Genomic DNA, 288,358 nt, shown 5'->3' with positions numbered 1-288,358 from the left:
CTGTTTCTGGTTCAGTTCGACAGTAGTCGCATAACTCTGTAGAAGATAACTTCCATGCCTTCATACGTTTTGTACATGCCAGTATACAGTGTATCAGCTTAAAATTAAATTGTGATAATTCGTACCATTTTTATACTATAAACTTTGTTATACCATATTTCTTTGGTATTTTAATTTTCATTAAATTGTACGCCTACAATATTCTCTTAATATCCTTTAGACCTCTGTCCTCCTCAGATATAGTTCATTTTATGGGTACAACATGGAGAATAACCATATTCTTTGCATATAAAATGTTAAATATGAATAATAATGGTCATTGGGTTTAAATAGTCTTCAATCTCATTGGTGTATAAATGGCTGAAGGCCACCTGATGGGTTGTTAATTGGATTATCCACATAAAATAACTGGCTATCATTGGATTTACTTCTAAATCCAAGCAGCAATAACTGTTCTAAAAAACCCATCATCAGGACATAATTGAGCGTTCACATTATGGCGAGATCATAGATAATCTAGTTAATTAACTATGTGAACGCCACTATTGTAGGACATGGACAGGCACGTGGTTAGATGTAACGAATGGAGTGCAGCAGGGCTCAGTAATTGGCCCATTGTTATTTCTTATATCAATGATTTACTGGATGATGTTGATACACTTGGACTTATGTTCGCAGATGACACTAAACTAATCTATACTTTCAATCATAATAGCTTTATCTTTAATAAATTGCAAGATGATCTTAGAAAAGTCCGGAAATGGTCTGAAAAGTGGCTTCCTAAATTCTATATAGACGAATGCCGAGGTCCTAAATAAGAAAAGATATTGGAGTCTGGATTTCAGATTTCAGAAGTTTCCATCTAATGTACAAAAGCAATTATGAAAGCAATAAACCCACACACAATAAGCTTCAAGCAAACTTTCCTCTACTACCGATATAACACGGTTATTTCAAAGTTTGGAACATCCATAAATTACCACAGAAATACGACATAATATTTACGGACGTACGAAAATGAAGATAAATGGGGTATTAAACGGAAATACAAAATTAACTATACGCACAATTATGAAATGGCCTTAAATTATGAAAAACTCCCGGCAAAACGCAATAATTATGGACAAATCGATTATTAGCCTTAGCAATATGTCTAAGGGAAAGGAATGAAGATATTTCGTTTGTCGTTGAATTTCTTTGTTGATGTACACTTCACGTGTGAATGTATGAATGTTACAGGATTGCAGGACATTTTATCATTTTTGTCGTATGTAGGTTCGACCCACTTTTATTTCTTCATCAATAAAATGTTCGTTTACAATGCATTGCACTTGATTAATGTAATATTATAATACAATATAACTGACAATAAATAACTTTCAATACATCTTATATCTCATCATGCATTTTTATATATAATAGTAAGGAAAGATTTTTACACTTTTACATTACTGTTAGTGCACCAAGTAAGTAAATTTGATGCACTATGCCCAGTGTTCAATCCTTGACAATGTAGGCCTACTTATAATTTAGCACAGAATTCTTTTGTTTTATAACGCTTTTTATCTCTTTCATGCAATCAAAAAATAGTTATATTTTACTTTACCTAACTATCAATTATTATAAACGTTAATTTTATACCTTGCTAAATTGTTACGGTCCTTTGTTGCGGACATTTTATTGTTTTATTGTTAAAATTGATACAAGAAGTAATGCTGGCGCCAACGAATTCACAACCAAAATATTTCGATATAGAAATAATTAGGCCCTATATATATTCTCATCCAGTTCAAATGCTACTGATGAATGTTAATTAAACAGTTGTTTTTACAAATTGTTTTGCGACACAGTCATTGAAGATTCTGTATATCATAGCATTTTTTCCTGATGAAATCAGTAACGAAAATGTATACATTTATTTAGATAAATTCAAATTAAGTGGTAAACACGGTGGGCTACTTTTACAATTATCGGAAAACTGTAAACTTTTGGGTCTATGCCATAGAAAAGCAATTTACTAATTAAAGTGATTTACACATTTTAATCTTGAATTGAGACAACGGAGTTCATTTTAAATTAGTTGCAGGTCTAATTAAGAAGTACAAATAGAAGAAGTACAGGTTGGACATACATTGACTATTTCTTAAGGGGTCATGGTACAGGATTTAGCACTTTACGTTTTCTCAGTTGAACTTTCTAAGGTTTCATCGATGTACTTGATCATGCTAATTATTAAAATGTTAATTACCACTAATTAAGAGCCATTGTCTGTAAAAATCAAAATTTGTTTACCATAAATAGACATTTCAATAAAAAGCATATCTACAACATTCATTTTAATTTTTAGCTTCCGTTGCCATGACAACGGTCAATTATCCAAATTTTGATGTTTTTGCCATTTTTCACAGATTTTCTATAGTGAAAAAGTACAAACTTGTATACTTATTTTAACCAAAAATACTTACAGTATACAGTTTTTGATTATAGCAGTGTAAACAACATGTATTTAGTTCCATTTAATGTAGGAAAAAAAATTACAAAATGGAGTTTGGTTGATACCATTATTTTAAAAAGGGGTGTTTTAAAAAAAATATTTTTTTTTATAAAAGTATACCTCATAAACGTACCTATAACTTCCAAAGTGGTGTTTTTAAATCAATGAGGTTTTTTAATTTGATAGTCAATAGGTTTTTCAACAATAATCATGAAAAAAATACTGGGGTAAATTTTGTACATAGGTTTTGTGTTGCCAGGAAAATACGAAAAATACAACAAAATATCAACAAACAAAACACATGAAACACAATTTAAATATGGCTAATCCAATAATAAAATGTATATGTGGCTTTTCATAATGCTACTAGAGTCATACGAATAGTTTAGATAAAATAGGAGAATGTGTTGCCAGGTTTATTTCAATTAATTGCCAGAAAAACAGTATTTTGCATTGAAATATTTAGTTGATGGAAAATAATGTTAAACTTTGAAATAATTGCGTCAATGGTTTTATAAATTTTTAAATCTATTTTGTGTAAAGAGATACCGAAAGACCTCCCAAAAAATCTGACCTTGTAAATAGGTCATTTGAGGTCAAAAGGGGTCAGAATGCAAAACAGGACAGGTCCCCACTTTACTAAAACTATTAATGTTTGATCAAAATTTACAAGATAGTTCATAAAAATTCTCAACAATTTTCATTTTTTACCTATAGTGTTACCTTAGCAACCATTTCTATGTAACTAAGGAAAGTAATTTAAATTTTTTTTTTATAAATACAAATTGCATTTGTAATTTTTCTCAATTTGACTTCTACTGCATTCTATTAATCTTAAAGTGATGACAAATTTGAACTTGTAAATTCATTCATTTTGAGGTCAAATGATGTCAACATTTTACCATAGTAACTGTTTCTATGCGAAAATATGGAGTTTTCATGAAAAAAAAAAAATTACATATTGAGGTCAAATAACATCAACATTTTACCTAGATAGTGTATTGTAGCAACTGTTTCTATACGTAACTAAGTACAATATTTTGAATATGGGGTTTCATGACTACAAACAATTGATTACATAGCTTTACTACTTTTTTCCCAAATTTACTTATCTAATGAATCCCAGAAAATGTCTGACCTTGTGAAAGGGTCATTTTATGGGTCAAGTTATGTCAAAATGTATTATTTATGTTATGTCTTAGAACCTGTTTCTATGCGTAACTAAGGATAATTGTTTTTTTAAATACAGTTGAACCTCCCGTAAGTGGCCACCCTCGGTACCTAGAAAAGTGGCCGCTTACGGGCGGTGACCCCTTACGGGAGGTTCTGCCGATAAAGGGCCAAAATCACGTATTATGGATATATACGATATCCTTATCGAAACGAGGCTCTCAATTTTCCAGCTAATTGTAGGCCTATTATTATTTATAATCAGGTGGTTTAGTATTTTTTAGCATTTTTAGACAAATTTTAAAAGCTTTTATATTATGAAAAATGGTTGAAATCTGTGTAGTTTTCTCATCTCTTCACAGTAATGTTTTTAAAACCTCTTCAAAATAAAGCTAATGTATAATGAAATACAATCAACATGGACCTCTAATTCATGGGTCTATGCAATAAGTATCACATTTTTCGATTGGCCGGCTTACAAAAAATCTCATTTTTAGTATAAAAAGGTGCCCGCAGCTGCTTACGGTAAGCACCAAATGCACTAATTAGATAGGAAGAACAAACAGGCTTTTCAAAGTGCATCCGTTAAGGGAGGTGGCCGCTTACAGGAGGTGCCCGCTGTAAATAAAATATGGGGTTTTCATGAATAAAAATAATCACAGAAGAAAGTGCTTACGAATATGACCATGTGAAACGGTAATTTGAAAATGCAAATAAGGCATGCCTGCTAATAATCTACAAATTTAAATTTGTATAAGATAAATATGCAAAATCTAAAGAATATCTCAATTTTAGTTACCATAGTAACTGTTGCTATGCATGGGAAATTAAATAATTATCAGATAATTATTAATTAATAATTAATACTGAATCCAACCATCACAGTAAAAAAAATATAGAATTTAAAACCAATATTTAATAATAAAGTGTGATGTTTTACATGCTGACCTTAAATGAAATGAAATTTCACATCAGGGCTTCAATATTTGTTATGTAGCATTAACATACCTGAGTATATCATTGACTTTTGATTGGTTCTATTTTGGGGAGGGGAAAGTGGTGGATCCAGGACTTTGAAATAGTTAGGGGATGGAGGCGAGGGTCTAAAAACTTAACTTTATGTCCTATCTTTTGCATTGCAATTTTTTAACTTGGGGTGGGTGGGGGCTTGGAGAAAGGGGAGGGGTGGGATGGAGGAGTTTGAATCCGTCTATTCGTTGGGGCGATGGTACGCTCTACTACACATGATAATAGATGTCGGTCGATCAACTTCTGACGACGACTAATACAACGACAATCAGCAAAATATATTCGTGATTTCATCTCTGGCTTGTTACATTATCATGACACATTACCAGATTTCCCCCTCCTCTGGCAATGAACGGCAGTACAGATCATCCTTACCTATAGGCTATGTAGCCTACTACGTCATTCACAAATTACCCACGCATAGCAAATATTTAGCTAGCTATAAAAAGCATAACATTTTGGGGTGTCATGAAACATAAGATCACAAAAGCTAAAACCCCCTAATACATAAGATCACGAAACCTGCGTGAAATCAAACATGCGCTGTTGCGTCGTCGGTTCCCATCTGTGATTACGCAATACAGCACTTCAATACGTCGCTGCGTTGCGTTCTAGTGAGAACCACGCTTTATACAGTGAAAAAGGTATCGAGTTATTCACGAACGTCGAGTTTGCGAATTTTTCAATTTACGAATAACCTTGTAATGTGGGGCACGTATTTGGAGGAGTTTAGAGATGTGGTGAGGTATTGGGCATGTCGGGGATGAAAAATATGTCCAGAAGCAAAGTTATTGACCTTTGACATATAGAATAGCTGACAAGCATTTTTATTCAGTAGTCTCTGGTCATATCTCGATAACCCTTTGGTCTATTGACAAGATATTGGTATCAAAATACTCGGAATAAATATATTTATATTCGTTCTAATAGACCATTTTGACTAAATGTAACCGGAAATGCTATTGTTCTTTACTAGTGACCCTTGACCTTGACTCGCACTGTATCTAAAAAAACGGCTGGTCATGGAAATTAAAAAATGGTCTCAAATTGCTCAGACCTTACATATTTATAATTATTGGAATGCAATATTTTGTAAGAAAATGACCGGAAGTAAAATTATTCACCATTGACATAGAGAATAGCTATTTACAAGGATGGATAAATATTGGTCAGATATTTTGGCCATACTCTGACGTATTTTTCACTTTTACCAAGAATAAATCATTAATACTTAAGTAATGTGGGACTCCAACAAACTCCAGATCACTAGCCTGGCGTTCACTAGGATAATTATGTTATGCATTCAATTCTTTTTCGATTGCCACCTTTGAACGTCTATAAACGTATTAAGTAAACATTTCTTATTTGGCTAAAAGTAGTAAATGCTAGAGTGAAATTTGATGGTAATTATAACCTATATTAGAAATAAAATGTATCTTGTAGATTTGTTTTGCCCATGACTGATTTTCATTTATATGCTCTCTGATACATTGCCATCTAACACAAATGAACCACCTTGGCTTGATGTAGAAGACCCAATAACAGTAAATAAAAGATTTAGCCTGGGTGCAGAACAGTTAATATACACATTTGCGGGAAAAAATTATAGGAAATGTTTTGGGGGTTTTTCTGATAGAGTATACCATATAGAATGTCCAAAAAAAATCCCCATCTTGGGAAAATTTTTTTACGCCACTTTTAAATTTTGGCCTATATAACACACATAAATGCCTATTAACACACACATATCTATATATAAGGGATAGGGAAAACCAATTATCGGTTTTTGTTACTTGCAGTTGTGTTTAAAGATTAGAATTAGTAGAGGCTTACTTTAGTTGACGTGAGGCCGAGTTGACGTCTGGGCAAGTTGACTTGGGGTCGACTTGAATTTGACTTAGACGGGTTAAAGCCTTTGATCATAATAAAATACAACAGTATAATTAGTTGTTATGATATTGAGCATTTTAAATTTATTAGACTCTTTTTCCTATTGTTATTTCTACTCTGAAAGACCTACGAACCAAAAATATAAAATGTAATAGGAATTTGACTGAATAAATGATTTGCACATTTGTAGAATACCTTTTGCACATTTAACGTCAAAACTGACCATTTTTACATTTAACGGCGTGATGTTTGCACATTTGCGGGTAATGAATGTTTACAGATTTGCACATTTGAAGGTAAAATGTTTGCACAAATGTGGTTGTTTGCACATTTGAAGGTAAAATGTTTGCACAAATGTGGTTGTTTGCACAAATGTGACTTTTTGCACATTTCACGGCTCCACAGAATGTAGAAAACACCAGCTAATTTCGAAACAACCGTTAATGTAGAACAATCCACCGCTTATGTAGTAAAACCTCCAGGTTATGTAGAAACACTAACAGCTTATGTAGTAAATAAAAATCAACACCAGTTAATATAGAAACGGTCAACAGCTTATGTAGTAAAGAAAATTGCCTCTCAGCTTATGTAGTTACTATCGCCAGCTAATGTAGAAAATATTATATATTTTACAAAATTGTCTAAATCATGTGCAAATGCATCGATCTTTACTTTCCACCTCTCGTAAGCAACCAACATTCTAAAACGACCACACATCGCACCATCTCTGTTAAGAGACCGCTTCTCATAATCAACCACCTCTCGTAAGGGATCACCTCCTCTCATAAGAGACCGCTTCTCATAATCGACCACCCCGTAAGCGACCACCTCTCAACGACCACACCTCTCGTAAATGACCACCTATCTCCTGTCACAACGACCTTTTGTAAGTGACCACCTCTATTGAACGTCCACCGTTTCTGTTAAGGGACCACGACATCTTTATCGTTATTAAGAACCGCTTCTCATAATCAACTATTTTTCGTCACAACGACCTCTGTCAAGTGACCACCTCTTTTAAACGTCCACCGTTTCTGTTAAGGGGCCACTTCTTATAATCGACCACCTCTCGTAAGTGATCACCTCTTTTAAAGGACCACGACCTCTTTCTCTCTATAAAGGAACCGCTTCTCATAATCGACTATCTCCCGTCACAACGACCTCTGGTAAGTGACCACCTCTATTGAACGATCACCGTCTCTTTTAAGAAGGGACCATTTATCGTAATCGACCACCTCTCGGAAGTGATCACCTCCTCTCATAAGGGACTGCTTTTCATAATCGACCTCCTCTTGTAAGCGACTACCGTATCTCTCTTAACGACCACACCACCTGTAAGTGACCACCTCTTTTAAATGACCATCTTATTTGTGAGCTTAACTATAAATCCTATTTTTCCAGCAGGTAGGCCTACTTCTTAAGGTTGATTAGATGGCTGGCTGATTTCTGCTCGAAACTGTCATTGATTAATTGTTTTATGGTGAAAAGGGTACAGGGGTTAAATACACTTTGTTCTTTTGGGGAAATAATTGGTTCTAATATTCTACAATGAATATTTTTTGGGTAAGTGTTTTTTTAACTGTAGCCTATATTGGTCAAGTTGGTTTAAAGGTGAATTTTATAACAGTGCAATTCAATTTATATTGGCCTTTAAAGTCACCTATAATTGCACACTTTTGATTTTTTTAAATTAAATGAAATAAAATTTAAAAAAATCAAAATGGCAAACGAATTCTGAAAACACACAGAGACACGCTGTCAGTTTCTGGCCCTTGCGAGTGGTAATTAAGACACGTGGTCACTTTCGAGAGGCAGTGGTCCCTTAAAAGAGGTGGTCGCTTCCGAGAGAAGCTTTCGTTAGGAAAGGTGGTCGGTTATGAGAATCGGTCCCTTATGAGAGACGTTGGTCGTTCCATAGAGGTGGTAAATACTACAATCGATATATTATATAATAATAATAATAACCCTTTTTTAACTTTAAAATGATTGTATTTTATTATCAATATTTTGTTGACTATTTTGCTATATTTTGTTATATTTGTACTGTATTAGTCAAATACATGTAAATAACTCCACATTTTCTGTCCGATTTTTTAGGCCTTTTATCCCCTACCTACTTTAGCTAGCCCAGCCAGGTCAAGTAGACCTAGTTGTCCAATGACTCCCAGCCACGTTAGGCCATGGCCTTATTTCTTGTTTTATACTGTTGGACTGTATCCTGCAGCCCCCACCCCGAGTGGGGCGTTGAGGGTCATTATTTCCTCGAAAACACAAGGAGACGTGATGGACTGAAACATATGCCAGGTGTGTGTAGGGCACAGTCATGTCGGACAGCAACAGTTTGGTATGGTGCCGCGGTGCGGTGTACAGTATCAGGCATATTTTCTACCAAACATCCTGATATTTTCAATAACACTAATTTCCAAGCATTTAGCGCAGGGGCGGACCCAGGGGTGTTGCCTTAGTGGCCCGGGCAACACCCTTAATTTCATACTAAATGTTGTTTCTGCCACTAAATTAAAATTGAGTCCCATTTCTTCGTATACAATACCCATATTTATACGTTATAGAAGTCTAGTCTGAAAGAGAATATTTGTAAATTGGCACAGCAATCACCAATAGGCCCACTATACCGCGCACAGATAAAAGTAGATAAGTTTCTGAGCATACGCAGAACAAATTTCTGATTGATTAGTTGCTTGTGGTGCGCGCGTTAGAGAGCAGGGAGATGTATCTCTCTCTTGATGAGAGGTACGAAAGGAGGACAACACACACTGTGTTCGGGAAAAACCCGTCCTATGGGTCGTCAATTTGTTCAACATTATTGCGTTTTTCCATAATTTAAGGCCAAATCATAGTTTTGCGTATAGTTTTATTTTTCCGTGGAGTACCCAGTTTATCTTCATTTCCGTATACGTCCGAAATATTAGGGCAAATTTCAGAATTAACAGAGAATTATTATACCGCGTCGGTAGCTGAGCAAACTCGGAACTTGATAGACTTAGTCATAAAGTAGTTACAGAGTTTTACGGCATTTTATCATTGTTCAATGTTTTGTTGTTAGCTTATTGTTAAAATTGGTAAAAGAAGTAAAGTCTGGCGCCAACGAATTTAGCGACCTAACCAAAATATTTCACAAACAAAATTTATTTTAAATGCATAAATACCAGACAAGGTCGTATCTTTGTTACGTTTTAAATCAATCCATTTTGATATCACGCAATCAATTCTTCAACAATGGTAGTATAATAATTGTTGATTGAATGGTGAGGGATTAGTTACAGTGTGTTGACCTTAAATAAACCAGTGGTAATTTACTGAAAATCCAAAATGAACTTGTGTTATAATACAAGCAAATAAAAACTATCACAGATTACCTCTAATGGATCAAGCATTCACATGAACTTTGCGACAAAACAAAAATATAGCTTATATTCATTCTTTTTAAATATTAGGCATATTACCAAGGCTAATAATCGATCTGTCCATAATTATTGCGTTTTGCAGGGGGTCTTCCATAATCTAAGGCCAATTTTTAGGCCAAATCATAATTGTGCCTATAGTTTTTTTTTTCGATGCGTGTAGTACCCTATTTATCTTCACTTCCATACGTCCGTAAATATTAGGCCGAATTTCCGTAGTAATTTATGGAAGTTCCGAAATTTGAATCGTGTTATACCGGTAGCAGAGCAAAGTTTGCTTCCTTCTGCAAATGTCATATCATAATTTTCTTTGTTTTATTTTGGAGTGTGGTTTAAACAACACCTTTTTTCAAGTTTATAGTGGATAAATAAAAAATGAATTTTTGAAATTATGGTTTTAACATCTGACTTTATTTAGCATTTAATTGAAAATAACACAATTTAACGTTTTGCGCAATATATTTATAGAAGCAGCTTCATATTTTTTTGCATAACTTTTTAAAATTATTAATTGCTAATAAATTTACAATATGAGTACAGTTATTAGAATGTAATACCGTACCAGAAGTACCTTCATCGGGAACTTCCCCGTGACGTTCGCATTGAACAAAAACAAAAATGTTATCCTATAGGCATTGTTAGTCGCGTATGTTTTATTACCGGTCGAATAACATTATGCTACGATCCTCTGTTTGCTAGCGCACTATAGAATGAGTGACATTTCCGTCGAACTAGAGGTGCAATTTATTATGAATTTTACGTGCGAGAGTAGGCCTACCATGTAGGGGTGTCACAGTCATTTAACAATTTTCTTGCTCAAATACTCATTTTCTATAGCACTGGAGTCTTTGGGCAACCCTCTTAAAATAGTCCTGCGAGTCTGCGACCGCCCCTGTAGCGCTCTATCTTTTCCTATTTTTCTTACCTCAGCCACAACCATGATGAGGCCAAAATCCTTGGGCAGGAAACTCTTAGGAGAGGGGGTGCTCTTGTGGCTGCGGCTACGATCCTCTGTTTGCTAGCGCACTATAGAATGAGTGACATTTCCGTCGAACTAGAGGTGCAATTTATTATGAATTTTACGTCCGAGAGTAGGCCTACCATGTAGGGGTGTCATTTAACAATTTTCTTGCTCAAATACTCATTTTCTACAGCACTGGAGTCTTTGGGCAACCCTCTTAAAATAGTCCTGCGAGTCTGCGACCGCCCCTGTATCGCTCTATCTTTTCCTATTTTTCTTACCTCAGCCACAACCATGATGAGGCCAAAATCCTTGGGCAGGAAACTCTTAGGAGAGGGGGTGCTCTTGTGGCTGGTGATCAATATCATTGGGCCTTTTTGAGAAAAAAGAACCCCCCTGTAAAAATCCTGGCTACGGGCTTGTAGGGTAGTTCCATCTGTTCGCACAATCGTTAACGGTAATATTGATAGTCGTACTCTGGTATGTAACTTACGCATTAATTTAACCCAAAAAATCCATTATATGTCCAGTGTATGTACGTAGCTTAACTGACGAGAGCTCAAGTTGTCTTTCGATGCTTATTTTAATAATCTTATTTTATCATCCTATCTGATTAGTAAATCAGATTATTATTATTATTATGTTGGTACAATACTGAATACGTGGCAGGCTGAAGGCGCTTGACCTTTGACAGAATCACCTAAATGTTTGTATTTTAAAGTTAATTTGCCTGTTGTATATTCTGGAACAGCCGCTCCATACTCGCTTTGCGTTTCTTCCTTTTACTTCTTTTACTCTTATTATAAGTTAATACTAACGAATTTTATTTATATTTAATGAACGCATCTAACGATCAAATAACTGTTTCCTCATCGCAATTCATGTACAAAGTAATTTTAAAACGCCAGCAATAAAAAAACATTTGTTGTCGAGGTTTACCATAAGTATAATTCAGATTTGTTGTAAAACTGATTTTTGCTACTCGGAGACTGCGGCAATTAACAAACTCATAGAATAATAAATAAAGACGCATACAACATAAGTTCTGGCTTAAATAGTTTAATTAGTAAATGAACATTCACCCATGTAAAACTGCACATAAAAGTCATAAGCAAATATAAGTTATATAGCAATAATTTTCCAATTCTAAGTAAGCACAACAGGGATGCTCAGAGAAAAATAGCCCGCGGCAGGTGCCAAGGCACCGCCAAGAGCAGCACACCAAAGTGCAGGAAATAAGGAAGAATGTTCACTTACCCACATGAAACTGAGATAAAAAAAAAACAACCAGGACTCCCTGGAAGAGTCTCCAAAGAGACTGATAGGTACAAAAATCACCATTAATACAACGATGCTCCCCATGAAAGTATACGCAGATACTTCATGGCAGTATGTTGAGCATCAGCACCTTCCACCCAAGACTAATCCAAGGGCTCCACTACCGTGCACTGCAATGGGAGCAAAGTTGTACTAACACATCGTCAATAAACAAAACTGACAGAAAAAATAAAAACGCATGGATGTGAGTTATAATGTAAATGTAGATTTTTATTATGTTGTTGAAAATTCGCAGAAATATAAATTATTCAATGAAATACAACAATACAGCTGGCCACCTCATGAACATGATGAGGGAAATCCCTGTTTGCAGTTTATGACCGCCCATTTTTGGAGATCTAAAAGTATGATGCTTTTTGATTGGAGTTTCCGTAACAACTTGAGGTGATTGTCAATTAGATTGCCAAGGGCTTTAGGTTGTCAACAAAGCATGTCCCAGGTTAAGATAAGTTAAGATATGATAAGCTAAATCTTTATTGTCATGAACACAGCAAGGCGAACATGAAATTGGTTTTCCTTGATGCTTAAAAACACATACAATATACTAGAGGGTACTCCGAGAGTACAAACCTCCGCCTACTGTAAAATTCCCCTACATAAAATTCCCCCTGAATATTTTTTTTTTTCATTTTTTTTTTATTAGTTCTAAGTGTAAATATGTTAACTGCACACTTCAAAGTTGTGGATGACAGTGTGGTGTAATGGTTATGTATCCAGCCTCTCACAGTTGAGATCGCTGGTTCAAGTCCCACTGAGGGGTTTTTTTTTTATTATTTTTTTATTTTATTTTTTTTTTTTGTGGACCTTGATCTTTGACCCTGACCCTTCAAAATTTAACCACAATTATATGATTTGTCATTGATCATTGTGGCTAAGTTTGGTGACAATCAGATCAAAACTGTGGTCTCTAGGCAGTAAAATAGTTTTTTGTTAGTTGTGACCTTGACCTTGACCTATGACCTTTCCCCCTCAAATTCGAACTCGTCCAAGCTTTTTGGGCATAGATCATTGTGTCCAAATTTGGTTAGAATCGGATAAAAACTGTGGCCTCCAGGCTGTTCACAGACACACACACAAACACACAAACACACACAAACATACAGGGGTGAAAACATAACCTCATTGGCGGAGGTAATAAAACATTAAAAATATGAGAATTGATGAATGGAAAAAGAAAAGAGTAGGCACATGTTTTTCGATTCTCGGTCCATTAGTTCCATTGTCTCGGGCTGAGTGCGGAGGTTAAATCTTCTATATATTGTATTTTAACCAATATCGATTGTAATTATGATTAATATATTTGCCATTCCTAACGTTCCGAAGAATTAATAATAGGTACTTAATTATTTTGAAGTATTTTAAAACATATTAGTAAGAAATGCGCAACATCCCTATTATAGTAAATGGAATCGTCCGTACCATGAAAGTTAAATACTTTATGGACACTTATTTTCAAGGGATATTCTTTGATTATTATTGATTGAGGATTATTTTTATATATATTTATATATAAATTTGCCATTGGATATATATATAAAATATGAAAGGAATCATATTTTGTAGGTGTTTAGTTTTAATTGATTAATTTAAAACTGTTAGTAGGCCTACTGCTATAGAAATCTTTGTTTGCATTTTCTTCAGTTAGGCCTAATATTTATTTTTAAAAGTGGATTGTGGATTTATTGTAATTAATTAAACTAGATGGTCGTGTCCACGGATGGTTCTCGAATACGCAGTAATTTCAGCGTGAACAAAAAAACTGGCGATTTCAAATGTACTTACCGCAGGACTATAGTACATTGTCGTTTACAGAAACGAATAAATAGAAACGATGATTTATGTAGTCAACTAAAATTAACACCCTGGTAATTAGACCTACTTCCGAAGGAGAAACTTTTTTATTTGAACTCATTTAAACAAACCCAATTTGTGTTTTGTATATAACATTAGAGTTGAGGGATGGGGAAGAGGATGGGAAGAACAATTTTTACCTCCGCCAAGGAGGTTATGTTTTCACCCCTGTATGTTTGTGTGTGTGTTTGTGTGTTTGTGTGTGTGTTTGTGTGTGTGTCTGTGAACAGCCTGGAGGCCACAGTTTTTATCCGATTCTAACCAAATTTGGACACAATGATCTATGCTCAATGATCTCGGACGAGTTCGAATTTGAGGGGGAAAGGTCGTAGGTCAAGGTCACAACTAACAAAAAACTATTTTACTGCCTAGAGACGACAGTTTTGATCCGATTCTCACCAAACTTAGCCACAATGATCAATGACACATCATATAATTGTGGTTAAATTTTGAACGGTCAGGGTCAAAGATCAAGGTCCACAAAAAAAAAAAAAAAAAAAAAAACCCTCAGTGGGACTTGAACCAGCGATCTCACCTTTGAGAGGCTGGATACATAACCATTACACCACACTGTCCTCCACAACTTTGTAGTGTGCAGTTTTTACACTTAGAACTAATAAAAAAAATGTAAAAAAAAAATATTCAGGGGGCATTTTATGTAGGGGAATTTTACAGTAGGCGGAGGTTTGTACTCTCGGAGTACCCTCTAGTTTAAATATATATCCTTTATCCTCTCAGTAACGAAATAGATTTGTTGTCAAATTTTAACTGATTATCTATAACAACACCAGGATCGTGTATCTGGATTGAGGGTTGCTATAACTATTTCTATCGACTCTACTTATTAGATCATTTACATATTTACTTTCGTTATTTAGAGTTAAATCTTTAGATTTTGTTTATAACCCGTCATTGTTTGCAAACGTTTCCATCCTTTATTGTTTTCTTTCTTTCTCAATTTTGTTTTTATACTTTTTTTTATTCCTTAGTTTTCTGATTTATTTGACGTTGCCTTTCTTTCCAAGATTGTTCCATTTGCAAAATTAAGCAGGTTTTGAAAACCTTTGTCGATCCACGGTTTGTTTGGAAATATTTTAATAAGTAAATAGGCCTAAATAAAGTTGAATTGAATTAGACGAAACAATAAATACTCTAAATACACTGCCGATGTTTCCTGTTCTCATGTCCTGCTCTCCAGAATATCAGACTGGAGGAATTTTAGATGCTTGGGCAAAGTCTATCGAAAGCAACTTATACGAATCAATTATTAATGAAGCAATAATAGATCAAAAATCAATGTATGTTCTTGGTTCACCATCTGTAATTTATCTTCCTACAAATGTTGAAGTTGCATTTGATCGATCGTAAAAGCTTTTACTCGGATACGCCACCCTTTCTGGTCTTCCGTGGCAGCAGGCAGTTCATTCGGCTTGCATTCTGTTTCTTCGCATAGTTGATCTATGTAGGTTTTGTGGGGACGTCCAACCTTCTGGCGACCATATCTTGGATTCCATAGAAGTGTAGAGCTAACAAGGTCTCGATCTTTAACAATGTCCAGCAAAGCGAAGACGCCGTTGTGGATGAGACTGGACGCATATTTCCGTATAACTGCGGTTTGGTTGGATGATCTCTCCAAGATATGTCCAGAACTACTCTTAGCATTCGAGTGTATGTATAATCAAGTTTCGCTTCTTAAGCTTTCGTTAGTGTCCAGGTAGAGGATCCATACAGCAGCACCAATTCAACTGTGGCTTTTGATGCTCTGTGTTAGAAAAGATTTCCAAATAACCTTTAGTGAGTTGAGAGCAGTCCAGGCTTTAGATATTCTTATTTATTTCAACTTTTTGACGATTCGATGTGACTTCCTAGATATTTAAATGTATTCACCTCTTTGAATGGGATACCGTTATCGGTGTTGTCTTTATAGAGCATCATTATTGCTTTCACAGTTTCATGAGGGATACCGTAGGCAAGCAGAATTTTCTCCATTTTGCCACGGTGTACGGAGTCAACAGCTTCTAAAAATCTATGAATAAGATCACAGCTGGTAGATTCTTTAAGTTGATACCTTAAATAATTCTTCTGATGGTCAGTATTTGACTGATCGTTGACCGGTTCTTTCTGAAGGCATTCTGATTACACGTAAGATGTTATCTACCACGTATTGAAGATGATTCAATGAAAGCGAGTTGTAGATTTTTGCTGCGATAGGGGTGAGGGTTATACCCCTGTAATTTTTCGGGTCACTATAAGATCTCCTTTTTTTTGGAAACGGGAGTATGCATCCTTCCGACCGTTTGTCATTTTTCACCGTGTTACATAGCATTAAAAAGTTGTATAATTATGTCATTAAACGCTTCTGTTTTCCATACTTCAGGAGGTATTGAGTCTAGACCGGCAGCCCCGTGTAGATGTCTCGAGTATTTTGGTTGGATAGAGCTGACCAGTCGTAAGATGGTGATGATGATTTTGTTGCGGAGACTAAGGCGTATTTTTGTTGAAACAATCCTGTGATCTGAGCTCACTCTTTCAAACGTATTATATGCCTCACTATTGACGATGCTGTTAATCTATTTCATATGTACAAGCATATAATCGAGTTGGGCTTTCATTTCGTGAGGGTATGTATGTGTCCGCAGCTTTGATGGGGTTTTTTTTGGAAATTGGTGTTTAGACAGATGAGATCATTTTCGAAGTCTTATAGATATTGACCGTTTCGATTTGTTTCATGGTGGTAAGTAAACAGATGATTTTCATTTCCAAGTTGTGCATTCATATCACCTCCTATTACCAAAACATTATGTTTAGGGATATTTCGAAGTGAAGAGAGGGCTTTGTAAAAGTCCTCGACATCATTCTCAAGACTAGTGTTGGTTGGACTGTACCACGAAATAACGGTTGTTGCAGGATTTCCGTTGAAACAATGATTTAATATTCGGGGAATTAGGATCATTTCGATATTACTCAAAGATCTCCGGGCGTTGGGACTTACAAGGAGTCCAACACCACCGATGGAAGCATTCATATTGTTTTTCAAAGCAGAAGCTGGGATAAATGTCCAGCCTTTGCCGACATCGTGGTTTTTAAAGTGTTAAATCATCGTGAAAGAAGCGGTGTTCCTGTATGCAAATAATGTCGATGTTGAAAAGAATGGCAGAGGCAACGAGTTCAGGAAGTTGATTTATGGTGTTTAGAGTTCGAACGTTGAACGTTGAGAAGGTTGTCGTCCTCTTACATTTTATAAGAGGGGTGTTATTGTGACTTTGTAGTTGATTTTTCGAGCACTGAATCAAAGTCGTACCATCAGTATAACGCGGTAACCGAAACCACGTGACGAGCGATGCGGTATGTTGTGGGGTTTCGAGTACGAGTCATAAAATTCCTTTCGGTGGATATGTACTGCTACGGATACGCCAGGTATCTAGCAGTGCAGTACCTTCTTTACAAAGTTGTTTTGCCTTTGTCGTTGTGCATGAAGCATCCTCCGCCAAACGCAAAATGGAAACATTGCCAGAATAACGATTTGTTGTTATTCTGCCAAAAGAATTAAACCATAATCCTGCGGCCAATGACTTCTCCTTAACCCTGGTAGGGCAGCTGTCGGGTGCTATGCCTTGCTAAAGGGCGACCCGTGATTTTGTCCGGGACTGCTTATTTAATATTCGCAGCTAACCTCCATATCTAAAGCCGGGATGGGAGTTGTCTTCTCCCATAATTATAATAATTTTAATATAACTAAATATTTTAATATAATATTATTATTTTAATTACGCTGAACTTAAGAAACGTGCCACTGTTTCAAAGGTATATAGCTTCCAAATAAATTATTACTAGTAGGCCTACTACGGTAATGAATATTTCATGTTTTCTGCATTGCTTACCTACGAAACGTGTTTTAGCTGTGGTTTTTTTTTACGAGATGATCACCGTCCAGGAAATACAATCTTCTCTATAAAATAGGGCAATTCATGACAAAACCGAAGTGCACTATACACTTTTAAAACAAAACTCAGAACGTGACTATTGTGTCCACATGTGTATTCTCCATTGTCAAATAAAAGGTTTTATATTAGGCCTATTCAAAGTTGTTTTGCTTATTCTGGTTCAATTAGTTTCGTTTATACTGTTCCATCTTTTGTGTGTCATTCTATTCAATAGATTATAAATAAAATACTGCTTCAATGTCAATACAAAATATGAATCAGGTACTGTAGGTTCAATACCCTATTCGCTATTGTGACTTAGTAGTCTATATTCATTTCTCTTTCCCTCATTGAGTTCAGTGTCCGAATTGTCATCTCCGGTCCATTCTTGTACCTCACCAGTGCCAAAGATCAGAAAACACACTAATCCAACCATTTGTAAACTGGCTGCAATCCAAAAGATTTTCCTCCACTGATAGATTGTATTCTGAAATACATGAATGGACACATAAAGAATCATGTCAAATTATTCTCTACATTTTATTTGCTCTTACTTAGAGGCACTGTTTATTGCAATTAATTATTCAAAAACTAAATTAAAATAATTCAATTAAAACAAACTAAAATCACACGTTTACTATAAGGAAAATTGAGTTACTGCAGTAACGTTATTATAATTATACTATTTTATAAGATATAGATTATATAAGATATCAGATAAAATGAAATTTATATAACAGCAATATTTCTCTAGTAGTTAAATCAACTGAATAAATCCGTCGAAGTATCTTCACCACTCCTCATCCATCATCATTTGCAAACATTATCAATTTTCATCACCACATTACATAAATAAGCCATACTTACACCACTTCTAGTTAAAATTCCTACAATTGCTGGGGCGATGAATCCACAGACATGTGATGTTGACGACATAAGTCCAATTATTAACCCGGAATGGTTAGGTGAAATATCCAGCACATTCGTTTCTACTGACGGAATATAAAGAGCGGTCATACCAAACACAACAATCATTAAGATCACTGCGAGTTCTTTGTTAGCAACGTAACCAATGGACACTAGGAAAATTGGTGAAATCCCAAGAGCTAGATGAAAAAGAATAACATGATAAACGATGAAACGTTATAAATATACAATACAGTATAATATACTTGTATATAGTAGGCCTAGATAAACAGATTGATGTTGCCCAAACATTAAACACTGGATGAACACAAATTGACCTCTATTAACCAGCGCCAGTAGAGGAAAACTTTGTCAAGTTTGTCGCGCATAAAAAAATAAAAAATCCCACATTTGTAATCTGAGACCGTAATAGGGAAATTAAAGTATAGCATGACTTGCCATTGTGTTTGTGTCTTTATAGATGAGTGTTCCATGCTATATTGGAAGACACCAGTAATTCTCTTCATAACGACATTATCGGCTTCGTTATCGTTAGAAGTGGTAGGATGAGGATGGTGAACAGGCAGACAGACCGTTACAAGTACTCGTTCTATCCAGCTGGGATAAGGCTTTATAACAGATTTGTTAGACAGTTATTTTTTCCCCTTATATTATTTTAGGCAAACCAAGATAATTTATGAGCACTGTAATTTCCATTTATATTGTCAATAAATGAGTCTGTATCTGTATCTCTCGCATTTTAACTCATTAAAAATATTATTACATACCACAAAACGCCAATAACTTCCGTGTGGATATAGCAGACAATATTTTATGAAATATCAAGGCATCAGCAAGAACTCCTCCGAATAACATAACAATAAAGAATACAAAATGAGGTAATGCGCTTAGTAAACCAGTCTGTGGAATTAAGAAGAAACATGTTGATGTAATTCCTCTATGTATGTTTTTCTGACAAAGTTTAGTCGTATATAATAAAATTGGTTTATTCTCCATCCCCACCTGGTTCCCTGTCACTCGGTATAGTCCTTCATGTTTAAAATTGAAATTGATCGTTGTAAAACCAAACGCTTCATGAACAGCCCAGTCCCTTTGAATAACTAATTTCCTAAAACATGGCTTTTCGGGTCTTAGGTATTTTAAATAATTTTTAGCCATCTTTATTTTTTCTTAACTTCTATACATTTGTGCTTGTGTGTAGCTTGAAGTATATAATCTACACACAAGCACAAAATGTATATGTCTACTAGTAGTTAATATCAATTTTACTCACCATTTTCAACTCAAATCTCAAAATCGTTTCGAAAAATATTGGAACATTTGTTAATAAAAGAAAAAATCCGAAATTGAAGGAAATGTTGCAAACGCACAGTGTCCAAACAACCGGTGATTTACCGATCTGTTTCCATGGAACTTTGTATTGGCGTACCTGAAGTACAGATAATGGATTTAAAGTAATCGTTAAATCATTAAAGTATATACGTGACACTAGACTAGTATTATTACACTATTCTTCAAAGATATATTTTCCTCGTGAAAAATTTGTTTTGTTGAATAAGCCATTTTAATGTCACTTTGACCTTAACCAAAAATCGGATCGAAAAACTAAAAATTTTAAGCAAAAAATAGACAAATTTACTGGAAAATGGGGTTTTGGTTGAATTTACCCGTTTATGTTGTCGTTTTATTTTAAAGTATTTTGTTATAATTTATTTTCTACGGAAATGATTGGCATGGCAACCTAAAAAGGCAATTTTTACAAACAAGGGCGTCGACTTAATGTATGTTTTTTTCTATGATAAAAGACACATATAATCAAGTCGTTTAGTTTTGGTTGAAGCCACTAAATGAACTATCTGTTATATTCAATCATTGGTTTCCTTACATTTGTACTTTTGAATTCATCCGTTTGAGAACATAAAATAGAATCTTTTTCAATTGTTGATATCCATCTGTTACTGGTTACTTGATTCGATCCCACAATACACCAACCAATACACCATATTAGACCAAGTACACCTACAGTATAACACTTTTTTAATTAAAATTTATATGATGAAGAGAACGTGCAAATAAAATATAGTTGTACCTTATCCAGGCACTGAAAGGCAATGATACTCACAAGCATTGTCATTTTCAGTATTTGCCTTAGACATCTACATAGATCATTGAGAACCTAACAATTTCGTTCTACTTTTTCCCCAAGAAAATTACAATTTATTGCCAAATGTACATACATATAGAATTACTGCGATCGAGTAATACAGGTCTAACTAATATAATATGAATAAAAAGTATGCGAAGATTGCCAAACAAAAAGGCTACATTTATTTATGAAAAAGCCGTGGCATATATTACGATAACAATTAAAATACAACTTGAACAGGTCTACTTGTGTCTTTTAGATATAGTTTCAACGTTCTTTAAGACCATAGATTTAATAGTTTGAAGGTAAATGGTATTTTGCGAAATGTAGTCCGATTAAAAGACCCAAAGTGGTTTTACTTACCAAATAAATAAAATGTTGATGGCCATCCTCCCAAGAAATCAATTGAACAGAGTGAGGCAGATAAATAACTAGCAATTACTGGACCAAACCCAAATCCTTAAAGTATAATTTTAAAGTTAAAATATAAACATTTATTACTTTTGCTCCGACAATAGTGATTCAAATGAATATTTTAGGCCTATAATTAGCTAATTACTTATACGAAAAATTGAAAACCAATTTCATTATGCTACTATTACATCATCTAAATTTTATTATTTATGCTTAAAAAATAATTGGTATAACACTATTACCTGATGCAGAAATTGATATAAAAGTACTACGTTCACTAATCTTTGACCAGTTTGTAATGAGGTTAAACACAGCCGGATAAACTAATCCCTAATATTAAGAATAATTTCATGGTTATATATATATATATATATATATATATATATATATATATATATATATATATATATATATATATATATATATATATATATATATATATATATATATATATATATATATATATATATATATATATATATATATAACCTAATACAATATACAAAATCAGATGAAGAAATAACAGATTCTCTTAAAAAGTTAGGATGTACAATTGTTGGAGAGGTCTCCTAAGTTATATTCAGAATAAATGAGAAGTTATCCCGCTTTCTGAATGGAGATCGCATATTTTTTTAGAACCATTCAAGAAAAGCTTGCCTCGGTTTCTCAAAATTAACCATTTTAATGCGAGAATCTTTCATAAAGACCAACAAGATTTAACGAAATGTTTTGGATGTCGGTGATTTGTTACACTTGTAACAAAGTTGGGCATGTAGCTGCTAAGTACAAAGATCAGGCAGAAAATCTCACAGCTAGCAATAGCATAACACCCAGTTCTGATGGTGATTCAGATAGTAGAAATGTTATGGAAATTTCAGAAGAAACAACCGAGCTCAATCATGATGACAAAGATGAACCTGACAATGTACAAACCGTAATTGACGTGTTAGAAGACCTGTTAAATAAACCGTCTACACGTACACCTAGAGATACCTTAGGCTCGATTGAGTTGGAGGAGAAGATTCAGTTGATCATGAAAGATGCCATCGACAGAGTGAAATCAGTCAACTGTGAAGACGTGTCTAACAAGATAAAGAAGGATAAAAGGAAAGTAAAACAACGGGAAAGGAAAAAAAATGAAAAACCTGAACAAGAATCGACGACAGAAAAAAACAAACAAAGCTAGCAAAGGAATGAGACCAATAACCGACTTTACCACTACTACTGCTGCTACCGGAGATCAAGAAGTCGAAATCGCGAGAGAAACATCTGCCGCAAATTAGCAGACAGAACTTTGCTACAAGTAAACGAAAGAAGATTACGGTGAGCGGTGAGTAAAAAAATGCAGAAAAAAAATTTAAAAAATCTGACTCGGTTAGCTAAGACATCTTGCAAAACCCTGTAATCAGCAATACCTTCTTAAGGTAATGCATTTTTGTTTTTTTAAAAACTATAATAATAGAAATATCTTATATAAATATATTTAAAAAAAAATGAATAGACCTAAACTATCTAATGACCATCTACAGTTACTTTCTCTTAACATTAGAGGTCTAAGAGATGGAACAACAATAAGGAAATTTTGTCGATGGTCAAAAGACCAAAGGTCCGATATTATTTTATTACAAGAAACTCATTTTGATAAAAAATCAATTCAGATATTTGATGCAGCTTGGAAAGGTAGATCGTACCATAGTCATGGAACGACGAATAGTAGAGGAGTATCCATTTTATTTAAGAACGGTTTAGATGTAAAAGAAATCATTCATAAGTATTCTGACGAAGATGGAAGAATTATTATACTTGGTATATTACTTAAGAATAAACAAATCAATCTTAAAAATGTATATGCACCAAATAACTATAAAGAGAGAGCAATTTTTTTTAAAGAAGCTTGACAAGAAAATTGATAACCTTTGCAATTTTAAAGATGAATATACAATAATAGGGGTGACATGAATAGTGTTTTACAACATAATGCTGACCAAAGAAACAGCCTGTATCTAAGCTATGACAAATCTCCTGCAATTTAAAAAAAAATGTATTAATAAATCAAAGCTCTGTGATATTTGGAGAATAAGTCATGAAACAAAAACCCAATTTACTTGGCGACGTAAAAATACATATAGAAGGTTAGATTACTGGCTGATATCTAGTGTATTATACAAACATGGTGATGTTATTGACACCGATATCAGACCTTCTGTTCTTTCAGCCCATCAAGCTATTTCGTTGAAAATTATAAATAGTCATGAAAAAAAGGACCTGGAAATTGAAATTCAATAATAGTTTTGTAGAGAATAAAGATTTTATACAAAACATTTTAAATATTATTGAAAATATTAAAAAGAATGAAAACAAACTTAACCCAAGTCTCTTATGGGAATACCTGAAAATTAAAATAAAGGAATTCTCGTGTAAATACGGAATAAATAAGAAAATCCAAAAAAAAATATAAGAAAGAATACAATAATTGAAGAAGTGTATAAGTTAAACGATGAGCTTGATGTTGCTTCTGATCAAAAGACAGAAAAGATATTAAATAACAAATTAAACAAGCTAAACCAAATTTATACATCTGAAGCAAAAAGGAGCACAAATTAGGGCTCGAGTAGAATGGACTAAAAAGGGAGAAAGAAATACTAAGTTCTTTTTAGGTTTAGAAAAAAACAAAGAATTGTATAAAGAAACCCCTTCGAACCAGGAAAATATTAATAGTTATTTTTGTAGTACTAAAATCAATACACTGTCTTTTGAAGAAAAGCAAAAATGTGAAAGTATGTCAACAAATTATGAATGCAAAATGGCTCTTTAAACATGAAGTTAAATAAAAATCCTGGTACAGAAGGGCTAACAGTCGAATTTTATCGCACATTCTGGGATTCCTTAGGAAATTTATTGTGTGATTCTGTTAACTTTAGTTTCTTGAATAAAAAACTGACATCTTCGCAACGTAAAGGTATTATTTCATTACTGTATAAAAAAGGTGAAGGAGAGAAGCTTCATAATTGGAGACCTGATTTTTATAGATTTTGAAAAAGCCTGTAGGCAGATATTTTATGTTTAAAACTTTAGAAAAATTTCGTTTTGGTATTCAATTTATACAATGGGTTAAAGTTATGTATAGCGATACTGAAAGTTACATTGTAAATAATGGATGGATGTCAGAAGGTGTTTTAATGAATAGAGGAATCCGTCAAGGTTGTCCACTCTCAGCGCTTTTATTTATATTAGTAGTCGAAAATATAGAAACAAATATAAGAAATAATCATTTGTGTTAAGGTATCAAATTGCCGTCAGTAACTAATGCAAATGTTAATGTAAAGATTGCACAACAGACGATACTGTGATTTTTGCCAAGAATGAAAAAGCCATACAAAGTTATTTTAACGAAATAGATTGTTTTTGTGAAATGTCAGGTCTGATGCTAAATAAATCCAAGACAAGGGGAATGTGGATTGGTTGCTAGGTATTTACATTGGTTATGATAATGATATTTGCAATACAAAAAATTGGTATGAGAAAATTGAAAATCTAAGTTCCTTAAAACTTGGGAAAAAAGAAAAATATCATACTTTGGGAAAATCACTGTAATTAAAAGACTAGGGTTATCAAAACTTATTTATAATGTAAGTGTCACAGACTTGCCAAAATCTATTATTCCTGAAATAAACAAGATTTTATACAACTTTTTATGGAGTGGTAATAAAGAAAAAATTAAAAGAAATACTCTGATACAAAACATTGAAAATGCTGGGATTAAAATGATTGACTTTAACTCTATGATTGAATTTTTAAAGTTAGGCTGGGTAAAACGTTTACTAAGCCCGGATCCAGGAAAGTGGAAATGTATTCCATTATACAATTTATATCCAATTGATTATACATTAAGTATGGCGGAAGCAAACTTTGAGAAGCATAATGCACTCAAATATGTGAATAAATTTTATATAAATATGCTTAAAGCCTGCACACGGTTTAATAATATTTATGTAAAAAAACCTACCTCAATGTATATGTGAAATAAAAACTCAGAGGTTATGGGAGAATATATATGTCATGCATAACAAAAAATCACTATTCTGTAAATCTTGGGTGAATTCAGGTATAACAAGGCCAACAGCCATTAAGTCGCGTGCTACAATGCATAGTGATACCGGACCGACAGACAGACCGACAGACCGACAGACAGATCGACAGACAGACCGACAGACCGACAGACAGACCGACAGACCGACAGACAGACAGACAAGAGAAACCGACCGACCGACATAGTGAACTATACTTACCGAAATTACTGAACATGTTTAAAAATGTTGAAATGTTTAAAAACATTTATTTTTTTTAAATTTACACGTGCGTAGCCTGTCACTTTTGACGTGCTCGTATAACGTAATTTCGAGTTGAAAAGTAAGTCAAGAAAACAGAAATCGGGCACAACAACATTTAACGCGCAGTGCGCGCGCAAAAATATGCGCACTCATGGCAATTTTGTAAACGCTTAAAATTGCCTGAAATGTACTCTTATTTCATCGAAAATAAATTTTGAAAATGTTAAGCGCGCGTACGCATGCGTTACATGCGCTACGCACGTAATTGTATTGCCATATGATGATTTATGCCCTGAAATTTATGAGTACCAAATTTTATTTAATTGTGATTCATGGTTGTGAAGATATGATTACAAACGTGATTTCGTTAAATCGTGCGTAGACCGCGTAATTTTTTATTGCGCACCGTGAAAACATAACCACATTGATTCCTGGCCATAAGGAATATACTGTGAAAAATTGACCTAGCTAGATTAAACTGATATCAAGATAAGGTCAGAAAGCGATAAAACGCATAGTGATACCGGACCGACAGGCAGACAGACAGACAGACCGACAGACAGACCGACAGACAGGCAGACAGACAGACAGACAGACCGACCGACCGACATAGTGAACTATAGAGTCGCTTCCACGCGACTAAAAACAGTAGGAGATATTATGGTTAAGTCTAGATTTAAGCATATTAATTAAATAACTCTACTGTTGAAACGAAGAGAAAATGCATCTTTAATATATATGGCACGACTAATTGACGCTATTCCGAGAAGCTGGAAAGTTATAGTGGTTGAGAAACCCTATTGTTATATACATAAAGAGGTTGATACAATAGAGAAAAATGTTAATGTTACTTCAAATTATACAACTTTCAAACAATTCTATTCCACTTTTACCAATGTAGCATATACAGCGTGCATACCAAAAGCACAAGATAAATGGGAAAACCAACTTCAAAATTGTTTTATTGACAATGAATTATTGAATCTATGTTGGAAAAACCAAGTTAAGAGTATGTCGCACATAAAAAGAGTGGCTTTCTTTAATTTTAAGTTGCTACATAAACTTTTACCAACTAAGTGTAAGCTAAAATTATGGAATTTGTCAAACAGTAGGAGGTTGAAAAGGAAAAGCATATATTATTTACATGCAAAGAAGTAAAACATTGCTGGGTAAAATGTTGCGCTATGTTGAAAACATGTTTTGCATTTACTCAGCAGGAAGTTACATGGGAGAAAATTGTACAAAGTAAAGTCAAACATAGACTAGGAATTGTTAAAAAAATGGCCATGGTTAATTTTCACTGCTGAGTTAGAAGGTATAATCAATTGTGAGTTTTTAATAAATAAAGAAAAGGCAAAAAAAATGTGGTCAGATAATTTAGCAAGGTATAAATTTAACGTTTATAAAATTGATATTTAGGTAAAGTAAAATATAACTTTTTTGATTGCCTGAAAAAGATAAAAAGAGTTATAAAATAAAGAATTCTGTGGTAAATTATACGTACATTGTTAAGGATTGAAAAACGTGTAAGAGTGTATAACATAGAGGAAAATATATTTTTTTCTTCTTTCCTTACTATTGTATATAAAATCCAATGGTAGGAGTAAGATATCAGATGTACTGAAAGTTATTTAATGTCAGTTATATTGTATTGTATCATTACATTACTCATGTGCAATGCATTGTAAACGAACATTTTATTGATGAAGAAATAAAAGTGGGTCGATCCTACATAAGACAAAAAAATATACAAAATCATGTGAAACGCTTTGCATGCTTTGATATTTTTAAACTGTGATTTGCCTAGATTCAGGCCTACATATTTTAACAATTACAAATTAAGTGAAGTGTCTCCGACGGCAAATGCGACAGTGATAGGTTACATTAAAATATAAATATATATATGTCTCGGTTGGGGATTTCCTCATCTTTATTGTTTCAAATTAATTAATTAAATTTCAGTATATCACCGGGCGGTTTAGAATTGATGTTCTTTGCCTGATTTGTTTATATATAATATATATATAGTGTACAAGTTACCTGTCCCATTCCATCAATGATTCTAGTTATTACTAATAACCAAACTCCTACTTCTGCAGCAACTGGCGTCAATAGCATCATCAAAGACATCAAGAAGTTTCCCATTAATATAATAGGCGAGCCACCAAATTTGCCAACTAACCATCCACCAAAGACGGGTGTAATTGAACATCCATAATATAAGGAACCAAGAATAAATTGTTGGGTTTCAAGATTCCAATCAAACATCTGTAAAATAATGGATTAAAATGTCATCATCATCAAAGCAAGGTTTCTGCCACATATAGTTCGTAATCGCTACACTGCAGTGCCTTAAGTTACTTAATTAATAAATGGGCTTGCATTTAATTGAACCAGGTAAATACCTAATTTAAGCATTCTATTCATTATAATTTTGTTGGATACAACGACCAGTTTGTTTGAGGATTATATGCTCAAAGTGTCTAAACCCTATCGAGAATGAAAAATTCAGTAAAAGATTCTTTTATTAAACGTCCACCAGTAAAATTCCTTTGTTCGTTTGTGAAGTATGCCACTTCTTTTTAATAAACCAGAATTAAATTGAATTGAGTTGAGTTTCGAAATGAAATTACTTAATTTTAAAAGTCATCAATTTTTAGTTGTCAGTCTTCCACATTAGAAACCGGTCAACTCGGGTTCGATTCAATCACATGTTCTATGCTTTCTTGCTCCACCATTGTATCGGTCCTAAGTCAATAAGCCGGTCACCGAGTTGACTAGGAACCGAGTAGGATCAAATTTGTATTAAAGATACTGAAAGTTTAAATGCATGCTATACCCACCGCATGTTTTCTTGTATCAGATGTCGTAGATATATTAGATGTTGACAAATTCATTCCATCTTTTGGTACCATGGCCAACAATGCAACACTTAAGTTCATTCTTGTAGCATAGTTCAGTGTGACGGCAATGAAGCACATGAACACAATGATATAACGAATCGGCAGTATTGGAGGTGCATCTGGGGAAGGAACATAACATTAAAGATATATTGTCTTATAAATTAAGATTAATAAAATCAGATTTTGAATAAGCAATTTTGTAGTTTTAATAAAGTGAATGACTTCCGCAGAAAATAAAGTATTTTGTATCAGTATTATAATTATCATGATTATAATAAAGAACGAATTATGAAAATCTGACTTGTAGTTTTCGAAATATAGGGTTTAAAACATCGCCGAAAATAATCATTTTTGGCAATGAACGAAGTAAACAAATTTTCGCCCTTCAGTCGGCAATTGTATGAACCTACAGACTTGGGGCAAGTCTACCGAAAACTCATTGACTGACAGCCACAGCCAGAATATTTTTTAGCTTTAAAATTACAGTTTTTTCAGGTAAATAATTTTTTGTCAAAGTAAATCAACTAATGAAACATCAAAATGGCACATTTCAAAAATATATTTTTTTCAGGGGGACAAAATAACAAAACAAACACAATTTTCTTACAAAAAATACCAATATTCTATCTCAATATTCTGTTCTCAATACATTGATCCAGGCTCTTACCCTCTTTGTGTAAAATTGGTTCCTTTTCAGTTTCGTTTTGTTCTTTCATTTTACGATTAATCTTAAAAATTAAAATATATAATAAATTCAGTCATTCAGGCAATTTATTGACAAGAAAATAGTTTTTGGAGAACTACACTGTTGTAAAAAGTAAGTCATAATAATCAAATCAATTAATGGCGTCCTCTAAACAAAAAGTGGTCTGAAATTGTACGCATAATACATCATATTTGAATAAACTACTAATAACACCACTTTATGCCATTCTTGCAAGCTTTAGGCTTACAAACTACAAATAGGTCTTGCTTATGTCAAATACGTCATCATTAACCAGAGTGGTTGTTAATTAAGTAAGAGATTCACAGACAGGCAGAATCATCTATCAATATAAAATGTCTCAATATATCCTTCCTGGTCCTCTATTTTATTGACATATAGGTGGTGAATGAAGCTGACCTGATCAATATCGACGTCTACGTGGGTCACTGACCAAGCTACAAAGGTGGACCAACCAAGGTTGGAACTGTAGCCTATACAAATTCAGGATATTCTGATAGGCTAAAATACTGTTCGCCTTAACGCTAAAACCACGTCTGGATCATACACTAGTTAGATAACTATTGGACGAAGTCTAATAAGTACGTTTAAAAAAAAAATACTGACCATATGACGTTCCATAACTTGAAAATGACGATTTCAGTAGAAAATATAACTGCTGACAATAAAACGCTCTATTAACTTCATTCATTCACTTTTTTGATGGCCTTAAAAAAGGTGTGTTTAGCTTTAATCATGCGTGCAAATGTCTTTCTCTCACAATATTATTCGTATTTTATTTTCAGTGAAGTTAATTATTACTTGTACTGTATATATAATAAACACATAGCATAAACCACATACTGGTAGGCCTAAATCGTTTCACGGATATACATACATCGTATTCTACAGCACCTTGCTTATCTAATCAATTCGATTTTACATTACAAACAAATATGTCCACGTTATTCACATATTATATTTAGTTGTCCCTTCTTTTAGAAAATTACACAGCCCAGGTTTCTTTTAGATGTTTTAACGACATATAAAATCTGTAACAATATGGGTCTTCCTGTAAACTTTGCTGATAACGTTGTCATATACGTTTCAGAAAAAGCGAATGATGAAATTAACTATAATTACAATGAATGGTACACCAAGAATAAATAAAAAACAGATAATACTGTACTAACAACATGTTAATTAAAAAATCAAAATAGCCCATCTTGTAAACTTGAAGTTCATTTAGGAAACCAGTTATGTACATTCTATTTACGTTATTGGTGAACTGAGTTTGTTTCCAATAAATGTCATACGTATAAAATGCTTGCGTATGTATGTTTTTATCGAATTGTCATCAAATTATTAAAGATTACCGTATTACTTGAACCATTATAATATGTAGGCCTAATTTAAAAGTATAACTTTATATAATTTAAATTTCGGTCATATACGCTACCATTAAACAAACGTATATCAAAGCTGGTGAGGTGAGGTCACCCTACGTAATTCTAAATCCACAGAAGATATTCAGACATTTCCTTTTCGCATGTTCTACTCTCCAGAATTTAGTTTCGTGTAAATCGGCCTACTGATAATCACTTTTCTTTACTTTTATTTTCATTACTGTCGCAACCCCACTTATAAACAGGACAATTAATTATCTTAATAATCTTATTTTATCACCAATATTTTTATCCGATTAGTAAAACCAGTTTAGTTTAAAGAAAGAAACGAATCCTTGAAAAAGAATAGCCAATCATCTAAGTTTTCCATTAGTAGCGAATACATTCACCTATCGAACATTCCTCGGTTGTGATTGGGTGAATTGCGTAACTGTTCACGTCACAAAAGTAGATAGGCGAATAATATAATGTGCATGGACGTTAACGCTACGTGACTGGACCAATCACAAGCGATGAATTAGTCGTTAGCAAGCATTAGACAATGATTGTGTTGTGATTACCTTGTTGGCTGTTTGTAACTTTCAATATATTGAACAAGGCCATATACATCGCTGCAGTCGCGTGCTCAAGTTTTGTTTACCGACCAACCGACCGACCGACATAGTGAGCTGTAGAGTCGCGTTGCACGCGACTGAAAAGGGATAATTTTTTGGGTAATGCCTGCTTGAAATTATGTCGCAAAAAAGAAAAGAATTGTCAACAAAATAAATAATAATGAACATGTAATGTAATAATTATTTATAATATGAACATTTATTATAATACTTGAATGGGTGAATATTCAAATAGAATAGTCAAATATTCTGACTCTCTCCATTCAACAAATATCGCAATACATTCAGATTCTTGATTTGCACTGGGTTTTTAGTCAACACTGCAGGTTATTTATACAGAAACAATCAATAATTGTAGTAAAAAAAACAAGTAAGCCTACAGTATTTACAAATTAACTTAATTATTTATTTAATACTAATATTTTAACAAATTTAACTTACAACTCATATATGATGATTACATGGTTGAAAGTTAATAATGGCAGTTGTTTATGTGCAATAAAACATAGTTTGAATATCTATTCAGAAACAAAACCATAAACAATAAGAGGAAGAAGTGAGAAATACTGAATTGGTAAAAACAAAGACATTAACCAGTGAGTAAGTAAAACAAGTTTCAACGAAAGACAAAATAGTCGCATAATAAAAAACACAAATACTGTATTAATTTTGCTACACATTTTAAAGGAAATCTTGTGAAATGGATGTTGAGAAAATTGAACAGGGAAGTAAATGAATGCATACTATGGATAGAGGATTAGACTTTCAACCATGACATACGAATACAGTACTACAGTATTTAAAAATTAACTTAAATTATTTATTTAATACTAATATTTAAACAAATTGTACATGCTAGTTTATATTATGCTGATTACATTGTTAATAATGGGATTTGTTTATGTACAGTTGCTAAAAAAATAATTTGAATATTCATTCAGAAACAAACCCATAAACACAGAGGAAGAAGTGAGAAATACTGAATTGGTAAACAAAAAATTAACCAGTTAGTAGTAAGACAGACACGGGTATTATATATATATATATATACAGTAGAAACAGTTTTAATGGAAGACAACATAGTCGCAATTCCTAATATAATAAAAACAAATACTGTATTAATTTTTCCTACCCACTATTCATTAGTTTTTAAGAAAAGGTTGTGGAATGGATGTTAGGAAAATTGAACAGGGAAGTAGATGAATGCATACCATGGATAGAGGAGTAGACTTTCAGACATCAATATTTATCAAGTAATAATTCTATTTAATTTTAGAAGTCTTTTCCACTTCAGTTTCCCACAATGTTTCCACTTCAGCTTTCCCTTTATTTCCCTAATGAGATTTTTCCATTTCTTCTTTTCCCTGTTTCTTTCAGTATGTCTAACTTGTTGTATGTTTCTTCATATTAACTTTAGTTAAAATGGAACAGAAATACAAATGTAATGATATTTTCTATAAAAAGCCTAAAATGTCAAAAAAGTAAATATTGTAAAAAAATATGCAAAAATGGCAATATGTGTTTAAAAAGTTGTTGCATTTAAGTGTTTGGCAATTGTTATATTAAATAATGTAGATGTATCCTAAATTAACAGTTATCATTATTATTATTATATACAGATATATTTACACACATAATTCAAGTTTTTAAGATAAGCAACAATAGTTTGATGCATTTCATATTGTCTAAATTCAACCTAATTACTACATAAGTACATTTACTATGAAATCCTATTGCTTTTTAAAAATAAATTACAACCCATAATATTTTAATTCAATATTGTAAGATTATAGCAAAGATGTAAATAAATACTTTAAACATGTTAAAACAATATCAATCTCATCTTGGTCAAACTGCCTTGGATTCTCCAACATAACTATTATCAACTTCTTTGGCTTGAGTTTTTTTCTGTGTCTCCACATTAGAATGGATTCTTGATGTCCCACTTGGTCCAATTGCATTGGATTCTCCAACATAAGTATTATCAACTTCTTTGGCTTCCATTTTGTGTCTCTCCACATTAGAATGGATTCCTGATCTCCCACTTGGTCCAACACTCTGAACTTCTGTAACATAACTATTATCAACTTCTTTGGCTTGAGTTTTCTGTCTCTCCACATTAGAATGGATTCCCGATGTCCCACTTGGTCCAACACCCTGAACTTCTGTAACATAACTATTATCAACTTCTCTGGCTGAGGATACTGTAGAGGTGGTTGAGGCTATTTTACTTTTTGTCTGACCTCCATTTGTTTGCAACAGTGCTGCTGGGCCACTACTAACATTTCTTGTATATTGTATGTTAGTTAGACCTCCAGATAGATTTGACTTCAGAGAACTAATCCCATCTTCAGACTGCATTTCATTACAAGGTAGTTTTACACCTGAAAATGGTTTTGGTTCTTGTCGATTTATATTATCTGAGGAAGAATTTGATTCTACAGGAACATATTCCCCTCCCATTCCAGTAGGACCATCTCGCCATTCCCGTTGAGGTTTGTTTGGATCAGATTTCTGGCCTTCATCATTAACTTGTTCTTCACTAGAAACTTGGTGTGGCAGATGTGTATTCTATATAAAACAAAACAGAAAGTTGTTCTCTAAAACAGGATTTTAACACAATAGCATTTAGAAAACAGAATTCCTGGACATCCTGGCATTACTTACTTTGTTAGCTGCAGATATCCCAGCTTTTGGTCCAACACCATTCACTTCATCAACATACTCATTATTGACATCTTTAGCTGGAGCTGTAATATCTGTGTCTGTTAAGTACCCAGGTGCATCAGATTGAGACTGCCATTCATTAAAAGGAAGCTTAGATGCTACTACTGGTACATCTGAAGATTCTGGTTCACATGGAAGATCTAAATTACCTGAAGAAGATTCCATTTCAGTAGGATCATTTTTCGATTGCTGTTGAGGTTTACTTGACCCAGAATCATACTTTTGCGAGTCTTCCTCATAGGCTCGTTGTCTGGTCATTTCCATGGGATGATGGCTTCTAAAGCTGGCTTCGTCAGACACTTGGTGTGGCAAACGTGTTGGATTCTGGATGAAACAAAAACAGAAAAAAAGGGTCTATTATTCTGTCATAGGCCTATAAACAAAATCTCAGCATCAAAGTTATAAGTATTTATAAATGTAGATTTACCATTTTTTACATTTGACTGAAACCTATTAAAACTGTGTCTTGAAGGGACAGTCGTCTGATCCTAAATAATAACATACCTTTTGAATGGTCTGTTCAAACAAATCCTCAGCATCATATACCTTCAAGAATCCTTCTGGTGGCTGGTCAGTAAGTACTTTCACCCAACACAAACGTAACATTACAGATGTTCTTTCGGTTCCTGTCAATTTTCCTGAACTGCGCAGTTGGTCTAAGTAATCAAGAGTCAAACACTTGTTATATGAACCCTCTTCAACTGTCATTTTTATAGTGTCATATTTTGGTTCAGCAAGAGTCACTCCACTGTCCAGCTGTGTAATGTATTTACAGAACCGAAGAGTTAAGGTTCCTGGTTTGGTTTGACCAACCTGCAATGAACAAAAGAACCTGCTAGTTAAACTATAACACAGATAATATTTGTCTTTAGTCCTTTATCTTATTTTGGGCTTTGTTATTGATTGGCTTTTAATGATGAAAAGAAATAACAACTAGATTTAATTCGTCACTATGACGAATTATAGGTTATATGCATTGATTTAAATAAAGATAATTGATTGATTTAAGATATATTGATTGATTGATTTTCTCAGAATCGTTAGTTAATTATAGGAATATGATAGGATCTGGCTAACGCAAATACAATAGCCGGTATCATAATCCGATCAAAGATCTTTCTGCGTATATAATGTCATAAACCACATTTGTGTTTTTATTTAGATTTCATTATAAATCATGTGTATAATCTATACACTAAGAAATACAATTGAACAACCAATACGGATAATAAAAAAAATCTTATTTCGTTTGGTTTCCCAAGGTGAGACTCGAACTCGGTACTTGAATGCTATAGACACGAGCAAAGACCACCGAGCCATACACAACTGACTAAAAGTTATGGAAAGATTCCTCCGTGTATTTACTATGCAGTAACCACTTTGGTGCAGATAGATTATTACATAACGCAATGAATTATAATGTTTTACTATGATGACATCTTTAAAAATTTAAAAAAATGATGCACTGTCAAACTATATACTTTTAACTTTAATATATGAACTTCTTAAGGAAGAAAGTTAATGTTAAGTTTGTTATTTTGGCCTAAGAAAATGTTATAATTTGTTTGATTGTCGAAATTAATTTGGTTAAATTTAATATGCCATTAATGATGACTTAATCAACTTTTGTTCTTCTAATTTCATAATAAATCATACATATGATACATACACTTCAAGAAAATTAAATAAAAAATAGGTGTTCCCGAGCATTCTAACGATATATATTAATTTTAAAATTTAGCATATTTTCACCATTTTGTTAACTTACACGTGCGTAGCCTGTCACTTTTGACGTGCTCGTATAACGCTGTTTCGCGTTGAAAAGTGAATAAAATATGATGATATTATTAAAGAAAGGTTATACAACAGTAATCTGACAAAAACAGTGCGCGTGCAATAATCTGCGCACTCATGGCAATTTTTTAAACGCTTAAAATTGCTTGAAACGTACTCTAATTTCATCAAAAATAAATTCTGACAATTTTCAACATTTTAAGCGCGCGTACGCATGCGTTATATGCGCTACGCACGTAATTGTATTGCCATATGATGAAATATGACCTGAAATTTATGAGTACCAAATTTTGTTCAAAAGTGATTCATGCTTGTGAAGATACGATTACAAACGTGATTTCGTTAAATTGCGCGTAGATCGCGTAATGTTTGATTGCGCACCCTGAAAACATAACCACATCGATTCTTGGCCATAAGGAATATACTCTGAAAAATTGACTTAGATAGATGAAACTGATATCAAGATAATTCACGGACAAAATGGTGCTAAGGAAAGAATAAATAAACTAGACATGTAACTCGTCACTTTGACGAGTTAGTTATCCGCACGATAAAGGCCACGTGCACGTCATACGTTAGAATATTGCACACGGAAAAAGATTATGGCAATATGACCTGAACTGAAGAATATGATATGTTGTTATTGCTGAATTCTGTTATTTTGTGTCATATAGTATATACAATATAATCTGTATACATATTACATACAGTGTAGAATAGGTGAAATAACTGGACCCGCCATTTATTCCAATTTTTAACATGGCGACGGTATCAAAATGAAACACTAAGATAGCAATTTCGGAAGAAAATTATCTCGGCAAAAACATATTAACGTGTAGAAGAAATTTGAATACGTAAAATATAGATACGCGCCCTTTTAAATGTGATGAACTATTACGCAAAATATGAAAATACGACTTTTTTTATTCAACTGGCCATATGATGACGTCACAACATCCGATTGGCAAAATGTTTACATAAATTCGTATCTACAATCCAATTGCTTCCAGAAAACGTTTTAATCATGATTATCACGTTTTATTCTGACGAGCTATAACAGATTGAAATTTACTGTAAAGACGAAAATAAGTGACCCACGTTATTTACATTTTTAGACATGATGACGTCATAAAACTTAAAATATTTTTAACTCATACGAAAGATAGTTGATTGACCTAGATAATATAAAAATCGGGGTAAAGATGGAAAACAGATAATTGGAGATGCGCTCTATTAAATGTCATGCACTATGATGAAAGATACAAAAATCCTATATTTTATATTCGCATGGCCATACGGTGACGTCACAATGTTCGGTTAGCCATATTAATGCATGATCCAAAAGCTACAACTCATCAACTTTCAGAATATGCAATAAAAATAACTTTCACCGTTTAGTTTAGGAACTACGACTGTTTAAAAGAGGGCATAATTTTGACGATTTTTTGAACTTTTTCATCTAAAATGCACGTAAATTATCCAATTCAACGTGCCCGTGTGACGTAATTTTAAGTCGAAATTGTTCAAAAGTTGGTAAAATTACTAGAAAAGGCTGGAAAAACATAAATCACGCAAAAAAAATTGTGTTCAACGCTACGTGCGCACCGCGCGCGTAAAAAAATGCCCGCACGTGGGAATTTTTTACATGCTCTAAATGACATGAAACGCGTAGAAAGTTGATTAGAAATTGATTTTTCGCATTTTGAAATTTTAAATGCGCGTGCGCGCGTAACTTCGTGTGAAACATGCCAATTTTTTTTCACATTCAGTTAGCGCAAGAAATCAATTAAACTTTTGTTAAGTTTCAATTTAAATTGCTATATGGTTTTCAATCTATGTTAAATAGGCGAAATTTGTAAAAACGCGCGTAAGTCATGTTGCGCAACTCTGACGTCATTCAAAAATAGGAGGTGCACAACTTCACCTGAATGATCTCATGCTGACAAAGTTATAACATGTTATGTTTACACGTTTTTGAGATACGCGAGACACAAAAATAGAGGAGAAAGAAAGAAAAAAAAAACTAGACATGAAACTCGTCACTTTGACGAGTTAGTTATCCGCTCGACAAACGCCACGTGCACGTCATACGTTAGAATATTGCACACAGAAAAATATTAAGGCATTATGACCTGAACTGAAGAATATGATATGTTGATATTTCTGAATTCTGTTATTTTGTGTCATATAGTATACACAGTACAATCTGTATACATATCACAAACAGTGTAAAATAGGTGAAATTACGGGACCCGTATTTTATTGTAATTTTTAACATCTTGATGGTTTCAAAATGAAATGTAAAAGTAGAAATTTCTGAATGAAATTATCTCAGCAACAACGTATTAACGTGTAGAAGAAATTTGAATACGTGAAATATTGATGCGCGCTCTTTTAAATGTAATGAAATATAGTGCAAAAGATGAAAATACGACTTTTTTTATTTAACTGGCCATATGATGACGTCACAACATTCGATTGGCACAATTTACACATGATTTTGTATCTACAATACAATAGCTTCCTGAAAACGTTTTAATTGTGATTATCACATTTTATTCTTACGAGGTATAACAGATTAAAATTTACTGTAAAGATGAAATTAATGACCAACGTAATTTAAATTTTTAGGCATGATGACGTTCAAAAAATTAAAAAATTTTTAATTCATGCAAAAGATAGTTGATTGATCTAGAATATATTAAAATCGGAGTGAAAATGGACAACGAATAAGTGGAGATGCGCTCTATTAAATGTGATGAGCTATGACGAAAGAGACAAAAATCCTATATTTTATATTCGCGTGGCCATACGATGACGTCACAATGTCCGGTTAGCCATATTAATACATGATCCGATATCTACAACTCATCAACTTCCAGAATATGAAATTAAAAAAAAGTTCTCCATGTAGTTTAGAATCTATGACTGTTTAAAAATAGGCATAATTTTGACGAATTTTTGAACTTTTTCACCAAAAACGCGTGCAAATTATCTAATTCGACGTGCTCGTATGACGTAATTTTAAGTCGAAATTGTTTAAAATTTGGTAAAATTACTAGAAAAGGCTGAAAAAAACATAAATCACGCGAAAAAAATATGTTTTTAACCCTACGTATGCACCGCGTGCGTAAAAATGTTCGCGCGCTTGGGAATTTTTGACATGCTCAAAATGACATGAAACGCATAGAAAGTTGATTAGAAGTTGATTTTTCGCATTCTAAAATTTTAAACGCGCGTGCGCGCGTAACTTTTTGTGAAACATGCTATTTTTAATCCATAGAAAGTTTGCGCTTGATATGATTTAAATTTTCACAAAGTGTCAAAACAAAATTATGTTTGGTTTTTAGTCTATGATCAATCATTGAAATTCATAAAATCGCGCGTAAGTCACGTTGCGCAACTCTGACGTCATTCAAAAATAGGAGGTGCACAAGTTCACGTAAATGTCGATATGTTGACAAAGTTACGATATGTTCTGTTTACACGTTTTAGAGAAACGCGACGCACAAAAATGACAGAAGGAAAGAAGTATAATACAGAAAAGAAAAAAAAATATGATGAAACAGGACGATTACAAGGAGTTATCCGCTACTAAGCGGATAACTAAAAAGTAACAGGACAGTTACAAGGAGTTATCCGCTGAATGCGGATAACTAATAAATAAATAAAGATTTTGACAGAATCAAGAGGTTATATGCATGATAATGCATATAACCTAACAAGGGTGCAATGTTTAAGAAAATAATAATATAATAATATTAATTGGTTTTTAAAGTTATTCACATTCACAAATTTTGCCACAAAACCTTAATAAAAACAAAAAGCTTTTGCTTTTGATGATTTAATGTTAAAAGCACATTATTGGTCACACACAACAGCATGTTGGAAGGTACAAAGGTCTAGTTATTTGGGTAATGTTATGGTGCCTAGCTGGGTTTTTAATACTAAACCAAATCACATGCATATAATCATTTTGAAGATTTGTGTGGCAGGAATATTATTGAAATTATTTTACCAGGATTTTTTTTTATAGAAATAACTTTTAAACATAATTAAATGATAAACTTACACAAAATAAGAACTCTCCTGTTTCAACTTTCTGTTTCTCCTTCAATGCAATGTGAACTATAATCTTTAGTGTCTGGCCATCTTTTTTGTATAAAGGCATTTGCTTGTCCTGCAAAACAAAATATTTAAAGAAATTGAATAGTGGAAAAATTGATTTTTTAAAAGTGTAGTATAATAGTAGTAAAATGATGAAATGACCATCAATGAATAAATGAAATTAAGGAACAACAGAAGAGGACTTGAAGGATTTTAAATAATAAAGATGTATTGTCATCCATAAGATGAAAACATTTTAAATAGGTTATTTGTATTTTAAATTTAGTTATTTAGGGTAATTGGAAAAAATTAACAATAGTGATTTTGCTTTAAACATTGATGAACCATAAACCTGTTGACTTTCCAACAATGGGCTTCCATTTTGTTTCTTAAAATAATGGTTTTATCAGAATAATTATTAAATGACATTAAAATTGCAAATTCAAAATTTTTTTTATCTAATCTATATTGAATAGTGTATGTCCAAAATGTATTTTTGCCATTACTGTATTATAAACTTCACAATAAAACTTTAATACCATAATAGGTAATTTGCTTATCTTTGAATTGTGATAGAAAATATTTTTGTTGGTTAAAATTCTCATGTAACAAGAGTTCACTTTGTTGCTAAAGACCTGAAGTGTGTGTAGCAACTTCTGAGTGGGTTTCACAAACTTCTCATGAAATTCTTCTTTTCCAAATTTCTTTTGTAAAACTTCAAGTTCATTTGCCACTGTTGTTGGATAGTTGGAGTGGTTGTAGTACTTTTCAAATGCATTTTGCATTTCTTCTTGGAATGACAACGACATGCTTCAAAGTTTTCTGCATAGAAGAAATTACATAATTAAAAATAAAAACTTATTTTGCTCTGTGTGACCTTAAACAAGGGGTGGATAGATACATTTTCATTATAGATCTACAGTATAATGAAATTTGGGAGATCTATAACGAAATTTGGGAGAGCTATAGATTGGGATGCTTGTATTAATTACCTATTTCACCTCACAAAAATATCTCTCTTTTTCTTCATCTTGATGAAAATACTATGTTATAAATAATTAAAGATTCTTACAAAATCATTCAATCAATATATCTTTTAACAAGCACGAATGTGCGATACTCGGGGTACATCAAAAAAAGCTGTAATGACGTCATAAGACCTGATGAAACGTCACACATACACATTAATAACCTCGCTACCAAATACCATCTTCGAGACGTGATATGGCTGCATCCGGTTTGAAATAAAAAAATCTATAGATTTGAGGACATGCCCCTGTAGTATATTCATGCCAAATCCCAGCTCAATACCACAAAAAATAAGGGAGGAGTAGCACTTTACAAGTCGCACTTTTTACTCAATTAGTGTCCGGATGGAAGAAGAAGAGGAAAGATGAGAGAGTCCTAGACTCAGGTACCCCGAGTAATAAAACGAGATATACTCTTCCGGTATATTACGTATACAGTATATTTCACCATAAGTTTAAGAAAAATAGGTTTCGCCAGAGCTCGAACCGGGGACCTTCTTCGTGTTAAGCAGACTTGATAACCACTACACTACGAAACCTCTTACACCAAAAATGTGGGTTACACAAAGTTTTTTAATCCATTTAAATTACAAAATAAACATGGTAATAAGCACAAAGCAAATTAAACATGTGTAAAAGTGATAATTACCGATTATACAAAATAAGTATGTAAAAAATATATACTGTATATCATATTGCCTACACAGTATATTTCACCATAAGTTTAAGAAAAATAGGTTTCGCCCGGTCTCGAACCGGGGACCTTCTGCGTGTTAAACAAACGTGATAACCACTACGCCAAGAAGCCGCATAACAACATAACGCTGTGGTGTGTGTCACACATTGTGGCTTCTTAATTAAACAAATTAATTAACAAAAAAGCATGAATGTGCGATACTCGGGGTACAGCAAATGAAGCTGTAATGACGTCATAAGACGGGATGTGACGTCACATACACATCAAAATACGGCTATATGGTACCATCTTCGAGACGTCATATGGCTGCATTCGGTTTGAAAATAAAAAATCCAGCTCTATAGCTTTGAAGACATGTCCCTGTAGTATATTCATGCCAAATCCCAGCTCAATACTACAACGAATAAGAGAGGAGTAGTACTTTAAAAATTGCACTTTTTACTCAATAGTGTCCAGATGGAGGATGAAGAGGAGGAGGAGAAAATGAGTAAGTCCTAGACTCGGGTACCCCGAGTAAAAATCAATTACATTTATTTAAATCAATGCATATAACCTATAATTCGTCATAGTGAAAAATTAAATCTAGTTTTTTTTTTCAAAATCTTTTTTTTTTCAATTCAATTTTATTTATTAATCTTTATTTTTCATGTTTTGAAGGATAATTAATTTTAATTAATGTATTAAAATAATAATAACTAGATTTAATTTGTCACTATGACAAATTAGCCGGTATAACACTCCGATCAAAAATCCCTCCACGTATAATGACGTCATAAACTACCCTTGTTACATAATAATAATGACATAAGTTACCTTTTCTCTAGATTTCATTATACATCATGCATATAATCTATACACTAAGAAATAAATGGAAAAAAATAATACAGACAAAAAAACCTTTATTCGTTTCGGATCCCAAGGTGAGACTCGATCTCAGTACCTTGAATGCTATACAGTAGATGCGAGCACAGACCACCGAGCCATACACAACTGACTAAGAGATAAAGAAAGATTTCTCTGTGTATTTACTATGCAGTAACGACTTTAGTGCAGAAAGATTAATGTTACATACCGCAATGAATCATAATTTTTTACTATGATGGAATTTAAAAATAATAATAATAATAATAAGATATGAGCATTTTAAAGAAGAAGATTAAATGTTAAATTTGTTATTAAGGTCCAAGAACATGTCATAGTTTGTTTGATTGTGGAAATTTTGTTTATTTAATATACAATTAATGATGACGTAATCAACTTTTTTTTGTCTTAATTTCATATAAAATCATACATATGAAATATATGAAAAATAGGGTTTCCGAGCATTCTGACGATCTATATTAATTAAAAAATTTTGCATATTTTCATCATTTTGTTAACTTACATGTACGTAGTCTGTCACATTTGACATGCTCGTATAACATGGTTTCAAGTTGAAAAATGAATAAAATATGATGAAATTACTAAAGAAAGGTTGTAAAACATAAATCGGGCAAAAAGATTGCGCAGTAACGTTTAACGCGCATTGCGTGTGCAAAGGTGTGCGCACTCATGGCAATTTTGTAAATATTTAAAATTGCCTGAAACGTACACTAATTTCACCGAAAATAAATTGTGAAAATTGTAAGCGTGCATAGCCATACTTATGGTTATATGCGCTACGCACGTAATTATATTGCCATATGATGAAATATGACCTGAAATTTATGAGTACCAAATTTGGTTTAATGATGCTTGCGAAGATACAGTATGATTACAAACGTGATTTTCCTAAATTGCGTGTAGACCGCGTAATTTTTGATTGTGCATCGTGAAAACATAACCACATCGATTCCTGGCCATAAGGAATATACTGTAAAAAATTAACTTAGCTAGATGAAACTGATCTCAAGATAATTGACGGACAAAATTGGAGAGGAAAGATAAATAAAGATTCTGACAGAATAAATAAGGTTATTTATGCATGATAATGCATATAACCTAAAGAGAATTGTATAATAACAGCAGGTTAGGTTGCTTTTTGTTTTTAACCTTTGAATTTAAGAAGTGAAATTGGCTTTAAATTTATTTTGTTCAATATATAAGTATAGAAAAACAAAGTGAATAAAAAATAATATAAATAATGGTTGTCATTTGTAAATAAAACTAACTTTATAATACAGATTGAATGATGTTTATAAAAGCCTTATCTCTTATATTATACCTCATCAAAGCTATCTCAAGTAGTAATACAAGTAGGCCTATTCAGCAAGGATAAAAGGTTAAGTATATGTACACATAGTCAGCATTACAGTATACAGTACAGTATGCAGAAAAACAATTCCCCCAGAACAATTGTAGATAGTGTATATTGTTTGTCATGCTATCATGGTTAGCAACAACCCCACCCCTTCTATAGTAATACTAACCTATCCTAAATATTAATCTATAGTGATAATAATTCACTATTCTAATAGTAAAAGCAAACAACATAATATAATAACAACAAAATATAAACAATTCGTTCATATCAATATTTTTATCAAGTAGATGACTGCTCCAATTTTAATTAAACAATATAGATATTTCAGTATAGTGTTTGATAGTTCATCAACCAAAAGTGTTAAAACAGTATGAGTATCTACAGTATGAGTATCTACAGTATGAGTACCTACAGTATGAGTACCTACAGTATGAGTACCTACAGTATGAGTATCTACAGTATGAGTACTAGTACAGTATGAGTACCTACAGTATGAGTATCTACAGTATGAGTATCTACAGTATGAGTATCTACAGTATGAGTACCTACAGTATGAGTATCTACAGTATGAGTACTAACTAGTACAGTATGAGTACCTACAGTATGAGTATCTACAGTATGAGTACCTACAGTATGAGTATCTACAGTATGAGTACCTACAGTATGAGTACTAGTACAGTATGAGTATCTACAGTATGAGTATCTACAGTATGAGTACCTACAGTATGAGTATCTACAGTATGAGTATCTACAGTATGAGTACCTACAGTATGAGTATCTACAGTATGAGTACCTACAGTATGAGTACCTACAGTATGAGTATCTACAGTATGAGTACTAGTACAGTATGAGTACCTACAGTATGAGTATCTACAGTATGAGTATCTACAGTATGAGTATCTACAGTATGAGTATCTACAGTATGAGTACTAGTACAGTATGAGTACCTACAGTATGAGTATCTACAGTATGAGTACCTACAGTATGAGTACCTACAGTATGAGTACCTACAGTATGAGTATCTACAGTATGAGTATCTACAGTATGAGTACCTACAGTATGAGTACCTACAGTATGAGTATCTACAGTATGAGTACCTACAGTATGAGTATCTACAGTATGAGTACCTACAGTATGAGTACCTACAGTATGAGTATCTACAGTATGAGTACTAGTACAGTATGAGTACCTACAGTATGAGTATCTACAGTATGAGTACCTACAGTATGAGTACCTACAGTATGAGTACCTACAGTATGAGTATCTACAGTATGAGTATCTACAGTATGAGTACCTACAGTATGAGTACCTACAGTATGAGTATCTACAGTATGAGTATCTACAGTATGAGTATCTACAGTATGAGTACCTACAGTATGAGTACCTACAGTATGAGTATCTACAGTATGAGTACTAGTACAGTATGAGTACCTACAGTATGAGTATCTACAGTATGAGTATCTACAGTATGAGTATCTACAGTATGAGTACCTACAGTATGAGTATCTACAGTATGAGTACTAGTACAGTATGAGTACCTACAGTATGAGTATCTACAGTATGAGTACCTACAGTATGAGTATCTACAGTATGAGTACCTACAGTATGAGTACTAGTACAGTATGAGTATCTACAGTATGAGTATCTACAGTATGAGTACCTACAGTATGAGTATCTACAGTATGAGTACTAGTACAGTATGAGTACCTACAGTATGAGTATCTACAGTATGAGTACCTACAGTATGAGTATCTACAGTATGAGTACCTACAGTATGAGTATCTACAGTGTGAGTATCTACAGTATGAGTATCTACAGTATGAGTATCTACAGTATGAGTATCTACAGTATGAGTACCTACAGTATGAGTATCTACAGTATGAGTATCTACAGTGTGAGTATCTACAGTATGAGTATCTACAGTGTGAGTATCTACAGTGTGAGTATCTACAGTGTGAGTATCTACAGTATGAGTACCTACAGTATGAGTATCTACAGTATGAGTACCTACAGTATGAGTACTAGTACAGTATGAGTATCTACAGTATGAGTATCTACAGTATGAGTATCTACAGTGTGAGTATCTACAGTATGAGTACCTACAGTATGAGTTTGTAAGTTAATTCAAAAAAATGTGTTTACTTTACTGTAGTTGTTTTATTTCTACTAATTTGTCACAATTTAGCTTGGGGTGGGGTTACTAATTGCCAGGGTTGATACATATTAGAAGTTATGCATTGTTTTGGAATAAAAGAAAAGCAGCGTCCACTATTCTTAGTCCAGAAACAAGGAACAGATAGCAATGATTTGTCCGAGGAGTGAAGGCGACAAGGTGGAAATTATCAAATGGGTGATTAAGATGGACGGAAAAAATTTAAATGTCAAAACAAGGATCTAATAAAATAATAAAAAAAAAAAATCAGAAAAGGTAAATTATGTCTTAGCTTATGCAGTTACATTTATACTTCTACAGTACTAGAATATTTTATACAAATGTTTCAATTTTTGAAGACAAACATTACTGAAGTGATGTATCAAAGAACAGAAATCAAATATTTACAATTGCATATTTAGTAATTGTCGGCGCAACGGTAAAATAAAACAACTACTAAATGTATAAAGTAAGTATGCCATTTATTCCAAGTGAATCAAGTGAGGATTCTCAATAAACAGATAAAATATACAATATACAATGTTTGATAACACAGAGCAATAAAAGTAGCTACACGACTAGTTGAGAAAAGAGTGTGTTGTGGTCAGTGCATGGTAATATTGGGCTTGGCCCATCTCATCTGACCAATTAGGATTAAGAGAATTAATGTGGTTTTCTGTTAGAGTCATTAACATTCTTAAAATCCATTAGCTAGAAAAGTGAAGGTAACCTGTCAATGTGAGGTTAAATAAAGAGATATATAGAGGATGTATAAATAATCAAATTAAAAGTAATTGTTGAATTAAAAGCTATGTGGTAGGTCTGCTACACATATAGCCAAACATAAATTATTCTGGTCCTGAAGTAGTTAATCCGGGTTTTCCTACCTAGACAAAGACTTCCTCCTGAATAAAAAACATAAGGATAAACCGGAAAGTATCTATTGACAGAAAATGAGAACCTGTTTTTTTTGTGTCTATTCTGGCAAACACATTGTAGGCTAGACGTATGTATACTGAACAGCTCCCTCTTCCTCTCTGCCTGCGTTGAGAGTCTAGAGAGCAGACCCTGCTGACATCTTGCCTTTATGTGAATTCGACAAAAACATTTTACGGATTTGTTTGTTAGCTTGTATTTTATACAAGAAAGGTATACACTATACTTACTTTTCAATAGATCAACTTGTCAATTTATCTTCTAGGCTAGAAAATGAGAGGATTGTTTGCTACACCACGTATTAATCTTCAAATCTGTTGACTGTTTTAGCCAAGCCAACCAATGAAGTTTGCGTATTGGTGCATTACGTAATAGGGACTTTCCCCGTGAAATTCCATCCTGTTTACGTAGTAAGAAGGTACTCGCAGCTATTAATATTGCAATGGGAATTTAAAAACAACTAATTTTAGCTTAATGGAAAGTTTGTATTGTTTTGGTTACTTATTATGCCCAGTGTTTAGGGAGTCACCGAAATGGAAGGTCGTAACAATAGAACACTTTTCGATGGGGTAAAAGATCTCCGTAAGCTCATAAAAGAAAAGGAATTGCTACTTGTTATAGGAGAGGGTGAATCTGCTCTACCTCGTGCAGCCACGATTGATCAGTGGTGGGGCCATGTAGATGCTGATAATCCTCAGGTAATACCGTAGGCCTACAAAAAATGTCTTCCATTATGGGCGGCCATTAGTGCCAAAATAGACAAACGTTGCCGTACGAACAATTCCGCTTCCGTAAGCCAAACAAATGGCGTTAAAGACATTATCCGCTCTTGTATGTAAGCCAAACAAATGGCGTTAAAGACAATTGTCGTATTCGATTGGGAACTTTCGTTGTCAACGTAAAGATTCGTTGAGTACTTTTTGTATTTGAATTGTAAATTTGTGCTCAACAGAAAGTCATTCGAATAGAAAACGTTGACAACGAAAGCTTTTTCGTTAAGAACAATCTCAACGCTCAAAATTCTCCGTTAAAGAAGTACTCAACGGAAAAACTGTACTCAACGGTGAAAGTCTAAATCGAATACGACAATTATCCGCTCTTGTAAGCCAAACAAATGGCGTTAAAGACCTAATTCATCGAGTGACAAACAAATTTTGCCGTACGGACAAACGCACACATTGCTGTATGAACGGCAATTTGTTCATACGGCAATGTGTGCGTTTGTCCGTACAGCAATATTTGTTTGTCACTCGATGAATTATGTCTTTAACGCCATTTGTTTGGCTTACAGGAGTGGATAATGTCTTTTTAACGCCATTTGTTTGGCTTACGGAAGCGGAATTGTTCGTAAAGCAACGTTTGTCTATTTTGGCCCTAATGGCCGCCCATATTCCATAACCTATATTGGATGGATTGTGTTTGCTCAGTATCATATGTCTTCATTTGGTCTGAACGGTAGCCTTCTACTGGACCATTCCAACATCCTATTTAATTAAAGTTTGAAATTTGTCTTTTATTTTATTTACCAAAGAATGAATTGTAAGTTGCCTACTAGACTTGTCTTTTATTTATTTGTTTTTATTCCGATTTTTGTCTGAAATATCCAAGCTCAAGTTGTATACATATGAAAAGCCATATGTGCCAAAATATTTATCTTTTACCTAATATTAAAACAAAACTCTGTCAGGAACCCAGAATAGTAGCCAACCAACAATTGGTCTCTTGTGAGGGGTGAACCCTGTTTCATTCAAAAGCAGACCTATGATACAGTATTTTAATTTTTCTTACATTTCTGGTTAGTAGTAAATGAACTATGATGTGGGTCTTTGGGGCAATGGAATAAGTTGCATGGTCTTTTTTTTTTTTTAGTTTTTAATTTATTATTATTATTTATTATTTAGAGGGTTAGGTTTTTAATACTTAGGAACGAGTTTAATATTTAGGAATGAGTTTTATATTAAGGATCCAGATTTAGGAATGCAATTTATAATTAACGTACCTTTAGTTTTTAGAAGTATGGATACAGTACCGTATCTTTAGCCACGGCGATTATTTTATGAGAAGATGCACTGTAGCCTTGAAAAATAAAAGTGGTTGCAGCAGCAAGTAACTGGGGTAGCACTAACATTTCATTTTGTTTAGCCTTTTGGCGAAAATCAAAATATTTTTTTCAGTCAAATCAGTTTAATATCTATAGCCAAAATGGCTAAAGTTCAATTTTTTTTTTTAGCCAAATGAACTGGTTTTTAGCCAAAATAAAAAATGTTTTAAATAATGGTTTTTGTAAGGCATTTAGAGAGAGAGAGCCATGCCTAAATCACTATATTAAAAATAATCATTTTCGTTGTATTTTATAACAATGATCAAACAATTGTTCAAAATGGTTTTATTCATACAGGATTCATACAGTTATGAATTTAATAAGAAACATTTTACAGTTTTCTGAAATCCCCTGAACGCTATGTTATTTTTATTTTTTACGGTTGGCTGGTCATTTGTCTGATGGCTTCCGTACCCACCAGGCGAAAATCGTGTCCTAAGACTTCACGGTCACTGACACTCACCGTCACCGCCGTGCAGCCGGTGAATGTTTTTAAAGTGGGTATGCTCAAGAGTTGCGAAAGTGCAGTAGCGGCGGCCTAGGCCTATAAAATATGTACGTCGTATGCTAAAAATATTGAGGACAATTCCTAGCAAATGAACACTCGTATCGTTGTTGAACGTACAGATAATTTAGGCCAAAGCACGGAGTACCACGTCTTTCCATCCCTCAGGCTGCGCCAAAGCGTTTCTGTCAGGGGGAGAAACTTATACCATCCCGATTATTTATACACAACAACAACACAGAAGTCGGCGGCCGGCCCTGCTCAGCTAGCTGTATTAATAGTCCGCAATAAAATGCATAATGTGTGTGTTTAGTTAAATCTCTGTTAGACTCTACCATTTTTTTGAATGTTGTTTTGTATACTCTACTGACGCACTGCACGCACGAGGAAAGTTTATTAAGGGTAAAATATGAAACTACATTAAATTGGCAGATTCTAAAATGCATAACGCATAAATATTTGATTTTGATAAGATTAAGACGTCATTCATTGAAGATACTATGTTCCTTTTTAATGAAAAGTACACCCTATCGAAAAATAGACAATCCGGGTAAATAGCCGACCGTCGTCGGCTATCGTCGTTCGTGCAGCGCACAACACGTGATAGGTAGACTTCATCATCCATGTGTCGTGTAACGTCTGTCTCTCTGTGCAGTCTACCTCTGCTATCTCCATCATATTGAAATAACATAACATGATTTTATATCTGGCTCTTTTGAGTTTTTATTTTTAATTAAATAGACATGACCCTAATAAACCTATGATATAGCCACCAAGTAAATGGTACCTACTTTTAATTAATAAACACAATAAAGTAGTGCCCATCACAATTAAATGGTGCCTCCGTTAACTTTTATTAATAAACACCACTTTTACTGTGTTATTTTAATAAAAGTTAACTGAGGCACCATTTAATTGTGATAAACACCACTTTACTGCTTTATTAAATAAAATTTAACTGAGGTATCGGACCATTTATTTGTGATCGGCACCACTTTTTAATGTGTTTATTAAAGACCCCTTCCCTGCAATTTTGGACGTTTTTTAGAAAATAATACATATATATCACTTTAAAAACATTAAACCATGTCATTCCTTGTCTTAAATGTACGTTTTATGGTAAATTATGATAAAAAGTGAGAAACTATGCACTACCTAAGTAGCTCGCGGCGATCGACCTCTCGTGGACAGTCTTAGGCCTAGCCTAGCTAGGCTTAGTTTTGTAGGCCTAGCTGGTAAACATTGGTAACGTACGAACATCATACGCTAGCTATATACCTAGCCTGACGTTGTATAGTTGCTGCATTAATTGTCTTCCATTTGTTTTGGCCTCACGATCGATCGAAAAGTGGGCGAATTACAGATGAAAAACAAAAATATCAATCCGCGCGCAATGCATTTTGGGATTTATAGCGGGCCGCTATAATTATTAGAATCGACTTATTTTTCACATTTTTAACCGTTTAAAGACGAAAAAAGTTATCGCAATAGGACCATATAGTATTATTTTTACATTAAATATAGTTTGTGATCTTAAATTAGATCTAAAAAACGTAGGGAAGGGGGATTTAAATACAAGGTAACTGAGACCATGGAGGTATACCTCCATGCTGAGACACCACCATTTAATTGTGATTAGCACCACTTTACTGTGTTTATTATGTGAAAGTTAACTGAAATTGTGATAAGCAACACTTTACTGTGTTATTAAATAGTTAGGTACCATTTAATTGGTTGGCTATATCATAGGTTTATTAGGGTCATGTCTATTTAATTAAAAATAAAAACTCACAAGCCTGATATAAAATCATAGTTTCCTTAACAAATACCAAACTGACTACCGACACCAGAAACACAACATTATTTAGGCCTCTTAGATACACGAAAAGGAAAAACATATGAAAATCACACACATATGAAAATCACACACACGGTGCATGCTATCTGCGCTCTATACGTTGAGGTGACCTATTGACCTTCTTAAAATATGAATATGCTTACAGTGCTCATGTATAATAATTAGGCCTACCTTTGGTAAATGGTGCCTCTATAGCATCTAACTTTAAATTACAGTTTTTTTAGTTAAACACATTTTTTTCAATCCAATTTTGGTCAAAGTGAAAAACTAATTGCTCTATTGAAGTATAAGAAGTTCAAACAATTATTATTCAGATGGACAATATTATGAATATAATCTGCAATATTTTTTGGTTATCCGCACTTGGCGGATAACCCCTTGTTATTGTCAGGATATTTTTTTTTTATCTTATTCTTCTTTCTTTCCACAAATTTTGTTGCATGTGTATCTCTAAATCTTCTCAACATAACATTTTATATCTTTATAAGATTGACCTCTATCTGAAGATGTCGTAATAAGGTTTTTGGTGCTGTCCAAGTTGACGCATGATTATACAGGGCCGTAGCCAGGATGTGTCAAGGGGGGTTCGGACACTAAGTATTTGGGTCACCCCCCCCCCCCCCCCCTTGGGGGTGTGGCCTGAGGCGAAGCAAATTTTTTTTAATGACACCCCTAGATGGCCGGAAAAGACACTCTCATGCAGCATGCTACCAATGAGCAAAACGATCGTACTTGGACCGTGGACTATTTAATGGACGATAACATTTGTTGCCGTATGTATGTCAACGTTATTCGACGGTATCGTTAACAATAATCGGCGATCTTCTAGGTTAAAATTAAAATGTTAATGATTTACAGGAAAAGGTACTCGCTATCGTTGTCATTTAATCGTTTTCAAACGATCGTTAACGATCAACAACGATGGCGTCGAATAACGTCGACAGAAAAACAGGCTTTAGATGCGCGTGCTCTGTGCGGAATTGCCGATTGGTTGATCATTCACTCAGTATTTTGTTTTGCGTTCAAGTTCAATGCGAACGTACGTCTAGAAGAAGCCCCGAAAAAAGCACACTGGGTGAAGGCAAATTCAATTCTTATTATAGCTCTATCTATAATAATTATTTACAGCACTTTGTTGAGAAAATTAAATATGCCAATGTAAATAGGTGATATTGATACAGTTGAGTACGTATCGGCTGGTGGTCTAGAAACAAATAATCTGATGCCATAATGTGAACTACAGTACATGATACCACCATAGATATTATGTGTAATATATTAATATTCACTAATCCTCTATGATGATGATACATTATATTTCATAGCCACACATAAATAATGATGTACGTCGGAAGGCTATATACTTTATGCATGCTGCCTGACTGCCAGTGATCTAAACAATAGGTACACAGTTGTCTTGCGGTGTCCTTTGTACGAATCGTTCGTGTCCCAGCTTGCTGATACGCGTGAATATCATGTTACATGCACGGACCAAACATTTATTTTTCAGGTTAAAATCGGCAATTCATTTGCAACTCTTAGAAATTTACAGACACTATCGCTCGAAGTACGCTCATACAGGGAAGAATTAGGTATACTGTATGAGTTATTCACGAACGAGTTTACAAATTTTTCAATTTACAAACAACTTTTTTACTGTGGGGCACGTATTTGGAGGATTTTCGGAGATGAGGGTGAGGTACTAGGCATGTCGGGGATGGGGGTTCGCAGTCGGTTTGCTGTAAAGGGGAGGTTTGCTGTAAAAGGGGGGGGGGGGGGGTTGCTGTAAAAGGGAGGTTCGCCCGAACCATAAAAAACCCCCCTGGCTACGGGCCTGCTATACGATTTTTTGAAATTTATCTTAAATTTGTTATTGAAACTTGAGAAAATGATAAATCATATCAAGGGTCAAATTCCCTTCAAGTAAAAATGGCGTGTTGCACATAAAATTCTGCGCGTATGCGTGTTTAAAATGTTAAAATGCGAAAAATCAAATTCTAATCCCTTTTCTACGCATTTCATGTCATTTTAAGCATATACAAATTTCCACGCGCATGCAAATTTTTTTTTTTTTTTTAACGTTTTTAGCATGAATTTTTTTTTTTCTAGCCTTTTCTAGTAATTTTACCAACTTTTAAACAATTTCGACTTATAATCACGTCATACGAACACTTCGAATTGGACAATTCGCACGTGTTTTTTAAGAAGAAGTTCCAAAAATTGTCAAAATTAGGCCTTTTTTTAAACAGTCATAGATTCTAGTACATGGTGAAGTTTATTTTTATTACACATTCTGGAAGTTGTTAAGTTGTAGATATCGGATCATGCATTATTATGGCTAACCAGACATTGTGAAGTCATCGTATGGCTATTCAAATATAAAATATAGGATTTTTGTCTCTTTCGTCATAGCTCATCACATTTAATAGTCTGAGCACATCTCCACTTATCCGTATTCCATTTCCCCCCATATTTTGATATTGTCTAGGTCAATCAATTATCTTTCGCATGATATACCGTTTTTAAAATTTTTATGACGTCATCCTGTCACTTATTTTCATCTTTCCAATCAATTTCAATATGCTATAGCTCCTCAGAATAAAAAGTGATACTCATGATTAAGTCATTTTCTGGAAGCTGTTGAATTGTAGATACGAATTCATGTACAAATTATTCGCATCGGATGTTGTGACGTCATCATATGGCCAGTTCAATTATAAAAGTAATTTCATATTTTGCTTCATAGTTCATGACATTTAAAAGAGCGCGCTTCCATATTTTACGTATCCAAATTTCTTCAACATGTTGATATGTTGTTGCTCCGATAATTTCCTTCCAAAATTGCTATCGACGTGTTTCATTTTGATGACATCATGTTAAAAATTGGATTAAAAGATGGGTCTCGTAATTTCATCTATGCTACACTGTATATAGTCTGGGTTCCAGACGGAGTTTTGTCTTAATATTAGTTAAAAGATAAATATTTTGGCACATATGGCGTTTCATACGTATACTACTTGATTTTGGATACTCCGTCTGGGGAAACACGCACAAGTCACGTGGTTTGACACCAAGAATTCTTGGTGCATACGATTATCCGGTTGACTAGTTTCAGCTGCATGCGATTGGCTACTCTCTCGTACACCGTTTAAATATTCATATTTAAGAATTTCAAAGACTCAACAACTAAGATGATGCGCATGCGCCGTTACGTTTAGACAATGTGTACTTGGGTACATTTATGAAAGTTCTGAAGGCTAGAAATTATTTTATATGCCTAGTAGTCTGGTAAACATTTGATGGGATCTTTGAAACATGAAAACTCGTCTTGATATATGATACTTGATAGGCTAGCTTCTCCGCAAATCAAACATTGAATGGATCATTTATTACGCGGAGATAATTTTGATTTAATTCCCACCCAGACCCGGCCCTGTCCTGTTCTGTGTGGTGGTGTAGCCCTGTTGTGTGCCGGTGGTATGTAGGCCTACTTCATTGGCGTTTTATTTGGCAGGTCATACGTGCGAGTTGAGTAGGACCTAGGAAAGAGGCCTAGGCCAAGGACTAAACAATTAATTAACAAAACAACTTGGCATTACTATTTTATATTTCAACAGTCTCGATCGTACATTAAGCACTGGTAGGCCTACGTACTCGATCTCTTTCATTTTGAAAAAAAATGATAATTGGTTGATTCGAAATCCATATTTACATACCGCCCGCCCCATATAGCCAAATACGGTATGATAACCTACGTCATTCTTATGGTATGTTTGCGGCCTGCAAATCGATTTCTATACGTGTTTCACAAGTCTGTATTTTCAGACAAAAATCGCGGTCGAAATAAAAACAAATAAATAAAAAAAAAAGATAATACAGACTTGGGGCAAGTCTACACTGTATATAACATATACAGTGTATTTCGTAAATACTGTTATGCTTTATGACACAAAATAGGTACAATTCAGCACTGTCAATATATTTAATTCATTTCATAGGATGGCATAATTGTTGCCGTTGATATTTTAACGTAATTGCATGTTGCGTTTGCACGGATAACCCGAACTCGTCAAAGTGACGATTTCAAATCTAGTTAAAGATTAAAATTGGCCAGGTTGATTGACAGTGCGCTAACAATAATGTTGACCTTATAGTTGACAAGAGAGAAGATTTCTGATCTTGAAAATCGTTACATCAGAGACAATGCTCCAGAAGCTCGGCAATCTCGTTTCCATGGTGCCATTCGCATGCTTGGTAAAGTTCCTATCATTTTCACCACAAATATTGATGAATTATTGGAGCACTTTTTGTGGAAATCTGGAACAGATGGAGATAAAATTACATTGGAACAGGTAATGATCAAGGTTTGATTTAATATTTGCTGCAAATGCTATACATTACAAGACACGAGAGTGAAGATAATGATAAAAAATAAAAAAATTGTGGAAAAGGTGTGCTACCCCTTGTCACTAACAACTTAGTAGGCCTCGTGTTTACCTCTTATGGGATAAAACATGTTATGCGCAATTTGAACGATTTGCGCAAGAATTTTTTTGCGCAATTTGAATTGCACAGATATTTGCCTTGCGAAATTTCAAATTGCGCTGCGCAATTTGAACAAACAAAAAAATATTGTGATAAGTATTTTAACATTGGCCTAATTAACATTATTTTAACATTGGCCTAGGCCTATAGCATGTTTGTAATTTGAGATTTTTCTTTGTAATGTTTTATTGTCTTAAATGCTAAAAAAAATGAATTTCCATTTTAAGTAGACCAATAAAATGTTTTTAATCTTGAAACTTAGTAGGCATAAAAAGGGGAAGCCCCACATTCATATTGGCATAAAATACCAACGCAATATTAGTTCATCATAACATCCACGCAGCGGCAAGAGGGCGAGAGGATCACAGCCTCTCTGAAAGTAGGCCTAATTTTCCATTCAATTTTTTGTCTCTCTTATTAAAACATAACAAAAATTGTTTATTCTTTATATTTTTAACATTTTATTCTATAAGTAATTATTAATAAATATTATTACTTGCAATATTTATTGATTTGGATATTAAAAAGTAAGCTTTGGGATCAAATACTCAAAATACAGTACTTGCGCAATTTGAAATTTCCTGCCCAATTTGAAATTTCCTGCCCAATATGAATTAAGTATTTTTGCACAACAAAATCCTTATATTGGTATCTTTCTAAAAAGGAAATCCTTGTTCAGATTGCACATAACATACAGTATGTGGTTAAAGTTCTCCCGGCTTTAGATTAGATAATTGAAAATAAAATTTTCTTAAAATAATATATTCACTGTCACTTTTTTTAAACTTCTAGTTTTGAAATATAGAAACATGTATTTATTTGTATTTAATTGAAATATCCTTGAATTATTTTCTTTTGAGATATATAGTTAGATATTTGCTATTTTTAATTTATAGGTTGCAAGATTGCCAGAAGTTAACAATCTTGACCGGCAGGTCATTGTTAAGTTGTTTGGGGACAAAAGTTATTCTATGTTTGTGACAGTATGTATACAAAGTTAATGCTTTTTTATTGAATTATCATTTCCACATCATATTTCTTTACAAATATTGTCAATGGTGAATTAATTTAATTTTTACTTAAAATACTTTAACATAAATAGGATGAATCAAGAAAACAATTTGAGTTGCTGCACCAGGAGGAGAACAGACTGACAGCCAAACTTACAAACATTTTCAACAGCAGAAATGTTCTGTTTCTTGGTTGTGATACTAAACACAGTCTGTACAAAAACTTCATTCAGCGATTTGTGACACCATCATCTGTAAGTTTTAGCAATACAATATTGGGTCAAGTTTGGGGGTGACAGACATAAACATTGTTAATGCGCATGTTATACCCTCATTTTTAACTGAAAGGTTTCACTGTGTTAGTTAAATACAGTTTATTATAAAGTTGTAACCTATGTACTGCAAAAAGGATATTAGAAATTGATCATTTAAATTATTTTTATTTTTAGAAAGAACATTTTTGTTTTTTGAAAAGCAATAAAAATGAAATTGAACAAGAAGGTCAACTTACAACATTAATGGCAGATATGGAGTTATGGGAATTTGTGCTGCATTTAAAAAGTGGGGATGTCATCAGAGAAATATCTGAAATTACCCCTGGAGAGGTTAGCATCTACCTGTGTCTGTTGACCTTTGTATCAATATTAAATTTGAGTTTATTTTGTATATTTATAACAGCATTGGATGTGCTTTCTCACTCAATTCTTTGATACACCTTTGAGGTTGTCACAAATGAAATTTGCTCTACTTCTATATCTACAGGAGTTTTATCCATAACATGCTGCATGATCTCCACCATCTTTTATGTTAATTTTTTTCATGGCAACAGCATGCCTCTATTAGTATTCCATAAATAAGTGCTTACTTTCCAAAACATTTATTCTGCTACTTTTATAGAAGATTTGTATTTTGTGTTCTTAGATTCGTGAGATCTCATTTTTGCCAACTCAACGTGAGAACTATTTAACTCAACAACTTCTTCTGGAGAAAACTGCAACAGAAATTCATTTCCATACAACAAAAGTAACTAACGCACTGACTACACTAGAATTACTTGAAAAGGAATCCAAACCTTCATTAGAAAGAATTTTTCGTAATGATCCTTTTGGTAAATAACAAGATTTTTTTTTAATTGACTAACCAGAAGTTTAAAAAGTTGATAACTTTTTTGTTGTTGAAAGTTTAGCAAAGAAGAAGTAATAACTGAATGAATTGTTATATGATTGAAGAAAAAATAGCTTCAGCCTGACTTGTTTAATCATAATGTCCTTTCAGTGCTTCTTTCTTTCTACTGTACTTAAACTATTAGGTAAATTATTCTTTTGCAGTCAATGAATAACGTCTTGCCAATGTCATATTATTATTTCTTTACATTTTTTATGAAAATCTCTGTAATGGTTGTTTCACTTGTGGGTTTTAGGAGAAAGCCAAGAGAAGCAAATTGAAGCAGCAATGGATGCTATGAAGGGTAGAAGAAGAAATCTATTAAATGCAAGTGTCTTTTAAAAAAAAATTACTGAATTGCTACTGATGTATCAACTTTTTAGTGTTACATTTGATATTTATTTTAGTTATTCAAGAAAAACATTAGGGATCAAAATGATCCTTTTTAAAATCTGATTTTATAGTAATGTTTGCTTCACGTCAGTTCTTAATAAGTATAACAGGTGTGAATCCAAGGGTGGGGGAGTAGGGGGTGGTTGGCAGCCAGGCCTGGTGTTTTTCCTACGCCAAATTAGTTCCTGGTATGCCAAGTGCTTTTTTGTCTGAGGCTGGTTGGGGTGGTATAGCTTCATATACCTATCGCCTTAACCATGTACAGCATTATTGCATTGAACGCAAAACAAAACACTGTCGACAATGTCTGTGTTTTTACTGCCTGTAAATTACTATTACTGATTTGCTGATTGCTGCGGGGGCTGTGGCGAAGCAAATTTTGTACTTGCTGTCTGACCTGCCCCCCCTCCCTCCCCCACTCTATTCCAACATGCTGGATCCGCCCCTGTATAGTAGCAATAATTTACTAATCTTGAGGAGCAAAAAGCATTTTTTTGAACATTATTATTTTCAATTGAATACATTAAAAAATTAACAATAAACAACAAGCTAATTGTTTCTTTAGGTAATTGAATTAGGAAAAACACCTGTAGTTGCGACATTCCTTTACCAAGCTGTTGTTGAGGAATTGGAACACCAACCAGATAAAGACAAACGTTGTATGGCCTTGAGAAAATATGCAGAGGTCATACTCCAATCCAAGTCTGTCCTTAAAACTAAGAATTCTTTGGAGTTGGTCATAGTTGATGCGGAAATTGGAACAGAGGCTTACAAGCGGTTGAAAGACGACACTTTCGCGTACATTAAATTAAAAGGTTTGTGTTTAACTACAATTATCATTATAGTAGCCTATATAAACTCCTTTCACTTTTAAGCTTGGTTTCTACTAGAACGTAACGCAAGGACGTAAACTACGTAACGCAAGCGTTTTAACCAATGACAAGCGAAGTTATAGACAGTTAGCAAATAGCGAATAAGCCATCGCTTGTGATTGGTCAATTCACTTGCGTTGCATTACGTCCCTGTGTTGCGTCGCTAGTGGGAACCACGCTTTATTACCATGTGTCCTCATTGATTTTTTTTATTAACAATTTTAGGGCCTACACACATAGTATTTATAATGTTTTGATAACAACAACTTGTCTGCTAATCCTGACTGACATGTTTTTCTAGAAATGTAATTTAATATATAATTATGTAAGATGTATTATTCCCCCAAAAAACATGAATAATGAAGATTAAAATCAGACTTTGAATTTTTGTAGATTTATTAAAGTTAATCATTTCTGTTAAAAAAAATATAAAAAGAGACAAAATGAAAGGATAAAATTCCACTGAAACCCATTGGCTGGCAGGCAATTTTACTAGTTTTTGCTTTAAATTACAGTTTTTTAGGTAAATAATTCTTGTTTTAAATCCAAGTTTTGGTCAAAGTGAATAATTATTATGTGACCAAACATTTTTGTTCCCTAATTGAAATTCCTGAAACATCAAATTTCTTTAAGGGATCTTTTTGTTCCTTCAGGTGGTGTAAATGAAGCAATTTGCTATGCAGATACTGCTACAACAAGTTCAAAGAAGGTCACTACTCATCTTATTGTTATCAATGGGGAAGAAGTTGCCAAACGGAGGAACACATATGACACAAGTGTTTCAGTTGGTTGGGATTCTGACAACTCACTTCTCCGATTACTGACCCTTGTCATCAAATGTGACAATGTTGAACATGTTTTAGAGGTAACACAAGTTCCCAATTAATAATTTTTATTTACCTTTTCTACTGTCATTAACATTGTTTAGGTGAAAACAAAAGCCTGTATATTAACTGGTTTTAATTTTGTTTTTTTACAGGATGCAGTTCGTGAAAAATTATTAAGTTTACATGATGTGCAGATTCTGTCAAGTAGTGACGAATACGATACAAAATCTATGAAACTTCTTGGAAAAGGATCATTTGGAGAAGTTTACAAAGTAACAGACAGAGAAGGAAAGGTGTTTGCCTTGAAGATGCTCAAAGAGTTACAAGGTGAACAGCAAGATATAATTGAAGCTTTCAAAAAAGAAGCTAAATCTCTAGAGTAAGTTCAAAGATTTGCTACCACAATTAGGGGTTTTCTGTGGGAATTAAAAACGTTCAATAAATAAAATTATACTATAACACAGTGTCCATATCACTTTAGGTTCATCTCAAATGTTAAGAATTTTGAAAACCCACTTTTAGTTTGCCATATTTTTTCCTATAGAACTATCTTTCGACATTCTCTTTGTGTTGTTTTAACTTTTACCTTTTTTACCTTTAGTATATATAAACTCATTTAAAGCAGATGTCTATAGCTATGGTGGGTACTGGTGTTTTGTATTTTGTAGCCGGGAAAAGGAGAAGTTCTAAACAATACCGTAAATCTTTTAATTGTAACCCTGGGTTATTATTCTTTAATTGTTTTTTAGGGTGGGTTACTATTAGAAGGGGGGTTACTATTAGAAGGGGAGTTACTATTAGAAGGGGAGTTACTATTAGAGTGGGTTACTGTTACTAATCTTAAATTAGGCACCTGAAAATAGTAACCCACCCCCAACTTCTGGTCAGCAACTCATAAATAATAAAACAGTACGAATAAACAAATTTGGTTGAACTTTATTTTATAAACTCAGAAACACTCACTCCCGAGATCAACATGCATTATCTCCTTATTTTCAAAATACGGCTGCATCAAGTTTTTGTGACTCTAATAGTAACTCCCATGGGTTACTATTAGAGTAGTGGGTTATTATTATAGATTGACTTATAAGGTGGGTTACTATTAGAGTAGTGGGTTATTATTATAGATTGACTTATAAGGTGGGTTACTATTAGAAGGGGTTTACTATTAGAATGTGGGTTACTATTAGAAGATTTACCGTAATTGTTTTTTGATAACCTATTTAGAGATAAATCCAAAAATATTATAGTGTTAACTGTCTTTTTCTAAAGTGGCCTCATAGTGCCTAAGTGAATTCAATTCAATTCAATTCAAAGCAACATTTATTTTCTCCTTTCATATACAAAATTGATTTCAATGAACAATATATACACAAATTTCGAAAGAAGAAGGTACAAGCCCAGAAAGATGAAAAACACATCTTGTGGAGGGCGTACCTATTACTGACGCAGACAAAAACAATAAAAAAAAAAAATAAATAATAAATAAATAAACAATAAAAAATTTGAAGTAAGACTAAAAGTATACAGTATATGTCTAAAAGTTGATCCTTCCGAAATTAAATTGTCATGCCTCGCCCACGCAATGTATTTTTGAAAAATAATTATTACTGTTCTATTTATATTTTATTTAATTAAGCACTTTTGCTGATAGAAGCAATTGAGGGACGATATGTATTTGAAGATTATTTCAACGCAAATATCGTCTTTGAGAAAAAGGCTACTGACCAATCATATGCACCTGCTCTACCTGTAAGTAATATACTACTGTGTATAATGTAACACAGGAAATTCATGCAATCAATTATGTATGCAGAAACTTGATGTCTGTATGTTTATAGTGCTGAATTACTTTTAATTTTGGTGGCTATGAAAATCTAGATTTAATATGCGTCTTCGCAACTTTTATTGTGTGTCCTTGATTTTGAAATTAAGATTAAACTGAAGACCTAGATTTGGAATTTATATGCAACTTATTTTCCAGAATAGTTGTGAAAAACATGGTGAAAATATGGTAGCCATGTTAAAAGCTTGTTTGAAGCCCCATTCAGTACGGGCGACTGCAGAGAAGGCGTTGGCTATACTAGCTGGAAAATCAATTAAAGATGAGGAGGCTGATGTGCAGTTGCTCTGCCTTGGAACTGGAAAGGGAGCGACAAGTAGGTCTATGATTCAATAATAAATTAGTGTGTAAGAAGTGTTAAAGTAGAGTTGATGTTAATTCAAATATGCTCATTTAGTGGTACACAAATATATATGACATGCTAATTTATGATACTACTCCTTCCCAAATGAAGATGGTTGATATGAGCAGCTATTATAGAATATATATTTTCATTTTAGAATATAATTGAATAAATAAAGACTACTACATTTTATTTTCAATTTTACAACAAACATTATTATGTTTTGATAAACTACCATTCAAATGTAATCAGATCATCACTTTTATATATTTATGGAAAAGAACAGAAATATGATATACAGTATAATTATTATTATTATTATTAGTATTATTGTTTGTATTTTAGCTGTGTTAAATGGAGACCCAAGTTCATCATATGTACTTCTGCGAAAAGGAGAACCTATGTTTTTGGTTGATGTTGGACTCGGCGTGATTCAGTCTTACAGAGAGAAAATTGGTTTGTTGGCTTTTATCCTGTACTGTTATAGAGTATACCACAAATTGATTGAAAATAGCTATCTAGAAATCAGTAAACTACTTTATGCAAAAGCTGTACATAATGCTCATGCAAAAAATAATAATTATTTGTTTTCAAGAAACCTACTTTAACTTTTATGTAATACATATATATATATATTAGTTTCCGTCATCAACAGTGCATGTGTTGATAAAAGACGTTTTCTATTCTGTAACATTGTGGGTGGTCCACATGCTGGTAGAAAGTGAAATTGTATGTATTATCTGAGATCAATACAAATCCTTCTCTCTTATTTATCCATGGTAAACGATAAAATAGCAATGTTTTTTAATACAATAAACTAACAATAAATTTCTTCCAGGTAACATGTTGCCAAAGAGAATCTTCATTACACACAACCACACAGACCATGCTGCTGAGTTAGCTTTGGGCCTGATTATCACATTAGATGAAATGTTAAAGCTAAATCTTAAACCAGAGTTTCACTTATACTGTGGACCAGAAGTACAACAGAAGCTGATGGATCATCGCTTTGATGAGATATACAGTGCATTTCCAAGGGTACGCATTAAGAATATCTGAAATACCTGTAGGCTACATGGGTTATTCTAGTAAAATCTTGAGAATAAAAGGCATACTAACATTTTGCATTTACTGAATAAATTTTTGTACTTAAGGCAGCAGAATTACACACTTAAAAGCTTGTGTGCCGGTTTTATAATACCACATGTTTAAACTTATTTAAAAATGTAATTTACTGCATCCACTGGAAATAATTTCTGTAATAGCAGAAGACATACAAAATGACATGCAAAGAATTTTTCCAGGAATGTTCAAAACCTTATGAGCCACCAAGACAAAAACAAAAACTTTTCTTTCCTATTGGCTGTTGCTCTAAAAATATCGCCATTTAGCACAGTAACCATGCCAACATATTGAATACAAAAAGTAAATTTCAGAAAACAAGATACAATGTTTTGATAAAATAGCCACATGTATTTCCTCTCACATTTTACTATTTTTCACAATTTGAACTCTCATTTTTATCAGCACCTAACACTGAAACGTAGAAATAGCAAAAATATTTCTTCATGAATTTTTCTATTTAGGAGCAATTTTCCAAGTATGTTACTTGGCATGTTTGTAAGGCTGGTCAAAATGTTTCTATTGATGAAAAGTTCCATATTATATCACACAAAAGTCAACATAGTGAAGTTTGTTATGGTAAGTTCAAAACTTGTAACAACATAACACCAGAGCAGTTATAAATGGTACAACCCACACAGTATAAATGAATGTTTTATAATCATGAATTTGGAGAATATTTCATTTGTTGAGACTAGTGTGGCATTTCATTCAATTCAGGTTTGCCTCATTGAAAAGAACAGTTTCACTTGTGAAATCCATTCAACTCATAAACATTATTTTTTTTAACAACAATACCAATACTTTTATCTCAGGTTTCACATTGTATCAAAATGGTAAGCGTATCCTTGGCTTTTCTGCTGATTCTGGCTTCAACAAAGATGTTTATGACAGCATTTTCCAGGCACCAACAGTGCTTGTAGATGCACGAACATCCTCAAGTTATGAACATGCTTCATTTGACCAAGTTTCAAAGTACATGAAAGAGTGTAAGAAAAGTCCAACAGTTTATATCACAGGATATGGTACGAACGAAGAAGGGCCTAACGAAGATAAGATGGGTTTAAACCAAATGAGAGAAGGAGATTTTTACAACTTGTGAAATATATAGCAAAAGATATAACTATGCCAGCAGTCATTGTTTGAAACTGTTGATAATGGTCCAAATTAAAAAGATGATGGCCCAAAATTTAAATGTTAACTAAATGAATAAAACAATAATCATAGTAGTTTATATAGATATATCCATCAGTACTACTCAGTTTTACATTTTTTTAAACTAAAAAATGAAGATTAAAACATTGTGAAAATCCGACAGACTTTCAATCAGTTTTGTTAAATTTAAAGCTCAGATTTGGGTATTTTATAATGGTAGAAAAATATAATAAGTACATCATTTTATATGAAAATAAAGTTTATGGATTGAATTGTACAATTATGCATGATCAAACACATTACAGTTTAACAGTCAAAGAAAATAAAGAAATGTGGATGGATTGTAAGGTATTTGGGTTTAATTATTCAGTATGCATGATGTCATCATAGCTCAACTGGTGGATGCATACTGTTAATAGTTAGTTAATGAATCGGCACATAACTTTTTCATATCATTGATACATTTTGGATCAACTAGAAGAACAGAATTTTGCATCAATAACAAATAATGGCACCATATCATTGGTAGGTAATGATCAAACCAATATAACTAATTCATATAACTGCTAGTAACTCATACATCTTTGGTTCCAATACTAAAATTGGAGTGATGCCTTTCAAATGGTTATCTTTGTGCAATGGAACAAATAATTTTATACGTAAAAATATAACCTTTCATATTTCACCTCATGAAATTGTTTGTACTATTGCTCTCAAACATTCATCATTTTGACCTTTTGAATCTGCATCAGACACAACTACAATTATTTATCTTATATGCAATTTAATGGTAATTATATAAAACTAACAAAAAAATAAAAAGAAATTAGTCGTAACACACATTATTGTATATTAGATATAAGGATTGCAATACTAAATTTAGATGAATTTTCAAAAGAAAGAATATACAATATTCAACCAAAAATATATTATTGTAAATGTACAATATACAGATTTGATATCTCTATGGTATGGTATGGCTGGCCATTGCTAATGTGTATCAATTCACAAGAAGAATATACAAGTTTGATATCTCTATGTACGGTTGGCTATTGTTCAGCATAACCTAAAACCCCTGAGGTCATTTGGTTCAAGCTTTACATTATCATTAATACAGTAATACATAACTTACTGTATAGTTCACCATTCATCACAATACTACATTCTTCATTAATTTACTATGGAAAATACACACTATTATATATACATGATTAAATTCTACATTAAAACACACTCATAATATTAAGGGAATTACTAACTGAATGTTAAATTAAGACTTGATACAATTTGAAAAAAAACCTTTAAAACAATGAATGTTCAACTTTACTTCATCCTCTAAATACTTTGTTCAAACCTTATTTCAATAATCTTCAAGTTTGAAGGAATATTTAAGAACATAAAAAGTAAAAAGAACATTTTATGTGAACTAAAATAAATGTAATAAACTGATTTAATACTTCACTACAAATGGAAATTAATCTAAAAGTTGTTGGTACTTGCAGTTTAGATTTAGAAACTGCATAAACAAATAAAAATAGCAGTGAAACTATCTAGAAGCAGTGTAAACATTTATATAGCTAAAAAACACACATTTTTGTCATAAATATATTTAAAGCACCATTCAGATAGATAGCTTTAAAAAAAATGCAATTTATACCGTTGATGGGTAGTGAATGAAAAAAATCATGGCATCCAATACCACTGACAGCCAGTGAAATAATAAGATGCATTAATATCATTACATTAAATCATTAAGGGGTTCAAAGTTCTTTGTCACCAAGGGTGTGAAAGTTAATGACAGGACATTTTTTTAAATTCATATAGCACCTACAAACAAGTTTAAATATACACAATGTCAATTCTATCAAAATTATCTTTGATTACTGATCTTATACACAGGAAGACGTGGTTAAATAATTCATAAATATTTCTATATTTTAATGCAAACACACACACGTTGGATATGTAGTTAAACAAATGGAAAACAACATAAATGTACATCACTAGAAAATTAAGCTAAATACTATTATTTAATATTGTATCTAATTAATTCATTTTAAGCACTAATAAATAACATACTGTATAAAAGTTTGTCTACTTTGTACACTTCATTCAAAGTCTTTACTCCTTATCTAAACTAATCTAGAAAAATTTTGATGCATTTTTGGTCAAAATATGCAAAATTATTTATGTATAATACTAGTTGGTCAATCTAAATCAAAATTTATGTATCAAGCTATGCAACAGAGAGGCGACCCACATAATGTTGCCACTCTGGTCAAACATTCTTGACACATGTATGGAGCATGCACAAGTATGGAAGGTAAGTGGCTTCAAATTGACCAACATTCAGTTGTTGGCATATAATGATATTGGATGGTACACCTCTTCAGCTACAATCCTAGATAAGCTAAATAAATATATAGCCTTTGGTTTATAAGATCTTATAATGTTTATAAGTTGGTTTGTATAGATGCAAAAAAGGGCAAATTATGATTAATACTAAACAATAGAACATAATAAAAGGTATTCAACCTAAAAGGCTGTGACCAAAATTGTTTTAAAACTTTAGTTGGATTTTTATAGCTTTTATATAGTTTTTTTATGGCAATAGTATTGGCTGTATTTACAATAAAGGAATATTAACTGTATGGAAAATAAGGCACTTTAAATGCAGTTTATCAAGCATTATGTAGTGCTATCATTTAAGTAGTTTTTGTTTTGCATAAAATGTTATTACATTTTGTTATTTTTCTTTTCCAAACTTCTTGCTGTGTTCTTCTATCTTTTTCTGTCTTCGTTTCAGTTCATTGGGAAATTTATCATAGCACTTTTTGCAGACTGGTTTTAAGTCAAACTCAATGAATTTGGATCTGAAATGATAAACATAACAAAAAGAACATTTATCAATACTGTAGATTCATATTATTATACATTTTGAGTAAACGGTGATTGTTTTACAATTTTTAAAGTAGTTTATATCAGTAAATTATATAAAATCTGCTTTTTGAGAGCTATCCAACTTTTGTAAGTCCTGACACATCATTGTGATGTCATCAATAATATTAGTTTTTTTATTAGAAACATTTCAAATTTGACAATATAACACAAAAATACAAATGGCACTTTTTTACATAAATTGATTAGCTCGCAGAAGCAACCATCCGATAATTAAAACAAATATATAGTAATGCAATTCAATACAAAGATTTGAAAATCAGTATTATAGTGCCTTGAATAATGAAATACCTTCTGTTCCAAGAATGTTAAGTACAGTAGAAACTTCATTTACATACGGTATGGGACCGAAAGGCATGCGTAATACATGGGATTCGTAAAATCTAGGTTGACCTTAAATTGACCCCAAAATATGTAGATCGTAGCTAAAAAAGCTGCCATGTTTGCCTACTTTGTACAGCATGCAGGTCACTAAATTAGCTAGGCCTTTCCTAGACTAATCTAGGCCAGGCTAGCGGCCTAGCAAGATGTGAGGCCTAACTAGAATGTACAGTATATATACAGGCTGTGCGATGTTTATATAAAGTGTCATAAAAAATATCAATGTTCGATTTTCTATCAATAAAAACAGTCGCTGCTGTGGAGGAATGCACATGAGTTCCTCACACAGCCATGGCTTTGTGCTTTGTTGTTGTTCAATTGCGGCCTCAATGTAAGAAAATTATGTCGGTAATTTTAAGCGTACGTAAAATCAAGGGAACGTAAAATCAGGGTACGTAAAACAAAGGTTCTAATGTCAAACAAGTATGATCAAGTTTGGCCCTATATATATAACAGAATAATCATACCTTGCATTCATTAATGTTTCACAGCAACTGCAGAAGAAATGTTCTTCACACCACGACTTGTTCATTGTACACATTACTTTAAAACAAAACACAGAAATCAAACAAATATCAAGAAAAAGTACATATTTCATTATTATACTTAATTGAAAGCAGAATATGGGGAGCACTTTAATATCAAAATTTAGGGGAAAATGGCGAATATGAATGTAAATAATTTTTCTCCATTTTACGAAGTAAGCATAAAAGTAAATTACTGGAATAATAATAATAATAATAATAATATATTTTAAAAAGTAACAAAAGAATTGATAGTTTTGATTTAACTTCAACCATCATTTGTACAATGTTGAATAGAAAATGAAAAGATTGAAATATCTTAACTGACTAATTATTCATTTATGCCTACTCAAATAAGGCAATCAAATCAATAATGGTTATCATTGTTATATGAAAATGTGTTGCTTTCTTTCTTTTTTATTATTGTTTATATTGTGCAATCCAAAATAAATTAAATTGAACAAATCTCTACTAACCTTCTCCTGTAATAGCTTTGTTGCAGTGGAAACAAATGTTGCCAAATAGAGTGTTAAAGTGAGTTTCACAATACGCTTTGCCCTTGCGTTCGTAATGTTTGTGACCTAAGAAAGGTTTCTCACATATAGCGCATACAAAATGCTAAAAAAGAACAACAATAAATGGGATTACAAATGTTAATAAAGCTGGTGATGATAGCAACAAAAGTAATAAAATATAAAGAATACCAAAGACAATGATGGGAATTAAGAATGATAATGATGAAAAAACAATAGTGTACAATTGACATAGTGTATATAAAAATGTATTGGGATCAATCCAATTAATTTGCAGTTAATATACCACAGCCATTGGTAGCGCTTTACACGGAGGTCTGCAACCAGAAATCCAACAAGCTACACATTCCCACACGCGAAACTCTGCTGCTTTTATCGTGTCTGTCGAGTGATCAAGTGCTCGAGTTTCGAGCGAGCAGTGTCCTTGTCCAGCCAGGCGTAAAGTTTTACAAGCAATTGATATCAACCATCATACGCATGTAATATGGGCCCTTTGTGACTATCTATAGATTACTGACTTTGGTTATAATCTATTAACAAATAATACAAAGTATGATGATGTATGGTGATCGACATAAAAAATAAATGTCAACATTATTTCAGATATGTACCCTCTATAAAAAAAGATTGTTGCATGGAAAATGGTTGAAAATATACCAATACTCACAACATGTCAGTTGGGACAAAATTTAAGGTAAAACTGACCTCAACATGCCACTGTTTTCCGAGAGCAGTGACAATACGTTCCTCAATTGGACGATGGCAAGCACTACAGATTGGAATTCCCATCTTGTCATGACATGGTAAGCAGTAAAGTTCACCTCGCAACTCACGCGCACTTGCTGTCAACTCCTCCCTTTATTTAAATAATAACAACAAAAAGTAAAAACAATTTTCTAGAAAATGATGACAACTGATTTCTCTTCTTATTTATACAAAGTATAAAAGAAACAGTCTTTTACAACCTGGACATTCACAGTATCTACACACAAACACTAAAGGAAAATTGTCAGTTATTTTCAGTATCTACTTACCCACAGTTTGTACAATTAAAATGGTATGGATGATAATATTCCATTTTAAACTTGATTGGGCCATCTTCAATGATGGAACTATAAATAAAATGAAAGTTTCAATATATATAAAAGAAATGATATACAAATATTGAACATGTATATCAATGTAAAATTCAAAATAATATTTGTAACAATACTTACTGGCATTTGAAGCAGATATGTTTTCCGCTACCTATAAAAATAAAATTATTATCAATTCTTTTGTTCATTTAATTGAAAATGTAACATTTAACAATCTATTTTTTAGTAATCAACTTTTAAAAGTGTTGAGAACATGAATAGCTTCAGGCAGTATAGACTTTTATTCTAAATAAATACACATAAAACTGTTTTTCCTTTTACAAGTCTCAGTTCAGAAGCTTGGAAAAATTAGTGTTTAAATAGTGTGTGTGTAACGTAAGTTTAGTTTATGTTTTATCGAAAAATGGCCAATTATCGACCATTTTATTTTTTGACATAAATGGTTACTTAATAGTATAATACGCAGAGTCGAATAATGGGTTCAGTGCATGTCATATATGCTATAGTAACCAGGTTTATCGAAAAATAAAAAGGTCGAAATGTAAACATGGAATTGGGTTAAGTAAAGGCAGGTGTGTATACTTAGTAAACATAAATATAGATATACTTAATTATAGCAATATTGATTATTACAATCATTGGTGGATTAAAATACACCATGGCAGCTTTATAGAAAAGATAGGTTATATGCCGGTGTGACTGATATAATATCAGCAAGGTACTGTAAAATTGGTAAGACAAACTTACTGGCAGCCTTTTCCTTCAAGTGACATGGTTTGCATAGAGCTCTGTAATAAATATCAATACACTTTTTTTAGTCAATAAACATAACCTAAGAAAATTGGAATTCCTATTTATAATTCAATAGATGAATTTCTGAGACAAGTTGACCTCTTACATAAAGGTTACAGTACCTACATATCAGACCTTAAGAAATTACATTGCTGCAAAACTTAGTGTTTCTCTGCCATGGAAACAGTGCAAAACATCATTGTTTTTTTTTTTTATTATTTATTATGTAAACTCCAAATAAAGAGACAAAACACATTTTTTCGTTTCAATCTATTTGATATTTGAATTAATTTCCTGCTTTTTGCGACACTTTTGTATATACAGTATGTTGTATGGATTCTTAAAATTGAATTCCCAAAATGTGTTTTGTCTCCTTTGAGTTACACTTATTCAGTGGATCTTCTAGTATAATGCACAAGAGCTAGAATTCTTACCTGCCCTTGTTCTTAACAAAGCCAAGATCAGCCAACTCAACATCACATGTAGCACACATAAAGCACTTAACATGCCAGTTGTTGTTCATAGCCTTAATGACACGCCCTATAACAAATTCACCTACAAAAAATAAAAATTTGGTTATGTTCTCAAGGAAAAGGTACACAACAACTGGCATATTGTTAAATTCATTAATATAATTGAAAATGAAAAATGAAACAGATTAAACTCTTCTTTTTTCTTGTAGATGTGTATAGGCCTGTATATGAAAATGAATGTTTATCATCCATGTGCATAAAAGCCTTAAGATATTAATTTGCACTTCAACCTTTGTACTTACTGCATTTACCACAGCATGGAGCAAATAGCATCTGGAAGTCATGTTCACAATACTTGCGCCCCTCAAACTGAAAGCAATATATACAGACTTAAAAAGTTAAAAGAGATTAGTATTATGACCTCTGATTATACTAACCAATATTTGAAAAATTTCAGTCTGTATATTCTGAACATCACTTTTATTTGAATTTGCTTTTTAAAGTTTTAGTCAGGTCTAATCGTAGAAAAATAAACTTATTATATATTTTGTCCTATTTGATATTTTATTTAGTGAAATCTATTATTTCTTTATATGTTTTCAAATTCCATAATTACACATTTTTGTATAATTTTTATTCATTTATATTTGAAGCTCTCTAAACAAAAAAAAACCCAACCAAGCCACAGTTGTTGTAGATAAAGGGTGGTAACTAATTCTACAGTAAACATATTTAAAATAAAATTAACAAAACAAAACCAAAAAAGTACAAACCTCAAAGAAAACACCATCAGGAAAGGGCATAAAACACTGAGCACAACTGAAAAAAACAACACAATAATTATTAACATTTTTAATCAGCTTCATGCATAAAATCAACTCCGATGGTGTAAATGTACTGTTTGTGGGCATGAACGATTTTGTTTAAAGTATGGTGTCGGTTATATCAATATGGGTTTAAACAAAACACTATCAAAATTCTTTCCCACAAAATTAAAACAAGCAACAAAGTCGGTCGGTAAGATTGTTTTAATAGCCGATCTTGCATTACACATACATGTATAGTCTTGCTAAAAATAACTCCTACTGTACTGACTGTACTGTGCCGATATTTAAAATTGAAAAAAATAAAATGATAATATTTTCACCTTTGTACTTGTGGATAAGGGTTTTCAACAAAATAAATAATATTTATTAAGGAGTTCATTAGAGTAAACAAAACTTACATTAATAAGATCTGGGAGAATAGATTTTAAAAAAAAATGTACACCTAAGTTGTACTTCAGCATTTAAACTGTATACGTATTGAATTTTGGATGTACTGAAACGGTGTATAAGTCGCACCTGTGTATAAGACGCACCCCCTAACTGAGAGTAAAATATCGGTATTTTTTATATCGTCGATGTATAAGACGCACTTTATATTTCATCAAAACAATGTTTTTTTTAAAAATTGTAATCAATATTATTGTAATAATATATTGTTATATCTACAACGGAGTCCTTAATTTAGGGTTTTTCTTACCTACAGTAGGCTCGGCCGCGCCCAGCCTCAACAAGTTCTTTCTAACTTGTTATTCATGAGTTTCGCCGCAACATCGAGCGCATGACCGTGTGTGTAACGCGCACGTGTGTGGGCTAGCCTCGCTCAATCATTTCGAGAGGGCGCACGTTTTCACGGACAATTGTATTCGATTAGTATCTATGTATCCGAGAAGTGTATACGCTAGGTCCATGCTATAATCAATACCTACTATGTGGCCGCCAAGAAGGGCTTGCGCTGGGGGTACGGCGGTCGGCGATCGTGCGTATAACTATAAATAAATACTAGGCCTAGTAGGCTAGGCCTATTCAAATCGTAAACGTTTACAAATGAAATTTTATCGGAGCACCTAAAACAGCTCCATAATGAACAAATCTTTTCATCATATTTAGTATAACATCACGCTAAAAATAAAATTCCTTGAAAACTAGGCAGAAGCAGGTTGCCGTTACGTTAGTACACTGTAGCTAGCCTAGGCCTAGCCAACGAGGTGACGATATGTAGGCTACAATCTGTGTGGTGTGAGGCATAATGTTCAGTGTATAAGACGCACCCTTAATTTTGAGGTCAAATTTGCGTGTCAAAAGTGCGACTTATACACCGAAATATACGGTAGTAATTTTTATTTAAAAACATTACTTTTTACCATAATAAAGATATAATAAAGAAAATAATTTCAATAGAAAATAGGATGGTAATAATATACTCACACAAAACATGCTTCATGCCAGACTTGGCCATGCGAGTTCACTATTCTCTCATCCTGTTGGAAGCCCTCTTGGCACCGAGAACAAATTGCAAGATTCATATCTTACAGCTCCTGAAAAAACAAAAACAATTATTACTGCACAGATGCATACTAATAGAATAATAACTAACTCTTTTACAGGACAAAATGGAATAATTATTAAAATGAATTATTATTTTGTTATTTATTTGAATAGAAGAAAACAAAAAGGGAATACTAAACAGTCTTTTATTTTAATACTAGTATTCAAGATTATGATGAAAAATTGTATTCCCATGAAGAAGCGCAGAATCATAAGTGCAGGCATATCAAATATCGCTAGACAAAAAAAATAAAGGACGCCCTCAATAATTAGAGACTTTTTATTGGCCGAATATGCCCAACTCCTTCCTCACAGAAAGCCGGTATATACCGGTTATATTTCTGGCACGATAGTCCGATGAGAATGGGTATATGCCGGTAACGATACCGGCACGACGCCAGCATAATACACATATGTGAGAAAGGGGCTTAGTGTATGTCGGTCGGTTGGTCAGTCGGTTGGTAAACGGGTGCAGGTCAAGTCGGCCCCAAACCGTCGCGGCCCCACGTCAAGTCGGGCCCACGTCAAGTTGGCCCCAAGTCAACTCGGCCTCAAGTCAACTCGGCCAAAAACTAATCGGTCAACTCGGTCACAATAAAGTATGGAACGCAGAAAGTGCTTAATATTATGATTCTTACTATCCACACTTTTAAAAAAATGAAGAAATAAAAAATATAATATAATTAAATAATATCATATAAAAAAAATGAACTCATTGCCGATATGAATAGAAGTACCCGCGCGTGTTACAAAAACACGTGCAGGTACCGCATTTTAGTAAATCGAAGACGGAGGCCTACGTTCCACCACTTGGCCGTAGAAAAAATGATCGTACATCTTTTTGTCCATTATTTGTGTTTTTAAAAAAGGGGAATCCCCCGGTCAGCGAAAACACGTAGCAGTTGTAGATATCGAAAAAGCTGCCAAACGCGCAGGGAGGCGCAGCTCCGAATTGTTTTCAATTGTGCAATTTGAAATTTTATTAAACGTAAATAAAGGAAAGTTGGTGAAATCATTCCTATTTTTTTTGCTAAATATATTATTGTCTAAATATTAATATTCATTAAAAGTCAGAATTATTCATAGTTAAAAAATTGTGAAGAAATATTATTTTATCAATCCTCTTCATTTGCACTTTTTGCGTTCCATACTTTAACGGGGCCGAGTTGATCGATTATTTTTTGGCCGAGTTGACGTGAGGCCGATTTGACTTGAGGCCGATTTGACTTGAGGCCGATTTGACTTGAGGGCGAGTTGACTTGAGGGCGAGTTGACTTGAGGGCCGAGTTGACTTGAGGGCCGAGTTGACTTGAGGGCCGAGTTGACTTGAGGGCCGAGTTGACTTGAGGGCCGAGTTGACTTGAGGGCCGAGTTGACTTGAGGGCCGAGTTGACTTGAGGGCCGAGTTGACTTGAGGGCCGAGTTGACTTGAGGGCCGAGTTGACTTGAGGGCCGAGTTGACTTGAGGGCCGAGTTGACTTGAGGCCGAGTTGACTTGAGGCCGAGTTGACTTGAGGCCGAGTTGACTTGAGGCCGAGTTGACTTGAGGCCGAGTTGACTTGAGGCCCAGTTGACTTGGGGCCGACTTGACTTGGGGCCGACTTGACTTGGGGCCGACTTGACTTTGGCCGAGACGGTTTAGGGCCGACTTGGATCGAAATCTGGTAAACACTACGGTAACTCAATTTGCGCATAACCAGTATGTGGTTGAATGAAGTTTTTACTCAATAGGCCTAGAGGTTATAGGCATGTATGTTTATTGAGCATATACAAATTATTGTATTACTTATAGTCGAGATGACAATGCTAGAGTGTTGTTAATTATTTCAGTAGTCCTGACAAAAAACTTCCATAAGAAATAGAAAATGCCAGTAGTTTTTTACACCTGATGTAAAAAACATTCTGTATAGCCAGGTGCATGTTCTGAGCATACTAATAGCATACTACTAATAGCATAATACAATTTGAATGAAAACGAAAGGCCACGTTCCACGCTGTATTTTGATGTTCACAAGATCAGAGAAACATGGAAAGCAGGGATTTTGTTGGTTTGTTTTATTATATTTCAAAATATTAATGAATATGAGGGCTGGTGGTCCATCATCCAGCCCAGCAGATGATCATTTGGGACCTTAACAAAAAATATAATTTGACAATTTAAATAGAATTTATAAAAATTAACAAAATAAAATATATATGACAAAAATAATTAGAATCAAAAGAAAAATCAATAAAAACAATAAATAAAATTGGCCATCTCAGAGACAGAAAATTTCCGTAGTAACTAATATTTATTATTATTAATTAGCCTGAGGGACGTTCCCCATTTCATCAAAAATGAAACGTGACCGAGGTGATATCTTTATTAACCTACCTTGCTTAGGCTAGTGAGTACATAGAGAATATCTTTATGGTTAGTAGGCCTAGCCTAGTAGGATGCCTACCTATATCCACTAGGCCTATAGCCTAGGCCAAGAGTAAACCTAGGCCTTGCCGTGTCAATGGTGTGGGGACTGAATATTTTGGTTAGTTTTCAAGTTCGATAAAACGATAGAGATCCTGCTGCAGACTGTCCGCCATGCGGTATGTCTGCCAGGCGGTATGTCCGCCAGGGGAACATATTCTCGACGATACCATTTTTTTAAAAGGGAAAATATCTGTACTTTGTTTCTGTAATGTCTGCCAGGGGGAACATATTCCTGACGATACCATTTTTTTAGAGGGAAAAATTATATGTACTTTGTTTCTGTAAGTAAATTGCGTTACTAAAGCGTCACTTTTCCTAGAGTTGCGTCGACATATCCAAATGGCAGTTTGATAGACCATAATCCGAGGTGTTTTGTATATCGAATTTTTTCTGTTCGGTTTTTATATACAATATTTTTATCAGTAGAATATTCTGTGAATCTAACCTGTTTCTTGCAGGTCGTTTATCCCATCTTAGATCTCCACATGATGAATACATTAAAAAATAACATCAAAACTATAACAACCTTAAAGGCCAGGTGCGGGCAAAAAATTTCTATTGATCATACATTCCAATAATTATCGATCTATAGTTTCCCCTATGTTTCATAATTTTTGGGATTTTATTTGTGTTACACGAGCTTGTTGAAAATAAGCACTTTCTTATCAGTGGGGGGATAGTTCAAATTACACAGTAAAATCTCTATTCTTTTGTACACAAATTTTGTAAATAGAGAGGCATTTTAAAAAGCTATGAAAAATAAACGGTGTGGTAAAAAATGTTATCAGATGACTAAATATAGGTAATATAACTTGAATATTACATTTCTGGTATTTTTATTCAACTTCAGATTTTTATTTTCATGCTATAGCAAAAATTATCCACCGTATATCCACCACCGTTTTTCACCTTCTAGGGAGTCACCAGACATGTTATTACATTAGGTTAACTACCTAACTACTGAAAAAAGTCTTTTTGGTTTTTATAGAAGAATTTTACAAAATTTTGTATTTGACCATATTAAGGGAAATTCATGTTTTTTCATCTTGATTTCTGTTACAAATATTTGATTTATGTACAATTAACCAAATATTTTATTTAAAATTCATGCCTGTACCTGAGCTTTAAAACAAACAAATTAATGCTAGACATCACACAACGTAGGCCTAAAAAATAACTGCATTGTCCGTATTGTAGGAACGGCTGAAAACCGTCGCCGGTGGCCATCCTTTGCATATAATACTAGTATTATTAACTAGCATAGCTTTATCCTGCGCAGCATTATTATACTGTTATTGTTATACTACTGTGTACTACATTGGCCATTATTTACCGAATTACTGTATATCTGATTCTTCATAATTTCAAAATCATATTAATTTTTCATATCATTTTTATTGTTTCACAGTACATACAATTTTATAAAACAAATTACAAGAAAAAGCCTTGTTAAAAATGATGTGTGGAATCTAAAAAAAAGGATTTTTGGTCTGGTGAGTTTCCAAAAGACATTAAACATTACAATGTAAAACATAAAAAAGACTTCATAAACATAAGATATAATTTATAAATTCCATAGGAGCAAACTATAATGAATATTGATAGATTGACTTATTATTTGTATTTTTTTTAAAGAAAGTAAGGTTCGGGTAATAATTTAATGTTTAACCAATGTAACCTTTATTATGATTATTGTTTTAAATACAACCTAATTTAAGTAGCATATCTTTCAAAATACTACAGAATACTGTAGCAGAAATATTACAGACAAACTGTAAATTCAAACATACTGCACCCTTCAACACAGTGCATTTAATTAAGACATTTGTAATAGTAAAACGAAAGGCTTGTAGACGAATGGACAAATGACATCTGCATGCAAAAATAAGGTTAAGTTTAAAAATGGATAACTTTGGGTTATGAAAATATTCATAATGTGTCTACTGTTTTGTTTTAATTTTAAATCAACTTTTTTCGACTAATTTTTGGTGAAAGTTAATAACTATTATGATACTTCAAAATGACCAACTTTTTTTCGAAATATTAATTTTTTTAAATAAATTTATTTTGTTGAATTAGTCAAAGGGACAATACATCTTAACGTTGAAATAATATTGAAAAACAAACGTAATAATGGCGTTAACACAATGTAATTTCAACCTTTATTCAATGTTGAAAAATTTTTGTCATTTTAACCAAAAATGCCAAATGGATTTTAACGTTGAATTAACGTTAACATTATATTGTGTTATAAATGTAACACAATGTTCAATTCAAATCATGTTGCCATTTTAACCAAAAGCCAGCTCGATTATAACGTTAAATTATCGTTGAAATGAGATTGATATAGAAACGTAATACTGTAATGGAGTTAAAACATGAAAACATAATTTCAACCTTTATTCAATGATGAAAACATGTTGTCATTTTAACCAAAAATGCCAACTCGATTTTAACGTTAAATTAACGTTGAAAAGAGATTGCTAAAGAAACGTAATACTGTAAAGGGGTTAAAACATGAAAGCATAATTTATAACTACCTCTTTCAATCTTTTTTCAACATTGAAAACATATCCTTTTAACCAAATTCGACTGGATTTCAACGTTAAATTAAATTGATAAATAAACGTAAACGGTTAGGCGATGACATCAACGGCTTATCTGATGTTTATATAGAACGTACCTGTTGCTATAATTTGTAATTGATTCATATAAATGTACAAAATAAAAATGTATGTAAAGATGCCCTTAAACACTCTCTGGCGGACAATTCGGTTACACAAGGTGTAGGCTTATCCCTTCACGTCCACACCATCCCACTCCCCCTCCGTTCAACATATTGACCAACTCTCTCCCCCTCCCCATCCATGCTCAAATACACGATCACACCCAGACAAATTATTAAGAACGTAGGTCCAAAAACTCACTCTGGTAGACAAACTGCATATTAGGCCTATATCTATATTAAAACAAACTGTATTTCTCTGCTTTTTTAAACGGACATTAAAAAAACGGTACGATGTATAGTCAAGACTCATAATTTATCTCAGTCTGGAAGTATCACATTTAAAAAATTAAATGTAAATCAAATTTTTTTCAAAATATCGTAATTCAATAAACTCTCTCTCTAGTGGACAGTTTGGCTATCTTTACCGTTATAACAAATATTGGAACGTTTCTGGGCGATGAAATCAACGGCTTATCTGATGTTTATATAGAACGTACCTGTTGCTATAATTTGTAATTGATCCATAATGTACTAAATACACATTAATGTAAAGATGCCCTTAAACTCTCTCTGGCGGAGACTTAAGTTACACACGGTGTAGGCCTATCTCTACACACCATACCCCCTTCCACCCCCTCCGTTCAACAATTATCGACCAAACATGAACCCCCCCCCCCCCTCCCCATCCAAGCTCAAATACACGATCACACCTAGACAAATTATTTAGTTAAAAAAGAACGTAGGTCCAAAAACTCCCCCTGGTGGACAAACTGCATAGGCCTATATCTATATTAAAACAAACTGCATTTCTCTGCTATTTTTAAACGGACATTCAAATACGGTACGATGTGTATGTGTATAGTCAAGACTTGTCTCAGTCTAGAAGTATCACATTTAAAAATTAAATTTATATCATATTTTTTTCGGTGACAGAATATCGCCAAATGTAAGCCTATCCCTTCACACTATACCTCCCCCAGCCCCCTCCATTCCAAATAATGGCACGTTGTTGGGAGATGAAATCAACGGCTTATCTGATGTTTATATAGAACGTACCTGTTGCTATAATTTGTAATTGATTCATAATAATGTACAAAATACAAATTTATGTAAAGATGCCCTTAAACTCTCTCTGGCGGACAATTCGGTTACACACGGTGTAGGCCTATCCCTACACACCATACATCACCCCCCCCCCCCCCCCCGTTCAACATATCGACCAAACATGAACTCCCTCCCCCTTTGCTCAAATACACGATCACACCCAGACAAATTATTTAGTTAAAAAAGAACTTAGGTCCAAAAACTCCCTCTGGTGGACAAACTGCATATTAGGCCTATATCTATATTAAAACAAACTGTATTTCTCTGCTATTTTTAGACGGACATTAAAAATGTATATGTAGGCCTATAGTCAAGACAAAATTTGTCACCGTCTGGAAATATTACATTAACAAAATTAAATGTATATCATATATTTTTCGACAGAATATTGTTATTCAATAAACTCTCTCTCTAGTGGACAGTTGGGCTATCTTTTACGTTATAACAAATATTGGCACGTGTTGGGCGATGAATTCAACGGCTTATCTGATATTTATATAGAACGTACCTGTTGCTATAATTTGTAATTGATCCATATAAATGTACTAAATACAAATTTATGTAAAGATGCCCTTTAAATCTCTCTGGCGGACAATTCAGTTACACACGGTGTAGGCTTCACACCATACCCCCGCCCCCCGCTCAACATATCGACTAAACATGAACTAACGCCCCCTCCCCATCCAAGCTCAAATACACGATCACAACCAGACAAATTATTTGGTTAAAAAAGAACTTAGGCCCGTCCAAAAACTCTCTCTGGTGGACAAACTGCATATTAGGCCTATATCTTTAGGCCTATATTAAAACAAACTGCATTTCTCTGCTATTTTTAAACGGACATTCAAAAACGGTACGATGTATAGTCAAGACTCATAATTTTTAACCGTCTGGAAGTAGGCCTATCACATTAAAAAAATTAAATGTATATCATATTTTTTTCGGTGACAGAATATTGTAATTTAATCAACTCTCTCTTTAGTGGATAGTTGGGATATCTTTTACGTTATAACAAATATTGGCACGTTTTTGGGCGATGAAATCAACGGCTTATCTGATGTTTATGTATCATAACGTACCTGTTGCCTGTTATAATTTGTAATTGATCCATATAAATGTAAATATAAATTAATGTAAAGATGCACTTAAAAGCTCTTTCTGGCGGACACTGTTACAGTTACACACGATGTAGGCATATCCATTGACACCATGCCCCCTCCTACCCCCTCCGTTCAACATATTATCGACCAAACATGAACTCACCTCCCCCCCCCCCCTCCCAATCCAAGTCCGTTTTCCTTTGTAAAAATAATAATAAACAATTAAACATAATGTCACATGGGCCTAAAACAACTTAAGATTAAACAATAATTATAATTATAGATAAAATTCGGAGAGCTATATAGGGTGCAAGATAATAATAATAACAATATTTAATAATAATAATGAATAATCATAGGCTTATAATGAGTTATGTGAGAGTACTTAGACAAAACTGTCGGGATATCTAAAATGTTAACTAAGCTAAAATATTCTGTATCTCCCAAAACATGCGTAAATTTCGTAGGAGCATGCAACGTATTATTGTTGTAATTCAATAGGGGGTTTACTCTGTTACGGGATACTAAAATTGTAGAACAGTGTTGTACCACTACCAGAGAGATTTTAAAATCTTTGGTCGTATACTTACTCTTTCATTATAGCTCTGTTATAAATGTAGAAATAGCGCCCTCTGTTGCCAATATTTTCTAATTCGTCAATGTTTAAAAAAATCACAATAGACAATTGTAAAAGGTCATTTATTAATTAAATAGAACAAAAAACTACACACAGTATATTAAATACCAGTATAAGTAATACCAATACGAGTAATTGACCACACTGTAGATACAATAATTACCCACTGTAAAATGGAATCGCCGGGCTATTGTACTAGTTACAGTAATTACCCACTGTAAAATGGAATCGTCGGGCAATTTGACAAGGTACCGGTTGGCGGACACAAACTCCCTCTAGTAGACATACCGCATGGCGGACAGTCTGCAGCAACATGCAATTGGATAAAACCGGCCAAGGGCCTAGGCTAGTAGGGCCTAAAACGTAATTGTCGTCTAACTTATAAATCAAATATTATGTATCTGAACTGAATTACCATTACACTACTTACCACAAATTCCTTACCGAAAACAAATTCAAGAGTTCACTAACTGTGTGCTTACTTAGCAGCTAGTAATAAGTGGGCGAGCCGAGCTGCTCTGCGCTCCCGACGACCGGTGGAATGATGAAAAGGGTGTGTGTAAAATGACACCGCCTTCCTTTTTTAGCGACTGCTCTGATGATGATGAGCTGAGACGACCACAACAACGGCGTTGGCAGGATATTATGCTACTTTAGCCTAATAACAATTTTGAAAAAAATGTTATTTCAAACTATTCAATTTTCTAATTTCGAATACAATTACTGATAGCCCCATGGACCTAATTTATAGTTCCGATGTGGTTCCGATAACTGTCACCATATATTTTTGAAATCAAATTTTCGTTTTTCAAGAAGGTGAAAAATAAACGTTGAAAAACGAAAATTTGATTTCAAAAATATTTTGGGAAGGAGATGAATTTTTTCAATTTTGTCACCATATAGTTATGGTTCAATAAATGCGACCTTGCTTTTCCATTTTCTATTGAGCTTCCTTTGTATTTTTCAATATTATTGAGTACAAAAGACAATTAATTTTGGCGTAACAAGGCTTTAATTGATCAAATCTTGAACCATCCAACATTAAAAGTAGCCTGATTACAGTTCAATAAACTTTGATTTAGGGTATGTTCAGACTCACGGCGTTAAGGTGGCATTATGTAAACGGCGTACATATTTTTGCTGAACCAGGCCGCGGATTAGCGGAGAGGGTAGATTTAATAACGCAAATCCAGTAATGCATCAGTGATTTTAACCTTAACCAATAAAAATAAACGACCACGGTTATAGCAGGCCAACAGAATACGTCTGTACAGCGAGATATCTAAACATCAAACTATCAGATTTTCAATAATAAAGAACAGTACGCCTACAGTTGGCATCAGCGATATGATATTTTCATAAATTAAATACATTAATCAGATAATTGTTCGTGTAATACCTTTGTTTGAAATTATTTTGAATAAGACAATGTAAACTGTAATGCGTTTGTCATAAATGTATGCATAGTTCTATCTGCTTAGACCAAGAATCGTTGTGTCTGAACACCTTGAATTTTAACGCCATTGATTACCGTACGGTTTGCGTTAGATAACAAACCTAACGCCGTGAGTCTGAACACCCTTAGTAACTAATTAGTACTAACATGGATTAATGGTAAACTAATAAAAGCTAACATATATTTCTGTTTTGTTGAAATTATAGTGATTAACATTTGTATTTGCATAAAAAAAAAAAAAAAACGTTTTGTAATATTTGTGCATTAGGAAAAAATGTGCCTAAATCATTCACGGAAGATAATTTGTATTTGAAACTAATAAAAAACCTTAACAGGTTGATTAAAAATGGCATTAATATCATAATCAATCAATGTAATTTCTAGAATATCACATTGCACATTAACATAAATACAGTACATCTATTTGGTTTTTCTTTTCTAATTTGCATCAATATTATTTACAGAATTATTATAATTAAACATATTATTATAAGCACAGTACAGTATTGTATGGACAGATAGTTATCTCAACAAAATTAATCAACATTAATTAATAGTTAATCTAATTTTTAGTTTCACAAGTTCCCTTACTTTTTTAAAAGGTTAGGGAACAATCACTATTAAAATTGTTTTGTTAGATTGGTTTTGTACGAAATTGGTATTTAACATTTTTCTGTATTTGCATACAAAAATCAAACATTTGTATAGTTTTCTATAGTAGTCTACTATATTGGTGGGTTTGTGCATTCAGAAAAAATGTGCCTAAATTCATCTCATCACATTCAAGACATTTTTTTGTATTTGAAACTAATAAAAAACCTTTAAACAGGTTGAAATTAAAAATGGCATATACCATCATCATCATTACATTTGTACTTTCTAAACTATCATTGCATGCATTGAAATTGGTGATTAACATTTTTACTGTATTTTCATACAAAAATCAAACAAACACATATTGGTGAATTTGTGCATTCAAAATAAATGTGCCTAAATTCACCTCATCACATTCAAGAAAATTGTTTTGTATTTGAAACTAATAAAAATCTTAAACACAGATTGATTAAATTAAATTTGTACTTTCTAGACTAACATTGCACATTAACATAACAAATTACATTTCCATTTGGTATTTTCAGCCAGTATTTCTAATGTTCTGTACATCATTTTATATACAATAGAATTTATGATCATTTGAATTTTTTTTTAAACATTGCATATTTTAATATTTACAGAATCATTAAAATTAAACTTTATTATATTAAGCACAGTAGTCTACAGTACTGTAAAAGGTAATGTACAGATACATCTCAACAAAATTATCAGCATTATTTAATCATTCTTTAATTTAATTTTAGAGCTAAGTTAAAAATGTCATTGTTTTCTTTACAGAAATACACTTTTTTTAATTGCACTTAATTTGTAATAATTATCTAAATTACATATGTAGTTTCAAAAGTTGATATGTTACAGTCACTAGTTGATGGATGTTGAAATAATCTGGGTTTTTTCAACACAATTCTGATAATTTGAGTTGTCCTGTATGTAGTTTCACAAGTTGATATGCTACAGTCACTAGTTGATGGATGTTGAAATAATCTGTTTCTTTCATCACAATTCTGATAATTTGAGTTGTTCTGTATGTAGTTTCACAAGTTGATATGTTACAGTCACTAGTTGATGGGTGTTGAAATAATCTGTTTCTTTCATCACAATTCTGATAATTTGAGTTGTTCTGTATGTAGTTTCAGAAGTTGATATGTTGCAGTCACTAGTCGATGGATGTTAAAATAATCTGGTTTTTTTCAACACAATTCTGATAATTTGAGTTGTCCTGTATGTAGTTTCACAAGTTGATATGCTACAGTCACTAGTCGATGGATGTTAAAATAATCTGGTTTTTTTCAACACAATTCTGATAATTTGAGTTGTCCTGTATGTAGTTTCACAGTTGCTATGCTACAGTCACTAGTCGATGGATGTTGAAATAATCTGTTTCTTTCAACACAATTCTGATAATTTGAGTTGTTCTGTATGTAGTTTCACAAGTTGCTATGCTACAGTCACTAGTCGATGGATGTTGAAATAATCTGTTTCTTTCAACACAATTCTGATAACTTGAGTTGTTCTGTATGTAGTTTCACAAGTTGCTATGCTACAGTCACTAGTCGATGGATGTTGAAATAATCTGTTTCTTTCAACACAATTCTGATAACTTGAGTTGTTCTGTATGTAGTTTCACAAGTTGATATGTTACAGTCACTAGTCGATGGATGTTGAAATAATCTGTTTCTTTCAACACAATTCTGATAATTTGAGTTGTTCCGTATGTAGTTTCACAAATTGATATGTTACAGTCACTAGTCGATGGATGTTGAAATAATCTGTTTCTTTCAACACAATTATTGTAGTTGCTTTAATCAAGCAATTAAGAATTGGTTTGGAACTTTATACCAGGGAGATGTTATTTTACATCTCCCTGTTTATACTATGTTTAGAAGATACCATCAAAAATACTGTTGAACATATTATCAGTACCATCATCATTCATTGATCTGTAATTCAACAGAAACAATCAATTTACACCTTATTGCAGTAAAACAATAACAAAACAACAAAAATCCAATGTATTAGAGTATACCATATAAATCATTTAAAAAATACAGTACTCACACTGAATTATTTGTTCCAAAAAATGACTGGTTTGGAATGTGTTGGTTTGATAAGTTTTCAAGTTGGGGAACCTCTTGAACAACCTTAGGGTGAGAATATTAAATGAAAATAACAACACTGTATATTTATCAGTGGGCAATATACGTGTAATACAAAGGACTGTTTCCAAAACATTTGTGCCCCAAATGTACTGTATACAAATTGTGCAAAATGCAGTACATCATACATTTCAAGTTTGAACTTGCTGCTGGCTTGAGATCTCTAGGCCAAAATATTTAGAGCCATAACTTACATGGCCTGAAAAAATGAAATTGGTGAAAAAGCGTGAGATTTTTGGTGCATGGCGTGAGAGCTTGAGTGTAAGCCAAAGTGTTTAATTGTACAGAAACTAAATTTTACAAACAAGCAGTCAACAAATGGTTTCTTTTGAAACTGGCATTTTGTGTAAAAGCATATTACAAACATATACCAATGAACCAATTTATGAACATTGGAGAGTAAAGGAAGAGTAACTATATACAGATAAGTCACAAAGGGGTACAGTAGTTGTCGAATCCATTGGAGAGTAAAGGAAGAGTAACTATATACAGATAAGTCACAAAGGGGTACAGTAGTTGTCGAATCCATTGGAGAGTAAAGGAAGAGTAACCATATACAGATAAGTCACAAAGGGGTACAGTAGTTGTCGAATCCATTGGAGAGTAAAGGAAGAGTAACTATATACAGATAAGTCACAAAGGGGTACAGTAGTTGTCGAATCCATTGGAGAGTAAAGGAAGAGTAACTATATACAGATAAGTCACAAAGGGGTACAGTAGTTGTCGAATCCATTGGTGAGTAAAGGAAGAGTAACTATATACAGATAAGTCACAAAGGGGTACAGTAGTTGTCAAATCCATTGGTGAGTAAAGGAAGAGTAACTATATACAGATAAGTCACAAAGGGGTACAGTAGTTGTCGAATCCATTGGAGAGTAAAGGAAGAGTAACCATATACAGATAAGTCACAAAGGGGTACAGTAGTTGTCGAATCCATTGGAGAGTAAAGGAAGAGTAACTATATACAGATAAGTCACAAAGGGGTACAGTAGTTGTCAAATCCATTGGTGAGTAAAGGAAGAGTAACTATATACAGATAAGTCACAAAGGGGTACAGTAGTTGTCGAATCCATTGGTGAGTAAAGGAAGAGTAACCATATACAGATAAGTCACAAAGGGGTACAGTAGTTGTCAAATCCATTGGTGAGTAAAGGAAGAGTAACCATATACAGATAAGTCACAAAGGGGTACAGTAGTTGTCAAATCCATTGGTGAGTAAAGGAAGAGTAACCATATACAGATAAGTCACAAAGGGGTACAGTAGTTGTCGAATCCATTGGAGAGTAAAGGAAGCGTAACCATATACAGATAAGTCACAAAGGGGTACAGTAGTTGTCGAATCCATTGGAGAGTAAAGGAAGAGTAACTATATACAGATAAGTCACAAAGGGGTACAGTAGTTGTCGAATCCATTGGAGAGTAAAGAAAGAGTAACTATATACAGATAAGTCACAAAGGGGTACAGTAGTTGTCAAATCCATTGGTGAGTAAAGGAAGAGTAACCATATACAGATAAGTCACAAAGGGGTACAGTAGTTGTCAAATCCATTGGAGAGTAAAGGAAGAGTAACTATATACAGATAAGTCACAAAGGGGTACAGTAGTTGTCAAATCCATTGGTGAGTAAAGGAAGAGTAACTATATACAGATAAGTCACAAAGGGGTACAGTAGTTGTCAAATCCATTAGTGAGTAAAGGAAGAGTAACTATATACAGATAAGTCACAAAGGGGTACAGTAGTTGTCGAATCCATTGGTGAGTAAAGGAAGAGTAGGCCTAACTATATACAAGTCACAAAGGGGTACAGTAGTTGTCAAATCCATTGGAGAGTAAAGGAAGAGTAACTATATACAGATAAGTCACAAAGGGGTACAGTAGTTGTCGAATCCATTGGTGAGTAAAGGAAGAGTAACTATATACAGATAAGTCACAAAGGGGTACAGTAGTTGTCGAATCCATTGGTGAGTAAAGGAAGAGTAACTATATAAAGATAAGTCACAAAGGGGTACAGTAGTTGTCAAATCCATTGGAGAGTAAAGGAAGAGTAACTATATACAGATAAGTCACAAAGGGGTACAGTAGTTGTCAAATCCATTGGTGAGTAAAGGAAGAGTAACTACAGATAAGTCACAAAGGGGTACAGTAGTTGTCAAATCCATTGGTGAGTAAAGGAAGAGTAACTACAGATAAGTCACAAAGGGGTACAGTAGTTGTCAAATCCATTGGAGAGTAAAGGAAGAGTAACTATATACAGATAAGTCACAAAGGGGTACAGTAGTTGTCAAATCCATTGGAGAGTAAAGGAAGAGTAACTATATACAGATAAGTCACAAAGGGGTACAGTAGTTGTCAAATCCATTGGTGAGTAAAGGAAGAGTAACTATATACAGATAAGTCACAAAGGGGTACAGTAGTTGTCGAATCCATTGGTGAGTAAAGGAAGAGTAACTATATAAAGATAAGTCACAAAGGGGTACAGTAGTTGTCAAATCCATTGGAGAGTAAAGGAAGAGTAACTATATACAGATAAGTCAAAAAGGGGTACAGTAGTTGTCAAATCCATTGGTGAGTAAAGGAAGAGTAACTGTATACAGATAAGTCACAAAGGGGTACAGTAGTTGTCAAATCCATTGGTGAGTAAAGGAAGAGTAACTACAGATAAGTCACAAAGGGGTACAGTAGTTGTCAAATCCATTGGTGAGTAAAGGAAGAGTAACTACAGATAAGTCACAAAGGGGTACAGTAGTTGTCAAATCCATTGGAGAGTAAAGGAAGAGTAACTATATACAGATAAGTCACAAAGGGGTACAGTAGTTGTCAAATCCATTGGAGAGTAAAGGAAGAGTAACTATATACAGATAAGTCACAAAGGGGTACAGTAGTTGTCAAATCCATTGGAGAGTAAAGGAAGAGTAACTATATACAGATAAGTCACAAAGGGGTACAGTAGTTGTCAAATCCATTGGAGAGTAAAGGAAGAGTAACCATATACAGATAAGTCACAAAGGGGTACAGTAGTTGTCAAATCCATTGGAGAGTAAAGGAAGAGTAACCATATACAGATAAGTCACAAAGGGGTACAGTAGTTGTCAAATCCATTGGAGAGTAAAGGAAGAGTAACTATATACAGATAAGTCACAAAGGGGTACAGTAGTTGTCAAATCCATTGGAGAGTAAAGGAAGAGTAACCATATACAGATAAGTCACAAAGGGGTACAGTAGTTGTCGAATCCATTGGAGAGTAAAGGAAGAGTAACTATATACAGATAAGTCACAAAGGGGTACAGTAGTTGTCGAATCCATTGGAGAGTAAAGGAAGAGTAACTATATACAGATAAGTCACAAAGGGGTACAGTAGTTGTCGAATCTATATATAAATTTACGCAAGGGCAAAATTTGGTAAATCGCACATTATTTCTAGAATGTTTACTTGATGGTATATACAATTTTACAGTACCTTGCTTTCTTGGTAGTTAAAATCATAATCATCTGATAATTGTGAGCTTGTAACACCATTCACCATGCCTACTTCATCATTGCTTCAAGAAAATTAACAAATCAAGAAATAATAATACATTGATAATTGCTGTAGACTACTGTAGACAATAAATCATAATATTAATAAAGTCACAAGGACACAAATGCTATTGTCATTAAAAACTATAGCACATATCCACATTTTAACAACCTCATGTCTTCATTATGCACTTGTCAATTGTATGACCAACTATACGACACCCGGGAGAGGTGCGTCATTTACAAATAATTACTGACGCAGGGGTGCGTCAAAAAACCTAGATGGTACGTCACATCAATGAACAAGGTGTGTCAATCCGTCACTTTACCACCCACCATATCATAAACAACATGGTCACAGTGCGTCAAAATGGGTGCGTCATGGTCACCTACAGTAAAGGTAAGTCACCTTTTTGACGCACGGGTGCGTCATGGTATTCAAAAGTATGACGCACATCGGACAAATGACGCACCTCTCCCAGGGGTCGTATAGTGGGTCATACAATTGACAAGTGCATTACTATGTGTTTATTACCTAAAATTGCCGTATCTTGTGTCTGTGGTGTACTTTTCATCTGGTTTCTCACAGATAGGGGCATCTTGCTCAGATTCTTTAAAATAATAAACATCTTCATCATCATTATCTATTATTAATACTATTGGAGCATTCTGCTTGTTTGTATCCATTGATTGGTTGACATTCAAGGCTTCATTTTCCTTAAAATCATTTATGTCACAAGATCCTTCTGATGGATAAAATTCCTCTTCTGAGAAGGACATATCCATGTTAAGCATGCTGGGTTCTTGAGGTATAGTATGATTTTTCTCTACTTGTCTGTTAAATGGCCAAGTATCAGAATATGTAGGCATATTGGTGAACTTTCTACATGGAACTAGTTGTCCACTGGAAGATGCAATGAAACTATCTGGATATTCTGCTGGCATTGAACTTGAGCTCAGCTGTTCTTTCCTATCCAGTCGGATCGTCTGTGCATTGAATGGCTTGTAACCTGGTGGGAATATGGTAGGACCATTTATGTCATTAACCTCGGGAAGAACAAATGGATCATCATCAGAACTCTCTCCTGAAAAAAAATATCTATGCATCAATTTAATAAAACACATAATTAAAAAGTAGAAATCAGAAGGTGCTTGTTAATATGTTAAAGCCCCATTCCCTACGTTTTTTAGATCTAATTTAAGATCACAAACTATATTTAATGTAAAAATAATACTATATGGTCTTATTGCGATAACTTTTTTCGTCTTTAAACGGTTAAAAATGTGAAAAATAAGTCGATTTTAATAATTATAGCGGCCCGCTATAAATCCCAAAATGCATTGCGCGCGGATTGATATTTTTGTTTTTCACCTGTAATTCGCCCACTTTTTGATCGATCGTGAGGCCAAAACAAATGGAAGACTCCTAACTTTTCAGCGAAAATACCGGGTTTTCCCCCAATTTGTATCAACGGAGTCTGGCAAAAATAGAAAGACAATTAATGCAGCAACTATACAACGTCAGGCTAGGTATATAGCTAGCGTACGATGTTCGCACGTTACCGATGTTTACCAGCTAGGCCTACAAAACTAAGCCTAGCCAGGCTAGGCCTAAGACCGTCCACGAGAGGTCGATCGCCGCGAGCTACTTAGGTAGTGCATTGTTTCTCACTTTTTATCATAATTTACCATAAAACGTACATTTAAGACAAGGAATGACATGGTTTAATGTTTTTAAAGTGATATATATGTATTATTTTCCAAAAAACGTCCAAAATTGCAGGGAAGGGGTCTTTAATGAACAAACTGTATGAAGTAAACTAAATTTTGAGGTGTTCTCTGAATGTTACAACAAAAGGTACAGTACATAGAAGATAAAAAGCAAGCTGTTTAATTAAAGTAAATAGTATACTGTATGTAGTAAATAAAAACATATTCAGAACACTTTGATGAAAAACAATTAAGTACAACATACAACATTCAATTATAATAATATTAATAATGACCGATAGTATGCGTTTAAAAATGGTCATTCAACTGAAACATGTATTTTTATTCTCAAACAGACAATCGAATTTTATAATAGAAATGGTAGCCCGATTTATGCCTCTTTTTTAGATGCCTCCAAAGCATTTGATCGTATTAATCATTGGACACTGTACAAGAAACTGATTAATAGGGGAACCCCCTTATGTGTAGTTAAAGTCATTGTCTAGAGACTTCCCAGTTACCAATGGTGTTAGACAAGGTGGAGTTATGTCTCCTTTACTTTTTAATATTTATATGGATGATTTAATTGTCAATCTCAGTATGTCTCGCAATGGATGCGAATTACACGGTATAAAACTAAACAACCTTAGTTACGCGGATGATATGGTACTTATTGCACCATCTGCCTCCGCCTTACAAAATCTAATTCATATGTGTGAAAAATACTCATTAACGCATGATATATTGTATAACAAGAAAAAATCTGTATGTATGTTTAATATTCTGTCCTACAGTCAGGAAATTGTCAAAGCTTCCCACTTTAAACTTATTTGAGACGGAACTTGACTTTGTTAGAGTTTTTAATTACTTGGGTCACACTTTGACACCCGATTTGAAAGATGATACGGATATCAAACGACAGTACAGGTCATTGTGCATTAGAGCTATTACACTATGTAGAACTTTCTCAAAATGCTCTAAAAACATAAAGTGTTTTTTGTTTAAAACATATTGTAATAACTTATACTGTGCTTCTCTGTGGGCAAATTTTAATGTAAAATCTATGGAAGCACTAAAGGTGTGCTTCAACAATGCCTTACGCCTGCTCCTTAATGAACCTAGGTCATGCAGTGCCAGCACCATGTTTGTAGAAAACCACATCTGCTCGTTCTACGAACTACAACGTAAGGTGGTGTTTGCCATGTTGTGCAGGTTTAGGGAGGTCAGACAATATTGTCATAAAATGTATTCATGAATTTGCTTTTCCTTCATCCAATCTACATGGTAGATGGATAAAGCTATTGTTCTAACCACGTGACTATGTGGCGTAGGTTTTTTTTTTTTTTTTTATATATCTACATATATATATATATTTGTTATATTTACAATAATGTACACTAATTTGTTACTGAACTATGGAGAATTTTTTTCTTTTCCGAAATAAAAGATGAATGAATGAATAATATAAATATAATAAATTTACCCAAAAAGTGTTGGTCTTGAATGATTTTACTGCGGTTTTTATGATACACATCTAAATGCTCCCATCCTCTTGCTGGGGTTGCTGGACAGGCTGATGGAGTCTTTGCTGGACGTGTACCAAACATTGCTGTATTAGCTCGCTTCTTGGTCTGTACTCTGCTCTTTGCCAGAGTATTCCCTTGCTCTGCCGTATGTAAATCTGCAGTATCTCTAGGAGTTGCTCTATCTGGTGATTTCGCAGAATACCTGGGCATTGTGTTGAAACTATTAGTACTGTTGGAGGAAGACTGTGTTCTAGACTGGCAGCAATCACTAGGTGGAAGGTCTATTATTTCATCTACAGATACAAGAGCACTTGACGAGTTGATTTGTTCAGTGTATATAGATGTCATTTTACATTTTTTCGATTTAAATCTAAACTTATTCAAAGTCTTTGGAGTATCATCCAGTTGTTCTTGATTCATCAAAGTCTTTCTAGTATCATCCAGTTGTTCTTGATTCATCAAAGTCTTTCTAGTATCATCCAGTTGTTCTTGATTCATCAAAGTCTTTCTAGTATCATCCAGTTGTTCTTGATTCATCTGTAACAAAAGAAACCAAAACTTAATTTCATCAAATAATATGAATGTTCTAATTGTTTATCTTATCCTGGTAATTTCAGTTCATTGTTACATTTTAATAACTTTTGAACTTAAATGATGATACATATATATATATTACCGAAAATGTATGAGGTGGAATGTCCTGCGTTTCTCGTCGCCTCTGAATTTGAGGCATACACTTAGCCCTAGCATGAAGCTGATTTAAAAACAAAGTCATGCTTTTCTGTTTTAATGGTGTAGTTCCACTCATCATATCCAGCTGCCTTTTTGCTGCTTTTGATCTTGATGCTGGTTTAATAGCCACTCCAATTCTACAACACAAATGACCACAAGAACCCTTGTTTGCACATTTATGGCTGCAAGCCTTCCGACCTTCAGGTGTCGTTCCTGAAAAAAAAATGTTTTTGTTGAATATGATGTGAATATATATGAATAAAATAGATAATGAGATGGCAATTGACAACATAAAATATCTGCTTGTCTGTGGTATGTGCCCATGAAACTTGGCTATTGGGTTACGGGTACAAAGCATGTCAATTCTCACTTTCTTCTGCCAAAGTTTTAACATTAAAATTCATAATTTCATAACAACAAAACAATATTAATATATAATTTCTGATCTGTTCAAATTTTTTTTTTAAATAGCCATGGTAACAAAACTGTTAATAAATCAATCAATTAAACTGTTTAATTTATAAACACATTTATTTCTTTAATCTATTTTTTTCAGTAACATAAATTACACACCAAAGAGGAAAATTGCAAACAAATACAAAATGTGTTTCTTTTTCAACTTAGCAGTTACCTTACAGTGAAGCTTGTTATATGAAAGACACATCTTACCTTGAGTTGATGGACTCCACTCTATGTCTTCTGCACTCTCTGGACTTCTGGGTTTAGGAGTAGCAGCAGTAAACCTCACTGGCTTTGATTGTTTCATAAATGTTTTAAGTGTAGGTTGTTGACTTCCTTGCGTAAAGTGTGTTGAATATCTTGTTTTTAAGTATTCTAAGGTAAGGGTTTGCTGTACATCTAAACCAACTAAAAGCATAACAATCACAAATTACATCCATAATAATAATATACATAATTTCTTCTGTTAATCTAAAGTGAGTTCATTGCTCACACATAAGCACAGCAAGCTATGATCCCATATTATACTGTATGAAGATTGTGTGTTAACAATCCAACACTATTCTGTACTACCAAATAAAAACATTAATTTAATAGACATAAAATATAAAAAACAATATAGAAACTTTATTATACATTATATTTTGTATACATATGTGTGAATAAGAACATATTGAAAAAATGCTGTATCCTATTTGAAAATGTATTATACAGTACATTACATTTTTTCTATTAAGGCAAAAAAAAAAGAATACTGAACATATTTACATTAGTAAAATGGTATCTATATATAAATTTACGTAAGGGCAAAATTCGGTAAATCGCGCCTTACTTCTAGAATTTTTACTCGATGGTATATAAAGTTGGTTCGTACTTTCGGTACTGATTTTAACCACCTGATGTAACCCTGTTTACTAATTAAATTAAGTTAGATAATTAGTTATTGACGATTAAAACGAATTTAGGTTCAACGATTTGCCCCAAATAGGGGTGTTTTCCGATCGTGGTATACACTGTCTAATGGATGTCCATCTTGAAAAATACCCGCCACAAAAATGCGAGGAGGCTTCGCATTTTCCTATCTCCTCCTACGATAATTGTTTTTAATAGCTGAAAACTGGTTGAACAGTTCGAGTACAGCATCATAATGTTGAAGACAGGCCGATTTTCTTTAAAAAATACTATTTTGATACATTTAATATACGTTTTTACAAATGTATTGATTTGTGATGAATGGAACATTCCAAATTATTTGGTTTAACCATACAGGTATAGATTTAGATTTATGGGCCCCCTTGGAGAATAAACATAAATAGTATTGCAATGCTGTACAAGACTGTTAAGGTATTAACCACTTTTGATCGCAATTTGAATCGCAAATTTCTTACTGTGAGTGTTGGTACTGTTAGATGTAATATAAAAATATATACAAATAAACTTTATTACTGTGAGTGTGGGTAGGCCCTACTGTTAGATTATAAACATATAATATACAAATAAACATTCCAAATTATTTGGTTTAACCATAGAGGTATAGATTTAGATTTATGGGCCCCTTGGAGAATAAACATAAATAGTATTGCAATGCTGTACAATACTGTTAAGGTATTAACCACTTTTGATCGCAATTTGAATCGCAAATTTCTTACTGTGAGTGTTGGTACTGTTAGATGTAATATAAAAATATATACAAATAAACTTTATTACTGTGAGTGTGGGTAGGCCCTACTGTTAGATTATAAACATATAATATACAAATAAATAAACGTTATTACTGACAGTTGCTTCTCAACGTTTGTATTAATTAATAATTTAAAAATATATAAACGTCGTAGTGGTGTATCGTTACATGTACTTTACTATTTCAATCGACTATGACAGTGAGAGTTTTAACAAAGTACCGTATTAAATCGTAAATGTTTTACTGTATTTAGTGGTATATTATTTATAGGCCTATAAAACATTAAAAACAATATTTCGTTACTGAGTGGATAAGAATATATTTTAAAATGTTTCCTCTTTGTACCTATCTTCTTCCCTCATCCCTCAACCCTTAATGTTACATACAAAACACAAATTGGGTTTGTTTAAACGAGTCCAAATAAAAAAATTTGACTCATTTTGTTTCTCTCTCGGAAGTAATTCCCAGGGTGCTAATTTTGGTTGACTACATAAATCATTGTGTATATTTATTCGTTTCTGTAAACGACAATGTATTATAGTCCTTCGGTACGTACATTTGAAATCTCCATTTTTTTCTCGCTGGAAATACTGTGTATTCGAGAACCATCTGTGGGCACGACCTAGATGGTACGCGAGCGAAGCGAGCGTGCCATCTAGTAAGTATAATTTGTCCAAAACCATTGAAGTATTCTTTATTTCAAGCCAACAGTGTAAAACACCAATAACAGGTTGAAAATAAAATAACTAAACTATAAATATAAGCCATTATAAATATATACAAAAATGTCAATAAGATTATTTAAATAATTTCATTATTACTACATTTAAATTGAGAGAAATTACAGTTAAAGATATCTAAAGAATTATTTTTTAAAAGACATGAATTGTACAAAGACGAGAGTCTACAGAAAATACCATTTTCACAAATATTGACACGAGAAAATTTAACACGAAGAAAGGGTTTACTACAAAGATTACGAACAGGAACATTAAAATAAAACAACGAAACAAGATTACAATCAAACTTAGGAGTAAGACATTTATACAAGAATTGCAAATCCTGTCTTGCTCTCCTAGATGTCGGGGAAACAATAGGAGGCAGGTTGGCTGCTGGGCCGACAAAGCACAAGAACTTGTTATGGGTCCGATCTATATATTAGTATATATGGTAATTATTGATCATATATGATGATAATGAAGAATGAAGTAAAGTTCTATTTGTGACAATGTGGAGTTCATATCACATTTGTTTCTGTTTTAAATACAAGATTTTTCTTTGTGTCAACCACTGTTCTTTAGCTGTAGAAAATATTTGAGATTATAAATGCCACTCACCATATTCTTGACTAATGTAATGAATAGTAATGTCATCACCAGATTTAGCTCGTTGTAATGTTAATGTCCTACTCCACACTATGCTGTTTATTAATGTGGAGTCCCTTCAGATATTACAACAGATATGATAATGAATATACTAAAACATAGCAATGAATAAAATGGATGGAATAGAGTAAAGATAAAAATACACGCATATACCATAGTAGTGTGCAATAGTATAAAAGTGTTTTGTGATAGCCTACTATGATTCTTATACTTCTATGACAAATGGAAAATTAATAGCATACATGATCTTTTTCTTGATGATGATTTCATCATCTGCATTGCCAATGAGTAGCAATGAGCAATGATAGCTGTTTGATGCTTGTTGCAACGTCTCTCTGTTCTCAAGGCAGATGGTCACAGTTATTTCAGCTGAGGAACTTGCATGTTTGTCAGACTGAAAAGTAGAACAAAATTCTCTTACTGCTATAAAAATGATAAGACCACAAGTTTCATATCATACTGTCGCCGCATTGTTTGTATCCTTAGGCAAGATACTTTTATACTTACGTTTGCCTCTCCCCACCCAGCTGTATAAATGAAAACCAAGTTAGATCAAGAAACAACTTTGCGTTGATTACTAGCTGCATTATGGGAGTATGTTTCCATACAATGTTTGATTAAAAAAAAAAAATGACTGGGATAATAATGTTCAGCGCTTAAAGATTTCACAACATTAGGCGCTATATACATGTAAATCCAGTAAATAATTTCTTTTTAAGATTAAACGTAGCACCAGTGTCTGCTTGTGATATCCTACTCATGTCTAAAGGAGGCAATTTAATACTAATATTTTTTCTTTAGGGCCTGTTTCTGCTGCATAAAAATAACCGGTTAAAATCGGTGTGAATAAATTAAAATCGGTGTGAATAAAATAACTCTATTTTCTTGCCAGCAGAAACAGGACACATTTTTGGTAACCGGTTAAAAGGCAGCGCAAAATAAAACACCAAAAACACCAATTTAAATTGGTGTTAGAACGCCGTTTAACCGGTTATCGCTGAGCAATTCTTAGCTGCAACACGAAATAACGGTTATTTGATTGACAGTTGTGACCTCGGGTCAGATACCGTCGCGTACCATGTGTGTTTTCCTCGTGGTTTTGACAGTCGAACGAAGAAGTGAACATGTATGTGGATGAATGAAATCACAAGATATGTTATTCAGTTGTGTGGGGAAGAGAAAGTACGGGGAAGGATGGCAGGCAATAGAAAAGATTCACAGATATATAAGAGCATTTTTGCGAAAGTAAAAGAGGAATTCGGGGTGGAGTTTCCGGACTACCCAAGCTAAACAATTTGAGGCGTTAATACACGCTCGCGAAGGGGGTGTGTAGAAAGCGACGACCTCGAATTGGACGACCCCAACGACCCGGGCGACCTCGAATTGGACGACCTAGAATTGGACGACCCATAACACGAAACCGACGACCCCTAGCCTAGCCTAGCCTAGGCCTAAAGGTATGTGCAGACTCACGGAGTTACGGTGGAGTTATGTACGCGGCGTACATATTTTTGTGTCTGAACCATGCCGCGGATTAGCGTTAGGGAGCTGTTACTCCGCGCCAGTGGCGTTAATAACTCCAGCGGGAGAGGGTAGATTTCATAAGGCTAATCCATTGATGCATCAGTGATTTCAACCTCCGGTCAACGTCAGCCAATGAAAAGACACGACCGCAATTAGCAGCAGTCTATTCGCGAGGTTTTTTTTAATAGCAAAACAATATAGCCTGTTCCTCGAGCTAGTAGATCAACAGCAACATTCGAATTAAAATGAAACGTGTTACATGGAAAAGTACAGAAGTTGCTGATTTGATTTCATTATGGGGCAGCCCTGAATTTATAGACAAGATAAAAATTAGAAATTGGAAAGCTAGCGCCGGCAACAAGATGGCTGTTTTTAAAGAAAATGCATCTAAACTGCAAAATTCTTCCTGACGAAGTTGGCGTCGGCGACATGATTTCACAAAATTAATTAAAATCATACAAATAATGGCAAAGTCATTGTCCGTGTAATAATTATGTTCGAAATGACTATCTTCTGTAAGGATTTGCAAAAAAATCGGCAAAAAAACCATTACATTTGAAGGTAACATTGTATTATATTGCTAGGCCTAGCTAGTGTTGTAAACTTTCGCGCGTGTCACTCTCAGCTCTGTTGTTGTAATTGTGTGTATGTATCCCATCGGCCGTTTCGGTATGACGGAACTTCCGCTTTAAACGCAAGACGTTTGGAATGCTAATCGTTGTGTCTGAACACCTTGACTTTTAACGCCACGGATTACCGTACGCCTTGCGTAGATAACTCCACCGTAACTCCGTGAGTCTGAACATACCCTAAGTGTGGTATAACATCCCGAAGCCGAACATAGCCAAAGATCTTTAAACCATACCTTATTGCAAGCAAGCAATTGATTGAAAAAATATAGAAATATCGCCATTTGATACTGAATGTGTCGACACGAACAAACGAACAGATATGGAACGCCAAGAGTGCATCATTAAAACTGCATTCGACTCGATGATTAGCACACGAAATATCATAAACATGGCAAACCAGGTCAAAACATCCCCCTTTTCAGCGGCGGGTAAGGTTTGACCGTATACAATGCATGTGAAATGTAAAGCTTTCTTATGGCCCTCCCCATGCACATGTTCGCAACACGCTGTTTGGTAGGCCTATAGTGTTTGTTATAATTATACGTCCATGGTTTAACCGTGTAATGTATTTATTTCTTTTTAATTTATTTTTAATATGTCGAATGCAGTTTTAAAATGATGCACTCTTGGCGTTCCATATCTGTTTGTTTGTTCGTGTCGACACATTCAGTAGTATCAAATGGCGATATTTCTGTATTTTTTCCATCAATTGCTTGCTTGCGAGTATTATATAAGGTATGGTTTAATCTTCGGCTATGTTCGGCTTCGGGATGTTACACCACATCTAGGCCTAGGCTAGGCTAGGCAAAAGGGGTCGTCGGTTTCGTGTTATGGGTCGTCCAATTCGAGGTCGCCCAATTCGAGGTCGCCTGAGTCGTTGAGGTCGTCCAATTCGAGGTCGTCGCTTTCAACACACCCCTCGCGAAGGATATGCCTATGGTCCTATAAATACCAAAACGGAAACAAAAGGGACTCAGAATGTTGCAAATACCTACCAAACGAGAATAGATAATGGTTAATTAATTATGAAAACCCAAATTTTATAGCAAAAAACGTCAGAATTTATGTTAAAAACGATGAATTTAGCAACAAAAACTGAAACCAAACGAGCGACGTATTTATGGCACGCCCTAGTGCATTTAATAGGAGAACAATGAACAATCTTACTTTTCGTTTTACATCATCATTTTTTATAAAAACATCACATCGACCGAAAACAAAGGTTATCAGAGTCTTTGATAATACATTAAATATGATTTTATTAAGCATAGAAATGTGCTATTATTTATGTTAGTACATATGTATGTACGTAAATATACGAATTAATGTTCAACACTCATTATTCTATTAAAGGCACTATGTGCGTGCGATATTCTATGACTTGGATACACTCGTTTGATTTAAGTTTTTGCGGCTAAACTCATCGTTTTTAACATAAATTCGGACGATTTTTGCTATGAAAGTTGGGTTTTCATAATTAATTAACAATTATATACTCTCGTTTGGTAGGTATTGCAACATTCTGAGTCTCGTTTTTGTTTCCGTTTGGTGTTTAGTAGGACCGCGCTCACGAAAGACAACAGTCGTTCAACGTGGGAAGAGGGCCGTATGACATCGCCTTTTTGAGGAATGAGGCTAGATAATAATTATCCTAGGCGATCGGACGCTGCACGACCCTCCCCATGTTTATTGAAGGCGGCATGAGAATTAATTTTATTAGTGATGGTAAGTAGGCTTTACAAAAAACAAAACTTGTAGACCTGGAGACAACATTTTATTATGTTAACATGTTTGAGATGTTCGACGATATCACACACGTGTGTACTGACGTCGATGTAAACAAACAGCCAACTCACTACTTCCGTCTGAGTGTATTGCATTTTTGGTAATGATGACGTTTTACTCGACGACCACCCATAGATTTAACCGGTTATTTCGGAGCACAAAATAGGGAGGTTTCGCAACCTTACGAATACGATAACGAAAACGGATACGTCATACATTTGTGAAACTTTTGAGCTTATCCCCATTTCATATTCGTAAAGCGTATTCGTGTTGACGAATATCACCAGTCATATTCGTAACTACAAAACGAGTATAGATTTTGATCTAGTTTGCACATTTTGCATTTGAATTAGGAATGATTCATGATTATAATATAATTATAGATTTATTGAAAGTAATTTACTAAAGTAATTTACTAAAATGCCAGGTCAATTTAGATAAATAGCAGTTTTTAAAGTCCTCACTCGCTTTGACGTTACGCTAGGCCTAGGCAGCAAAGCACCAAGCAACACGTACTTTTACTTCTCTTCGCTCAAATTTACCGCAGTCATATTTTGGACGGCGCCCTCAATATTTCGATACCATGCGAAACAGATTTTTACTGGCTTACGAAAACGAATAAGTGTGCGTGACGTATCCGTTTTCGTTATCGTATTCTTAAGATTGCGAAACCTCTCTATTGAGCAGAAACGCGGTCTTGTTATTGTTATCTATTTTTAATCTATTTTAAAATAACCGGTTAAATTGCGTTATGCACCCTCCATTATTTGATTTTAGGTATGGCAAAATGTTATAATGTTATTAAACTTATTTCTTACCTGCGACACTTCAACTTTGTATATAGGTAGACGAGAAACAGCATCATGAATCTGATTTCCAAAAGGAGGATGACGATTAACAATCTAGACACACACATGTAAATAAGATTAAATTAACTACAAGGAAAGGAAAATTTAACATCATAATAGGAAATATCTTGGAATGTGGTTCAGGGTGGTAACAAAAAGAAGAGAAAAGTGATTTCACCTAAATTTATTATTTAATTTGCTTTAAACAATTCCAATATTAAATTGTATATGTTTTTATTTTGATAAAAAAAGGTTCATCAAATCAATTAAACTATCACAAACCAATTCTATTTGTCTGGGGTTGGTGTCCAGCAATTTATTGAAGCTACCAATGTTAGCATTGACTAATGCTGTAGACAGGGTTGGTCCTATCCTCTCAATCTGACGGCTCACATATCTACTATTTTCCCATAGCTTAGCCTTGAAACATTTGGCAAGAAATGCAGCATTTAGCAATGACTTGTAGTTCCCTGTTTGTTGCATCATCTCATACAAACCTACATGCAACAGACACAACAACAACAAAACTGTTATTCAACAACATACGGATAATATAAAGCTAAAGGCTAGGTGTGGCAGTGAAGGTGATCTTATGGAGAAGTTCTCTACAGGCTTGTTTCGGCAATGTTTAAAGACACTAGACCTGCAATGTTTTACGATTTATAAAAATAATGCATATATATATAACTTTAAAAACATTAAACCAGGTCATTTCTTGACTTAAATGTGCGTTTTAAGGTTATTATGATAAAAAGCGAAAAACAATGCACTTATACCTAAGTAGCTCGCATCGAAAGTTCTCTCGTAGACATTTCTAGGCTATTAGCTACTGAAAGTTTTGTAGGCCTAGCTGGTAAATTCCCATGTACTAGAGTCAATGATCTAGCCTTCGGTTTTCTTATATCTATATTAAACAACCATTTCACTTTTTTTTTTCACTGTCAATTTAAAATAGAAAGGTTGCTGTATTGAATATTTCGGCCCATATATTGAAGATACAGTTAACTCTGTTGTCAAAGGTCTAACTTACACCTGGAGACACGTGCCCCGACTCTGAAAATCTTTAAGACATCCTGCTGCAAAGCAAATTCTTGAACAGGTAAGCACCCAAGTGTTGCCTGGATAAGACTGAAACAAAGAAATATATTGTTTTTATTGTATTATTTTGATTTATTATGCTACTTAAATGAAAAAACTTACTTTAAAGACCCCTTCCCTGCAATTTTGGACGTTTTTTGGAAAATAATACATATATATCACTTTAAAAACATTAAACCATGTCATTCCTTGTCTTAAATGTACGTTTTATGGTAAATTATGATAAAAAGTGAGAAACAAGCACTACTTAAGTAGCTCGCGGCGATCGACTTCTCGTGGACGGTCTTAGGCCTAGCCTAGCTAGGCTTAGTTTTGTAGGCCTAGCTGGTAAACATCGATAACGTACGAACATCGTACGCTAGCTATATACCTAGCCTGACGTTGCATAGTTGCTGCATTAATTGTCTTTCTATTTTTACCAGACTCCGTTGATACAAATTGGGGAAAACCCGGTATTTTCGCTGAAAAGTTAGGAGTCTTCCATTTGTTTTGGCTTCACGATCGATCGAAAAGTGGGCGAATTACAGGTGAAAAACAAAAATATCAATCCGCGCGCAATGCATTTTGGGATTTATAGCGGGCCGCTATAATTATTAGAATTGATTTATTTTTCACATTTTTAACCGTTTAAAGACGAAAAAAGTTATCGCAATAGGACCATATAGTATTATTTTTACATTAAATATAGTTTGTGATCTTAAATTAGATCTAAAAAACGTAGGGAATGGGGCTTTAAAATACTTATAAAATAGAATGTTTATATCATTTTATCTTAATCATAGTCATATATTTCTAGAAATGTAATATGCACATTTAAACACTTATAGTACAGGTTTTTAATAAATTGAGTAAAAATGCTTACCAGTTTACTTTAAGTTGTGTTGATTTAATTTTACCAGCAATTGGGAAACGTACGGTTATGTGATTGGCATCTTTGTTGAGACTGTTCAGCAGGCGTCGCTCATTCATTCGAAGTTTAATGTCATCAAACTCATGGCAAGATGATAAAATATTTACCTTCAGATAAAGATATTATGTAATTGTAATTTGTTTTTTATTTTAATTTAATATTTTAATTCATTCACATCCAACAGCAGGAAGCCCGCCACTTACAGAATGCAACATTTTTATCCAATTATCTCTACATTCTAAAGCTTTGTTGCTATACTATCCATCTTTATGCGACAACAAAATGTGATGCGTTCACATATGGACATGATGATGTCATATAAATACCATATTTGGGCACAGCACACTTTTTTTGTCAAACTAGTTTGATAGTGTAGACAGAGCTTAAAGGCCAAGTGCGGGTGTGATATATTAGATTAAGAGTAGCGCCCTCTAGAGGTGGAGGAGAGTGGAACGCACATGGGTGACCGGAGAAAAACATGTAAACCAGTATTGAGCTGAGTCAGACTTGCATAGTTGTTTATTAAATACTGATAGTTAGTTATACTTTACTTATAGTCATAAACGTTATATTGTAACCTTCTGTAAGTAAATGACGTATTGTTAATATTTGTACAGATCTCCTACCTTCGAAATTAGGTCGTGGATGATCCACGTTGTTTAGCCGTTGAACTATAATGGCGTGCCATATTATGAATAGATAATTATTACTCGATGGTAACAGAAAAGAGATTATCTATGTTAATTGCGAACACTGTTTCGATTCACGATCATCATGTAAGAGTAACAATTGTTGATATACGCAAGGCATTATTATGTGAAGTTAATACTATACTTGCGCATTTAGACATAAGAGGATATTTAGGTTGGACTGTAACGTTAATAAGTTAAGATGCATCGTTGTGCAAGAGATGGACACACTCCATGTGTTCTCTGCTGTCACGCTTGAACGGTTTTACTTGTTGAGACTTGTTTCCGTTGAAAGCGTCAGTTTTACGATGTTATTTTGTTTACGTATTGCTATTATAGTGTTAAAGTTTGATATTGATTGAAAGGATAGTAATAATTCTGACTGTTATAATTTAGTGGATAGAGTACGATTACCTTTATATAAATCATTTAGCAGCTACCTTTATATGTGCCGACATAGCGTTTTGAGTAAATCATTTAAAGACCCCTTCCCTGCAATTTTGGACGTTTTTTGGAAAATAATACATATATATCACTTTAAAAACATTAAACCATGTCATTCCTTGTCTTAAATGTACGTTTTATGGTAAATTATGATAAAAAGTGAGAAACAATGCACTACCTAAGTAGCTCGCGGCGATCGACCTCTCGTGGACGGTCTTAGGCCTAGCCTAGCTAGGCTTAGTTTTGTAGGCCTAGCTGGTAAACATCGGTAACGTACGAACATCGTACGCGAGCTATATACCTAGCCTGACGTTGTATAGTTGCTGCATTAATTGTCTTTCTATTTTTGCCAGACTCCGTTGATACAAATTGGGGGAAAACCCGGTATTTTCGCTGAAAAGTTAGGAGTCTTCCATTTGTTTTGGCCTCACGATCAATCGAAAAGTGGGTGAATTACAGAAGAAAAACAAAAATATCAATCCGCGCGCAATGCATTTTGGGATTTATAGCGGGCCGCTATAATTATTAGAATCGACTTATTTTTCACATTTTTAACCGTTTAAAGACGAAAAAAGTTATCGCAATAGGACCATATAGTATTATTTTTACATTAAATATAGTTTGTGATCTTAAATTAGATCTAAAAAACGTAGGGAATGGGGCTTTAATATACTGTGTATAACTATAACTTACTATGTTTCATTCTAGGAGTGAACCAGCGAGTTGGGCATATTAGGTGGGCTGTTGTCACTGTCATTTAAATTCTGAATTGTTTGGATTTTTCGAATTAAAAGTGAAATAATAGCTCTCCTAGATATTTTTGTCTATGTGGTTTATTCAGTCGCCACACGGGCAAAAAATTTCTATTGATCATACATTCCAATAATTATTGATCTATAGTTTCCCCTATGTTTCAAAATCTTTGGGATTTTATTTGTTTTACACGAGCTTGTTGAAAATAAGCACTTTCTTATCAGTGGGGGATAGATCAAATTACACAGTAAAATCTCTATTCTTTTGTACACAAATTTTGTAAATAGAGAGGCATTTTAAAAAGCTATGAAAAATAAACGGTGTGGTAAAAAATATTATCAGATGACTAAATATAGGTAATATAACTTGAATTTTACATTTCTGGTATTTTTATTCAACTTCAGATTTTTATTTTCATGCTATAGCAAAAATTATCCACTGTACATCCACCATCTTTTTTCACCTTCTAGGGAGTCACCAGACATGTTATTATATTAGGTTAAACTACCTAACTACTGAAAAAAAGTCTTCCTGGTTTTTATGGCAGAATTTTGCCAAATTTTGTATTTGACCATATTAAGGGAAATTCATGTTTTTTCGTCTTGATTTCTGTTACAAATATTTGATTTATGTACAATTAACCAGATATTATATTTTAAATTCATGCCTGTACCTGGGCTTTAAAGAAAGTCTGAGAAAAATCAAATGTATTGGGCAGGAATCAAAATGTTTTCTAATTTATGTTAAATGATAAAATATATAAATTTAATTTACAGTAATTGTAGCATACAGCTATTAACTTACCATTTCTTCAAGGTCTACATCTCCTTTAATGTTACAAAATGTTTTCATTGTATCAAAAGAAATACAATATCTAGCCATCAGCTGACCAATATCTTAAGAAAAAAACATATTTCAATATTCAGTAACAACTACAAATCAATGATATCTACAGTATTATATAAAATAAGCTCAAATGAATATAATTATTGTTATACTATAGCTTTCCCTGTGGGTTTCACATCAAATAAGCTCAAATGAATATAATTATTGTTATACTATAGCTTTACCTGTGGGTTTCACATCAAATAAGCTCAAATGAATATAATTATTGTTATACTATAGCTTTACCTGTGGGTTTCACATCAAATCCCTCATCATCCATATTGATTGCTCCAATACCAGAAAGTCTGTTCAAGTCACTCACACAAATACCTGAAATATTTTGTATTTATAAAAAGAGAAAAACTAAACAGGGAGAAAGGAGTAAATTGCTAGGTGTGTTGTAACAATAAAGCTTTTAAGTGCTTCACTCCTGTCATTTTTTGGATCAACCACATGTGGAAACACTCCCTTATAAAGGCCAGTCACGGGCAAAAAATTTCTGATTTTGATCATACATTCCAATAATTATCAATCTATAATTTCCTCTATGTTTCATAATTCTTGGGAGTTTTTAAAAAACTATGAAAAATAAACGGTGTGGTAAAAAATGTTATCAGATGACTAAATATAGGTAATATAACTTGAATATTACGTTTCTAGTATTTTTATTCAACTTGTTTGAGAGTTTTATTTTCATGCTATATCAAAAATTATCCACCGTATACCCACCATCTTTTTTCACATACAGACATGTTATTACATTAGGTTAAACTACTTAACTACTGAAATAAAGTCTTCCTGGTTTTTATAGCAGAATTTTGCCAAATTTTGTATTTTACCATTTTAAGAGAAATTCATCTTTTTTCGTATTTCTATTACAAATATTTGATTTATGTACAATTGACCAGATATTATATTTAAAATTCATGCCTGTACCTGAAATTTAATGCAACTATTGTAGTAAAAAACTTAATTGGACTATCTTAATTTTCCCATTTTTGCTCAAAAGTCATGACATGAATGAATATTGTGAATGTAGTGTACTGTAACTTACCCATCAGATGTTTTTCAATGTCATCATGGGAAGCAGTGGCTTGAATGCCATAATGAGTGTACTGTAACTTACCCATCAGATGTTTTTCAATGTCATCTTGGGAAGCAGTGGCTTGAACAATGCCATAATGAGTTGGATTTTTACGAATACGTACATACAGCAGAGTTGACTTAAGCCATTCTAAGGCAATACTTATATCATTGATTGTATGCAGAACAATTTCTGCATTTAGATGCTCAATCAAACGGGTATGCAAACTGTAGTGTATAACAAAAAACAATAAAAGTCAGTTAAAAACAATTGTTAATGATCTAAAATTATTTTTAAACAAATTTCGACAATTGTATTTTTTGTTAGGATATTTTACTTAGTAAAGTTAGGTTTGCAGCACACCAAAAGGAAATAAATTAAATTATGGTGGAGAATGTGTTGATGTTTTGGTTGTTTATGCCACAACAATCTCTGAAGAATAGACCAGTAAAGATGAGTTATATTAAAGTAGCTTAGTCTAAGTTGACGTCACCTTAAATTTTACTAGTGTTTATTCACAATACAAACCTAAAGAATATACTTTTTTTGTCAGATCAGGATAATATTGTGACTTGCTTCTTGATAATTTTTGTTCAACTGGTTGAAAATAATGAAATACACAAGGAAAAAGAAGAAATCTAACCTGCTTTCAAGGTATTTTTCACCAGCAGTTAAACTCTCATATTTAGCCTGAAATTGTATTAAAATACATTTCAATATTAAGATCATTTAATATAAAAAAAAAACAATTCCAAATTCCAAAGAATTCTAATGTAATGTGAGCAAAACTAGCATTTGATTTCTGGTTACCCCATTAGAGAATATACTCAATGCATAAAAGAGTACACCATACTATAAACAATATAACCTTAAAGTGGTAGTGGACATTGGATCTTTGTGCTGCAGAACTAAATAAACACAGCGGACGACAGCACAAATGTGATGTCCTGCATCCGATGTTGTGAATCATTTGCTGCACCACTGGATTTGTGGTGATCATCACCCCCAAGGTGTTCGACGATCCACTTCACCTACAGAGGGATATACTATCGAATACAGTGTACATAAAGGTATAAAGCTGAATAACATACCTTGGTTTGGTTTTTAGTCATAATGACTACCGAAGCTGAGGTATCAAACTGAGGCCTGCCTGCCCTGCCCATCATCTGAATCACCTGAGACTCACTGTACTCTTTATATTGACCAGATACATAGTGTTGTGTTGATTTAATAATCACTAAATGAGCTGGAAGGTTCACTCCAAATGCTAAAGTACTAGTTGCCACTAGTTAGGGAAAAAGCATTATAAATTAAAAATTTAATTTTGGAATAACCAATTAACTTTGATTTAAATTAGCTGAAATCCTAACTGGCTTAACTAAATACTGTAGAACAGTCAATCTTTCCAAACATTCATTTGTATGAAATGTATTTTGAGGTAATAGTTTTATTTAGCATACACGGCTCTTTTATTTTTAAATGATAATAAATAAAAAGGTCTTGCTCTATGTAGAGATACTTTAGACAAAATACAAAGAAAATGTTTTTCTAATGACACACATTAGGCTCTTAGGGACATCATTAAAACTGACATCTGTAATTAAGTTTAGTTTAAAAATTCTTAGTGTGTGTAAATTGAAAAATAATTATGTAACTTACTTAATGCTGGTAAGTTGCCTTGAATAAACATATTTTGAATCTTGTCACGATCATCACGATGCATGCCAGCATGATGGTAAGCAACACCCTTGCATACTAAATCTAAAATTGATTATTCAAAATATATTTTATCCTTAAAATACCAAAAACGTACTTGAGGTGCTAATCATTACATTTAAACTGATATTAATTAGTTTACTTCTAAATTTGTCTAAATACACAAAAAAGTCTTTGCAATGATGTGCCAATTTAAGAGACTACACAATGATAAAAAATAAAGAAAACACTTTAAATTGATATTTTATACTTTTATGACTACATATTTCAAATTATATCAGTTAACAAAAATCAGTTAAATAAAATAACTTATAAAAGAAATTCTAAACAGAACTACCTCTAAGTTTAGCATCTTTTAAGTGTGTTGCCTCAGTTTGCAGAATGGGGCGAGTTTTGAAATTCCAGCGATATGAATCCTTGGCTAAAACGTCTGCTGCAATTTGTGTTCCTTTACGGGTTGAGCAGAACTAATAAAGATAACATGCAATTATTAACAAATTTCTGTATTTATATCAGGGTTCACTCTTCTCCTGGTTACATTGAGTTGCTTAGGTATACGGGGCAGTGAAGGTGGAACTTAATAATTGATACTATTTTGTAAAGAACCATAAAAAAAACAAGAGAAATAGTTAGTTTGAACGTATATATATTTTCTATTAACTATATTGAGAATGACAATAATTGAAATAATACTTCATAGAAACAAATTTCTTTCTCGGCTCTTTAGCTTCCAGATGCCCAAAAGAATTAATGTACAGCGTAGTGATATTGGTGTGTCTGATTGGTCGATTTGCGGCAGACATATAGAGAGAAGCTCTCCACAAATGGACAAGTTTTGTGCTTCAAATGCATTGAAGTTAATGATCTAACCTTCAGCATTCTTATATTTATGCTTAGCAACAGTGCTGCACCCTCAAGAGTGTTACTTAGCAACAGTGCTGCACCCTCAAGAGTGTTATGTAATCAATAATATACTACTAGATATACTTTCTTTTATAACTGATGAATAAATGGTGACACAAATTGGAAATCTCTATCCATTTGGTTTCAAAGCAAACACATTAAAAACTATTAAACGTAAAAATTAATCTGCAGTTGAAACTAAATCTACAATAAAAGGTGTGAACAATTTTATTCTGGAACTCATCTTTACAACTTTATTTACAGATTCAAGGAGAATTGGGGGACATCGCATGAACCTGTGCTTGAAAACTATGAATACTCACCACTAAGGTTGGTTTTTGGTTTGAATACCTTGTAATCATTTTACTCAATTGGTAATTAAGAGAAAGATCAAACTTGTATGGTGATGACTTCTCATTGTAATAGAAACCATGTACATATTTCCTAAGAGGTACAGGTCTATATGCATCATCAAACCTATTGAGAAAAAAACATTACATTATTAAATACAGGACAGGTCTAGAGACTAATAAAACAACCTAGTTTATATTGAATAAATTCATCTGGTTCCAAATAATATTTTTGTGGATTTTTACTTTTATGTTAAACCAAGACAACGAAAAGGAATAATATTACCTTCGTGACGTTTCGCCGACAATCTGTCAGCTGCTTCAGACTAATGCCTGGGTTGGAATGGTCTGGTTTTTTGTAAGTGACGCTGAACAGCGCCACCAGCCGTCTGGTTGGTATTGACGGTAGAGCGTCTCCGGAAGACCTAAAACAGTTGATACTCCTGGAAAATGAGGTGATGGTGTCTTTTGACGTCATCTCGTTGTTTACAAAAACACCCACAGGCCAAGCCTTGGAGGTTGTAAGATCATACTTGGAAAAAGATACAACACTACATAAGAGAACGAAATTAACAGTAGAAGACATCATGGAACTCATCTACCAGTTAATTAATGCGACATATTTCACATTTCAACAACAGATTTATGAACAGCACGAAGGTATTGCAATGGGATCTCCGGTAAGCCCTCTGATAGCGAATATCTATTTAGAATGGTTAGAAGAGGAAGCCATTAAGAGCGCAGATAGAACCATCAAACCACGTTTTTGGAGACGGTATGTTGATGATGTTTTTGCCATTGTCCATAAAGATGCACCTCTCCCCCTCAATCGCCATCTTGATAGCATTGACCCGTCGGGCAACATCAAGTTTACCACAGAAATAATGTCAGAGAAACAAATACCATTCTTGGACATGAGTATCACGATTAAACAAGATGGAACACTCGCTACCAAGGTATACCGAAAACCAACTCACACCGACCAATACTTGGACTTCCACTCTAATCATCCCTTAGAACACAAACTAAACGTGGTTAACACGTTAGTGAATAGAGCAGACACAATTGTTAGTGAAGAGAAAGATAAAAAACATGAGTTGGAACACATTAAAAAAGCATTGAAAATTTGTAACTATCCAAAATGGTCAGTAGACAGAGTCGTAAACAAGAGAAAAGAACAAAAGTCAAAAAACAAACCAGAAGAACGCCAAAGAAAGGAAATGGAGAAGATGAAAGCTCACATAGGTATCCCATACATACACGGAATTTCTGAAAAGATTCGACGCACTTTTGCTAAGCACAAAGTGAACACTTTCTTCATTCCAAGTAATAAATTAAAGAATGGACTGGTCCACCCAAAAGATAGAATAAAAACGGAAGACATGTGCGGGGTTATATACGAAGTGAACTGTCTAAACTGTGAGAAAGTATATATAGGAGAGACCGGAAGGGCACTGAATACAAGAATTGGGGAACATAAAAAAGACGTATCAACACACAACCAAGTAGTTAGAACACGTGCAAATAGAAATTCTTCGTCCAAGGTTTTACATAAGTCAGCCATAACTGACCACGCTATAGGGAATGACCATATTCCAAATTGGAATGCGAGAGTTATTGAAAAAGAAGCACAGACAGACAAAAGAAAGATAAAAGAATCTAACTGCATAAGAAAAAGACCACATAATATCAACAGAGACATTGGTGGGTATGACCTCCCACATACATATGATAGTTTGCTGGAAAAAGTTGAAGCAGGAGGGGGCCAGCGGAGACGCTCTACCGTCAAGACCAACCAGACGGCTGGTGGCGCTGTTCAGCGTCACTTACAAAAAACCAGACCATTCCAACCCAGGCATTAGTCTGAAGCAGCTGACAGATTGTCGGCGAAACGTCACGAAGGTAATATTATTCCTTTTCGTTGTCTTGGTTTAACATAAAAGTAAAAATCCACAAAAAAAAAAAAAAAAAACCTAGTTTATGAAAATGACTATTTTATTGTAAAACAAATCAGACAACATTGGGATGTGTTATTTACATCTAATATGGACAATGGCATCTTCTAGACGAAAATATGCTTTGATATTTAAAAATAATGTCTTAAGAAAAATGTCTCAGGGTTTTAAGCATTCAATATTTCAATAATAAACTGAATTGAAGTGACATACCAAAGTCTCTTTTTACTTACTATTTAATGATTATTTTGTTTGTTTTGCAAACAACAATAAATGTCTTAACATAACTAATTTGAAGATATCCAAAACATTCATGATTTCATTAATTTTGATTGATAATAAAAGTAATAGGCCTACTTGTGATAAATTGCTGGAGACTTAGCATCGCCAATCCATTCAGAAAGCTGTAATAATGAAAATAATTAATGTTATATAACAATGATAACACATGAAATATTACAGAAGACCAGGCAAAACACTTTTTACTTTATTTTTACTTAATTTCACATTATACTTTAAATTTCATTATGTGTGATTTTAAAATCAGTAATAATTGTTACCGTTTAACATTGGGAAGCTATGAAGGATTGGATGCATGCGACAAATAACATTGGAGACCATTTTCGTTCTTCATTGTTAATGATGATGATGATAATGATCAACCAATATTCGACATCATCATCATCACCACTTTTTATTAGCTGACCATCACATCATTTTTCCCCTTAAACTTTTTGTTCCTTATGTTTTTATACTAACTTAGTGATATTATCATAATCTATGTAACTTATATGTTATTTAGAACTTTGAGCTTTAACTTACATCTTCAATATTGGGCATAGTTGCAGACACTGCTACAAAACGTAGTTTTGGGTCCTCATCCGATGTTACACCAGTTGTAAGTTTCACAGTCTTCATTCGACTTATAACCGCCTCAACAGTAGGCCCACGAGTGTCATCATTTACTGAATGTACCTGAAAAATGTATTGTTCACTTCTAATACAAGTTTACATTATCTTTATGAGCATGCTTTGTACTAATGCACTCAATCAATGTGGTATAATTTGTTCATTTTTGCTGTGCATCAAACTAGGGTTTGTACAAAATAATCGCAGATTTTACAAAAGAATAAAGAATAACAATGTTGGTTATGAGATGCTTTCTGGTTTTGGGGCAGTACAAACAAACACATAATTTATACAAAATGCAACAAACAAAACCCCAAATTCATATCTGACCTCATCTATCAGAAAAAGCTTAACAAGTTTAAAAAGAGATTTGTTGTCACGCCATTTTCTTGACATGCTGTCCCATTTCTCCTGCAAAGGAAAAAAAATGTATTATTAAATAAATTAGTTACCAATTTTACTGAATAAAAGCTGATAACGGTTTTCCTGTAAAATTTGGTAGAATTCAGCAAGCTTATGGCAATGTTCATTTTTAATCACAGGTTGCAACTGTTTGATTGTCCATTGTTATAATCAGTGGCGTATCCAGTAGGGGGGCCGGGGGGGCCCAGGCCCCCCCTGATTTCGTTTCCGTCGGCACATCATCGCGGCCGTCGGCAAACAAAGGTGCCGGGGAAAAAAATAAACTATTTATTCTGACAATAATTGAACTGTAAACATAATTCTTTTGACTGTTTGTTAATATTTACATATCATATCATCATTGATCCCTTCAGATCAACTATTTTTTATTTTCATTACATCTAACGAAACACGTAAAAAATGTGTAGCACGTACGTACGGCCGTACGCGGTAGATTGTTTACTCAAAAGTCTTTGACCTTACCCTAAAACCTTGTTTTTGCATGCAGTTGAGCCTCTCATGACCTGGGATTTGTATGTCTTCCTACGCTAAGAGATTATATAGTTCCACATGCCATGTGCTTTTTTGTCTAAGATATATTTATTATAAGTGCAAAAAACCCGTTTTTTTTTCTCGATATGAGGCCTTTATTATTCAAAATTTTTAAAGAAAAAGCACATATACCATAAAAAATATCCATGTATTTCATTTTTGGAACAGAATATTCCGTGAGGCTCAACTACAAAACCACCATTTTGTGATATGATGTCATCGTAAGCCAATCAAAGCTGAGCTTTTTCGCGATTGGCATTGCTCACGGTTGAATGATTTAGGATTCTAGCTGATTTGATTGGTGGATGCGAATCACCCGCAGCGGAATGTTTTCTCTCGCGCGTGTACCATGAATCTCTCTGATCGTTAATACACAAAGTTAGAGCAATGAATTTGTCCGAATTCCGTTAAGTAAACAACTTTATATATTTTATAAGCATTTAATAACATGTTTTATTGATATTTCCAATGGTGATATATAAAATAAATTACTAAAAAACGTAATTATATGTAATTATTTTAACCAAAAAAATAGTTAATAGAATTGTCGACTGAGGCCGCAAATTGTTTTACTTCTTTCGTGGCTAAAAACGATCATTTTCGGCGATGTTTTAGACCCTATATTTCGAAAACTACAAATCAGATTTTCCTAATTCTTTCTTTATTGTAATATGAATACAACATACTAACAGATAATATTGGTTTGGTTTTAATTTTGCATCGTTATCCCCGGATATAAGACAATATGACTATGTAATCCTTGATCAGAGACGTCGTGTATGTACACCAATTTTGTCGGCAAATTGGCAATTCCCGGCCCCCCCAACTTCAAAATCCTGGATACGCCACTGGTTATAATTATTATTTTCAGGCAGTCTGAAGGCGTTTTGAACTGAAACTAAACTCACAGGTGTTGTCAGAATGATAGATGAATTGTGAAGTTGTTGGCATTCTTCTTCTTCTGTATCTCCAGTGAGTTCTGAACATTTGATGTTCAATGCACTGAACTTCTCTTGCCAATCTTGACAACGTTCACTACACAATGCTTTCATTGGAGCCACTATAAACAATAAACAAAAATACACATTGAATTTAAAGGGCTGAGACAAAATTCTCTTTAATTATGCTTGTTAGAACGCAAGTGGTAAAGGAAACCGCAACATGCCAGATACACTAATTGACAGAGGCAACTGCAATATGCAAGGTGAACAAAGTGAAGGTGAACAAAGTGAAGGCAATCACCACAACATGTGAGGGTGACCGAAGTCATAAGCCCACCTCTAGGTGGCGTAGGCTGAGCGTGGGTAGGCTGTTTAAGCAAGCCTGACAGCTACATTGCTTTGTTTTGCTTTATCCTTGTCTCCATGGTTAACATTTCCATGTTTTCAAAAATTGTATATTGGTTTTCTTGCATTCATTCATTTATGTCATCTTTTACATGAACACAAACATAATACTAACTATACACTATCTTGAATGAAGAGATGTTTCCAAAACTTAGAAGGCGTACAATAGCCAACTCAAACACTGCCGTTTTTCCAGATCCAGTTGGTGCTGATACAACAAGAGACTTATCAGTGTACAGTGCCTATATTAAATAGTGTGAACAAAATAATTTTGTATGAATTTAATGGATAGTTTAACAAATTGTCAGGCTTCCAACGAGTGACAACATTCTTCCCATTCAATAAATACAAACATTCATTATTTGTTTTATAGTGTAAAACACCTACTGTACCAATACACTTTTAATCTATCTTTTTTGCAGAAAATATATACTATACTATTTAACACTTTTATTAAGAAAAGTTGAGCTAAGATCATAAAAAACAAATAATTCCTAGTCTTTTTCATTTTTCAATAAGATATTTTCTCCCTAAAAACCCTCCTGAACAATAACCACCACAGGGTGTGTATTCCAATAGTACAGTAATTGTTATTGTCTATAATAAACATAAGGGGGTAAAACTATTACTGGTAAATAAAAATTGAATATTAATAAAGTAATATTGTGCATACAGTATGTTTGAATGAAATACTTACATCATTCATAACTGCAGACTGTACAGCATTGAAATATGGGAATGGAAAAATGTTTCTATATTTTTCCGCTGGTTGAAACATTAAGAAAACTTGATTAGATTATAGAATATAGGATAGTTTTTGTTACAGTAGCATGTAAATCGTTCATTTAAATCTGAATGGCGAGAAAGTTGAAAAGTGAAACTACCTAGATAGATTTTATCAAAGTAGTTTCAGTTACAAAAAAAAAACACTTTTGAAGAAGAAGGAGTGTTTTGAAGGCAAAGTATTGTTATCATTTTTTTTTGGCAGATTAAAGTCAAACTGTAAACTATAAAAGGATACGTAATTCTGCCACTGGTCTCAGGACCATTTGAGAACCCGAGTCATTAAAATCTGATTTGCCTTTAAAAAAATGCAGGTAGCTGTTAATCATTATCAATCACTCTATCTCTTTCATATAAAACTGTAACATTAATTTTTATATACTTTTATAAATATATAATTTAAATTACAGATATTACATGTATTTGAAGAAGACTTGATAGCAACAGTTCTGTAATAAAATTGGCTTCATAAAATAAAATAGGACTTTCTCAATAACTATTTCTTACTCTGCCAAACCCTTTATTTGAAAGAGCTAAAAAATTCTTACGTTCAAATGCGAGTGGTTTTGGTGTATGCGTAATAATCTTTGGAGTGTAACTTCTGTGTTGAGTTGGTATAGATAGTTGTGTTTGAGGCAATTTACTTTTATCATTTCTAAATAAAAAAAAGAGTAGTATAATTGTCTTTACTGCAACCAGGACAAAGAACTAAAGGAGTTTTTTTTTTCTTAGAATAGTCATTTAAGACACTTTCGGTATGTTTTTTCGATCTAATTTAAGGTCACTAACTGCACTTTTTGTAAAAAGAAATACTATATTGCCATAATTGTTTTCATCTTTAAACGGTAAAAATGTGAAAAATAAGTTGATAAATACCAGCATGCATCGCGCGCAAATTAATATTTTCGTTTTGCTTCTGTGATACACCCACTTTCGATTGATAGTTGTTAAGGCAAAACAAATGGAAGAACCGTCACTTTAGCGAAAATACCGTCAAAAAAAGAAAGATAATTATAAATGCAGCAACTAGATAACACCAGGCTAGGCCTATATTTAGCATATGATGTTTGTATGTTGTTAAAGTAAATCAAACCACAACAAAAAATTACTAATAATTCTTTTGCATTGCATTGTAAAATTAAGTTTATGAGTTCAGAAGTGCTTTACTTTCACATACACGTCAATCATTAGGTGTACATCCCCATTAGAACTTTTTGGTCAAAATCCTTATCAGATAAATCAACTAAAGCAGGTGATTAATGACCTGAATCCTATTATACCCCTGTGATTTTATTAGCTCTCTTTTAATTGATTGATTAGGACAAGGTACATTCTTCAGTATGCAAGAGTAGGCAAGGTCAGTGATGATCAAAAGGCTTAACGACCTGCCTATCAAAGTTGGACTTATATAAACACGTCACAGTAGGAGGTTAAGTGACATTTACCCGAAGTTTTGAAAAAAATGAACACATTCTCTAATGGGGCTGTACACGTAATGATGGTGTTTTTGTGTGGGTTTGTGGGATTTACAGTAACAATTTACTTTATTTATATCACTTTATTTACTATATACATTTGATTTGATTCTTTCTCTATTGTTGCAAAAAAACTTACTTTTTACTTGTTTGAGTTGACCAGAAATTGTAGTCCAAGTCTGTTAAATTGGTTTTAGGTGTTTGGCTGTTATCTAAAGACGACACTGAATTCTGGAAACCCTTTTGAGATTGACTGAATATGTTTGATTGTGAAAGCAGTTTTGATGTCAGTTGGCCTAATGGACAAACATAAAACAGTAGTACTGTATACGTATAACAATAAATTTTGAAATAAAGTTAAAATCAAAGGTCAACAATAAATAGTTATTTTCATTAAAATATATTATACACTAGGCGGTTTAGAATTTATTCTGTGCCTGTTGATTTATATATATCGTTTCAGTATTCAGAATATCAATGCCTGCCGATTTAAATAATAAAGCAAAGACACTAGTTAGTTATAACTTGAACATTTTATTGCACTACAGGCTGTTTCCGAAGGGGTACCTCACTCTTCATGTACTTATACTCCTATATGATTATGAATCACATAAATTGCTGGTCTATCTCACTATAAGGCAATGCTGTCGACCCAATGCACTCATTAATGGGAAAGGCTAAAATTAATTACTGTAGCAACAATTCTCAATGACCCTAAAGTTTACCTGATGCTTTAAATTTTGATCTAGATATGAGCTGTGAATTGGTAATATCAATGTTTTCATTATCAGTTCCACAAATATCTTGTAGTGATGTGGTGTATGGTGCATAACGTACACTTGATCTGTAAAAGGAGGGTAAGTAGGCCTATATAGTGTTAATATATCGGTGTAACACTTAAAGATCAGATCAGATCAGAATACTGTACACAATATTATTTAATAATTCCAGTGAGAACTTTATTGAAGTCTCGACCACTAGGTTAATTTAATTGTGACATTAAAATACATGATGTCATACTGAAAATGAGCCCAAGTCAATGACAAAGTTTGTCATAATCTATAGCCGAATGGAGTTTTTTTTAATGAATCTCTTCATGTTTCTGTTGGTTGCTTAGATTTAATTTAATTTTATCTAATATTAATAATATTTATTCGGTCACCAAAAAATAATAACCAGGAGAGAGAATAGGCTAAAGCTCAAAAGGACAATACAATTAACAAACTGTAGAACAACAAAATTTAAAAATTATAATATAAAAAAAAATGTTTTTGACACAGAAGCCTTAAATATTGAAATTGGTATTTGCTTCCATAGTCTAGGGAAACAAACATAGAATTATAAAAAGTATTGCCTTATAAATTCCATTGTAAAAGCCTACCCGGACATCTTTCACTAATTGTAATATACTCATTGAAAGAATGAGGACAGTAAAGAAGAAATATTATTTACAATATCACTTATATGAAATATAAAAGGGCACCAAAAACTGACCATTGGGGTACCCCTGAGGTATACATTTACCCACTCCAATTTTTTTCCCCTTTTAATGTGCATTTGTAATCCATGCATTGGTATTTCCACCAATGTTATATCCACAGTTATCATTCATAATAATATGATAAGACACCTTTAGGCCTACAAAAATGAAAAAAAAACCAAAATATTTGTAAGTCTGCGTTTTCTAAGCTCTGTGCCATATGAATGAAAAACCTGAAAAAGTAAACCTTCGAATGATGATTATCTACCTGGATGAATGACAATTATAGATGGAGCAATTTATAGGTCTGTTTTAGGGGACATTATTTGAAATCTGAGTATGTTTCAAAAACCTGAAGTTGATTAGCATGTTTCAATAGACAATTATAATAATAACAAGTTATTATTATTATTATAACAAGTTATAATAATGTTTATTCATTGAATGGGACAAAATAACCAATTTTACCTTTGAATTACCTTGAAATTAAGGCTAAAGCAAATTGCTTATTCGCCTCTCTGGAATTACAAATCTCTTACATACGGCTGAAACTTCTGGTGGTGGTTTTTCCAGTGTTCTTTCAAATTAGACTTAAACTGATTCAATGACTTTGACTCTACAACAACTCTCGGCAAAGCGTTCCAATCGTTAACTACTCTTGCTCCAAAATTATTTGATCCCCATTTAGTTTTGACCCGCGGCTTTAATAGTTTGAAAGAATGACCTCTAGTATAATGGATAGTTGACATATTAAAAAAGGTTTCAATGTCCAATTTATCGAATCCTTTCAGGATTTTAAATACTTGAATCAGAGAAGCTCTCTTTCTTTTATAAACTAACGTAGGAAGATCAAGTATTTTTAGCCTACATACATACTCTGTACACTTTAGTTCCGGAATGAATCGGGTGGCCTTTTGTTGTAGCTTCTCCAACCTATCCTCATCCGCTAAAAACTTAGGAACCCAGACATTACTACAGTATTCCAGGGTTGGACGTATAAGCGACTTGTATAACAGCAAAAAACTCTCAGGGTCCAAAAATGTAAACGCTCAATATATAATACCTAACTTCCTGTTAGCAAAAGAAATTACATGGGACACATGAGATCTAAGACTCAGCTTATCGTCAATTACAACGCCTAGGTCATCTCACTTACAGCTTCCAGTTCTGTCCTCTGCTCGCCTACTCCTATACTATATTTAAACTTCTGGTTGTTATTACCAAAATGCATGATCTTACACTTCGTTAGATTGAAGGGCAACTGCCATGTAGAGGACCATTTATACAATAAATGCCACATGATCAACAATCAAATGATTAAATGGCAATTTACCAATGAAATGTGTGTACTGTATATGCATTCTAATGACATAGATAGTGTGGTGACATTTTCCTTTATAGAATACAATCTTTCTGGTTTGGTTCTAATTAAGAACTGAATATAAAAAAAAAATGTTTGAGCTTTTAACAACCTTGCAATACTCCATTATTAACAATTAATAAAAAAATGTTGTCAGTTTATGATCATGTTTTATGGCCTACCTGAAGTGGATGGGTGAAGAGAAATGACAAGACTGCTGGCTTGCTACACAAAATGGATCATTGTATTCAGAAGGTAATTCATTCCAAGAAGCCATTTTTATTGCTAATCTCTTCTTGAAAAAGAAATAATACAAAATATTAACAACAAATTTTAATATTAATTATCAATGCCATGATCAATTTCAAATGATTAAAAAAGACACTAGGCCTAGGCTAGGCCTTTACAGTAGGCTGTATCTATGTTTAAATTTTACTTAGTGATAGTAGAGAGTAGTAGGCCTAGCCTAAGCTAATAAGGGGCTAGCCTAGCCTATCATCCGCCTATTATCCTATGCCTACTAGGGCCAGGCCTAGGCCTAGCTAGGCCCCTTCTTGGCCTTATAGCCTCTATATGCCTAGAGGCTAGGCCTCTCTCTATCTAGGCCTAGGTAGGCCCTTATTAGCCTAGGGCTGCCTATCTGCCCTGCCCTCTCACTATATGTACTAGCTTATTAGCCTAGGCCCTAGAGTATATGCCTACTACGAGTCTACCTAGGCCAAGGTCCTCATGTTTTTTTAAACTTTCCGCCACATCCCAGACAGCAATTTGGTCGTTGTTCGATGTTCGGTCGTCGTCTCGTCTGCTGCCTGCCGGCCAGCGATTTTTTTTTTCGTACATAAGTTGGGGACCCCTCAATTCATGAAACGTCAACAAAATAAACATGAATAATTCATCAGTTAAATTTGGAATTTGTTGTTCCGTGTGCACCCAAGCGTCGTATAGCAACAGGAAGTGATTACACAACTGCGATACGATTTTTTCTACAATTAATAGGCCTAGGATTCTAGGTCAATTCACGTGATTGCCTTCGCGCACTCTTCTTCACACACACACACGTCCACTATGCAAAATGTGTCGAGGCTAATCGACAGCTATAGCCTGGGTGCAGAACAATTATTATACACATTTGCGGGAAAAAAGTATAGGAAAATTTTTTTTTGGTTTTTCTAATAGAGTATAGGCCTACCATATGGAATGTCAGAAAAAAAATCTCCATCCCAGGGTCTTGGGGAAAATTTTTTATGCCACTTTTAAATTTTGGCCTATATAACACACACAAATTCCTATTAACATACACAAATACCTATATATAGGGGATAGGGAAAATCAATTAACAGTTTTTGTTACTTGCAGTTGTGTTTTAATGATTAAAATTAGTAGAGGCTTACTTTAATAACTACTTCTCATAGTAGTTGATGAATCAAGTCGATACGATGACATCGTCATGCCAGAATCCAATATAGCGTCCAATTTGGCGGGAAAAACAGGGTATTGCTAAACCCCCGCAAACCCCTGGAAACCTCCAAAAAAAACATAGAAAACCCCACCGAACCGACATAAAAGTGATTGAATCATGGAGTGTACGCCCCACTGGGTATGTCCATGTAAAAAAAAAAAAATTTCTACTGTTAACTACTTATTTTTGGGATAAAACGTCATTTTTTGGTTAAAAATTAGCAATCATTTTTTACCAAAAAATGATGTTTTACCCCAAAAATAAGTAGTTAACAGTAGAAATTTTATTTTTTTTAAACATGGATATACCCAGTGGGTCGTACACTACATGATTCAATCACTTTTATTATGTTGGTTCGGTGGGGTTTGCTATGTTTTTTTGGAGGTTTGCAGGGTTTAGCAATCATTTTTGACCAAAAAATGATGTTTTGCCCCAAAAATAAGTAGTTAACAGTAGAAATTTAATTTTTTTTTTTTACATGGATATACCCAGTGGGTCGTACACTACATGATTCAATCACTTTTATGTTGGTTCGGTGGGGGTTTGCTATGTTATTTTGGAGGTTTCCAGGGGTTTGCGGGGGTTTAGCAATACCCTGTTTTTTCCGCCAAATTGGACGCCATATTGGATTCTGGCATGATGATGTCATTGTTACCGACTCGATTTATCAACTACTATGAGAAGTAGTTATTAAAGTAAGCCTCAGCTAATTTTAATCATCATAACACAACTCCAAGTTAAAAAAAACGTGAATTGGTTTTCCCTATCCCCTATATATAGGTATTTGTGTGTGTTAATAGGCATTTGTGTGCGTTATATAGGCCAAAATTTAAAAGTGCCGTAAACAATTTTCCCCAAGACCCTGGGATGGGGATTTTTTTTCTGACATTCTATATGGTATACTCTATCAGAAAAAAAAAGAAAAAAATTTTCCTATACCTTTTTCCCGCAAAATTTGTACTGCACCCAGGCTACTAGGCAAGACATTAAACTAAGTAGTAATTGGACATAGCCCAAAGAAAGCTTAGACCCACAAGAATAAAGAATGTGTATAATGTGTGTAGGCCTACCTGTAATTTTTTTATTCTGCTATTTTATTATCAAACAATTTGCATGTACTCAAAGAAACTTTAAAAATGCGCGTATATGAACACATGAGATGGGAAGATTAGACCAACGAGAATAAAAAATGTATTTTTGTGTAATGTTTATTGTTTAATTTTGCTGACTTATTACTCGGACTATGTCATACCTAACTAACACACACGTCACACACACCAACACAGCTACTACTAGAATAGACATGGGTTTAGAGACTAAAGTAATTAGGCCTAATAGTATCAATAGAAACTATAATTTTAACACGTAATTCTTTAGTAATAAATTATATTAAAAACACCATAAACTAAAGGCTGATTATTTCGACAATCCACACAAAACGCCGCTATTCTATTATGAAATCGCACGCGGCAACCACACAGCAGAGATAGGCCTAGAATCGTACCGCACTTGTGTAAACTGTAATCACTTCTTGTTGCTATACGCTTCTTGGGTGCACACGGAACAAGAAAATTTAACTGATGAATTATTCATGTTTATTTTGTGACGTTTCATGAGGAGGTCCCCAACTTATGTACGAAAAAAAAAAATCGCTGCCGGTGTAAGATTTAAATGTGTCCGGTGTTTGAAAGTGTCCACTGGACAATTTTCAGCATTGAATAGTGTAATACCAGCTGTTGAAAATGGCTGCAACCACCCGGGCAGCTTTCATCGATAAAAAAGTAGGACCATACCATCGACATCGACATCATATTAACCCCGTAAAAACTAGGGCACTGGACGGTCACCAACTCCCGTTAGGGTAATTATAATTCCTTAGAATACCAACTTGAATCACAAAATATCAAGTCGATTGAAATAAATATTACTATTATTATATCTGGAGACATATAGTCTAATCAAATTAAATTGTTTGTTTTTGATTGAGTATATACAACCTGTTGAGGCTACCGGTACTGTATTATTATTTCTAGGGAATGAATATCACTAAATCATATAGGCATAGGGCCTACCTATTTTCGTTCTCTCGAAATATTATTTCATTGGAATTCGAATTACTAATTCGCGAGAGAACGAAATAATTTCCCTCGAAATATTTCGTTCTCTCGATCATTCCTTGTCTCGAAGTAGTAATTCGTTTTTTATATTGTTCAGTTCTTGAAATCTTATTTTGTTCTCCCTAAATATATTTGTTCCCTCAAAATATTTTTCAGTTCTCAAAATATTATTTTGTAATATTCATAATACTGTTACTAATTTAATAATATTAACTGATAACAAAAGTGCTTTAAACAAGTAAGTTCGTCATTGTTAAAGTGAGTTCTTTTCATTATATTTTTTTTCACAGATGCCTGATTTTTGGTTTTATTTAATAAAACATTGAATTGGTTAGTCACAATATTTTTTTTGTTTCTAGAGATTTTACATTATTTATTTATTTATCTAAAATACATTTGAAAAATATTGTTGATGCATATTACCAAAAAATATTTATTTTTTTTATATTTCATATGGCAAAATAAACACCTTAATTGCGCATCATAATCATTACGATCAGAGTGCTACGTTTTGAAAGCCGATCACTTACGAGAGGTGGATAGACTGACGGCAAGTAGAGAAATACATTTGCACATGATTTAGACATTTAGGTTTGTAAAATATATAATATTTTATTAGCTGGCGATATTAACTACATTAGCTGTGAGGCAATTTTCGTTACTACTTTACATGTTGAGTTGTACATTAGTATAATGTTGATTTTTATTTAATAAATAAGCTGTTGGTGTTTCTACATCATTAGCTAGTTCTAGGTTTTATTACATGGGTGGATTTGACTTTTCTACACTAGCAGTTTTGAACAGGGCCTACTGTAAGTTTAAAGGGAATGCTACAAGTTGTATTATTTTTTTTTTATTTATCGTTTTTTGTACTAAAGTGGCAGCATAATCAGTATTTATTTTTACCAGATGTCCAGCAAGGGTAATGTCCCAATTGGTAATGGCCACAATTGTCAGGTCAACCTCAAACAGCGGCTCTCGGGAGATATTTCACCTTTTAGTCGTGTTAACTGTCATCTGTCTGTCTTACAGTAAAGGGATCTTTAATTGGAAGAGGACCAGTACAATTACTTGTTTTTTGTCACATCCATGATTATAAACTATTTAAACTTCTTGTCTTTACTCATACAAAATAATAAAACCGTCTCTAATTGGAAGTGTCTTAAAGTAAAGTGATCTTTAATTGGAAGAGGACGTACCAGTACAATTACTTGTTTTTTATCACATGATTATAAACTATTTATTCCTCTTGTCTGTGCTCATACAAAATAATAAAACGGTCGCTAATTGGAAGTGTTTTAAAGTAAAGTGATCTTTAATTGGAAGAGGACCAGTACAATTACTTGTTTTTTATCACATGATTATAAACTATTTATTCCTCTTGTCTGTACTCGTACAAAATAATAAAACGGTCGCTAAATGGAAGTGTTTAAATTGAAGTGATCTTTAATTGGAAGAGGACCAGTACAATTACTTGTTTTTTATCACATAATTATAAACTATTTCTTCTTCTTGTCTTTATCCATACAAAATAATATAACGGTCGCTAATTGGAAGTGTCTTAAACTGAAGTGATCTTTAATTGGAAGCGGACCAGTACATTTACTTAATTTTGTCACATAATTAAACTATTAATTATTCTTGCCTTTACTCATACCAATTAATAAAAATGGTCACTAATTAGAGGTGTCTTAAAGTAAAGTGATCTTTAATTGGAAGCGGACCAGTACAGTTACTTAATTTTGTCACATAATTAAAACTATTAATTATTATTGTCTTTACTCATACCAATTAATAAAATGGTCGCCAATTGGAGGTGTCTATAATTAAAGTGGTTTTTAATGGAAGAGGACCAGTACAATATTACTTGTTTTTGTCACAAAATTAAAACTATGTATTCTTTTTGTCTTTATTCATACTAAATAATATAATGGTCGCTAATTGGAGGTTTCTTTAAGTAAAGTGATCTATAACTGGAAGAGGACTAGTACAGTTACTTAATTTTGTCACTATCATAATTAAAACTAGTATTCTTCTTGTATTTACTCCTACCAATTAATAAAAATGGTCACTAATTAGGTGTCTTAAAGTAAAGTGATCTTTAATTGGAAGCGGACCAGTACAGTTACTTAATTTTGTCACATAATTAAAACTATTAATTATTATTGTCTTTACTCATACCAATTAATAAAATGGTCGCTAATTGGAGGTGTCTATAATTAAAGTGGTTTTTAATGGAAGAGGACTAGTACAATATTACTTGTTTTTGTCACAAAATTAAAACTATGTATTCTTTTTGTCTTTATTCATACTAAATAATATAATGGTCGCTAATTGGAGGTTTCTTTAAGTAAAGTGATCTATAACTGGAAGAGGACTAGTACAGTTACTTAATTTTGTCACTATCATAATTAAAACTAAGTATTCTTCTTGTATTTACTCCTACCAATTAATAAAATGGTCGCTAATTAGAGGTGTCTTAAAGTAAAGTGACCTTTAATTGGAAGCGGACCAGTACATTTACTTAATTTTGTCACATAATTAAACTATTAATTATTCTTGCCTTTACTCATACCAATTAATAAAAATGGTCACTAATTAGAGGTGTCTTAAAGTAAAGTGATCTTTAATTGGAAGCGGACCAGTAAGTACAGTTACTTAATTTTGTCACATAATTGAAACTATTAATTATTATTGTCTTTACTCATACCAATTAATAAAATGGTCGCTAATTGGAGGTGTTTTAAGTAAAGTGGTTCTTTATTGAAAGAGGACCAGTACAATTACTTGTTTTTTGTCACATAATTAATAACTATATATTCTTCTTGCTTTATTAATACTAAATAATATAATGGTCGCTAATTGGAGGTGTTTTAGGTAAAGTGATTTTTAATTGGAAGAGGACCACTTCATTTACTTGTTTTTGTCACATACTTAACAATTATTTATTCTTCTTGTCTTTTCACATACCAAATAATATAATGGTCCCTAATTGGAGGTGTTTAGGCAAAGCGATCTTTAATTAGAAAAAAAAAATAGTTTGGCATCACTAAGTATTATTGGTTATTAAAAGAAGAAAAAACAAGTGCAGGCGTGATAAAAACAACCACCTATCATAAAACGTATGATACAGTATTTAATAGTGGACGCATTTCAATCCATGGGTCAGACATTATTAAACGGGCCGGACAGCATTAAATTGTTGAAAAACGCCCACGAACCCGTTGAAACAGGCAACTGGACACTATCCAATGCTGAAAAGTGTCCGCCCGGACACTTTTGAATGCTGGACACAATTCAATCTTACACCGGCCATATTATTAGGTGATCATTTAGAATAAAATGATCACCTATTGTTATTGTATGAAATCTTTATTCTTCTTCTTCTTCTTCTTATTGGTTATCCGCAACGAAGTTGCAGGATAACCTCTTGTGATTGTAGGCCTACGAGATTTTTGTGTAACGCTTTTCTCTAAAACTTGCAAACATAACATTTTGTTAACTATGTTAACATTTTGACATTTATGTAACGTCGTCAAGCGAAGCTTTTCATGATGTTTAGGCCTACAATTGCGCAACGATTTTACGCGCGATTTAACGATTTTCTCGTATTTAACATATGTCGAAAACCAAATAACATTTTAAAGTGAAACTTTGCAAAAGTTTAATTTATATCATGTGCTAACTTTCTGTTGAAAAAAAATTGCGAGTTTTACACAAAGTTACGCGCGCATGCGCATTTAAAATTTCAAAATGCGCAAAATTAATTTCTAATCAACTTTCTACGCGTTTCATGTCATTTTAAGCATGTCAAAAATTCCCACGCGTGCGCAAATGTTTACGTGTGCGGTGCGCACGTAGCATTTAAAACATTATTTTTTTGCGTGATTTATGTTTTTCCAGCCTCTTCTAGTAATTTTACCAACTTTTAAACAATTTCGACTTAAAGTTACGTCATACGAGCACGTCGAATTGGACAATTTGGGTGCGTTTTTGATGAAAAAGTTCAAAAATTCGTCAAATTTATGCCTTTTTTTAAACAGTCGTAATTTCTAAACTGCACAGTCAACTTTTTGTGGATGACATTTTCTGGAAGTTGATGAGTTGTAGATATCGGATCATGTATTAATATGGCTAACCGGACATTGTGGCGTCATCGTGTGGCCACGCGAATATACAATTTATTAACGCATGTTTCTATTTTACAATAATAATTATTTTCAATAAAATAGATTATACTAAATTTATAAAAACAACTACTGTAATAGAAAATTACTATTAATATATAGTACAGTATTTTTATAAATTTGTAGATATATCATATCCAATCGAGTTCGAACAATACCATGAAAGCCCCAGTGGGCTAACGGTTAGGATATCTGCATATCAAGCAGGCGGTCCGAGTTCGAGTCTCGGTTGGGGCGACTTTTTCTCATTCTCACAGATTTCCTCATCTTTATCGTTTCAAATTAATTAATTAAATTTCAGTATATCACCGGGCGGTTTAGAATTAATGTTCTTTGCCTCTTGTGTTTATATATTATAAATAAAGTTATTTATTATAATTCTGCAATAGTTACACAAATAGTATTGTAACATCGTTTATTAAAAAATAAAATAAAAACATTACAATATCTCCAATAAATGTTATAATTGAATAGTAACTAAACAATGACAAAAGATTTATTTTAGTTGAGTTAAATATATTTTATTTATAAAACACTGAATTCACTGTTATCAATTAATAAATATCTATTATATAAAGTATAGTCATGGTTGAAAAGAGTCACTAAGTAGTGGAAAACATTTCCTGTTACTGAAGCAAGAAAATGGAGGTAATTTATTCACAAAAAAATAAATATTTCATCAAGGTTAGTTATTTATTTTGTTATTATTGAATGGAATTAGACAGTTGTCCCTTAAGAATGATTCGGGAAAGTTAAAACAGGCCTTCTAGAAAAATATTAACCTTAGAATCTTAGTTGTACTTACACTAAATCTTATGCGGTAAAATTATGATTATTTATTAAGTGATTAAATTTCTATTCACTACATCTGCCTTGATCTATGCAGTACGTAGGTTTATATGCTTGGTTGATGTGCAGTCTTTTCACATACTACAGAAGCAAGAACAATTTAATAAAAAAATGCAAACATTAATTAACATTTTTATAAATACTATATTCAATTATTATTATTATTGGTATTATTTTTTTCTAAAATATGTATGGCAGGATGTGCTGTTTGCTGTTAGTATGTTTGCTATTTGGTTAGTTACTTTTTTGTAACTAGAAAACATTATTATTACTATTATTATTAAGTTAAAACTAATTTTTTTAAAGTTTATGTATTATTATTGTGTATATATTTTGGCATTCCTAATTTATATTGCAATGTGTTTATTTAAGGAGCCTATTAATTTCAAGCTGTGGTTTTTCTTGGGCTCTTCTATCACTTATTTTTTATTGAACTGAAAGGAAATAAAATAATAATATTTTAGTACTTACACTTTCATACAGGGTTAATCTGAAAGAAAAATAATATTTTAATAATTATGCATATGATTGCTTGAATACCTGATTTGATTTGGTTTATTTGGTTCAAACACATAAAGGACATTTAAAAAATGGTACAGGAAACGTAACTAAAAAAAGGTTTTCATTTTAGGGATTTTTATGGAAAGCTTATATTAAGTAGAGTGGGGATCAGAATCTTTCCTACAGTAGGTTGGGCGAGCTATTTGAAAATTAAGCTGGTTGGTGATCAATCATCATTTGAATGTGAATTTTTTACCATTACCATCATTTTGACAGTTGAAGCCAGAATGCCCATCTTCACATTCGCATCTATAAAAACAGGAATTTCCAAATGGGACTGGTATACATGTTCCTCCATTTTGACAAGGTGTGCCATTGCATCCACCTCTCACTAACAATAACAAAAATAAGTATGGTGGTTATTTTGTTAACTTTAAAGCTCACCTCTGTCACAGTATCCATTCTCGTTTCATCTACTACCTCATCTTTATTCTTTGCCTTTTAGCAACAAGCTACATTCACATTAAGCCTGCATTTGGTCCGGTGTCTTGAGAAAACTCTGGGCGATGTTAAGTTTGTTTAAGAATGTTTCTTAAGGCCAATTTACACGACGAGCAGTAACGTAAGCAGAAAAGCATATAGTATTCCTGTTGAACCCACAAATGTGAAAACGCCCACAAATGTGAAAACAACCACAAATGTGAAAACGTATCACCCACAAATGTGAAAACAACCACAAATGTGAAAACGCATCACCCACAAATGTGAAAACAACCACAATTGTAAAAACGCATCACCCACAAATGTGAAAACAGTGCCCACAAATGTGAAAAAAGAGAGATCTTGTCGCCCACAAATGTAAAAAAGAATCCAAATCAAATTTAGTGCTAGACCCAAACAATTTTGATCGAGTTAATGTTAATGTATATACATTGTATTGAGTTGTTTCAATAATTGTGTGTTCACGATACGTCTGTTAGGGTCGTCGTTAACGCGTTGGATTATTACAATTTACTGCTCGTGCGCGCGATATTTGCATGTTAACTCGTTGGTGGTTTAATGTACGTATAGTTCAAGACGATATTTGCTGCGCGCATGCACGATACTTCCTTCCAGATCAAGGCCATGTTATATCATTGTTGCTTGTAGTTGTGTAGTTGTTAACTGGTTGACTTACTATTATGTACGTATAGTTCCAAGTCGATGCAAAAAACATCGAACATGGTAATATTCCAACGCGTTAATGACGACCCTAACAGACGTATCGTGAACACACAATTATTGAAACAACTCAATACACATGATATAATGTATTACCTTGATCAAACTTGTTTGAGTCTAGCACAAAATTTGATTTGATTTTTTTTTTACATTTGTGGGCGATGGTCGTTTTCACATTTGTGGCCGCTGTTTTATTACATTTGTGGGTGATGCGTTTTCACATTTGTGGTTGTTTTCACATTTGTGGGTGATGCGTTTTCACATTTGTGGTTGTTTTCACATTTGTGGGCGTTTTCACATTTGTGGGTTCAACAATTCCCCGTACAATCTGTACCTATCCTGAGCAAGTTTGTGTAAATGGTCATAAGAAATAACAGATTCAAAAATGTTTGTTTTTTCGCTTACCGGAGTCCAGAATGTTTTTAATGATTTTGGTGGACGGGCATGAGTAAGTGATAAAACCTGGTGTACTAGTTCATGTATGTTGTGAATAAACGACTGAGTGTCTGTGTATGGTCTATGCAGTGACACGCTTTTTTAAAGAAGGCCAGGTGCGGGCAAAAAATTTCTATTGAGCATACATTCCAATAATTATCGATCTATAGTTTCCCCTATGTTTCATAATTTTTGGGATTTTATTTGTGTTACACAAGCTTGTTAAAATAAGCACTTTCTTATCAGTGGGGGGATAGTTCAAATTACACAGTAAAATCTCTATTCTTTTGTGCACACATTTTGTAAATAGAGAGGCATTTTAAAAAGCTATGAAAAATAAACGGTGTGGTAAAAAATGTTATCAGATGACTAAATAAAGGTAATATAACTTGAATTTTACATTTCTGGTATTTTTATTCAACTTCAAATTTTTATTTTTATGCTATAGCAAAAATTATCCACCGTATATCCACCACCTTTTTTCACTTGCTAGGGAGTCACCAGACATGTTATTACATTAGGTTAACAACCTAACTACTGAAAAAAGTCTTCCTGGTTTTTATGGAAGAATTTTGCCAAATTTTGTTTTTCACCATATTAAGGGAAATTGATGTTTTTTCGTCTTGATTTCTGTTACAAATATTTGATTTATGTACAATTAACCACATATTATATTTAAAATTCATGCCTGTACCTCAGCTTTAAACTCGCAAATGTATTTTTAGTAGCAGAAAGATACTAAAACATACCATTTTGACAATTTGCTCCACGATAGCAGGGAAGACAGTCACATTCATAACCACATTGATTTCCACTAATGGCAATAGAACATTCTTGAAACTCATTACAAGGACTTGAATCACATGGATCAGTATCTAACAAGGCCAACAGCCATTAAGTCGCGTGCTACAATGCATAGTGATACCGGACCGACAGACAGACCGACAGACCGACATACCGACCGACCGACATAGTGAACTATAGAGTCGCTTCCACGCGACTAAAAATGACAATCCGAAAATAAATATTCTTAACAGAAATGAAATATAGTTTTTAGTTTTTTAGTTTTTATCTGAAACTTAACTATTTTCTGTTGACCTACTTGGCTTTGATGTCAAACTGTTTTCCAATGGAATTGAAAGACCGTTAAGTCAGTAAACTTACATGTCTGACAAGCAGCACCAGAGTAACAAGGATCACATGCACAAGTAAATGAGCATTGATCAGAATTGCAGTCTCCATTGGCGCCACAGGGATTTGAAGTGCAGGGATCATCATCTAAAAAAACAAACAAATTACTGGAATATCTACTTAATTGAGATTGACTATCTGGTTATTGGCAGTAAGTTATCTGAAGCGTAACTATTGTCTGTTGACTTATTTGGCTTTGATGTTAAACTGTTTTCAAATGGAATTGAAGGACTGTTAAGTCAGTAAACTTACATGTCTGACAAGCAGTACCAGAGTAACAAGGAGCACATCCACAAGTAAATGAGCATTGATCAGAATTGCAGTCTCCATTGGTGCCACAAGGATTTGAAGTACAGGGATCATCATCTAAAAAACAAACAAATTACTGGAATAGTTACTTAATTGAGATTGACTATCTGGTTATTGGCAGTGAATTATCTGAAGCGTAACTATTGTCTGTTGACTTATTTGGCTTTGGTGTTAAATGGTTTTCAAATGGAATTGAAGGACCGTTAAGTCAGTAAACTTACATGTCTGACAAGCAGCACCAGAGTAACAAGGATCACATGCACAAGTAAATGAGCATTGATCAGAATTGCAGTCTCCATTGGCGCCACAAGGATTTGAAGTGCAAGGATCATCATCTAAAAAACAAACAAATTACTGAAATAGCTACTTAATTGAGATTGACTATCTGGTTATTGGCAGTGAATTATCTGAAGCATAAATATTGTCTGTTGACCTACAGTATTTGGCTTTGATGTCAAACTGTTTTCAAATGGAATTGAAAGACCGTTAAGTCAGTAAACTTACATGTCTGACAAGCAGCACCAGAGTAACAAGGATCACATGCACAAGTAAATGAGCATTGATCAGAATTGCAGTCTCCATTGGCGCCACAGGGATTTGAAGTGCAAGGATCATCATCTAAAAAACAAACAAATTACTGAAATAGCTACTTAATTGAGATTGACTATCTGGTTATTAGCAGTGAATTATCTGAAGCGTAACTATTGTCTGTTGACTTATTTGGCTTTGATGTCAAACTGTTTTCAAATGGAATTGAAAGACCGTTAAGTCAGTAAACTTACATGTCTGACAAGCAGCTCCAGAGTAACAAGGATCACATGCACAAGTAAATGAGCATTGATCAGAACTGCAGTCTCCATTGGCGCCACAAGGATTTGAAGTGCAGGGATCATCATCTAAAAAACAAACAAATTACTGGAATATCTACTTAATTGAGATTGACTATCTGGTTATTGGCAGTAAGTTATCTGAAGCGTAACTATTGTCTGTTGACTTATTTGGCTTTGATGTTAAACTGTTTTCAAATGGAATTGAAGGACTGTTAAGTCAGTAAACTTACATGTCTGACAAGCAGCACCAGAGTAACAAGGAGCACATCCACAAGTAAATGAGCATTGATCAGAATTGCAGTCTCCATTGGTGCCACAAGGATTTGAAGTGCAGGGATCATCATCTAAAAAACAAACCAATTACTGGAATAGCTACTTAATTGAGATTAACTATCTGGTTATTAGCAGTAATTTATCTGAAGCGTAACTATTGTCTGTTGACCTACAGTATTTGGCTTTGATGTCAAACTGTTTTCAAATGGAATTGAAAGACCATTAAGTCAGTAAACTTACATGTCTGACAAGCAGCTCCAGAGTAACAAGGATCACATGCACAAGTAAATGAGCATTGATCAGAATTGCAGTCTCCATTGGCGCCACAGGGATTTGAAGTGCAAGGATCATCATCTAAAAAACAAACAAATTACTGAAATAGCTACTTAATTGAGATTGACTATCTGGTTATTAGCAGTGAATTATCTGAAGCGTAACTATTGTCTGTTGACTTATTTGGCTTGGATGTCAAACTGTTTTCAAATGGAATTGAAAGACCGTTAAGTCAGTAAACTTACATGTCTGACAAGCAGCACCAGAGTAACAAGGATCACATGCACAAGTAAATGAGCATTGATCAGAATTGCAGTCTCCATTGGCGCCACAGGGATTTGAAGTGCAAGGATCATCATCTAAAAAACAAACAAATTACTGAAATAGCTACTTAATTGAGATTGACTATCTGGTTAGTGGCAGTGAATTATCTGAAGCGTAACTATTGCCAGTTAAGTTATTTGGCATTTATGTCAAACTGTTTTCAAATGGAATTGAAAGACTGTTAAGTCAGTAAACTTACATGTCTGACAAGCAGCTCCAGAGTAACAAGGATCACATGCACAAGTAAATGAGCATTGATCAGAACTACAGTCTCCATTGGCGCCACAAGGATTTGAAGTGCAGGGATCATCATCTAAAAAACAAACAAATTACTGGAATATCTACTTAATTGAGATTGACTATCTGGTTATTGGCAGTAAGTTATCTGAAGCGTAACTATTGTCTGTTGACTTATTTGGCTTTGATGTTAAACTGTTTTCAAATGGAATTGAAGGACCGTTAAGTCAGTAAACTTACATGTCTGACAAGCAGCACCAGAGTAACAAGGAGCACATCCACAAGTAAATGAGCATTGATCAGAATTGCAGTCTCCATTGGTGCCACAAGGATTTGAAGTGCAGGGATCATCATCTAAAAAACAAACCAATTACTGGAATAGCTACTTAATTGAGATTGACTATCTGGTTATTAGCAGTAATTTATCTGAAGCGTAACTATTGTCTGTTGACCTACAGTATTTTGCTTTGATGTCAAACTGTTTTCAAATGGAATTGAAAGACCATTAAGTCAGTAAACTTACATGTCTGACAAGCAGCTCCAGAGTAACAAGGATCACATGCACAAGTAAATGAGCATTGATCAGAATTGCAGTCTCCATTGGCGCCACAGGGATTTGAAGTGCAAGGATCATCATCTAAAAAACAAACAAATTACTGAAATAGCTACTTAATTGAGATTGACTATCTGGTTATTAGCAGTAATTTATCTGAAGCGTAACTATTGTTTGTTGACTTATTTGGCTTTGATGTCAAACTGTTTTCAAATGGAATTGAAAGACCGTTAAGTCAGTAAACTTACATGACTATCTGGTTAGTGGCAGTGAATTATCTGAAGCGTAACTACTGTCTGTTGAGTTATTTGGCATTTATGTCAAACTGTTTTCAAATGGAATTGAAAGACCGTTAAGTCAGTAAACTTACATGTCTGACAAGCAGCACCAGAGTAACAAGGATCACATGCACAAGTAAATGAGCATTGATCAGAATTGCAGTCTCCATTGGCGCCACAGGGATTTGAAGTGCAAGGATCATCATCTAAAAAACAAACAAATTACTGAAATAGCTACTTAATTGAGATTGACTATCTGGTTAGTGGCAGTGAATTATCTGAAGCGTAACTATTGTCTGTTGAGTTATTTGGCATTTATGTCAAACTGTTTTCAAATGGAATTGAAAGACTGTTAAGTCAGTAAACTTGCATGTCTGACAAGCAGCTCCAGAGTAACAAGGATCACATGCACAAGTAAATGAGCATTGATCAGAACTGCAGTCTCCATTGGCGCCACAAGGATTTGAAGTGCAGGGATCATCATCTAAAAAAACAAACAAATTACTGGAATATCTACTTAATTGAGATTGACTATCTGGTTATTAGCAGTAATTTATCTGAAGCGTAACTATTGTCTGTTGACCTACAGTATTTTGCTTTGATGTCAAACTGTTTTCAAATGGAATTGAAAGACCATTAAGTCAGTAAACTTACATGTCTGACAAGCAGCTCCAGAGTAACAAGGATCACATGCACAAGTAAATGAGCATTGATCAGAATTGCAGTCTCCATTGGCGCCACAGGGATTTGAAGTGCAAGGATCATCATCTAAAAAACAAACAAATTACTGAAATAGCTACTTAATTGAGATTGACTATCTGGTTATTAGCAGTAATTTATCTGAAGCGTAACTATTGTTTGTTGACTTATTTGGCTTTGATGTCAAACTGTTTTCAAATGGAATTGAAAGACCGTTAAGTCAGTAAACTTACATGACTATCTGGTTAGTGGCAGTGAATTATCTGAAGCGTAACTACTGTCTGTTGAGTTATTTGGCATTTATGTCAAACTGTTTTCAAATGGAATTGAAAGACCGTTAAGTCAGTAAACTTACATGTCTGACAAGCAGCACCAGAGTAACAAGGATCACATGCACAAGTAAATGAGCATTGATCAGAATTGCAGTCTCCATTGGCGCCACAGGGATTTGAAGTGCAAGGATCATCATCTAAAAAACAAACAAATTACTGAAATAGCTACTTAATTGAGATTGACTATCTGGTTAGTGGCAGTGAATTATCTGAAGCGTAACTATTGTCTGTTGAGTTATTTGGCACTTATGTCAAACTGTTTTCAAATGGAATTGAAAGACTGTTAAGTCAGTAAACTTGCATGTCTGACAAGCAGCTCCAGAGTAACAAGGATCACATGCACAAGTAAATGAGCATTGATCAGAACTGCAGTCTCCATTGGCGCCACAAGGATTTGAAGTGCAGGGATCATCATCTAAAAAAACAAACAAATTACTGGAATATCTACTTAATTGAGATTGACTATCTGGTTATTGGCAGTAAGTTATCTGAAGCGTAACTATTGTCTGTTGACTTATTTGGCTTTGATGTTAAACTGTTTTCAAATGGAATTGAAGGACTGTTAAGTCAGTAAACTTACATGTCTGACAAGCAGTACCAGAGTAACAAGGAGCACATCCACAAGTAAATGAGCATTGATCAGAATTGCAGTCTCCATTGGTGCCACAAGGATTTGAAGTACAGGGATCATCATCTAAAAAACAAACAAATTACTGGAATAGTTACTTAATTGAGATTGACTATCTGGTTATTGGCAGTGAATTATCTGAAGCGTAACTATTGTCTGTTGACTTATTTGGCTTTGATGTTAAATGGTTTTCAAATGGAATTGAAGGACCGTTAAGTCAGTAAACTTACATGTCTGACAAGCAGCACCAGAGTAACAAGGATCACATGCACAAGTAAATGAGCATTGATCAGAATTGCAGTCTCCATTGGTGCCACAAGGATTTGAAGTGCAGGGATCATCATCTAAAAAACAAACAAATTACTGGAATAGCTACTTAATTGAGATTGACTATCTGGTTATTAGCAGTAATTTATCTGAAGCGTAACTATTGTCTGTTGACCTATTTGGCTTTGATGTCAAACTGTTTTCAAATGGAATTGAAGGACTGTTAAGTCAGTAAACTCTGTCTGACAAGCAGCACCAGAGTAACAAGGAGCACATCCACAAGTAAATGAGCATTGATAAGAATTGCAGTCTCCATTGGTGCCACAAGGATTTGAAGTGCAGGGATCATTATCTAAAAAACAAACAAATTACTGGAATAGCTACTTTATTGAGATTGACTATCTGGTTATTGGCAGTAAGTTATCTGGATATTGGCAGTAAATTATCTGAAGCATAACTATTGCCTGTTGACCTATTTGGCTTTGATGTCAAACTGTTTTCATCGGATTGAAAGACTGTTAAGTCAGTAAACTTACATGTCTGACTCAATATAAGCAAATTCTGTGTTTTTAAAAATAATAAAATTTGATAACTTACAAATATTACATGTTGGTCCAGATAAGCACAAAGGACATGGTAGACAAATATAAGTACATTGTGCTGGAATGGGAACACACACACCAGTAGCACAAGGGTTTGATGAACATGGACTAGTGTCTGGAAAAAAAATAGGTTTTGCAATAATTGATTGATTTCGGCATCAAAAACGTATAAAATCACAGAACATGACAATTGAAGGTGTATAAAATGTTGAGAAACAACAGAACATTTTACAATTCTGAAAAATCAGAAGAGAACAAAAACACAAACTGAACAAAAGATGCCAAGGATAATAAAATTCCTCAACAGACCTGTTTCCAAGGAGGTCCTTTGGAAAATTTAAGAAAAAAAGAAACTAGGTATAAATAAAGGCCTATGTAAATGTATTTATATATTAACACGCTTCATCATCATTAGACATAGCGCAGTCTACTAGTTTGTGCGTTTATTCCGGTCGTGGGCCCGGGAATGTCTTATGTGGGCCAGTGTAATTTAATACTGTTTTCAAGTCATTCTGTATCACATTTTTATTCATATTTTCTTTGGTCTTCCAACAGGTTTTTTACTTTCTTGGTGTATTAAATTTATTATCATCGTTAAACCAGTACTAATCTGTTTTGCACCGAATAATATGCAAAATATGAAAACGGTAGAGAAACAACGGTTAATATTTTTATATTTGGTTTACATATGATATTGATACATATGATATGAGTATACATACATGTTTCACAAACACAGCCCGAGTAGCAAGCGTCACATGTGCAATCTATTAAGCATGAATCAGTACTTTGGATGGCAGAACAGGTTCCATGGTCACCACAAGAATTTGAAGTACAAGGATCATTGCCTAAAAAATGAAGAAAAACATTAATCTATCAAATTGCTATATAATTCAGATTTCAAATACCTGTACCTTAATGTTAATATAATAGTATAGTGTATAAACATAGCCTACTGTATGTAAATGAATACCAGTTGTGATTGGGAAAACTCACAGTATCTACAGAAATACTTTCAATGATGGATTAGACAGAATTCATGAAAACGATTCTCAAAGCACAAATTCATCCGTTAATGTAATGAATATTCATTCATTCATTCATTCATTCAGGCTTATCGCCTGACTTTATTTACTTTAGGCCTCTGGCCCCTAATAATTAACAAAATATATAATATAATAATAATTTCATTGAAAAATAAAGCAATTTATGGTCACAAGATAAATGAATTAATTAATTTCGTTCTCTAAGCAAAACATATATCTTAACTTATAAGCATGATAAATATATTTAGATAGATTGTCAATAATTATTGGATCCTGTGATGACATTAAACGGCAGAATTTAAAAGTATTTGGATTTCCAAAAAATAAAGATTTTTTTTCTGATTTCCTTGTAACGAGAGCAAACTGTAACAAAATGATATTCATCTTCAACTTCATTTATATTACATATTTTACATAACCTATTGCTGCGCTCTATTCTTTTCCATCTTCCCCTTTCTACCTCTTGTTGAAGTGTGCCCAGTCTTAGTTGTTGACTTACAGCTCGCTTATATCTAGTGTCAAGGGTCTGTTGTAACTATCCATCTACTCCGAAATTGTTTTTGAACATTTTATAGTATCTTAATTTTGAAGAAATATTTATGCTTTCAAGAAAGGATTGGCGTTCCATATCGGTTAGCCTTTCTTTTATTTTATTAACTATATAAAAAAAATTATCAAGGACATTATTTTGTGAAAACCATATGTTTCCATGACCAATAGAGCATAACATATGTTTTATATCGCTTACCCAACAATTACTATTATTTTGCGCTTTATGACATTGAGATTTATAACATTTCTTCGCATATTTGTCCTCATTCATATTTACTAGTCTTACCCAATAACGGATAACATTGAGTACACTTTCAATTGATAAAGAGAATCGTCCACATTCTCCTCTAATTGAAACATTTGTGGCTGATTTCCCGACCCCTAAAACATATCTACAGAAATTATTTTGAATATCATCAATTTTTTTGTTGTTTAGTTTTCCCCATATTTCACTACCATACAGTATAATTGGGTTTATTTTAACATCAAATAAGTAGTTCCAAATATTCACTGGTAGATGTCCATATTTCTGATATATTATATTCTTGAGTGAGAAAAGTGCTTTATTAGCCTGTGTATTATTTTGTTCTCTAGCCTTTTCCCAATTTCCTGAACAATCGAAAGTGACTCCAAGATATTTAAGAGATTTTACTATTTCAATTTCTTTACCAAGATAATTCCACTTTTCGTAGTTCTTAAGTTTTCCATTTTTTTTAAATACTATTATTTTACTTTTGTCAATGTTAACTACCAATCCCCACCTATTACAATAATATGCTAGTTTATTTAAAAGATCTTGTAATGAGTACACTGTATCACTGATTAAAACTAGATCATCTGCATACAGTAGATGATTAATATTTATGTTATCAATTTTTATTTTGTTTCGATTTTCAGCAGTATGTAATAACTCAGTTATATCATTAATAAAAATAAAAATATTAAATAATAATGAAGATAAAGGTGACCCTTGTTGTATTCCTACTTCACATTTAAAGGATTCTCCAATTTTGTTGCCAACCTTTACATGCCCTTTCAATTTACTATACATTGTTTTTATAACTTTGATTATTTTACCTTTTATACCAGATTTTCTTAGTTTACTTATAAGGAAATCGTGTCTATAGAATCGAAAGCGCGTTTTAAATCTATAAACGCCATTTACACAGTTCCTCGTTTTTTTTTAGAGATATTTGTTAACAATGTCTAAAATAAATATGTTATCAATAGTACGACAATCTTTTCTAAACCCTCCCTGTTCTTGATGTAATATTTCATTTTCTTCTGTCCATTTGCTTAATCTATTGCTTATAATGTATAAAAACACCTTGCCTAAAGTGGATATTAAGGATACGCCTCTATAATGTGCTGGTTGATCTCTTTTGCCCTTTTTAAATATAGGAATAATAATGCTTGTTGCCCATTGTTGGGGAAAATTTCCAGAGGTAAAAATACTATTAAAAATTTTCGTAATTGCGCTAATAGCAGCATTTGGCATAAAAGTAAAAAATTCAATTCAATATAGTAAAGCCAATGTATCAAATCAAAACACTACACGTAAACTTCAGGTCAAGGGTAAAAATATTAGCAAATAAAAACACACGCGCACGTAGGCTCATGCGCGTGAAATCGCGCGTTAAAAATTTAAAAAGCTTAACATTTTGATCAATTTAGAGCATGAATTAGGCCATTTGCGTGATTTAAAAAATTACTGCGCAAAAACACGTTTTTGCGCGTGCGTACATAGAAAGCGTAAAAAATAACAATTTTTTGTACAAATTGCATTCTACTCATCTTCCATAGTACATTCACCAAATTTGAGTCCACTTCGACTTAAAATAGTGCTCTACGAGCACGTTAAAAATGAAAAAATGCGCACATTAATTGTAAAAAAAGTGCTAAAAAGGTAAAAAATAAGGCCTTTTTAAAATGAATATAACTCTTCAGAATGGAAGGTGACCCCCAATTTTTTTAAACTTATTATGGAAGTCAATGAATTGTAGATATAAATGTATATACACATTAGACGTACAAAATGGTATGACGTCATCATTTGGCCACATGAATTTTTAAAATAAGGGTTTTTCTCCTTTTGTCATAGACCACCATATTCAACAGAGCGCAACTCGCTTATCTGTGATCGATTTTCTTTACATTTTTAATATATTCTACCTCAACCAAATATGTTACTTATGAGTTTCCAATATTTTCATTTGGATGATGTCATCACGTCTTAAAATTTAAATAACGGTGGTTAGGTAATTTCACCTACAAGGTATATTTGAATACCTTACAGCTCTTCTGAATTAAATTTGACATTGATGTTTATAACTTATTATTAGAGCTGGTGAAATGTAGATATGAATTATTATAAAAATTAAACATATCGGATGTTGTGACGTTATCATATGGCCAGTTGAAGTTAAAAAGTAGTTTTTTCATCTCTTTCGTCAAAGTTATACCATTTATAAAGAGCGCGCACCGCCCTTGTACGTGCCAAATTTTCTTCCAATTGTTATATTGTATTGCTCAATTAATTATATTTCGATATTCTTATCCACAAGTTTATTTTGATAATGTCATCAGTGCCGAAAAATTAGAACATGATGTGTGTCCGTAATTTCACCAATGCTACACTATACAGTATACTGTACATAATGTATGGCATATAATAGGCACAGCACTATAGTATAAGCGTATAATAGGATGGCATACATCAACATTTTCTGATTGTATGTTAACATACGTGCATGTTTAAAAAATATTAATGTCAATAAAATGATAAAAATGATCACCTATAATTCGTCAAAGTGACGAATTAAATTCTAGTGAGAAATTGTTTTTGTAAAAAAAATGTTTCTTCGCAATTTCTTTCTGTACAGATTTTGTGCAACAAATATCTCAACAATTGTTTTTGTAAAAAAAAATGTTTCTTCGCAATTTCTTTCTGTACAGATTTTGTGTAACAAATATCTCAAAAAGTTTAATGTCAATGATTACCAAAATTTCAGAATGTCTTTCAAATACTTTAACTTAGTCCTAATAAGCTTTTCAGCGTGATCACTCATCCGTGACGTCATTTATACGCCATTTTGTGAAATCACATTATCAATCATATCTCCATAATTAATTGTCACATATTAATGAAATTCACTACACGTAAACTTCAGGTCAAGGGTAAAAATATTAGCAAATAAAACCGCGCGCGCACGTAGGGTCATGCGCGTGAAATCGCGCGTTGAAAATTTAAAATGCTCAAAATTACGTTTTGATCAATTTAGAGCATGAATTAGGCCATTTGCGTGTTTTAATAAATTACTGCGCAAAAACACGTTTTTGCACGTGCGTACATAGAAAGCGTAAAAAATAACAATTTTTTGTACAAATTGCATTCTACTCATCTTCCATAGTACATTTACCAAATTCGAGTCCATTTTGACTTGAAATAGTGCTATACGAGCACGTTGAAAATGACAAAATGCGCACATTAATTGTACAAAAGTGTTAAAAATGGTAAAAAATCAGGCCTTTTTAAAATGAATATAACTCTTCAGAATGGAAGGTGACCCCCAATTGTTTTAACTTATTATGGAAGCCAATGAGATATAAATGTATATACACATTAGACGTACAAAATGGTACAATGTCATCATTTGGCCACATGAATTTTTAAAATAGGGTTTTTTCCTCCTTTGTCATACACCACCATATTCAACAGAGTGCAACTCGCTTATCTGTGATCAATTTTCTTTTAATTTGTAATATATTCTACCTCAACCAAGTATGTTACTCATGAGTTGCCAATATTTTCATTTTGAAGACGTCATCACGTCTTAAAATGTGAATAACGGTGGTTACGTAATTTCACCTACAATGTATATTTGAATACCTTACACCTATTCAGAATTAAAGTTGACCTTGATGATTATAACTTATTATGAGAGCTGGTTAAATGTAGATATGAATTTATATAAAAATTAAGCCTATCGAATCTTGTGACGTTATCATATGGCCAGTTAAAGTTAAAAAGCAATTTGTTCATCTCTTTCGTCAAAGTCATACAAATTTTAAAGAGCGCGCACCGCGCTTCTACGTGCAAAATTTTCTTCCAATTGTTATATTTTATTGCTCAATTCGTTATCTTTCGATATTGTTATCCACAAGTTTATTTTGATAATGTCATCAGTGCCAAAAATGAGAACATGATGGATATGTGTGTCTGTAATTTCACTAATGCTACACTGTATATAGATATACCTTTTGATACTATTGACCATCATATTCTGATTATTAAACTTTCAAATTATGGTATCCGTGGTGTTGCTCTTAAACTTTTAAACAATTACTTATCAAATAGATTTCAATGTACTTCTGTTAACAATCATACCTCTGATCTTAAGCCCATTACCTGTGGTGTTCCCCAAGGGTCCTTGCTTGGCCCTCTTTTATTTCTAATTTACATCAATGATTTACCAAACGCCTCAGATATCCTTACCTTTTATTTTTATGCAGATGACACGACTTTATTTTATAAAAGTGTTAACTTTCAATCAATTTTTCATACTTTTAACCAAGAATTAATTAATATTAATGATTATTTTAATGTGAATAAACTTTCAATAAACCTAAGTAAATGCAACTTTATGTTGTTTGGAATACGTCATCAAAAACTGACCGACGAGTCTCATAAAATTCTGATTGGTGATCAAGTAATTCTCCATGTTAAGCAAACCAAATTTTTAGGTGTTTTAATTGACCAAGAGCTAAATTTTAAAAATCATATAAAAGAAATTGAATTAAAAATTTCTAAAAACATTGGCATACTTTATCGTCTTTCTTCCTTTTTACCGTCTCAAATTTTACGCAATATTTACTGTTCCTTTATTCTGCCTTTTATTAGTTACTGTAACATTGTATGGGCCAAAAATTACCCTTCAAATCTTAATAAAATACACGTCCTTCAAAAGAAAGCTGTTCGTCTTATCTCGGTTAACTCACGTCTTGCTCATACTAATATCCTTTTTTATAACCTTAAACTCTTAACTGTGCACGATATTAATAAACTCCAACAATGCATTTTCGTTTATGAACATATTAATTCCAAACTGCCTTCTAACTTTTCCTATAATTTTTTAACTAACTCTGAAATCCATTCGTATAACACAAGAGCATCACGGGACCTTCATCTTCCTCAACCTAAACTAACTAAAATGAAACATAACATTCGCTATAGTGGTTCTAAACTATTCAATAATCTACCTCCCGAAATTTCATCATCGTCTTCTAGCAAAATGTTCTCTTTTAAACTTAAAGAATATCTTATTTCAAATTATAACTAATTGTTTTCTCTATTTTGTAATATTTTTTTAACTTTAGAAACTTTTTCGAAATTGCTTCCTTTACTGTTGGTGTGTGTGTGTGTGTCTGTTGATCTATATGTGTATGTGTAGTTATATGTTTACATTTATATATATAAGTATATAATCTTCTTACATGGCTTCCCAACATACAAGTTTCAATTGGATTTTTGTTTCCAATTGATCGATACTTTCTTGGGTTTTTTTGCCTCTTTCATTTTGTATATAACTGAATTATCTTTTTATACATTATGATTTACTGTATTACATCTCTAAAAAAAAAATATTTATTTATAAAATATCAGAAATTATAATATTTTTTACTCAAATATGAATGAAAGAAATAAATGTTTATTTGAATTGAAAAAAAAGTATATACAGTACATAATGTATATGGCATATAATAGGCACAACTCAGCACTATAGCGTATAATAGGATGGCATACATCAACATTTTTTCATTGTATGTTAACATACGTGCATGTTTAAAAAATGTTAATGTCAATAAAATGATAAAAATGATCACCTATAATTCGTCAAAGTGAGTTTTATTTAATTTTTTTTACTTGTTACCCAGCCCGATCGAACGCTTCTCAACCCGGTAAAATCCGGGGGGTATTCCGCCCCCTCCCCCCCCCCCGCCTGTTACGCCACTACTGTAGTGGTAAACTGGCGAAGTCACAAGCCTTCATGATCTTGCTATACTGTACAGAATCTTATTTGAGTATAGTCGCACATGATTGAATTGAATTAACACAGAGGGCCCAATTATGATCAGTGGCTGTGATATTCTAGTACACCCGGGTAACCCCTTACTCGTCTGGTACTAGGTACTTTAAAGTATGTGTACACTGGACCTACGGTTTATAGTCCTCCAAGAAGACTCGTTCTATCACCAGAACCATGGAGCAAGTGAGCCTCGAACACTTGCTGATGTTATGGCTACGTAATTACGGTTCCATTGTCTTAACCGCTCGGCCACTCATTCACTAAACATTTTCAATGTTTTCATTATTTGACACAAATGAGTGCGCATAACCCCTTGGTGCTGTTTTTTAGTCGCGTGCAAATCGCGAATCTAAAGCTTAGAATTTCGGTCGGTTGGTCGGTAAACACTAACTTGAGCACGCGACTGCAGCCATGTATAAGGCATTGTTTCAGATATCAACGAGTGTGCCTCATCTCCATGTGTGATACCATAGATCACCTCCTATTGATATTGTAATTGGCACTATTGCAAATAAGCTGAACACAAAACATCGTAATAACGACATAACTATTCTTAGTCTTGAAAAGTATGTTATCATAATAGAAAATAAATACACAAAACTTACGTTGAGTTTGAGGAAATGTTCGGACATGAGCAACTCTGATAACTACAAAAAGAAAGAACATCCTGTTCTTGAGGAGTAACATCTTGTTTGTAAGTTGTAGGTCACTTATCAAGAGAATCAAACTTATCAATGTGTACGATACTAGAGTAATGGCTCCTTTTATAACAATTCGTCTTTTAGTAGAGCGAATGGCGTTTTATTATGTTTCCAGGTAGGTATTACAACAACAATATGTGGCAAAATATATAAAACCAAAATGATAGACATGTGACATATGCAAGAATTCACGTTTTTGGAAACGGTATAATAAATCATTTAAGTGTGAAGAATGATTTTATTAATGGTATTTTTATACATATTACTTGCGTTATTTACGTCACTAAATATGTTTATTACAGTAGGTAAAAGGTAGTTATACAATAAGGTAGCAAATGAATAGCATCACTTTTGTAAGAATTCGTCTTCAAAATATGTTTTGAAGTAAATGACCAACTGTCTGGGTACAATATGGGTTTCCAGGTAAAATATTACGACAATATCACGGAAAAATCTCCATACCAATACCTCTATATAACGAATAATAATGAATAGTTATTTGCAAGTTTGGAAACTTTCCAACAATATTTATACAATATGCAATACAATACAATACAATACAATATATCGTGTGATATTATGATTAGCATTATTATTGCGTACAATAGTGCACTGATGAAGGGATGTTGTTGCCTGAAAGCTCTGCTAATATTTCTGGCTGTTTTACTTTATCGTTTTGATTTAGGCTTTCGCTTATTTGTTTGTGTATCTCCATTGTGATCCAGCCACTGATATCCACATCATTGTCAATTTTTCAGTAATTTGACTTTATATATATATTATATATATATATAAATCATACTGTAAATTATAGAAACAAATCATACTGTAAATTATAGAAACAGTGCTCATATTCGGAACATGATCTCATAATCGCGTCGGGCATAGCTCATTGGCGAAAGTTCCGTATTTTTTTTTAGTTGTATTAAAAAATGATTCGAACCTGCAACCTCTCGCTTACAGAGCGAGTATCATACCACTAGACCACAGAGCCATGTATGTATCACAGATTTTCACCCACCAGATACATTCTCTCATACAACAAACGCCCTCACAATCAGTGGAGGCTTAACAAGTCAGAATAAATTCCAACTTTAATTCACAACGGTTTTTAAAATAATATTGTGTATATGTAAATCAATGATATTGCGTAGCACTGTGTAAATTATATATAAATCATACTGTAAATTATAGAAACAGTGCTCATATTCGGAACATGATCTCATAATCGCGTTGAGCATAGCTCATTGGCGAAAGTTCCGTATTTTTTTTTAGTTGTATGAAAAAATGTCTCTGGCGGGATTCGAACCTGCAACCACTCGCTTACAGGGCGAGTATCATACCACTAGACCACAGAGCCATGTATGGTATCATCACAGATTTTCACCCACCAGATACATTCTCTCATACAACAAACGCCCTCACAATCAGTGGAGGCTTAACAAGTCAGAATAAATTCCAACTTTAATTCGCAACGGTTTTTACTCGGGGTACCTCGGGGTACCCGAGTCTAGGACTTACTCATTTTCTCCTCTTTCTCCATCTGGACACTATTGAGTAAAAAGTGCGATTTTTAAAGTACTACTCCTCCCTTATTCGTTATAGTATTGAGCTGGGATTTGGCATGAACATACTACAGGGACATGTCCTCAAAGCTATAGAGCCGGATTTTTAATTTTTTGTTAATTAATTTGTTTAATTAAGAAGCCACAATGTGTGACACACACCACAGCGTTATGTAGTTATATGGTTATATGCGGATTCTTGGCGTAGTGGTTATCACGTTTGCTTAACACGCAGAAGGTACCTGGTTCGAGCCCGGACGAAACCTTTTTTTTAAACTTTATGGTGAAAAGTACTGTATACGCAATATGATAATTATACAGAGTATATCTTATTTTTATTATTTTTTAAAATACTTATTTTGTGTAATCGGTAATTATCACTTTTACACATGTTTATTTTTCTTTGTGCTTATTACCATTTATTCGTAATTTAAATGGATTAAAAAACTGTAACCCACATTTTTAATGTAAGAGGTTTCGTAGTGTAGTGGTTGTCAAGTCTGCTTAACACGCAGAAGGTCCCGGTTCGAGCCCTGGCGAAACCTATTTTTCTTTACTTTCTAACTGTATACGTCTGTATACAGCTTCTTTCGCTGTACCCCGAGTATTGCACATTCGTGCTTGTTAAAATAATATTGTGTATATGTAAATCAATGATGTTGCGTAGCACTTTGTAAATTATATATAAATCATACTGTAAATTATAGAAACAGTCATAATCGCGTCGAGCATAGCTCATTGGCGAAAGTTCCGTATTTTTTTTTATAGTTGTATGAAAAATGTCTCTGGCGGGATTCAAACCGAATATTCCGAATATGACCACTGTTTCTATAATTTACAGTATGATTTATATATAATTTACACAGTGCTACGCAACATCATTGATTTACATATACACAATATTATTTAACAAGCACGAATGTGCAATACTCGGGGTACAGCGAAAGAAGCTGTAATGACGTAAAGACCGGATGTAACGTAACATACACATCAATAACCGCGCTACCAAATACGGCTATACGGTACCATCTTCGAGACGTGATATGGCTGCATCCGGTATGAAATTAAAAAATCCGGCTCTATAGCTTTGAGGACATGTCCCTGTAGTATATTCATGCTAAATCCGAGCTCAATACTACAACGAAAGGGAAGAGTATTTACCGATTACACAAAATAAATATTTAAAAAAATAATAAAAATAAGATATACTGTGTATAATTATCATATTGCGTAAAGGACGCCTTGAAACTTTCATCCGTCGGGCTGGTAAAATGATTGGTCTGGAACTGCCTTCCTTTACCGATGTGCACCTAGAACACCTCCAGAAAGATTTCGATCGCATTGAGTCGGATGCCTCTCATCCTCTCCACAAAGTAATCATAGACCAACTTAATCCAAGTGGTAGATTGAGGCTCCTCAGTGTGAAAACAAATCGATTTGCTAAATCCTTTATTCCCTCCGGTATCATCTAGTACAACAGGAAGTCAAGAAGATAATTGGTTATCCGCAACTTAGTTGCAGGATAACCCATGTGATTGTAAATATCTTTTTTTTTCATCATCTTTGTTCTTCTTTCTTTCCCTGATTTTTGTGACCAGCATATCTCTATTACTTGTGAACATAAGATTGTATAACTTTGTCAAAAGATTGACCTGTATGTGTAGATGTGCAAGAAACTTCGTTATATGACGTTAGAGTCGCGCAGCGTAAGTTACGCGCGATTTTATGAATTTCAATGATTGATCATAGATTATAAACCAAAAGTTATTTTGTATTGACACTTGGTGAAAATTTAAGTCATATCTTGGGCAAACTTTCTATGGATTAAAAATGGCATGTTTTACAAGAAGTTACGCGCGCACGCGCATTTAAAATTTAAAAATGCGCAAAATTAATTTCTAATCAACTTTCTACGCTGATCATGACATTTTAAGCATGTCAAAAATTCCCGCGCGCGCGAAAAAATTGACGCGTATGGTGCGCACGGAGTACGAAAATCATGTTTTTTTCTCTTGAATTGTAATTTTCCAGCCTTTGCTAGTCATTTTAAAAAAGATTGACATCATTTCAAATTAAAATGACGTCATACGAACACGTTGATTTAGACAATTTGCGTGCGTTTTAGTTGCAAAAGTGACAAAATATTGTCAAAAATATGCCTACTTTGAATCTATTATAGCTCCTCAGGATCAACCGTTACCCCCAATTTTTTTAATTTAATATGTAAGCAGATATGTTGTAGATATGAATTCATGCAGAATCTTTACCCCTTGGATGTTATGACGTCATCGTATGGCCACACGAATGTAAAATATTGGATTTTTGACTGTTTCGCTATTGCTCATTACATTAAATAGAGCGCATATCGCTTATACGTATTCCATTTCCTCATATATTTTAATACTGTCTAGGTCAATCAACTATCTTTTGCATGAGTTAAAAATATTTTAATTTTTATGACGTCACCATGTCTAAAAATGTAAATAACGTCGTTCACCTATTTTCATCTTTACAGTAAGTTTCAATCTGTTATAGATCGTCAGAATAAAAAGTGATAACCATGATTAAAACGTTTTCTGGAAGCTATTGGATTGTAGATACAAATTCATGTAAATATTTTGCCAATCAGATGTTGTGACGTCATTATATGGGCAGTTGAATTCAAAAGGTCATATTTTCATCTCTTGCGTAAAAGTTCATTGCGTTTAATCGAGAGCGCATCTCTCTTTTACGTGCCCAAAATTCCTCAAATTTGTATTAATGTAATTATTTAGATAATTATCTTAATATAAAATATCTTTATATGTCAATTTGATGACGTCATCGTGTCAATAATTGGATTTAAAAGATGGGTCTCGTAATTTCGTCTATGCTACACTGTATATAACATACAATGTATTCTGTAAATACTGTAATATGCTGTATGCTACAAAATAGGTACAATTCAACACTGTAAACATACTTAATTTATGTCACAGGATGGCATAACAATTGTCGAAGTTCATATAGTTTAAGGTATGTGCATGTTGCGTTTGCGCGGATAACCCGAACTCGTCAAAGTGACGAGTTCAAATCTAGTTTTATCTCGTAATTTTTTAGATGTTTTTATAAGAATGGTTTTATGCTATATTTGTTTTTATTGTGTGTTCTTTGTTATTATGATGAGCAATGAATTTCCTTTTTGAGGATCAATAAAAGTTATCTTATCTTATCTTATCTTATCTTATACACTACTTTTCACCATAAAGTTAAAAAAAAAAGGTTTCGCCCGGGCTCGAACCAGGTACCTTCTGCGTGTTTTTAAGTAAACGTGATAACCACTACGCCAACAAGCCGCATTTAACTACATAGCGCTGTGGTGTGTGTCACACATTGTGGCTTCCTAATTAAACAAATTAATTAACAAACTAGATTTAATTCGTCACTATGACGAATTATAGGTTATATGCATTGATTTAAATAAAGATAATTGATTTTTAAAAGATATATTGATTGATTGATTTTCTCAGAATCTTTAATTATTTATAATATATGATAGGACCTTGCTAACGCGACCACCATAGCCGGTATCACAATCCGATCAAAGATCCATATCTAGAACTTAAACTCGTCACTTGAGGACGAGTTTGGTTATCCGCCAGCAACAAAGCGTATCTTGCGTATTCAAGTACTTCCAAGTTATGACTTTTCCAAAAAAAGTAGGCTATTCAAAATTAAAACTGCCCTCTCAGTGTAATAACCAACTAAACCCTTTTAATTAATTGTTTTCCCGTGACGGGACTCGAACCCGGTACCTCTGATACCAAAGTCGGTTGCATTACACATCGAGCCATATGACCACCTGCTGACGAAAATCCGAAGAAAGAGTCCTCGTTCATTCGGTATGTCGTGAACCCCCTCGATGCAAGTTGATTATTACATATCAAACTTAAATCATAAATTTTACTATGATGAAATCTTCAAAAATTTTAAACGCTGATATTTTATGAAAGTACATACTTTCAAGTTTTATATATTAACATGTAAAGAAAAAAGATAAATGTTATGTTTATTGTTTTGCTCTTTGAATAAGTTTATGTTTGTTTGATGATAAATATTTCAAAAATTATATTTAATATGCAAATAATGTAGCCATCAAACACGTTTTAGCATTCAACACTATAATAAATCAGACCTATGATTCATACACTGCAAGAAATTAAAATAAAAAATGGGGGTAACCTTGCATTCTGATGAACTGTGTCATTTTTAAAAGTAGACATATTTTGGAACATTTTCACAATTTGTTGACGTTTTCGTGCGCAACCTGTCATGTTTAACGTGCTCGTAGAACGCCATTTCAAGTTGAAAAGTGAATAAAATAACGTAAAATTGTTAACAGAAGATTTAAAAACACAAATCGTGTAAAAGAAATGCTCATACCTGTTCCCTGCGCCGTGCGCGCGTAAAAATGTGCGCACCAGTGGCAATTTTTTAAACGCTTAAAATGACCTGAATCGTGCTCTAATTTAATCAGAAATTGATTTGAAGCATTTTAAAATTTCAAACGCCATTTACGCGCGCACTTTCTAATGTTACAAATTGCGATAGCGTTAAAAAAGTTAACTATTGATGTGAAGCAAACGTGGCTGAAAATGACGTTAAAAAATATTCATTTGTTTCGAAGTTATAACCAATTTAAGATTTTCAGAAAATCACGCGTAACTTACGCTACGCGGCTCTGACATCGTCAAAAAGCTTGGCTGGACAACTTCAGTAAAATGTCTATATGTTGAACAAGTTACAAAATGTTATGTTAACGCGTTACAGAGAAACAGCGTGCACAAATTAGGAGCATTTTAAAATTTCAAACGCAGTTTACGCGCAGACTTTCTAGTGTTCAAAAATTTGCTGAAGAGCGAAAAAGTTAGCCATTGATGTGAAGAAAACGTGGCTGAAAATTTCGTTAAAAAATATTTATCGGTTTCGAAGTTATGACCGATTTAAGATTTTCAGAAAATCGCGCGTAACTTACGCTACGCGGATCTGACATTGTCAAAAAGCTTCGCAGTACATCTTCAGTTAATTGTCTATATGTTGACCAAGTTACAAAATGTTATGTTAACACGTTCAAGAGAAAACGCGTACACAAAATCGGAGAAAGAAAGAAGAATAATAAAACTAGATTTAATTCGTCACTATGACGAATTATAGGTTATATGCATTGATTTTAATAAAGATAATTGATTTTTAAAAGATATTTTGATTCATTGATTTTCTCAGATTCTTTAATTATTTATAATATATGATAGGACCTTGCTAACGCGAATACAATAGCCGGTATCACAATCCGATCAAAGATCCCTCTGCGTATAATGTCATAAACCACATTTGCTGTTACATAATAATAAAGACATAAGTTATTTTTTATCTAGATTTCATTATAAATCATGTGTATAATATATACACTAAGAAATAAATTTGAACAAACAATACGAATAATAAAAAAAAAATCTTATTTCGTTTCCAAAGGTGAGACTCGATCTCGGTACCTTGAGTGCCATAGACACGAGCACACACCACCTAGCCATACACAACTGTCTAAAAATTGTAGAAAAATTCCTCCGTGTATTTACTATGCAGTAACCACTTTGGTGCAGATAGATTATTACATACCGCAATGAATTATAATTTTTTACTATGATGACATCTCTAAAAATGTACAAAAATGATGCACTGTCAAACTATATACTTTTAACTTTAATATATGAACTTTTGGAGGAAGAAAGTTAATGTTAAGTTTGTTATTTTGGCCTAAGAAAATGTCATAATTTGTTTGATTGTCGAAATGAATTTTTTTTAATTTAATATGCAATTAATTATGGCTTAATCAACTTTTGTTCTCTTAGTTTAATAATAAATCATACATAAGATACATACACTTCAAGAAAATGAAATAAAAAATATGTGTTCCCGAGCATTCTGACGATCTATATTAATTTTAAAATTTAGCATATTTTCACCATTTTGTTAACTTACACGTGCGTAGCCTGTCACTTTTGACGTGCTCGTATAAGGCAATTACGCGTTGAAAAGTGAATAAAATATGATGATATTATTAAAGAAAGGTTGTACAACCGAAATCGGACAAAAAGAGTGCGCATTAACGTATAACGCGCAGTGCGCGTGCAAAAATCTGCGCACTCATGGCAATTTTTTAAACGCTTAAAATTGCCTGAAACGTACTCTAATTTCATCGAAAATAAATTTTGACAATTTTGAACATTTTAAGCGCGCGTACGCAAGCGTTATTTGCGCTACGCACGTAATTGTATTGCCATATGATGAAATATGACCTGAAATTTATGAGTACCAAATTTTGTTTAATTGTGATTCATGCTTGTGAAGATATGATTACAAACGTGATTTCGTAAAATCGCGCGTAGACCGCGTAATTTTTGATTACGCATCGTGAAAATATAACCACATCGATTCCTGGCCATAAGGAATATACTCTGAAAAATTGACTTAAATAGATGAAACTGATATCAAGATAATTCACGGACAAAATAGTGCTAAGGAAAGAATAAATAAACTAGAACTTAAACTCGTCACTTGAGGACGAGTTTGGTTATCCGCCAGCAACAAAGCGTATCTTGCGTATTCAAGTACTTCCAAGTTATGACTTTTCCAAAAAAAGTAGGCTATTCAAAATTAAAACTGCCCTCTCAGTGTAATAACCAACTAAACCCTTTTAATTAATTGTTTTCCCGTGACGGGACTCGAACCCGGTACCTCTGATACCAAAGTCGGTTGCATTACACATCGAGCCATATGACCACCTGCTGACGAAAATCCGAAGAAAGAGTCCTCGTTCATTCGGTATGTCGTGAACCCCCTCGATGCAAGTTGATTATTACATATCAAACTTAAATCATAAATTTTACTATGATGAAATCTTCAAAAATTTTAAACGCTGATATTTTATGAAAGTACATACTTTCAAGTTTTATATATTAACATGTAAAGAAAAAAGATAAATGTTATGTTTATTGTTTTGCTCTTTGAATAAGTTTATGTTTGTTTGATGATAAATATTTCAAAAATTATATTTAATATGCAAATAATGTAGCCATCAAACACGTTTTAGCATTCAACACTATAATAAATCAGACCTATGATTCATACACTGCAAGAAATTAAAATAAAAAATGGGGGTAACCTTGCATTCTGATGAACTGTGTCATTTTTAAAAGTAGACATATTTTGGAACATTTTCACAATTTGTTGACGTTTTCGTGCGCAACCTGTCATGTTTAACGTGCTCGTAGAACGCCATTTCAAGTTGAAAAGTGAATAAAATAACGTAAAATTGTTAACAGAAGATTTAAAAACACAAATCGTGTAAAAGAAATGCTCATACCTGTTCCCTGTGCCGTGCGCGCGTAAAAATGTGCGCACCAGTGGCAATTTTTTAAACGCTTAAAATGACCTGAATCGTGCTCTAATTTAATCAGAAATTGATTTGAAGCATTTTAAAATTTCAAACGCCATTTACGCGCGCACTTTCTAATGTTACAAATTGCGATAGCGTTAAAAAAGTTAACTATTGATGTGAAGCAAACGTGGCTGAAAATGACGTTAAAAAATATTCATTTGTTTCGAAGTTATAACCAATTTAAGATTTTCAGAAAATCACGCGTAACTTACGCTACGCGGCTCTGACATCGTCAAAAAGCTTGGCTGGACAACTTCAGTAAAATGTCTATATGTTGAACAAGTTACAAAATGTTATGTTAACGCGTTACAGAGAAACAGCGTGCACAAATTAGGAGCATTTTAAAATTTCAAACGCAGTTTACGCGCAGACTTTCTAGTGTTCAAAAATTTGCTGAAGAGCGAAAAAGTTAGCCATTGATGTGAAGAAAACGTGGCTGAAAATTTCGTTAAAAAATATTTATCGGTTTCGAAGTTATGACCGATTTAAGATTTTCAGAAAATCGCGCGTAACTTACGCTACGCGGATCTGACATTGTCAAAAAGCTTCGCAGTACATCTTCAGTTAAATGTCTATATGTTGACGAAGTTACAACATGTTATGTTAACACGTTAAAGAGAAAACGCGTACACAAAATCCGAGAAAGAAAGAAGAATAATAAAAAAAACTAGAACTTAAACTCGTCACTTGAGGACGAGTTTGGTTATCCGCCAGCAACAAAGCGTATCTTGCGTATTCAAGTACTTCCAAGTTATGACTTTTCCAAAAAAAGTAGGCTATTCAAAATTAAAACTGCCCTCTCAGTGTAATAACCAACTAAACCCTTTTAATTAATTGTTTTCCCGTGACGGGACTCGAACCCGGTACCTCTGATACCAAAGTCGGTTGCATTACACATCGAGCCATATGACCACCTGCTGACGAAAATCCGAAGAAAGAGTCCTCGTTCATTCGGTATGTCGTGAACCCCCTCGATGCAAGTTGATTATTACATATCAAACTTAAATCATAAATTTTACTATGATGAAATCTTCAAAAATTTTAAACGCTGATATTTTATGAAAGTACATACTTTCAAGTTTTATATATTAACATGTAAAGAAAAAAGATAAATGTTATGTTTATTGTTTTGCTCTTTGAATAAGTTTATGTTTGTTTGATGATAAATATTTCAAAAATTATATTTAATATGCAAATAATGTAGCCATCAAACACGTTTTAGCATTCAACACTATAATAAATCAGACCTATGATTCATACACTGCAAGAAATTAAAATAAAAAATGGGGGTAACCTTGCATTCTGATGAACTGTGTCATTTTTAAAAGTAGACATATTTTGGAACATTTTCACAATTTGTTGACGTTTTCGTGCGCAACCTGTCATGTTTAACGTGCTCGTAGAACGCCATTTCAAGTTGAAAAGTGAATAAAATAACGTAAAATTGTTAACAGAAGATTTAAAAACACAAATCGTGTAAAAGAAATGCTCATACCTGTTCCCTGCGCCGTGCGCGCGTAAAAATGTGCGCACCAGTGGCAATTTTTTAAACGCTTAAAATGACCTGAATCGTGCTCTAATTTAATCAGAAATTGATTTGAAGCATTTTAAAATTTCAAACGCCATTTACGCGCGCACTTTCTAATGTTACAAATTGCGATAGCGTTAAAAAAGTTAACTATTGATGTGAAGCAAACGTGGCTGAAAATGACGTTAAAAAATATTCATTTGTTTCGAAGTTATAACCAATTTAAGATTTTCAGAAAATCACGCGTAACTTACGCTACGCGGCTCTGACATCGTCAAAAAGCTTGGCTGGACAACTTCAGTAAAATGTCTATATGTTGAACAAGTTACAAAATGTTATGTTAACGCGTTACAGAGAAACAGCGTGCACAAATTAGGAGCATTTTAAAATTTCAAACGCAGTTTACGCGCAGACTTTCTAGTGTTCAAAAATTTGCTGAAGAGCGAAAAAGTTAGCCATTGATGTGAAGAAAACGTGGCTGAAAATTTCGTTAAAAAATATTTATCGGTTTCGAAGTTATGACCGATTTAAGATTTTCAGAAAATCGCGCGTAACTTACGCTACGCGGATCTGACATTGTCAAAAAGCTTCGCAGTACATCTTCAGTTAATTGTCTATATGTTGACCAAGTTACAAAATGTTATGTTAACACGTTCAAGAGAAAACGCGTACACAAAATCGGAGAAAGAAAGAAGAATAATAAAAAAAAAAAGTAACACTACAATAACAAAGGTTATCCGCTTGAGGCGGATAACCAAAAAGTAACACTACAATAACAAAGGTTATCCGCTTGAGGCGGATAACCAATAAATAAATAAAGATTTTGACAGAATCAAGAGGTTATATGCATGATAATGCATATAACCTAAAAAAAAAGTAACACTACAATAACAAAGGTTATCCGCTTGAGGCGGATAACCAATAAATAAAGATTTTGACAGAATCAAGAGGTTATATGCATGATAATGCATATAACCTAATAAACTAGATTTAATTCGTCACTATGACGAATTATAGGTTATATGCATTGATTTAAATAAAGATAATTGATTTTTAAAAGATATATTGATTGATTGATTTTCTCAGAATCTTTAATTATTTATAATATATGATAGGACCTTGCTAACGCGAACACCATAGCCGGTATCACAATCCGATCAAAGATCCATATGCGTATAATGTCATAAACCACATTTGTTGTTACATAATAATAAAGACATAAGTTAATTTTTATCTAGATTTCATTATAAATCATGTGTATAATATATACACTAAGAAATAAATTTGAACAAACAATACGGATAATAAAAAAAAAATCTTATTTCGTTTCCCAAGGTGAGACTCGATCTCGGTACCTTGAATGCCATAGACACGAGCACAGACCACCGAGCCGTACACAACTGACTAAAAGTTGTAGAAAAATTCCTCCGTGTATTTACTATGCAGTAACCACTTTGATGCAAATAGATTATTACATACCGAAATGAATTATAATTTTTTACTATGATGACATCTTTAAAATGTATACAAATGATGCACTGTCAAACTACATACTTTTAACTTTAATATATGAATTTTTGAAGGAAGAAAGTTAATGTTAAGTTTGTTATTTTGGCCTAAGAAAATGTCATAATTTGTTTGATTGTCGAAATTATGTTTTTTTAATTTAATATGCAATTAATGATGACTTAATCAACTTTTGTTCTCTTAATTTGATAATAAATCATACATATGATACATACACTTCAAGAAAATGAAATAAAAAATAGGTGTTCCCCTGCATTCTGACGATATATATTAATTTAAAAATTTAGCATATTTTCACCATTTTGTTAACTTATACGTGCGTAGCCAGTCACTTTTGACGTGCTCGTATAACGCAATTTCGAGTTGAAACCTGAATCAAATATGATGATATTATTAAAGAAAGATTGTAAAACAGAAATCGGGCAAAAAGAGTGCGCATTAACGTTTAACGCGCAGTGCGCGTGCAAAAATCTGCGCACTCATGGCAATTTTTTAAACGCTTAAAATTGCCTGAAACGTACTCTAATTTCATCGAAAATAAATTTTGACAATTTTGAACATTTTAAGCGCGCGTACGCAAGCGTTATATGCGCTACGCACGTAATTTAATTGCCATATGATGAAATATGACCTGAAATTTATGAGTACCAAATTTTGTTTAATTGTGATTCATGCTTGTGAAGATATGATTACAAACGTGATTTCGTAAAATCGCGCGTAGACCGCGTAATTTTTGATTACGCATCGTGAAAATATAACCACATCGATTCCTGGCCATAAGGAATATACTCTGAAAACTTGACTTAGCTAGATGAAACTGATGCCAAGATAATGCACGGACAAAATAGTGCTAAGGAAAGAATAAATAAACTAGATTTAATTCGTCACTATGACGAATTATAGGTTATATGCATTGATAATTAAAATAAAGATAATTTATTTTTAAAAGATATTTTGATTCATTGATTTTCTCAGATTCTTTAATTATTTATAATATATGATAGGACCTTGCTAACGCGAATACAATAGCCGGTATCACAATCCGATCAAAGATCCCTCTGCGTATAATGTCATAAACCACATTTGCTGTTACATAATAATAAAGACATAAGTTATTTTTTATCTAGATTTCATTATAAATCATGTGTATAATATATACACTAAGAAATAAATTTGAACAAACAATACGGATAATAAAAAAAAAATCTTATTTCGTTTCCCAAGGTGAGACTCGATCTCGGTACCTTGAGTGCCATAGACACGAGCACACACCACCGAGCCATACACAACTGTCTAAAAATTGTAGAAAAATTCCTCCGTGTATTTACTATGCAGTAACCACTTTGGTGCAGATAGATTATTACATACCGCAATGAATTATAATTTTTTACTATGATGACATCTCTAAAAATGTACAAAAATGATGCACTGTCAAACTATATACTTTTAACTTTAATATATGAACTTTTGGAGGAAGAAAGTTAATGTTAAGTTTGTTATTTTGGCCTAAGAAAATGTCATAATTTGTTTGATTGTCGAAATGAATTTTTTTAAATTTAATATGCAATTAATTATGGCTTAATCAACTTTTGTTCCCTTAGTTTAATAATAAATCATACATAAGATACATACACTTCAAGAAAATGAAATAAAAAATATGTGTTCCCGAGCATTCTGACGATCTATATTAATTTTAAAATTTAGCATATTTTCACCATTTTGTTAACTTACACGTGCGTAGCCTGTCACTTTTGACGTGCTCGTATAAGGCAATTACACGTTGAAAAGTGAATAAAATATGATGATATTATTAAAGAAAGGTTGTACAACCGAAATCGGACAAAAAGAGTGCGCATTAACGTATAACGCGCAGTGCGCGTGCAAAAATCTGCGCACTCATGGCAATTTTTTAAACGCTTAAAATTGCCTGAAACGTACTCTAATTTCATCGAAAATAAATTTTGACAATTTTGAACATTTTAAGCGCGCGTACGCAAGCGTTATATGCGCTACGCACGTAATTGTATTGCCATATGATGAAATATGACCTGAAATTTATGAGTACCAAATTTTGTTTAATTGTGATTCATGCTTGTGAAGATATGATTACAAACGTGATTTCGTAAAATCGCGCGTAGACCGCGTAATTTTTGATTACGCATCGTGAAAATATAACCACATCGATTCCTGGCCATAAGGAATATACTCTGAAAAATTGACTTAGATAGATGAAACTGATATCAAGATAATTCACGGACAAAATAGTGCTAAGGAAAGAATAAATAAACTAGATTTAATTCGTCACTATGACGAATTATAGGTTATATGCATTGATAATTAAAATAAAGATAATTTATTTTTAAAAGATATTTTGATTCATTGATTTTCTCAGATTCTTTAAATAATATATAATATATGATAGGACCTTGCTAACGCGAATACAATAGCCGGTATCACAATCCGATCAAAGATCCCTCTGCGTATAATGTCATAAACCACATTTGCTGTTACATAATAATAAAGACATAAGTTATTTTTTATCTAGATTTCATTATAAATCATGTGTATAATATATACACTAAGAAATAAATTTGAACAAACAATACGGATAATAAAAAAAAAAGTTTATTTCGTTTCCCAAGGTGAGACTCGATCTCGGTACCTTGAGTGCCATAGACACGAGCACACACCACCGAGCCATACACAACTGACTAAAAATCGTAGAAAAATTCCTCCGTGTAAATACTATGCAGTAACCACTTTGGTGCAGATAGATTATTACATACCGCAATGAATTATAATTTTTTACTATGATGACATCTCTAAAAATGTACAAAAATGATGCACTGTCAAACTATATACTTTTAACTTTAATATATGAACTTTTGAAGGAAGAAAGTTAATGTTAAGTTTGTTATTTTGGCCTAAGAAAATGTCATAATTTGTTTGATTGTCGAAATGAATTTTTTTTAATTTAATATGCAATTAATTATGGCTTAATCAACTTTTGTTCCCTTAGTTTAATAATAAATCATACATAAGATACATACACTTCAAGAAAATTAAATAAAAAATATGTGTTCCCGAGCATTCTGACGATCTATATTAATTTTAAAATTTAGCATATTTTCACCATTTTGTTAACTTACACGTGCGTAGCCTGTCACTTTTGACGTGCTCGTATAAGGCAATTACGCGTTGAAAAGTGAATAAAATATGATGATATTATTAAAGAAAGGTTGTACAACCGAAATCGGACAAAAAGAGTGCGCATTAACGTATAACGCGCAGTGCGCGTGCAAAAATCTGCGCACTCATGGCAATTTTTTAAACGCTTAAAATTGCCTGAAACGTACTCTAATTTCATCGAAAATAAATTTTGACAATTTTGAACATTTTAAGCGCGCGTACGCAAGCGTTATATGCGCTACGCACGTAATTGTATTGCCATATGATGAAATATGACCTGAAATTTATGAGTACCAAATTTTGTTTAACTGTGATTCATGCTTGTGAAGATATGATTACAAACGTGATTTCGTAAAATCGCGCGTAGACCGCGTAATTTTTGATTACGCATCGTGAAAATATAACCACATCGATTTCTGGCCATAAGGAATATACTCTGAAAAATTGACTTAGATAGATGAAACTGATATCAAGATAATTCACGGACAAAATAGTGCTAAGGAAAGAATAAATAAACTAGATTTAATTCGTCACTATGACGAATTATAGGTTATATGCATTGATAATTAAAATAAAGATAATTTATTTTTAAAAGATATTTTGATTCATTGATTTTCTCAGATTCTTTAAATAATATATAATATATGATAGGACCTTGCTAACGCGAATACAATAGCCGGTATCACAATCCGATCAAAGATCCCTCTGCGTATAATGTCATAAACCACATTTGCTGTTACATAATAATAAAGACATAAGTTATTTTTTATCTAGATTTCATTATAAATCATGTGTATAATATATACACTAAGAAATAAATTTGAACAAACAATACGGATAATAAAAAAAAAATGTATTTCGTTTCCCAAGGTGAGACTCGATCTCGGTACCTTGAGTGCCATAGACACGAGCACACACCACCGAGCCATACACAACTGACTAAAAATTGTAGAAAAATTCCTCCGTGTATTTACTATGCAGTAACCACTTTGGTGCAGATAGATTATTACATACCGCAATGAATTATAATTTTTTACTATGATGACATCTCTAAAAATGTACAAAAATGATGCACTGTCAAACTATATACTTTTAACTTTAATATATGAACTTTTGAAGGAAGAAAGTTAATGTTAAGTTTGTTATTTTGGCCTAAGAAAATGTCATAATTTGTTTGATTGTCGAAATGAATTTTTTTTTATTTAATATGCAATTAATTATGGCTTAATCAACTTTTGTTCCCTTAGTTTAATAATAAATCATACATAAGATACATACACTTCAAGAAAATTAAATAAAAAATATGTGTTCCCGAGCATTCTGACGATCTATATTAATTTTAAAATTTAGCATATTTTCACCATTTTGTTAACTTACACGTGCGTAGCCTGTCACTTTTGACGTGCTCGTATAAGGCAATTACGCGTTGAAAAGTGAATAAAATATGATGATATTATTAAAGAAAGGTTGTACAACCGAAATCGGACAAAAAGAGTGCGCATTAACGTATAACGCGCAGTGCGCGTGCAAAAATCTGCGCACTCATGGCAATTTTTTAAACGCTTAAAATTGCCTGAAACGTACTCTAATTTCATCGAAAATAAATTTTGACAATTTTGAACATTTTAAGCGCGCGTACGCAAGCGTTATATGCGCTACGCACGTAATTGTATTGCCATATGATGAAATATGACCTGAAATTTATGAGTACCAAATTTTGTTTAATTGTGATTCATGCTTGTGAAGATATGATTACAAACATGATTTCGTAAAATCGCGCGTAGACCTCGTAATTTTTGATTACGCATCGTGAAAATATAACCACATCGATTCCTGGCCATAAGGAATATACTCTGAAAAATTGACTTAGATAGATGAAACTGATATCAAGATAATTCACGGACAAAATAGTGCTAAGGAAAGAATAAATAAACTAGATTTAATTCGTCACTATGACGAATTATAGGTTATATGCATTGATTTTAATAAAGATAATTGATTTTTAAAAGATATTTTGATTCATTGATTTTCTCAGATTCTTTAATTATTTATAATATATGATAGGACCTTGCTAACGCGAATACAATAGCCGGTATCACAATCCGATCAAAGATCCCTCTGCGTATAATGTCATAAACCACATTTGCTGTTACATAATAATAAAGACATAAGTTATTTTTTATCTAGATTTCATTATAAATCATGTGTATAATATATACACTAAGAAATAAATTTGAACAAACAATACGGATAATAAAAAAAAAATCTTATTTCGTTTCCCAAGGTGAGACTCGATCTCGGTACCTTGAGTGCCATAGACACGAGCACACACCACCGAGCCATACACAACTGTCTAAAAATTGTAGAAAAATTCCTCCGTGTATTTACTATGCAGTAACCACTTTGGTGCAGATAGATTATTACATACCGCAATGAATTATAATTTTTTACTATGATGACATCTCTAAAAATGTACAAAAATGATGCACTGTCAAACTATATACTTTTAACTTTAATATATGAACTTTTGGAGGAAGAAAGTTAATGTTAAGTTTGTTATTTTGGCCTAAGAAAATGTCATAATTTGTTTGATTGTCGAAATGAATTTTTTTTAATTTAATATGCAATTAATTATGGCTTAATCAACTTTTGTTCCCTTAGTTTAATAATAAATCATACATAAGATACATACACTTCAAGAAAATGAAATAAAAAATATGTGTTCCCGAGCATTCTGACGATCTATATTAATTTTAAAATTTAGCATATTTTCACCATTTTGTTAACTTACACGTGCGTAGCCTGTCACTTTTGACGTGCTCGTATAAGGCAATTACGCGTTGAAAAGTGAATAAAATATGATGATATTATTAAAGAAAGGTTGTACAACCGAAATCGGACAAAAAGAGTGCGCATTAACGTATAACGCGCAGTGCGCGTGCAAAAATCTGCGCACTCATGGCAATTTTTTAAACGCTTAAAATTGCCTGAAACGTACTCTAATTTCATCGAAAATAAATTTTGACAATTTTGAACATTTTAAGCGCGCGTACGCAAGCGTTATATGCGCTACGCACGTAATTGTATTGCCATATGATGAAATATGACCTGAAATTTATGAGTACCAAATTTTGTTTAATTGTGATTCATGCTTGTGAAGATATGATTACAAACGTGATTTCGTAAAATCGCGCGTAGACCGCGTAATTTTTGATTACGCATCGTGAAAATATAACCACATCGATTCCTGGCCATAAGGAATATACTCTGAAAAATTGACTTAAATAGATGAAACTGATATCAAGATAATTCACGGACAAAATAGTGCTAAGGAAAGAATAAATAAATAAATAAAGATTTTGACAGAATCAAGAGGTTATATGCATGATAATGCATATAACCTAATAAAGATTTTGACAGAATCAAGAGGTTATATGCATGATAATGCATATAACCTAATAAAGATTTTGACAGAATCAAGAGGTTATATGCATGATAATGCATATAACCTAATAAAGATTTTGACAGAATCAAGAGGTTATATGCATGATAATGCATATAACCTAATAAACTAGATTTAATTCGTCACTATGACGAATTATAGGTTATATGCATTGATTTTAATAAAGATAATTGATTTTTAAAAGATATTTTGATTCATTGATTTTCTCAGATTCTTTAATTATTTATAATAATGATAGGACCTTGCTAACGCGAATACAATAGCCGGTATCACAATCCGATCAAAGATCCCTCTGCGTATAATGTCATAAACCACATTTGCTGTTACATAATAATAAAGACATAAGTTATTTTTTATCTAGATTTCATTATAAATCATGTGTATAATATATACACTAAGAAATAAATTTGAACAAACAATACGGATAATAAAAAAAAAATCTTATTTCGTTTCCCAAGGTGAGACTCGATCTCGGTACCTTGAGTGCCATAGACACGAGCACACACCACCGAGCCATACACAACTGTCTAAAAATTGTAGAAAAATTCCTCCGTGTATTTACTATGCAGTAACCACTTTGGTGCAGATAGATTATTACATACCGCAATGAATTATAATTTTTTACTATGATGACATCTCTAAAAATGTACAAAAATGATGCACTGTCAAACTATATACTTTTAACTTTAATATATGAACTTTTGGAGGAAGAAAGTTAATGTTAAGTTTGTTATTTTGGCCTAAGAAAATGTCATAATTTGTTTGATTGTCGAAATGAATTTTTTTAAATTTAATATGCAATTAATTATGGCTTAATCAACTTTTGTTCCCTTAGTTTAATAATAAATCATACATAAGATACATACACTTCAAGAAAATGAAATAAAAAATATGTGTTCCCGAGCATTCTGACGATCTATATTAATTTTAAAATTTAGCATATTTTCACCATTTTGTTAACTTACACGTGCGTAGCCTGTCACTTTTGACGTGCTCGTATAAGGCAATTACGCGTTGAAAAGTGAATAAAATATGATGATATTATTAAAGAAAGGTTGTACAACCGAAATCGGACAAAAAGAGTGCGCATTAACGTATAACGCGCAGTGCGCGTGCAAAAATCTGCGCACTCATGGCAATTTTTTAAACGCTTAAAATTGCCTGAAACGTACTCTAATTTCATCGAAAATAAATTTTGACAATTTTGAACATTTTAAGCGCGCGTACGCAAGCGTTATATGCGCTACGCACGTAATTGTATTGCCATATGATGAAATATGACCTGAAATTTATGAGTACCAAATTTTGTTTAATTGTGATTCATGCTTGTGAAGATATGATTACAAACGTGATTTCGTAAAATCGCGCGTAGACCGCGTAATTTTTGATTACGCATCGTGAAAATATAACCACATCGATTCCTGGCCATAAGGAATATACTCTGAAAAATTGACTTAGATAGATGAAACTGATATCAAGATAATTCACGGACAAAATAGTGCTAAGGAAAGAATAAATAAATAAACTAGATTTAATTCGTCACTATGACGAATTATAGGTTATATGCATTGATTTAAATAAAGATAATTGATTTTTAAAAGATATATTGATTGATTGATTTTCTCAGAATCTTTAATTATTTATAATATATGATAGGACCTTGCTAACGCGAACACCATAGCCGGTATCACAATCCGATCAAAGATCCATATGCGTATAATGTCATAAACCACATTTGTTGTTACATAATAATAAAGACATAAGTTAATTTTTATCTAGATTTCATTATAAATCATGTGTATAATCTATACACTAAGAAATAAATTTGAACAAACAATACGGATAATAAAAAAAAATCTTATTTCGTTTCCCAAGGTGAGACTCGATCTCGGTACCTTGAATGCCATAGACACGAGCACAGACCACCGAGCCGTACACAACTGACTAAAGGTTGTAGAAAAATTCCTTCGTGTATTTACTATGCAGTAACCACTTTGATGCAAATAGATTATTACATACCGAAATGAATTATAATTTTTTACTATGATGACATCTTTAAAATGTATACAAATGATGCACTGTCAAACTACATACTTTTAACTTTAATATATGAATTTTTGAAGGAAGAAAGTTAATGTTAAGTTTGTTATTTTGGCCTAAGAAAATGTCATAATTTGTTTGATTGTCGAAATTATTTTTTTTTAATTTAATATGCAATTAATGATGACTTAATCAACTTTTGTTCTCTTTATTTGATAATAAATCATACATATGATACATACACTTCAAGAAAATGAAATAAAAAATAGGTGTTCCCCTGCATTCTGACGATATATATTAATTTTAAAATTTAGCATATTTTCACCATTTTGTTAACTTATACGTGCGTAGCCAGTCACTTTTGACGTGCTCGTATAACGCAATTTCGAGTTGAAACCTGAATCAAATATGATGATATTATTAAAGAAAGATTGTAAAACAGAAATCGGGCAAAAAGAGTGCGCATTAACGTTTAACGCGCAGTGCGCGTGCAAAAATCTGCGCACTCATGGCATTTTTTTAAACGCTTAAAATTGCCTGAAACGTACTCTAATTTCATCGAAAATAAATTTTGACAATTTTGAACATTTTAAGCGCGCGTACGCAAGCGTTATATGCGCTACGCACGTAATTTTATTGCCATATGATGAAATATGACCTGAAATTTATGAGTACCAAATTTTGTTTAATTGTGATTCATGCTTGTGAAGATATGATTACAAACGTGATTTCGTAAAATCGCGCGTAGACCGCGTAATTTTTGATTACGCATCGTGAAAATATAACCACATCGATTCCTGGCCATGAGGAATATACTCTGAAAACTTGACTTAGCTAGATTAAACTGATGCCAAGATAATGCACGGACAAAATAGTGCTAAGGAAAGAATAAATAAATAAACTAGATTTAATTCGTCACTATGACGAATTATAGGTTATATGCATTGATTTAAATAAAGATAATTGATTTTTAAAAGATATATTGATTGATTGATTTTCTCAGAATCTTTAATTATTTATAATATATGATAGGACCTTGCTAACGCGAACACCATAGCCGGTATCACAATCCGATCAAAGATCCCTCTGCGTATAATGTCATAAACCGCATTTGTTGTTACATAATAAAAAAGACATAAAGTAACTTTTTATCTAGATTTCATTATAAATCATGTGTATAATCTATACACTAAGAAATAAATTTGAACAATACGGATAATAAAAAAAAAATCTTATTTCGTTTCCCAAGGTGAGACTCGAACTCGGTACCTTGAATGCCATTGACACGAGCACAGACCATCGAGCCATACACAACTGACTAAAACTTGGAGAAAAATTCCTCCGTGTATTTACTATGCAGTAACCACTTTGGTGCAGATAGATTATTACATACCGCAATGAATTATAATGTTTTACTATGATGACATCTTTAAAAATTTAAAAAAATGATGCACTGTCAAACTATATACTTTTAACTTTAATATATGAACTTCTTAAGGAAGAAAGTTAACGTTAAGTTTGTTATTTTGGCCTAAGAAAATGTTATAATTTGTTTGATTGTCGAAATTAATTTTGTTGAATTTAATATGCCATTAATGATGACTTAATCAACTTTTGTTCTTCTAATTTCATAATAAATCATACATATGATACATACACTTCAAGAAAATTAAATAAAAAATAGGTGTTCCCGAGCATTCTAACGATATATATTAATTTTAAAATTTAGCATATTTTCACCATTTTGTTAACTTACACGTGCGTAGCCCGTCACTTTTGACGTGCTCGTATAACGCTGTTTCGCGTTGAAAAGTGAATAAAATATGATGATATTATTAAAGAAAGGTTATACAACAGTAATCAGACACAAACAGTGCGCATTAACGTTTGACGCGCAGTGCGCGTGCAAAAATCTGCGCACTCATGGCAATTTTTTAAACGCTTAAAATTGCCTGAAACGTACTCTAATTTCATCGAAAATAAATTCTGACAATTTTCAACATTTTAAGCGCGCGTACGCATGCGTTATATGCGCTACGCACGTAATTGTATTGCCATATGATGAAATATGACCTGAAATTTATGAGTACCAAATTTTGTTTAAAAGTGATTCATGTTTGTGAAGATATGATTACAAACGTGATTTCGTTAAATCGCGCGTAGACCACGTAATTTTTGATTGCGCACCGTGAAAACATAACCACATCGATTCCTGGCCATAAGGAATATACTCTGAAAAATTGACTTAGATAGATAAAACCGATGCCAAGATAATTGACGGACAAATAGTGCTAAGGAAAGAATAAATAAACTAGAACTTAAACTCGTCACTTGAGGACGAGTTTGGTTATCCGCCAGCAACAAAGCGTATCTTGCGTATTCAAGTACTTCCAAGTTATGACTTTTCCAAAAAAAGTAGGCTATTCAAAATTAAAACTGCCCTCTCAGTGTAATAACCAACTAAACCCCTTTAATTAATTGTTTTCCCGTGACGGGACTCGAACCCGGTACATCTGATACCAAAGTCGGTTGCACTACACATCGAGCCATATGAGCACCTGCTGAAGAAAATCCGAAGAAAGAGTCCTCGTGCATTCGGTATGTCGTGAACCCCCCTCGATGCAAGTTGATTATTACATAATGAACTTAAATCATAATTTTTACTATGATGAAATCTTCACAAATTTTAAACAGTTACATATTATGAAAGTGCATACATTCAAGTTTTATATATTAACATGTAAAGAAAAAAGATAAACGTTATGTTTATTGTTTTGCTCTTTGAATATGTTTATGTTTGTTTGATGACAATTATTTCAAAAATTACATTTAATATGCAAATAATGTAGCCATCAAACACTTTTTAACATTCAAGACTATAATAAATTAGACCTATGATTAATACACTGCAAGAAAATAAAATAAAAAATGGGGGTAACCTTGCATTCTGATGAACTGTTTCATTTTTAAAAGTAGACATATTTTGCAACATTTTCACAATTTGTTGACGTTTTCGTGCGCAACCTATCATGTTTAACGTGCTCGTAGAACGCCATTTCAAGTTGAAAAGTGAATAAAATAACGTAAAATTGTTAACCGAAGATTTAAAAACACAAATCGTGTAAAAGAAAGGCTCAAACGTGTTCCCTGCGCCGTGCGCGCGTAAAAATGTGCGCACCAGTGGCAATTTTTTAAACGCTTAAAATGACCTGAATCATGCTCTAATTTAATCAGAAATTGATTTGAAGCATTTTAAAATTTCAAACGCCATTTACGCGCGCACTTTCTAATGTTACAAGTTGCGGTAGCGTAAAAAAAGTTAACTATTGATGTGAAGCAAACGTGGCTGAAAATGACGTTAAAAAATATTCATTTGTGTCGAAGTTATAACCAATTTAAGATTTTCAGAAAATCACGCGTAACTTACGCTACGCGGCTCTGACATCGTCAAAAAGCTTGGCTGGACAACTTCAGTAAAATGTCTATATGTTGAACAAGTTACAAAATGTTATGTTAACGCGTTACAGAGAAACAGCGTGCACAAATTAGGAGCATTTTAAAATTTCAAACGCAGTTTACGCGCAGACTTTCTAGTGTTCAAAAATTTGCTGAAGAGCGAAAAAGTTAGCCATTGATGTGAAGAAAACGTGGCTGAAAATTTCGTTAAAAAATATTTATCGGTTTCGAAGTTATGACCGATTTAAGATTTTCAGAAAATCGCGCGTAACTTACGCTACGCGGATCTGACATTGTCAAAAAGCTTCGCAGTACATCTTCAGTTAATTGTCTATATGTTGACCAAGTTACAAAATGTTATGTTAACACGTTCAAGAGAAAACGCGTACACAAAATCTGAGAAAGAAAGAAGAATAATAAAAAAAAAAAGTAACACTACAATAACAAAGGTTATCCGCTTGAGGCGGATAACCAATAAATAAATAAATAAATAAATAAATAAATAAATAAATAAAGATTCTGACAGAATCAAGAGGTTATATGCATATCATGCATATAACCTAACTAGATTTAATTCGTCACTATGACGAATTATAGGTTATATGCATTGATAATTAAAATAAAGATAATTTATTTTTAAAAGATATTTTGATTCATTGATTTTCTCAGATTCTTTAAATAATATATAATATATGATAGGACCTTGCTAACGTGAATACAATAGCCGGTATCACAATCCGATCAAAGATCCCTCTGCGTATAATGTCATAAACCACATTTGCTGTTACATAATAATAAAGACATAAGTTATTTTTTATCTAGATTTCATTATAAATCATGTGTATAATATATACACTAAGAAATAAATTTGAACAAACAATACGGACAATAAAAAAAAAAATTTATTTCGTTTCCCAAGGTGAGACTCGATCTCGGTACCTTGAGTGCCATAGACACGAGCACACACCACCGAGCCATACACAACTGACTAAAAATTGTAGAAAAATTCCTCCGTGTATTTACTATGCAGTAACCACTTTGGTGCAGATAGATTATTACATACCGCAATGAATTATAATTTTTTACTATGATGACATCTCTAAAAATGTACAAAAATGATGCACTGTCAAACTATATACTTTTAACTTTAATATATGAACTTTTGAAGGAAGAAAGTTAATGTTAAGTTTGTTATTTTGGCCTAAGAAAATGTCATAATTTGTTTGATTGTGGAAATGAATTTTTTTTAATTTAATATGCAATTAATTATGGCTTAATCAACTTTTGTTCCCTTAGTTTAATAATAAATCATACATAAGATACATACACTTCAAGAAAATTAAATAAAAAATATGTGTTCCCGAGCATTCTAACGATATATATTAATTTTAAAATTTAGCATATTTTCACCATTTTGTTAACTTACACGTGCGTAGCCCGTCACTTTTGACGTGCTCGTATAACGCTGTTTCGCGTTGAAAAGTGAATAAAATATGATGATATTATTAAAGAAAGGTTACACAACAGTAATCGGACAAAAAGAGTGCGCATTAACGTTTGACGCGCAGTGCGCGTGCAAAAATCTGCGCACTCATGGCAATTTTTTAAACGCTTAAAATTGCCTGAAACGTACTCTAATTTCATCGAAAATAAATTCTGACAATTTTCAACATTTTAAGCGCGCGTACGCATGCGTTATATGCGCTACGCACGTAATTGTATTGCCATATGATGAAATATGACCTGAAATTTATGAGTACCAAATTTTGTTTAAAAGTGATTCATGTTTGTGAAGATATGATTACAAACGTGATTTCGTTAAATCGCGCGTAGACCGCGTAATTTTTGATTGCGCATCGTGAAAACATAACCACATCGATTCCTGGCCATAAGGAATATACTCTGAAAAATTGACTTAGATAGATGAAACTGATGCCAAGATAATTCACGGACAAATAGTGCTAAGGAAAGAATAAATAAACTAGATTTAATTCGTCACTATGACGAATTATAGGTTATATGCATTGATTTAAATAAAGATAATTGATTTTTAAAAGATATATTGATTGATTGATTTTCTCAGAATCGTTAATTATTTATAATATATGATAGGACCTTGCTAACGCGAACACCATAGCCGGTATCACAATCCGATCAAAGATCCATATGCGTATAATGTCATAAACCACATTTGTTGTTACATAATAATATAGACATAAGTTAATTTTTATCTAGATTTCATTATAAATCATGTGTATAATCTATACACTAAGAAATAAATTTGAACAAACAATACGGATAATAAAAAAAAAATCTTATTTCGTTTCCCAAGGTGAGACTCGATCTCGGTACCTTGAATGCCATAGACACGAGCACAGACCACCGAGCCGTACACAACTGACTAAAAGTTGTAGAAAAATTCCTCCGTGTAATTACTATGCAGTAACCACTTTGATGCAAATAGATTATTACATACCGAAATGAATTATAATTTTTTACTATGATGACATCTTTAAAATGTATACAAATGATGCACTGTCAAACTACATACTTTTAACTTTAATATATAAAATTTTTGAAGGAAGAAAGTTAATGTTAAGTTTGTTATTTTGGCCTAAGAAAATGTCATAATTTGTTTGGTTGTCGAAATTATTTTTTAAAAATTTAATATGCAATTAATGATGACTTAATCAACTTTTGTTCTCTTTATTTGATAATAAATCATACATATGATACATACACTTCAAGAAAATGAAATAAAAAATAGGTGTTCCCCTGCATTCTGATGATATATATTAATTTTAAAATTTAGCATATTTTCACCATTTTGTTAACTTATACGTGCGTAGCCAGTCACTTTTGACGTGCTCGTATAACGCAATTTCGAGTTGAAACCTGAATCAAATATGATGATATTATTAAAGAAAGATTGTAAAACAGAAATCGGGCAAAAAGAGTGCGCATTAACGTTTAACGCGCAGTGCGCGTGCAAAAATCTGCGCACTCATGGCAATTTTTTAAACGCTTAAAATTGCCTGAAACGTACTCTAATTTCATCGAAAATAAATTTTGACAATTTTGAACATTTTAAGCGCGCGTACGCAAGCGTTATATGCGCTACGCACGTAATTTTATTGCCATATGATGAAATATGACCTGAAATTTATGAGTACCAAATTTTGTTTAATTGTGATTCATGCTTGTGAAGATATGATTACAAACGTGATTTCGTAAAATCGCGCGTAGACCGCGTAATTTTTGATTACGCATCGTGAAAATATAACCACATCGATTCCTGGCCATGAGGAATATACTCTGAAAACTTGACTTAGCTAGATTAAACTGATGCCAAGATAATGCACGGACAAAATAGTGCTAAGGAAAGAATAAATAAACTAGATCTGAACTCGTCACTTGAGGACAAGTTTGGTTATCCGCCCGCAACAAAACATATCTTGAGCATTCAAGTACTTTTCAGTTTTTGGCTTTTCCAAAAAAGTAGCCTATTCGAAATTAAAACTGCCTTTTCAGTGTAACAACCAAATAAATCCTTATATTTAATTGTTTTCCCGTGACGGGACTCGATCCCGGTACCTCTGATACCAAAGTCGGTTGCACTACACATCGAGTCATATGAGCACCTGCCGAAGATAATCCGAAGAAAGATTACTCGTTCGTTCGGTATGTCGTGAACTCCCTCGATGCAAGTTGATTATTACATATCGAACTAAATCATAATTTTTACTATGATGAAATCTTCATAAATTTTAAACAGTGACATATTATGAAAGAGCATACTTTCAAGTTTTATATATTAACATGTGAAGAAAAAATATAACAGTTATGTCTATTGTTTTGCTCTTTGAAAATGTTATCGTTTGTTTGATGATAACAATTTCCAAAATTATATTTAATATGCAAATAGTGTAGCCAGCAAACACGTTTTAACATTAAAAATTATTATAAATCAGATCTATGATTCATAAACTGCAAGAAATAAAAATAAAAAATAGGGGTAACCTTGCATTCTGATGAACTGTATCGTTTTAAAAAGTAGACATATTTTGCAACATTTTCACAATTTTTTGACGTTTTTCTGCGCAACCAGTCATGTTTAACGTGCTCGTAGAATGCCATTTCAAGTTGAATAGTGAATAAAATAACGTAAAATTGTTAACCAAAGATGTAAAAACATAAATCGTGTAAAAGAAATGCTCATACGCGTTCCCTGCGCCGTGCGCGCGTAAAAATGTGCGCACCAGTGGCAATTTTTTAAACGCTTAAAATGACCTGAATCGTGCTCTAATTTAATCAGAAATTAATTTCAAGCATTTTAAAACTTCAAACGTCGTTTACGCGCGCACTTTCGAATGTTACAAAATTCGTTAGGGTTAAAAAAGTTAACAATTGATGTGAAGCAAACGTGGCTGAAAATTACGTTAAAAAATATTTATCTGTTTCAAAGTTATGATCAATTTAAGATTTTCAGAAAATCGCGCGTAACTTACGATACGCGCCTCTGACAGCGTCCAAAAGCTTGGCTGCACAATTTCAGTTAGATGTCAAAATGTTGACCAAGTTACAACATGTTATGTTAACGCGTTGCAGAGAAACAGCGTGTACAAATTTGGAGAATTTTTAAATTTCAAACGCAATTTACGCGAAAATTTTCTAGTCTCCAAAAATTTGGTAGAGATCGAAAAAGTTAGCCATTGATGTGAAGAAAACGTGGCTGAAAACTTCGTTAAAAAATATTTATCGGTTTTGAAGTTATGACCGATTTAAGATTTTCAGAAAATCGCGCGTAACTTACGCTACGCGTATCTGACAGCGTCCAAAAGCTTGGCTGCACAACTTCAGTTAAATGTCTAAATGTTGACCAAGTTACAACGTGTTATGTTAACACGTTGAAGAGAAACGTCGCGAACAAAAGTGGCGGAAAGAAAGAAGAATAATAAAAAAAAAAAAGAAACACTACAATAACAAAGGTTATCCGCTTGAGGCGGATAACCAATAAACTAGATTTAATTCGTCACTATGACGAATTATAGGTTATATGCATTGATAATTAAAATAAAGATAATTTATTTTTAAAAGATATTTTGATTCATTGATTTTCTCAGATTCTTTAAATAATATATAATATATGATAGGACCTTGCTAACGTGAATACAATAGCCGGTATCACAATCCGATCAAAGATCCCTCTGCGTATAATGTCATAAACCACATTTGCTGTTACATAATAATAAAGACATAAGTTATTTTTTATCTAGATTTCATTATAAATCATGTGTATAATATATACACTAAGAAATAAATTTGAACAAACAATACGGACAATAAAAAAAAAAATTTATTTCGTTTCCCAAGGTGAGACTCGATCTCGGTACCTTGAGTGCCATAGACACGAGCACACACCACCGAGCCATACACAACTGACTAAAAATTGTAGAAAAATTCCTCCGTGTATTTACTATGCAGTAACCACTTTGGTGCAGATAGATTATTACATACCGCAATGAATTATAATTTTTTACTATGATGACATCTCTAAAAATGTACAAAAATGATGCACTGTCAAACTATATACTTTTAACTTTAATATATGAACTTTTGAAGGAAGAAAGTTAATGTTAAGTTTGTTATTTTGGCCTAAGAAAATGTCATAATTTGTTTGATTGTCGAAATGAATTTTTTTTAATTTAATATGCAATTAATTATGGCTTAATCAACTTTTGTTCCCTTAGTTTAATAATAAATCATACATAAGATACATACACTTCAAGAAAATTAAATAAAAAATATGTGTTCCCGAGCATTCTAACGATATATATTAATTTTAAAATTTAGCATATTTTCACCATTTTGTTAACTTACACGTGCGTAGCCCGTCACTTTTGACGTGCTCGTATAACGCTGTTTCGCGTTGAAAAGTGAATAAAATATGATGATATTATTAAAGAAAGGTTACACAACAGTAATCGGACAAAAAGAGTGCGCATTAACGTTTGACGCGCAGTGCGCGTGCAAAAATCTGCGCACTCATGGCAATTTTTTAAACGCTTAAAATTGCCTGAAACGTACTCTAATTTCATCGAAAATAAATTCTGACAATTTTCAACATTTTAAGCGCGCGTACGCATGCGTTATATGCGCTACGCACGTAATTGTATTGCCATATGATGAAATATGACCTGAAATTTATGAGTACCAAATTTTGTTTAAAAGTGATTCATGTTTGTGAAGATATGATTACAAACGTGATTTCGTTAAATCGCGCGTAGACCGCGTAATTTTTGATTGCGCATCGTGAAAACATAACCACATCGATTCCTGGCCATAAGGAATATACTCTGAAAAATTGACTTAGATAGATGAAACTGATGCCAAGATAATTCACGGACAAATAGTGCTAAGGAAAGAATAAATAAATAAATAAATAAATAAATAAAGATTTTGACAGAATCAAGAGGTTATATGCATATCATGCATATAACCTAATAAACTAGATTTAATTCGTCACTATGACGAATTATAGGTTATATGCATTGATAATTAAAATAAAGATAATTGATTTTTAAAAGATATTTTGATTCATTGATTTTGTCAGATTCTTTAAATAATATATAATATATGATAGGACCTTGCTAACGCGAATACAATAGCCGGTATCACAATCCGATCAAAGATCCCTCTGCGTATAATGTCATAAACCACATTTGCTGTTACATAATAATAAAGACATAAGTTATTTTTTATCTAGATTTCATTATAAATCATGTGTATAATATATACACTAAGAAATAAATTTGAACAAACAATACGGATAATAAAAAAAAAAAATTATTTCATTTCCCAAGGTGAGACTCGATCTCGGTACCTTGAGTGCCATAGACACGAGCACACACCACCGAGCCATACACAACTGACTAAAATTTGTAGAAAAATTCCTCCGTGTATTTACTATGCAGTAACCACTTTGGTGCAGATAGATTATTACATACCGCAATGAATTATAATTTTTTACTATGATGACATCTCTAAAAATGTACAAAAATGATGCACTGTCAAACTATATACTTTTAACTTTAATATATGAACTTTTGAAGGAAGAAAGTTAATGTTAAGTTTGTTATTTTTGCCTAAGAAAATGTCATAATTTGTTTGATTGTCGAAATGAATTTTTTTTAATTTAATATGCAATTAATTATGGCTTAATCAACTTTTGTTCCCTTAGTTTAATAATAAATCATACATAAGATACATACACTTCAAGAAAATTAAATAAAAAATACGTGTTCCCGAGCATTCTGACGATCTATATTAATTTTAAAATTTAGCATATTTTCACCATTTTGTTAACTTACACGTGCGTAGCCTGTCACTTTTGACGTGCTCGTATAAGGCAATTACGCGTTGAAAAGTGAATAAAATATGATGATATTATTAAAGAAAGGTTGTACAACCGAAATCGGACAAAAAGAGTGCGCATTAACGTATAACGCGCAGTGCGCGTGCAAAAATCTGCGCACTCATGGCAATTTTTTAAACGCTTAAAATTGCCTGAAACGTACTCTAATTTCATCGAAAATAAATTTTGACAATTTTGAACATTTTAAGCGTGCGTACGCAAGCGTTATATGCGCTACGCACGTAATTGTATTGCCATATGATGAAATATGACCTGAAATTTATGAGTACCAAATTTTGTTTAATTGTGATTCATGCTTGTGAAGATATGATTACAAACGTGATTTCGTAAAATCGCGCGTAGACCGCGTAATTTTTGATTACGCATCGTGAAAATATAACCACATCGATTCCTGGCCATAAGGAATATACTCTGAAAAATTGACTTAGATAGATGAAACTGATATCAAGATAATTCACGGACAAAATAGTGCTAAGGAAAGAATAAATAAACTAGATTTAATTCGTCACTATGACGAATTATAGGTTATATGCATTGATTTAAATCAAGATAATTGATTTTTAAAAGATATATTGATTGATTGATTTTCTCAGAATCTTTAATTATTTATAATATATGATAGGACCTTGCTAACGCGAACACCATAGCCGGTATCACAATCCGATCAAAGATCCATATGCGTATAATGTCATAAACCACATTTGTTGTTACATAATAATAAAGACATAAGTTAATTTTTATCTAGATTTCATTATAAATCATGTGTATAATCTATACACTAAGAAATAAATTTGAACAAACAATACGGATAATAAAAAAAAAATCTTATTTCGTTTCCCAAGGTGAGACTCGATCTCGGTACCTTGAGTGCCATAGACACGAGCACACACCACCGAGCCATACACAACTGTCTAAAAATTGTAGAAAAATTCCTCCGTGTATTTACTATGCAGTAACCACTTTGGTGCAGATAGATTATTACATACCGCAATGAATTATAATTTTTTACTATGATGACATCTCTAAAAATGTACAAAAATGATGCACTGTCAAACTATATACTTTTAACTTTAATATATGAACTTTTGGAGGAAGAAAGTTAATGTTAAGTTTGTTATTTTGGCCTAAGAAAATGTCATAATTTGTTTGATTGTCGAAATGATTTTTTTTAAATTTAATATGCAATTAATTATGGCTTAATCAACTTTTGTTCCCTTAGTTTAATAATAAATCATACATAAGATACATACACTTCAAGAAAATGAAATAAAAAATATGTGTTCCCGAGCATTCTGACGATCTATATTAATTTTAAAATTTAGCATATTTTCACCATTTTGTTAACTTACACGTGCGTAGCCTGTCACTTTTGACGTGCTCGTATAAGGCAATTACGCGTTGAAAAGTGAATAAAATATGATGATATTATTAAAGAAAGGTTGTAAAACCGAAATCGGACAAAAAGAGTGCGCATTAACGTATAACGCGCAGTGCGCGTGCAAAAATCTGCGCACTCATGGCAATTTTTTAAACGCTTAAAATTGCCTGAAACGTACTCTAATTTCATCGAAAATAAATTTTGACAATTTTGAACATTTTAAGCGCGCGTACGCAAGCGTTATATGCGCTACGCACGTAATTGTATTGCCATATGATGAAATATGACCTGAAATTTATGAGTACCAAATTTTGTTTAATTGTGATTCATGCTTGTGAAGATATGATTACAAACGTGATTTCGTAAAATCGCGCGTAGACCGCGTAATTTTTGATTACGCATCGTGAAAATATAACCACATCGATACCTGGCCATGAGGAATATACTCTGAAAACTTGACTTAGCTAGATTAAACTGATGCCAAGATAATGCACGGACAAAATAGTGCTAAGGAAAGAATAAATAAATAAATAAATAAATAAATAAAGATTTTGACAGAATCAAGAGGTTATATGCATATCATGCATATAACCTAATAAATAAAGATTTTGACAGAATCAAGAGGTTATATGCATGATAATGCATATAACCTAATAAATAAATAAATAAAGATTTTGACAGAATCAAGAGGTTATATGCATATCATGCATATAACCTAATAAAGATTTTGACAGAATCAAGAGGTTATATGCATGATAATGCATATAACCTAATAAATAAAGATTTTGACAGAATCAAGAGGTTATATGCATATCATGCATATAACCTAACTAGATTTAATTCGTCACTATGACGAATTATAGGTTATATGCATTGATTTAAATAAAGATAATTGATTGATTTAAGATATTTTGATTGATTGATTTTCTCAGAATCTTTAGTTATTTATAATATATGATAGGATCTTGCTAACGCAAATACAATAGCCGGTATCATAATCCGATCAAAGATCCTTCTGCGTATATAATGTCATAAACCACATTTTGTGTAATCTATACACTAAGAAATACAATTGAACAAACAATACGGATAATAAAAAAAAATCTTATTTTGTTTCGTTTCCCAAGGTGAGACTCGAACTCGGTACCTTAAATGCTATAGACACGAGCAAAGACCACCGAGCCATACACAACTGACTAAAAAATATGGAAATATTCCTCCGTGTATTTACTATGCAGTAACCACTTTGGTGCAGATAGATTATTACATACCGTAATGAATTATAATGTTTTACTAAGATGACATCTTTAAAGATTTTTAAAAATGATGCACTGTCAAACTATATACTTTTTAACTTTAATATATGAACTTCTTAAGGAAGAAAGTTAATGTTAAGTTTGTTATTTCGGCCTAAGAAAATTGTATAATTTGTTTGATTGTCGAAATTAATTTTTGTAAATTTAATATGCCATTAATGATGACTTAATCAACTTTTGTTCTCTTTATTTGATAATAAATCATACATATGATACATACACTTCAAGAAAATGAAATAAAAAATCGGTGTTCCCGAGCATTCTAACGATATATATTAATTTTAAAATTTAGCATATTTTCACCATTTTGTTAACTTACACGTGCGTAGCCTGTCACTTTTGACGTACTCGTATAACGCTGTTTGGCTTTGAAAAGTTAATACAATATGATGATATTGTTAAAGAAAGGTTATACAACAGTAATCGGACAAAAACAGTGCGCAATAACGTTTGACGCGCAGTGCGCGTGCAAAAATCTGCGCACTTATGGCAATTTTTAAACGCTTAAAATTGCCTGAAACGTACTCTAATTTCATCGAAAATATATTCTGACAATTTTGAACATTTTAAGCGCGCGTACGCATGCGTTATATGCGCTACGCACGTAATTGTATTGCCATATGATGAAATATGACCTGAAATTTATGAGTACCAAATTTTGTTTAAAAGTGATTCATGCTTGTGAAGATATGATTACAAACGTGATTTCGTTAAATCGCGCGTAGACCGCGTAATGTTTGATTGCGCACCGTGAAAACATAACCACATCGATTCCTGGCCATAAGGAATATACTCTGAAAAATTGACTTAGTTAGATGAAACTGATATCAAGATAATTGACGGACAAATAGTGCTAAGGAAAGAATAAATAAATAAATAAATAAATAAATAAATAAATAAATAAAGATTCTGACAGAATCAAGAGGTTATATGCATATCATGCATATAACCTAATAAATAAATAAAGATTTTGACAGAATCAAGAGGTTATATGCATATCATGCATATAACCTAAAAAGCACGAATGTGCAATACTCGGGGTACAGAGAAAGAAGCTGTATATAGACGTATACAGTTAAAGTTAAAGAAAAATAGGTTTCGCCAGGGTTCTAACCGGGACCTTCTGCGTGTTAAGCAGACTTGACAATCACTACACTACGAAACCCACTTACACTAAAAATGTGGGTTACAGAAAGTTTTTTAATCCATTTAAATTACAAATAAATATGGTAATAAGCACAAAGAAAAATAAACATGTGTAAAAGTGATAATTACCGATTACACAAAATAAGTATTTAAAAAAATAATAAAAATAAGATATACTGTGTATAATTATCATATTGCGTATACAGTACTTTTCACCATAAAGTTTAAACAAAAAGGTTTCGTCCGGGCTCGAACCAGGTACCTTCTGCGTGTTAAGCAAACGTGATAACCACTACGCCAAGAAGCCGCATATAACCATATAACTACATAACGCTGTGGTGTGTGTCACACATTGTGGCTTCTTAATTAAACAAATTAATTAACAAAAAATTAAAAATCCGGCTCTATAGCTTTGAGGACATGTCCCTGTAGTATATTCATGCCAAATCCCAGCTCAATACTACAACTAATAATGGAGGAGTAGTACTTTAAAAATCGCACTTTTTACTCAATAGTGTCCAGATGGAGGAGGAGAAAATGAGTAAGTCCTAGACTCGGGTACCCCGAGTAAAAAGCACGAATGTGCGATACTCGGGGTGCAGCAAAAGAAGCTGTAATGACGTCATAAGACGGGATGTGACGTCACATACACATCAATAACCTACCAAATACGGCTATATGGTACCATTTTCGAGACGTCATATGGCTGCATCCGGATTGAAATCTAAAAATCCGGCTCTATAGATTTGAGGACATGTCCCTGTAGTATATTCATGCTAAATCCCAGCTCAATACTACAACTAATAAGGAAGGAGTAGTACTTTAAAAATCGCACTTTTTACTCAATAGTGTCCAGATGGAGGAGAAGGAGAAAATGAGTAAGTACTAGACTCGGGTACCCCGAGTAAAAAACCGTTGCGAATTAAAGTTGGAATTTACTCTGACTTGTTAAGCCTGCACTGATTGTGAGGGCGTTTGTTGTATGAGAGAATGTATCTGGTGGGTGAAAATCTGTGATAATACCATACTTGGATCTGTGGTCTAGTGGTATGATACTCGCCCTGTAAGTGAGAGGTTGCAGGTTCGAATCCCGCCAGAGACATTTTTTCATACAACTAAAAAAAAATACGGAACTTTCGCCAATGAGCTATGCTCGACGCGATTATGAGATCATGTTCCGAATATGAGCACTGTTTCTATAATTTACAGTATGATTTATATATAACTAGCAATTATACCCGCCCCAGGGCGGGTTTCAAAATTAGTTTAAAGCCTTCTCAACACCCGACGCCAGTATATGTCTATACTCACCAATCTCCACCCTTCTTCAATACCACCCCATACTCTTTTTTAAAAACAAATTCTTCCCAGTGATGGACAAATTCAATTCAACGTAACCTTCAAATTGAGAGGAGTATACATAGCTATGATGGGTCTAATAATGGTTGAAGTACGTTGTAAATTGTGTAAATGAATAGGTGTCATATTGGCTGATAATTAAAATATCTAATTTAGATACTGCGGGCCCCCAGCCTTCTTTCTCCTCTCACCACCAGTCACAATCAACAAACCTTAACTCCTCCCCTAGACAGTTCAAATATAGTAACTTTTCCTAGTACAATTCCAAGCATATAGGCTACTTCATTACGCCAGTATTTTCGCTCTTCCTCCTCCCCCTACAAACACACCCCAGATACACTGGGTGATGTGTTGAAGACGGTTCCAGTACAAATTATGTTATTATCACTCCCAACCCATAATCCCTCAGTGGCAGTTTTCAAATGTAGTTTAAAACATTCCAAATACAGTTTCGGTCATGGTGATAGGCCTACATCCCCACCCCAAACTCCCAGCCGCTTACCCAGGGATAATTAAATACTTTAACATTTCCAAACACAATTCTGGTCTAAGCAAAATCCCCACTATCCCCTGAACCCCAACTCCCAAACCCCACTCTCCCACAATGGACGTTTTTTCCTTGGAGGCATGGTGTGTAGTTGTACACAGTAACAGTAAAGAACGTGTGTATGTTCACACAGGAAATAGATGTCTGTAATGAGACAATCCAAGTGACTGATACATAGCTGGATACGGTTAAATACTTTGCTAAATGTGTAATTGAATAGGTGTCATATTGGTTAATGAATAAAATATGTATATCTATATCTATATTTCCCCAAACGCCTTGCTGAGGATAATTCAAATACTGTAAAACTTTTGTGGTTTAATTTTACAATTCGATAGCCTACAACAACCCCCAGCCCTAGCAAAAAATGATATCACCCCCCCCCCCCACCCCCACAAAAAAAAACCAGGAGTCGGGGGAATTTTTTTTGAAATGTAGTTTAAAACCTTCCGGGTACAATTGCTATCATTTTGATACCCCATACGTATGGTTACGTGCAGAAACAGACATTTTTATAACGAACAAACATCGAAAGTAGGGGTTTTGACCACATTTTGGTCCCTAACTTGGATCCTAGGTGGCGGATGATGTTGAAATATAGCTTAGAACATTCCCGGTACAATTGCGGTCATTTTGATACCCCATATGTAAGATTATGTGCAGTAACAAAATTTTGTATAACGAACAAACAAACAAACAGACAGACAAACAAACAGACAGACAGACAAACTCTCTCACTTATAATATAGATTTACACAGTGCTACGCAATATCATTGATTTACATATACACAATATTATTTAAAAAAACCGTTGCGAATTAAAGTTGGAATTTATTCTGACTTGTTAAGCCTCCACTGATTGTGAGGGCTTTTGTTGTATGAGAGAATGTATCTGGTGGGTGAAAATCTGTGATAATACCATACATGGCTCTGTGGTCTAGTGGTATGATACTTGCCCTGTAAGCGAGAGGTTGCAGGTTCGAATCCCGCCAGAGACATTTTTTCATACAACTAAAAAATACGGAACTTTCGCCAATGAGCTATGCTCGATCATGTTCCGAATATGAGCACTGTTTCTATAATTTACAGTATGATTTATAATTAATTTGAAACGATAAAGGTGAGGAAATCTGTGAGAGTGAGAAAAAGACACCCCAACCGTGACTCGAACTCGGACCTTCTGCTTGATATGCAGTTGTCCTAATCATTAGACCACTGGGGCTTTCATGGTATTGTTCAAACTCGATTGAATAGCGACTCTTTAACATTCTCGGCGTGGTACGGCGGAACAGCACTAGTCCTTATTTTTACGCACGCGCACCAGAGATCAAATTGATACGCTCTCATCTTTCAGTATTTTTATTCACGAGGCGGGATCTCCGAAGAGATACTTTTATATAAACAAATCAGGCAAAGAACAGTAATTCTAAACCGGCCGGTGATATACTGAAATTGAATTAATTAATTTGAAACAATAAAGATGAGGAAATCTGTGAGAATGAGAAAAAGTCACCCCAACCGTGACTCGAACTCGGACCTTCTGCTTGATATGCAGTTGTCCTAACCATTACACCACTGGGGCTTTCATGGTATTGTTCAAACTCGATTGGATAGCGACTCATTAACATTCTCGGCGTGGTACGGCGAAACAGCACTAGTCCTTATTTGTACGCACGCGCACCAGAGATCAAACTGATACGCCCTCATCTTTCAGTATTTTTATTCACGAGGCGGCATCTCCGAAGAGATACTTTTATATATATATAAACAAATCAGGCAAAGAACAGTAATTCTAAACCGCCCGGTGATATACTGAAATTTAATTAATTAATTTTAAACGATAAAGATGAGGAAATCTGTGAGAATGAGAATAAGTCGCCCCAACCGAGACTCGAACTCGGACCTTCTGCTTAAATTCTCCTACATAAGATTTCTCCGGTAAAAAAAAATATATATATATACAACTTAATGTTGTTTGTGATTTAGGCTAATTTCACTACAAGCTGATATTCCGGTGAAACTCATTAAGCTGTTTTCTTTTGAAATAGCACAACCCCTGATTTTAATCTTTAATACCTGTCTAAACGAAGGGGTGTTTCCAACTGTGTGGAAGACCGCATCAATTGTACCAGTACCTAAAGTTAAAAAACCGACAATGGTTGGCCAATTACGACCTATTTCACTAACTAAAATATTGGGTAGAGTATTTGAATCATTCCTAGCGGGATGGTTAAAAACGGATTTCGAACCAGTATTGGATTGTAAACAGTATGGTAACGTGAGAGGAACTAGTACAACACACTACTTAGTAGATATGTTGAATACGGTTATATCCAATATTGATGTGCCAGGGACCTACGCCACATTATGTACAATTGATTTCACAACTGCGTTTGATAGGATAAACCATAATGTTGCTATTTCAAAGATGATAGAATCTGGTGTTAGACCGTCAATAATTCCAACGATTAGCAGTTTTCTGATGAATCGCACCCAGTGTATGAAATTTAAGGGACATTGTTCTGGACTAAGAACTATAACGTGTGGGGTCCCCCAGGGTACCAAACTGGGACCCAGCATATTTACCGTTATGGTGAATGATGCGGGTAACACCACTGATAATCGTTGGAAATTTGTGGATGATCTAACACTGGGAGAAATAATTAATATAAAAAATAATAGTACATCATCAGAACTTCAATCCCATTTAGATTTTTTGAGTTGTTGGTGTAAACAAAATGACATGCTACCCAAGCCTTCGAAGTGCCATGTTATTAATATAAATTTAATGAAATCCCAAATAAACTACCCCCAATTTACTATAAGTGGTGAAAAAATTGATACTGTACATAGTATGAAATTATTAGGTCTTGAGCTACAAGACAATTTAGGTTGGGATATCCAAATCAAAAGTATTATCTCTAGAGCAAGTAGAAGAATGTTTCTTCTTTATGCATTGAGAGGATATAGTGCTAAGTATTTATCAACTCTATATTCGGCCGCTGACTGAGTATGCATCAGACCAATGAAATTGAGAGGTTGCAAAAGCGAGCATGCAAAATTATACTTGGCCAGGACTATGAGAGCTATGATACGGCCCTTACTCAACTTAAAATTACCAGCCTTGCTGAACGTAGAGAAAAATTAACATTAAAATTTGGAGAAGGTATCTTTAAGTCAGAGAGACATCGTAATATGCTGCCTGCTGAAAGACCTAATATATCTAGATTACGTAACCCCAATAGATTTACATTACCTAAAATAAAAACTAACCGATATAAAAATTCAACGATTCCCTATATTATAAACAAATTAAATTCCTCCTGTGAAAAATTAAATTAAAAAAATATATAATAAATGATTGTGCAATATTACCGCCTAAAATAATCAAATGAAGAGCACTGCAGACAACGTTTAATATTAATATATACTGTAAACTTTTATTTTCCGAAATTTAATATATTTTTGTAGATTTTTAATGTTGTGAATATTTTAGTGAATAATTGTGCAATGTTGCCACCTATACTAAAAGATAATAATAATAATCAAATAAAGAACAGTGCAGATAGGTTTTAGTATATTATAATGTAAATTTTTCGTTTTTTTAAAATAAAAGTGCAATTGTATTTTTCAAAATTTTGTATATATTTTAAGATACTTAATATTTTAAATTTTAGTGAATAATTGTGAAATTTTGTAATTGTATATTCCGAATTTATTATTGTAGTTTTTATAGATTTCATTTCAATATTTTTTATTGTAATACAAACGTTATTAGCTATGTGCTATTGTTTTTGTAATTTTATATATACCGTAATAAATAAAAAAAATAAAAAAAATAAAAGCATGTGTATGCGAGTTTGGTGTAATGGTTATGTAACAAGCCTTTCAATTAACAATACTTTCAGTTGACTAACAATAGAACAGCAACGCGAAATCAAACGAGTGAATTTGAAAAGAAAATAGGTTTTTTAAACTACTGGCATAAAAAAACGTGCACATTAAATCAAATTATGTTTTAAAATTACAAATCACAAGTTATAACTCTTGCCTCTTGTACAAAAATGAAGTTTTTTGGACAACTAGTTCTCGAGAAAATGCAATTTCAGTATACTTGTGTACTTTAAGACTGCTCGCCGGCTGTTGAAAAATTCTGTCCTATCTTTTAACACTAGCAGGTCTGAAAAGTATACTAAAAAGTGGTCCAGAATTGGGACAATGGTCCCAAAATTTAATGGAATGGTCCTTGACCATATATCTATTTGTATATTCATTTTGGTAAAGATCTTGTAATTACTTTTTGAGTAATCCTGCTAACAAACAAACAAACTTTTGGCGGAGGTAAACAAGTAGGCCTAAAGATGAAATTTTATTGTCGTTGTTGTTGTTAAAAACAAAATTTATTTCAATACACATTCTATTGAAATACACTTTACAAAACATAATAATAATAATAATACTTTAACAGATAAGAAAAAAAGAAAAGAAAAATAACTCAAAACATTAATAACATTACAAATAATTTAAAAAGATGATAAAACTACATACATTTATACATTTTAAAAAAAAGGTTGTAATCACTTGAAATGATTTTTATCAGTGAGTTAAATCATAGAGATATTATAGTTCACTATAATATCTCTATGGTTAAATTCATTGACGTTCATAACAGCAGGTTAAAATGTTTAAACGCCATTCAAAGTGGGTACTACCATTGTCGACGAGATTTAATTTGTAGTGGCCTCTTTCAACGCATGACATTGGACAGGACGGATGTAAATCGTGACTACACTGTATTAAGTATCAGCCCTACGCACGTTCCCGAGTGTTAGATATACATTAGCCTATAGCCAGCAGGGTTTCCTGTGTAAGCTTCCCGGCCTAGTAGAGCCGTAGCCAAGATCTGTCAAGGGGGGGGGGGGGGGGTTCGGACACTAAGTATTTAGGACATTGCTCCCCTCCCCCAGAGGGGGAGACTTTTGTTAAATGACACCCATAGATGGCCGGAAATGGTACTCTCGCACATAACATTCATGATAAATGGCACCTCTAATTGGTCGGAAAAGACACACTACGGTACCAATGAGCAAAACGATCGTATTCGCCGCTTTTCCTCCTCCTCACACACATGGATTAACCCGTATCCGGATATTCACCCCCTGGACATTTACCCCCCGGAAAACTACCCCCCGGACAACCACCACCTGGACCACTACCCCCTTAGGACAACTACCCCTTTAGGACAACTACCCCCCGGACAAATACCCCCCGGACAACTACCCCCTTAAGACAACTACCCCCTTAGGACAACTACCCACTGGACAACTACCCCCAGACAATTACCCCTAGGAACAATTTTCCCCCGGACAATTACCCCCGGACAATTCCCCCCCCCCCGGGTAATTACCCCGCGGACAACTACCGGAGACCAGAGACCCGAGACCCAATACGAAAAGGGAGACCTAAATATACGAAAAGGGAGACCCACGTACGAAAAGGGAGACCCCACTATACGAAAAGGGAGACCCCACTATACGAAAAGGGAGACCCTAATATACGAAAAGGGAGACCTAAATATACGAAAAGGGAGACCAAATATACGAAAAGGGAGACCCAAATATACGAAATGGGAGACCTAAATATACGAAAAGGGAGACCCACTATAAGAAAAGGGAGACCCCACTATACGAAAAGAGAGACTACACTATACGAAAAGGGAGACCCTAATATACGAAAAGGGAGACCCAAATATAGATCTCCCTTTTCGTATTGGGTCTCGTGTCAGGTCTCTGGTCTCGGGTCTCTAGTTTCGAAACACCCGTTAAAAACAGATGATTTCATTTTTACAGAAACCGGTCCTATATATTTGTCTACTTTTGTATTGGGGGGGGGGGGGGTAGTTGACCAGGGGGGTAGTTGACCGGGGGTAGTTGACCGGGGGGTAGTTGACCGGGGGGTAGTTACCCGGGGGGTAGTTATCCTAAGGGGGTAGTTGTCCTAAGAAGGTAGTTGTCCGGGGAGTAGTTGTCCGGGGGGTAGTTGTCCTAAGGGGGTAGTTGTCCGGGTGGTAAACATCCGGGGGGTAACTGTCTAGGGGGTAGGTGTCCTAGAGCCGGATTAACCGCCGATTGTTTGATCATTCACTCGGTATTTTGTTTTGCGTTCAAGTTCAATGTGAACGTACGCGCGCCTAGGGAAATTCCCGAAAAAAGCACACTTTGTGTGAAAGAAGGCAAATTCAATTCTTATTATAGCTCTATTTGTATTTATTTACAGCAATTTGAGGAAATTAATTATTAATCAACGTAAATAGGTGGTATTGATACAGTTCAGTACGTATCGGCTGGTAGCCCTAGAAAAGAAATCGGATGCTATAATGTAAACTACAGTAGGCCTACATGATACCATATTATATGGTAATATAATCCTCTATGATGATCAGGCCCGTAGCCAGGGGGGTTTTTTGGGGTTCGGGCGAACCCCCCCTTTTGCGCGAACCCCCCTTTTACCAGCGAACCCCCCTTGAAAAAAAAAGGCCCCACTTCCAAAATCGTGCAATTAATTATCAATTATAGCAGATTTTTTGGTCATTTTACTTCTATTGACTATGTTTAAATCGATCGAGTATACAGATTGTCCGATGTCAAAGTCACTGCTGAGCGTGAGATCGAGAGATTGTTGAGAGATGATGGTTATAAATATGACAGAAAAATGGACTGACCAATAGCGTGCTTCGGCCGGGTTTTTCGGAACGCATAAGATCACGTTCAGTTCAGTTCAATCTTTTTGGGGATTTTAATTTTTTTCCTGGAAATATTTTTCATTAAACCAAAGAATTTCACTGTGTAAACTTGAATAAAAATGGTGTTGAGTTAAATTGGTACGTGTACGTAGGCCTACCGTATATTTCGGTGTATAAGACGCACTTTTGACACGCAAATTTGACCTCTAAATGTTACCCTAATTAATTTAATTACCTACTAATATTTAAATTAATTAAAAATAGTGTACTACTCTGCAATGTAGGCCTAGCTAGTTACTCACTCCTGTCTAACCACAGTGTGGTAACAAGTTTATTGAATTTTTAGTTAAGGTAAATTGTCATCCTCGACTGTATTAATTAATATTACAGTACGCATTAGATATTCTACCCAGGCCTAGTAATACCCTCTGAACTCGCGGGTGTGTACTAGCAGCATGCAGCATCACAGCGCAACACATTTATGGAAGAGTCCATTAATTACGGTGGTGTCACATTTTAATTACACAATAACTATTTCCCTTGATCACGGTGGTTTATTTTTATTACATCTCTATGTCAACAATCACATAATTTTATAATCATGTAGGCAATAGTTCGTATGTCAAGCAATATCTAAAAGAGTGTGTTGTTATTGTGTTAAGTAGCTTCCCCTAATCTCATAGTGTATATGGCCAACAGTGCTGGCCACCAGGCAAGGAGCACAGTGCTCTTTTCTCCTCATATTGCTGTAATGCATGCATGGAAATTCCTGGTTCATTATCAGCCCAAAAAACTGAACATCATTTGGATTGATCTTATAATGGTCATACACACAATAAGAAGGTATATATTTAAATAATATGAAATTAAAGTTACTTAAATGACATAGGCTAGCCCTACCCACACAGTGCATCGTAACTGAAACAATATGGGGATTTCCCTTTTCATTGAATGTTCAGTTTAAGTAGTTGAAGTAGAGACTGATTACGATGTAATAAAGGCAATCAAACAAAATTATATCATTTGATTCTAATAAATATGTCTCAAATATCGTTGTTTTATTATTAAAATACCATTGTTTTGATTGTAAAATGTTTAAATTTCGGCCTAGAAATAAGTGCGTCTTATGCATCGACTACATAAATACTAATATTTCCGTCTCCGTTATGGGTGCGTCTTATACACAGGTGCGACTTGTACACCGAAATATACGGTATTATTTGTTTTTTATGTTTATAGGATAAGAAATTATTTAAGGGCCTAATATAATATACTTTTTTGCAACAATAAAGCTGTATTTCATGATCAGTACTACTAACTTCCATAATACTGTACTATATAATTTCTCTGCATAACTCAGATTTTAGTAGGTAAAAAATGTCTCTGTAAGCTTATTAAAACAACCGAAATTGCTCTGAGAGCCAAAGCTTCCAGGGGACTTCGCCCCCTGGACCCCCACCGGGGGCCCTTGGCGGCCCCCTGGCCCCCAGCCTACAGTTGCTCGCTGCGCTCGCAAAATACTTGGTGTCAAGAAAACCCCCCTCTGATGCATTCTGGCTACGGGCCTGATGATGATACACTATACTTCATATAGTAGGCCTGTTAAGTGACCCAATACTTCAAATTGTGATAACATTCTGAAACTTTGCACAGTTATTCATTAGGGTGTCAAAAATATGAAATAGAAGTGTTGCACAAAATTTGGTCAGGGGAAAGCCGCCATTTTGGATTTCAAAATGGCGGACCCAAATTGTTCACTTTTCAGGTATATCTCTGCTAAATAGGCACCTAGAGTTCTGAATTTAGGTGCAAATTATATGGTAATGGGGTCACCAAACATATTGGTATAACTAACATTTTAATTGCATGGCGGCCATGTTGGATTTCAAAATTGCGGACTTCAAATTTTCACTTTTTAGGTATTTCTCTGGTAAAGAGGCACCTAAAGTTCTGATTTTAGGTGCAAATTATATGGTAGTGCGGTCACCAAACATACTGGTATAACTAACATTTTTGATTCCATGGCGGCCATGTTGGATTTCAAAATGGCGGATTTCAAATTTCCATTTTTCAGGTATATCTCTGCTAAAAAGGCCCCTAGAGTTCTGATTTTAGGTGCAAATTATATGTTAATGGGGTCACCAAACATATTGGTATTTAACTGACATTTTTATTGCATGGCGGTCATTTTGAATTTCAAAATGGCGAACTCAAAATGTTTCAGTACGGTACCTACAGTTATAATTTTAGGTACAAAGTATAATAATTATAGTATTGAGGTCAACAAACATATTAGTAAAACGTCATTGATTACATGGCGGCCATTTTGAATGTAGCTCAACCCGTACTGGCTTTACACTATTTGTTTATGTTCATAATTACATGCATTTAACACGGACACTTATTGTAGGTCACATTTTCCCTGGCAACCACACAGCTCTGTAAATCGTAAATTACTCTTTCTGCATTTACAGCATCCAAGATCACAGTCAGTGTGTCCAAAGCGAATTAAAACCTTTGTGACATCTGAAAGTTCTCCAAGCAATGAACTCCAAGCTGTACTAAATTTGTTGCCGTCCTTCCTCTATCCCCAGTTCGCTGGGTCCTGTTCAACCCCGAATGCATCTAGACAGTCGTACCACTTCCTGGCTTCCGTTTCACATGTTCTCTTAATGCCGCAGATGTTGGGGGATATTTTCAATAGTCTTTCTCTTGTTGTAAAAAGATATCGTATTGCATCATTAAATGTTCTGCAGTAGACATAGTTACAACAAACTGTTCTAGATAATCTGTGTTTGTTTCACTAACATGCCCTACAGACAATGACATCCTCTCAAAAACTGGAGTCATACATGGCATCTTTTTCAAAGTCTCGTTAAATGTATCTTTACCTTTTCCTTAAACAGATGAAGTTCTATCACAACCGCTAATGGTATGAAAGAACAAGTAAGCGGCTGATGCTTGTGATCCAAGAGAAGAAGCAATCTCGTGTATTGGGATGTACTTCAAGTGCTTCCCCACTCCAAACTCGATCAGAAGCTCGTGGATGCCAGGTATTCTGTGGAAAGCTGACAACAACATCACTGTGTACAGTCTTGACAATGCGTGGAAAATTTCAGCGGCGAGTTTAACGTGAACAAACATACGTTTATCTGCCTCTTCTATGTTACATGGCATCAGCGATTGTATATTTACTGGTTTGTTACAGCTCTCTCTCTCCCAAAGACCCTACAAACATTCCGTGATTTGTGCCAATGTTCTCTACTACTTCAGTTACAATAAATGAAAACCACTCTGATTTGTTGTCATCAAATCTAAAAAATGTGGTCCAATTGTTGGGCATGCTCCCGCTGGCTTTAACGACCCTCCTTTTTAGCAGAGATATACCTAAAAAGTGAAAATTTGGGGTCCGCCATTTTGAAATCCAAAATGGCGGCTTTCCCCTGACCAAATTTTGTGCAACCCTTCCATTTCATGTTTTTGACACCCTAATGAATAACTGTGCAAAGTTTCAAAATATTATCACAATTTGAAGGATTTGCCTAAAATATGCACCTTAACATGCCTACTAATAGCCACACATCAATACTGTAGGTAACCGCAGCGTTCCATTTTTTATGTACGTCGGAAGGCTATACCGTAAATCTTCTAATAGTAACTCACACTCTCTCCTTCTAATAGTAACCAACCTTATAAGTAAATCTATAATAATAATCCACTACTCTAATAGTAACCCATGGGTTAATATTAGAGTCACAAAAACTATTGACAAAATTACATCATGAATTGAAGACTGGTCATTTATGATGTAGCCGTATTTTGAAAATAAGGAGATAATGCATGTTGATCTCGGGAGTGGGGAAGGATTGAGTGTTTTTGAGTTTATAAAATAAAGTTAGAGTTCAAACAAATTTGTTTATTCGTACTGTTTTATTATTTTGCTATGATTTGCTGAACGGAATAGTTGAGGTGAGTTACTATTTTCAAGTGCCTAATTTAGGATTAGTAATAGTAACCTTCTACTAAAAAACAGTAAAAAAGAACAATAACCAATGGTTATAATTAAAAGATTTACGGTATACTTTTATGCATGCTGACTGCCGTGTTCTAAACAATATAGGTACGCGGTTGTCTGGCGGTGTCCTTTGTACGAATCGTTTGTGCACGTACCAGCTCACTGTATGAGTGTGATACACGTGTCAATATCATGTTACATCCAGTGATTTCAGGTGAAAATTCATTTGCAACTCTTGGAAATTTACAGACACGTATCGCTCGAAGTACGCTCATACAGCGAAGAATGTATCGAGAGTTATTCACGAACGAGTTCACGAATTTTTCAATTTACGTATAACCTTTTGTAGGCCTATGTGTGGGGCACTTATTTGGTGGATTATCAGAGATGAGGTTGATGTATTGGGCATTTCAGGGATGGGGGTTTGCAGTCGGTTAAGGGGGTTCGCTGTAAAGGGGAGGGGGGAGGGCTGCCTAGACTGAGCGGTTTATAAGCCAGTCCACGGTAATATTGGTAATATTGGTGGAATAACAAGATGCACTGTTACAGTAAATAATAGTTTAAGCCTCAATGCTACTATTACGAGCTACGAGCCACAAGGGGTCAAGCTCAACACTACTAGCCTAGCTAGTACTAAGGGACTGCTCACCGGGTAGCCATACGCACACAGCAACGGACTTAAGGTACGTCTAGTCCTCTTAGGCTGGCCTGAGTGTTTATCACTACCAGCAGCCACATATCGGAGTAGACTGTTCGTACTCTTCTGGGTATAACACCACATCTCGGCTACCAGGGAGCAAGAGACCAGTCCCGCCTAAAAGGTAAGCTATAGTAGGCCTACGCCTTGTGTAATAATTGTTGTAGTAGCTTCGCACTCTCGGCCGATTCACAACATTGGCGCTGCGAGCAGGGATCGAACCTGCGCGGGAAGATCCCAACTTTATTATTTATTTTTTTATTAATCAAATAGGCCTACTCATGCACGTGCATACAAAATTATCTCTTTTTAAAATTTCCGACAATACATGATGTCATGTAACTATCAAATTAAATAATACCTAAATTGTTATATATCCGAAACACAACACCTATTGTTTTATACTTCCTTAGTCATTTACTTTTCAGTACTTTGTACAACTGAACTACAAGTTGTACAATTTAAATTATACAGCATATAGTAGGCAACATACTTAATTAACCCCACTTTTAAACAAGATAGCATGTAAGTAATTTAAATTATATACGGTAAATACCTCTATTGTTATATACCCCAAAACACAATACCTATTGTTTCATACTTCCTAGGAATTTGTTTTTTCAGTAATTTATACAACTGACTAATATTTACAATTTGTAAAAACAGCTATTTAACTACTATAGTTTATACCAGTAGGCCTATAGCCTGTAGTCCGGTGGCAGGAGGGGGGGATATCACCACCCGAAAGGGGAAAAATTGCCATCCAACTTTTCTAGACCAGAATTTTCCGTAGATTACGAATATGGAAGGTAATCGATCCGGATAGGAAGCGTTTTCGAGATATAAGGGGTCAAAGTTCAAAATTGACCAATATAAAAACATGCTATATCTCTGGAAATTCTGGACGTAGTGAGATAATTTTGGTGTCAAATTGTTCACAATGTATATGTTTATATTAGCTCTAAAAGAACTTTCTTTGAAAAATTGACCGGAAACCCCATTGTTAGCAATTTTGACCTTTGACCTCTTTTTGCTATATCTAAGTAACGGCAGGTCGGAGAGAATTAAAAATAGCAAATTGTTCCTAAGATATACATTTATATTCAGTATAACAGATGATATTGCTTGAAAATGACCGGAAGTGTGGTTATTAACCTTTGACATAATTGAATAAGGTTATAAAAACATAAATTAATAAATATTTGTCGTAAGGAGCCAATTTTGGTGTCAAATTGTTCACAATATATATGTTTATACTTGCCATAATGCAACATTTTTTTCAAAAAGTGACTGAAACACCTATTTTTCTGTAATTTTAACCTTTGACCTGTTTTTCTCATCTAAATAACGACATGGCATAGAGATTTCTAAGGGCAAATTGTTTATAATAGATATTTTTATTCAATCTAATGTTTGAAAAATACAAGTGTGATTATTGCCTTGAAATCCTGTACATAAGAGCCTATCAGGGCGGATTTAATTCAAAGAGGTGTGGAAGGGGAATAATACTATTACTATACAGCACAATGTCTTTCTTTTGAGCAATTTCAATCAGGTATCCATCCATGTAGGCCCTACCGGCCTTTGGGGGTTAATTTGGGTAAATCCATAAGTGTTCCTTAAGGATCGAGAGTGCACAGGCAGCTTTATTCCATGTGCCTGTCTATATAAACCCACAGTGTCACCCATTATATTTCCATTATGGGGCTTAATGTCCATCCATGGAGGACCAGCCCTTGGGTTAATTTGGGCAAATCCATAAGTGTTCCTTAAGGATCGAGAGTGCACAGGCAGCTTTATTCCATGGTTCTGCCTGTCTATATAAACCCGCAGTGTCACCCATTATATTTCCATTATGGGGCTTAATGTCCATCCATGGAGAACGACTGGCCCTTGGGTTCATTTGGGCAAATCCATAAATGTTATTTAAAGATTGAGGGTGCACATTTAGTTTTATTCCAAAGTTCATCTATGAACTATTTACCCCATACTAATTTCTAATACAGGGCCTTATGTAGCACACCACATAGAGATCCCAAAAGGGTCCTTAGAGGGTTCATTCGGGCAAATCCATATAGGTTATTTTAGAATCCTTTGTATACAGGAAAGGCTTTCCTGTATGGGCCAAACTATATAAAAATTGTGGTCTGTCTGTGTAGTAAGTTGTGGATTGAGTTTGGCCACCTGGATCTGCCTATGCCCTATCCTGTACGAATTGGTATTCTCTGGTTCTGATGAATAGTAGTTTATTTTCCAAAAACAAATATTGTAGCCCTAATAAATGCAACTGTATAGTGGCAAATCATTGAAGGTCAGCGCAACATTTTAACATCATAACATTTTAATCGTCATAATATTAATTTTATTATTTATTTTAAAGTATTATATTAATACATTTAAAATAATGCGCACTATTAAAAATATAAAAATACCATAACTTCACTGATCAAATAACGTGATTACATTTATGAACATTGATCTCATAGTTTGAATAACTTTGCATTATTTAGTATATCATTTATTCAAATGTTGACCTTTGACCCTTGTCAACTTGTGTAATGATAAATGTGCTCTTTTGATTGTGTATGATTGATAGATGTCTTAACAGAATGATAAAACATAACATTTTGTCTTAAATGTTAGTTTTTATTTGGTTTTATATGCAAATTGTGTGATTGGTCAATATTGACATTTGACCTTTAATTGCAAAGTATTTGTTTGATAAGGCGACTGAATAACACCATACAATACATATAACCATACAAATGTATTAAAATACCAAATTGAACTTTAATAAATTGGTTATAATACATTGTTATAATTGGTCAATTTTGAACTTTGAACCCTTATCTCTTCCTATTCGCTTCCTATCCTGATCGAAGTCTGATTTGATTAAATACAGTATTATAATGAAATAACATAACTTTACTAATCAAATAATTTGATTACTTGTAAAACCATTAATATCATAGTTTGGACAACTTTGCATTTATTTGTTAACTAATACGCGTATTAAAATGTTGACCTTTGACCTTATGTCAACTGATGAAATTGACCTTATGTCAACTGATGAAATGATGTATTCGCTCTTTTACATTGCGTATGATTGATTAACAGGATGAGAAAACATCCAATTTTTATTAAATACTAGTTTTTATTTGGTTTTATAGGTACATTCTATGATTGGTCAATATTGACATTTGACCCTTAATCACAAAGGATTTTTTTTTCATAAGGTGATTGAATAGACACTTATAATCATAAAAATGTAATAAAAGACCAAATTGTGCTTCAATAAATTTGTTATAATACATATACATAATACATTGTTGTAATTGGTCAATTTTGAACTTTGACCCCTTATATCTCGAAAACGCTTCCTATCCTGATCGTAATCTACGGAAAATTCTAGTCTAGAAAAGTTGCATGGCAATTTGTCCCCTTTCGGGTGGTGATTCCCCCTTCCTGCCACCGGACTACTGGAGAACAAACGCAGATGTATCCATCAGGGGTTCGCCAAACAATCATCGATATCTGTAAATTCGATTTTCATAAAACAAAAAATAAACTGAATCTATCTATCCGAAAAGATTTGTTCTACCACCAGAACCATGGGGCGAGTGAGTCTCGAACCCTTGCCGATTTTATTGCTACGTAATTATGGTTCCACTGTCTTAACAGTGTGGCGCAGTGTGTTGGACGTTGGACCGATCGTCAGACCTAGGTTCGAATCCAACTCTCGCCGCATTTTTTATATTTTTTATTGTATGTAAGTTGGTTTAGTTATCTTACTTCTTTGTTCTATGTTCTTTTTCTTTTTTTTATATCAATTCTGTTTACAGTCATCAAATAATTCACAACAGCTGAAATAATTTAATCTATGCTTTCCTGTTTATTGATGTCCCTAATTTGGGTTCCTATTGTTCCTTATTATTTTTGCTGGTAGACACTGTGTATCAAGAATGTGTATATCTTAACATAGATTCTAAGTACTGTATATTCCTTTGTTCATATACTAATTGATATGCTAATTTAGTGTCCAAGCTTATGTATGTGGGTTGCATTTAATTGGTTTTAGTGTTACAGTTTATTTTTAATTTGGTTTTATCGAACTTCCGTTTTATCTGAGTATTATCTGTTTTAATCTAGTCTATCTTTATTTTTATACTCATTTGTTTATATTGTATGTTTAATTGTTTTAAGGATGCACCATTATTATGTGTGCCGCTGTTCAAAAAGCGTTTTCCAAATAAATTATTATATATTATTATTGCTTGTATCCGTAGGCAAGATACTTTACTTACGTTGCCTCTCTCCACCCAGGTGTATAAATGGGTACCCAGTTAGATTTAAGACACAACTTTGCGCTGGTTACCGGCTGCATTATGGGAGTATGTTTCCATACGTGTTTGATCCCAAAAAATACTGGGGTAATAATCCTTGTAACGCGCCTTTGAGCATGATTACTCATGAAAAGGGCGCTATATAAATGTGGTATTATTATTAACCGCTCGGCAACTACTTCACTTACCCATGTCACAGTTGTGATGGGTTTGTCACACAGAAGTGAGCCCTCTAGAGTAAAAGAGAGGGGTTGAATAAAGATGGACGACAACTACAACGTGTTTTATTATGTTCTTATTGTTGGTTTCAGCCTAACGAGCGAGCCCGTAACAAATTTGGGGGTCATACGTGAACAAAGTACGGAATTGTAGTTGTAGATCGAACTGATGGTAATTTTAGTTGTTTATTCTAAGCTGGTTTTAGGTTTAGAGGCGTTTTATAACGAACGAGGTTTGGCGGTCGTCGAGCCAGTACACTGTGTTGTTTTAGGCTTGTGTAGGCTTGCCTGTGATACTAACTCACCGTAACTCACCGTACACCACTCTAAATGAGTGGTGCAAGAGGCTGGTGGGCCGGTCGTGGCCCTCTATTAGCCCCCCTCGTCTTCTGAAATTGTCTTTTAAATAGTATGGTTGTGTCAACTTCTACTGTACTGGCAGGGAGAGCATTCCATGAATTTACGGCTCGTTGGGTAAAAAAATGACTACGGCAATTTAATCGAGCATTATTCTTTTTCAATTTATGTTTTACCCCTAGTGGCGGTATATTCAGACTTTTGAAAAAGTAAATCACTATCAATAGCCTCTTTGTTAGAAAAAAAATTATATGTTTGAATCATGTCCCCTCTGTGTCGTCTTTCTTCTAAGGTTGTTAAATTAAAAACTTTTAACCTATCTGCATAGGGCATGCCATGCAAACTAGATGGTAGCCTAGTTGCTCTCCTCTGAACTTTTTCTAATAAAAGAATGTCTTTCCTTAGTTGAGGAGACCATGCCTGGACTGCAAATTCGAGATGAGGCCTGACTAATCCAATATAAAGCGATTTAATCATATCAACTGATTTATATTTAATGGATCTTTTAATAGTACCTAAAACTCGATTTGCTGTTTTGGCTGCTGCTACACATTGTTTACTAGTCTTAAGAAATTTATGAATAATCACTCCCAAGTCTTTTTGTTCTGTTACTTCATCTAGGATAACCCCATCAAGTTCATAAGAATGATTGGGATTATTAAATCCTAGGTGCATGACATTGCATTTACTACTATTTAGGGATTCACGACACCAAAGTGATAACTTGTCAATATCATTTTGTAGTACTCCAGTACTAGAAGTCGGTTTGGCTTTGATTTTAGGGGTCTAGTTATTGAGACCACGGCGCACGGTAGGTTTAATACTATGTGGGCTTTGCAGGTAATTTTTTACTGGTGCCTAAATTATCGTCATATTGGTTATTATTTTAACCTGTGTTTTTGTTTGTTTGTTTCAAATAGAAACTATGTCAGAAAGTGATTTTGACGAGGAATTTTTTTTGGATAGCATGTCCATTGAGGTGGTAGCTCAGCTATCAGAGGAGCGTTTGCGACTCCTAGGTACTAGGGTTGGAGCATCTATAAATGATTCCATGAATAAATATGACTTGATAAATGTGATTGGAAGTCATGTTGGTTTAATTACTCAAGAATCCGTAAAAACTGCGGGGAATGAGGTCGAGTTGGCTAGAATCGAGTTGGAACGTGAAAATGTTTTGAAAGAAGAAAAATAGAGATTCTAGAGATGCAAACTCAAAGAGAAATGGAAAAAGAAAAACATGAATTTGAGTTAAGGAAATTAGAATTAGCTAACCAAATGGGTCACACCACACGGGTTTCTACACCTAAATGATTCAGAGATTACTCAGAATATTAAATGGGTTCCCAAGTTTAATGAGGACGAGGTAGAGACATATTTTTTAGCTTTTGAGAAAATTGCTAATAGATTAAAGTGGCCTGCTAGACACTGGACTGCGTTGTTACAAACTGCTCTTGTGGGTAAAGCCCAAGAGGTATTTTCTGCTTTGGCTGATGATCAATGTGAAAGCTATGATGCGGTCAAAACTGCTGTTTTGTCAGCTTATGAGTTAGTTCCAGAGGCGTATCGTCAGAAATTTAGGAACTTCGGTAAACCTTCAAACTTTTACAGAATTTGCACGTAAGAAGCAGATCCTTTTTGATAGATGGTGTAGTTCGGAAGGAGTAAAGGGTGAATTTGGAAAGCTTCGTGGGCTTATGTTATTTGAGGAGTTTAAATCTTGTTCCCCTACTGAAGTTCGTACACATCTAGAGGAGCAGAAAGTGGATAATTTAATGAAAGTGGCTTCTGTTGCCGATAATTATGTGCTCACGCACAAGGTGGTGAATACCAAATCGGTTTTCAAATCTGTTGATGATTCTAAGGTCCAATGTCAGAAAGCTACAGTTAATAGTAGTAGTAAATTTGTAAGAACTTGTTTTTATTGCAAGAAAAAGGGTCATATAAAGGCAGATTGTTGGCTGTTCCAAAACAAATCTAAAGGGATAATAAGAAACCCCAATTACTTCCAAACACGTTAGTAAATACAGTCTCGTTGAAAGTGACAGAGGGTCATGACGTGATGAAAGTGAGAAGTTGATCCAATCTTCAGGTCCGGAAAAAGTGCGAAAGCTATTTAAGCTTTTCCTCTCTACTGGTTCTGTAGCATTGATCAACGATGTGAATCTGAGTAAAGTTCGTGTCTTAAGAGACACAGGGGCGTCACAATCCCTGATAATAGAATCGGCATTGTCACTTTCAAACGAGTCTTCTGCTGGAGCAAGTGTGCTCATCCAAGGTGTTGAAGGGGGTTATAAGGAAGTCCCACTTCATGTAATTCGGATTGAAACAGATATTTTTAGCGGAGATTTTGTTGTCGGTGTCGTTCCGAGTCTTCCAGTATGGGGTGTCACACTCCTTTTGGGGAATGATTTGGCCGGAGACAGAGTGACAGTAGAACCGGTTGTGTGCAAGAGTCCTGTTGAAGACGAAAGCACGGTGTGTTTAGAGAAAGAATTATCACATGTGTTTCCATCATGTGCGGTGACGCGATCTATGGCATATTTAATAGTTTTTACGGAGACATTACGGATCGCGTTTCCCAAGAGGCTGTCTGCTCAGGTCCCAAGTCACACACTGCCCAGGCCGAACAACAGCACCCAAAAGTGTGTGATTTCGGCCCAACAGTTCTCAATCGGTCCAGGTTAGTGGCAGAGCAGAGTAAAGATCCTGATTTGGTGTCATTTGGTCACCAAGCTCTTTCTGTAGAGGAAATGTCTATTGTTCCTGTTTGTTATTATATAAAGGATGGCATACTTATGTGTAAGTGGAGGCCACCAGATATTCCAAGTAGTGATGTTTGGAATGAGATTCACCAGATAGTTATTCCTAGTGGATACCGTCAGGATATTATTGGTATTGCGCATGATGATCTTCTTTCAGGTCATTTAGCTGTCAATAAAACGGTAGACAAAATTATCAGGCATTTCTTTTGGCCAGGTCTTAGAAAAGATGTGTCTAACTATTGTAAATCCTGTCATGTGTGTCAGGTAGTGGGGAAGCCTAATCAAAAGGTTACAGTAGCCCCACTTAAGCCTATTCCTGCATTCGGTGAACCATTTTCAAGGGTTATTGTTGATTGTGTGGGACCACTACCACGTACTAAAAATGGAAATGAGTATCTATTAACAATAATGTGTGCATCAAGTAGGTTTCCAGAAGCGATTCCTCTTAGGCGTATTACAGCTAAGAATGTTGTTAAAGCATTGGTAAAATTCTTTACATGAGTAGGATTGCCTAAAGCTGTTCAGTCCGATCAAGGATCAAACTTCATGTCAAAGATATTTAAACAAGTCTTAGAGCAGTTAGGTGTTGCCCATATAAGTTCAAGTGCTTACCATCCACAGTCTCAAGGGGTACTTGAGAGATTTCATCAAACACTGAAGAATATTATTAAAACCTATTGTTTTCAATGTGAAAAGGAATGGGATGAGGGAGTTCCCTTATTGTTATTCGCTGTTCGTGAAACAGTGCAAGAGTCCTTAAGCGTGGTTCCCATTAGCGACGCAACGCAAGAACGTAACGCAACGCAAGTGAATTGACCAATCACAAGTGATGGCTTATTCGCTTTTGATTGCTAACTGTCTATAACTTCGCTTGTCATTGGTTAAAACGCTTGCGTTGCGTTTACGTCCTTGCGTTGAGTTCTAGTGGGAACCAAGCTTTAGGGTTTAGCCCATTTGAGTTGTGTATGGTCATTCGGTCCGAGGCCCTCTTAAAATAGTCAAAGAAAGGCTGTTAGGGAATGCAGAAGAGTCTGTATCGATACTAGATCATGTGTCTGAATTTCGTGATCGATTAAATCATGCTCGTGAGATGGCTAGAAAGAATTTTGTGAAGGCTCAGGGTAAAATGAAGAGATTGTTTGATAGGAAATCAGAAAAGAGAAGCTTTATTTCAGGTGATGAAGTGTTAGTTATGCTGCCTCTTCACAGTCAACCATTATCTGCAAGATTTGCAGGTCCTTACAAAGTAGTAGAAAGAGTAGGAGAAGTTGACTATGTGTTAGATACTCCAGATAGGCGTAAGAAGAAGCGACTGTGTCATATATAAACATGTTGAAACCATACACAGCGAGAAATAATAGTGATACCTGTACGCCAACACCAGTTACGTGTGTTGTTGAAGAGAATTCTGAAGAGTTTGGAGATCCTGATACATGTGTTAAGTTCAGTAATTCAGATGTCCTTGCAAACATTGAAGAGAAAGTTGGTCATTTATCTCGTGATCGTAAGGTTGAAATTGTTAGTTTGATATTTGGAAATCTGCAGTTGTTTTCGGATGTTCCAGGTCGAACGAACTTAGTGGAGCATGATGTTAAGACAGCTGATTGTTCACCAATAAAACAAAGAAGATATTACAAAATGAGATTGATTACAGGATTAAGAATGATATAATCGAGCCTAGTTGCAGTACTTAGAGTTCTCCATGTATATTAGTTCAGAAGCCAGATAAATCGTATCGTTTTTGTACTGATTATCGGAAGGTTAATGCTAAATCTACTACAGATTCATATCCTATACCGAGGATAGACGACTGTATTGATCGTGTGAGTAGTGCTAAGTTTGTCAGTAAATTTGATATTCTAAAGGGTAACTGGCAAATTCCTTTAACAGAGCGTGCGAAAGAAGTGTCAGCTTTTGTAACTCCTATGGGTCTTTATCAATATAAAGTCATGCCTTTCGGTTTAAAAAACGCACCAGCCACGTTCCAGAGATTGGTTAATGGTATAATTTCAGGGTTGGAGGGCTGTGAAGCTTATATAGACGATTTGGTTGTTTATAGTGATACATGGGATGTTCATGTGCAGAGAATTAAGGCATTGTTTGAGAGGTTATCAGCTGCGAAGTTGACAGTAAATTTGGTGAAAAGTGAGTTTTCCTGTGCAGAAATTGTGTTCTTAGGTCATAAAGTTGGTTGCGGAAAAGTGAAACCATTAAGTGCTTCGTTTATTTTTTAATTTTCGTTTCGTTTATTTATTTTTTCCACTCACTTAGCCTATATATATATATATATATATATATATATCATTTACATTTACATAACGTATATTAAATGTGAGTGGATGGAAGTCACAGTAAGTAAGTTCACTGAACTTTAAGTCGTGACTCCCGTATGCCTATAAGTATACTAACATTGCTACAGAGTAGACTAAAATATGAATATATAATAGTGAAAGTACATAAAATAAAGAAATTAAAAAAATTTAAATTATAGAAGTTAAGATAAACCAGGCAATTATATAATATATGATAAAAGGGATAATGATAACAATTAGAGTACAATATGAAATATAATTAAATATGGTATAATAACAAGTATAACGATACAATGTAGCGGAGATTATTGAATACCAGGGTGAAGGATTTAATGCCATGTATCACCACCAAATAAATAAGGATAAAAGATCGGCGAAAAATTATGTAGCATATTCTGACACCATTTTGTGTTTGAAATTAGATTTAAAACTAGAAAAGGAAGATTTCTGTTTAAGTTCATTTGAGAGTGAAGTCCAAAGTTTGGGACCAAAATAATACATAGAAAATCGTCGAGCCTTAACATTTAAATTATCAAGGATATAATTGTTAACAGAGGATCGGGTTTTATAGGAATGGCGTTCGTCAATTCTTGTAAATAAAGCATTAAAATGTGAAGGCAGTAAATTGTTAGATAAACGGTACATAAATGAGGCAACTTGTAATTTATTTAAATCATAAATGTTTAAAACGTTAAATCTTTTAAAAAGTAATTTTGTATGGGCTCTAAATGATTCTCCCGCGCAAATCCGAAGTGCACGTTTTTGTAGTTTAAAAAGGCGGTCAATTTGAGTTTTCTCTAGACTTGTCCAGGGGCATAAATTTATCTAGAGTAATTGCCCAACATAAATTGGCATAAGAACGGTAAGGCAAAACTAAAGTATTATAAAGGGTTAATAAGGTTTTTTGAGGGAAGATATGTTTTAATTTGTTCAATATTCCAACATTTCTAGAAACTAGATTACTGATTTTATTTATATGTAGTTTCCAAGTCAGAGAGGCATCTATGGTTACTCCTTAAAATTGTGTTTCATTAACTCGTTTGATCATTTTATTATCAATGCATATTTGTTCATTTAAAGAATTTGAAATTTTACGTTTAGAAAATATTATATAGTTCGTCTTGAATGTATTAAGAGTTAATTTATTGTGTTTGAGCCAATTTGAAACTTTAAGTAACTCATCATTGACAATTTTAAACAAGGTATTTAATTTAGGATGAGAGAAAAAAATATTTGTGTCGTCAGCAAATAAGATAAAATTTAGTAATTTAGAGCTGTTTGGTATATCGTTAACAAAAATCAGGAATAAGAGTGGTCCAAGAATCGATCCTTGGGGAACACCACAGGTTAAACGGGAATAGGAAGAGTTAAAATTATTTAAGGAAGTAAACTGAACACGATTGAAAAGGTAGCTTTTAATTAGTTTTAAAGGAAGGCCTCTGATACCGTAATTTGAAAGTTTATGAATTAAAATATCGTGGTTAATAGTATCGAAGGCCTTAGATAAATCAAGGAAAATGCCAACAGAAAACTCATTTTTACTCAGGGCAATTGTAATTTTGTCAAAAATATCTAATAAAGCAAGATCTGTTGAATACTTTTTCCTGAAACCATATTGGCCTTTAAATAAAATGTTATGTTTAGTTAAAAAGGAAGAAATTCGATTATGCATTATTTTTTCAATTAATTTTGAGAAACAAGGAAGTAGGGAGATTGGTCTGTAGTTATTGAAATGATGAGAATCTTCTTTCTTGTAGATAGGGATGACTTTAGCTATTTTAAAAGAATCAGGAAAAATACCGGTTTGAAAGGAATTATTAAAAATGCGAGTTAAGGGTTTGCATATAAAATTAGAAACACGTTTAATAATTTTATTGGAAAACCCATCAAACCCAGGAGATTTATTATCTTTGAGGGAAAGTATTATACTGACAACTTCATGTTCGGTTACAGGACTAAGAAAGAGAGAGTGCACACATGGACGAGGTAGGGTAGAAGTATAATTATCATTATCCAACACATGTATTTTGTTAACTAAATTTGGCCCTATACTAGTAAAATAATTATTGAATTCAGTTGCAATTTGTTGAGGATTATTTAATTCAATGTCATTGTTAATAAAGTGAGAAGGAAACGGTTTACGAGATTTCTTGCCAAGGACTCCATTTATTGTTTGCCAGGTTTTTTGGATGTTATTTTAATGGAATTCAAATTTGTCACTGAAGTAATTCTTTTGGGCAGTACGAAGGATTTTGGTAAGTACATTTCGATATTTAACATATTTATCTTTGTCCTTTTGCTTTTTAGATATAAGAAATGTTCTATATAATTTGTGTTTTTTGTCGATAGATTTAATTAAGCATTTAGTTATCCAAGGTTTTTTTTTCTTTCCGAATATTGCGTCTGGAACGAGTGGTTTTAATGTTGTTATTATATAATGTACTAAATATGTCGTTGAATAAAGCGTATGCCTCATTGGGTTCATTGGAGTTATAAATACTAGTCCAGTCAACATTTGACAAATCATTACTTACTTAAGGCAGAAATTGAAATATCATTGACTTTTTTTATGTATATATATTTTGATTTAGGTTTCAGGTGTTGGAGAGGTTCTGATTTATGTACTAACAAGAAAACAGGAAAGTGATCCAAGATGTCCGAATATAGAATTCCGGAAGAAATGTTATCGTATAGATTATTACAAAAAATATTGTCGATTAAAGTTGCAGAATTACGCGTAATTCTAGTTGGCCTAGTAATAAGAGGATAATAATTTGATTGAAATAAAGTATTAACAAAATCAGAAGTACCTTTATGTGTTTTGGAATTTAACAAGTTAATATTAAAGTCTCCTGAAATATATGCTGTTTTTTTCTCATTATTAATGGTGTCAATTAAATTAGAGATATCTTTATTAAATGTGTTAATGGATAATTCAGGCAAACGATATACTACTCCAAGGATTATGTTTTTGGGTTGTGCATCGATTTCAATGAAAAGAGATTCCGAACCATTAGTAATGATAAATGATAAATCAGGGCGAAGAATATATTTAAATCTCTGGTGTAGGTAAATGGCAACGCCTCCTCCTGGTCTATCAGCTCGTGAAACATGCAAGAGGTTATAATTGGGAATATTATAAAAGGAAAAAGGCGTATTATGATTAAAAAAAGTTTCGGTGAAGCATAGTGCTGAGAATTCATGGTTAATAGCACCTACGCATACATTGATATCGTTACAATGTTTAACAAGACTGCGTGCGTTTAAGTGAAAGATACTAAATGAATAATCTTGTGTTGAATATTTGTTGTTAAGACTATCGATATATTCATAGGCACAAGATTCAATATTTTCGGAAAATAATTGGGCATCGTTGTCATTAATAACATCTTTAAAATTAATATCAAAAGGGTTAAAAATTAAAGAATTAAATCTATCAAAGTCAATTCTATCGTCACAAAAGTAATAGTGAATGACATGCAAGAATTCATCATTATCAATAATGTGATTAAATGGGAATGCATCTATATTGTCAAAAGGGTCCATGAGAATATCTAACGATACATAATGTGATCAGTTTATTCAATAGTATGTAATAAAAGATGCCTGGTAATGTTACGTAAAAACAGAAAAGTACAAGAACGTAAATATAAAGAAACAAGTTAAGAATTGGGGGGGGGGGGGGGGGTAACAATAAAACAAAGGTGAATAAATGGTTTTAAGTGGTTTAAACATCTTATGACAATGCAATTATGTGAGAACAGACTCCTGAAAACGCTATTGTAAAATTATTATATAAAATCAATCAAGAGGCTTATACAAATTAAGCTAAGTATGCAGATGTAAGGAAAATAATGGATAAAAGATTCTTAGTCTGTTGTAAAATTTAATAATGGATTGAATTTGTAAAGAAGAAATGTTTCTTAGACAGTCCAAGTGTTTACAACAACATTCCGATCACTGGTATGGCAATGGAATTTCGAAAAGTTTACCGGAACTATTTCAATGGAATTTCGAAAAGTTTACCGGAATGCCAGTTGAAGTTCGCCATTTTCCAGCCGTAAAACGAAGTTTGGTACCTTTATTGTACATCTCTTTTACTTGTGATCTCCATTTCTTTTTTTCCAGTACATCGGCAGCAGAAGATCATCTATGATATAAAATTTCTGGCTATCTAGTGCAGAACTTTGTTGTTTCATAACTTCAATCTTAGAAGCGTATGAGAGAAAACGGGCAATGATATGCCTTGGCTTGCCGTTCATACTTTTACCATCTCGGTGGGCCCGTTCGATTGTTGGCCTGGGATCGAGTGTGAAAAAATCGGAAAGAATGTTCTCAAAGATTAACTTACAGTTTTCTTTTGTGTTCTCTTCCACACAAACAATTCTTACGTTATTACGACGAGAAAAGCGTTCCGTCTTGTTAATTTTTGCCAACAGGTCAGTTGTACTACCTTGTAAATTAGCAACTGTTGTTGTCAGCTCTGTGACAGTCGTTTTTAATTCCTTGTTTTCATCTTCAAGGGCATCTATTCTAGCAGAATTAAACGATATTGCTTCGTAAAGCTCAGCTTTATTAGATTCTTGGCCTTTTAAAATCGATTCAAGTTTTTTTTTAACAAACGATTCAAACGATAGCTGGTCTTCGCTTTCGAATTAAGCGGGCTTGGTATTTGCTCGTGTAGATCGTGACATGGCTTGTCGTGATTGGCCTAGAGAAAATTAATATGCTAAGTAGTGCGTTTCAGGAGCTCGTTGTGTAAGCGTCTTACTCCGATCGAATCATGGTCAAATATGATTAAAGCCCCATTCCCTACGTTTTTTAGATCTAATTTAAGATCACAAACTATATTTATTAATGTAAAAATAATACTATATGGTCCTATTGCGATAACTTTTTTCGTCTTTAAACGGTTAAAAATGTGAAAAATAAGTCGATTCTAATAATTATAGCGGCCCGCTATAAATCCCAAAATGCATTGCGCGCGGATTGATATTTTTGTTTTTTCACCTGTAATTCGCCCACTTTTCGATCGATCGTGAGGCCAAAACAAATGGAAGACTCCTAACTTTTCAGCGAAAATACCGGGTTTTCCCCAATTTTTATCAACGGAGTCTGGCAAAAATAGAAAGACAATTAATGCAGCAACTATACAACGTCAGAGAGGTCGATCGCCGCGAGCTACTTAGGTAGTGCATTGTTTCTCACTTTTTATCATAATTTACCATAAAACGTACATTTAAGACAAGGAATGACATGGTTTAATGTTTTTAAAGTGATATATATGTATTATTTTCCAAAAAACGTCCAAAATTGCAGGAAGGGGTCTTTAAGGCAGTCTGTGATTTCCCAGTTCCAAAGAGTAATCAGGAGTTAATGCGGTTCCTGGGAATGGCTGGGTTTTATCGACGTTTTTGCAGAAGTTTCTCAATGCTTGTAGCTCCATTAACGAATCTGCTGAACAAGAATGCGAGCTTTGTGTGGTTGGAGGAATGCAAATAATTTGTTCATTAAAGTAAAAGCGATGTTATCAAACGAACCGGTGTTGATGACTCCACAATTTGATAAACAGCTCTCGTTAATGATCGATGCCAGTGATGTTGGTTCTGGTGCTGTGTTGGCGCAAACAGACGAGAATGGTGTTGACAAACACTTTGAAGTGTATCTTGGATCTACTCCGTTTCCAATTGTAGTTTTGTTTGACCACAACCCATTAACGTTCTTGGCAAGAATGAAGGACAAGAATCCTACTAGAATACTATCGAGAAGCGACGCGAGTAAGACGTGTCGAATAATCGCTCCTGGAAATCAAACATTTCACGTGTCACACCAGCTGAATGCATTGTTACACATAGTCGCAACCTACGTTTACTATTGTTCATTTACCTCAAGGAATTTTGTTTACTCGATTTCAGTGTTTTATTTGCCCGCAACATGGGCGGTGGTAAGCCAAAAGGAGGACAGAGGGACGATTCGCCTGCAGCCAGGCCACGTCGTAACCAAAAAGAGGCTGAAGGAAAAGGCATCCCTTGCCTTAATGATAAATTAGATAAGTCCAATTGCGACATAGACTCTAAGGAAATCGCTGGCATTATCCAATCTGAATTGAAACTCTTATTTGATGGCAAATCGGACATATTGGATAACTTAGCGAAACAAATAACATCGATGATCAAGGACCAACTGGCTGAGCATATTATGCAAATTGTTAGTAAAGCCACTATGGATGCTCTTAGATTTGAACTTGACGAGTCGAATGATCGCATGAAGAAAATGGAACAGGAAATCGAGGACATTAGGGAATCACTGGATGAAAGTGAACAATATTCCAGGAGGAACTGTTTGGTGATACACGGACTGGAGGAGAAAGTAGGTGAGAATATCGATAATATTGTTACACAATTATTTAGTTCTAAAATGAACCTTACGGTGAATCATAATGACATTGATAGGAGTCACAGACTAGGCCCCAAGAAACCAAGTAACGGCAAGCCCCGGGGAGTTATTGTGAAGTTCGCTCAATACAATAAAAGAAATGAAGTTTATAAAGCAAAAAGAAAACTGAAAGGTACCGATACCTTTATACACGAGAAGCTGCAACTCTGTTAATTTATTGCAGACACTTCTGGCGTTATACAGCAGTCCAGTAAGTTGTTGTGTACTGGGAGAAACCACACTGTTTGAAGACTCACTGCTGCAAGTACCAGCTGATCCATCAAAAAACGAAGCATTATGTGGAAGGACACATTTCAGACAAATCCATTCTTTTCTTGATGAAATAATATCATTAAAGTCAATATCTGTCACTCCCTGGCAACGCTGATGATATTCATTGAGACAGCTGGAACATAAAATAAGCGGGGTGTTCTCAATATGTTTGTAACAATAACGACAACCTACATCCATCATGCACGTCAACTGGCTAGGCCCAGAGAAGGGCAATGAGAAGGAGTGTTGACAAAGTGCGAGGCAGTGAGGTACGCGAGGCAAGCGAGGCATGCCAAATATTTGTGCGAGGCATCATTTTATCATTTCCAAAAGTGCGAGGCATGCGAGGCATATAGTTTACAATTTCAAAAAGGTGCGAGGCATATCTTAACGTGCTATTATGCTATATTATAGGCCTAATAATCAATCGATACAAGCGTATCTAAATAGATTCATGTATACACTCATCATGTTGTTTATTTTATGTAACGATTGTTTTTTCATTCAAGTCATATCGTGTCAACTTTTACTTTTACAAAAGTGCCCAAACTACGGTTCAAAAATCTGAACGACAGTCTTCAACTTTCGATAAACAATAATTGTTATAGCGACACACTCATCAAATGACTGCAATGTTTGTTGGCATTTCGAGCGTGTTCACTCACATGTCTCTCGAACAAAGCAGAGTGAAAATAATATTTTGTCACACCCCTGCGCCTAGATCCAGTAGACCCGAGAGATGGAAAATCCCTCTTTACTATTTAGCAGGTAGCGGAATGATTCAGCCCTCAGCTCAGAGGATTGTGGTGCATTCCCCTCCTATAGCACGTGGTTTCAGCAGCAACGCACAGACTTCTCTCTGAGCGGCGTGCCAAAGACATTTTTGACATTCCATTCTCTAGGAACAACACGTGTACCTCTCTCGCAAATAAGGTGAACAGCGATTGCCAGGACAAGTTCAATAACTGGCTGTGAATAAAAGGTAACTGATATGCCGATCCAATAACATGCCGCAAAGAAAAAAATTGCGACAGAATTCTGGAGCGCGTGTGAAAAAAGACTTACGTCCGACAATTGTAATACTAGGCCTAAAATTAAACTTTAGCTAATATGCTTAGCCCTAACCTAGATAAGAGGCCTATGTAGAAGATAATTTAATCAATTTTGATATAATAATAATTGGTGTAATATTTAATAATGATACACTATTCCTGTTTTAGTAAGCTAGGTATATTACGAACGATTTTTATTTATTGTTGTCCATGTACGTACTAATAAACCTGGCGCTAGTTTCCTTCGCTTGTATTTTTACTCCAAATTTGATAACTAACTTTATCGTGTGAATACCACACCTTAGAAGTATACCTCATGAGTACTTTAATGAAAGAATCACATAAAAAGTAACAAATAAATCCTTAAATTAATGATTTTACAGGCGTGTTTCTCGCACACTGTTCGCGAATTTCACTTATTCAATGTTCAATATTTTTGTTTCTATGGAGCGCCAAAAGAGCAACGATAATAGAGGACTAAAACTCAGTGGAATGCGTCAATTTCTCATGCATTTATTGGTGAAAAACACGTTTTATTTCAATATATTTGTTAATTTGTCAATAAAAATGCTGTAATATGTTACTGCTGATACTGTTCTGTTTTCAAAGAATAATAATCGATCCTAAATCAACATCACTACCTAGTCTAGACCTAGGACATCCTACTAAGGATATTATGATGAATGTTTCTATTTTATTCTTTAAAAGGTTACCGAAACCGTGTACATTATCAACAGTACACCGGTGAACAGTAACATTTTTCCTTACTGACAGTGACAAAATCTATTGAAATTGTACTTGATTTTCACCAAATAATGCGTTAAATATAAATTGATTCCACAGAGTTTTTAGCCCTCTAATTAATTTTGCTCTTTTGGCGTTCCATAGAAACCAAAATATTGAACATTGAGTGTGCGAAATGCGAGAAAAACAACGTCTGTAAAATCACCAATTTAATGGATTTATTGTTACTTTTATGTGATTTTTCTTCATTAAAGTAGGCCTACTAATTCTAAGCTGTGGTATTCAGGATAAAGTTGGTTAAAATACAAGGCAGGTGCAAAAGGAAACTAGCCTAGCGGGCCTAGGCTACTTCAATTTCGGTGATTTCCTGCCTTGCAATTTTGAGAAATGATAAAATGATGCCTCGCATTTTTTGATGATGGTAAAACGATGCCTCGCATAAATTTCTGAAGGCTGGTTTCCTGTCGACGTAAGAACATCACTTTTGTTGCGACTACGTCGATTTGTCGTAAGAAATGCGGATTTTACAGGAAACCGATTACGATCGGAAATTTATAAAATCGACGCAACGTAAGAAAAATGGTAACGACAAACGATTTTACAGGAAACCGATGACCTAACCATTGTTGCGTTACGACGTTTTCTTCCGATTTTACAGGAAACCGGGATTTTTTATCTTACGCTTGAATGAACGCCCTTGCGTCACGTTTCTTACGTCTCTTACGAAAGTTGACTTGAAGTCAACTTTCGCAAGAGACGTAAGCGCAATCGTAACAAGCAACCAATGAGCGACAAGAGTTATGACGTAATGTGTATGTCCTTATAGTGAAATAAAGCCGGACAATAACATTTGTATGTATTTACTACTATAATTTTAGCCTAATCATGTTCTAATCAGGGAGTTTTAGGGTTGAGAGATGGGAAAGCGGATAGATGCAAAGAGGAACAATTTTTAAATATATTCTTTATGCACTCAGTAACGAAATATTGTTTTCATGTTTTATAGGCCTATAAATAATATACCTCTAAATACAGTAAACATTTGCGATTTAATACTTTGTTAAAACTGTCACTGTCATAATCGATTGAAATATAGTCACGATACACTACTACGACGTTTATATTTTTGGTAATTATTAATTAATACAAACGTTGAGAAGGAACTGTCAGTATAGGTTATTTGTATATAATAATGTGTTTATATATCTAACAGTAGAGCCTATCCACAATCTCAGTAATAAGTTTATTTGTATATATTTTTATATTACATCTAACAGTACGAACATTCACAGTAAGAAATGTTCGATTCAAATGAGGACCAAAAATAGGTAATTATAATAGGTATTTACAGTATTGTTCAAGTTTATTCTCAAAGGGCCCATATATTTACCTACCGTATGTGTTAAACCAAGGGCTCATAAATTTACCTACTTGTGTTAAACCAAACTCTGGCAGACTGAGAGATTGGGATGTTCCATTCTTCGCAAATCAATACATTTGTATAATCGTATATTAAATCAAAATAGTATTTTTTAAAGAAAATCGGCCTGTCTTCAACATTATGATGCTGTACTCTAGCTGTTCAACCGGTTTTCAGCTATTAAAAACAATTATCGTAGGAGGAGATAGGAAAATGCGAAGCCTCCTCGCATTTTTGTGGCGGGTATTTTTCAAGATGGACATCCATTATTAGACAGTGTATACCACGATCGGAAAACACCCCTATTTGGGGCAAATCGTTGAACCTAAATTCGTTTTAATCGTCAATAACTAATTATCTAACTTAATTTAATTAGTAAACAGGGTTACATCAGGTGGTTAAAATCAGTACCGAAAGTACGAACCAACTTTATATACCATCGAGTAAAAATTCTAGAAGTAAAGCGCGATTTACCGAATTTTGCCCTTACGTAAATTTATATATAGATTATACTGTAGGCCTGTAAATAATGGGTATCTTACTGCGGTAGTACTATCTCATGCTCGATTAGATATGCTTATAGGCCAATAGGCCAATGCCTAGTCTAGGGCCTAGGTAGGTCTAATAATAATAGGAATCTCGAAATGATTTGCCTTTTTTTAATTTTGAAAACTATTTAAGGCTAGGCCTAGAGGACCAGGATAATTAATTCATATTTTGATTCATACAAATAATACATAGGCCTACTAGCCTAGGCTAGTTTGATTATTTGGTCAAATCAATTCCTATTAGTAGCCTACGGTACCGTACAGTATTAATTAAGTATTTTACTAATACTAGGGCCTAGCTTATCTACTGAAAATAACATGTTGGTGTGCTGCACTGACAGGTAGGCTACAATAACAACATTCAACATTTTGCGCGAAAAATGATAAAACCCGCTCTAAAAAGAAACACTAATCAGAGATGTTGTTTCAAATACGTCATAAATCCGACCGACGTAAGAAAAAAATTTCAACTTTCGTAACAACACTAAAATCGACGTAAGCATACGACGTGTGTTTCACAGCCAAAATTTCAACTTTCGGGAGCAGCATAACTACAGATGTTTCTCTGCGGTTTCTCACGATCTTGACTAACGTCAACGACGTCAATTTTTTCTCAACTTTCGTAAGAGACGTAAGAAACGTATGAAACGCAAGAATCGTTGCAAAATTCGACTTCTTACGTCGACAGGAAACCAGCCTTGACTTGCCTCGCATGCCTTCCCTGCATCGCGTGCCTCGCTGCCTCGCACTTTGTTACTACCCAATGAGAAGAATGGGTATGAGGCTTCTATTCCCTGGTGTATATCATGGGTCGACACCGTTGCCACAGAGGCTATGCCTAGCCTAGGCCTAGGTATAGTCTAGAAAAATAATATAAAAAGCTAGAAATATCCACAGATATCCATCAAACTGTCCTCTTCTCTTAATTCTCTCTTATCTATAGTACTGTAAACTTAATCATTTAGTTCAGGATTTGTGAGATTTTTTGAGATTTTAAGAATTGTAATCAAGACGATTTTTAATAACCTACCGGACTCACGAACACCGCCTTGGAACAATATGGGTTTCCAGGTAAAATATTACGACAAAATCACGGAAAAAACTCCATACCAATACATCTATATAACGAATAATAATGAATAGTTATTTGCAAGTTTGGAAACTTTCCAAAAATATTTATACAATATACAATACAATAAAATACAATACAAAACAAATGCTGGATATTGGCGATACAGCTTTTTTCCATACGAGTGCTTGGAAGTGTGCTCTTTTTATATGTTGGTGCACTGCATAGCTTGTTGGAGGTAATGCCCCTGGTTTTTTTTTTTTAAACATGGCATGCCAAACTTCATTGGTACTTTTAACTTGACCAACACCGTAAACGTAGCAAATGAATCTTTCCGATTTCATAATAACTTGGTCACTGATAGGTTTCTCCCAGGTCTTTAATTAGTTCATAATTTTTGTTTAATACTTCCCATGCCGATGCCTTTGAGTGACCACTTAGATATGAGCAGGGAAGAGTTAAATTACTGTATGTATGTATCAATGTAATTTAACTCTTCCCTGGATATGAGGTAGTATCGCATCCACTAATAGTGTGGAATGGAATCAGTGCTTTTGCAGAACCATCCGGCAAGGCTTGAAAAATGTCTTTTATAGATACTTTCTTTTTTTGGATGTCCCTGTCATCATCCATTTGGATACCATGCTTTGGTAATGAGACACTAGAATCACTAGTACGTCTGTATCCCTAGAAGCAACTACAACTGTGTCGTATCGGACATTGGCAGCATGACAAGTCGCGTGTCCGCTTCTTCATGATCTGCTACCAGAGACAACGTATTCGTGTAGACTTTTGATGATTTAACAACTGATTCTTCCATAAATCCACCAGCTGTGACAATTTCTTTGTCTATAGGAGCTTGACAAATCAACTCCTCTGATAGAAATCGTGCCAGATCTTCTTTATTTTCTTGTAATGCCAAAAAGTTCGACCAGCAATTTGGCTGGCTGTGTTTTTTTGGTTCATCTTTGTCTGGTGGTGTCCTTTATCGACAGTTTTAAGTTAGGCATGCCATATTTAAAAAAAAACAAAACCAGAGGCATACCTCCAACAAGCTATGCAGTGCACCAGCATATAAAAAGAGCACACTTCCAATCACTCGTATGGAAAAAAGCTGTATCGTCAATCCAGCATTTGCCATTACCAACATATTTTGGTTGGGAGCTATCTAATGGTAAACTTCAACCAGTGCTTCTGAAAAATGAAGCTATTCCTACTTCGTTAGAGATGATTTATTGTAGATGCAAGACACGATGCATAACCATATAGATGTTGGTGCAAGAAGTCAAAACTACCATATACAGCTTTATGCTGCTGTAACAACGCTAAAGATGACGGAAACCTTTGCATGAATGATCAAAACTGATGCCCTTAACATGTTGATTCCAAATGTAGCTTACGTGTTCACATTTTCTTTCAAACCTATACAATCATAATCCATCATATTGATGGCAGGTAATTTCCAAATTTCCAAATGTAGCTGATGTGTTCAAATTGTTTTTTAAATCTATAATCATAATCCATCATATTGATGGCAGGTAATTTTCAAATGTAGCTTACGTGTTCACATCTTTAAAAATCTATAATCATAATCCATCATATTGATGGCAGGTAATTTTCAAATGTAGCTTACGTGTTCACATTTTCTTTCAAACCTATACAATCATAATCCATCATATTGATAGCAGGTAATTTCCAAATTTCCAAATGTAGCTGACGTGTTCAAATTCTTTTTTAAATCAATAATCATAATCCATCATATTGATGACAGGTAATTTCCAAATGTTGCTGACATGTTCACATCTTTAAAAATCTATAATCATACTCCATCATATTGATAGCAGGTAATTTCCAAATGTAACTTGCATGTTCATTTTTTTTTAAAATCTACATAAATCATAATACATCATATTTGATGGCAGTGAATTTTATAATTTTACTAATTATTATTGTGTATAAATAATTTCATAGTTATGCAATTATATTATATTTATTATACAGTAGGCCTATGCTGTAGTTCAAAGGTCAATAACCATACTATCGGTCATTCTTGTACAAAATGTGCCATTAGATTGAATAGAAACACTTAAAACAATTTAAAAAGAAAAAAAATGTCATAAGACCAAAATTTTCAGAGTTTTATTATTATATTTGACTAATAGTTCAAAGGTCAATAGTTGTAGAATCGGCCATTTTTTGTAAAAACATTTCATTATAATAAATATGAATGTATAGTTTCTGAACAATTTGAGCCCTATTTCGTGTCTCTCCGATTATTGGTTACTGAGATACGATAAATCAAGGTCAAAGGTAAAAATGTCAAAAATAAGACTTGCATCCATTTTTTGAGAAAATGTGTCATTAAAGTGAATATAAAAACATATATTTAAAACATTTTGACACCAAAATTAATTATCTGTGACTAGTGGTTAATCAGCGAGGTCGAAATATCCTAAATCAAGTGGATCCCAGCTTCTACCCAAAAATGCTTCTTACACCATATTTCAGAGGAAATAGAACTTGTCTAATATAGCATGCTGCACGAGAGTGTCCTTTCCGGCCATCTAGGGGTGTCATTTAACAAAATTCGCTTCGCATCAGGCTGGGGGAAGGGGGGGGGGGGGGTTGACCCAAATATTTAGTGTCCGAACCCCCCCCCCCCCCCCCTTGACAGATCCTGGCTACGGCCCTGCTTTGTGGTAGCAATGTGGATTGTCAGACATAACGTCACAGTTTAAATCTCCCATCATCATAATTTCTTTGTGTTCCAGTTCAATCTTTTGAAATATATTTTGTAAATATTCAAAAAGAACTGCTGTAGTATTTGGAGGTCTATACCACAATAGAACAATTAGATTTTTACATTTATCACGTACTATTTCAATAGATAGGAGAGTTCGAGTTCATTACACATTAGATCATTCCTAATTTTGTGGTTGGTTTTTAGGTTTATATAGAGTGCTACACCTCCACCTTTTTTAGTTTTACGTCTATCTAGTCTGTGTAATATATAATTGTCAACATGAAAATCTTCATCAAATGTATTATCTAGAAATGTTTCGCTTAAGCCAAAAACATTGAAATTGTTGTTATTTAGAATACATTGCAATTCATCAAAATGTAAGTCTAGGCTACGTATATTTAAATGTGCAAATATAAAACCCTTTTGATTTAGTTCCTCAAATATATGAGGATCTTTTTTTACTATTTGGTTTATATCTGTTATTGTATTATTCTTATTATTTATTGCATATGAGTGGTTATCATTAATTAATACATCATCTATGGCCTGGGAACATTCAGTAGTATTGTTAGTCTCTTTTTTGGACTGTGACTTTAATGTACTTCTTAGACTCTTTGGTCAATTTTTTCGTTCGTAATAATAATGATCATAATTATGTACATTACCACAATATCTTTACTTGCTTTATGACCATATTGACCACATGATTTAGCATTCGCAAGCTTGATGGTTGTTTAGTCCACATTTCCAGCATGGTTCATACATATAGTTTGATTCTTTGGAGCCATAACTAAAGTGTTGGTAACTGTCATTTCTTGCTTGTTGATTATAATAACCATGTCTATTTCGTTTCCAGGGGCGCGTATTTTGATTTCTGTTTGTTTGACATTCTTGAGCATGTTGCCTGGATGATGATTTCTCTGTATACTGAAATTGGAGATCATCAATATTTTCAGAGAATAGTTTAGCTAGTCGTATGGATCCTGTTATGTTGAAATGTAAGCCATCAATGAATAGGGATTCATCAACTGAGCCACATTGGTACACACATTTTGATGAGATGTTTATAAAGCCAGTATCAAGCCGTGTACTGAGATCGCTAAGTGCTGTATTTACACTTTGAATATCATCCATATGATTTGGGCGTTGCTGATATATAAGCTTCGATGTTTGTTCCTACTTGTATAATTATATTTGCATATGAAATTAAGTTTTTGGATTCTTGTAGTTTATGGTATATATCTTCGTTAACCGCACCACGTTTCACTATGACATCAGTGTCCTTAAACCATGAGTTATCCATATCTCTGAGCATACTGTCCCCAATTATAAGGGTTTTGTGGATTGGATTCGTGATCTCTGGTCTAATAATATTATCTGAGGAGGTGTTTAATCGGCCGTATCGCTCAAGATCACCCTCAAGTTTGCTGACCTTTACGTTTAAGCTTGTCATTTGTTGCTTTAGTTTTTTGTTTTCATCTTCTAGACTTGCTTGCCGTTTCTTTAACATGATCGTTTTCAGTAGAAATTTTGTTTACATTTGTCTGTAAGGACTCAACTTTTTCTTTCAGTTGTTTTACTATGAAACTTATATCCTTTTTGCAATTTTGACATGCCCATTTTGGATTTGGTCGCCTCTTTAGGTCAACACATGTTGACAGTTCGAGCATTTTACTAGTGTTCCATTAGTTTTTTTACAGGTTTCCAAGCTACAATTTGTACTAGTACCACTAGATTGCTCATCCAGTGTCCCTGTTTGTTGATCATTTGGCTTAGATTTGTCGTTTGTTTCGTCCGGCATATTTAGCAAATAAAATGTAGACCCTTAGTATGCCGTCGTCTATTTTTGCTATCGGCCTCAATTGTGTAGGTGAAACTTTTGTCAGAGATCAATCAGAGATCAAATTAAAGATCAAATCAAAGATCAGATCAAAATAAAGATCAAAAAGATAGGCCCAGGTGTGTGTTTCGTAATCAGCTTGGATACCGGAGCGTCCTTGGATACGGTATCGTACGGTAACGTAGCGTTGTGAGGCCTAGTCAGACAAGTTTGTTGAAAAACACACCTTAACTTACGATTTGACTTATTTCAGGTGGTATGTAAGTAGCTTGAAAGTTCAAAACAAACAATATGCAGGGCTCAGTTTAGCAATAAGTAAGACACAATCGATTTTGTGACTTTTAAACATACAATTTATTGCCGATTTTTAAAAAGCGTCGTTCAACATGTAATATTCCTGCTTGTAAAGAGTTGGAAACCAGTTTTAATGTGTTAGATTTGTGTAAAGATACTTCTTCGGAAGCGCTGTATTATGTATTAGAACAAATGATAAGCGATAGAAAAATAAACGTCGGCAGACTTGTGACAGGACTCGTTGTATGTGCATGTGTTGCGACACAATGTGACACTGAATCGCAGTTAGAAAATACCGCAGGACTTTAATACATTGTCGTTTACAGAAACGAATAAATAGACACGATGATTTATGTAGTCAATTAAAATTAGCACCCTGCCAGAAATAGAAATAATATTATTATTATTGCACAGTACAAGGTCTAGAATTCTATTATTACATGTTGGAAATTTATTGCACTGAGAAATATTGTGACCATGAATTACGGAGTCCATGAAAAGTTCTGAAAAGGAGTTAGCTGGTACTGAGTAAGTGCCGTTGTCATTCCAAGTAATATCTGGTAAATTGAAGTCTCCAATAACCAGAAGGTTATGATCAGGATAATGTTCAACGGCAGTGTCAAGTGCAGTAATCAGGTTATTAATGGTTTCTTTACCAGAGCTCGGAGGTCTGTAATAAATAGCAGCGATGATCCGTTGGGTTCTGGATACTGTGATCTCCTCCCAAAGGAGTTCGTTGCTATCATTTTCCAAGTCTTCAATTTTGCGACTTTTTAGTTGATCCGATATGTAGACCGCAACTCCACCACCTCTGCGATTTCCTGGTCTGTCTCGTCTGTATAGATTGAAGTTTTCAATTTCTAGTTCTGAGTCAGGAACAAATTTCTTGAGCCAGGTTTCAGTAAAGGCAACTATATCGTATGTTCCATTTATCATAATGTGCCGTCATGTCGGAATGTAGAGTTTCAAATTTATTTTTTAAGCTATTCACATTTTGGTAGTAAACACAAAGTTGTCGTGGCGAATGCCTAGCCAAACCATCTGCTTCTGCTGTATCTGGGCCTGGGTTGAGATCAACATCGCCATATTTGGTAACCAACGGTTGAAACGTGGCCGTAGTAGCATAGTGAGTATTGTACAAAAGCGGCTTACCTCTCATGATGTGTGATGACTTTGATGTTACAAGATCATTACGAATTATGATTGAAGACTTTCCCGCAGACACACGCAAGTCCAGGCCTAGTATACCTAGGCCCATGGAGAACAACATTTAGCAGAGAAAAGTTCCTTAGTGAACATAAATAGAGTGGATATTGAAAATGTAAGAGACTTTGTTTATTTGGGGCATACAATCACAAATAGAGAGGATGGCTGCTTCACTGACCATAGAACATCAAGTGCTGTAGGAAAGTTCCATGAATTAAAAGAAGTTTTAAAAGATCATGATGTCTATATGGAAACAAGAAAGAATGTTTTAGAGGCCTGCGTAAGATCCAGGCTCTTATATGGTACACAAGCATGGTTTCCAAATGAGAATGAAATAAAGAAGCTGGAATCGTGTTGGCATAAAATATTGAGACAGGTGGTCAAGGGAGGGTTTTGACAGGGCAAAGAAAGAGGCTGACAAACCAGATGAAAATATCTACAGATTTGTTTATTCCATGTGAAATTGTTGGAACATCTTCCTTTAGGGACTGCATATAGTCAGTATATCCGATACGTTGGTCATATCTGTAGAGGACCGAATACATCAATTACAAAAAAGATGCTGTTTGCTGTTCCAACAAGACGGTACTATTGTGATCTCGTATTTTAAGTATGGAAATCAGGCAAGCCAAAGCCATTACACAATCGAAGAAATTCTTAACGAACACCTTAGTAGGCAATTTGGTGCTAAATAGGTTTTCGACTCCAGTTCTACGACGTAGAAGAGGAGGATCCCACATGTATGTATGTATGTATACATGCTCTTCTTGTGACAATTAAATGGTTAAATAGTGAAAACTAACAGTCTTTCTATAAAAAGGGTGCAATAATTCAGAATTGTTTTATTGACACTAATAATTTACGCACTTACTCATTTTAATATACATTCTACTTTGTAAGAATATATATGTCCGACAAACTGTTTTGTATATAGATAGATTAGATATTTGAAAAAAGTACCAAGTAAAGCGCTACCATTCAATGTCACGAATATCAGCAACTTTTGAAATTCTAATTTATTCCCACCATACACCCTGAGCAATCCATTCATTATTTTCAATAAATACTTAACTCTTGCAATTGTGATGAATAGCATTCACTACGTCATCCGATAAACTGCAATTACGCATGTAAAGTTTAAGCAACTTGGGAGACTTCCTCAAGAAAATACCAAGTAAAGTACTATCAATGAAACAGAAATCATTATTCCCAATATAAAGCTCCTGTAATTGTAACTCATCTTCAGCATACACACTGATCATTTCATTCATTATGTCACCTGATATCTTACAATTATCCAGGTTTAGTTCAAACAGATATGGAGACTTGCTCAAGAAAGTACCAAGTAAAGTACCAACAATGCCACTAATATCATTATTGGCAATATTAAAGACTTTTAATTTTAACTCATCTTTTGCAATCGCCTTCATCATGTCATTCATCACGTCACCTAATAGTTTACAATCGTTCATGTAAAGCCTAATCAGGTTTGGAAACTCATTCAAGAAAGTACCCAGCAAAGTCCAATTCATGCCGCTGATATCATTATACCCAATTGAAAGCACCTGTAGTAAAATGATTGCAATTTTTATTCTGTTTTATATAAATTCTATGTTACCGGGTTGTTAAATGTTTATCCTTGTTAATGTTATTTTGCCACCAGCACTATCAGGAGAGTCTTTTATAGCGATATTTTTTGCTTTTTGACAATCCGCCAGGATAGTGTTCTGCGCTTTTTCTCTGCTTGTTGTTGTTCTATGTTATATATGCTTTTTGTATTGTTTTTGTATTATTTTTTCTGGATAATAAATGAATATGAATATGAATAGTATTGTAACATTGTTTGAAATATAGTGCTTTTAAATGTTTTTTAAACTGATTATAGTCTTCTAAGTGTTTAATGTGACTTGGTAATCTGTTCCAAATTTTGGGTCCTGCTACGGCGAACGAACGGTCAGCAAATGTCTTTCGTTTAGTTCGTGGGATTGTCAGGTTATAATTGCTGGTGCTTGAACGAGTACTGCGAGAAACATTCCGCACAGTAAGAATATCTCTCAGGTAACTTTGAGCGGAACCTTTAAGCGAACGCCATACAAGACACGCTATTTTGAATTGACATCTATGAGACATCGGAAGCCAGTGCAAGGATCTCATGGCATGGCATGGTAGTTTGCAATTACGCATAGATAGTGTAAGTAGCTCATGAGACTTACTAAAAAACATCTTACATATAAATCCACGAAGTTTCAATAAAAACGTTGATCTGATTAGCACTTTCCTCACTAGTTTAAGGCATTACCTTTTCGATTCTAGCTTCATCAGAAACCTGGTTTAAAGAAGATGGTTCCAATTTAATCCACATAGATAACTATAACTTGGTTAATACACCACGCTGTGGCAGAAGAAGTGAGTAGAGGTAGAGGGAATACAGTCCAAAATGGAAGGTCATACCCCCAGGGCAGGAGTATTCCAGACCCGAAAGGAATGTCATATCCCCAGGGCATATTTCATATTTTCTATTGTTTAATTTCCTGCTATTGTATTAATAATTAGTGAAAGGTTATTCTTTGTACCAGACCGGAAAGGAATGTCATATCCCCAGGGTATATATTATATTTTCTATTTTTTAATTTCCTGTTATTGTAATATTAATTAGCGAAAGGTCATTCTTTGTTAGGGAAGGGGGTTTGTTATTTTGGCGGGGTTTTCGTTTTGGCCTGGGTTATAATTGTAGTTGGTGATGAATTTGTATTTTAAATATATTAGTGAAGGTAGTTCTTTGTTTGAGGATTGCTATTGTTATTTTTAGGCGGTTTGACCATTGCATAGGTCACCTTTGAGTTTCCTAATTATTAAAGAGTGTTTGACCAATCATAATAGTGTAAAGCTCATTGGAAGGTTAAAAAATAATGTAATTTGATTTTAATTAGTGAAGGTAATTCTTTGTTTGAGGAGTACTATTGTTATTATTTTGTCGACTTATCCACTACAATGGTCACCTTTGTGTAGTATTAATTAATTAATCCGTTTCCTCCCTCAGTGTTTTCGGGTGAAGACTAAATCTACTGGTCACTATTGTGGGCGGGGTTTCCTAATTACTAAAGAATGTCTGACCAATCGTAATCGTCGCGGGAAGGTTTTAATAACCGTGTGTTACTTGTTTAGTTCATCATTCATTTACTAATTCTTCAAAGTTTCGGTACCGATTTTTTTCTTCAAAGTTTTGCAATGTCTCAATTCGCTTCTTCCTCAACTGATTCTAACGATAGTTTATTTATCGAGTGTCAAAGAGCTGTTGACGCTATAGTTAATCTATCGCGCGCTAATTTATCTGACGATAATATCCCAGATGTGGGTTTACTAGAGGATTTTGTGTTTGGAGACCAGGACTTTGATTTACCGGTCAGTCAAAGTATTTCTGAAACCGGTAGTCTTTCTCTTACGGATATATGTGATAACGCCATAGAGATTGTTCAAGATCTGTCTGAAAGTTTAATAATTGATCACGTAGAAGTAAGTGTTTTTTTGTTTAATATATTTTTAACGTAATCATTTTTTTTTAATTACCGTATATAACTCGTAGAGTAGCTTGTGTAAACGAACGTGTTTCTGTGTTTACAGTACCAACGCGTTTCCTTTCTAATTTTTTTTTAAATTTTTTTCTTTAGTATGGTATTGGTGCACACACCAAATGTTTGAAAATGAGGGAAAGTGTCGAGGATAGTGATTCTCAGGAGTCTTCGGTTATTGATGAGGTAACTATCATTTTATTTTCTTTACTATTGTTGTTGTATTAAAGCGCTTTATTTCTATTTCTTTACCGTTATACTTTTTTATTTCAGCCTGTACCGGTACAATACGGGAAAGGAGCCAACAGGAAAAGATCAAGGATAGCCGAAGAAGAAGAAGTTGACGATAATGACAGCGATGAATTGAACCTTGACGAGGTAGATTTAAGTCATTTTTGTACAATAAATAAATTAGTCGATAGGTTTAATCAACGTTTTAACGCTACTATTAGCGATTTTGTAGTTAATTTTTTTAATGTAGACCATTTAAGTTTAGAGGTGTTCCTGCCCACTCTTTATAGAATTTTCGAGCATGTCGTCGATAATCTTTGCATTAACGTGCATGTCGACGATATGCTTCGGATAGTTATTCAGGCTGAGGGGTTGGATACACCTATCTCTATTCCTTTTGGACGGAGGGCCCATCTGACAGCTGATGTTATTTTTGCAGCCATCATGAAGGTCCTTCAGTCCAAAACTGATATATTTATTAATAAAAAATTTAAGTTTAACGTTCTCCATATGAGAATGCCTAGGGGTGGGGGCCATAGAAGAAACGGTATCGACAAACTGTTTAATTCTAGAAGTGTAATTAAGATTAAGAATGATGGTAACGAAACTATCTGCTGCGCACGCGCTATTGTTACGGGTATTTCCATGATCGAAGACAAAATTAACAACGTGACTAGGTGGAATAATGTTAGGAGAGGTCGAGGCCAACAAAAAACAGCCGCCCTTCATTTACTTAGAGATTCGGGGGTTAGGGAGCAAGCTTGCGGCATCGAGGAATTAAAAAAGATGCAATCCAAATTACCAAATTATCAAATTATTGTCCTTTCCAAAGACAATTTAAATTCTGTAATTTTTAGCGGCGATTATTGTAAGAAGCAGATTTATCTTTACCATCATGATAATCATTACGACTTCATATCAACAATAACAGGTTTTTTAAAAGTAGATTATTACTGTGACAAATGTTTCAAGGGCTATAAGCACAAACATTCTCACAATTGCCAATATACGTGTGTGCTTTGTAAGCACAACGATTGTGACCCTTCCATTAACACACGTGTAAATAGTACTGTAGAGTGTAAAGAGTGCAATAGATTTTTTAAACACCAGCAATGTTTCACCAATCATAAAAAATCTCCTGATTCTAAAAAAGTTTCAGTATGTGACAAAATTAAAAATTGTACAACTTGTGATAGGATTATTCAAAAAGATCACAATTGTCAAAACCGTTTTTGTAGAATTTGTCGGACTTTCGTTTCATACGATCATCAATGCTACATGGAACCGGTTGTAGCCCCTAAACATACTGAAAAAAAGTTTAAGAATCAGGAGGACCAAAAAAGGGCTGTCACTAAATATTTCTTTTTTGATTTTGAATGCACGCAAGAAACTGGCGAACACAAACCAAATTTATGCGTTCTTCAAAAAACTTGTCTTAATTGTATCGATGGTGCTAATGACTCTGACGAGTGCGACGTGTGTGGGGAGAAATCAATGACTTTTCACGGGGAGACTGCATGCGTAGATTTTTGCAATTACGTTTTTAACGAATACAAATATAATCATAACATTACGTGTATCGCTCACAACCTCCAGGGCTACGATAGTTACTTCGTGCTCGAGTACCTATACAAAAACTGTATTGTCCCAGATATTATTGCTCGCGGTGGTAAACCTATTTCAATTAAGGTTAAAGAAACGAGTATCCGATTCATTGATTCCCTTTCATTTCTACCCATGTCTCTATCCAAATTACCCAAAACTTTTGGCATCGCCGAGCTAAAAAAAGGTTACTTTCCTCATTATTTCAATACTTTAGAAAATAAAAATTACGTAGGTCCTTATCCCGATTCTTCCACCTATTCCCCCGATAAAATGACTACTTCAGGCCGAGAATCATTCTTTAAATGGTATAATCAGAAAATTGAAACTAATCAAATTTTCAATCTCCAAAAAGAACTCGTCGAGTATTGCATCAGCGATGTGGATATTCTCAGAAAGTGTTGTCTTACTTTTAGGCATCTTTTTTTGAAAGTAACTACATCGCCGAAAAACCCTCTACTCGGAGGCGTTGACCCCTTTTCAAATAATTTAATGACAATTGCCTCGGCGTGTAATCACGTCTTTTCTAGAAATTTTTTAAAACCATCCTCCATCGCTTTATTTCCACCATCAGGGTATATGACAACCGTTAACCATTCTCACTCTAGCATGGAATGGCTGTGCTACGAGTCGCATAAAAGGGGGGTCTTTATCCATCATGCGAGAAATGGAGGGGAAAAAATGTTTGGGCCTTACTTTGTCGACGGCGCATGTTTAGAAAACAAAATTATTTTTGAATTTATGGGCTGTTTGTTCCACGGGTGCCAAGAATGTTATAGATCCGATTCCATTAACCCCTTCACTAACGAAGCCATGTTGGAATGCTTTGTCAAAACAAGCAAGAAAACACGGTTTCTGAAGGAGCAATTTCCAGATTTTGAGTACGTCGAAATTTGGGAACACGAATGGAAACGGATCAAACAATCGCTGGCCCCTAACATTAAATCTATCGTCTCCAAAGTTCCTTTCATTAGGCAAACTTTGAATCCAAGAGACGCGTTTTTCGGTGGGAGGACTAATGCCAGTTGTTTGTTCTATAAGGTAAAACCGGGTGAAGAAATTAATTACATCGATTATACTTCATTGTACCCTTATGTAAATAAATACGGTACCTACCCCGTAGGACATCCTGAAATCGATGATCGCAAAGACATGTCCACAGATATCAACGAGTATTTCGGTTTGATAAAGTGTACTATCGAAGCGCCTAAAAATTTATTCCATCCAGTCTTACCTTATAGATCAAACGGTAAATTAATGTTTGCTCTCTGTAGAACATGCGTCGATTCTCAACAACAAACCGCTTGCAATCATTCTGGTACAGATAGAGAATTTACAGGTTCTTGGGCAACGATCGAGGTCGCTAAAGCCGTGGAGGTTGGGTACGAGATACGTAAAGTTCACGTAGTATGGCACTTTAAAAATAAAAGCGCGTACTCTGCAGATTCTCCCTCGTCCGGTCTATTTGCCTCTTACATTAACACATTTTTAAAATTGAAACAAGAAGCTTCGGGTTGGCCTGAATGGTGTAAAACGCCCGAAGATAAACAAAAATATATTTCGGACTATCGAACCGTAGAAGGTATCGACTTGAATCATGACGACATTGCGTACAATCCTGGGCTTCGATCTCTGGCCAAATTAATGCTAAATAGTTTTTGGGGTAAATTTGGTCAGCGTGAAAATCTCACGAGAATTAAATATACGCAAGATCCTAACGAGGTTTACGATATTTTATCGAACCCACGGGTAGTCGTTCATGATCTAAATTTTGTTAATGATGATTTGGCTGAAATAAAATACGAAGACGAGGAACAATTTGTTGAAGTTAACCGAAAGGTTAACGTTGTCATTGCCGCATTTACCACTGCGCTAGCGCGTTTAAAATTATACGAACTGTTGGAGAAATTACAGGAACGTGTCCTGTATTACGATACCGACAGTGTAATCTACGTGTCAAAACCCGGGTTGTGGGACCCTCCCCTGGGCGACTACTTGGGTCAGTTAACGACCGAGGTCGACCCTAAAGACGGTAAGTACATCGAGTCCTTTGTTTCTGGGGGGGCTAAGAACTACGCCTATAAATTGGATACAGGGAAGACCGTTTGTAAAGTTAAAGGTTTTACCCTTAATTTTACAAACGCTCAGAAAATTAACTTTGACACCGTCTCCAATATGGTAAGAGGTATTGGTCCTAATACAATTAAGACAGTTGAGAAGAATCGCATAACGCGCAAGCCAAAAACACGTAAGATAGTCAACGAAACATCGACTAAAGACTATCGAATCGTGTACGATAAAAGAATTATTATCGAAAATTATCGTACAGTTCCTTACGGTTATGTTTGGTAAATCACTGCAATAAATTTCATCTCTTTTTTCTTTTAAAATATAACTTACTTTTTTTTTTTTATATATAAATAATTAATTGTTACTTTTTATGTAATTTCATGCACTCAATTTCCTTTATAAATTCGTTTTCTTTTTTGTAGCTTAAGCAAATTATATTTGTAGTTTTAATGTAAATATTTTTATACATGTTTTTAATCAAATTTTCTTTTAATTTTGTTTATAAAGTCGGTACCGTTTCTCTGTTAGTAGATTAAGTAAATATATTTTGTATTTTTAATTTAAATATTTTTTTACATTTGAATTCTTATGTCGTTACCGTTTCCTTTTTTGTAGTTTAAGCAAATTATATTTCAAGTTTTAATGTAAATATTTTTTATACATTTTCAATTTTGTTTATAAAGTTTATAAAGTCGATACCGTTTCTATTTTTTGTAGATAAAGTAAATATATTTTGTAATTTTAATTTAAATATTTTTTCCTTTTGAATTCTTATATCGTTACCGTTTCAAATTTATTTTTGTAAATAATTATTTTCTTTATCATAATTTTGTTTTACGAGAAATAAATGTATACACCGTACTTGTTTATAATATTATATACTTGTCTGTTTCTTAACGTAGACGACGACGATGACGACGACAACAACAACAACAAAAGACATGCGTAGTGTTGACTGTATTTTTATTTTATCCTATCCAATATAAATATTGTAATCTCTCCTCTTCCTTGTTTAAATATTTTATTTATCCAATGTCACCAAACAGTTTGTTCCAGCAAGGCTATACAAATGCCTACTAGTCAGTCGATCAAGTACCATGCTCTGTTAATTCCTAGCTTCTTACTACACAGAACAAGTTCCTATAAAAAAAAAAAAAAAAAAAAAAAAAAAAAAAAAAAAAAAAAAAAAAAAAAAAAAAAACACTTAATTACTAAAATGAGAATAACAAGAAAAAGAAATTTACTTACCAAATCACTGTCGTTACAAAGTTCTAATAAAGAAAACTTTTCCTTCACAAATTCGCAGGATACGCGTTTAACGATTTCTAATTCTAAATCAGTATCACACTGCATCGCAACACGTGCGCACACTGAAATTCCTGTCACGAGTCTACCGACGTGTATATTTTGGTCTATCATCATTTCTTTCAACACACTATCCAACGTCTCCGTAGTAATGTCTTTACACAAGGCAATCAAACCATACTTTTTCTCCACCTCGTTACAAAGGCGAATAGTACTATAAAGGATTGGGGAGTCCCACACAACTACCCCCGTTAATTTATATTCAATGTACGATAGAGTCAGTTTTTCCAAATCTGCCATTTCTCTCTCTACTAGTATACAGACGCTAATGACGTTGGAATTGATTTTTTAGGTTTTGATATACAATCATTTGTTAACGTAATTATCATTATTAAGCTCCTATTGGTTTATAATATCGGCCCTCTCTCTCTCTTTCATTAGTTGACAGTTTTTAAAATAGAGTGATGTGGATAAGGAACCCCCCTCGTTATAAAATACCGATATACAAAAGCTATGACTCATTGAAACTGAAGATGACATGTGTACTGGTAACCCCCTTCACCGCCGTAATTAGCGGACCGACCTCATCGGGAAAATCATATTTCGTGAAGCAGTTATTGGAAAGTAATTATTTCGACAAGCCGTTCGATGACATCACGTGGTGTTATGGGGAATATCAGCCCCTTTTCACCGAACTGAGCGGGTCTATTAACAACATTAAATTTATAGAGGGGATACCTATGGATTCGATAGAAACGATGGAACCGTCAAAAAACCATTTAGTAATCATCGATGATTTAATGACCGAGTGTAGCCGCGATAAAAGAGTAGTAAACATGTTTACAAAGGGATCGCATCATAGAAACATTTCGGTTATATTCATTATGCAAAACTTTTTTTACGGTTCTAAAGAAATCCGCACCATCACTTTAAACGCTCACTACATAATACTATTTAAAAACCCTCGGGATAAATCACAAATAGCTAATCTATCTAAACAAATGTACCCCGGTAAAGGACGTTTTTTACAGGAGGCTTTTGAAGACGCTACCCGCGTACCGTACGGTTTTCTTTTAATCGATCTAAAAGCAAATACCCCTGAGGAAATGAGGGTTAGAAGTAACATATTTTCAAAAACCAATCACTTTGTTTACGTGCCTAGAATATAAAACGCAGCCTGTACCGTTCTATTTATTCATTTACCTATTTACCAACATCATGTCGAAACGTATCAAAAAGAACGCTGAAACTATTCGTTTCCTAGCCCACTGTTCACCGCGTCAAAGAAAAATTATCTTGGATAACGCGGACGATCAACTGGTGACGGCTTTGTGCGAATGCGCAATGAATGTTTTAAAAGGTCGAGTGCAAGTATCCAACGCTCACAAGAAGAAGTTGGCTCGGTACAAGAAACACATGCGCGATATTACCAATAAAAGCATTTCGCCTCTCAAGAGAAAACGTTTACTTATTCAAAAGGGCGGCTTCCTCGGTCTTATATTACAACCGATTCTACAAACATTGGGTAGTTTACTTTTGAAATAATGCAGCACACCAAGAAAATGGTATTGATACCCCAAGAACTGGCAAATACGGCTCTGTACAGTAAACGTTACGAGAAAAATCACGAGACAATCACTTCTGGTTTAGATAATTCTATGAAGGGTATACTCGAAAGGGATGACTTGCACGATTACGATAAAATTACCATGTACAATCAAGTACTTCAACGATATTTAAATAAAGAGAAACCCGTAAATAACCCTTCACCTATGAGCTTGAACGTACAACAAACGGGGAACGTTGAAATAAACGAAAATGGCGCAGAATCTAAAGAAGATTATACGGACTCTATATCTAAAGAAATACTACAAAGTATGCCCTCATCGTTGAAATCCAAAACAAAAACATTTCTGGACCGACTAGACCGTTACCGGAAGATGGGAGTAATTGATTGGTCAAGATACGGTGAACTACTAATCGAAGGACAAATGGTAAAGGGGAGTAATTTACTAGATTTGACTAAAGATATAATACAAGAAAAGAAAGGATTTGAACCTATAGGCTGGAGGGATTTTATAACGGTATTGGCGAAATTGAACACCCCAGAAAGTTTGATTGGAAATCCGACGAGACGTCGTACCTTACAAAGAATTAAATCGAGCGGTACACCTCCTCACGCACTACCTAAACGAAAGAATGAGGAGGATTATGACCTCGATGACGATGATGATGAGGATGAAAAACTTACCTTTCGAGCGCCTGCCAAGAGGCGTTCAACTAGACAACCTAAACCTAAATGGTTAAATTTTTAAAAAACATTAATCTTTATGTACTATAATGAGGAAAGGAGTTGAATAAAAAAAGAAATAAACTCTAATTTGTTGTTGTAGTCGTTCGATAAATAAAACGTCCAAAACATATCCATTTTAAAAAAAAAACAATTTTTATTTACTACGCATTCAATAACATTTTGACAAATTGTACTTTAATATATTCACTATCGTATACGGGTAAGTTAACATCGTATCGACGTTTTACAAAATCATTGACGAACCAATCATTGGATGGTTTATCTTTACCAAACATATTTACTATCGTGGACGTATCCACTCTTCTACATTTATGAAGAATATAAAAAATACAATACTGTCCGCATACCGTAGACAAGGGCGCTTGTAACGCTTTATCGTTAAATGTCCAACTTTCTACAGAGTTATCGAGAAAATTAACAAAATGATTACTATAGTAATTTGGGGGGTTCCCAAAAGAATCGAAAAATTCACCTTTGTTTAAGTTGTTAAAAAAGAAAGCTACCCAATGCGAACCGTTTTGATTGCTAGGCTCAACGTTTGCTATGTAAGCTCTAGGATATCCCGTATGCCCTAAAGGTAACAAGTCAGACGGGTACACCCCTCGAAAGTATCCAATAGCCAACGGATCTGATTTAATTAACCTCAATAGTTGTATCGTGTTCATAATTAAAAATCTATAATTACGTTACGAGACTTGTCAATTTCTATGATTGAATCAAATTCTGAATAAACTAAAATGTTGATGGTCTCGGTCAAAGCCGTAGAAAACTGAATTTCTAAACGTATATTTCCTTGCCGAATTAGATTAAAATGTCCGGCATTTGCCAAATCGGGAGTCAGGTCAAAAGCAAACAACGAATAGCCTTTAGGATAATCGTCTCTAGAAATCTGATTTCCGGTATCCTGGAACAAAGTGTTAGAACCCGAAAATAGACTCTGATACGCCAGCATGTAGTTGCCTCCGTCTTCGAACGTTGGTTTTAACGGTTTCCACGGTACTTGCTCACCGTCAATATATAGAGCCAGGAAATTGGTGTTGAAATGTTGAAAATTGTAGGGGTTCTTCTCGTAGCTACCGTTGAATGCTTCGGTGGTCACCAGTCCTACAACCAGACGTTTCGGTAGATTACCGTTGTACAGCGATTCCCTCGTAAACGATAGATTCCCGCGCGGTATAGTTAATGTCTTGACCTCAACGCGACGCAGCGGGTATTTGGCCGGACCGCGTTCCAGAGCTTTTGCGTGGGCTAGCGCGATAGACGGGTTCAGGCGGACCTTGCGAACAAACAAGGACGCGTCTTCCAGGCGGATCTTAAAACCGGCCGCGGCATCTGAAGACATGAGACTAAATGCGTTTTTACTTCGATGCAGTTTAATTTTGACATCTACACCGTTGAGCATCATCCGATCTTGGAAAAATATATCGCAATGAATAGGTCCAATCAAGTCGACAAAACGACTACCGCCAATGTATTGAGCCCGTTTTTTAAGACCTTTATTCACCGCATTTTCGGCTAGCGTAGGGTCAGCTACATCCATTTTACCGGCCGTGTCTTTATGAAACAACCCACCCGTGAGGTGTGTATTCTTGGCATCGGATCCATAAGTCAGTAATGTTTCAATTAATGCCCTATACGAATAAGTATTTGTCGAAGGGGTAATCAATCTCTCGTTCAAAGAAACGTCAACTTCGCTAAACAATGATTGCAAAAGTAAATTGGCAGGGCCTACCGGATCGGCGGGCTGGAGATCGGTTCCGTCTTGTTTAGTAATTTTTAGTTTAACATTAAGCATCGTCTGCGACAAATCCATGTATTCCTCGCTAGACCCTTGTATGTTGAATTGCAAGGGGCCCACGTCGGTGATGCTGTTGAAAGGGTGATATTGCACCCATTGTCCTTTGGTTATACTAGTCTGTGTCGGCGGTACAGAAAACAAGTCCAATTCCGATTTTAAACACTCGCACGAGTGATTGTGTACAAAAGCCATTTTTTAGATATCGAATATATCGGAGGATCTTCTTACTCTCTTTGCGTTCGATCGACTGATGCCTTTACGCTTACGTTTTCTCTTTTTATTCACCCTACCGTTACCATTTTGGGAAACGATACGTTGACCCGCCTGAGTAAATCTGCGTTTTGCAGCTTGTTTAACGTTTTTACCGCTCAGAACATCTCCCACTAATTCGCCACCCGTGCGCAATGCTTGTTTTCCGAGAGCCTTTGCACCTTTCTTTAGCAGCGGTACAGCCTGTTTAAAGAGACCGGACAAGATACCTCCCAACCCGAACCCTCTTTGCTTGTACGACCCTTGGAACACCGGTATGTCGATACCTCCAGCCTGTCTGACGTAGTAATCTTCGTAATCATCTGCCCCCATCTTTATTTATTTGTTGTTGTTTTTTTTTAAACGAGGTACGACGATCTGGCCTGTCTGAAATGTAGTTTAGCGAGAACCCTTCCTCGTTGAAATGATACCTTTTCTCCCGTGTCGTTTCTTATATCTATAAGGATGGTATCGATATCTTTTTTCACCACCCTTTTGTATTGCGGACTAGCAAACGTATGTCCGACATTTTTCTTCATGTTTGATTCTCTGGTTTGTAGCGCTTTCAAAATAGGGACGCTCGCGTCTCCAACTCGTTGAGATTCGATTATATCGGTGTACAAAAACAACGTCGGCACTCTGTGATGAATGTACGCGGGTCTAGAACCGTGTGTAATAGATCCTCGGGGAATCGATGATTCGTCCATACCGAGTAATATGGGTAATCCATTTAATAGCGTAACTGATGCTTCTTTGGCGGTTTCCACGTTAATCACTTCTTTAATTGAGCTGAACCGAAATCTCACTTTGGACTGTAACGACTTTGAAACCAAAACCTCGTTAAGAGCATCAATCACTTTACCTCCGGTTGAATAAAACCCTGGGGCTATAGCTATTTCGATCGACGAGTCTTCTTCTTCTAATTCGTTATCGTTTATATTCACCAGCAATTTATTGTTGGTATCGTCGACGTTATACCACGTGTGGGGATAATAAATTTCGCTTAAACCAACCTCCCATTCACCGTACAAATGAATAGGCTCCGCCAGCTTGGTCGTGTATCTCGTAAGAGTATTTTCGGGAAAACAGTTCATGGAACTGTTGCTAGGTAAGAGGACGTAAAACTGAGCCGTCATGATGTTTACCGGGCAATATTCTGAACCCAACTGTTGAACTTGGCTGGATAACCTAACCACTTAACGAAATATTCCGTTTTCCCTCCTCCTTTTCTTTTCTTTATTACTTCTTCCACGCGATACGTATCCTTGTCGCTTTTGGATACTTTTTGCAATTCCTTTTCGTAAAAAGTACCTTCTATGATTTCGCCGTCCCAATCCTCCAGTTTATATGTGGGAACGGTCGAACCGGTACGCTTACGTATCCTAAATATCTCCTCCGTCCAGTTTGCCAGGTAACCTTTCTCGAAAGGCATTTTGTATCTACTTATTCGCACTTTATTACCCTCTTTGAACTTGGGCCGAACTTGTTTCTTTTGCTTCATTTTATACAGATTTTCCCAAACTTCATGTTCGTTATCTTTTGTAACCTGTGAGGGCGCCATACCGATTGATCTGTGTTTAGAATTATTGTAACTCGATACCAATTTTGGAAGTACGTCTATATATTTTCGAGTAGCTTTTGATGTAAAGTATCTCCACATCCTAGTTTTCAACGATCTATTGAATCTTTCCACGACGCTAGCTTTTGTTTCGTTATTGGTAGTGAAAAAATGTATATTCAACGATTTTAGGAGCGCTTGAACTTTACGATTAGTAAACTCTGTACCTTTATCAGTGTGAATTTTTAATGGCTTTCTTTTTCCAGATAATAGTTTTTTCATAGCAGTAAGCATAGAACCGGCAGATTTATTCTTTATAGGTAAAACCCATGCATATTTACTAAGTACGTCTATACACGTAATAAGAAACGTGTTTTGTTTATTATACTTTTTTAAAGAAGACAAGTCAACGAGATCCAATTCCCACTGCTCGTCAATAGCTGTAACAAACACCCTGTTTCTCTGAAAACGTCTTTGAATAGGTTTATGAAGAGTGTACGTATCTTGTTTTTCTAACCAGTCTTGAACGTCAGTCTTTGAAATATTAGAGTCATTTTTCACGTTTGTATAAAGTCGATCGACACCCCCGAAACTACCAGGGTTTTTTGGGTCGTAGTACGTAGAACTTAATAGTCTGTCCATAACTCTCTCACTCGTTGAAATGAAACACTCACACATAAAACATTACTTTTAAAAAAAGAACAACAACATTTTTTTTTTTTTTGTAAATTATCAAACAATATTTTTTATTAACACACCGCACGAATCAAATATAGTACAATTGTAAATATAGTTTACATACATTCGGAATACAAATACTTTTAAAAATAATTGCAAGTAATTAGAATAATCGTGAAAATAAAAGAATACAAATAAATTGTAAATGACGTCGGTAAACAAATAATTTGATTTAGAGTTCATTGTTAAGAATGTTATTTCAACATTGATGTAGACCTGCGTCCTCCGTTATCGTTTTCGTCAACACCACCGTCGACGGTAACCGCATTATCAACCTCTTCAATCATCTTTTGTATTTCGCCGTGTTGTTCGATCAACTTGTACCATTGTTTCTTTGGAAGGTTTATACCTTTTTTGCCGGGCTTAAACTCACCTCCTTCTTCGGCCTGGTAACAACGGCGAATACATACAAACTGCTCTTCTTTCCAGTTACTAACTATCACATGTAATATAGGTGTGTCCGAAAGAGGGATTCTTACTGCCTCCACCAAGTTAATGTCTCTTTGCAAATCGTCTAGGGCTTGAAGAATTAAATCAATATTGGTAAAAAGTTTTTGCCACAACAGAACGGGTAAATTAATACCTACAGGCCTAGGTTTGAAGGCACCATTTTCTTCCGTTTGATAAAATTCTCTGAGGCAAACATAAACAACTTCACCCCAGCGCTGGGCCACTACATGGCGTTTTTCAGACAGAAAAATCCTGTTTGTTGAGGTTATTGTAATCTTTGGTTCAGCACCGGTCATTTCGACATAATCCTTGGCGCTCATTCCTGAGGCAGAGTGAAATGTTTTTTTACTTGTTGACGGCTTCGTTGCTTTACTCAAATCGTTAGATTGACCGTTGAAAAATTTTCTAGGATCCAATAATTTCGAGGAGTTAGAAGTCATCATTGGTACTTTAAAACTGCTTAACTCGTCAGATTTAGAGCTTCCCATAACTCTTTTCATAGTCCTACGAGCCTTCTCACCAATTGCTAATTTTGGAGCAGGTACGTTTTTGAAACTCATGTTGAGCGATTGTATGTAGAGGGAAGTACAGAGAGAGTAAAACGAATGATGGTTGATAGTTCGGAATGATTTCGTTTGAATCAGCTCCGATATATATACAGTTGAGTACGGAAGTACCTTTTTAAAAGTAATTAGCCTAAAGCGTTGTTAATTGTTTTTCCTATCAATTGTCTCCCTACAACGCATGCGGATTAAAGCATTGTTAATTGTTTGTTTTCCGGTCAATCGTTTTTCCGTGGCACGTGCGAAACACGTTTTAGATATCCTCACACAATAACTTATACAGGTTCTCTGAATTACTCAAGGTATTTACGAGAAAGTAAACAAAATGTCTATACCGTGGTAATGAATATTCCTCGTACTTATTCATCTCGCTGTACACGGTATCGTCTGTAACATACTCTTTATCCAGAACCTCCCGATAAAAATAATCAATCTGTTCTTCTGGAGATTTCATTAAACAGAAGTCATGATCTTTTTGACCAGGCCTATCAAATTCGCAACCATAACAAGCCGCTTTACTTAACATCCAACACATGTTTAACATTTGAGAAACAAACACTTCTCTGGCTAAATATTCCAATTTCAATAAAAATTCTCTCTCCACCTCATCTACGTACGTAAATATACAACTTGTAGCCCGGCTACCCCTCTCATCTCCTTCATCAACACCGGCGGGTACACCCTCATTGGTCCGCATGTACCGATCACCGATATCGTTACCTGTAACAACAGTCTCCTCATCATCGCTAATAATTATAACTGTATCTACACAGCTACCTAACGAAAAATCTATACTTCCAGACATAGCGAAATACTGTAACTCTACGATAAAATAGACGAAACAACTGGAAAGGTCACAAAAAGCAGTCCCTCTTCTTACAATGTCTAAAGAGAAACGGCTCTAAAATATAAAAAACAAAACTATTGTACCAAACAAAAAGAACAATGAACAAAAGAAATTAGGAAATACTAAACAAAAGAGACCTATGCAATGGTCAAACCGCCTAAAAATAACAATAGCAATCCTCAAACAAAGAACTACCTTCACTAATATATTTTAACCCAGGCCAAAACGAAAACCCCGCCAAAATAACAAACCCCCTTCTCTAACAAAGAATGACCTTTCGCTAATTAATATTACAATAACAGGAAATTAAACAATAGAAAATATAATACCCTAGGGATATGATATTCCTTTCCGGTCTGGTACAAAGAATGACTTTTCACTAATTATTATTACAATACCTGGAAATTAAACAATAGAAATATGAAATATTCCCTGGGGGTATGACCTTCTATTCGGGTCTGGAATACTCCTGCCCTGGGGGTATGACCTTTCATTCGGGTCTGTATTCCCTTATATACTACTGAAGTGGTGGTGTTGTTATCGATGTTCGTAATACAATCTCATTTCGAATCCGGAATGATTTAAAATTAATTGAAAAACCGTCTGAGCACTTTGATCATTCTGAATCTATCTTTATCGAAATAACAGTTTCCGGTAGGAAAAACATTGTTGTGGCAATATCTATCGTGCTCATCGAACCAATATTGAAACATTTTTTTATGATCTTACAAACTGTCTCACAAAAATTAATACTGAAGAAAAACAATGTTATATATCCGGTGATTTTAATCTTGACCTTCTACATTCTAATGACAATCACATTGTTAATGAGTTCCTCTCTATTTTTTATAACCATAATATGTTTCCTCTTATCGATAGACCCACCAGAATTACCCATTTAACAGCTTCCTTAATTGATAACATTTTCACTAACGTTTTTACTCATTATATAAAATCGGGTGTTGTTATTGCCGATGTTTCTGATCATTATCCTGTTTACCAAATCACTAAATCAACTCCAATTAGCAACTCAAATACTTCGAATAAAATTTCCACTCGTTTATTTAACTAAACTAGAATTCAACACTTTTATGAAAATTTAAGCTTGGTTGATTGGAGTTGTAATACTGATCTTGATTCTTCTGCTGACCATGCATATAATGTTTTCATCCATAAATTCACAGAGGTCTACAATGTACATTTTCCCATCTCTAAACATTCCAACAACAATTCCCGGCGTCGTTGTATTCCTCAAAAGCCTTGGATTACTTCGGCGATCCTAAAATCAATAACTCGAAAAGATAAATTATACAAAAAGTATGCAAGTAACCCTACTGAATCCAACAAAACGTCTTATGTTAATTATCGTAATAAACTTACTTCTTTAATCAGGATTTCTAAACAGCAGTATTATGCTGAAAAGCTTGAGGAAACAAAATTTAATTCAAAACAGACTTAGAATGTTCTCAATAACATTATGGGTAGACAAAACAATAAACACATATCATCATTTTTTTAAATAAATGATATACATATATCTGATTCTCAAATTATTGCTGATAACTTTAATAAATACTTTGTCAACATTGGTCCTGAATACCTGCGTAAAATTCCTCAATCTGATATTACTTTTAATTATTTTATAAATAACATAAAATCACCCGTTAGCTCTCTGTTTTTTTAACCAACTGATAAAGATGAAGTACTCACTATATTCAGAAATCTGAAATCTGGTGCTAGCAGCGGTTTCGATGACATTAAACCAGATACAGGTATTATTAAATCTGTTGGGTAATTAATAGCATCTCCACTTGTTCATATTTTTAATTTATCACTAGCTACCGGTATTGTCCCGGAGAAGCTGAAAATTGCCAAGATAATTCCCGTCTTTAAACATGGTGAGACTGATAAATTTAGCAATTATAGGCCCATCTCGGTACTGCCCGTTTTCTCCTAAGTTTTAGAACGCATAATTCATAAAAGACTCTATAATTATTTTTCTCGATTTAATTTATTGCAAGAAAACCAATTTGGTTTCCGCCCAAACATGTCTACTGAAATGGCTGTTCTACAAGCATATGGTAAAATAATCTCTGAATTAGATAAGAAAAAGCATGTTCTTGGGATATTTCTGGACCTTTCAAAGGCCTTTGACACCGTTAATCACGACATTCTCCTGTCTAAACTACAGCATTATGGTATACGTGGTGTTGCCTTTGATTGGTTCAGAAGTTACCTGGCGGATAGAAAGCAATATATCTCTTTAATTATCATAGTTCTTCTTCTTTAAACATTTGTTGTGGTGTTCCACAGGGCTCAATTTTAGGCCCGCTACTCTTTATTATTTACATTAACGATTTAGCAAACATCTGTAAACACTCCAATCTTATTTTATATGCTGATGACACTAACCTTTTAATTTCAGATAATGTTTTAAACCGTCTAGTTGATAATGTTAATTCCGATCTCTCGACTATCTCGAGTTGGTTTAAAGCAAATAAGTTATCGCTTAATGCTAATAAAACTAATTATATGATTTTAAAGAACAGATATAGTAACCGTGTTTACAATGACATCTCTCGTGTATCTAGTTGTAAATTTCTTGGTGTAATAATGGACGAATGCTTAACCTGGAATCAACATACAATCCATATTGCAAACTTAATTTCAAGATATTCTGGTATTCTTTTTAGGCTAAAACCAATTTTACATGTCAATGTTCTAACATCCTTATACAAGACTCTAGTTCTTCCTCAAATTCAAAACTGCAGCTTGATTTAGGCTGACCACAATAACTGTCGCCTTGAAACTGTTTATCGCAAACAAAAGCGCATAATGCGTTTATGCACAAATTCTCAATTCCTTGAGCATTCACCACCATTATTGCTAGTCTTAACAACTTAACTGTGTATGAAATTCATAAGTTATCAAAAGGTGTTTTCATGTACAAATTTAAGAATAATTTATTACCAGCTAACTTTTTTAATTATTTTGTTAGAGTAAACTCAGCTCATAATTATGGCATCAGGTCCTTTGATACTTATCGTCCTTATAATTTTGTTACCGATATGGGTAGAAACACTATCAGAGGACATGGTCCAATTTTATGGAACAGTATTGATGCTTCTATTCGTAATTCATCATCTGTCAAAGTATTTAAAAAGTTGTATAAAAATAATTTGCTCTTAACTTATCAATGAGTGTTACAAATATGTTTACATTTACATTGTTCTTTTGCTTTTTTTGGTTTTATCGCACTATCTTTGAGTTCATATGCCAACATGTTTAGCTAGTATTGTCTCGTCCTGTGCTTCAATTATGTTTGTATCATGTATTAATTATTTTGTTAAGGTGACCAAATACTTTGCTCTTTTTTGGTCATCCTTCCATTTTTTGCATATATTTATTACACTTGTTTATATTGGAAAATAAAAACTGAAACTGAAATCATTGTTGACAATGTGGAACTCTTCTTCTTTCTAACTCATCTCCAGAATACGTTCTCATCATATCATTCATAATATCAGCTGATAGTTTACAATTAATCACAGAAAGTGTAAGCAGCTCTGGTGACTTACTCAAAAACCTACCTAGTAGGCAGCCATCAATGTCACTGATGTCATTATTGCCAAAATAAAGTTCTTGTAAAACTAATGCATCTTATTTTTTGCATACTACTCGGATCATTTCATTCATTATGTTACCTGATAAATTGCAATCATTCATGGAAAGTTTAATCAGCTTAGGAGATTTACTCAAAAACTTACCCAACAGAGAACCATCAGTTTTACTGATATAATTATTGTCAATTACAAACACTTGTAAATCCAACTCATTCACTGCATACACACTGATCATTTTATTCATTATGTCACCTGATAGTCTACAGGTGGGCATGTACAGTTCAAGCAGCTTAGGACACTTACTCAAGAATCTTCCCAGTAAAGTACCATCAATGCCACTGATATCATTATTGGCAATATTAAGCTCTTGCAATTCTAGCTCATTCCCTGCATACTCATGAATCATTTTATTTATTACGTTACCTGTTAGTTTACAATCCGGCATATATAGTTTAAGCAGCTTAGGGGAATTATTCAGAAAAGCACACAGTAAAGTACCATCAATGCCACTGATGGCATTATACCCAATTGAAAGCACTTGCAATTCTAATTCACTTCCTGCAAACACACTAATCATTTATTTCATCACGTTACCTGGTAGTTTACAATTAGGCATATACAGTTTAAGCAGTTTAGAAGATTTACTCAAAAACGTACTCAGTAGATTACCATCAACATTACTGATGTCATTATTTGCAAGATAAAGTACTTGTAACTTACGTCCTGCATATTCTGTCATCATGTTATTCATAACAGTACCTGATAGATTACAGTAATTTATGGACAATTTAAACAATTTCGGTGACTTATTCAGAAAAGAACCAAGTAAAGTACCATCGATTTTACTCATATCATTATTGGCAATGTTAAGCTCTTGTAATTGTAACTCATTTCCTGCATACGCTCTGATAGTCTCATTCATTATGTATAATTTACAATTATGCATGTCAAATTCAAGCAACTTGTGCGACTTACTGAGGAAAGCACCTAGTAAATTACCATCAATTTCACTGATTGCATTATTCCCAATGTCAAGCTCTTGTAATTCTAAATTTTCTGCTGCATGCTTTCTCATAACTTCATTCATTACGTCGCTTGAAAGTTTACAATCATTCATATAAAGTTTACCCAGCTTAGGAGACTTACTCAAGAAAGTACCAAGTTGAATACCATTGATTTCACTGATATCATTACTTCCAATATCAAGCTCTTGTAATTCAAACTTACCTCCTGCACATACCTTGATTATCATGTTTTCAATTGCATCACTTAAGAGTTTACAGTCATGCATAGACAGTGTAAGCAGCTTTTGAGACTTACTAAAAAAAAAACCAGTAAATTACCATCAATGCCACTTATGTCATTATTGCCAATATAGAACTCTTGTAATTGTAATTCATTTTCTGCAAATACTCTCATCATATCATTCAGTACGTCACCTGATAGTTTACAATCGGACATGGAAAGTGCAAGAAGCTTAGGAGACTTACTTAAAAACTTTCCAAGTAGAGTACCATTGATCTGACTAATATCATTATTATCAATTACAAGCGCTTGTAATTTTAACCCATTCTCTGCATAATCTCTCATCATGGTATTTATAACGTCACCCGAAAGTTTGCAATTACGCATATAAAGTTTAAGCAGCTTAGGCGACTTACTCATGAACGCACTCAGTACGGTAGAGTACCATCAATGTTGCTAAAATCATTGCCATTGATATTGAGAAGTCTTAATTCCAATATGTTAGTAATACAACTCGTATCATACATGGTCATCAATTCTGTCACCATATCATTCATCACGTTGCCTGACAGTTTGCAATTACACATTTCAAACATTTGCAATTGAGGACTGATATTAAACATATTACATAGTAAAGTACCATCAAGGTTGATAAGTTCATTATCACTGATTTTGAAACTGTATAATCCTAGATCACCACCTCTTTCACCACACTCTCTAATCATTTCCTTCAGTTCCACTCCTGATATACTGCAATTACTTACATCAAGTCGCTAGAAAGGTATGCAATGTGTGCAAGAACGTTTCCTTTACAATCAGATGATAATGTATTACAAAAATTGCTCAAATCAAGCCTATTCAGATTCATGCTATAAAATTGCCTTATAAGACTTGCAAAATCATCACTCAAAGGAACATTTGGATTAAAGTAGGAAATAACCTTTCTTAGTGAGTCAGGTACAGCAGTGTGTTGGTTTAATTCCTCGCTTATCATGTTTAGGGTCATATTCATTTGAGGCAGATATTGATGTTTAACGCAGTTCAGGTAAATACCTAAAGAGCGGCATGTTGATAACTTATCTGTAATCAAATGTTTTAAGATTTTACCAGCATCAACACCAAGATAACCAACTGCAAAACTATTTGGCATCTCAAAATTCTCAATTTCTCTTACGTCCTTCCACTCATTTTCCTTCAATTGTTCAAGTAATTGTCTCACGTATGCAGGACATTCAGTGGTGACACCTTCACACATCTTGTATAAGTAAAATCCGACCAATGATTCTCCTATCAACCTGTGTCGTGGTATGTACATCTCCCCCTCAGTGTTAGATCTTAAAGTTGAAGGTTTTTTAGAAACAAAACCAACATTTAGTGCGATTTGATACTCTAGCTCTGCTTTCATTTCGTCTTTATATATTGCAAGCTCATTACATTTCAGGGAATTAAACATATATTTCCCTAAACAAAATCATAGCATTTATATACGTCATGGGAACGTTTTCAAACTTATCAATCGTTTTTTCTTCATTTTGTTTCTTATAAAACTTTCTTATCAACCTCCAATTCCAACCTAAGGGATTTTCCTAATCCAGGATTATCAAAATACTGAAAGTAATGGTCAATATAATTCCCAATACTCTCTTGATTAAATCCATCGACTCTCACATGTACATCACACCTTATTTTGAAACCATCTATGTTTTCTGATCGCGATGTAAGTAGCACAACACTTTTCCTTAAGGTTTTCTTTCCAAACAGATCACACAAGCACCGATTTTTTAAGCTTAATTCATCTAATCTATCTATTAAAAAAACAATTTGACCATCATGCTCTCTTATGAACTTCCTAACCAATTTCATGGGATCTTCTATGAGATCTGTCACATCACTTAATTCTTCTATACCCAATTGTTTTTCAATCAGATCAAAGATACCTTTATCTTTTTCTAAATCTCTTAAATACAAGACAAATACAATTTTAACTTCAGATGCACTTGGATTTTCAATGGTTGTACTGTATGCTAAGTACTTTAATAACGTCGTTTTACCAGCCACCAGTTATAAGCACTCTACGTGGACGTGGCGACTGCATAATATCTAACAATACTAGTAATGTTGTTGGCTTGCTCTCTTTTGTTTTTATATTTTCTTCAAGTACGTTCAGGTCAGTGAAGATTTCTTGAATGTTGAAACATGATGCTGTGTATCCATTATTGACGGTGTAAATGTCTTGTCATCCTGGAACATTGCTCGTTGTCTTTCAAGCAACTACTTTCCTATTTCTAAAAGAACAACAGTAAACGAGTGATAGTAAGTGATGAAATTAATGTCTTTTAGTGTCAATTCAGGGTCAATTGTTTTTCTTTTGCTTGGAATAATTATTTTTGTTAATATAACCAATTGAATTGCCTTAATATAACACCCTAAAACTAATTATTTTCTTACAAAATATATAGGCCTACATCGTAAATTGTATTCCTATTCAGAAGTATAATTGAAATAGCTTTCATTTTAAAGCCAATCAGTTAGGAATGAGAGAAAATATTCAACAAAATTATTTCTTGTTCGTATTGTACGGCAACCATTGACACGATCAAGTTAAAATTATAGCTAGAGTCACACATTTCAAAACATGTTGAATAAAAATATCTAAGGTGCTTATGAAATAAGCTTTTTTTCTGTTTTGTGTTTTTGTATGCAGTGAAAAAATTTAATAAATAAATAAAAATAAAAGATTGTTCTATAAATTACAAATTACATTTAAACAGATGGAATTGATTGACAACAACAAATGTGCACACATATTGATTGTGGTAAATCCGTAGATCAGATTATTATCTCTCATTCAAATATCGGAATAAGAAAGTAGCATTAAATAAGGGCCATACAATTCCTAATCTGAACCATAATCTTTTCTTTTGATTTCCTTCATTTCGTTTCCAAGGAAGTTTTATTACAAATATAAAATAATAAATGTTACAAGAAAACAATACTATACATACTTGCATTCCTTTCTGTTGGTGTGGCTAGCCTTTTCACTAATGTCTTTATTGTGTCTGGTGTTAACTTCTCGCTTTTCTCCAGTAGAAATATAGCATCCCAAATGTTTGTACATTCAAATTCTTCTAGTTTATACGAAATAGTGATAGCCTTTAACGCATTTGGTTCCGCTTGTTTCACAGCCCCGAACAGTTCCTTTCGATATGGAGATATGCTATTTTCAATTACGAGGTTCTCGGCTTCTTTCGGCCCTGTTAGTTTTGTAATTTCTAAAAGAAGGTTCACATCTTTAGATGCAATACGCCCAGAGCCACTAGTGCTGTCAAGTTTATTGAATAAAGTTAGTCCGACAGAATTTTTATCGGTAAGATCAGATATGCATAGATGTTCAAATAAACAAAATTTCAGGATTCTGTAGTTAGCACAAACATAATGCTCACCGAGTTTAAATTTCAAATCGTTAAACTTGTTTTCAATGTCTGCCATTTTTCTAAAGTATGTTTTTGAATTTTCTGCAAAATCAAAGTGAATGATTAACAGGTTTAACCACATCCATAAAGAAAGATTGTAGTATATATATCTGTTCCATTACTAGACACTCCATTATATGGAAGAATAAAAGAGCTACGCAGTAAATGTAATTTGATAGGAAGGCTTAGGGATTTAAAAATTAGGGAAATAAGGTAGAGTTAATAAATTATAAAAAAGTGTTTTGTTTTTTCTAGCTAACAGCTTACTTCGTCATGATAATTGTATTTAACTAGGCCTACTATGGAGTAGCTTTGGAAGATAGTTATGTTGTTAAGATGACGGTCGGAATCATTTGCAGCTGTTATATTAGCAACATACTGACGATGCCTACCTGTTAGCTAGACAAAAAGATCTTTAATAAGTTTTTTTTTCACTGGTGGTTTATAATTATGAATTCTACCTTATTACTAAACAAATGAAATTGTTTTCACACTTAAATTAATGATAACCCATTGGTAAAGTGACATTGTATTTAATTACGAAGCGTATTTATTCCAGTTAACGAGTAGGCCTAATATTATTTTATGCAATGTGGGTTAGTTAAGGTAGACCTATTATCACTTGAATTATATGAGAACATTTTCTAATTTTATATCGATAATATATCTCAATGGGCATAGTTTATGTTATTAGCGCATACATTTAATAAAATTCAACTACATTTTAAATTGTAACAGCACGACTGTTGATCTTCACTGATCTTGTGATGTCAAACGGAATGGAAAAAGTCATGTAAGTGCATGGTTGTAGTCATGTAAGTGCATGGTTGTAGTCATGTAAGTGCATGGTTGTAGTCATGTAAGTGCATGGTTGTAGTCATGTAAGTGCATGGTTGTAGTCATGTAAGTGCATGGTTGTATCATAAAACATAAATGGTACTCTCATTCTCCATCATCATCAGATGTACAATTAGTATTAAAAGCGGAAATAAAACATGATATAATTGAGAGATCGTGATCACATTAATCCTCAACGGAAAAAGACATTTGATTATGTAAATGTTAACATTTTAATATCATACTTACCTATTCTAGGCTAGATAGTGCGTAAGGTTCATTGTAATGATGAACTATGAAACAAATGACGAGCTGAAAAATGTAGGTGACACTAACTTCTAGTTGATAGTAGCATAGAGTAGTAGCTGATATAGTTGAATAGTGATGCCAACAAGGATTGTTCTATTTCAGCAGACTTGATTCATGTTGATCATCTAGGCCTATATACTTTTAGAACGTTGTGTTACAAGCTATTATGGTAAGTTTAAAAGTGCCAGGCAATGGTGGGGTTTTTTCAAGACTTGATTTCCAACGACAGTAAATTAGCTTTACGACGGCCCCTATACAAACATGATTGTTATCATGTGATGCATGTTGATGTAATGTTTTATCCAAAGCCGGGCCCGATGCGGATAAGAACTTTATGACGAGTCCAAACTATATACAATAATTGTGTTGTAATCGCATATATCAGTGGTTTTATTTGTATTACTCATCAATTTATTGTATCTATCGTTGGCAAAGATACTTATCAAGTAATACAATAACATATTGGGCATCAGTTCATTTGATTCAGACTGAAATTGCCTAGGAACTTGTTCACACTTTTTAACAATATTAATCTGAGATTGTATAATTAATTTTAAAAATCAATCATATAATAGATAATTTTTTTTTTCTTATTATTTTTATTTCCTTTTTTTCATTTTTTCTCTAGACGTACGTATAGACTGTATAATTTGCCATTTGTATCTATCCGCTTTACAATTGTACAGTATGTGGTATTATACACACCAGTATATATGCCTATATATATTTTACAAATTATTACTGTGCATTAATATAAAACACACAGCCACCTGTAACACACACAGTAGTCAGGTGGCTTAACAACACATTTTGAGGAAATCGTTACATGGTGGACAAAAGCGCCAAATTTGGCAAGGAGCTTCGTTGGGACCTACCAATTGATTTTTGCCTAGCCACTCTGGTCTAAATATATTTTTCAAGATGGCGGCCAAAATCCAAAATGGCCGCCAATAAATTTAAAATCACATTTAATTTGTTGCAGAAGTCACATAATTATAGGCAAATAAAATATCAAAACATAAGTATTCATGGTCATTGAAACATATTTTAGACATGTTCAATGAAATGGGTCATTCGTTGTTAAGATAGTGGCCAAAATCCAACATAGCTGCCAGTAGCCTAAACTGGAATATCATTCTGGTTGCAGAAATCGCATATAGCAGTAGTTTTATTTGTATTATTCATCAATTTATGGTATCTATCGTTGGCAAAGATACTTATCAAGTAAAATACAACAACATATTGGGCAAAGTTAATTTGATTCAGACTAAAATTGCCTATGAACTTGTTCACACTTTTTAACAATATCAATCTGAGATTGTATAATTAATTTTAAAAATCAATCATAATAGATAATGTTTTTTTTCCTTTTCTTCTTATTTTTATTACCTTTTTTTCTTCTCTAGACGTATAGACTCTATATTCGATATACACTGTACATTGTAGTGTAGTTGTAATCGCATTATATCAGTGTAGTTCTTGAGTATTGTATTGTATAAAGTAAATTTTACTCTATACACTTTTTTTTTTCGTTTATTGAATAATAAATTAGTAGAGGGTTTCTCCTTCATTGTCTTTATGTACAACTTGAAAAAAAAAAAAAACAATTTTAATTATTTGTTAAAGTAATCTTTCACATACAAACCCCATCTGGCTTCCTGAGATCCCATTTCATCATTTTATTTATTTGTTAAACATTGTACATATCATGGTTAAGTTTCACATTATGATTTATAAACTTGTATTTGTAGACTTTGATCATGGAGCTATAAAATTTTATAGCTCCATGCTTTGATTGTCTACTGTAACCCTAGACAATATTCAATATTACTCCTACTTGGAATTCAGATGTTTCTTACAGAAAGAGTTTATGGATTTGATTTTATTTTAAAATGTTGCTTTTGTGCATTGTTGTAATGTCTCTTAAAATCAAACAGTTAGGCCATGGAGGTACCTCCATGGTTAGGCCGCGCCCTACTAATGACTTTTTTGAATAATATGCAAGTCACTGAATTATGATTTCATATAACAGACACTCACTGTTCAGTGGCGAGTGACAGTGAGTGAATTTCACTAAACTAACTACAGTAAACGAATTACAGTATTCAAAATATCAAGTACACTTTTCTTTCCTCTCTTTTCGTAGGCGTCACTCGCACACAAGACTAAGCGGCAACATACACACAGAAGGCAGCAAGGGCATTCCATACTCATCTCAGCTCTCACACTTAAACTATGGGGGGGGGGGGGGGGCGTTTACGTTTCGTATACTGATCCAGCAGGGAGATGGATCCAGGGAGTTGATAATAGCAAAGAATATATCACAAGAATGAGTATTCCGCGATTTTTGCATGAGAAATTTGTAACAGAGAGCTCCAGAGAGTGATGCTCGCGGCGGTTGTATACATACTAAATAAGACTTGATTTAATAGATATTTATACATGTCACATTAAATAGAATTATGATAATATATTTCGCAATTGTAAACTATTTTATAATACATATTTATTAACAAACTAGTGTACATTCACTTTTACAGACAATTATTTACTAACATGCTAAATTAGTTCACAAAAAAGGCCTAACATCACAGCAACACCAAAATCAACGAATCGTTACTCAGCACGGCCTATTCTTTACCATGCGGCCGCGTACTACTCTACGCTCGATAAATTAAGTATTGTTTTTATGATATAAATTAGTATAAAATACATGTTATTAATAGGATAAAATGTTAAATGTCATTAACGTTTATTTGTTTTACCAGAAACAAGTTAAATATAGGAATATTATTAAACTATCCTTCGTGAAAACGCGTAAACACCAACACGCCCGGTCACGCTATCGTAGCGCCCGGTTGATAAAGCGAACTGTTTATACGGTGTCTGATCATTTCGTGCAGTTTTTACTAAATAAATTGCATAAAACGAACAATTAAATATCCAAATAGCATTTAACATGATGTTGGCATGTAGTTGATAACATTTGTTATCATGAAAATACTACCGGTGGTCCAGCCTTTGATTAGTGAAAAACCGTCACAAAAAGTTGTATACATCCCAGATACATCCTCACTTATGGCGGCGCCCTACCACATGGACAATATTACTGTTACAGGGAAAATCGCGGATTACTAATTCTTGTGATATAATTATATTCTTTGATAATAGTTAATACTATAGGTACTGATGATGACACAAGAACTTTTATAAAAAGTGGCAAGTCTATCTATCTGTATTTTATTTTATGCCTACTACTAACTAGTACTAACTACCCGTAGTAGGCTACTACTAGGCCTAGGCCTAGGCTAGGCCCAGGGCCTCCCCTAGCCTAGCCTGACCTCTTGGGCTTGGCCTACCTAGGCTAGCCCCTAGGCCTAGCCTAGAGGATAGGCTCTAGGCTACACAGTACTAGCCTAGGCCCCTACTAGCCTAGTCTAGGGCCTAGTATTAATTAACCTACCCGGCTAGCCTAGTAGGGACTAGCCTAGTTAGGCCTACTACTTCAATCTACGCGGGGTTACACAAAGTTACAGTGCATTTCGGCCGCCGGTTATGGATCGCCCAACTGCATGAAACGCCACAAAGGACAAAATAATATGTTGTTTATTTCGGCCGACAGGTATGGATTTTTTTCTACTGGATGATACTCTCTAGGTGAAGCATATTTTTATTTAAAAATGTAGACTACTGTAAATGTACAAACATGTTTGCTGGTTACAATAAAAGTGTGACGCTTCAGCAAAGCCTAGTTCTATGCCATTCAGTTTGCTGCCTGTCTGTAATATTAGTACTAATAATAATTATCTAAGCCTATAGACAAACCATAACTTGTATTTTGTAACAAAAAATAATCAATATATGCATATTGATAATAAATATTTAGTCAACTTAGTTCCATACAATTTTGATAGAAAGCTAAATGGATATGCGGCAAATGAAATGCAAAACACTAGACATGACTAAAATAAAGAGTAATTAAAACAGATCTTGGTCGATTTTTTTTATCATATTTTTAACAGGACTAACTAGTACTAACTGTATATCATCCAACAGACTGTCCAGATGGGTGTTCACGGACTGTGGCAACTTTTAAAACCTACAGGGAAACCTGTAACGCTTGAATCATTGGAAGGAAAGGTGTTGGCTGTCGGTATCCTTTTAAAATTGTATTAAAAGTTGTTAAGTGAAAGACAGTTTAGAAATGAAATAGATAAAGTACAGTTTCATTTCATTTCATTTATTTATTCGACCAACAAAACATATATACAATGTACAAAGATGAAATTGGTCAGGGACTGCTAAAGTATATGATTACTGTAACTACAAGAGTCAGCAGTTTCGAATGATGTGACACACAATTAACAATTTACACAACCTCACAGATTCACTTGAGCATGACACAGTTATTGCATTTTTTTAGACCCATTATTCGTACAATTTTTGATGTTTTGTTAAAATAATGCATAATTTATATTACTTTAAAATCATTAAACCAGGTCATTCCTTCTCTTAAAAATGTACGTTTTATGGTAAATTATGATAAAAAGAGAGAAACAATGTACTACCTCAGTAGCTCGCTAAGTAGCGAACCTGTGCACTTGCATGTTCGCGACGTTAACAGTCCCGCGTATGTTTTTCTGGTTGGTTGCTATCCTCGCTCACTATAGTATTTAATTTACATACAATTAAGATACAGTAAGACTGCTTTTGCTTATTCGATATTATTCTTCACGAGTAGACTAATTTGTTTTCGTATCGCCATAAAACAATATTGTAGGAGGTATAATGAGCAGACCATTACTAGGGTGTTCCTTTATGCATGAGAGGACGATATTTCAAATAATCTAAAGCATTTACACACGGGTTGGTAGTTTGGACTGTAAATACATGCAACCCATGTCATTCCCGGCCTAAAGAATCAGGTGTGAAAAGGAAATGTATCTAGACACGACACAGGTTTGTTATAAGCTCGGCGTTGTAAAGGGTATTACACCAACTTGGCAGTAAAAAACTGTTATATGAAGACAGATCAGATGTTACTCTTAAGGCCAATACAGACAAGCTTTAACGATAATAAAAAAATAGAATCTATGTTATTCATTATGACCATTTACATGTAACGCAGATACTGTAGATACAGATTCTACGTAGGACAAGCTATGTGGTTTTCCTCTTACCGATACCACTTGTCTGTGTAAATTGGCCTTTATTTATATTAAAAAGAATAATTTTGTAAGTTGCACAGGCATATTTTTTTTAAAAAGCGATGGCATCTAAGGAATGTCCTACCCTCTCCATTTCCAACATCTGCCATTGTATTGCATCTATTGACTGCATTGCTATTCAAGTCCTTATTTAGTCATTAGATATCAGCATTTGGTTACATCAAGCTGTACGAGGTATGAGGGATTCTGAAGGCAATTTGGTGAATAATGCTCACCTTGTCACATTAGTTCATCGTATCTGCAAGCTTCTCTATTTCAGAATTAAACCCATCTTTGTATTTGATGGCAGCGTTCCAGAGCTTAAGCGACGTACAATGGTTAGTAAGTGTATTTTGCTTGTTGCAATTTATAGTTTATCATATAAGATATAATAATTATCCTTCATAATCAAGTATTTAACCAAAATACAGTAAAATTAAATACAGTGGAACTTCTGGCTCCAGGAAAAGCTTTCACTTCAGATTCAGATGGCTTCTAAAATTGTCCAGCTTATAATATTCTTTATATTTCATTAAACATGTTTCAATATTTATTTCTCTTGGAGGATGTGCTTGATTGGTGTTATTAAAGTCATTACAAGTTATGATTATTATAATTGAATTAATTTTTGATTATGATTCTTATTCTGTATACATAGGCAGGAAGAAGAAAGAGAAAGGAATTAGCAATAAATAAAACAGGCCAAGCTTCAGAACAGATTCTCAAGAACTATATGAAGGTCCATGCTGTCGATACATATCTAGGCAAAAAAAAAAGGTTAGCAATTGCAGAGTACACTATAAAGAATATTTTATTTTGCTAAATTGTTAATATATATTCAGACAAACGATACTGTTTATGATGTGAAGCACATGGCATGGGCTAAACATATTCTTATGAAAAGGACAATATAACTGGCACTGGGTCTGCTGATGAAGAGGAATGGCCACTATCCTCACTTAACTTCACTATGATTAAAACAATCAAAGATTTTATTCTGTATAATATTGTACGGTTAAAGAAAGGCTGCATTCTTAACATGGAAGAGCTAAACTGTTGCCATCAAAGCCTGAAAATATAGTTTTTGTTTTTGCTTGAGAATGTGAATACAAAAAGTGTCTTTTTCATACAACTTGTTTGCTTTGTTTTTTATGAAATTGAATAGTTGTGTGTGTTTCTATTTTATTTTGTATTTTTCATTTCACAGTATAAAAAAAACAAAAATGCCTAGAGTTGACAGAAAAGCAGCTAGTGCACAGGACATGTACAACCTGCCACCACTACCTGATGCTTCAGATGATAGTTTCAAGTAGGTCATTAGGATGTTATTTGTAGGTTTATCTCAATATGTGTTTGCATGCGAATAAACACTAGTATGTTTGTGGTAAAGGATGTGTTTCCAAACAAAAGGGAATAAAGTTGTGCAGAAGATGGTTGTAGCATTACGACCAAAATGCCAAAACACCTAACTTTTTTCCTTTTTTAGAAACACTAAACAAAACTGCAAACAATTCAAAACTTTACTACTGTAGTTCCATCTCATGAGTTGGTTTATGTTGGGCAGATAGTTATTTTGATTGATTTGTTGTTGGCTTGGGTAGTTGATTCATTGACATTGGACTATATTAACAATTGGTTTTTTCCAATGATAAATGCTTATACTTTTACTAAAAGTGCACTATAGATTTATGAATATCATAACAGTGACAATGCCCTACACCCTAAAGCTAGGAACAAATGTATTGCATTATTGAAAAAATGAACATTTAGTAGCGACGCTGAATAGCAGATCTAACATACTTTGTGATGCCAGGGCAATTATATATTTTTAAATGCCTTTTAAATAAATACAGTATGTGTCGTCATCAATGTTAAATTTATCAGAGATTTTGAAGATGACATCTGGGATGAACACCAACAACAGATGTCAAGGTTTAGTGATCAAGACATTGACAATTTTGACATAAATTCAGAAGACTTTAAGGCCCTTCCTCCAGAAATACAGCATGAAATAATCGAGGAGTATCTAGAAAAAAACAAGCATAATTCATGGGCTAAGAAAAGTACACTACCAAAGGTTAGTCAAAACAGTTAAATACTGTAGTAAATATCTATATTAGATTGTGATTAAGATATTCCTTCGGTGTAAATACAAACATTTCAAATTCAATACGGCTATTTATACTACCATTATAGAATACTACCATTTATTCAATATTGAATGATTACAACAGCCCTTTTAAACAAGGTTGAAGAAATGTGCCCATTCAATCTATAATTTTTATGCCTTAGAATGAGTTTACATTGAACATATTCTCTAAAATGTACAGTACTACTGTGATAACACCAAAGAAAGTGAAATCATAAACAACTCTGTTTACACCATTAAGTTATTATGTTGCAAGATTCAACACAAACCGGTTTATAAAACGAGCCACCATGGAAACGGCCACAACATTAGCCAGTCAAAAAACACCAGTTTGAAGCTGTGGCTATTACTCTGTCACATACTACTACACCTATTTGCATTTGAATTAAATTTTATTTTATTGATGAGCTCTGATTTATATGATTTTATTTATTATTATTTATATGATTTTATTTATTATTATTTATATGATGGCTCTATACTAATAAATATTTTAAATAGATATAGGCCATTTCGAGAGGTCGCCCTGTTCACATTGCTTCACTATTGCCTATTGCCTATAATAAATAATTGGTGAACAATGCATTTATGCATTATATTCATCTATTCATCAAACAGGTCCTGCGACTAAAAATGGCAGAGCCTCTACAATATAATTAAACATCCTTTTTTCTTTTCTCTGTGTATTTTTTTTTTATTTGAAATACAGGAGGCGAATGAATTTTCAGATTTTCAGCTGAACAAACTATTAAATAAGAACAAACTCAATCGAAAGCTTGAAGATATACGTGATGAGATGAGTAGGAAGAGTTCTGGAGAAATTGCTTCCATTCTTGATGTAGAAACAAAAAGTGTAGAAGCACGAAGAGTTGTGTCTGAAGACACCCAACACTATATTTTAGTAAAGACCCAAAAACAAAAGAATGCTGAACAAAATCTTGGAGATGAAGCAAAACCATCTGGCAGCAAAGACATTTTGCAAGTTGAAAATCTTGCTGAAAGCTCTAAGTCTTTATGGAATAATAAGACTATTGGTGTTTTAGAAGAGAAGGAATCAAAACGTCCAATAACAGCAAATGATCTTGAAATAGCAATGCAGGCAGTCTTTGACAACCAGAAAGCAAAGATGGCACAGAAGCAAGCAAGAAACGATCAGCCTTTAGAAGAAGTGACATCAAATGATGCAAGGTTAAACAAGCATGACATTATTGTAAACGAGAATAGTTCTACATCTTCAGCTTATAAGGATCTGGTTCTATCAGAAACACAAGACAAAAAGAGGGATCATGTTAAGGATGGCAAATATATTCAAGTAATAACTCAACAACATTTACAGTTAGATATTCAAACCAAATCCGTGGCAAATAGAAGTCTGCTATCAGATGCTACCATATCTGTGGCAGACGAGAGTCAATTGTTAGAAACTAGCATTGCAAACACTCAAAATGTGGAAATTGTTTGTCTGAAAAATAATAGTACAAAACAAGAGAAAGATATTGATGAAGTCAGTGATTATAAAGATAGTACAAGTATAAACCAAACAGATTGTGATAAGATTTTGAATGATGATAGGCTGGTGAAGAACCAGGAAATTCAAAAGACACCCACAGAAGAAGAATTAGAAAGCGGAAGAAAAAATGTATTAACTAATGAAATGGATAAAGAAAGTGACTCTGAAGGTATAGTATTTTTACCGTTTCTTTGATCCTTACGAGTGTAGGCATTCATTTTATTTTCAATTACTGTAAGTATTTTGTAATTTTTTCTTCTGTATGTACCTTTTAGATGACTTTATTGAAGTCTCATTTGATCCAACCCAAATAAGAGGTAATGATGAACTTTTTCCTGCTGAAATCTTTATGGAAACTAATCCTGGTGTACCAGTTACGGATGATATGCATAATTATGAAGTGCAGGATAAAGATGAGATACAGCACAAAATCAACACAAAAAATAGGTGAAAATGAAAGCAAAACTTGTGTCATTTTATACTCCATGTGCTGCCAATATTAACAAGTTTAAAAAAATATTTTAAAATGTTTAGGCTTTGTTGAGTTATTTCAAGAAGAACGCACAATCTGACAAAAATATGCATCCTAATATGGAAATTCTGACAATTTGATCAAATTACCCGATCCATGAATTTTTTTGGTGTAGGAGACGACAGTGAAATATTATTGTTCTAGATTAATCATTGTCACAGATCTCAAATTTGACTTGTTTGTGATATTGTTCTTCAAATGTTGATAAAGTTTTTTATTGCCAATACTGAAAAAAAACTGTAATGGTAAAATTAATCTTAATTGAATTATGTGTTTTTTTTTTCACCAAGAAAACAATCAATTACACTACAACGTAAAGAAGAACAATTTATGGAATCTATATCTAAAGATAAAGAAAAGTCTATAAAAGAGTGGACAGATATGAATACTGTGAGTTACAATCCACTTACAACAGTCTAGTATTATTTTGATTATATTGTTTGTGATTAGTTCAACAATATTAGCCTACTTAACCTACAGAAGTAACATGTTTAGTTAACCACAACATACAAAGCTTAAAAAAACTTAGGATATATAGTGTTTGTAATTCCATGCCACCTCTCAACTATTTTATCTAATTTTGTAAGAACTGATACAATATTGGTTTAAACAAATAATTTCACTGTGTTCACTATCTGGGAGGCGACACTGATTTGCTATGATATCCTTATATTTTAGAAGAATGTTAGTGAAATGAAAAATGCTCTTGAGGAAGAAAGAGCAACATTGAAAAGTGAGCAGCAACGTCAGCAAAGAATTGGGGCATCAATTACTGATCAAATGTATGCTGAAAGTAAGGTAAATCCATCGTCAACCAACAATGTTTGGTTTTGGGAGATCTGAATGACTAATGCATGGGCATTGATTTAGTTAAATAGATTTTACTACTGAATGTCTTGTGAATTTCAGGGAAGGCTGATTGTATTGAAATCTTAACACAAAAAAAACAACAAAATTATACATCTTGTTTAGGTCTTTAGTTGTCTTCATCCATTGTTATGGTATTGACAAAAGTGATACATACAGTAATATATATTCATGTCATGCTCAAGGTGCTCATGTGCACTTTTAATAATTAAATAAAAGTCTCCTATAAGGGTCATTTCATATAATGTACAGCTACAGTATGTATACTGTATGCAGTGTGAACTAGTATCACCATGGTAACTTTTACTTAGCTCCAAATATGTTCTATGTTTTTTATATGTAGACAGGCAATTAGTGTACAAAACCTATGATTAACAGACCTAGTCCAGGAAGACTTTTTGTAATGTAATGTGTAAACATACATGTCACAAAGCAGCCTTGTTTAACTCGCTCACTTTTAAAATACAATTGATTATTTTTAAAGAACTTGAAATTTATTTTGTTATTTTGAATTTAATACAACCCCATTATACCAAATAACTAATTTTATGATTAATTAATTATATTTCAGGAATTACTTGAGCTTTTTGGTATTCCATATATTACAAGCCCTCAAGAGGCAGAAGCGCAATGTGCTTTTCTTGACCTTTGTGACCAAACACATGGATCCATTACAGATGATAGTGACGTCTGGCTCTTTGGCGGTCGTAAAGTTTATAAAAACTTTTTTACCAAGGATAAAGAAGTTGAGTTGTATGAAAGCTGTAACTTTGAAAATCAATTATGTGAGTAATGTAATGAATATCGGGAAAAACATTTTCTAAGCTTATAAGTGAAATGTAACAATGTTAATTGTTATACCTCAAATACTGCTCAGCTGTGATGTGTAATAAAAAAAATGTAGATCACAATTTGTATATGATGTGTATAAGCAAATGTATTCGATGGAAATGTTTAAACGTATAGACATTTTAAAAGCATTCTCTAACATATGGAAAAACATATCTCCAGTTTTTGGATATGTTATAGCTTACATGCAAAATTATATAAATTTGGTATAAAAACACATAACCTAAAAATGGTGGCCATGGTTAAATTCAAAGTCAAAAGGTTTGTTAGAAAAAAATTAGCATATGTTCTATCTATCAAAATATCTAATTTCCTATTCATATGATACCTTATTTGCTAAAATTAAACCATAAATATGGAAAATATGGATGTTTGAAATATTTGAGTTTATAAAATAATTTATTTTATTGCCTGAAAACTCAGGATTTGCAGTAGTCCATATCTCGCGAACCGATAGCCAACTAAGCTAACATTTAGAATTCTGACGTTTTAGCTTAATGGCTCTTTTGTGTACCAAATTTAAGCAAAACCCATGACGTGACGATAGAAGTCATTGGTTGAATTAAGTAATGGTCCTGCTATCTCTTTATCATTTTTATCCACAAGGACATCACAGATAAAAGAGATAGGTAAATTGTAACTCAATACAATTTTATTAATTTAATATAAGATTTTAAAATTTTTATTATTCCTAAATTGAAATTAAATTAAGACATTAAAAGTAAAACTGAAATATATAACTCTTTGTAGCTAATATAAATTAAATTAAGACATTAAAAGTAAAACTGAAATATATAACTCTTTGTAGCTAATATAAATTAAATTAAGACATAGTAAAACTGAACGATATAACTCTTTGTAGCTAATATAAATTAAATTAAGACATAGTAAAACTGAAATATATAACTCTTTGTAGCTAATATAAATTAAATTTAAGCAAAAAATACTTTATAATCTACTGTACTATTATTTTTCATATTCATCAAGTTCTTGATCGAATAAAAATGATTAATATGGGTCTTCTACTTGGCTGTGACTATACTGATGGTTTAGATGGTGTTGGTTGTATCACAGCTATGGAAATACTTAGTGAGTTCCCTGGTAAAGGTATTGATGGCTTAAGAGACTTCAGGTAAGTTGCTCATTTACAGCTGTAGGGACATCATAGCAGGAAGTGGTCGCGGTCAATACCTTAATAGGCCATGGAAAACACATTATTATATTCTCATCAGCTGCCAACGTACAATATACAGGCCTGTATTTTTTAATAATAACTTTGTATTACAAAGCTTATTGTTAATGTAACATTATGTGTTGATACTGTACAATCACATTTAATTATTAGGTTATTGTTTTTATTGAAACTGAAAAAAAATAATTATATGTTTTGCCCTACTCTGACGTAATTTGTACTTTATACTAAGTACATTTGAGAATACTTGCTAAAAAAATCGCAAGTAGTTCTCGGGTGGGTCTCGAACCCACGACCTCCAGATCACTAGCCTGCCGTTCATAGCTCTAGACCACCGAGCTTGCCAGGCTTAGTGATCTAGAGGTCGTGGGTTGGAGTCCCACGCAAGAACTACTTGCGAATTTTTTCGCAAGTATTCTCAAATGCACTTAGTATAAAGTACAAATTACGTCAGAATAGGGCAAAATATCAAATTACTCAACTCCCTGACGCAAAAACTACAATTACAATCTTGAAAAAAAATAGTAATTTTTTTACTTTATACATAATGCACAAATTATGGTTTCACTGACTTCATATACATTAATATTAATATTTCTAGAGCTTGGTGGGATGCCAATTCTGGTAATCTAAATCCTCCTGTAGAAACCAAGATCAAATCACAGCTGCGCAAGCTAGATCTTCCATCCACATTTCCACAAGAAGAAGTCTTGAAGGCATTCATGAATCCACTGGTTGATGAGTCGACAGAGGAATTCTCTTGGGGAATGCCAGATCTAGATTCAATTCGAGGATATCCTTTTCTCATTTTTTTGCAGCAAAAATATATAATACAAATTGCAAATTTATAAATGTTAGTGACGTGACAAACAATTAATTAATTGTGTTCAAGAATATTTTGACTGTTTTTATACAAAGATAAATGTTGCAGTTTCTACAATAAGTAGGTTTTCGTCGTGAGGTGTATTATTTACAAAATCCGTCCATTTTGTATTGTGTCAAAGCTTTACTTATTCTGAAATCAGAACATTTCTTTAAAGATGCATTGTCCCTTGAAACACAAAAAAATGAAAAAAAAAATATTCTAAATTTAAATTGGCCATATCAAAGTAATATTAAAGTTATTCACTTTGTCAAAAATTCGAGCCAAAAACAACAAGTTTACGTAATTAACAGGTAAATTAATTTTATTACATTTCGTCTGGAAAATCGTCAAGAGCGAAAGTAAACAAAGATTTCAAACCATTAGTATGCATGATGCTAATTAGGATTGTTTACAACATCTTTAAAATAGCACAATGCTGTTTTATAGTTGGTTTTCTTTAATTTTCTGATTTCACATTTGCACTTGAACGTTTAAACTGGAACATAAAGAAAACTGATGAAAATGTTCTACCAGTTTTAAAAAAGATGAATGAGCAAAACGTAAGTTTTTAATTTCATTTGCACCATTTCTTTGTTCACTGTTCGTTTTAAATATAAAAATAATGTTTTTTATTGTTAGTGTCTGCTATACTAAGAACCATGTCAGATAAGTGGCTACTATTAATAAATAACATTATGTTTTAATATTGACACACCTCAAGACCAGTAGTGTAGCCTACATATTAAGCACTCACAACATTTTTCAATTGCTTTCTATAGTGGCCTAATTAAGCAATATATCTATAATTTTCGTAGGTTCAGCGGCAAATTACATCATACTTTGGAATAGTCGCACATCAAAATTCAGACATTCAAAGTAAACGGCTGAAACGAGTCTTGAAAAAATTTCAACCGACCACATCTTACAGTGATAGCGAAGAAAAGTCGGATAATCAACAAGGTAAAAAGAAGAAAAAGGCTCTAAAACAAAAAAGAAAATGTATAAAAGTCGATTCTGCAGATGATACTAAGAAGACTACAACAGAATCTGGAAACAAGCAAGATATTAAATGTAAACCTATTAAAAGAAGAAAAAAGGGTAAAAAGAATGTATTGTACAAAGAGGAAAGTGGCAGTGATGAAGCAAACACTGATGACAAATCAAAACAGACAAAGGGTCAAGTGGAAGGACCAAATTTATCAGAAAGTGGAAGCAGTTCGGATTAACATTTCCATCCAATTGAGACCTCAACATTTTAATAAAAAAATACATATAGATATAAAGTAAAACCCCCATTAGGGGAAACCTTCAGGACCCAACAAATTGTCTGTGAATTCCCCTTGTTTCGTAGGAAAGTGTCTCTTAAAGGCGAGTTTCAAAGGATGCCCCTTGTTTTGTAGCAAAGTGTCTCTTACAGGCGTGTTTCAAAGGAGTGGTTTTACTTTATATATATTATTAGACGGCAATAATATAATAATTAATTTATTATTTATATAATCAGGGAAGAGTGAAGTAATTTCACTCTTCCCTGATATAATATCATTTATATAATCAGGGAAGAGTGAAGTAATTTCACTCCTACCTGATATAATATTATTTATATAATCAGGGAAGAGTGAAGTAATTTCACTCTTCCCTGATATAATATTATTTATATAATCAGGGAAGAGTGAAGTAATTTCACTCTTCCCTGATATAATATTATTTATATAATCAGGGAAGAGTGAAGTAATTTCACTCTTCCCTGATATAATATCATTTATATAATCAGGGAAGAGTGAAGTAATTTCACTCTTCCCTGATATAATATCATTTATATAATCAGGGAAGAGTGAAGTAATTTCACTCTTCCCTGATATAATATTATTTATATAATCAGGGAAGAGTGAAGTAATTTCACTCTTCCCTGATATAATATTATTTATATAATCGGGGAAGAGTGAAGTAATTTCACTCTTCCCTGATATAATATTATTTATATAATCAGGGAAGAGTGAAGTAATTTCACTCTTCCCTGATATAATATCATTTATATAATCAGGGAAGAGTGAAGTAATTTCACTCTTCCCTGATATAATATCATTTATATAATCAGGGAAGAGTGAAGTAATTTCACTCTTCCCTGATATAATATCATTTATATAATCGGGGAAGAGTGAAGTAATTTCACTCTTCCCTGATATAATATCATTTATATAATCGGGGAAGAGTGAAATTCTTCTTGAAATAATATAGTAACGATTTGGATAATGTCTTGTATTATAGAAATGTGATTCATGTTTGCTATCAAATAGTTCAATGAATTAATTATTTGTATAATGACCCATGTGATTCTCAGGGAAATATTCATAAACAAAAACATTTTATAAAATTCAATTCTTCTGTTTTTCTTTACATGTATTTCAATGTATGTAGGATTTTAAAACGCGAGCTATTTTATAAACAAAAATTCTTCATTTATGAGTTTGAATAATAAGGAATACTTACTTAATCCGCTTCACACTTTGCCTTGCATAGTACAGGGCATGGTCAGACACAGTTGGATGGTGAGAATATTTCATGAGTTAATCAATTGACTGCTTTTTAACGAAAGGCGCAGGATAGAGCCGCTTCTTAAGACACTGAAAATTAATATATTATCTTTTTTACCTTTTTTTCATCCATGGTGTCATTGGAAAAAGAAATTGTGAGCACTTAAATGACTCGGTAAATAAAATAAATAATATCAGCTACTCATTCTTACACTACAATATCAGAAGTATTAACAAACACTAAAAAAAACACTAAATTAATTACTTATCTAAACAGCATTAAACAGTCATTCACTGTAATTGGCATATCAAAAACATGGCTCAAAGAAACATCACCTAGGACATATTTACCAAACTACGACTTCCATGCTCTAGACAGGGAGAATCGAAAAGGAGGCGGTGTTGGCTTATATGTCTCAAATATATATAAATAAATGAATGTATGTTTATTGAGATAATCGAAAAAAAAGGTGCACAAATGTAATTGTTGGTATTGTCTACAATCCACCAGATATAAAAATAGATATGTTTAATGATTCATTTGATGATGTCCTCACTGTTATTGATAAAGAAGGTAAACCATGTTATATCATGGGAGATTTTAATCTTAATCTGCTCATGTACTGATGTAAATGATGTTATTTATCCATCTATATCTAGACCAACTAGAATACATAATAAGTCAGTAACATTAATTGACAACATATTTTCAAATACAATTTCCGAAAAGATCTTCTCTGGTATAGGCCTGCTAATCTCCGACCATTTACCAGTATATCAAATAACTCACTCCGCTTCTTCTTACTACGTAAATACGTACATGTACAAAGGCAATTCAGTCTCATGTGACACATACACAGTTAACAATAGAAATATTATGAAACTAAATAATAACTTGTTAAGTGCAGAGTGACTTGGAGTATATGAAATCCTGATGTCGCTTATAATGCCTTTCTGGACAATTTTAAGTTCCTATAATTATTATAATAAAAACCTTAATAAACTATAAAATCATCCAAAAAGTCCTGGGCCGCTAAGGCCTAATAAAAATGAAAATCTTTTCAATCACACAAATGGCAATATTAAAAAAACATGTAATGTAATAAATAATGTCATTGATCCGAGTAAAGGTAAATAAAGTTCCATCTTCGTTTACATACAATAATGAAACTATACAATACATTGTTGCGAAAGTGATGTAAATCACATGAATGCGTAGTTGACCACTTAACTAATATAATACTACGGTGGTACACATAATAATACAGTTTAAATAAGCAATAAATCATATATTATCTAAAATAAGAAAATATTTAATAAAAACTGAAGTATAACCTGTCAGATGTATTAGGGCTACTTAGTATCGTACTAAGTTGACACCACTCTAGTGTATAGTATAACATTTGTTAATTGTACACTTCTTTTAACATGCCCATTACGCACTATATCAATAAAGTTATTTCTAGAGGGTGGTGACGCATTTTTTTCCCTTTTATTTATATAGTACATTTAATTTTTTTTTTTTAAGATACAGTACGGAAAGTCATTAGAGACCTAAGGACCGGAGTGGACGAGGATGAGGATTTAATTGTTATAAACACTATGTTTAACAAGGCCAACAGCCATTAAGTCGCGTGCTACAATGCATAGGGATACCGGACCGACAGACCGACAGACAGACAGACAGAGACCGACCGACCGACATAGTGAACTATACTGACCGAAATTACTGAACATGTTTAAAAATGTTGAAATGTTTAAAAAAATTTATTTTTTTTTAATTTGTGTGCTCGTATAACGTAATTTCGAGTTGAAAAGTAAGTCAAGAAAACAGAAATCGGGCAAAAAGAGTGCGCAATAACATTTAACGCGCAGTGCGCGCGCAAAAATATGCGCAATCATGGCAATTTTGTAAACGCTTAAAATTGCCTGAAATGTACTCTTATTTCATCGAAAATAAATTTTGAAAATGTTAAGCGCGCGTACGCATGCGTTACATGCGCTACGCACGTAATTGTATTGCCATATGATGATTTATGCCCTGAAATTTATGAGTACCAAATTTTATTTAATTGTGATTCATGGTTGTGAAGATATGATTACAAACGTGATTTCGTTAAATCGTGCGTAGACCGCGTAATTTTTTATTGCGCACCGTGAAAACATAACCACATTGATTCCTGGCCATAAGGAATATACTGTGAAAAATTGACCTAGCTAGATTAAACTGATATCAAGATAAGGTCAGAAAGCGATAAAACGCATAGTGATACCGGACCGACAGACAGACAGACCGACAGACAGACCGACAGACAGACAGACCGACCGACCGACATAGTGAACTATAGAGTCGCTTCCACGCGACTAAAAACATTGTTAACAACTCTTATCACTTGCCCCTTTTTTGAGAAGCATTATTTTGCTGTGTTTTATTCTATTTACATTGCCTTGATGTTCGTTGGTCGTCCCGTTCGGTCGGATCTTGTTGTGATCACTACAAATTGCGTTAATTTACCTTTAAAAGCTTTATAATTGTTATTAGTGTCGTATTTATCAGTTTTTTTCATAATGTCGTTCGGCAATTTCAATTAGTAAAATTAGTACATCAGGCTCTAGGTGTGTCTATTTACCATCGGTTCCCATTGTGATCTAAGACGGTTGTGTATTTGATGAGAATGTTGATGAAAATTAATTTGGTCAGTTTTTAAGTACACCAAATGTGATTGAAATTAGGAAACAGGAATAGTATTTGGCATCATCACCATCATCTCATAACAACCACCATCATTACAGTGTAGTTACGTATACCACAACATTATTAGGCCTACATATTGGTAGGCCTATTCTTTTCCCCATGTTTTGATGTTTTAAAAACAATAAGGGAAAATCTGGTAGTGTGTCGACAAGCTTTTATTTATTATGAATCCGCAAAACTTTTTGTAATGTCCGAAATTTGTTTTGAGTTATCTACAGTGAAGCAATGCGAGAAGGGCTGAAGAATTGTCCAATCCGTTCTGGTCTGACTATTTGTTAGACGCAGAAGGTAACGTGATCGAATATTTAATAATCGTCAACAAAGAAAAGAAAGTAACTGACAGAGATGAAAACCTCCCCTTATACAAAGTTGATAAACATGAGACAATACAAATATACAAAAATGACAAAATATTTAAAACAGAATTTTGGACATTTTTTAAAGAGTCAAACACATTACACAATACAAATAACGTTAAATCAATCGCACAAGCGCTTGGATAAACCGCTCTTAGTCACATTGATACGATTAAAGAGGATTACAAAGTCACGAAGGTTAAAAAAGATAGAGTTCATAATCTTGTCAAGAAAACATTATCAACAAGCACTTTACGGTCACTATGAGGCCTAATAATGGTCTTATATAAAGATAAAAGATGACGGAAATTTACTGGAATCCAATAATAACTGAACTTTGGTTAAAGAAATACTTTTTTTCAGAATGGCATTACCAATTTGATCACAGTAAGAGGCTTTATGAATGTTGATGTTCAGAAGGCTCTCTCCATGACATGCTGCTCCACCCGAAATCTCGAAAGTGTTCCTACATTATATTCAAGAAGATTTCGAGCAGAGTAATCAGTACTATCGCAAAACTTAGAGCTAAACAATGGGGAAAAAATGTCATAATTAAATTGAACAGACACCCCCTTATTGGACATAGCCGAAAGATAATTATTAGGTGATCATTTAGAATAAAATGATCACCAGCCATAATAAGCTTTTCAGCGTGATCTCTCACCCGTGACGTCACGTATACGCCATTTTGTGAAATCACATTATCAATCATATATCCATAATTCATTATAACATATTTATGAAATTCACTACACATAAACTTCAGGTCAAGGGAAAAAATATCAGCAAATAAAAACGTGCGCGCACGTAGGGTCATGCGTGTGGAAACGCGCATTAAAAATTTAAAAAGCTCAAAATTACGTTTTAATCAATTTAGAGCATGAATTAGGCCATTTGCGTGTTTCAAAAAATTACTGCGCAAAAAAAATATTTTGCGCGCGCGATACTTACAAAGCGTAAAAATTGCAATTTTTTATACAAATCGCATTCTACTCACCATCCTTAGTACATTCACCAAATTTGAGTCAGTTCCGACTTAAAATAACGCTATACGAGCAGGTTAAAAATAACAAAATGCGCAAATTAATTGCATGAAAGTGCTGAAAATGGTGAAAAATAAGGCCTTTTTAAAATGAATATAACTCTTCAGAATGCACGATGACCCCTAAGTTTTTTAACTTATTCGGGAAGCCATTGAGTTGTAGATATAAATGTATATACACATTAGACGTACAAAATGGTATTACGTCATCAAATGGCCACTTGAATTTAAAAATTAGTAATTTTTATGTTTTTGTGTGGGTTATCACATTCAACAGAGCCCATCTCCGTTATTTGAGCCCAATTTTCGCACAAATTTTAGGATGTGCTTGCTCAATTAATTATCTTTCTCAGGAGTTGTCAACATTTTCGTTTTGATGACGGCATCATGCGTAAAAACTTGAATAACCTAGGTCGTGTATTTTCAGCTACACCATACATTTGAATATCTTACAGCTCTTCAGAATTAAAGGTGACCTTGAAGATTATAATTTATTATAAAAGCTGATGAAACGTGGATATGAATTCATATAAAAATTAGGCCTATCGGATGTTGTGACATTATGAAATGGTCAGTTTTTTTTTCTCTTTCGTCAAATTTATACAAATTTCAAAGAGCGCGCATTGCGCTTCTACGTGTCAAATTCTCTTCCAATCCTTATATTTATTTGCTCAATTCATTACCTTTTGAAATTGCCATCTTCGAGTTTATTATGATAATTCCATCATACCAAAAAATTAGAACATGATGTGGGTCCCGTAATTTCACCTATGCTACACTGTATATAGATATACAGTATATACTGTACATATTGTATATGGCATATAATAGGCACAACTCAGCACTATAAGCGTATGCATCAAGGATGGCGTACATCAACTTTTTACGATCGTATGTTAACGTACATGCATGTTTAAAAAGTATTAATTTCATTAAAATGATAAAAATGATCACCTATAATTCGTCAAAGTGACGAATTAAATTCTAGTTATATTTTTGTTTGCATCCAACTCAAGAATAGTTTTTTGTTGGAGCAAATCTGGCTGGCTAGTGTAATTAGATGTTCTTTATATTTATGTTTAGACATCATCTTAAACCCAGTAAAATTTGAAATTGCTGCTTGTTAAACGGTTATCATTTTCTTCATTTTTCTTTGTTATAGAAAAGCCTTCTTAATTCTATATAAAATCACAGGGGCAAGCTTCTACGTTTTTATTATGACTAAACCTATCACATTTGTAGGCCTACATTTGTTCATAAATCAATACACATTGGTTATCTCAATTATTCTTTGAAAAGGGGAGGGGCTGGGTATTGGGGTAACATGACTGGAACTGTTGGTCTACTGAGCGGGTTTTACTAAAATTGAAACCCACGTATTGTGGATCGAATAATGGAGTATCAGAAGAAAGGCAATGAGAATAGCTGGATGTATCTTTGCTCGTGCGTTAGTTATTTAGACCTACCATTAGACAACTTTCAAGGTATGGTTAAAATCTAATTGGATAGTGACTCTGAAAACAGGAATTAAGAATCAAATAAACCGATTATTGTCCACTCAACATTGATACTTCACCAAAATGGAATTCTTGTTAGTGTTATAGTACGGTTATATTATGTCTAAATTTTTAATAATGATTATGAAACTACATAACATAAAATATAACATGACACTTTGGCTTTGTTTAGAGGGGTAAGTACAGTGTTTTAATATTATGGCGCTTGCAAGTAGCAGGGGCGGATCTAGGATTTTAATCGTCTAGGGGAGTCCGGGGGCATGCTCGCCCGGATAATTTTTTTTCTAGACGCCCGGAGATAGCATCTGAGGCGTTTTGGCCAGTCGATTCTTGTCATATAATTATCTGAATATAGTGGGTTTTATAGACCATATTTTTAAATATATTAAAATATACGGAACTGGTTTTTTTTGCGCCTAAAGCCTGTTTCCCGTCGCAAATTTTTACACATTTTTTAAGCGATCGTTAATGGTTTCTTAGTTATTTCGACGTTGCTGGGACACATGGACGTGAAGTTTTGGAAAGCCAAGGCCGGTCACGCGCAGCAGCCGGGCTCGTGTGAAAATTGAAAAAAGTTACGGGTTTTGATGCTTCAACCCAGCAGGCCTAGGAAATGTTTTCGCTGATATCTTAATCTAGTCTTTACACTAAAGACAAACATTAAATTAAATTGTTTTTATATTAAAATTTAGGTTTACTTACACACTTGTTATTTTGAAATATCAGACTTTAAAAGAGTACAAAAAACATCGTCTCGTTTGTCATCGAATTGTCAGCGCGTACGGTATCGGTTCAACTTTAAAAAAAATAGGAAGATTTTAACGATTTTTAATGTTGATCTGTACCCCCTTTTCTTGTAAAATCGTATCTAAATGGGTGCATAATATTACAAAAGGGGGCCGGGGCCGGACCGCCCCCCCCCCACCCGCCTCTAAATCCGCTCCTGAGTAGTTCGCCCCATTTACCGATAACGATCTCAATCAGCCACCAAGACCAGTTTCCGATAGCAAACCACGTAGTGTTGTCATTCGTTTGTTTGCCAACCAAGTATTCCATTGTGTGTGCCTAGTAGGCCTACTATTATTATTTTTTGTTTTTACGGGGCAAATGGAGTATTTTTACTGTGTTTGTTTTCCAATTATTATGTACTGATGAGCCTTGGTACTTGGTACTTGGTTTGTTTCCTCCTGAAACTTCCACTTGGGAAATTGACTAGGAGGAGAAGCCTATAATAGACTAAACATTTTATGCAGGCCTAAACTGTATTTTATAATGTACTATTGTTACGTACATTACTTACTACCACTATTTTTTACTGTACGTGTCAAGGCCAGGTGCGAGTAAAAACATTCTATTGATCATACATTCCCATAATTATCGATCTAAAGTTTCTTCTATGTTTCATAATTTTTGGAATTTTATTTGTGTTACACAAGCTTGTTGAAAATAAGCACTTTCTTATCGGTGAGGGGATAGTTCAAATTACACAGTAAAATCTCTATTCTATTGTACAGAAATGTTATAAATAGAGAGGCATTTCTAAAAACTATGAAGAATAAACGTCGTGGTTGGTGAACAGTGCAATTGTGAAGAGTGAAGAGTAAAATTCAACGAATACAAAAACTTATTCATTATTTTTTTTTTCAATACAGGTCACCTACTACAAATTGCAAGAATACAACCATGTGTGTTATAATAGCAAATATCGTTTAAATAATACAGTAGGCCTACTGAGGCGTTCATGACTAAACATATTATATGTTTTTATTGTTATCCGTGATGATGTTACTATAAATTGGCTTGTTGGTTAAAAATATTGTAAAGAACGGATCTCGCTACAATTTTAAGTTTAAAACTCTTAAACTCTCTTATACATTTTCATTTTTATCCCTGAAAAATATTTTTAAAATAAAAAAAATATATCAAGTGTTTTGAAATGTAGAAGTGCTACTTCCTTATCATTCTGCTCTCATTGTCATGCTTTACTTCCGAATTACATTATAGCCTTCACTACCTCAGTTAGATTACGAAGGTCTAAATTACTATATTAAAAATAAATTAAATTAAAATATTAAATAAAATATGATTATGTTAAGAAATGAATATTCTAAAATATGAATTATGTTTAGAAATGAATATGCTAAAATTTGATTATGTTACTAAGAAATGAATATGCTAAAATATGAATTATGTTAAGAAATGAATATGCTAAAATATGAATTATGTTAAGAAATGAATATGCTAAATTGATTATGTTACTAAGAAATGAACATGCTAAAATATGAATTATGTTAAGAAATGAATATGCTAAAATATGAATTATGTTAAGAAATGAATATGCTAAAATATGAATTATGTTAAGAAATGAATATGCTAAAATATGAATTATGTTAAGAAATGAATATGCTAAAATATGAATTATGTTAAGAAATGAATATGCTAAAATATGAATTGTGTTAAGAAATGAATATGCTAAATTGATTATGTTAAGAAATGAATATGTTTAAGAAAATGAATGCGCTTAGAAATTAATACGCTAAGAAGAAAATGTGTTAAGAAATTAACATTTAAATAGATACGTTAATGTATGAATATTATGAAACTTTATTACGAAATGAATATATTTATAGTAATAAAAAAAAAAACAAATTACTATATTCTATACTTATAATTATTTAAATTAATCATAATTGTATGATTCGTTCTAGCTTATTATACTATAATAGGCTTACGGTTATGAATCATATAAGTGAAATTTGGCTCAAACACTTAATTTATAAATAATACAATAATTAAAAACAAAATTCACCCGTCACATGTCATGATTTTTTTTAGGACAAAATTACAACTCCACTCCCAAAGACTTGTAATAGTACTTTGTTTATGTGGAGCATCTTGTGTATATCTTTGTCTTGTGAACATTTGAGGGTTCCTAATGATCAGCAAAAAATAAATTAAAAAATACTGTATTACCATTTTTCTAATGTGACGAACTTTTCTAAAATAACTTAATAAATACTGTATAGTACATGGGTATCGCTATTAGTATTTTTTTAAGAGTAGTAGAAATTATAAATGGGTTTGTTTATCCAAAGGGAGAAATTACATTTTAGCGGAAGAGCGAGAAGGAAGACTCGTCATTATCAGAGAGTCGGCAGGTGTTAAATGAGACCGGGTAAAGTTTGACTAATTCTACGTTCAACCTAGAAAAACTAAAAAAAATCTTTATTTGTACAATATTTTTATCAGGAATATCAGAATTACATTTTATGCACATTAATTATTGTGGACAAATACTACTGAAAGTACAGGATTATCGTTATTATAAACATGCACGATTCAATATAATGTAATTTACTTTTTAAATTAGGTAATATATGAAAGAAAGAAATTTAACGAGAAGACTTAAACGTTTTTATTTACAAGTTATTAAATCGAAATGATAAATTGGGTTTTTTTTATTGTTAAACACACGTTCGCATTGTTTGAAGGTCGACTAGAAATATTGGGGGAAGATATTAAGCATTTACAGTGTGAATTGGATGTCAAAGTAACAAGTTGTATCGTTAACGAGATTCATAGCAATTGATTGAGCATGATGTATTTTGGTGTTGCGTTTCTTGTTTATTTTCGTTTTCTTTTTAACTTTTCAACTGCTCATGCAGGTGAGTTGTATAGTATTTATTTAGTATTCTTCATTAAATCAGCAAACAGTAAGTGTGGTGATGTAGGGTGCGAACGTTTGACTTGTGGCGACAGTTTCTATTTGTTTGGTAATACAACAATTAACAACTTTTAGTAAAACCATTCAATTGGTGATAGTAGTAGTAGTAGTAGGAGTAGTAGTAGTAGTAGTAGTAGTAGTAGTAGTAGTAGTAGTAGTAGTAGTAGTAGTAGTAGTAGTAGTAGTAGTAGTAGTAGTAGTTTTAGTAGTAGTAGTAGTACAGTAGTAGCAATAGTGGAGGTAAAAAGTTTTACAAATGGTGAAGCAGCAGCAAGCTTACAAGAAATAGATAAATAAGTACGATTATTATCATTTCAACAACTTTGACAATTAACAATAGAATTTGCCTATTTATTAAAATCGTAGATTAATTCAAAGTACAGTTTACAATTTCTTGAAATATTTATATGTGTTTTTTGGTCGAAATGAAAATGCATTTCAGCACTCGTATCTTTTAACAAGACAGTGACATCATCATCTGTATATTCAAGTTACTTGCCTGAGTATGCAACCGATGGAGTTGAAAGAGAACCGTCATGTTCTCATACAGGTGAGGTCTCATTATTCTAAAGTAGAGACTTTTCGACGAAATATGTAGGCCTAAATAAGCTATTCGTTAATGCCGGTACATGTCTCTATAGTTGCTTAAAATAAACTTTAGCTGTACGTCGAGAACATTTTTAAAACAATTAACCTCAAACAAAAAGAATTCTTAATTTAGGCCTATGCCATGATTATGTCCAACCTAAGAAACTGTTCGCTTTTATCCGTTTATTATGTGTAAGCTTATAATAGGCACTGACCATGTTAAATAATGTAAAAAAAATGTTTTTTTTTAATAGGAAGAAAGATTGTCGGTGAATGGCTTGAGATCGATCTTGAAACTGACTACAACATATCAACAGTGGTTATTATTAATAAAATAAGTAAACAATGTATTTTTTTCCTTAAATAGACCGGAATACTGTCACCATCCAACAATAACATTCATGTCATCTTACGCGCATGCCATGATTTTCACTCACTTTTGAATAACAACATCATATGTCAAAATCAACAAAACTATACTTATCTACAAGTCACAGTGACGGGTTTCATCAGAAAATTGGCCATAAGGTTCACAGTCAAATGTAACAAACAATATATTTTTACATTACAAAAATATGAATCAAATTTCAATGTTAATCAAAATAGGCCTTATTCAATATGGTAATTGTCCAATAATATAATTCGGTGAATGATGAGAGATGATAATTTCCACTCGGCGAAGCCCATTTGTACGATTCCACTCATAAACATTCATTATTTGTATACTACTGCACACCATGTGACCCACAATCGTCCAATCAAATGACATGAATTGATTTAGGTGTTATAAAAATATCTTTATTATTGTTATAAGCGATTATTGTTTTTATTGTTACCTTTTAAATTATTATATATTGAATAAATGTTATTCTATTTAAACTTATAATAACATTTTTTTTCGGGGAGAGAGATGCTTTTGTGTAGGAAAGTTAATAGACTATAATTATTATGTGTAGATGGTATACTCCCTCATTTTATTTATTATCATCATCTAAAATAATTTGTGAACAGCCAGTACTTTGAACAACATGCGCATTGTGGGTGCTGAGGTTATGATTACTGAAAGTGACTTGAAGACGGTAACAACTTGTGGTCAGCCTGTACAAAATGAGGATGCGTTACGCTCACCATTGCTTGAAATCACTTGCAACCCACCAATCAGAGGACGCTATGTGAAACTATGGCATCCTCATAAACAGGAATACATAACAATTTGTGAAATTAAAGTATACAGTGATGACCAGAAAATGAATACTGGTAAGTATCTCCGGTGGATGGGGTGCGATAGTCCGCTGATCAATCATCTAAATTTGTTTTCATTCGATTTTTCAAATGTTTAAAATGACTATGGCGTGAAGAATCTAATTTAGTTTTTTAATGAAAGTAAATAAGAGTATGCGCACACTCACTCAATCCTTCTAATTTATTTTTTCTAGTTTGTAATTATTATCACAATAATCAAGTTTTGCTGATCGTTGATGTGGGTTAGTTAATTTGTTCAAATCCGTCTCATTATAGTGTCCTCAATTTTACAGAGCCTGATCAGTATGTGACTCCAATCCAAGTTAGTCCATTGAACAAGACTTACCACTTGCAAGACATATCTTGCAACATCAATTACTTAAAAGGATCATCGAATCTAGAATTTACTACCGGAATTTATGGCGAGCAAGATGAAGCAGTATTGATAAACAAAGATATTGGTTCGCAGATAACTTTACTGTATGGACACAAAGGCTCAACTTTTACGTTGGCTTTCTTTGTGTTCATGATCGACGGTTCAGAAAATACCTTCGTTTATTCCGATTCATTTGAATTCATTTTTGCTTTTCCCGCCACTAATAGATTATATCACGTGTCAGAAGTAGCGGTCAATTACAACGTGTATGGCGAGGTTATCCGTTGCAATGTCATACGTTCTGAAGAGTGGACATTCTTTGCTCTTACTTTCAACGGATTCGAAAGAAAAATTCTACTTTGGCGAAATGGGGAGATTGCTTGTACGGCTGATACGGAATTCACGGAAATCAATTTTGGAAGCATTGCGTTTGGTGGTGATGAGAGTGTAATGAAGATGGCTAAGCTACAGGTTTACCACGAGAGCCTTGATGAATATGAGGTAAAAGAAGCAAGAGACCTGAACAATTTTATTAGAAGTAAGATGTATTGTCTTTAAGCCTGTTTTCACTAGGCGAATCCTATTCTGATTGGTTGACTTTTTTATCGCAAAGATGAACATAAGAATATACGCTTGCAAAAACCAAAGTTGTTAGTGTTAATTACTTACTACTAAAAACGGGATTTCGTAAATCGTCATTAATCAGTTTTAAAATGTTTGGGCCTGATGAAATAAGATTGTCAGCATTAAAATCATCATCATTGTAAAATCATCATAAACGTTACAAATTAATATTTTCGTTATCCTTGTCTTTTTTTGTTGTTGATTTGTTGCTAGTTTTGCCAGAATTTACTTGACACAATATGATAGTAATACACAATATGCATTTATTATTTTACAGATTATGAATTCCCGAAACCACATCTTTTCCACGTCTTTAAGACTAATGGAAATGCGCCACCATCGGTTATACGCCGTTTTTTTACACACTCGCCGGTTCTCTGCGCATTGAAATGTCGCAAGAACATAAATTGTTTTGGAATCATTTACGATCACGGAACAAAAAGTTGTGAAGAATTTTGCGGAAATAATTTTCCAAATATTAATCCAGATTTAAGAATTAAGTACTACATGGCAGTCCGATAAACCTTTGGAATACAATCCCAGAACACCGCTTAGAGTCAGTTTTAAACTTTCTATATGTCTGTAGTGATGAATATTGAATATTTAGTGGTAGATGTATTAAATACATAATAATAAATTTAAGTGAAATAAAATAAGTAATGATATAATTGAAATGATGTAGAAAAATTCAATAAAAGATGAAAAAACAAAAGTTTACCTATTAGTAGGTACAGTAAAACAAAAGTTTACCTATTAGAGGTACAGTAAAACAAAAGTTTACCTATTAGTAGATACAGTAAAACAAAAGTTGACATATTATTAGGTATAGTAAGCAATAGTTGACATTTTATTAGGTACAGTAAGCAATAGTTGGCATTTTATTAGGTACAGTAAGCAATAGTTTACATATTAATAGGTATAGTAAAACAATAGTTTATATATTGTTTGAAGGTTTGCATGGCGAAATCAAATGTTGATATAAAGTTTGCGGTACACCACGTATATTAGTTCTGAAAAGAACTGTTGAGTTTCTCGACGTTTCGATCAATATGCTTTGATCGTCCTCAAGAGTGAGAATGCAGACATTTTAGGAAACTTGGAAAAGGTGGGACTGGTGTGAAAGCCAGAAACAATGGCAAGTTCACACAGTGGGAGGGATTGAAACTAGCTATAGCAGAGCATTGTTTCTCATGAACAATAGTGAATGGAAACTTGCTATAGAAGAGCATTGTTTCTGATAGGTGTGAAAAGCAAGGTGAGACAAGCTAAAAACAATAGCATTGTCTCAAAGTTGGGTGTGGACTGGCCAAACAAGACCATGTGTTCAGACTGGGTAGTGAAATGTAAACTGGCCAAAGTTTACATGCCATAGTTTTTTTTTCTATTTAGTTAGATATTACTAATGAGACTACACCTAAGTGTGATCTTTCAACTGTTATAAAACAATAGGTCGAATGTTTGTATTCGTTGAATGGAGAGAATATTTCATTCGAGGAAAAATTGTCTGCTCTATTTTCAACTCGGCTCCGCCTCGTTGAAAATATAGAGCAGTCCAATTTTTCAACTCGTGAAATATTTTCAACCTTCACCTCATAAAAATTCATTATTTTTATATTATTTAATGTTACTATATTTGTACAGTATATAGTTTAAAATATTGTACTATTTTGTATTTATTACTTCACTATTGATATTATCTAGCCTATATATACATTTACGTAAGGGCAAAATTCGGTAAATCGCGTGCTACTTCTAGAATGTTTACTCGATGGTATATAAAGTTTTTCAACTTTTGGTACTGATTTTAACCACCTGATGTCAGCCTATTTACTAATTAAATTGAGTTAGATAATTAGTTATTGACAATGAAAACGAATTGAAGTTCAACGATTTGCCTCAAATAGGGGTGTTTTCCGATCGAGGTATACACTGTCTAATGGATGTCTATCTTGAAAAATACCCGCACACAATAAACGAGAATGCTTCGCATTTTCCTATCTCCTCCTACGATAATTTATTTTAATAGCTGAAAACCGGTTGAACCGTCAGCTCGAGTACAGCATGTTACAACCGTTAGAAAACGCCAGCTAATGACGGAACAACCGTTAAAGCCTGTTTTCCTGTCGACGTTAAGCCTGTTTTCCTGTCGACGTTATTCGACGCTATCGTTAACAAAAATCGGCGATCTTCTACGTAAACATTAACATTTTAACGATTTACAGGAAAAGGTACTTTTTTAACTAACGATGACGATACAAAATGTCGGCGATTTACAGGAAAAGGTGTAATAATCGACGTTAATCGACGCTACAAGTCGCGATCGTTGACAATCGCAAGAGTTGAATCCAGTTCAACTCTAGCGATATCGCAACGCTAAAACGTAAGAACTGACCAATCATCATGGCGATACAGCACATGACGTCACATAATTGATGGCAAATTCTGCTGACTACATTTATTATTGTTGCATCGCGGCGAGGTCAAAACTAGGCCTAGCCTTACCAAAGTTACTATAAAATGATGTTCCGGAAAGTAGGCGCGGGGATATTAGGTAGGTCAAAGTCTTCAGTCTAGTCCAAAATGCTATTTGGACTAGGATAGGCCAGGGAGTTGTTATTAGGCCTACTGAAAACGAAGAACCATCAGTATAGAGATATTAGTATGACTAGGCCCACGTGTCCTACACTGTGAGCCTACTGCTAGAGACAGGGGAGTCCTCTATTCATTTTTGCGCGTTACGACGACGCCGAGAAAGAAGACCGGAGTTTCAACTCTAACGTTCAACGCTAGAAATCAAATGTTCGCGCTATCGTTAACATTTCAACTTGATCGTTTTCAAACGATCGTCGTTGAACTTTTAACGATTAACGATGATAGCGTCGACTAACGTCGACAGGAAAACAGGCTTTATATCGTTATCGTTAACAGTTCAACGTCGATCGTTTGAAAACGATCAAGTTGAAATCATGACAATAGCGAGTAAGTCTACCTTTTCCTGTAAATCGTTAACATTTCAATGTTTACGTAGAAGATCGCCGATTATTGTTAACGATAGCGTCGACTAACGTCGACAGGAAAACAGGCTTTATGTAGTAAAACGTCCAGCTTATGTAGAAACACCAACAGCTTAAGTAGTAAATAAAAATCAACACCAGCTAATGTAGTAACGAAAATTGCCTCCCAGCTTATGTAGTTACTATCGCCAGCTTATGTAGTTACTATCGCCAGCTAATGTAGAAAATATTATATATTTTATAAAAATGTCTCATTCATGTGAAAATGCATCGATCTTTACTTAGCTTTCCACCTCTTGGAAGCAACCAACTTTCTAAAACGACCACACATCGTAAGCAACCATCTCTGTTAAGGGACCGCTTCTCATAATCGACCACCTCTCGTAAGGGATCACCTCCTCTTATAAGGGACCACTTCTCATAATCGATCCCCTCTCGTAAGCGACCACCTCTTTTAAGGAACCACGACCTCTTTCTCTCTATTAAAGGACCGCTTCGCATATTCGTCAGTGACGACTCTTTTAAAGGACCACCTCTCTTAACGACCCTACCTCTCGTAAGTGACGGCCTCTTTTAAAGGACCACCACCTCTATTTAAGGGGGACTGCTTCTCATAATTATGAGAAGCGGTTCTTGTTAGAGAGAAAGAGGTCGTGGTCCCTTAAAAGAAGTGGTCGCTTACGAGAGGTGGTCGATTATAAAAAGTGGTTGCTTATGAGAGAAGGTGGTCACCCACGGGAGGTGGTCGATTATAAGAAGTGGTCCCTTAATAGAAACGGTGGACGTTCAATAGAGGGGGTCACTTACCAGAGGTCGTTGTGACGGGAGATAGTCGATTATAAGAAGCTGTCCTTTAATAGAGAGAAAGAGGTCGTGGTCGCTTACGAGTGGTGGTCGATTATGAAAAGCGGTCCCTTATGAGAGGAGATGATCCCTTACAAGAGGTGGTCGATTATGAGAAGAAGTTACGAGAGGTGGAAAGACTGATATTTATGTAAAAGATCGATGCTAGCACATGAATTAGACATTTTTGTAAAATATAATCAAGAATTGGGTTGAGAACACAATTCTATTTTGAGAACGGAGAGGGCGGGTTTTTTCGACCTCTTTAATCCGTATCCGGATATTCACCCCCTGAACATTTACCCACCGGAAAACTACACCCCCCCCCCCCCGGACAACCACCACCTGGACCACTACCCCCTTAGGACAACTACCCCTTTAGGACAACTACCCCTTTAGGACAACTACCCCCGGACAAATACCCCCTTAGGACAAAAACCCCTTAGGACAACTACCCCCTGGACAACTACCCCCGGACAATTACCCCCTAGGAACAATTACCCCCCGGACAATTACCCCCTCCCCCCGGGTAATTACCCCGCGGACAACTACCTCTGACACAATACTCCCCGTAGGACAACTACTTCCTGGACAATACTCCGAGGGCAAATAATCTTTTAGGACAACTACCTCCGTAGGACAACTAACCCATGGACAACTACCCCCTAGGAACAATTACCCCCCGACAATTATCCCCCGGACAATTACCCCCTCCCCCCGGGTAATTACCCCGCGGACAACTACCTCTGACACAATACTCCCCGTAGGACAACTACCTCCTGGACCTGGACAATACTCCGAGGGCAAATAATCTTTTAGGACAACTACCTCCGTAGGACAACTAACCCCTGGACAACTACCACCCAGACAACTATCCCTTTAGAACAACTACCCCCCGGACGGACAACTACCACCCAGACCATTCAACAACCTGACTCTGCAACAGTGTATAATAGGAATTAATAACTATATTTTAATTCGTTACTTGACGAATTACTATTCATTATTGTAAACAAAAGTAAAAGATTGAACATAAATATAGCCTGGTATAAACTGAAGATTGTCGTACATGATCATAGGATAGTCGAACGTATTTATAGTACTCCCTGTATTTACTGTAAAGACTGGGTTCGCTAATAATAATAATAATTTTTGCGTCAGGACAATGCTTCGATAATAACCACTGGTCTTAAAAGAATTAATTTTTGTCAAAAATTTTTCATATATGTATTTTTGTACACTTGAAGAATAATATCACTTTTGATATTTGACCTCAATGCTCACTCACCGAATAAACGGCGATCTTTAAATAAATTCCCCTCAAATAAACGGTGACCATGTCACTCCCATGAAACATCATATGGAATAATCGGCGTCTATTTCCATTAGATTATACCCCCTCCCATTGAATAAACAACTTTCTTCCAATAAATGTCCACCTAAAAACCACCTAAACAATAAACAGCCCAGGCCGTATTTTCAATAAATACGGTACTTTAAAGCTAGCACATCTAGGGTCTAGCGTGCTGTTAAACAGAATAATCAGTTAAAAACGGGTGTTTCGAAACTAGAGACCCGTACGTGGGTCTCCCTTTTCGTATATTTAGGTCTCCCTTTTCGAATTGGTTCTCGGGTCTCTGGTCTCTGGTCTCGGGTCTCTAGTTTCGAAACACCCGTTTTTAACCGATTATTCTGTTTAACAGCACGCTAGACCCTAGATGTGCTAGATTTAAAGTACCGTATTTATTGACAAAACGGCCTGGGCTGTTTATTGTTTAGGTGGTTTTTAGGTGGACATTTATTGGAAGAAAGTTGTTTATTCAATGGGAGGGGGTATAATCTAATGGAAATAGACGCCGATTATTAATTCCATATGATGTTTCATGGGAGTGACATGATCACCGTTTATTTGAGGGGAATTTATTTAAAGATCGCCGTTTATTCGGTGAGTGAACATTGAGGTCAAATATCAAAAGTGATAATTATTCTTCAAGTGTACAAAAATACAAATATGACAAATTTGAGACAAAAATTAATTCTTTTAAGACCAGTGGTTATCGAAGCATTGTCCTGACGCAAAAATTATTATTATTATTAGCGAACCCAGTCTTTACAGTAAATACAGGGAGTACTATATAATACGTTCGACTATCCTATGGTCATGTGTGACAATCTTCAGTTTAAACCAGGCTATATTTATGTTCAATCTTTTACTTTTGTTTACAATAATGAATAGTAATTCGTCAAAATAACGAATTAAAATATAGTTATTAATTCCTATTATACACTGTTGCAGAGTCAGGTTGTTGAATGGTCTGGGTGGTAGTTGTCCGTCCGGGGGGTAGTTGTTCTAAAGGGATAGTTTTCTGGGTGGTAGTTGTCCAGGGGTTAGTTGTCCTACGGAGGTAGTTGTCCTAAAAGATTATTTGCCCTCGGAGTATTGTCCAGGAAGTAGTTGTCCTACGGGGAGTATTTTGTCAGAGGTAGTTGTCCGGGGGGTAATTGTCCGGGGTAATTGTCCGGGGTAATTGTCCGGGGGGTAATTGTCCGGTGGGTAATTGTCCGGGGGGTAATTGTTCCTAGGGGGTAATAGTCCGGGGGGTAGTTGTCCAGGGGGTAGTTGTCCTAAGGGGTTGTTGTCCTAAGGGGGTAGTTGTCCGGGTATTTGTCTGGGGGGTAGTTGTCCTAAAGGGGTAGTTGTCCTAAGGGGGTAGTGGTCCAGGTGGTGGTTGTCCGGGGGGTAGTTTTCCGGGTGGTAAATGTCCAGGGGGTGAATATCCGGATACGCATAAATCCTCTTGTATGTCGTGCGATTAACGACTCGCACACGAATTTTTATATTTCGTGCGATAACGACTCGCACATTTACTTTCGCCTTAATCGAAGACAAGGCCAATACATAAATCCTTTTGTAGGAAGATATTAACGACACAAACATTACCCGCACATATACTTTTATCTGTCGTGCGATGAACGACTCGCACATGAATTTTATATGTCGTGCGATAACGACTCGCACATTTACTTTCGCCTTAGTCGAAGACAAGGCCCATACATAAATCCTCTTGTAGGAAGATATTAACGACACAAACATTTTTGTGATAAAAGCTCTTTTAACTGTAGGCCTACTGTATTAGGTTCAGGCCCAAGAGTGCGATTTACACTGAAATCTGGCGTGCTTAACTGACAGGCACTATAGTAACCGAAAACCACATTACACATTGGTTTGGTATGTCGGGCGATAACAGACTAGCATTTTTCGCCTTATCAGATATTAAAACTTCTATCGAGTATCCAGTTTTCCCTACTGTGTGATATATTTACTAAGGGACACTGTTGTTTATTTATTTCATTTATATATATTAGGTCAAAGTGACGAGTTAAATTCTAGTTTTAATAATATATATTATTTTATATATATATATAATTTTTTTAAAATATATACACACTTCCACTTCCTAGTAAAAAATTAAAGCTAACTTGCTATATTAACGTCTACGAACGACTATGCCTTGTAATAGCACAAACAAACAAACGTTTCCCTTTTCCATATGTTTGGTCAAGTGAAGTTTTGAATTCAGCCTAGCTACATTATACATAGGTATAATAACTATACTAAATATATCGTACGGCAATACACACTACGTTTTGGTAAACATTATTAACATTTTGTTGTATTGTCTTCTTACATCGATTTCTGCTAGGGGTTCATAATGGCCAAACGGACAGCACGTAAGACACAGAAACAAACAGCACCCAAACAATCCAACAGCACTTCTGGGGCTTCTGGTGCACCTAAAGGGAAAGCACAAACTAAACCTAAACAACTAGCTAAGAAGAAAAAGCTCCCTGCCACTGCTTCTACCAGTACAGCTAATACTGACAAAAGTAACGCATCGGCGGTTTCCGCCGAGGTCTCGGAAAGGCTGTAAAAAATGGAGCACATGATTTCTGGATTGGCCGAGGTAGTTACTAATTTGAGTAAGTGTGGGGAGTCTAATATAGGCATATCCGATACCACTACTACAATAGGTAACGACGGAGAACTAAACAGCACTCGATTCTTCGACGACACAACACCAAATACTATATCAGATATCACCATGCCACTCACTCACGCACCTGACACTATTGCCACACCGGCAAAAGACACATTTATTCCATACACTATTGTTGAAGGAGATGCAGCTCAAACCCCCTCCGGTATACCGGAGGAATTAGGGCCGGAGCTTTGGTCCCCGACAAATTAAAAATAAAAATTAAAGACCACAAATATGTTGAGTTTTCAGATATCGTTAACCCAGACGATAGCGATACATTCGCGTTACAGTTCAGGGGGCCCTGAAATGGTGCCAAAAAAGAAAAAACGATTCTTGTCCGAACATGAATGGTCCATGGCATTTTACGACTTTGCCACTATACATCTAAGCTATCATCCTGCATATATGCAAGACATTTTCACTTACGCTAAGCAAATTCAAAACATGATGCGGAACAACGCACAAAATTGGCGGTCATACGATGAGGCTTTTCGGAGAGCTAGGGAACATACCAAATGCTCATGGGCCACAGTACGGAGCGACCTTATTCACAACTTGATGCTACAACGCTATCGCCCACAAAGTCATTTTCGGGGTTTCAACACCCCACCTTTCAACAGGAAGACCACCGATTCCCAAATACCACTTGGATACTGCCAATCATACCACACCCCAGAGCGAAAGTGCTTACAACCATACCGCTGTAAGTACTCTCATCAATGCTTTAAATGCTCCGAAGACAGGCCACACCCATATTTCCTGTGCAAACGAGTTACAAATCAATCACGACACCCATCAACAACAACATCCCCTGCTAACCCCACTGCCAACCCCGCTAAGGGTAGATAAACTCGAAACCCTTCTCTCGGGATATTCCAACAAAGATTACCTCCTTTCCGGCTTTACAAATGGGTTTTTCCTGAATTACGACGGTCCGGAAGCCGGCTTTACTGCAAACAATTCAGTATCGGCATTACAGAAACCTCAAATTATCCAACCGATGATTGCTAAAGAGATTGCTACAGGGCGTATAGCTGGTCCATTCGATTCGCCCCCATTTCTACATATCAAATCGTCACCTCTGAGTTTGAGGGAGAAATCCGTTGCAGGAAAATACAGATTAATTCATAACTTATCATATCCGCACGACGAAAGATCAGTGAATCATAATATTCCGCAACCTTACAAAACAGTCCACTATGAAAATATATCCACAGCCGTAAATATCATTAAAAAATCCACCTACTCAGCCTACCTATCCAAAAGCGAGATTCAAGATGCTTTCCGGCTCATTCCCTTGCACAAAACGCAGTATCACCTTACCGGGTTCTCTTGGTGAAACAAACTGTACTACGATAAGGTCCTCCCACAAGGATCCTCTTGTAGAATTTTTGAATCGTTTTCAGACGGAATAAAATGGATAGTGACAAATAAACTAGCATGTAAAAACGTAGTCAATGTATTAGACGATTTCCTGCTTATAGGCGATACAAAACATGAGTGCCAAAGGTACTTTAACAATCTCATTGCCTTATCAGGTGAAATTGGCCTTCCTCTCTTCCCTCACAAAACAGTTGAGCCAACTACAAAATTAACCTTCCTAGGGATCGAACTGGATACGCGAGCTATGGTAGCCAGATTACCCAAGGACAAACTAGAAAAGTATAGGTCCGAAGTAGAAAAATGGTCAAGTTTACATTACATAACACTCGGAGAACTTCAATCTCTTACCGGCAAACTTCAGTTCGCCACGTGCGTTATTAAGACCGGCAGGGCTTTCCTTACAAGACTATATACACTCACGAAAGGTCAGACAAATCCCGACTCAAAAATACGTATTACACAAGGAGTAGTACGGGAAGATTTAAAAAATTGGATACAATTTCTTGACCAATACAATGGAACCACTATCATCAATGTACTACCAATTTGGTGCTACATTTGGGGCTACGTGGGTACACGGTATATGGCCAGAACGTTGGAAGAAGTTAGATATAATGGTTTTAGAAATGTACCCTATTTATCTCATGATATCACTGTACTCAAGCCAACTGGCCAACACTCATGTAGTATTTCACAC

At 33.9% G+C, this 288,358-nt stretch overlaps 13 protein-coding genes and 1 non-coding gene across 20 annotated transcripts; 4 read left to right on the top strand and 10 right to left on the bottom strand.

Annotated features, from left to right (window-relative positions):
• Positions 1-18,379: 18,379 nt before the first annotated feature.
• LOC140049786 (vesicular glutamate transporter 3-like) lies at positions 18,380-20,992 on the bottom strand. The gene is made up of 5 exons (XM_072094734.1): positions 20,891-20,992; positions 20,279-20,434; positions 19,773-19,905; positions 18,946-19,184; positions 18,380-18,565 (listed from the first exon to the last, which is right to left on the bottom strand). The coding sequence occupies exons 2-5, from the start codon at positions 20,279-20,281 to the stop codon at positions 18,380-18,382; spliced, it is 561 nt and encodes a 186-aa protein (XP_071950835.1). The 5' UTR covers positions 20,282-20,434; positions 20,891-20,992.
• Positions 20,993-31,702: 10,710 nt separating this feature from the next.
• LOC140048695 (uncharacterized) lies at positions 31,703-40,981 on the bottom strand. The gene is made up of 5 exons (XM_072093464.1): positions 40,786-40,981; positions 40,116-40,223; positions 34,754-35,062; positions 34,190-34,573; positions 31,703-34,093 (listed from the first exon to the last, which is right to left on the bottom strand). Exons 1-5 carry the CDS (start codon positions 40,957-40,959, stop codon positions 33,371-33,373), a joined length of 1,698 nt encoding a protein of 565 aa, XP_071949565.1. The 5' UTR covers positions 40,960-40,981; the 3' UTR covers positions 31,703-33,370.
• Positions 40,982-47,297: 6,316 nt separating this feature from the next.
• Positions 47,298-62,605, top strand: LOC140049229 (uncharacterized). 5 transcript variants are annotated; one of them, XM_072094069.1, is made up of 13 exons: positions 47,300-47,418; positions 47,720-47,903; positions 55,824-56,021; positions 57,111-57,197; positions 57,317-57,478; positions 57,674-57,829; positions 58,146-58,332; positions 58,645-58,715; positions 59,347-59,596; positions 60,307-60,518; positions 60,633-60,859; positions 61,082-62,232; positions 62,465-62,501. In XM_072094069.1, the coding sequence occupies exons 2-12, from the start codon at positions 47,739-47,741 to the stop codon at positions 61,098-61,100; spliced, it is 1,734 nt and encodes a 577-aa protein (XP_071950170.1). In that variant the 5' UTR covers positions 47,300-47,418; positions 47,720-47,738; the 3' UTR covers positions 61,101-62,232; positions 62,465-62,501. The 5 variants fall into 5 exon arrangements, with proteins under 5 accessions (XP_071950172.1, XP_071950170.1, XP_071950171.1 ...); XM_072094070.1 differs by lacking the exon at positions 62,465-62,501 and having other exon boundaries at positions 61,082-61,178; positions 62,120-62,137; XM_072094067.1 differs by having other exon boundaries at positions 47,301-47,418; positions 62,120-62,232; positions 62,465-62,605.
• Positions 62,606-65,049: 2,444 nt separating this feature from the next.
• LOC140049230 (LIM and senescent cell antigen-like-containing domain protein 1) lies at positions 65,050-82,673 on the bottom strand. Its single transcript, XM_072094072.1, has 12 exons — positions 82,540-82,673; positions 73,954-74,063; positions 72,475-72,520; positions 72,004-72,070; positions 71,663-71,783; positions 71,184-71,224; positions 70,557-70,587; positions 70,374-70,451; positions 70,045-70,195; positions 69,283-69,424; positions 68,750-68,825; positions 65,050-67,816 (listed from the first exon to the last, which is right to left on the bottom strand). Exons 2-12 carry the CDS (start codon positions 74,049-74,051, stop codon positions 67,690-67,692), a joined length of 978 nt encoding a protein of 325 aa, XP_071950173.1. The 5' UTR covers positions 74,052-74,063; positions 82,540-82,673; the 3' UTR covers positions 65,050-67,689.
• Positions 82,674-83,065: 392 nt separating this feature from the next.
• LOC140049784 (probable ATP-dependent DNA helicase HFM1) lies at positions 83,066-116,908 on the bottom strand. The gene is made up of 27 exons (XM_072094733.1): positions 116,828-116,908; positions 116,246-116,372; positions 115,693-115,844; positions 114,161-114,241; positions 113,744-113,896; positions 113,279-113,325; positions 110,940-111,093; positions 110,051-110,180; positions 109,657-109,758; positions 109,089-109,282; positions 108,641-108,687; positions 107,968-108,224; positions 107,160-107,243; positions 106,833-106,924; positions 104,095-104,249; positions 103,165-103,262; positions 102,417-102,631; positions 102,105-102,188; positions 97,588-97,739; positions 97,298-97,401; positions 94,394-94,687; positions 93,765-94,033; positions 93,046-93,625; positions 90,388-90,937; positions 89,794-89,875; positions 86,239-86,321; positions 83,066-86,120 (listed from the first exon to the last, which is right to left on the bottom strand). Exons 1-27 carry the CDS (start codon positions 116,906-116,908, stop codon positions 86,060-86,062), a joined length of 4,428 nt encoding a protein of 1,475 aa, XP_071950834.1. The 3' UTR covers positions 83,066-86,059.
• A 187-nt stretch (positions 116,909-117,095) lies between these two features.
• On the bottom strand, positions 117,096-121,099 carry LOC140049783 (uncharacterized). The gene is made up of 5 exons (XM_072094732.1): positions 121,025-121,099; positions 119,114-119,255; positions 118,528-118,684; positions 117,462-117,568; positions 117,096-117,211 (listed from the first exon to the last, which is right to left on the bottom strand). Exons 1-5 carry the CDS (start codon positions 121,097-121,099, stop codon positions 117,138-117,140), a joined length of 555 nt encoding a protein of 184 aa, XP_071950833.1. The 3' UTR covers positions 117,096-117,137.
• Positions 121,100-129,539: 8,440 nt separating this feature from the next.
• On the bottom strand, positions 129,540-201,651 carry LOC140049782 (uncharacterized). Its single transcript, XM_072094731.1, has 19 exons — positions 201,153-201,651; positions 139,582-139,641; positions 138,789-138,908; positions 138,439-138,543; positions 138,155-138,268; positions 137,877-137,990; positions 135,675-135,788; positions 135,397-135,510; positions 135,119-135,232; positions 134,841-134,954; positions 134,558-134,671; positions 134,280-134,393; positions 134,002-134,115; positions 133,719-133,832; positions 133,441-133,554; positions 133,162-133,275; positions 130,598-130,732; positions 130,312-130,330; positions 129,540-129,921 (listed from the first exon to the last, which is right to left on the bottom strand). Exons 1-18 carry the CDS (start codon positions 201,649-201,651, stop codon positions 130,326-130,328), a joined length of 2,292 nt encoding a protein of 763 aa, XP_071950832.1. The 3' UTR covers positions 129,540-129,921; positions 130,312-130,325.
• LOC140048669 (uncharacterized) lies at positions 136,528-137,426 on the bottom strand. Its single transcript, XM_072093438.1, has 3 exons — positions 137,320-137,426; positions 136,920-137,033; positions 136,528-136,749 (listed from the first exon to the last, which is right to left on the bottom strand). The coding sequence occupies exons 1-3, from the start codon at positions 137,395-137,397 to the stop codon at positions 136,618-136,620; spliced, it is 324 nt and encodes a 107-aa protein (XP_071949539.1). The 5' UTR covers positions 137,398-137,426; the 3' UTR covers positions 136,528-136,617.
• Trnat-ugu (transfer RNA threonine (anticodon UGU)) lies at positions 148,467-148,538 on the bottom strand. Its single transcript has one exon. It is a non-coding gene; the product is annotated as a tRNA-Thr (tRNA).
• A 23,090-nt stretch (positions 201,652-224,741) lies between the features above and the next one.
• LOC140049781 (uncharacterized) lies at positions 224,742-226,036 on the bottom strand. Its single transcript, XM_072094730.1, has 2 exons — positions 225,974-226,036; positions 224,742-225,239 (listed from the first exon to the last, which is right to left on the bottom strand). The coding sequence occupies exons 1-2, from the start codon at positions 226,034-226,036 to the stop codon at positions 224,742-224,744; spliced, it is 561 nt and encodes a 186-aa protein (XP_071950831.1).
• Positions 226,037-229,889: 3,853 nt separating this feature from the next.
• Positions 229,890-231,428, top strand: LOC140049780 (uncharacterized). Its single transcript, XM_072094729.1, has one exon. The coding sequence runs from the start codon at positions 229,890-229,892 to the stop codon at positions 231,426-231,428; it is 1,539 nt and encodes a 512-aa protein (XP_071950830.1).
• A 4,004-nt stretch (positions 231,429-235,432) lies between these two features.
• LOC140049779 (uncharacterized protein F54H12.2-like) lies at positions 235,433-236,755 on the bottom strand. Its single transcript, XM_072094728.1, has one exon. The coding sequence runs from the start codon at positions 236,753-236,755 to the stop codon at positions 235,433-235,435; it is 1,323 nt and encodes a 440-aa protein (XP_071950829.1).
• Positions 236,756-252,744: 15,989 nt separating this feature from the next.
• On the top strand, positions 252,745-265,963 carry LOC140049354 (DNA excision repair protein ERCC-5 homolog). 3 transcript variants are annotated; one of them, XM_072094225.1, is made up of 16 exons: positions 252,745-252,765; positions 253,639-253,674; positions 254,512-254,608; positions 255,825-256,000; positions 256,321-256,439; positions 256,870-256,971; positions 257,547-257,739; positions 258,521-259,490; positions 259,597-259,768; positions 260,144-260,243; positions 260,532-260,651; positions 261,292-261,505; positions 262,557-262,701; positions 263,363-263,556; positions 264,104-264,186; positions 264,442-265,963. In XM_072094225.1, the coding sequence occupies exons 3-16, from the start codon at positions 254,521-254,523 to the stop codon at positions 264,850-264,852; spliced, it is 3,087 nt and encodes a 1,028-aa protein (XP_071950326.1). In that variant the 5' UTR covers positions 252,745-252,765; positions 253,639-253,674; positions 254,512-254,520; the 3' UTR covers positions 264,853-265,963. The 3 variants fall into 3 exon arrangements, with proteins under 3 accessions (XP_071950326.1, XP_071950327.1, XP_071950328.1); XM_072094226.1 differs by lacking the exons at positions 252,745-252,765; positions 253,639-253,674 and having other exon boundaries at positions 254,314-254,608; XM_072094227.1 differs by lacking the exons at positions 252,745-252,765; positions 253,639-253,674; positions 254,512-254,608; positions 255,825-256,000 and having other exon boundaries at positions 256,377-256,438; positions 256,868-256,971.
• Positions 265,964-276,409: 10,446 nt separating this feature from the next.
• LOC140049778 (uncharacterized) lies at positions 276,410-278,769 on the top strand. The gene is made up of 4 exons (XM_072094726.1): positions 276,410-276,477; positions 277,151-277,396; positions 277,675-278,258; positions 278,659-278,769. Exons 2-4 carry the CDS (start codon positions 277,168-277,170, stop codon positions 278,767-278,769), a joined length of 924 nt encoding a protein of 307 aa, XP_071950827.1. The 5' UTR covers positions 276,410-276,477; positions 277,151-277,167.
• Positions 278,770-288,358: the final 9,589 nt, after the last annotated feature.

This window comes from Antedon mediterranea, chromosome 5 (assembly GCF_964355755.1).
Source record: "Antedon mediterranea chromosome 5, ecAntMedi1.1, whole genome shotgun sequence".
Lineage (NCBI taxonomy): Eukaryota > Metazoa > Echinodermata > Crinoidea > Comatulida > Antedonidae > Antedon > Antedon mediterranea.
Note: the sequence above shows the minus strand (reverse complement) of the source record. Positions and strands in the feature narration are given on the sequence as shown.

Bases quoted from the DNA above. Each gene is read 5' to 3' on its own strand.
- LOC140049780 (XM_072094729.1), top strand. From the start codon at position 229,890: ATGTTGGAATGCTTTGTCAAAACAAGCAAGAAAACACGGTTTCTGAAG.
- LOC140049230 (XM_072094072.1), bottom strand. From the start codon at position 74,051: ATGAATCTTGCAATTTGTTCTCGGTGCCAAGAGGGCTTCCAACAGGAT. The intron at 72,521-73,953 runs GTGAGTATATTA...TGTTTTTTTCAG, and splicing joins TGGCATGAAGCATGTTTTGT to TTGTGCTCAGTGTTTTATGC. The intron at 69,425-70,044 runs GTCAGTTTTACC...GTTCTTTTTTAG, and splicing joins GAAAACAGTGGCATGTTGAG to CATTTTGTATGCGCTATATG.
- LOC140049784 (XM_072094733.1), bottom strand. From the start codon at position 116,908: ATGTTTCAACCAGCGGAAAAATATAGAAACATTTTTCCATTCCCATAT. The intron at 116,373-116,827 runs GTAAGTATTTCA...TATTTAATATAG, and splicing joins AGTCTGCAGTTATGAATGAT to GCACTGTACACTGATAAGTC. The intron at 103,263-104,094 runs GTAAGCATTTTT...TCTTTGTTTCAG, and splicing joins ACACAACTTAAAGTAAACTG to TCTTATCCAGGCAACACTTG.
- LOC140048669 (XM_072093438.1), bottom strand. From the start codon at position 137,397: ATGGAGACTGCAATTCTGATCAATGCTCATTTACTTGTGCATGTGATC. The intron at 137,034-137,319 runs GTAAGTTTACTG...TTTGTTTTTTAG, and splicing joins TGGTGCTGCTTGTCAGACAT to ATGATGATCCTTGCACTTCA. The intron at 136,750-136,919 runs GTAAGTTTACTG...TTGTTTTTTTAG, and splicing joins TGGAGCTGCTTGTCAGACAT to ATGATGATCCCTGCACTTCA.
- LOC140049354 (XM_072094225.1), top strand. From the start codon at position 254,521: ATGGGTGTTCACGGACTGTGGCAACTTTTAAAACCTACAGGGAAACCT. The intron at 254,609-255,824 runs GTATCCTTTTAA...TTTAGTCATTAG, and splicing joins AGGAAAGGTGTTGGCTGTCG to ATATCAGCATTTGGTTACAT. The intron at 260,244-260,531 runs GTGAGTTACAAT...CTTATATTTTAG, and splicing joins AGTGGACAGATATGAATACT to AAGAATGTTAGTGAAATGAA.
- LOC140049779 (XM_072094728.1), bottom strand. From the start codon at position 236,755: ATGGCTTTTGTACACAATCACTCGTGCGAGTGTTTAAAATCGGAATTG.
- LOC140049783 (XM_072094732.1), bottom strand. From the start codon at position 121,099: ATGCATTTTGGTAATAACAACCAGAAGTTTAAATATAGTATAGGAGTA. The intron at 119,256-121,024 runs GTAAGTGAGATG...AACACTATATAG, and splicing joins AGAGGACAGAACTGGAAGCT to GCCTACTTACCCTCCTTTTA. The intron at 117,212-117,461 runs GTAAGAATTTTT...ATTTTTTTAAAG, and splicing joins AAAACCACTCGCATTTGAAC to GCAAATCAGATTTTAATGAC.
- LOC140049786 (XM_072094734.1), bottom strand. The intron at 19,185-19,772 runs GTATGTAATAAT...TTTTTCATCTAG, and splicing joins GAAGTTATTGGCGTTTTGTG to CTCTTGGGATTTCACCAATT. The intron at 18,566-18,945 runs GTAAGTATGGCT...CATGTATTTCAG, and splicing joins GAATTTTAACTAGAAGTGGT to AATACAATCTATCAGTGGAG.
- LOC140049778 (XM_072094726.1), top strand. From the start codon at position 277,168: ATGCGCATTGTGGGTGCTGAGGTTATGATTACTGAAAGTGACTTGAAG. The intron at 277,397-277,674 runs GTAAGTATCTCC...TCAATTTTACAG, and splicing joins TGACCAGAAAATGAATACTG to AGCCTGATCAGTATGTGACT. The intron at 278,259-278,658 runs GTAAAAGAAGCA...ATTATTTTACAG, and splicing joins AGAGCCTTGATGAATATGAG to ATTATGAATTCCCGAAACCA.
- LOC140049229 (XM_072094067.1), top strand. From the start codon at position 47,739: ATGGAAGGTCGTAACAATAGAACACTTTTCGATGGGGTAAAAGATCTC. The intron at 57,830-58,145 runs GTTAGCATCTAC...TTGTGTTCTTAG, and splicing joins CTGAAATTACCCCTGGAGAG to ATTCGTGAGATCTCATTTTT. The intron at 58,716-59,346 runs GCAAGTGTCTTT...TTGTTTCTTTAG, and splicing joins GAAGAAGAAATCTATTAAAT to GTAATTGAATTAGGAAAAAC.
- LOC140049781 (XM_072094730.1), bottom strand. From the start codon at position 226,036: ATGTGGATTAAATTGGAACCATCTTCTTTAAACCAGGTTTCTGATGAA. The intron at 225,240-225,973 runs GTAATGCCTTAA...ATTTTACTACAG, and splicing joins ATGAAGCTAGAATCGAAAAG to GTGCTTTCAATTGGGTATAA.
- LOC140048695 (XM_072093464.1), bottom strand. From the start codon at position 40,959: ATGTCGTTGTCATTCCAAGAAGAAATGCAAAATGCATTTGAAAAGTAC. The intron at 35,063-40,115 runs GTAAGTTTATCA...TGTTCATTGCAG, and splicing joins CAGGAGAGTTCTTATTTTGT to GTTGGTCAAACCAAACCAGG. The intron at 34,094-34,189 runs GTAAGTAATGCC...TGTTTTATATAG, and splicing joins GGATATCTGCAGCTAACAAA to AATACACATCTGCCACACCA.
- LOC140049782 (XM_072094731.1), bottom strand. From the start codon at position 201,651: ATGCACCTAGGATTTAATAATCCCAATCATTCTTATGAACTTGATGGG. The intron at 135,511-135,674 runs GTAAGTTTACTG...TTTGTTTTTTAG, and splicing joins TGGTGCTGCTTGTCAGACAT to ATGATGATCCCTGCACTTCA. The intron at 134,394-134,557 runs GTAAGTTTACTG...TTTGTTTTTTAG, and splicing joins TGGTGCTGCTTGTCAGACAT to ATGATGATCCCTGCACTTCA.